Genomic DNA, 288,358 nt, shown 5'->3' with positions numbered 1-288,358 from the left:
TCCATTAGCATAACACAAAATGCAAATGGAAATGTTGGAAAATCTTATTGAGTTTATGTGCTTTTCTGAAAAATATAAAGTAGATGGATTTAAAAAATGTTTTAGCTCTACTTTTTAAATGTGAAAGGTGGTTCTTAAAGGAACATTTCTTTTATTGTTTTTGGATGTATTATTTTTTTTGGCAGGAGATCTTAGAACGAAATGTGGGGAGGTAAATTAGGGAAGAGACACCAAACACTAATATTGAGAGGCAGGTGTACAGGGGAAAATGTTGTGTGTGTGTTATTTCTAAGGTAGGGGGCAGCGTTTCTCATGCTCCTTAATTACAGCAGTGGTGGTGTCTGTTAAGGAGGAGGGATGGCATTAGCTGATTCCATTTTAAGATAAATAGCAGTTTTGCTAAAAGTATGTACCGTGTACTAGATTCTTAATGGATGAGTAGGAATAGGTGTTGGAGCTGTGAAAGGGACATTTTGAAGTTGAAAGTCCCTAGATCAGTAGCAAATGCAAATGCAGTTCCGAAACTGTCTGCGAAGTACGGATTTTATTGTGAAGTGCGGTCGGGTTCTCGGACATGTCATCCTGCTGCGCGCCAGCGTATGGTCATGTGGCACTGTTCGGAAGGTCTGCAATGAAGTCAGATGTTCGCAGATGTCTACGGATGCAAAACTAGTTGAAATAGTTGCAAAATAAAGTGTATAAATGATTCTAGAAGGTGGGTGGGAAATGGCAGAGTTTTAAGGTGACACTTTGCAAATTGGACACAGATATTGCTATATTGGGTAAGTATGATATTAGTAAGTTGTAGGAAAATAGCACACACTGGTAAAAATCCATGAAATTTACTGAACAAACTCTGTTAAAGGGATGTTATGGTTAAGTTGGATTAACAAAAACCTATGAAATTCAATGAAAAAACTTTGTTAAAGGGACGTTATGGTTACGAGTAAAACCGAAAAACCCCTGAAATTCGCCAGTTATGGTAAGCTAAGCAACCATAAGCCATGACCATCAAAGTAAAAATAACACAATCGCAGTGGTGTCTTATCAAAATAAAAAGAGCCTATACTAATAAACCTATTGCCAATCCTTACTTCTAAATACAAATGGTATACGCAAAATAAATAGTGTACAAGTAACAATTTGTCAGGACAGATGAGTGTTAAGCTCCCCTTCCCCACGTTTTCAGCATGGGACAAGGCGGCACACTTGATCTTGGAACACACTCTAGCTTCTCTGAGCACAAGGAGGCAGTTCAGAAATCAATCAACAATAAAGTCTCTTTTCCTTCACAAGGCTCTCACTCGCAGAATGTCATATTATACAAAACAATACTTAGTTCTCTTTCTTCAGGACTCTTCAAGACTTTGCTTTCACTCAATTTCAGGGTCTCATTCTGCCGGGGTCGGACCCTCTTCTTACTCAACTTCCTAATAGATCTCCCTCGATCAGGCTCAGACTCCTGCAAGGAACTCATGGTGGCAACAGTAAAGACAGACACAAGTGATCACAGTTCCAGGGTGTTTATTAAACTGTATGCAGGGGTGAGAAAAACACCTAATCTAAACCTAAAGCTAAGATGGGAGCAAGCTACGACCATGAAATAATAAAAGGCAGTCAGAGTAGCATCTTGTCAAATAAAAAGAGCCTATACTAAAAAAAAAAAAAAACAACTATTGCCAATCCTTACCACTAAGTTACAAAAAGAGTGTGGGATAATGTTCACCAGAAAAGAAAGAAGTGTTATCAAAATTATAATTCAAGATGGTATGGCTGGGTCTTCCTTCCCCACGTTTCAAGCACGGGACATGCAGAACTCCTGAGCACAGCACACTCCTGAGCCTCTCCAGCACGAGGCTCACAATTCCAGTTCAACAATACCAGATACTTCAGGGGCTAAGTCTCTTTCCTCAAAGGCTTTTTCCCTAGAGGGGCTGTGGGTTGAAAATAACAAAGTTCCTTTGTTGGTTTTGCACCTCAGTGATTTCTCTCCACCCCTAGGATCTCCCTCCGCCGGGCTCGGATACTCCTAGCAAAATGGGCCTCCCTCTGCCGGGTTCACAACGGCCTTTCAAATACATTTCACAATAGAATAGAGCTTTAATGTCTTTTTAAACAAACACCACTGTGGACAACCCTGAACTGGGTTCACTCTTGTCGATACAATGGTCCCGGGTGTATTACTCTTCTCCCCAACTCGCAGGCATCCCTCTTTCGCTTAATGTTTGCCCAATATACAGTTTACTCTGCTTTATCTCAATACAGGATTCACTCCCAGTAGTTCCCCTTGGCATCCCTCCATCGGATTCACAGAGCATTCTTTCACTCAATTCATAATTTGCTCATTTTCATCAGGAAGTGTGGGTTCCGGGACACCCGCTCCGCACGCCACTGGAACCACTATCAAGGATGGGCCTGGTTGGCCTGAGACACCTGCTCCGCACATCACTGGAACCACTTGCAGGAATGTGCCTGGTAGGCCAGAGACACCGGCTCCGCACATCACTGGAACCACTATCAGGGATGTGCCTGGTTGGCCTCAGACACCTGCTCCACACATCACTGGAGCCACTATCAGGGATGTGCCAGGTTGGCCTCACACACCCGCTCCACACATCAGTGGAGCCACTATCAGGGATGTGCCTGGTTGGCCTCAGACACCTGCTCCACACATCACTGGGACCACTATCAGGGAAGTGCCTGGTTGGCCTCAGACACCTTCTCCACACATCACTGGAACCACTATCAGGGATGTGCCTAGTTGGCCTGCAAGACCTCTGAGGGCCTTTACTCTGAGTTCAATACTGTTTAATCTCAGATCTCAACCAGAAGATGGTGGTGTGGGGACCACCCTGTAAATGCAGGTCCTCTCCGGAAAACATTGCAGCTGGAATCCTGACCCACCAGAAGTCTTGGAAGAAGTTCCTCCATGTTTGGAGCCCTGGTAAACCTATGTCGGCGTCTGGCTGACTTACCACTTTGCACAACCCACACAATCTCATTGATGGAACAAAATTCCTACTCGGGCCCCATCTATCAAGAGTGCCAAGTAGATTAAATCTGAATCGCATAAAAATACACCTGGACACAGGGCTAGGAAAGACTTTTACATATGATGGTAAACAATCTAAATGTTTATGAATTGCGCCAAACTACTACCACTGCTACTACTATTATGGTCCTGAGTCTCTCCTGCCCTACCCCATTATTCAGACCTTTCTCTGCCCATTCCTGAATGCCCTCCCTCTCATAGATATGCAGCAAGGGCAGACAGAGCAAACCAAGAACAACGATGTTCTACACACAAAGCACACCCTCCACCTTGTCCTGCATGCATCCATGTCTAACACTCTGGAGAGGAGCATGACCGGTGCTGGGAGGGTGCAGCTGAGCTGGGCTCACAATCCTCTATGCAATATACATGAGAAGTATATAAGCGGTTCTTATGAACTGCCAGCTTTACTGGGAGGATGGCCCTGGTTCCTCCAGGCCAGGCCTTCCTCAGAATCAAGGTCTGTGCCTGCAGTAGCCATTCATTGCTGGCCTCACCAGAACTTATCAGAGCAGGTGCCGAGCTGAGGTCTCAGTGAAACTAACCCAGCAAAGGCTCTGCCCAGCATAGACCATGTGCATGTTTGGGCACGTGTTAGCGAAACAGGGCCTGGAGAGGCCAGTCGCCTTATTATGTGGCTGGTCCCAGTGAATCTAACCCAGCAAAGGCTCTGCCCAGCATAGACCATGTGCATGTTTGGGAGCGTGTTAGCGACACAGGGCCTGGAGAGGCCAGTCGCCTTATTATGTGGCTGGTCCCAGTGAATCTAACCCAGCAAAGGCTCTGCCCAGCATAGACCATGTGCATGTTTGGGAGCGTGTTAGGGACACAGGGCCTGAAGTGGCCAGTCGCCTTATTATGTGGGTGGGTGCCAGTGAATCTAACCCAGCAAAGGCTCTGCCCAGCATAGACCATGTGCATGTTTGGGAGCGTGTTAGCGACACAGGGCCTGGAGAGGCCAGTCGCCTTATTATGTGGCTGGTCCCAGTGAATCTAACCCAGCAAAGGCTCTGCCCAGCACAGACCATGTGCATGTTTGGGAGCGTGTTAGCGACACAGGGCTTGGACAGACCAGTCGCCTTATTATGTGGCTGGCCCCAGTGAATCTAACCCAGCAAAGGCTCTGCCCAGCATAGACCATGTGCATGTTTGGGAGCGTGTTAGGGACACAGGGCCTGAAGTGGCCAGTCGCCTTATTATGTGGGTGGGTGCCAGTGAATCTAACCCAGCAAAGGCTCTGCCCAGCATAGACCATGTGCATGTTTTGGAGCGTGTTAGCGACACAGAGCCTGGAGAGGCCAGTCGCCTTATTATGTGGCTGGTCCCAGTGAATCTAACCCAGCAAATGCTCTGCCCAGCATAGACCATGTGCATGTTTGGGAGCGTGTTAGAAAATTACCGTGTTTGGTAGGGAAAACCTTTAAATATAAAGGGAAGGAGTTGTGTGGGTATTTAGGAGAGGGCAAGGTGCAATAGGGGAAAGTTTGCAGGGTGTCTCCCAAGTAAACATGTTTTTGAAAAACGATATGTAACTATTCCTCTGTGTGGGAAAGGATACATTTAGCAGACGGAACACAAACTGGTTTCTCGGTCTTGTTATCCCAGAAATGGCCACTAGATGACAATGCATGACCAACAAAATATTGACTTTAATTCGATCACTACATGAAACAAAGAAAATGGAAATATAACGTTGGTATAACTCTATAGGCTCGATTAGTTTGGTGAAAATCGCTGATATAAGGTACATCTTTACATTAGGAGCGAAATGTAGTGAATGAAATTTAACTGAAAACGTATCTGTCCATTGATATAAAGACAAATAACTCTTTTTTCTGCTCATGAGACACGAGGGATGGCACACTTCTATCACAGTGGGCACCATTACGAGTTTGGAGGCAGCCATGGAGCTATTAGCTCCATGGCTGCCTCCAAACCGGGCTCCATTACTGGGTTTCTGCAATGAGGAATAACCGGGTCATTCCGACATAGGAGGACCCGGTAATTCCTCCTTGCAGGAACCATTCCCCATTCCCATTTGAGCCCCCATAGTGCTCAATTGGAATGGGGATGGAGGTAACAACGGGCACATTACAAGTGTCCCGTTGTTACCTCCCTCTTCCCCTCGCGGGACCCGGAAAAGACGTCTGGTTTTACCAGACCTCTGATCCGGGTCCCGCAAAGGGAACCTTGTAATCGGCCCTGATGGAATGAAGGGGGCCGGTCCCGTACCGGCCCCCTTCATTCCGTCAGCGCCAGGGTCGTAATGAGACTCAGGGCCTCATTATGAGTTTGGAGGTAGCCATGGAGCTATTAGCTCCATGGCTGCCTCCAAACTGGCCTCCTTTACCGGGTTCCTGCAATGTGGACTTACCAGGTTACTCCGACATAGGAGGACCCGGTAAGTCATCCTTGCAGGAACCATTCCCCATTCCCATTTGAGCCCCAATAGGGCTCAATGGGAATGGGGATGGAGGTAACAACGGGCACATCATGAGTGACCCGTTGTTAACGCCTTCTTCCCCTCGCGGGACCCGGAAAGCCTGGTTTTGCCAGGCGTGCGATCCGGGTCCCGCGATGGGAACCCTGTAATCAGCCCTGACGGAATGAAGCGGGCCGGTTCCATCCCGCCCCCCTTCATTCGTCAGTGCAAACCTTATAATGAGGCCGCCAGTGTATCAAAGCCAAGGGGAATGGGGAGGGAGCAAATAACTTTATTAGTTCCCTGGTCCCTTAGCGGCTAAGGGTGCCTGCTAAAACCCGGCACCCATAGTGGGATCCGCTAAGGGACCTCGGAATAGGGCGGTAAGGGTTTACCGGCACCGGTCTCCTTACCGGTGCCCATTAACCCTTACCGCCCACCTCGTAATGAGGCCCAATGTCTTTTTGCATTTATCCAGGAAGGCATCAAAGTTACAGGGGGACAACTGAGTAGCCTTTTGCCCCATCGAAAGAGTTTGAAGAAACGGTTGTACTTGCTTATTCAAACTATTGAAGTTACCCACATATTTTGAAATCCTGTTACCAGCACAGTTAACTATAATACCACTCAAGATGCGATCACCCACCCTTTGGGTGTGGACCTTCATTACAACTGACAGTTTCATATGATCACTTCCATCAGTCTCCACTACACTCATCTCATCGCATATCTCAAATGGGGTCGATGAGTTTGCTATATAGTCCAAGTGGCCAAACGTTTGATCAGATCTCAAAGTTGATTTAGGCAGGGTATCTCCTAATATTGCCCCATTCACACATCTTAGATTCCAACAAGCAAACCATTCCATCCATGCTTTACCTTCTACAGAGTGGTGCTTGTCTGTATAACTCTTGTGATCCTCTTCATTGCCTATTGCAGTCATACAATCTGCATTTAGGTTTCCTGCTATTATAATATGACATCCATCCCGTGCACCAGAGAAGGACTCACATATTCCCCACTTTTTTCACGGAAGGGTTCTAACTCTACATGTAATGGATTGCAATAAATATTGACCAATAAAATAGGTTGTTGTTCGCATAATCCTTTTACATTCACCTTTACTGCTAAAATCACATAATTTTGGTAATTAACAAATTCCAAATACAGCAGCTCTGCAGTCCATATCATAATTGCGAGTCCTCCAGGGGGTCTTCCCCCTATGCCATTTCTCACCCATTTTCTGGAACACTCCAAAGCCATCAATAATGAACGGATCACACAGGACATTATACTTTTTAAAACTAGACCTTCTGGCTACTGAGCCCATAAATCTGTTGGAGCCTCAAGTATTCCAACTCAGTAGCTTGATCTTATCCACTTTTGTAGACGCTGCTAGAGTCCTAATGGAACCCCTCAATATCGTATCACTAGAACCCATCGACATCCTATGCGGATGTCTCATATTCGCTTGCTTTTCCTCGTGATTCCCAGACATGGGCTTATTATTATTACACAGAGTTCATTTAAACCCTAAATCCAGAAGCACATCTGCATGAGTACATACTAGGGAAGTGAGTGACAGTGAGGAAAACGCAACCAGTGCCCAATATACTGCACTATTCCATTTTGACAATTCTACACACACAAGATCTTTATTGCTGATTGTGGACAGCCAAGGAATGTTCTTCCACACCACAAGCAAGTAGGTTCTATTAAGAGATGGACTTTCTAGCTTGGGATGTGGTTCCTCTACGTTTACCAGATTATTCAGTATAGCGAAGGATCTAGGGTAAAAGTTGATACAAGACCTGTTATTGTTGTTTCTCTCTTCTACGAGGTGTTGGTTGTTGTGCAATATTCAGCATTTGATGATTTGCAGTATTAATCTTCTCCACACTGGAAATTATTTTGTGGCTCGGATAGCAGCCTCTTCTTTGTCTTGCCCCGATTCATAATCCATAGGCTTTTCCCCTAGTCATTTATTCAAAGGGCTGTTTAATTCCACTTGTTTCATTATTCAATTTCCAGCATCTTTAGTTATAACTATGTTATGGATGTAGCCAGTTCGCTCTTCTCTCTCAGCCTAATGTCCTTATTTCCTCTAGGCTCCTTACAAAGTTCTGCTCGCTTTGGCCTTCGTGTTGGAATCTTAATGGCTTCCCTTTTTGCAGATTGTGTTTCCTTCGTGGGCTTCTCATCATAGAGATCTCATTACAGAGAACTTCCATGGCATCCTCTTCATTTGCCGCTGCGATTGACTGCAAGTCTCTCTGTGGCAGTGATGTGCTCATCACAGAGTCATTTTGTTGGATGGCGTTCCCATCATTATTCATCAGACTTTTGCTAGCATTCATCTCACATGCACAGCTACGTTCTCTTTCATCCATGATCAAAAAAATTACTGGTGAACTTTTATCCCCCATCTGTTGTTGGAGATCACTACTTATTTTCGCACTATTATCTAGCATCAGATCCACAACTTTTGCAATTATGCCTTTAACTTCTTGTTGCACTGTAGCTAGATTAGAGCATAATGGTAAGAGGGCCTCGATTTTCACCAGCATTGCAGCAAGAGATGTGGTTAGAGAGTTGGCTATTGACGACTGGGCCTCACTATTTATTGCTGATGAGTGTTCAGCAAAGGAGGCTTCTTCCTTCCAGTCCTCCAATGTAGAATTAAGTACCTCCAAGCCCGGGCTTGCAGACAGATTGACACCTATGATATTATTAAAATTCTCAGCGTCATGTCCCAATGATTATCACCTAAAATCTAGGCACATATTGAATAATGAGCCGCCATTGTCAATTGTCAAAGGGTGTTGCGGCACAGTTATTCGGGGAGTGTTTTTGCTAGTAATTAACAATTCTTCCGGTGGTGGCAGACTCAATTCCTTGCTTGACAACACCACATTGGAGGGTGTAGCCCACAAAAAGCCCAAATTGAGGGCTGAATCACTTTTTTAGAATCCATCTTTTTAACTCCAGGCACAGGATTTTTTTTTTCCTTTTTAATTTTGATGTTACTCTTGGTCGACACTGATAGTTTTCTTGGACTTTTTACACATTTACCTGCTATACTATGCCACTACGTAGTATATATCTGCTTGATTTTGTAGATTTTATTATAATGTTAAAATTATCATAACAATTAAAAGGTTGAAGATGGCAACCAGTAATACAATTCCTAGTAATTTCGTCAGTCCTCAATCAAAAATTCAAGTTATTGCTGGATATTTGTCTCACCTCTGCCAAGCCGTTCTCACAAAACGAGTGGGGAGCTGGTTTTTGGAGTCTGCTTATCATGCAGGCGCCATTTGAGAGGGATTATGTTTACCAACTTTCCCCGGACATCTCCCAGCGGACCGCAGCAGACCATCTCCAGCTCCACTCTGTGCGGCATTCCGCACGGGTTTAATGATTTTAAAGTCAAGCAGCTGGTCTCCTGCAACATGGCTGCACCTTGCACAAAAGGTCACTGAAAATACTGCCCAGGAACAGCTCCAGAGTTTTTCGAGGTCTCACTGTCGCAGCTGAACAGCAGACTGCTACACTGCTGCCACTTAGCAGTCCACTTGCCAGGATGCGCAATGTATTTAGAGGGTGATGAGTGGTGCAGCGATGGTCTTCCCACTGAATTCAATAGAGGAAATTGGGATGAGTAGGAGGATACAAGATAATCTAGAAAGGGTGTCTTCCTCCAAATGAGGGTTCTTTGTGAGCTATGGATTGTCTGTTCCTAATGTGTGTGTGTTTTTTAAACTTTTCCTAATTTTCAATCTGTTGCCTGACTTTTTACAATGTTTGTGAGGTATGCATTTTATGTTCCTGGTGTGTATTTCTTTTAAAAATGTTTCCTAATTTTCAAACTTTTACCTGACGTTTGTCATTTAATTTTCAAACAGTATTTTTTCTACATTCAGTTTTTAAGATCAGTGGCAGCTCTTACATATTTTCAGGTCAGAGAGGGCAACTGTAATTTCAGGCATTGGCGCCTCTTCTGTCAGTAAGAGATCTGAGTATTTACCACAGGAGCAAAAGTCCTCATAGGAAATGCCTTCAGCAGGAGGACTCTAGAAAGTCACCTCCTCTTCCTTCAGTAAGAGACCTGAGTGGTTCCCACAATAGCAAAGGGCCTCATAGGAAATCCCCCAGCATGAGGACTCTAGGAAGTCACAACCTCTTCCTTCAGTAAGAGACCTGAGTGGTTCCCACAGGAGCAAAGGCCTCAGAAGAAATCCCTCCAGCAGGAGGATTCTAGGAAGACACCCCTCTTCCTTCAGTAAGAGATCTGAGTGATTCTCACAGGAGTAAAAGGCCTCAGAGGAAATCACTCCAACAGGAGGACTCTAGGAAGTCACCTCCTCTACCTTCAGCAAGAGGTCTGAGTGTTTCTCACAGGAGCAACAGGCCTCAGAGGAAATCCCTCCAGCAGGAGGACTCTAGGAAGTCACCTCCTCTTCCTTCAGCAAGAGGCCTGAGGGGTTCCCACAGAAGCAAAAGGTCTCAGAGGAAATGCCTCCAGCAGGAGGATTCTAGGAAGTCGCCTCCTCTTCCTTCAGCAAGAGATCTGAGTGGTTCGCACAGGAGCAAAAGGCCTCAGAGGAATTCCCTCCAGGAGGGGAATGCTAGAAAGTCAAGTCTTCTCTCCTTGAGTAAAAGACATGAGTGTTTCCCACAGGAGCAAAAGGTCTCAGAGGAAATCCCTCAAGCAGGAAGAGTCTAGGAAGTCACCCTGTCTTCCTTCAGTAAGAGACCTGAGTGGTTCCTGTTAGGAAAGATTTCATAATGGTAGGTAATTTTCCTTCCATGTGGCAACCCCCAAACTTTTGGCTGTTGTTTTACACCCTGAACTAGACTTTGCCAGAGAAGTGCAGCATTCCGCTGCACTCCTCTGGGCTTTCGCTCCATTCTTATGGGGAAACTGCCCTTAAGACAGTCAGTACTGGGAGACTTCGTTTCCCTTAGTCCTTTCCTCATGTTGCAGCTTGTGAGCAACATGAAACAAGAGTGCACCGTAACTTACATTACCGCGCTCTTGGGTCTCTAGTCATTCCAATGGCCCTAGAAACTCTCGTTGGACTTATCATGAAATGTGCAAGTGTGTCACGGACGGGACTGGTGGCAGGTATTGTTTCTTTGTGTTTTGAACCCCTTTTTGCCATGTTAACCGTGCTTCCCGCGTTTGGCCCAAATGGGTGGCCTGCCCTCCAAAATGCCCATGCCACGAGGTCGGTTGTCCTGTCCGGTGACCGTCTTGCCCCTTCACCTTCCCCCAAGTCGAGCCGACCCAGGGCAGTCCTTATTTGGTCATGCACTTTCCCGCGAAACACAACGCTTTCGCGGGCTTCTGCATGCCTTGTGTGTGCCTCCAGGATGTGGGCTGGGATGTCTGTTCCCAATACACATCCTGGGTGCCAGAGAGTCTAGAGTGTCCTGAATGCCTGAGACCACCATGGTCCGTGATAGGTCCACGTATGGTGTGAGTGTTTTGAGAGCAGATCTCCCATTGGGTACTCTCCGTTTTGGCGCGAAGGGAACTCTGGATAAGAGGAGGCTGAAAACCCCACTACCATGTTGATCACCTGAGTTCTCACGAACAAAGGATAAGGAGCCAAATATCCTGCAACTAAGAAGCTGAGTCGAGGAATCGCTGGTGACCTGCTGAAGGTTTGGCACCCTGCACTGCTGTTGGCCTGTGAGACCCCTCTGCCTCTGATCGAACGAGAAGGCCTGTACTGGTGCTTCGACCCTTTAGAATAGTGGGAACAACTATTTTCGGCATCTTCACCAAATCCTGTACGTAAGCCTTCGGAAGCGTCCCTGGGCCCTCCAGTGGACTGACCAGTCTACACAGGAACCTTGTTCTGTCACCGCCGTCTGACTGCTGCTAAATTCCGAGTCCTCGGCACTCTCACACGATTCGTACACTTGGCGTTCCCAGGTCTGAAGTAGACGTGTGCTTTGGGACCGGAATACACATGGTTGCCGAGTTGGCCTGCTATGGTAACGAACCTGTGCATGTTCGCTGCATTTGGGACACCCTCGACCCTGACTCCTGCTGTCGCTGAATCTACACGGCGTCGAGACATCCTGCTGATCGCATCTGAACCGGCCAGTACCGAAACGGAACCGGAGAAGCCTGGGTCTGCCTGCATCGGGGACCGGTGAGTAGTCAATACCCTAACCGGTCACCCTCCCGCAGGAGCCTGTGGCTCTCCACCGCTGTCGTAAACAGCAACCCTTTTCTGCACTTGCGCCCTGCTTCTGTCCACAAGTGGAGGCCACGTTTGAGTAGCGGGGAACTGTTCATCATGATTTTGTTCACCTCTCTGAACTGCCTGATCTCCCTGAAGAGACTCTCCATTGCCCGTTGGCACCCGCATGTGCAGGTACTTTTGAGCACAAGGCTCCACTCTTCGTAATGCTCGGACTTCCTTCTAGTTAGGTGGCCTCTGATGTCGAACTGGGTCTAACGATTACTTGCACTGCCTGTTTTCCTCCCCATCTAGGTGGTCTGCATATTTCGTGCTTCTAACTCTTTAGACCCCTTGGTCTTGTATTTATATTGTATTGCTTGTGATGTGTTGGTTTATTGGAGTTTTACCATGATTCTTTACTATGGTCGATGTTACCAAGGCCTTGTAATAAATGTGTCTATATTTTTAATACAACACCTGTCTGGAGTAACTTGTAAGCGTCCTTGCTTTGAGTGCTCATTGCAGGCTTTCAGTCACCCTCACCCCTCTTGAGACCTAGTCTTGACCGCCGCCATCGCTACCCTGATTGGTCTGGCTTGTCTAGAGGTTGCCCTGTTCCAAGAAACTAGGCTGGCCTTCTGAACCTCTGCCCCTCTAGGTCAGAGTTCAGAAATCCATCTTAACAGTTCCCACAGGAGCAAAGGGCCTTAGATGAAATCCCTTCAACAGCAGGACTCTAGGATGTAACCTCTTCTTCCTTCAGCAAGAAAGGTCAGTGGTTCTCACAGGAGCAAAGGGCCTCAGAGGAAATCCCTCCAGCAGGAGGACTCTAGGAAGTCACATCCACTTCCTTCAGTAAGAGACCTCAGTGGTTCCCACTGGTGCAAAAGGCCTCAGAGGAAATCCCTCCAGCAGGAGGACTCTAGGAAGTCACCTCATCTTCCTTCAGTAAGAGGCCTGAGTGGTACCCCCAAAAGCAAAATGCCTCAAAGGCAGTCCCTCCAGCAGGAGGATGCTAGGAAGCCACCCCCTCGTCCTTCAGTAAGAGACCTGAGTGGTTACCACAGGAGCAAAAGGCCTCAGAGGAAGTCTCTCCATCAGGGGAATGCTAGGAAGTCACCTCTTCTTCCTTGAGTAAAAGACGTGACTGTTTCCCACAGGAGCAAAAGGTCTCAGAGGAAATCCATCAATCAGGAAGAGTCTTTGAAGTCACCCCGTCTTCCTTCAGTAAGAGACCTGAGTGGTTCCCACAGGAGCAAAGGGCCTTAAAGGAAATCCATTCAACAGCAGGACTCTAGGATGTAACCTCCTCTTCCTTCAGCAAGCAAAGTGAGTGGTTCTTACGGGAGCAAAAGGCATCAGAGGAAATCCCTCCAGCAGGAGGACTCTAGGAAGTCACCTCCTCTTCCTTCAGTAAGAGACCTGAGTGGTACCCACAAGAGCAAAATGCTTCAAAGGCAGTCCCTCCAGCAGGAAGATGGTGGGAAGTCACCCCCTCTTCCTTCAGCAAGAGACTTGAGTGGTTCTGTCATGGCCACAGGCCCCAGAACACAGAAACCACACCATCTAGTGATGGGGGCAATGGGTCACTAGACTCACTTATGTTCCTTTGGGACCCATAAACACAGGGACCCTGGCTGGACTCAGTCCTGGTACCTATGGCGCCAGGCTCATATAGAGATGTGAGCAGGAACACTTTATTTCAGTGCAAGAGTGTTTTTACTTTATTTCAGTGCAGGAGTGTTTTTATTTTACAAGAACTGTCCAGGATCTGCCTTTGTTCCAGAGAACATCCTCATTTGCTGGCTCATTGGGTGTGGCTACCTAGGCCTGGTCTTCATGTGCTGACTCATCGGGTGTGGCAGTGTGTGGCAGGCAGGCTGAACCTGGTGGGCATGGTTTCAGAAGCTCAGCTATATAAACTGCTCCATCCTTAAGGCCGGAGCTTCGCGTTACTGGGCACTCGCGTGCAATGTGATGCTCACCGCGGTTGCCAGACATTTGGTGAAAAAAATTTGGTCGACTGGACAAATGGTCGAACCAATTTGGTCGAAAGCCAAATGGTCGAATTTTTTTATTTTTTTATTTTCACCCTTTTTTTTGGGGGGAGGGTCACCCCCAACCCCCTTTTTTTCTAAAAAACCCTTTTTTTCCCTAAACGAAAACCAAAAAAATACATATATAAATAAATAAAAAAATTCGACCATTTGGTTTTCGAACAAATTACGTCGACCATTTGTCTTTCGACCAATTTACAGTCGACCACTTGTCTGGACAGTGCTCACCGCCACTTGGACCAGTTTACTTACCTTTGAAACCAGGAGTTCTCCTGCATACTCACCTACAGGAAAACGGTGCTTCATCGCTTCATCTGCAGACTCATCTCTTGACATCCAGTGATCTTGATCCCGATGCCGCAGCACCGTGCACTGCATCCACGTACTCAGACCTGTGAAGAAGAAGAAATACAAGGTTAGAACATCTGTCCTAGGGCCGCGCCGAATTTGAACCCTCCTCATCCGCTAGTTAACAACTTACCAGCTACTGTACTGCTGCAGCTTCGTTCCTCATTCCCTCCGGCTGCCGCCGAGAGCTCCGCAGCTTCTGCCGAGCCGGCAACATCACCTGCAAGGGAAGAACGCAAAAGAGCAACCATCAAAAGCGGAATGGACAGCAATCTAAGACAACAAACTTTACAACAACCAAAACAGACGAGGAAAGACAAGGCAAACAGATACACTTACGTCTGTGCTCTTATCTATATTGATGACATTCGTATCTATTTGACCACCAAGGAGGACCACGACAACCATGTCCGAGGCAGTTTTGGAGAAACTGCAGCAACACCAGCTATATGCCAAATTGGAGAAATGCTTCTTTCATGTGACAGAGGTAGAGTTCCTCTGCTTTATTCTCACACCAGGGGGCGTATGCATGGACACACGCAATGTAGACGCTATCCTTAACTGGTACTCGGGATCGCCAACTTTTATCATCGGTTCATTCCTGGGTTCTCCCAGATCGTCCACCCAATCACCTCTTTACTATGGAAAAATAAACAATAATTGATCCACAGAGGCAGAGAAAGCCTTCCAGAAGCTAAAACAAGCATTTACCACAGCACATATTCTATGGCATCCTCGACCAGAACTACCATACGTGGTCGAAACTGATGCCTCCAACATAGCAATGGGAGCAGTCCTGTCACAACGAGACCCCAAAACAGGTCAGTTGCATCCTGTGGCATTCTGGTCGCCCCTGAATTGAATTATGCAATCACTGATAAAGAACTGTTAGCAATTAAGGCAGCGTTCAAAGCCTGGAGACATTGGGTTAATTCCGAATATGGCGGTGGGGGGTTAACGGCACCGGTATGGATGCCCGTGCCATTAACCCCCTACCACCACATTCCGAGCTTCCTTAGCGGGTCCCACCAGGAACGGCTGGTCTAACCTCCAAGGTTGGAATGACCCGGTAAGTCCCCATTCAGAGAACCCGGACCCGGGTTTGGAGGCATCCATGGTGCTGATAGCGCCATGCTACCGCCATACTCAGAATGACCCCCATTATCTTCTTGGAGCTAGACATACAGGCACTGTTGTCACAGATCATGGCAATCTACAATATCTGAAGACTGCTGAAGCGCAATCATCACCCCAACTCTGCTGGGCTCTCTTCTTTGTGGAATACAACTTTGTCATCACCTAAAGACCCTGAGTACACAATGGAAAGCGGAGGCCCTGTCTCGCCTGAGTGCAGTGGAGTAACTTTGCTGAAAAGGTTGGGGGGGACTGTATGTCTGAAGAAAAGGTGCCCCAGCCAAATGAATGGGGATAAAATGGTGAACCATGAAAGTTGGGGGGACAAACACCCCTGTCCCCTCTAAAATTACACCCATGCATGAGTGAGGGAGAAGAGGCATTCACTACACCAGACCCCGTGTCCATCATCCCGGAACGACGAATCCAAGGCATGATTGCCGCAACCACCACTCTAGACAACTTAAAATCTGACCTGCAACACTTGATGCGTCCACCAGCGCAACAGGAATAGCTAGGGAAGGGAGACCGGTATACAGTTGTGGACAACCTACCATATTACAATCCCAGATAAGAAATTACAGAATCAAATCATCGCAAAGTATCATGATTCATTAGTAGAAGGGCATCCGGGAGTAGCCAAAACCCTAGCTAACTAAAAGAAAAATTACTGTTGGCCAACTTGGCGAAAGGACATTGTCCAGTTCATCGCAACCTGTAGCACCTGTGCACAACACTAGTCCCAAAAACAAAGTCCTGCAGGTCTGCTATGTCCTTTTCGAAGTACCCCCAGCACCTTGGCATATGCTATCAATGGATTTTATTACAGACCTTCCCCCCTGTAACGGATACAATACCAAAATGGCCCACTATTTTCCCTGAAAGGTCTCCCAACTGATTATACTCTGGCTACTGTGTTTTTGAACAGATTGTCCGGCTACACGGGTTCTCATCCATATTGATATCAGACCGAGGAACTCAGTTTGTCTCTGCATTCTGGAAAAGGTGTTGTAAAATTGCCAAAGTCGACCTCCGGTTATCTATAAGCCATCACCCCCAAACCAATGGCCAGACCGAATGGACTAACCAGACCCTTGAGCAATACATAAGTTGTATGCTGCAAGAAACTGAGGATACCAGGAAGGACATACTTTGGTTAGCAGAATATGCATATAACATCTCCATTCACACCAGTATGGGACAAAGCCCATTCTACTTAGTGTACGGTCGACATCCACGGACACCCGTTTTTGACCCACTCGAATCATTAGAAATGCCCGCTGTAATGACCTTACACAAAACCATCACCCAGGTTCTTAAGGAAGCAGCAGAGCATCTTGCCAGAGCCAAAGAGAAACAAAAGCAGTTTGCGGATGGACACTGAAGGGAAGCTCCCAACTACCAAGTCGGAAACAAGGGCCCTCATTCCGAGGTTGGTGTTAGTCATGGTGCTATTAGCGCCATCACTAGCACCAATACCGGTACCACGACCGACGTGGCGGTATGGGGATTTACCGGTCCATTCCACCCTTTGCAGAACCGGTAAGTCCACATTTGAAATGTCATTCCCCATTCCCATTTGAGCCCCCACAGGGCTCAATAGGAAGGGGGAAGGCGGCAATAACGGTACCATAAATTACGGTACCGTTATTGACCCCGGTACCCCTTTGCAAGTCCCATCCTTAACACCTGCTAAAACCAGGCGTTAAGGGAAGGACACGCAAAGGGACCTCGGAATAGGGCGCAAAGGGATTACCGGCACCGGTGTCATTACCGGTGCCCGGTATCCCTTTGCGCCCGGGTCATAATGACCCCCAGGGTTTGGTTAGCATCCAAAAACACTCCCCTGAAAGGACCACGTGATTAGAAACTGTATGGTCAGAGTAGGCAACTGTAATTTCAGGCCTGAACACGTCTTCCATCATTTACAGACCAGAGGCTTCAGAGGAGATTCCCCCAGTAGCCATGAATCTAGGAGCTCAACCATTTTATGTAAAGGCATGGATACAGTACTGGGTAAGGCACAAAAGGATGGAGTGGAAGGGGAATAGGTAATAAAGGAAGTCACAGAACAGCCACAGCAACACCCACGTCTATGCAGCGCCGGGGCAGCATTTAAAATGTGCCCCCCCCCCACACCAAAACTACAATGACTATAAGTAACCCATGATGGTTGCAGGGTAAATTCTAAAATAAAGCTATGCCTGAATTTAGGCATGGTGCATGTACTGCTTATGATCATTGCTGCCACATCCCAATCCCAATTGATACCACCTGTGTGTCAGCTCCTGTGAGTCAGTTCTGCTGTGTAAGGTTGTTAGGGAGAATTCTCCAGAATGGCTAATTTCACTTACCTACTGAGTCCCTCAGCAGCTTTGCTGGTTTTCTAGGATTTATTTTTTTCACCTGGCAAGAGTGTGAGCCTTTTTTTCCACTCTTACATGTGTTTTGCTGTGTGTTGTAAATGTTTGTGTTCATGGATATGGAGTCTCACCAACTACATAGCCATCATCTGTTTACTGTGTGTCACACAGCACCTTTAGTGCAGTGACACAGGGTTGTCTTTTCCGACTTCCCATTGTAAACTCCATTTCTGGGGCTGACCACTGTCCCCCAGAACGTGTAAAGTTCCCATTGACTTTACTAGTCTTTTTAAATTTCCAGACCCAGTACAAACTATCTTCCATAGGGTACTGGAAGGGTTAATAGTTATACCTTTTTGTCTGTTTCTCATGGAACATTATTTAATTCCCCTTTCTTTAAGATTTGTCTGATTGCTGTGGTATCTACCCTTTTCTTTCTACCACGATCTATGAAAATAGCCTCGGTATAGTTAGAGGCGATGGTGGTAGCCTCAAACTCTATACCCGCTTGACCCCTTTAATTTTATTTTGGTTCCGGCTGGGTTTATACGCCAATTCTTTTAGTAAAGGTCTTTCTCATGTTTTACTCTGCGTGCCAAACCAGATTTGGTTCCTTTGTTTGCCGTCCTTTGGTCGGGCTTCTGCCCAGAAGCCCTCCTTAGGCGCCACAGTGTCTGGGTGGGCTGGATGTGAGGGAGGGGTTTTAGGCCCCCTACACAGGGTCTCCTTGGAGACCCAAGTCACACTATGATCTGATTGGCTAGGTGACTGTCCTGCCAGGACAGCCACCCTGCTGTGTGATTGGCAGCCAGGCTGTGTGATTGGGGGATTTGGTGTATAAAAAGCCGGTCTCTGGGACTGGAAGGCAGAGTCACTACTGGATCGAGAGAGCCAACGAGAAGCTGAAGGAAGCGACTGCTGCATCTACTGGACATCCCGGTGAAGCCCTGCTGCAGGTCCGAATCGCCTGAACTTCGTCAACAGAGGAGATCCGTAAGGAGTCTTCTTCCCTTGAGCCTGGTGGGACCAACCAGCTCACAAAGCCCCTAGACCTACCTCTTCAGCCTGGTCACATTTTCTGTGCCACAGGAAACAGGATAGCAAGCTTGAGAGAGTCCCTTAGTGCTTTTAAGGAGTGTACCTTTTATTTGTCGCTTTGCTCTGTTGCTGGTTTCTTCCCTGGGCAGCGCAGGACCCTCCTTCTTGTTCTTGACAGGAACTGCCAGGAACTACCGCCACAGATACAGCATTCTTCTTCATCTAAGGTACTGTTCAAATCAGATTGTTCATTCCGTCTGACTGCGGTGAAAGTCTTAAATCTTTCACCTCTCTGAAGGCTTGTCCTTCTCTACTCTTTTGAATAACTTTTCCTTTGACCAACTTCGTTTTGAACTCTTGGCAAAGACTTAACCGCGAACTACATTTAACCTCAGTGATCCTCTGCAAAGACTCTGAACCATTAACATTGGCCCAGGCCTATTGATTTGAATCCTCGTTGTAGCACACTACGCCACACTGAGAGGAGAGAGCAGGTGCCTTCTCTCCCTTCCGACATGCACCCCAGATGAGAGCTGACCCCACCGATGCCCAAATTCTGCTAACTCAGCAGGGTGAGAGCCTGCATCTTATTTCAGTGATTGCGCCTCTACAATAATGCTAGTGCGCACACATCCACTCAAAAATCTTTTTTTGTTCATTTTGGGGCCCAGATCCTGCCCAGCCACTCCCACGGCAATCGACCGCCATTGCCTTCAACGCGGTTAATGACCTCTCCCTCAATCACAGCTGATCACCGCTGAGATGCTCCGACGACAAACAACTACAGCTGCCACGGCCTTGGATTGGCTGCAGCACCCTACACCCGCCCCCCGGCTTCACCAACAGGTGTAAGCCGAAGGGCAGCCAAAGAGCCTGTCTGCTCCTGTCCGTGACGGATCGCGGCACTTGAACGGCTCTCCCGTAAGTACTATTCTCTTGCCGCCAGCCTAATGCATCACTCTGATCGGTATGCTGATGAACACTCTTGTTTACAGCACCGTGCACTGTTTCCCTAACCAACTTACACTATCACAATCCCTGTAAAGTGCTGCCGACCACTGTTACTGATCACAGCGCCTTAAGGTTAATTCTCGTCTATTCTATTACATTCCCATCGCTCCTAACCTACTATGAGACTACATAGCGCTCAGCCTACAGCACTGACTTTCCGCCAGCTTCGAATGCTGAACACTGCACAGCAGCCGGATCTGTAGCACACTCCGTTCACCCCTCCACTGGTGTACTGTTCACCTCACCAGAATTAGTCCAACTTGACAGCCTACTGTTATTGTGTATGCAGTGTGCTCCATCTGAATCAGGCCTACATGATAGCCTACTGTTATTGTTTATGCAGTGTGCCCCATCTGAATCCGGCCTACATGACTGCCTACTGTTATTGCTTATGCAGTGTGCCCCATCTGAATCAGGCTTATGTGACAGCCTACTGTTATTGTTTATGCAGTGTGCCCCATCTGAATCAAGCCTACGTGACAGCCTACTGTTATTGTTTATGCAGTGTGCCCCATCTGAATCAGTCTTACGTGACAGCCTACTGTTATTGTTTATGCAGTGTGCCCCATCTGAATCAGACCTACATGACACACTACTGTAACTGTTTATGAAGTGTGTCCCATCTGAATCAGGCCTACGTGACAGCCTACAGTTACTGTTTATGAAGTGTGCTCCATCTGAATCAGGCCTATGTGACAGCCTACTGTTATTGTTTATGCAGTGTGCCCCATCTGAATCAGGCCTATGTGATAGCCTACTGTTATTGTTTATGCAGTGTGCTCCATCTAAATCAGGCCTATGTGACAGCCTACTGTTATTGTTTATGCAGTGTGCCCCATCTGAATCAGTCTTACGTGACAGCCTACAGTTACCGTTTATGAAGTGTTCCCCATCGGAATCAGGCCTATGTGACAGCCTACTGTTATTGTTTATGCAGTGTGCCCCATCTGAATCAGGCCTATGTGAAAGCCTACTGTTATTGTTTATGCAGTGTGCTCCATCTAAATCAGTCTTACGTGGCAGCCTACTGTTATTGCTTCACTATTGGTCTGCCATGTCTGCAGTGTGCCACTTTGAAATTAATCCTAACTAGGCACATTCTACCTCCACATCCAAGGGCACCCATCACACCCAGCCGAGTTCATGGCAGTCTTTTATAGACTCACATTAATTGTAGCTACGTTACTTCCCCTACTCATTGCTGACTGACCCCGCACCATGTCCCCTGCCCCCGAAGGCCATAAACAAGAACACCTGCGCAGCCAGTTACTCAGTCCACTAGAATGGATTCAACGATATGCTGCACCCCCCACTCCTTGGAACCCTTGCCCATTGAAGGCCAGAAACCTGATACTTGGCTCTCGGTTCCTACCCCCTAGAATGTCCAACTCTAAACATCCCCATCACTCCTGTCCCCGCCAACCACAAGCCAAAAAAGAAAAAACATCCAGCATAGCTGATCACCTACTGATCGGAGGTGCCCTCATCAATGCTCGGTCACTGGTCGCCCTGCGCTTGACATTGCAAACCTCCCCTTATCCTTGGCCTTCACTGATGGCTACTCGATATTAAGGAACAACAGAAGCACAGGTAATGGAGGAGGAGTATCCTTCATCGCTAAAACATCCCTTGGCCTCAGAGCAACCCCCTTGTCCAACCTCCAACCTGCTGAACTTCTCTCAGTAAAATTCCAACTCTCTGCAGCATAAACCATCCTCCTAGACCTCATGTATAGACCTCCAGGGCCTATCTCCTCTTTTGAGGAAGAGCTCTCCGGCCTCTTGGCTAATAACATCAGATTAGGTTCACAAATCATCCTACTCTGGGATTTAAACCTAAGCCTTGGCAATCCTAATGATGCTAATGCATTATTTTTGGAACGCACAATCACTGGAATAGGATTCAAGCACAGGATCACAACCCCAACACACAACAAAGGCTGAACTCTGGACTGGCTAGCAGATCACAATTGCTCCATTTCCATCCTTCACAATGAACCCACTGCCTGGTCAGACCACCACGTCGTCACCTTCACAATCCAAGAGAAGGGGCAGCCAAACATTGCACCAGCTACTATCCCACAAACCCTCACCAGGAACAACTGCAATATCATCCTGCAAAACCTTTACCCCCTAATCCAGAACACTGTTGCCCCTGCAAACTTCCCCAACTTAGATGTGGATAATCTTGCCGACCTCTACAACAAAACACTTGAATCAGCAGTTGATTCCATCGCACCCATCAAACTCACTAAAGGCAGACCAGCAGCCCACCTGAACAAATGGTTCACCCCTGAGCTTGAAATCCTGAGGAACGCCAAACGGGCTGCAGAAGTCACTTGGAGAAAAGAGCCCAACTCGGCCTATGAAGCATTACTCACAGCAGCGGCCTCCACCTACAAAAACTCCATCATTAGGGCAAAAAAAAGAGACATATGACAACAGAATCGAGAATGCAAAATCAAAAACAAAAAGAGCTATTCACTATCCGCAGAGAACTCGAGTCCCCCTCCACACCTACAGACACCTGTGTGAAAGACACAGACTGGTGTGAGAGAATACAAAAAGCATTAGCAGACAAAATCACTATGCTACAGTCTAAAATCGAACTAAAAAAGATCAACCTAGCCAAAAATGCAAACTCCCCACTATCTCCTACAATTGAAACTCCAACCTGCCCTCCCTTCTCTTTTTCCTCTGCCTCAACGAAAGAAGTGGAAAACATCATCAAAGGCCTCAAGTCTTCCAGATGCCAAGGGGACTCCTACCTAGCCTCCATCATTCAGGAAGGCGCCAATGATCTGTCCCCTTTCATAACAGCCCTTATCAACGCTTCTTTCAAAACCAGCTCAGTGCCCAGCAGCCTCAAGGAGGCGTGGCCCATGCCCCTTCTAAAAAAAACCTAACCTAGACCCTAACAACCCCACCACCTATAGACCAATCACTGCATTACCCTACATCCTTAAGATCTTAGACAGGGTGGCCTACCTCCAAATACAGAAGCACCTGGAAGAGAACAACCTCTTGGGTCTCAGACTATCAGGCTTCAGACAAAGGCATGGAACGGAGACCGCACTTCTGGACTTAAAAAATCCAGATGGACGAGGCAAAGGACAAAGGCAAGCTTGACATTCTCCTCCTACTTGACCTTTTGGCTGCCTTCGACCTCGACCATCAGATCCTCACAGAACATCTGATGGCTTCAGCTGCTTTCTCCAGCCAGGCGACCGCCTGGGTCCAATCCTTCCTAGCCAACCGAACCACCCGAGTCTTCTCTGCGGGTGCCTCAGCCCTCTCCATCCCCATCCTTTGTGGCGTCCCTCAAGGCTTGTGCGTTTCGCGGACCTTATACAATAACTTCACTAAGCTATTGTTCGACCGCCTAGATAACCTGGGCATCACATGGACAAACTATGCTGACGATACCCAGGTTCTCATCACCTTATCAGGCTGCTATGAAGAGCATTCCTATGGATTAACAACTCTACCTGGAGATTGAAGCTTGGATGGCAGAAGATGGCTTATGCCTCAATGACAAGAAAACTGAGCTCCTTCTCGCCAGGTCCCAATCACAGCTAAACAAATTGGACCCCCGCTACACCTCCTTCAATCTAGACGGTAACCCAATTTCAGTTTCCAAAGAAATCAAAACCTTAGGGGTTTTTCTGTATTCCACACTCTCGCTCAAAAAACAAAGAAACGCCACAGCCTCCTCCACAGCCTACACAAACAAGCTTATCAATGCCTGCAAAGCATTCCTCTCACTGTCCAGCTGCATGACCTTAGCGAGAGCGCTAGTGCTCTCTAAAATCGACTATTGCAACACACTCTTCCTTGGCACTTCAGAACGCAACTTGAACAAATTGCAAGTGTTACAGAATAATGCCCTTAAAGCCGCCTTGAGTATCCCACGACATTCTCACATCTCCAGCTTTAGACAAATTGCTCACTGGCTCCCGGTATGAGACAGAATCTCCCTTAGAACTCTAGTCATCGTCCACAAATGCCTCTCTAACGATGCCCCTAAGTACCTGGCAGACAAGTTCAATAAACACAGCTCAGACAGACCAACCAGAACACCATACTCTCACTGCTTATCCATACCTAAATTCTCCCTAAAAAAAGCAGGCAGCTCCATCTTCCCTGTACTAGCTGCCAAACAGTGGAACGCTATCCCCGTCAACCTCAGAGCAGAACCCTCTTTCTGGACCTTTAGGGAAAAAAGAAAGGCCTGGTTGTCCAAGAAGATTTCTACCACGGTATGACACACAAACCTTCTGCCCCAACCTCATTTTTTGCTGATGTTCTTGACCACTTTGTAACCTGGTCAGTCGCACGTATTCTTTTTATCTTATATGTATGTTCTGTATGTATGTATGATATGTTTTAAGCTGCTCTAAGTCTCCGGTGCACAGTTACCTCAGGGTTTGGCGCGCGGTATAAATAAATAAACTAAACTAAACTAAACTAGTAAGCCTTTTCTAGATTGCCCTGCCTATCACTTGTTGGTGTGTTTGATTGTTGATAACCTTGTTCTTTTCCTCCCTTTTAAAATTGTTGGGGTGCCATTTTGCTCACACTTCATTTTTAGATTAACTTGTCTAGAATTGATTGGGTGCAGTGTAGTGTATTAAAATTGTGATTTTCTGCTGCATTATATTAGTGAACTGTTTTATAATTGATGGTGTAAATACATGTATATTCTTTTACGCAGAAACCTTGAGTCAGTGTTTCTTTGAATCATAGTAATTGCTGTCCTTTGTGTAACTTCTGGTACTGCTCACTTTACTCTTGGGATAAGGCTGGCTGCTCAGCCATCGCTACCACTTTACCGTGTACTACAGGCTTGTACCAAAGGTAAAATTGTATTGACACTTGTAGTCTTAATTGTGTGTGGTGTTCCCAAAGGGTACTGCCTAACAAAGGTGATGTGTATTTTGGTTAGCCGGGTGGATACTACCAAATGGCAGGCCAGGAACCTAGAGGTCCGGCTCTTATTTGATCTCTTTGTGAGGGCAGGAACACCCTCCTCCATAGACAGCAGCACAGCAGGCAGATGTTCTAGGCCCAGGCATGAAAGGAGTACATCCATTCAAAAGGAGTAGCCTCGCATGAGGGTGCTGCATCTCTAAGGACCTGTGCTCGAAGTGAGGATGAAATGATGCAGGATTACAGTAGGCAGGAGTGCTCTGGTCAATTAAAGGAGACGCCCACAGCTCTGCCCGGTTGGCCCTTGAAAGGCTGCATCATCGACATGCACAGTAATAGCCCCCAAGATCACCACTTCCATGACTGTTGCATGCCGACTCAAACTACTGGAGCATCACGCATCAATCCATCCCAGCGTCTATTATCTGACTCGGCCTGCCCCAACTTAAGGGAGATCCTGGGTTCGACATGCGAAATCGGGCTCAACATCATTATTACTCAAGAACCGATGCAGGTGCTGTTCACCACGAACTGCCCCCTCAGTCTACATAAGTGCCGGTAAAATCGGCGAGTAGACTAACCAGCGAAGAATCTCAAACAGGCAAGCAGGCTCGACAAAACTCATTGGAAATAAATGCTGGAAACCTTCTAAGTATAAAAGACTCTCCCATCCCGAGAACAAGCAAACTCTGCAACGTCAATACATCCTGCAAACTCATTGAAGAACTACCAGAAGATCCGGCCCCGGAATCTGCTGCTCCCCAAAAATTGGCAAAGAACGTGCAACAAAATACTCAACCAAAAAAAAATCGCAAAATACAAAAAGAATATATAAGAAAAAAGACACAGGAAAAAAAAAACTCCCGTGCTCTTTGCTTTCATCAGCACTAAAAGATTTCTTTAAAAAACAATGCAAAAGAAAGTTGGACGAGGTTAATGAACTCTCGGATGCGGAAATTCTGGAAGCAATCCAGGATCTCCCACCCGCCACCAAAGCAGGAAAACGTCTTTGTTCGTTAAAAAACTACTGGACCCTTCAACCATAGACAAAAACGAACCTGTATCAAACGCTGCTCTAAAAAGAGGAAGACCTTCTATGAAAACTTTAATCGAAACAACTTCACCAACCGAGAAAGAAAGTGTTACAGACTCCAACCCCACCACCTTGAATCCTGTGCTTTCCCTTACATCCAAAGCTAGTAGTCTGGGAACAACAGAGCCTGCAACTAACATCGGACCTCCTAAACTTCCACAAGTGGAAGATCAAATTGGCATACCGCTGCCTCAAATCGCTGAATTACGCCACATAGAGAAACCTGTTGACAAAAATGTAACAATATCTTCCCCAGTCCCGAATAATCAACAATCATTTGGGACTCAACCTTCGATGCAACTTCCCCAGGATCAACAAACGGGGAAAGCTATAAATCAAGACCGACCAACTCAAACAGATGATAGTCTGCCTCTCCCAGAACATTTGATGAATTTAACACCGCGCTCACGTTCACCACCAAGGAACAGAAGGCTAAGTGAAATAGCTCCTCCAGATCCAAGGGACTCTCCATCAAAAAAAAAATGACTTGGCTACCATCATGTCAGCAATTACAATATCTCTAGCACCGTTTGGAAAGCTTTACGAAAGCATCAATGACTCGATAAAGGACAGCATCACAGTAACGGCAATGATGCATACCAAGCTGATATTTGTTGAAGGGTTCTTCACTGCCTTGGAACAAACAAACAAGAAACACAGAGAAGCCTGGGATCTGAAGCTATCGGTACTGGAAGGAAAACTACAGCTGATACAAAGCGTAAGTCTGGAAAAAAGGTCTACAGGCGACAAAGAAACTCAGACCACACCTCAAACACAACCTATAAAAACGCCGCCGCTCTTTGCCACCCAAAAAGATAAATTACTCTCTCAAACGATACAGTCTGCTAAAACGACACCTACAAAAACCAGTTAGAAAAAACCATCAATTCCAACGCCAAAACAACCCTTACTAAAGCTAACAAGAAGCCCTCACCACGGATCGAGCACAAGGTGCAAAGAACCTATAGCAGACTCATTGTCCTCTGCAAAGGGAAACCTTAAAGAAACAAGATTACCCCCCGTGGGTGAAGCGACGGAACAAGAAAATGGTACTATCGTCACCAACCAGATAATTCAATCACCACGATCGGCAGACGAATTTATCTGTCAAAGCTCGCTGATCGATATATCACAATATGAGGACAGAAATCATCGAACATGATAGCAAAACAGGAGACAGCCTTGCAAACCAAACTGAATCTCAATTACGGACACCTAAAGAAGCTGCTAACAAATTTCTACCAACTAACCAGAGCAAGGATCTCTCTAACTCAAGCCTGTTAGACGACTTGAGTATTGAACAACTATACGAAAAACTAAAATCCTCCAGATCAACTGCTCAAAGTAAATCTTCACCTATTAAAAAAAAAAAGGGGCTAAACCTAAACACCTGCACAAATCTACGACAAGAACCTTTGACAAATGACCGATGCAGTGCGCTTATTCAAGATCGAACAAAAATCGGCAGAAGATCATTACATGATCCTGAATAGAAGAACAGTTCTCAAAATACTCAAACAGGTCGATATACTCAACACACTAAAATCTGACGACTTCACGCTCATAGAGCCATACCACAGAAATAACCAAGCTAAGGCATACCTCCATATCAAAAATCTGGTGCGTTGGGAGATCCCTCAAGAAGCCTACGCAAAAGTCGCCCATGAGGGCTTCATCCTGACGGAGATCCAGATACAGAAAAACACCAAGACTCGGATGGAAAACAACAAAATTCCGGTAGAGAAGAATTACAGATTTAAATCACAGACGGAAGACCTGTATAGATCGAGAAGACGGGGAAGATCACCGCACTGATGGGAAAAACCCATCTATCACGACTCCAGAACCTCAGGGAAAGTCTCAACAAGAAGTGCCCACTCGAAATATTATCGGGACGTTAATGATAAATATGAAGATAGAAGTGATTTGAGAAACTGTAACAACCTCAGAAGAACTCCTCCAACAAAGCGCCGTTTTGAACGTAGATCTCCGTCCCCACTACACCACGTACGACCAAAACAAAATATGGACAAGCCGACGACCAACGTTCATCTTAAACCAACAAAGGACACATGGTCCTGGTTGAGAGATGCCTTTACTCCGGGACTTAAGAGATAGCAGCAAACTAGGGGAGCCAACTCTCCATCACGGTGACCCGAACAAAAAAAAGAAGTCCAGCGAGATGGCACGATATCCATAGCGTCATGGAACACTAGAGGCCATGTAGATTTAACCAAAACTGGCAGCTACAATCTTGGAACACATGACATTCTATGTCTTCAGGAAACGTGGCTAGTGAAGAAACCTGCACTTGACGGTTACACCGTCGAGATCTCACCAGCAATTAAGGGTCCTTTCGGCAGACCGTCTTCTGGCCTACTGATTGCCATTCGAACAGTGACAAATTTACATACCATCAAAACAATTGTAGCCACCTACGCTTTCCTGGCAGTGCTTATAAGAACAAGCGATGAAAAAGACTCCGAAGTTTGGGCTATTATTAACACTTACTGGAACACTCAAAGAATCTCATACGACAAATTCTGTGATGAAGCAGCCAACATCATCGACGAAATAATGATCAAACACAAAACTTCAAATATTCTCATCTGTGGAGATTTGAATTGTAGCTGCCTGCAGCCGACAGATAATGCTCCAGCGACAGAAAGAGGAAAACAGTGGGTTTCACTAATGAACCCTAACAACCTTCATAATGCCGCTAAATCCAACAATAATCCTACTATCCCTACTTGGGAGCGAGACCAATCAACAGGAAATCTTGATTATATCTTTGTCGCGGAAACAATTTACTAGAGCATAGCCTCTTTTGAGGTAATCAGAACGGAATTCAGCCATCACAACTTGTTAAACCTCACATGCAGAACCAATAGACGTGACCGACAATTCTACAACGTTGCAGTCGAGGTGAACACTCAGCTTTCCTGCTTGCGTATGAGTGCTAAAGACATCAAGTCTCTAACAGAAGAATACAGTAACCTCATTACGGATACAGAAGTGAATGAAGAAATATTTAGGACCAGTTACATTCCACTGCTGCTCAAATTTAAAAAACCTTGAAAGGGCCCTGACATGAAGACAGATAACCTTAATCATTCGTATAACCGGAACCTAGTGATCAGACACCGCCATCTAAGAAAACTAAAAAAAGAGGAAACTATTACGAACTCCGCAAACATATGGGAATCCTACCGTCTGGAGCTCACTTCATACAAACAGTGGCTTAGAAACAATAGATCAGCGCTTTACCAAGCAGATGCAGAAAACATGATCAAAACTATAGCTAACAAAAAAACAGAGAATTCTGGAAACTGATCAACAACATGAAGTCTCATCCAAAATCAGCGATGATAAATGCAGTTTCTGAAGAATGCTGGTTCAATCACTTTTCCAAACTATTTGACCACCCTACCACAGACAACGAGAGGGTAAACCTACCAACTAAATCCTCCTGGATTGATCTATCTGATACAGACGACATAAAGTCCATTATCACGAAACTGAAGCTCTCACGCGTACCTGGACCTGACGGCCTAGCAAATACTGACGTGAAGGAACATCCAGAGGCCTGGTCAGCAACCTTGAGTCTGATTTTCAAACATTGCAAGGAACGAATAATAATCCCGAGCTCCTGGAATCAAGCCATTATTGTTCCAATTTTTTAAAAAGGCACGAGAGTAGACCCCTCCAACTATTGTCCCATTGCCCTACTGGACGTTATTGGCAAAGTTTTTGCTACGTTACTCCTGACCCATTTCCGGAACTGGTTTACTACTTCTCCAGCCAGGGATCCTCTCCAATCAGGTTTCCAAAAAAACGCTGGCACTACTGCCAACATAATGATCCTAAACATCTTAAAAGAAAAGGCATTACTTGGGGCTCCCCAAATTTTCCTCGCCTTCGTGGATCTATCCCAAGCTATTGATAAAGTGGACAGATCGAAACTGTGGACCAAGTTGAAAAACTGGAACTGTCCAAATCAGATTCTCGACCCAATCATTGCTCTCCATACGGACACACAGATATCAGTTAGACTAAACAACAATGGTCTACTCTCCAAACATATTCCGTCTAACCGAGGAGTCAAACAAGGCTGCCCTTTGGCTCCAGCTCTTTTTATCTCCTTTCTCTGCGATTTCAAAACCTCCCAAGAACTGATTAGATCGTTCCCTCCCAAAATTGGAGCCACAACAGTTAAAAGACTCCTATACGCAGACAACCTCATTATTCTGGACCACACCCAAGTGGGTCTGCAACGCCAGCTGGACAATCTGCAGAATTACACAAAGGAGAACAATCTGGAGATCAACCACTCTAAAACGAAAATACTAATTCTCCAAAAGCAAGGGAAAAAAATTTAAAAAGAAGTGCCGAAGTGGCATCTGGACCAATCAAAAATTGAAATCATCTCATCATTCAAATACTTGGGAGTCGAAATTGATAGCACAAACAAATCTCTAAGCATGCAGAAATTTCTATGGTCCAAAACAAAAAACCTAACAGCCCAGCTACGTGCAGTAGATAGAAAATACGGCAAATTCAGCATTCTTCCTGCAATTCAGTTCTACAAGTCTAAAATAATCCCAGCACTGACATACGGCATTGATGCCAATCTTTCAATTCCAACGACCATATGGCCTAAACTAGAAGGCTTCATCTGGAGGTCAACATTAGGCTTGCCTAAATCGACAGCTGTGGCACCTATAAGACGCAAATTTGGGCTTCTCTCAATGGAGGCAGTGGTCGTGCAGAGCTCAATCCAGTTATACGGGAAAATATGCAATCAAGACAGCTTGGAAATATATAAAATGATCTCTGAAGAAATATCTAAGGGTAATAACAAGTCCCTAAACAACTGGGCGGGGAAACAAAAGCTTACGTTGCAAGAAATAGCCTGCTCAGAAAAGGAACTAATCAAGAACCCCACACGAATAAAAACAAAAATGGAATGGCTTGACTGGATAAAAACAAACGATAACTCTGTCTCGAACAAGCTATTAACCCACCTTCCACCTGTTTATAACAAACTAACGTAACTGATGGAATATTGCACGAAATATCCAAACAAGTGCCTCATGAGAACTCTCCTGAAAGCTTGCCTAAACTTCCTACCCACCCAGGAAGTCTTGGCAATCCGGGGCGCTTCGAAAGAAAAATCTTTCAGACTCTGTAGAGACCCGCAAGCCACAGAAACCATTAGACATCTTCTGATGACATGCCCGTCAATCGATCATGAAAGAAAGGCCTTTCTCGGCCCTGTATATGAGTCTTCCTACGTAGTCGACAAAAACACCTGGTGGAATCGCCTGATCACGGGTGCCAAAACAAGATGGCTAGTAGCGGCTACCAAACTAATAACCATCGCTATGGAAAAAACTCTCCAAACCCAGCAAAATGATATCCCGCCAAGCACTTGTTTGTGAAAGTAACATGTACTTAGGAAATGACCCTTCTCTATTTCTCAAGATAGTAAAGAAAGATTCCTTCATTTGTAAAAATCTAAATTGATTAAACACAAATAAAAAAAAATAAAAAAAAATAAATGTGGGAACTGCACAATGTGCAAGTATGCATATGAAAAAAAGCACTATGTTCAAAGACTTATTCAATAACGAGTTCAAGATCCAACAAACAATTAATTGTAGAACTAAATATGTTGTTTACGGCATTGTCTGTGTGTGTAACTTAGTTTACATTGGAAGTACCATCAGGGAACTCAGGACTCGTATATGAGAACACCTAGCTAAAATTGGAAGCCAAGACCAGCGACTGCCCCCAGTCAGCCATTGGCAAGAGAAACATGAAATGTCTAATAAAGCAGATGATATCAGATTCATAGGCTTACAGAAAATTACAATGGGCAGAAGAGGAGGAAACCGAGAGAAAAGCTGCGTCAAGCTGAGGCTAGGTTAATATGCAAATTCAATTCAACTGTTCAAGGCCTCAACAAGGACAATGCAATGCTGTCATTTCTATAGACAATTTATACTTATGTATTTATACTTGGAACATATGTATGTGGTATAATGACCTTATGTATATACACTTCATATACTAGTAACTTAAAAGCTTTCAGCAAATATTCTAATATTAGTGTAACTAATTGCTCTCGTCTCAGCACTGAGCCCCTACCTAGAACTCATTCATTTCTAGTGATTAATAAAGAGAGTGACAATCAATGTAGTCTTGGAACATCGTATATAATGGATCACCGATGAGTATGTTATTGTTATGAAATATGCAATGTCATAACTAAATCACATCATTGATAACAAGGCTCTCACTAAATTGGAATTCAGCTTCCCTACGAATATTAACATTATACTCGCCATAAAATTACAGTAATTTTGCTCGTAGAAGCGACCCATTAAATGTTTAAAGACAGATTGGGCATACATAAACAATGAATGTGGCTTTAAGGCTATTTGCTTCCCACAACATGGCGCCCGACACGGCACCGAGAAGGGAATCAATAGAAGGACAGCCATTGCTGTCATCATGATGACGACGCAACAACAAGCTCTAGTATATGGACGCCATCGGCGCCTCAGAGCTTAGAACGAAGCGCGAGCAGCGCATGGAAAGAATGGAGCGGGTAAGAGACCATCTTGAAACTACCATTTCTTAAGCAGTAGGCTTTTGTTTTAAGACTCTAATTGGAATGTGCATCGGCAACGTATCATTTAATGCCTGATACACGCTCGGATGCGCATTTAAAATTTAGACGCGTAGCACGCCTTAATACTGTGTTAATCAACTTACCATGAAATCAAAACAATTAGCAGCGCGAGCAGCATTATACAAAAGACGTGGAGCTTCATATGAATTATTTATGCTTGTAACTAGTATGATGAACGGTAAAACTAACTCTGCAGTGATACTTTGTGGTACTCATATTACTAAGAATCCGAAGCCTCGAACTCGGGCTTACCTTCTCTAAAATAGACATGAAAAGGCAGATTCTAGTATTCCCAGTACCTAACCTTAATCAATAGCATACCTCGGAACCTATGAGGACGTATACTTATCAGACTGGATTTATTTATAAAAATACTCAGAACCGCTTATATACATACCTTTTATATTTTTTCCTTTAAGGGATTGAACCCTATTTCAGAACCTGATTTGACACCAATATTCGAGATTATACATTAACAAGGTAACAATAATCACAATACTTTTAGATTTGATCGAGAAACTCAAATTGAATTCTTATCAACATGTTAGTAATGAAAAACCCTTTCTTTTTCTTTATATTTCTTGATTTGTTCTTTGAACATGTCTTATCAAATTGACTTTTCATCCTATGAATCCTTCCCTTTACCAACCCTTGTTTTTCTGTGATTACTTTTTCCCTTACCATTGTGTTGTTTTGGATGGTTCTTATTAATTTATGTAACTTTTACAATTTCTTTATTTGGATGATAAATTGTTGTGCAAATTAATCTCACCTTCCCCTTCCCTCCCCCCTTGCTTTCCACCTCCCTCTTATCACTGTTCCACTGCTTAATATTTTGTGTTTTTTTTGTTATTGATATATTAAGGCCCTAATTTGAAAAAGGCTAGTGGAAATAGCCGAAACACGTGTCATATAAGGGCATGATCAATTAAAACCTTTTTTTTCTTTGCAAAACTGGATTTTGGCGCTGTCTTTCATCTCAGTCCTTTGAATCTTACTACATTGTTTGTCTGACTACTGGATCACATTCACACCCCTCAGCAGACTTTATCACAAAAGGCAAAGGAGGTATATTGCTTTGGGTATTGTTGTGTACATGTGTGAGGGCTGAGTAGGTCATTTTACCTCTACTCATCCTTGTACTGTTGCGGAGAAGAATGCAATTCGTCACAAACATTCAAAGAACCTCCACCATGTCTCAGGACTTTCTGTGCTGACCCAGATTCAGCTGTTCACTTCACTCGGCACTACATGCAATTGTACAGTGGTGTCTGCCCTGAGATAAACCTGAAAAAATAAATAATACATCTTCAGCTCTAAGAACCCATGGGCCCGTGGCCCGTAGTGCTGCGTCCCGTTCTGCATCCTTCGCCTTAAAACTAGTGACCGAGGCAATGATTTCTTCATCATGTATGCCATTCCCTAACAGACAGTCCACCGGAATTTGACCCTGAACAGCGATTCGATGCTGGGAGGTTTTCCTTCTCCAACCGATTGCTACAATTTACAGTGGACATTGGGTAAAGCCATGAAACCCTCTAACAACCTTGCAGGAAGAATCAGGTCCTCCTGCACCCACTGTCGTATGACAGCAGTGATACTTGCAGCAGTATCACATGCTGTGGCTTTGTTTTCATTTATTAATAAAAAATTAAAAACGATCACAGTATTAGCAGGAACATGGGCCTCATTTGGAGAACCAGTGCCTTTCACACTCATAGATACATGGGAGCATTCAGAGAGCCTATGGCCTAGTGGGACTTGATCATCTATGAGGACCAGACTGACTATCTCTTCCTCCTCCATGAGGGAAGTACTAACTACAGCTGGCCATGGTCTACACTTGCAGGCAGGATCTTCCTTCCTATGTGTCCAGTCTCGACAAACAAGGAAAAGTGGGTTCCCAGTTCTAGGGGTTCCCTTGCTTCTCCTTTTTGTGGGAGTAGATTAAACATATGGTCAAGTTTTGCCCTCAAATTGTTGGTGACCTTTCTTAGCAGGAGGATGCTGACCTTTGTCTTTACTCTCCTTTGGTTTGCTTTTATCACTTGCCTTGTCATCTGGTTAAGATGTAGTCTTCTGAGCCTTTTTCTGGACTCAAGTGCCTACATACCTGTTAGCGAACTTTGCAAATTCTCTAGGGTCTGTGATACTCTTGTCTACTAGATTTCAATGTAAGCTCATCTCACAATTATTATATTATCCTCACATGCAACTGAATTAAACATGCACTCAAAAGTGTAAACTTTGTTACTTGTGATCTGTCCACTCAGGTACTGATGTGCAATTGCCTCCCCTTCTTAGTGAGCGCTCTAAAGCTCCTGATTTTGGAGTACTGTTTTGAGGCTCTGGATAACTTCCTGGGGACAGCAGCCTTTATTTCGATATTAATGGGCTTATCCTCAAGAGTCAACTGAACATGAGATTGGTAAACTATCCTTTGGGAATTGGTGCCTAGGTTTTCTTTGTGAGCTATCACTGGAAACATGTCCATCCCCACTGGAAGTCCTGCTGGACTCCTTCTGAGCCTGTATTTGCATCTTGTGCAGCATCACATAATCACAATGATTTGCAGCTTCTGCTTTTCCTCTGCTAGAGCAGTAGCTTCCCACTGCTTCCTCTCTGCTTTCTGCTTTCACTAGAAGGAACTTCCTATCTGTTAGGTCATCCCCAGTCGTGCTCACCAGGGACATAATAGAAGCTTGGGAATGTGGGACCTAACAGATGAATGAAAGGATGTGATACTTGGGGTCAATGGGACGCCACACTACCTCCTTTCTGGAATGAATATGGGGAAATATTATCCCTGTCATTCTCTCCATCCACATTCATGCCCCTCAGAGAAAAGAGTACCTGAGCAGGTGTCTCTAGATCACCATTAGCCCCTAGGAACACTCCATCCCAATGGCTTCCTCAAAGATGTGGAGGCCTTTGAGCAGTTTGGATTTCTTGTCCTTGTCACGACCCTCACCCAAAACCCCCTCTGGCAAACCCATTGGCCAGGTGGAGTCAGGACTCGGGCCTCTAGAGCCTGGCATCCTCTTCAAAAGCCCTCATGGGCCAGTCCTGGCGCCTATGGCGCCAGGCTCATACACCATGAAAAACAATGTGCTTGGGAACTACTTTATTGTATTGTCAGCCAACATGGAGGCATTCACATAGCTTGGTTCCTAAGAACCAAGCTATGCGGCCTAGTGTTTTGGGTGTGGAAGCCTAGGGACTACTTTACCTGGACTATTTTGTTGGGACTATTTAAACCACACCCGCGCAAGACAACACGCTTCGTGTTACTTTGCAGCTTGCAACGTGACGCTCACCGTGTCCAGCTATTCCCTCGAACCTCGGAGAAGCAGAACCTGCAAGGAGACAAAACAAACATCATTAGCAGCAGCATCTTACCTGCAGTCTTCATCTTTAAACACTCGCAGCTACTGAGAGCAGCTTCCTCGAATCTGCACGCCTCCCGGACAGAACGACCTGAAAGAGGAAGATAGAGGCAACATTAAATAAAGCAGCAGCAACATTTACAAATTACGAACTGCTCAAAAGGCTTACCTGGCTGGTCGCCTCTCGGCTTGCACCACTCTGGACATTTCACTTGCGCTGAAGAACACTGCGACCTACAAGGAAGGAAAACACAGGTTAGCAAAGGCAAGACTTTGCAGCGCTGCGCATAGCGCTTACTTACCGCATCATAGCGCTCTTAATGCGCCATCATTTACCAGCGGGGCTCAACCAAGCCAGTTCACTGCGCTGAAGCTCCACATACCTAAAGGAGAAAAAAGAGACATTTTAAACAATGAAAGGCATGCAGGATAGCAATAAAACTAAAGAACAGCAGTAAGACCTACCTGAACAATATCAAACAAGCCAGCGTCAGTGAAGTAACTGGACCGCATTCGCCCATGAAAGACAACGTGCCCCTGCAAAGAAGGCAGGACGGAGAGCAGAGCATGCCTAATTCTACCACAAGCAGAACCTTCCCCGCAGACCACATCAGGGCAAAGCTGTGAAGCATACCAGCGAGTAACCTTGCTGGGTGGCGTCCCTGTGGATACCAGGTGAGCGTAACAGACCTTCCTGGTTAACTAAGGCAGGTTAACCCCTTCTTCCAATGGTGGCTGGGGTAAGGTACTTGAAAACAAAAAGCAATTTCCACCATTCTCAGGCATACTCACTTATTCATCATTTTAATCCCGTTAGGTCGGGTATCTACGCCTGATATCCTGATAATCATCCCTGGCATGACCACCTAAAATGCAAATACAGCATGAACAATCACTAATTTGAACAATCCATAAAACTACGACTTGTATTCATTTGCATGGTCAACAAAGGACATATTTATCAACATACAACATCACATGAACACATTTAAGAAAATACGATTTAATTCACCCCAGGGACACTACTTTGGGTAATTGAGACGTGTTACATTGAGACGGATAGAAAGCCCACAGGGTGTGAGTTGGCCTTAGCCTTGGTGAGTATTCCTTGATGCCAAGATTAGTGCAAGAAGTAAAGTAAAGGCAACATGAAGAATTAGAAGACAGAGAAACTACCTATTCTGTGGTGCAATAGAATAATGTTGGGGTGGTTGATAAGGGTCCCACGGGTAAAGAGAAGTTTGAATTGTACAATCAGGCAGCGGGGAGCTTTAAATGTGCATGCAAGGTAAGATAATGGCAATGGGAAAATCAGTGTGAGGGGATGCGGTAGTCCTGAACATACATGGTTTGGGATGAACATACAGATCTGTTTTGCTGCTGAATTCTCTGACAAGTTAGGAATTACACTGGCTAAAAACCTGGTTTGGGCAATTCAGCTCTGTGTGACTGAAAAACTAGTTTTACAAGGTTGGGGAAAGACAGCAGCAGTTGCAATGAATATCAGATGGCCAGTTTTGGGCAGGTCTTTTTTATGGTCTAGGTGCATTGTGAAGGGAAAATGCAATCTCTGTAAGTGTATAGTATTCTGTTATTGAATATTCTGGCCACTTGTTAGGGCCGGACAATTAAACCTGATACCGGCTGCTAGTTTTGAAAGGAGTACCATAGATCATGGATTTTCAATAGAGTTGTCAAAATGTGGTTTGGGACCTTGTGGGCTGGAATGGTAAGTCACATAGTTTAGAATGAAATGTGGACACCAACATGTGTGGGCGATAAAACCAGCAACAATAGATCAAAAGGAAATGCATTTGCTCTCCTCTTCTTTTACATCAATGGAATTTCCATAGAACAACTGTGTGCGTCACAAGTATAGGTAAAGGTTTCTAACCAGATGGAACCTGTGATAATTGAAATTGTTTAAACTGTGTAACCAGGAGATGGGACTATGGCCAAATATGGAAAGGCCCCAGAGAGGTGTGTAGTGTAAATATGAAACATGCAATTATAAGTTCATGAGGATGGTGCTTAGATGAATGTATCCAATAAGATGTGTGGGAACTAAAGGGAATATGATTACATTGTATTGTTTTAACTAATCATGTGTTGGGGTTGACTCTGTAAAAAAAAAACTTTGGTAGTTTTTTAACTGTTGCAGATTTTATAAAATATGTGTTTGTGTGTGTGGTTCAGGGAGACAGGTTAGTTTGACTCTTTGATGTCATCTAACCCCTCCCGGCCATTTGTAAAATCAACTTGCTTTACGGAAAAAGCATGCACGTACTCTTTATGGGTGTGCCTGCTTTTGGTCAAAGTTATCAAAGGCCCAATCATATATTTGGGGTCCCTGCGTGGGTGCCAGGTTCTCTGTGACATTAGGGGTTTCCGGTCAGCCCCAGTTTGGCTGTGGAGCTTCTATGCGGGGACCAGTCTTCATGCCTGACAAGGAGGAGAGCTATAGGTACCATATTGGTTAGATGCCTGTCTCCCCTCCCTCCCCAGGAGGTATCCTACCGTGGCCCGGCTGCACAGGACAGATTAAAGGAGCACTACGTTGGAGTGCTTTGGAGTTTACTTTCGTGAGAGTGCATCTTTGCCAGGTAAAGAAGGTAACAGGTGAAAAGAAATATGTTTTTTAAAATTCTTGATTAGGGCAAGATAGGTATCTGTAAGGTGAAGTAGGTTGGAAGAGTGGGTGGTTTTGGAGGAGTGAATGAACTGTTCTATGTCGTACGTTTTTGCCTACTATTTTAGAGGTGTGGTCTCCCGCACCTGCACGTCCATTGTAAACATAGTCTTGATACCCTTCAGGTTGCTTGTCTGGTTGGCAGGAGTACTTGCCTTAGCGTGAGGTGGCATCATATGGTTACAACATGTGTAGATACCTTTCTGGAGTGTATCCTTGCTAACCCCTTACTTTGTATCGATTGTGTGGACAGAGCCTGTGTCTAATTTTGTCTTGGTTAGTCAAAGTAGTGAAGGGTATCTTGCTGTAGACAGGAAAAGACAGCACTGTAGTCGAGAGTGATGTACTAGTAAAATAAGAGAGCGATACAGCAGTTGTGTAGTGGAAAACATTGCAATCCTTTTATACCTGAGTAAAGGAGAAATCTCAGAGAAGTAAAGAGAATTGTATTTTTGCCAGGCGTGTGTTTTTGATAATATGATGTCTTTAGTGTATGCCAAAGGAGTGCCTGATTATGGATATGGTTGTGGTGAATGTGTGTAAGAAAAGTGAGTGTGGAAAATTCTTTTTTTAAGAAAAAGGAATGGAAATTGGGATCTTTTGTGGGTAGTAATTGTTGTGCTGTGAGTTTGGTTCTTGGGGTTTATATCGTGATTTTTTAAAAAGTGTTAGAGGTACATTTGTCTTGACTATGGAGACTACATTGAATCATGTATGTCAGCTGCTCCCCAGATATAGGGTGAGAATTTTGAAATACATTGAGAATGGTTGAGGGAAACGAAAGGCAAAATGCCTAATTCCTGGCCTGATAAAGGGTCTTATGATAAGGGTATGTTGGAGAACTAGCGACTAAGCATAACAGTTCAAAATTGGAGAATAGATTGAATGTCTTGGAGTTATGGAGGTTGTATGAGAAGGGCGGGGAGACCCATACAACTATGACTGTTGAGGAGGGGATAAGGATGGAGGGTGTAGGAGTTTCTTTCCCACCACCACCATATGGGTGCTATCCTTTGTCATCCGCCGAAGAACATACTAACTCTGAGTTTGAACCTTCTCCACTAACGAATCCGGGAGTTACAAAATGTACAGGGGTGACACCCCTGTCAGCTCCAATCTTCGAAAGATGGGATCATGAGGGGAAAAGGTGAATAATACCTCCTTTAGTAAAAGTTATTGATGGGTCTCAAATAGAAGGTGGAATGACAAAAGTCTATTCGACATTTAGATCAACACCCAGAGCTGAAGGAACAGGAGCAAGCAAAAACTGTGAGAGCAAGGAGCTATAAAGAATTTAGAAGGCAGGAGGTGTCCCCGGCCACTAAAATAGAAGATAGATTGCAGATGGTGGTAGAGATACAGGAACAATGTAAATGGGAAGAAGCAGTACAGTTAGCGGAGAATGAAGTAATGCTGTCAAAACAGAGCATGAGTGAAGAACAGGAAGGAGGTAATAGGCAAGTGAAGGAGGTTGAGGAAGGGGGATGGATCCATGGTGAGATCCTATTAAGGTTAGATACATCAGTTATAAAGGGAGTACATGTGGATCTGGAGGAAGGACGTGCCGTCAAGGGTACAGAATCGGAACAAGGAGAAGGAGAAGTGGCATGTTACGGCAGTGCTGAGTATGCGTCCACCTCCTAGGTAGATTAGGGGATGTGGTACTTGGGACAGAGGAGGAAGAGGATGAATGGGAAACAAGCAGGGAGGACAAGAGGTAGTAGTTGTGTCTCCTACTCTAAAAGCAATCAGGGAAAGCACACAATGGGGCCATTGGATGCGCTCAGGGGGCTCAGATGGCTGTAGGGAGAGGCCAAAGACAGATGGGAAAGGCCCAGTAAGGTATTGGCAGCTCAATTCCCACTACTCCAGAAGGGTTAGGGGAAGGGGATAGTCATATCTGGAATAATCTAATGAAGACGCTTCCATTGCTAACTACTGGGGCAGATAGTGGATTTACGCTTTGGAAATTCAAACCGCTGGTATCATGTAAATTCAAACCGCTGGTATCATGTTAGCGTTTTCAGAGCCTTGATGGGTGAACAGGCAGATTAGCTCTGTAAAAAAGCGGGATATCCGGGGATTTAATAGAACACAACCACCTATGATGGAGCAGCCTTTAATAATTATAGGGCACAAGTTTGGGGGGCATTGAGAATGTACCCCGATGAGTCAGATATAAACTCTATCTTGGTGAAAACAGTCAACCTAGATGAGGATCCTACTGCCCATATTCAATAAATTCAAGAAATGTGGAGGGCAGAGACGGAAGCATTGACCTTTTTTGTGCGACAAAGAAGACCAGGTTGATCAAAACCCAGGAGCTGGATGGCACAGATCTATGCACCCCCACCGATCGTGTCAGCCCAGGCACCGGTACAGGCTTAGGATAAAAAACCCTCTACCCCACGGGACAGGCACCTACTACACTGGAGCAAGTGTGTTCGGAGGAAATCCTTTTTCACCTCCTGGTGCTCATATGTACCTGAAATAGGACAGCCCAGAGGGATGTCTGATGTGTCCTGTTCTATCAGTTACTACTGATCCAGAAGAGGAACCTCGGATAGGAGTAAAGGTAGGTGAGCAGACGTTTTCATTTATGATTGATACTAGAAAATCATGCATCAAAGAATGTGATTTTCCCCTGTTAGGCAAAATGATGGACACACAGGGATTTTCTTGGGCTGTCCTGTTGGTTCCTTACACCGAGGATATGTGTATCAAAATAGCTAAGCAAACTGTATCTGCTCCTTTGTTATACTGTAAGAATACCCTGGCAAATCTTTTGGGAAGGGAACTCCTGACCAAGCTTAATATGCTGATACATTTTTTGAAAGATGGCATAGCATGCTCGACTCCAAGATAGTACCCAGTGAGAGAAGCAGTGCTTTCCCCCATGTATTACAGTAACAGCACAACTAGGGGGTGCCAGTGCAGTCGGCGTTATTTCTGTATGGAGTGATGATAGTGTTGAGTTGGGTCCCGGGAATAAAAGATTGAACGTGGCATGTACCACTTGAATTTTTGTTTTGGCCTGCTGAGTCAAAGGAGATAGCACCAGGGACTATTGTTACCATTCTGTTAGAAGCAGTAGTTGTCAAGAAGGACATGGTTGTTCATTCAGGTATCAATGAGGAAGGAGCCAAATGGCGCAGTGTTGTGTAACAATCCAACCTCATCATTAAGAGACGTGCCCGAAGAGCATTTTTTTTTAGGATGCAGAAGAGAAACTAGAGATGGTCTTTGAGATTGGGGTGCCTTGCCATGTAATGATAGAGCAAAGGGAAGTACCACAGACTATCCTCGTCGTTAGGAAAAACATTGCCATACTCAAAGGAGGAATTTGACAAAGTGCTGGAACACTTGTGGACCAGCAATCCTCATGATGTGGGGTTGTTGAAAAGTGTAGGATCAGTACAGATTAAATTAACATCAGGAGCAATTTAGCCATGGGTTAGGCAATAACTCATGTCTAGGGAGGCAGACGAAGGGATTTCTGAGACCATTATGGCATTGTTAAAACACAGCATTATACAACCATCTTTATCCGCATGTAATACGGCCATCTACCCTGTGAAGAAAGCAAAGGGTTCCAGTTGGAGGCTGGCCCATGATGTGCGACCTCTGAACAACATTTTCGAAGCAGAATTTCCAGTGGTACCAAACATTGCCACCATTCTCTTTAAAATCTCTACTGGGACGACCCATTTTACAGTAATTGATTTAAGAAATGGCTTTTTCTCAGTCCCCTTACACCTTGATTCCCAGTACCTCACAGAATTTACATATTGTAGCAGAGATTTTAGCACACAAGGTTACCCCAGGGATACTGTGAATCCCCAAGTGTTTTTAACAGGGTCAATCAAATGGATTTGGGAAACCTACTAGTGCCCAGTATCATAATTCAGTACATCAATGACTTATTGGTCAGTAGCTCTTCAGCAGAGCAGGAGAAGGGGTACAAAGCGGACAAAGTTAAATTCCAGTATTGCCAGACAGAGGTAGTTGTCAGCTTCTACTGTTTTCTCTTTTCCTTTCCCTCGATAACCCGGCGCCTCCTCACCTGATGATACGGAATCCGGTTTGGTAGATAGTCTCGGCCTCCGGGCACTGTAATCTCCCGGAAAGAAGCCGCAATGAACCCTCCAACTCGGCTTCTCTGTGAACTCCCTTCTGGAGGGAAACAAATGGGGGGAAAAGCCGTACAATGCACAAAAAACCCCAGTTGAGCGAGATGAAGTGGCAAAGACTTTTGCTGCAGCAATACGAGCTTGACAAAGGAAGATGGGCTCCTTATGGCAGAAAACTGAAGGTAAGCTTCCACGGGAAGTAGACGTGAAAGCCAGTATGCTAAATAGCTAATGGGAACAGAACAACGGCTAGCGAAAGTAAACGAGCACTGGCTAAACAAGAACGGAACTCTGCGAGGCAGAAAGAATAGGAGCGGAGAAAGGGGAGGTTGTAAACACGGCAGAACCGTGAGCGAGAGAGAGAGAGATAGAAAGTAAACAAGGCAAAGCCGTGAGAGAGAAAGTAAGAAGAGAACAACAAAAGCGGTGAACCCACAGAAGGGGTTTGCCAGGAAAAACACAAGAGAATGTGCAGAACACCCAAAAGGGAAAAAACTAGCATAAGAGCAACAAAGCCGCAGAAAGAGTTCCGTAAGAGTTACAATGCAAGCGTGGCTATGGAAGGCGTGGCTTAAGTACGTGGGGCATACCTAGACCAAAACACTAGAACGTAGCCAGCATTCAAACGTGAGGAACAACTTGATCCCTCATCCGGGACCTGGACCATATGCGCCTGAGAGAGCCACCACAGTCCAGAATATGCCTGAGCCAGTTACAGTAAAATGATGTAGCAGTTTTTGGGTGTAGGTCCTGGATTTTTGACTACTCTAGTTACACACAGCCCCTGCATCAAGCACTTATGGAAGCACTGAAGGAGAAGGGTCCAATAAGATGGTCAGAGGAAATGAGAACATGTTTTCCAGAACTCAAGACTGCGATCAGTAATGCTCCAGTTTTGGCAACCCTGAATTACCAGAAACCATTTTTTCTATTTTCACATACAGATGGACAGGTAATAACAGCAGGCATGGCTCAAAAAAAAAAAAAAAACATCATTAGGTAACAGGCCCTTGACTTAGTGCAGCAGGATTTGGTATTCAGTTATGCAAGGTCAGTTTCCATGTGAACAAGCTCTCGCAGCAGCTTTTGCGATACAAAAGTCTTCAACCATTACTATGGGCTGCCCGGTGACATATGTGGAGCATGTAGTTTTTGCTATCTTGGAAAAGTCTAAGTATACTTTGACAACCCAAAGAGTATCAGGGTATGAAGTTATTTTTTCAAATGCTTCCATACATCCGGTAAGGTGCCACCTTGTCAATCCGGCAACACTCTTAGCCGAACCAGTGAAACATGATTACATTGTCCAAACATTGTAGAAACAATTGTGTACAGGAGCATTTTAAATGCCATATCATATCATATCATATCATATCACGACTGTGCAATTTATGAGGGAGAAGAAGGATAGAGGATGAATGTTATAGAGGATACCTTGGAAGTAGGCAAAGTACTCTTTATTGGTGGGTCATCAACAGTTGATCAGGGCACTGGTGAGAGACACACAGGGGTGGCTTTTATAACTCTTTTGGATGGGGAACACTGGTTGGAGTAGAGGAATGACTGCCTCCTCATTAATCTGAACAAGGAACTAGTGGCACTCATTGAGGCGCTAGAGATGAGTAAGGGGAACACAGTAACTATCTACTCTGACTCTGCGTATATCACCTCCACTGTATTTTCTGGGTTATCCAGATGGAAAAAAGATTATTTAAAAGATCTCACAGGACCCCAGTTAAGCATGTTGTGCTGCTATGCTGATTAATTGAATCACTAACATTGCCCTTAGAGGTAGGAATAGTGAAGTACGTGTCGCACATTAATAGAACTGATTTAATAGCATTTGTTAATGATGCGCTGACAAAGTGGCAAAGGAAGCATTATAGTTGCCCTTTTTAGAACCTTCAAAAGTGGAAATGGTGTCTCAACAAGTACAATTGCCATTCCTGTATACTGCAGTCCCTTTGCTTCAAATAGTAGAAATGCAGGGAAAGGCACCTCAAGACCATAAGGAGGTCTGGGCAAAGAGGGAATGTATGCTCTTGCCCACAGACTTGTTGTAGAGACAGGCGTTGACAGGAAAGGTAGTAATGCCTGTAGAACTACTTCCTGTGGCTCTAGAGCAACTCTACCTTACCCATCACATATGTCCCAACAACAAATAGCAAGAGGATTCAGAGATAAGTAGGTTTGTAGGTAATTGTATAGTTTGTAAAGCATTTGAACCCGGTAACACCCTCAGTGAAGTGCGAGGGGTAATTCCCTGGCCTTCTGGTCATTTCAGAGAACTTCATATTGATTTGGTTAATATGATACAGAAGTGTCATAATTTCAGGTATTTGATTGAAATTGGATGTCCATTTTCCTGATGGCTTGAGGTTGGTCTATTCATGCACCCAAATGCAAAATTTGCAGCTACATTTCTGGTCAGGGAGGTATTTCCACAGTGGGGAATTTTTGAAATCCTGAGTGAAATCAGAAAACGGGGCCCATTTTTTTAAAGCATCATTTGCAGAGATTACAAACCTTATGGGGATCAAACACAGGTTGTGCTCAGTGAATCACACACAAGCCAATGGTGTACTAGAAAGGCTTAATGGTTTGTTTAAAATACAGTTGTCTAAATTATGTTATGATTTGCGAAAATAGTTGGTTGTACTGTCTTCCGTTGGTCCTGTTTTACTTACGAAATAAGCCGGGGAAAGATTATAACCTTGGTCATGAGGTGGTGATGGGGTGTTATGGGGTGTAGATTGTATACGCCTCTCTCACCTCTCACATGCATGCACAGGTTCAGATGTAAATAAGTCAGCAGATATTCTTGGAGAAGAGTTTGGGGAATATTTTCAGGCATTTGCTAAGAGCGTTAAGATTGTGTCTTCTCAGGTTACAGCATCACACTAGCAAGCAACGGGAAAAAACAGCAAGGAACAAGAAGATCAACAGCAACCATCGCTACTCCCTATGGAGTTTATGTGCGTTCCTTTGAACGTGCTGGAAAAAACAGTGTTTCTATGGGCCTCATCGAGTAATCTTTGCTACACCGCCTGTAGTCAAAGTGGAGGGAAGTGTAACGCTCACCTGGTTCCCACGGAGGCGCGGCGTCGAAGGCGCAGAACTCTGAAGATGGACAGGAAGGGCCCCTCTATTCTGGCTTCCCTGGCTCGTTGGATACCCTCCTGTGCGTGAAAAGGGAGTATTACCAACTGTGGAACAATGCTCAAGCCTCCCACTCCCTTCCAACCCTCCACAATACCTCCTCCACGATTCCCCGTGAAGCCTCACCTTAGGGTTTGGAAGGATGAGCTCTCCATCCTGCTTCTGATGCAGGGGCACGTTGAAACCCAGTTACTTCACTGGATTGAGGATTGATGGGAGTTCAGGTAAGCTTGACTGTTCAGGTAAGGCGCTGTAAAAGTTCTGTTCAAAAGTTCAAGCTTAATAATAATGTTCGTTGTCTAATTGCAGCAAGCGCTAATGCTTATGTCTTTTTCCCCTTAGGGGCCGGGGTTCGGAGTGCCGGAGATATGGCGCCGACCCGAAGTGAAACAGTTCTGGATGAGCGCTCAGGTAATATCTTTGCATTCGCTCATTCAATGTCTTTGTCTTTTTCCCCATAGGGGCCGGGGTCCGGAGATGCCAGGAAGCGGCAGGACCCGAAATGCAGTGGGTATAATCCAACAGGTAAGACTTAAAAGGAAACTGAGCTTTCCTTATTCCTTTTCTCCCTCTCACCTTTGTTCTTGTCTTTTTTCCTCTAGGTGCCGGGGCGTAGCTGAATCCGGAAGATCGCTGCTGAAGATGGAAGCGCCTTGCAAAGGTGAGTAAAATGCAGCGCTGCAGCGATCGAAACGAAATGCCTTTAAAATGATGTCTTCCTTTTCAGGGCCGTTGGAGAAATGACTCCGGGATGCAGATTTAGCAGGTAAGGGCTTTTCTTCTCCTATTCTCTTCCTTTCTCCCCTTGCAGGTGTTCCAGGGTGCTGGCAGGCGTGGCTGAAGTCAGGATGCAGGAGCTGACACGGTGAGCGTCCAGCTGCTAGGTGCAGAACAACGCGAAGCATGTGTGGCTGTTCGGGTGGGGTTTAAATAGCCTTGGAAGAAGTTCCTGGTATGTATCCTTCCACCAATCAGGTATGTATCCTTCCCCGACCACACCCGGGTGGTGAAGTAGTCCTAGAGGTTAAGTAGTCCCATTCAGGCCTCAAGAGGGCCTGGATGAAGCAGCAAGGTCTGCATCAGGTAAGTGTGCACCCAAGCACTTAAACACATATCCTCTTCTATGAGCCTGGCGCCTAAGGCGCCAGGACTGGGGTCCGCTATGAGCCTGGCGCCTAAGGCGCCAGGACTGAGTCCAAAGGGCCCCGACTTGGGCCCGCTGAGACTTCCCTGGGGAAAATGATGTCTGCCTCTGGGGTTGCTGGGCCCGGCCTGGCTCCTTAGAGGTAGGCATCATGACAGTACCCCCCCTCAAGGCCCCTCCCAAGGTCTTTTCCTCCGGGGGTTTTGGTTTGTGCGGGAATCTTCGATGGAATCTTTGAATTAATCGTGGTGCGTGAACATAGTTACTGGGTTCCCATGATCTTTCCTGAGGTCCATATCCTTTCCAATCAACAAGATAGAAGAGTTTCGACTTAACTATCTTGGAATCTAAAATGTCTTTCACTTCGAATTCTAATTCTCCATCAATTTGGACAGGGCCTGGGGGCTCAGACAGTCTGGTTCCAGGTTGTACTGGTTTTAGAAGAGATGCGTGAAAAACGGGATGAATCCGCATGTTGGATGGTAAATCGAGTTTAAAGGCCACTGGGTTGATAATAGCTTTGATGGGGTAAGGCCCAATGAATCTGGGATTAAAAGTTCGCTGACCCTTGAGGGGTAGATGTTTAGTTGCTAGCCATACCTGATCTCCTACTTGGTAAGGAGGAGTTTCACTTCGGTGCAAATCAGCGTTTTCTTTATACTTTTTCTTGGCTTGCTGTAAGTGGGTTGTAGCTTCTTTGAAGGCTTGGGTTATTGTGGAATGCAGGTGATTCACTGCAGGCATCTCCAGGGTCAGAGGTGGATCTAGGTCAGAGGTCCGAGGATGGTGACCATACAGGGTATAAAAAGGAGTCTGTCCGGTTCCAGAATGCACTGAATTGTTGTATGCATATTCTGCAATCCAAAGGATGTCCTTCCAATTCAACTCGGATTGGTGTAACATGCACCGCAGATATTGCTCGAGAGTCTGATTGGTTCTCTCGGTTTGTCCGTCGGTCTGGGGGTGGTGGCTGGTGGATAACCGCACGTCTATTTGTGCTAGTTGGCAACATTTCTTCCAAAAGTGGGAGATAAATTGACTTCCACGGTCTGAGACTAATATGGAAGGGAAACCATGTAACCGCACTATATTTTCCATAAATTCCTTGGCCAAGGTGGAAGCTGACGGCAATCCTTTTAAAGGGATAAAATGGGCCATTTTGGAGAATAGATCCACTATTACGAGAATCGTGTTGTAACCACCACAAGGAGGCAGGTCAGTTATAAAGTCCATTGACAAGGTGTGCCAAGGTGCTGGTGGAATGTCCAAAGGTTGAAGTAGGCCGGCTGGCCTTTTCTTTTGACTCTTATTTTGGGCACAGATTCCGCAAGACAACACAAATGACTTTATGTCTTTTCTCCAAGAAGGCCACCAGAAGTGGCGTTTGATCTTTTCTTCTGTTTTCGCGATACCGGGGTGTCTTTCCATTAATGATTCATGATGACGGGTAATGACAAGTTCCTGCAATTCTTTACTTGGCAGAAATAACCGCTCTTGGAAGTAAGGTAAATCATCCTTAACGGTGTAGTGAGGACCCCTTTGACACCATTCCAGTAAGGCAGAAGAGTCAAAAAGCTTTTTTACTTGAGCTTGGATGTCCTCAATGGTTTGCAATGAAGTCAAGCCCAGAATTCTTTGTTCCGGTATGATTGGCACAGGTTCTAAACTTGAATTGGGTTCTTCCATGCCTATCCGGGATAAGGCATCTGCCTTACCATTCTTGCAGCCAGGGCGATAGGTAATTACAAAATCAAATTCCGCAAAGAATAAAGCCCATCGGAGTTGTCGCGACGATTGAGCTTTGGCCGTCTTTAAATACTGCAAATTTCTGTGGTCCGTAATTACGGTGATGGTTTGTCTTGCACCGAGAAGATAGTGACGCCACGCCTTGAAAGCTGATTTAATAGCCAGTAGTTCTTTGTCGGTAATCGCGTAATTGAGTTCAGGTGGAGAGAATTTTCTGGACCAAAAGGCTACAGGGTGTAGTTGGTTAGTTTCTGGGTCTCTTTGCGACAGGACAGCTCCCATGGCCGAACTGGATGCATCGGTTTCCACGATGTAAGGGAGATCTGGGCGCGGGTGCTTCAATACAGGTGCAGAGGTGAATTTGGTTTTCAGGTCCTGAAAGGCTTGTTCAGCCTCAAGAGTCCATTCAAAGCGTTTATTTTTCTTTAGGAGAGCTGTGATGGGTTGAACAGTTCGAGAAAATTCCGGGATGAACCTTCGATAGAAATTGGCAAAGCCAAGCATGCTTTGCACTCCCTTCACAGAGCTAGGAGATGGCCATTTGAGAATGGCGTCCACTTTCCGCGAGTCCATTCGGATTCCTTGAGGTGTCAGGATGAATCCGAGAAACTCCACTTCTGTGGTATGAAAAACGCATTTTTTGAGCTTGCCAAATAATTTGTGCTGGCGCAATTTCTCAAGAACTGCCCTAACATGGTTTCTGTGATCAGATTCTGAGGAGGAATACACCAGGATGTCGTCAATATAAACGATGACACAAACATCGATAAGTTCCCGAAGAACATCATTCATGAAGTACTGAAAGGCGGCAGGTGCGTTGCACATACCGAAGGGCATTACTTGATATTCGAAGAGCCCAAATTTGGTACGGAATGCAGTCTTCCACTCGTCGCCCTCTTTTATACATACCAGGTGGTAAGCTCCTCGGAGATCTAGCTTGGTGTACACACGAGCATCTTTTACTTGGTCGATAAGCTCAGGTATCAGGGGCAAAGGCTAACGATTCTTAATCGTTATCTGATTTAGGGCGCGGTAGTCAATACAGGCCCTAAGGTCTCCTTCCTTTTTAGGTACGAAGAACAAAGCGGAAGAGACTGGTGACTTTGATGGGCGAATGAAAACATTGGCCAGGTATTGATCCAAATACTGGCGCAAATGCAGGTTCTCAGGTTCAGTAAGAGCATAAATCCTACTACAAGGTAGTTGTGCATTGGGTACCAAGTCGATTTGGCAATCGTAAGATCGATGGGGAGGTAAGGTGTTAGCCTGCTCTTTCTGAAAAACGTCTTGGAATTCTTGGTATTCAGATGGTAGCTGTACAGGGGTGGAAGTTACAGAGGCTAGACCCATAGCTGGATTCCTTGGGTAACAGGTTGGTTCACAATCAGGAAAAGTTATCTTCTTTGCTCGCCAGTCTATTCTCGGATTATGTGTTTCTAACCAAGGGATTCCAAGAAGTACTTGAAATTGTGGGGCCTTGATCACATCAAACACGATTGCTTCCCGATGTCCGTCCTGACCCACCAGAGTGATTTCAACTGTGGAATGCGTTACAGGCCCTGAGGCTATTTCGGTTCCATCAACTGTAGTAATTACATCTTGGGTTACTTTCGGGCGGAGAGGAAGCTTAATCCTGGAAGCCAATTCACGGTCTATGTAATTTCCAATAGCTCCACTGTCTATGTATGCTTTTATAGCATGCAACTGCTGAGGCTGTTTTGGGTTCACAAGCACCATTGGCATGACAAAATGCAAGTTCAAAGAGTTTGTTTTCAAGCTCGGCAAGCGGACCCCTACGCTTGTCGGGCTAGGTCGTTTCCCGAACCAGGTGTCAATAACTCGTTATCAGTGGCTCCAACCACCTTCTTGGGTGGTTTAACTGGACAACTTTGAAGAAAGTGACCGGAAGTTCCGCAATACAGACAAAGTTGCATTTGTCGCCTTCTCTCTCGTTCCTTCTGCGTTAATGGTCCTTTAACACTGCCAATTTGCATAGGTTCGGAAACGTCAGTACTCTTGGAGTTAACATGGGTCTTGATAGGTACTCTGGTTTCATACTTGAGCCGATCTGCTTTTCTATTTTGAAGTCTGTGATCAAGTTGAACCACTAAGTCTATGTAGTCTGCGCAGGCCTGGGGTGGATCTACTATCTGAGCTATAACATCTTTAAGCTCTCCGCGCAGGCCTCGATGAAACAATGTGATCCTTTTATTTTCAGGCCATCCGGTTTCCACAACTAGTCTATTAAAGGTGGCGATATAGGACAAAAGATCCTGATTACCTTGTCGTAAGGATAGCAGTTCGTTGTCAAGGGCCTGTCCCTGCGAGTGTCGAGCGAACAATCTTTCCATGCTGGCCTGGAAGCCCTGGAAATCCCGGAGAATGGGATCATCCTGATTTACCAATGGAATAGACCAATCGGCAGCACAGCCACTGAGGTGAGATAGTACAAAGGCTACTTTGGTCTGGTCGTTGGGGAAGGCCCCGGGCCTGCATAAAAAGTGTAAACGGCATTGGTTCATAAAAACGGCATATTTCTTGGGATCCCCCGCAAAACGTTCCGGCGAGGCCAAAGGCATGTGTCCAGGTAGATTGATTTGTACCGGGTTATTCGAACCCATTGTTGTAGAAATATCTCCGGAAACAGGGAAAGGAGTGTGCTCTGCCTGGCCCTGCAATAACCTTTTGGCCAGATCATCAGTTCTTTCCTTGGATAGGATTAGTTCCCTTCTGAGAGCATTAGTCTCCTGGCGGGCTGAGTGCACTTCTGCCCGTAATTCCCCTAAAAGATGGGCCAGCTGATCTGTCTCGGAAGTCTCCATAGCGCCCAGGTGGGAAATTGTGGTAAGGCTTCGCGTTCTGTAACGCTCACCTGGTTCCCACGGAGGCACGGCGTCGAAGGCGCAGAACTCTGAAGATGGACAGGAAGGGCCCCTCTATTCTGGCTTCCCTGGCTCATTGGATACCCTCCTGTGCGTGAAAAGGGAGTATTACCAACTGTGGAACAATGCTCAAGCCTCCCACTCCCTTCCAACCCTCCACGATACCTCCTCCACGATTCCCCATGAAGCCTCACCTTAGGGTTTGGAAGGATGAGCTCTCCATCCTGCTTCTGATGCAGGGGCGCGTTGAAACCCAGTTACTTCACTGGATTGAGGATTGATGGGAGTTCAGGTAAGCTTGACTGTTCAGGTAAGGCGCTGTAAAAGTTCTGTTCAAAAGTTCAAGCTTAATAATAATGTTCGTTGTCTAATTGCAGCAAGCGCTAATGCTTATGTCTTTTTCCCCTTAGGGGCCGGGGTTCGGAGTGCCGGAGATATGGCGCCGACCCGAAGTGAAACAGTTCTGGATGAGCGCTCAGGTAATATCTTTGCATTCGCTCATTCAATGTCTTTGTCTTTTTCCCCATAGGGGCCGGGGTCCGGAGATGCCAGGAAGCGGCAGGACCCGAAATGCAGTGGGTATAATCCAACAGGTAAGACTTAAAAGGAAACTGAGCTTTCCTTATTCCTTTTCTCCCTCTCACCTTTGTTCTTGTCTTTTTTCCTCTAGGTGCCGGGGCGTAGCTGAATCCGGAAGATCGCTGCTGAAGATGGAAGCGCCTTGCAAAGGTGAGTAAAATGCAGCGCTGCAGCGATCGAAACGAAATGCCTTTAAAATGATGTCTTCCTTTTCAGGGCCGTTGGAGAAATGACTCCGGGATGCAGATTTAGCAGGTAAGGGCTTTTCTTCTCCTATTCTCTTCCTTTCTCCCCTTGCAGGTGTTCCAGGGTGCTGGCAGGCGTGGCTGAAGTCAGGATGCAGGAGCTGACACGGTGAGCGTCCAGCTGCTAGGTGCAGAACAACGCGAAGCATGTGTGGCTGTTCGGGTGGGGTTTAAATAGCCTTGGAAGAAGTTCCTGGTATGTATCCTTCAACCAATCAGGTATGTATCCTTCCCCGACCACACCCGGGTGGTGAAGTAGTCCTACAGGTCAAGTAGTCCCATTCAGGCCTCAAGAGGGCCTGGATGAAGCAGCAGGGTCTGCATCAGGTAAGTGTGCACCCAAGCACTTAAACACATATCCTCTTCTATGAGCCTGGCGCCTAAGGCGCCAGGACTGGGGTCCGCTATGAGCCTGGCGCCTAAAGCGCCAGGACTGAGTCCAAAGGGCCCCGACTTGGGCCCGCTGAGACTTCCCTGGGGAAAATGATGTCTGCCTCTGGGGTTGCTGGGCCCGGCCTGGCTCCTTAGAGGTAGGCATCATGACAAGAAGCAAAACTTGGATCCACGTCCATGACATACGAAGGGATACCATAGTCCCTCCACTGACACCTGGGGAATAGCAGTTATAAAAAGATAACTGTGCCCTAAGGAAACCCAGTTCATGCCAGTGGAAAGGGGAGGGGACGCATAGAGATTGAGACTTTTCATTTGTTATTCAGAGTGTAAAACAAAAGAATGCATTTAAAAATGGGAATGAGAATGTGTAGATCTATTTCTCTCTTAATTTCTGTGGTATATGTTCTCAATAGTAGGAATGTAAATGGGTTTGAGTAATCAAGAACTATGGATACGGCAGGACAATTGTTACAACAACAAGACCTTGAAATAGATTTTGTAAATAATGATGATGATATAAATTTAGAAACAGTAAATGATGTACCCTGTTTTGCATCAGATAATTCATGGTATCATGATATGAGGAGGTTGGGGAGAGAGAGAGTGTGACAGATTCATGTTATATTTGCTCTCTTATCCCCCTCGCTTCTGGTATCCCTAGATTATTTATTCCTGATGAGATAGAGGTATTGGGGGCACAATGTCTAGTGCACCTTGCCTTGTGCAGGTTCTGAGGGCAGTTTCAGGTAGAATCTGTAGCAGCTTTCACTCTTCCAGTTGAAGAAGAATGTTTACCATTAGATGAGGAAAAACAGAAGGATGTCCATTGCATGCAAAGTGTACAGGTCAATCTTGAAGGACTAATGGGAACAATAAATGAGAGCAATTGGTGAAGATGTGCAGAGCAGGAGGAGTGTTGGACTTCCTGAAGAAGGGGTGGCACAAATAAACCGAATATGTGGAAGTGTATGAAAAAAGTATGTGAACTTTTTAACATGGCTCAAAGAGTCAGAAAAACCTGTTAAGTACAGTTACTTAAGCATTTTTTTCTGTGTTTTAATGGCGATGGCACAATGTCTTTAGGCATGCATCGGAACTGCAGCATCACGCTTTGAATCGCTGATATGGCTGGATGTACGGTAGCACTTCTCGACTGGTCCTGTGGAAACTTTTCCTAAAAGCAGTTACCTCCAGCTTGGTGAGGTGTTTGCAGTCTCACCAACTTGCATGTGCCCCTCCTTGTGGTTCCCCAGAGCCACATGACATTTGCAATATCCAAATCTGAGTCTACGTTTGTGCCCATTTTCCCCTGTGCCCCTTGTGTCCCTTGTGTCATCAGACATGGACAATTCAGGAACTTTACATACTTTCATAGAAATGGACTCCTTGAAACGATCGAGAAGATCAAACTACATCTCATCAGCATCTATGAAGGCACTTATGAACATTTCCAAATATTTTTGACTATTTAGCCGGGCAGAGTTTTTTTTTTATTTACATCCTTTTTGGATCCTGGCATACAGACTGTGGGCAACTCTAAGTGGTTACAAATTGTTTGCTATGAATTATTATTATCTATGAATTCCTCTGAATCAGCATTTAGTGCCCACAGGGATATCTGATGTGTCCTGTTCTATCAGTTACTACTGATCCAGAAGAGGAACCTCGGATAGGAGTAAAGGTAGGTGAGCAGACGTTTTCATTTATGATTGATACTAGAAAATCATGCATCAAAGAATGTGATTTTCCCTTGTTAGGCAAAATGATGGACACACAGGGATTTTCTTGGGCTGTCCTGTTGGTTCCTTACACCGAGGATATGTGTATCAAAATAGCTAAGCAAACTGTATCTGCTCCTTTGTTATACTGTAAGAATACCCTGGCAAATCTTTTGGGAAGGGAACTCCTGACCAAGCTTAATATGATGATACATTTTTTGAAAGATGGCATAGCATGCTCGACTCCAAGATAGTACCCAGTGAGAGAAGCAGTGCTTTCCCCCATGTATTACAGTAACAGCACAACTAGGGGGTGCCAGTGCAGTCGGCATTATTTCTGTATGGAGTGATGATAGTGTTGAGTTGGGTCCCGGGAATAGAAGATTGAACATGGCATGTACCTCTTGAATTTTTGTTTTGGCACAGCCGTTTGTACAATAAACTTGCTTTACGGACAAAGCGTGTACATACTCTTTAAGGGTGGGCCTGTTTTGGGTTACAGTGATCAAAGGCCCTATCCTACAATACAGAGGAACTTGCTTCTTTTTTTCATGATGATTTCAAATGTGATAGGAGCGTCAAAGTAGTCTGAGGGGATTGCTGAATTCTTCATCGGAACCCCATATCTGGCATGTTTCGGTGATCAAGATTGTGAAGTAGAATCTATGTGGACCCTGCAAATACATGTATGTGCATTTTAGTGTCATGCCAGTGGGAGACGAAAGGTCATTTCAGAAGCCATTGTGACACCTGTATGCCCTTACCTTAAATCTACAGGTGGGGTGATGCAAGCATCTTTGCCCTACTAGGTCAGACAACGCCTATTGTCCAGTGGCAGGAAAACCCCCGTGTTGGTCAAGGTAAGGTGGGTCTCTAATATCTAGAGGAAAGATAAGGGAAAGGACTTCATTGAGAGATCGCTGTGTGCATCCCTATGTTTAGTTAAAATGTATAAATAAAGCATCCCAGTCTGTGATACTGTATATCATGCATATTGTGAAATGCAGTCATAGTGACTCCTCCAAACGTGCATCTCTCGGTGTGTCAACCACATCACAGTTGAAAGTCCTGGACCGGTGTACATACATCCTATCGGAGTGATGGAAAAAAGGGTCACCACCTAAAATTGAATAACGCCACATTCCCCAAGATTTGAAGGAGGCATTCTGTAGGTTTCTAGTATCCCGGTGCTGGTTTGGGGAACCAGAAAGAAGGAATTGTAATAACATCATGGAGTATAATTGAAGGCCACCTATTCCAGGTGCAACAAGTATGTGAGAGAAGCTGAGGCATGATTTCCCTACATCATATGGGGGAGCATGTCATATCCTTCCCGATGACCTTCCTGAAATGATAGAGCTTGACATAGCTTGCACATCTTGCTTGCTTTCAGGATTGGTGTGGAGCTCTTGTTCAATTCCATGGAAGCGAAAATTCCTTTCATTGTTTCTAAAGGGGCTTCTACACACTTGAGAATTACGTAATACTTTGAGTTTCACCCTAGGTCACTAAGGGTAAACCAGATGTGGACCATCTGCTCATTGTGCCTTAGAGAGGCTCAGTTATACCACATTGAGGAGGCCCAACAAGACCAAAACATGTGTCTGGGGTTGTTTCTGGGGTTGTTGGTGGTATGCTCATTCAGTTTAGAATTGCCTTGTATTTCAGTGCTGGACTGCCCATGTGGTTGTGACCAGACCGATGTTCGTATAGATATTTCTCTTCTCTGAAGGATATAGTGAGCTAAAATGTGATTGGACACCCTGCTGAAGTTATTTGAACCATGTGTGTTCTCAGCAGATGCACTCTCCCACAGTCTTGTACATGTTGTGGTGTCACCGTAAGTTACTAAGCATTACCCAGACATGGACCCTTTTCCCACTGTGGCTTAGAGAGTCTTAGCTTCTCCTCACCGAGGAGGACAAACAAATGTTGCTGATGGTACTATTATTCTGAAGATAATTGCCTAGCATTTCTGTGCTGAACTGCCCCAGTGGGTGGGACCAGATTGATATTTGTATAGAGATTTCTCTTCTATGAAGGGAACAGTGGGATAAAACGTGGGAGCAGACCCACCGGAGTGGAATACATTCCATAGAACAGGTTATTTGAACCATGTTCATTCTCACTAGAGAGGCTCCCAGACTCATGAGTTTATCATGTTAAGTTTTATTTTGAAAGACCAAGCTGTAGGCACAGTCTGTCTCGCATCCCAACCGCTGTCATCATTGTGACAAAGTACTATTGGTCTCTAGGAGTAAATGGGTGAGTAGTGACTAACCCACCTACTCAGCCCTCACACATCTACAAACCATCAGTGATCTGCATCATATATGTACAACAGGCCCAGCTAAGAGCTATATCTCTTTCACTTTTGTAGTTACATGCATCGAAGGAATGCAATACTCTCAGAAGGGGTGTGAATCAGAGCTAGTAGTAACCCAAACAGCAGTAGTATAGTACATTCAAAATAAAATAATGTTCAACCAAGGTTTTATAAAAATATATACTTTAACTAAACAAATCAATTATGCGTCTAACTATTATAAACACTGACAACAACCCATCCCTATGAAGGAAGAAAGAAGACACAAAACATAAATGTATAATCACTCTGGATACTTTATAGGGAAGGAAAACAGGCAAGAAATGCAAGATTGTGTACACAGGATTTGTCTTGATGGAAAACAATGCCAAAGGGACTTAACATGGCTATAGGGACCAAACATGTGGACCAGAAGGACAAGGACACTTGAAAGTACCTGATTCCAATTAAAGGCAGTTGAACACAAGTGAACCAGGCTTTAAGGTTCTGTAGATGTGGGTTGAACCAGGTTAGGGTGTGACAACTTAAATTGGGTCAAGCAGAGAACTGGCATAAGCCGGTTTGAAGCAGGTGCTTGGTGCAGCGTTGGAGAAATGCACATTGCTATACAGGGTCAGTTAGATGGTCGAGTCAGTTCCAGCTGTTGTTATTGCTGGTTCAGGTTGACGAATTACGCAATGCTCCAGCGGTTCCAGTTGAGGTCCAGCATTTCCAAACGGTGATCCTGTTGATCGATGCAATGTTGGAAGAGGTGGTGTAGTTCAAAGTCAGTCACATCAGAAAGCTGGTTGTTCAAGCTGAACAGGCAAAATGTTCTGCTTGGCACAATGCAGCAGTGAGCTGGTTTTATGAATGCAAAATAAGAGTGGTTTGAATTTTGAGAGAGTGCCAAATGCAGCACCAGAGGGGAGGGGGGTCCTTTTATTTGAGTGCAGTGAATCCAGCTCAGACGTGGATTGACCAGTTTAATGTGATTTAAACAGGGGGCCTAGCAGATCTGGTTCTCAGGCTGCTGTGAGACCCACTGCAGGTGGCTCTAGGGCATGGTGAGTTCTTCTTAGTCATGGGAGATCTGCAAGAAGAGTGGTAGCCTTGGTCCTCAGCAAGAGTCATCGCCAATATGTCCACGGTGTGGGTAGAGAGCAGAGCCCATCTCTGCTTTGGATAAATCCTTCTTCAATGGCTGAGGGTTTTGGAGTGATCAAGTCTCCCAAAAGATCTACAAACCTTAAGACAAACTCTTCCAAAAGTGATTCAAAGAAAGGTTGAGAGACCCACTCTTTTATAGGCAACATGGGAATAGAATAAATCAATCCTTCCTTGATGGGTCCATACCCTGAGCTAGTGCCAAGTGCCTCTTGCCTTCTGATATTATACCTAGAGTGCCTTGTTTTGCAGGAAGAAGGGGTTGTGGAGAAGAGAAAAGCCCATAGAAATGTAATATCGAGGAGCCATCTTCCAACACCTGCATTCCCTGGCTGTCCTAACTTCTCCCCTTTCTCAGCCTGCAGCTTTAAAGGCTCTCTTGTGTGCAGCCGCCAGTGTGCGGCAGGTCTTTGTAATGGATATGGCACTTTGTAGCCAGGCTCCCCGGTCATCTCCAATGTGAATATTCCAGGCTTGCAAGGAGGATGTTGCTTTCCCTCCCAGAGAGTCAATAGAGCCATGCATCATGTCATGTTGTCAAATTCACTGATATGCAGACAGGAAGTTTGCCCCAAATCGGCATAGCCCCTAAAGCTGTCCGAGCACAACGAGATGACATTGGTATGCTAAAAATCAGATGTGGTTTCAATAATTATGCAAACTCCCCACCACCAAACCAACATTGCTATGAATTATATATTCAGATTATTCTGTCACCAGAGGAGGTCTTTTATCATAATTTTAATATAATGAATTTGGAACAGAGATGTAGACTTAAATGCAACCTCTCTACAATTCTTGAGTTGTTGATTGTACAGGATTTGGCAATCCTTCACTTCCACGTATAAATATGCCACTCCTTATTGGGCATGCTACTTCAACAGTTTGAATACCACATTATATGCTGACGAGGGAAAGTTCTTTGCCCAGCAGATTAAATATTTAAAAAAAAACAAAGATCAAGTGTCACTCAAAACATGTAAAGACAAAGTGAACAATATCTTAATTACATAACAACCAATGCTATATCCAACAATTACAGGACAAGCACTAAAGACCCTACGATCCAAATCAAAATTACCCACCAAAGACAAGTAATGGAGAGGCTTCATACGGCTTGCATCTAGCCAACGAGAGGTCAATATGAAAGGATTGCACTAGCAGTATCCAGTAGCTCACGTTTCCCCATCACTAGGATAGTTTCGTCCTCAAACATCAACATTTTCCCTAATCCAATCGATGAAGAGTTGGTGAGTGGAACATTCCCAGGGTATTGAAATCCGACAATGACCCCGTTTCAACAGTCGGGAGTTCCAGAGATTAGCTGCTCAACTCGGGTTCACACACCAAAAGCTTAAACCACTGTGGCTGCAAGCGAATGGAATGGTGGAAAGCTTAATGGCTGAGATCATTAAACCAGCAGAAAGGGCCGAGCTAGAACATATGTCTGCAACACCACACCAGTATCGTACAACCCCCATGAAGCAAAGGGCCTGTCACCTGCAGTGCTCATGATGTCATGTCTGCTGGTAACACACCTGCCCAGACAACCCCTCTTAAAGCATGGGAGGGATGCAGAAACAGAAGAAGACATAATAAGATTAAGGACAAGGCAAAGCAATATTTTGACAAAAAGAGACATGATCAAAATAGAGAATTCACACAAATGGATAAAGTCCTAAGGAAACAATGACAAACTTTGAAGACAGATGCCAAATTCATAGCTGGGTCATTCCATGACAACCTCCTCTTCTCTGGGACCTGTTTCTTTTGTTTTCCAAGTTGTTTTTGTTAATTTAATATTTACATAAACAATAAAGAGAATACAATAAGTCCAATGTGCAGAGAAACACTTATTCAAATACAACCTAACAGCTCATTCTTCAAAGGAAATAGCAGAGAAAATAGAAAGTGGGGTGAGTAAAAGAATAAGAAAATACTGAATAACATGAAATACAAATAAGTAATGAAAATTACAAAATTAAAAGGTTAGAAGCAAAACAATCAACACCTTTATAATGTGTAAAACAGTAGGTATGGGTAGGACCCTATGGTGTGACAGAAAAGTGGATCACATGAACTACAGTCACCTCCTCTGCGCGTGTGGCACTATTACACATTTGGTTTCAATATTGACATATTTTGCTGCCTAGATAAACAGTATGCCATGTAATATCATGTCACACAGCTTTCTAATCTATCTAATCTGAGTTTATTGACTTCACCACTTTATTTCTGCATCTCATGATTAGCATCCAGCCATAAGTATCTAGGCCAATTCTCCCCTTTAATAAGCAACACTGCAGCTGTCGGCACATTGGAAGGTTGCACCTCGTACATGTGCTTGCGAGAACGTTACTAAGACATGAGGTAAAAGCGCATCGGATTATTTAATAATATACTTTCTAAAATGCATTCTATTGGAACCTGACATTCGTCTTTGTGCATGTGTGTTAATATTATGTGGTACAAAGCACATCACAATGCAATAAAACAAATATTGGAGTTTCTGTGGGGGACAGCGGAAGCAGCCTCTGGGTTTCATTGTTTCATTGTTCGTTGGTGCTGAGGTGTGGCTTGACGTCGACACGTTCATAGGTCTTTTCCTCAGAATGCTGAGCTTCGGAAACGCTGGGCTTCGACCCTTCGACCCTCGGGTCGCCTTGAGTCGCCCTGAGGAGCTGACCCGATGAGGCAGCGGTGTTGTGATATTTCATACACATGGAAATTGTATATAGTTGATGTAGACGCATGCATGCGCTCTGTAGCTGTGACAACGTCTTCGTGTATCGTTCCAGAATGTTGATGGAACTATACACGAAGAGGTTGCAGTGAAACCGGTTGGCCTGCTGGGGGCTCCTCCCAATAAACCTAGATATCACATACATATATCTGGATGTGTATTATTAATGAATGAAATAATAAAACACAACAATTGGCGACAAGGAGTTGTATGCGGAGGGAGCCCCCAGTATTGGCAAAGAGCAGCCTGAGGAGAAGACTGTCCAGGAGCTGTCGTGATAGAAACGAGAGGGAGAGGACCAGTTGGTGCGAACCGTCAGGATCTACCTGCGACGGTTAGATAAGCTGCGCACAGTGAGTGTACAAAGACCCTGAGCTTAGATATATAGACTTACTAATATGGCATTGTTTGAAAGCTCGCCGAGGCACTGGGCCAACCGCTTCCCACATTAGAGAAAGGCACCCTACTACGTGCCATGCGTGCCGCCATCTTAAGGAAGACTGGTTGTTGCTACGCGACGGCCGACAACAACGCGACTAAACAAAGTTACGGAGGGCCGCGTTTAGAGTTTTGTCATGAAGGTTGATGCCGCTAAAGTTTAAACGCACGCACGGTGCAAGAGACTACTGTTTGAAAGGATTGGCATATCAGAGGTGTTTGGAAGTGAACTGCACGTCGGAAGACAAATGAGTACAGATTTAAAGGCACAGTACACGACAGAGTGTTCCTGGATTATTGAAATAAATAAAACAAGGCGAAGTACAGGTGTACATTGCAATAAATAAAATAGAGTGAATTGCAGACACAAAGTGCTAGAATAATAACTGAATGCAACATGCAAAGTATAGCTGCTCCTGTAAAATTCATGGCACTACCAGGAAATCCAGCATGTCCTTGGGAGCAATGGCAGGACAGTCTTCAAGTATATTTGAGAGCGATAGGTGGATCCAAATATAATGATGATTTAAAAACGCTACGCTGCTAAATTGCATAGGAGCAGAGGCACTCAGGATTTTCAGAACTTTACCTGATATAGATCAGACAAATGAGAGTTGGGGAGAATCCTCAAGTACATCCAAGAAGTATGACTTAGCTTTGGCCAAGTTGAACAGTCATTTTGGAAATAAGACTAACATAGTGTTGGAGAGATATCGTTTTGTTACAAGGCGACAAAATAAAGGTGAGAGTGTGGTTGCCTACTTGGCTGCGCTAAGAGGGTTATTGGCAACATGTGCTTTCACAGGAGTAGCAGATGAATATTTGAGAGATCAAATGGGGTTACATGTTGCAGATCCACGAATTCAACAAAGCTTATGGCAGGCTAAGAATCCCACGCTACAAAAAACCATTGAGATAGCACGGTCTATTGAACTTGGTGAGAAGTGCATGAAAGAAGTCCAATACAAAGTAGAAGCTGGTGAGATTAAATTAGTCCAGGAAATGGCTGACGGTCAGCATAACAATCAGGAAGAAGAACTGATTGCCATAGTCAAGAGGTTGGTCAAATCCGACATGGGTGCTGGACCAAGACAGGAGAGAGAGAACACATACGGACAGAACAACCAATGCTTTAAATGTGGATGGTACAAACATGTGAATGTTGAGAGAGACTGTTCTGCTGTATTAGCAGAATGTTACAGATGTGGGCAAACGGGCCATTTTGGCAAGGTGTGTCGCAACAACAGAGGAAGAGGCAGGTTTAATTACAGGCAGATGAGAAATGCTGGCCGATATAGTAGAACTAGAGGTGCTGCCACGACAAGCATAAAAGCAGTGGAAGAAATGGGTGGTCCAAAAAGTCTGTTGGCAATAACGGATCGATTTGAAGATGAAGTACAAATACTTGCTTTCACACCTGATGAAGGTGGTGTGGGACCCTGGGTGCCGATGGAGATTGATGGTATAACATTACAAATCATGGTTGATACTGGCTCTCCGTACACTATGGTTGATGTAGATACATATGCGAACATTCGAAAAAAAAAACGGAAGAGTTACAAATGACTAAGATAAGAGCGACTGGTTATGGAAAGACGCCTATCAACATTATAGGCTTTGTATGGGTGCACCTGAACTTTGAGGGAAGGAAGACATATTGCAAACTATACGTGGCTGAGAATGGGTTTTCGATAGTTGGATGGTGGGAGCAAGCATCGTTAAAGATAAGAATACATCCTGGTGAGAATGTACCCATTCTATGTATCAATGAGAGCAGTTGTAGCACGGCGGATAATCTGGCAAAGAGTTTTCCTAAAGTATTTAATGACAAAATTGGTCTACTTAAAGGGTTTAAACACTGCATCATACTCAGAAGAGGAGCGAATCCTGTAGTACACAAGGTGAGAAATATACCCATCGGCACCAGAGAAGCATTGAAAAGTGAATTGGAGAGGTTGTGCATGCAGGACATTATTGAACCGATTGAGAGCTCAGAGTGGTTATCCCGATTGTAATTGTTAAAAAACCTAATGGATCAATCAGAATGTGTGTTGACTTAAGAGATTTGAATGGAAACATTTGGATAGATCGTCATCCCTTACTGAACATTGGCGAAATGTTGACTACCATGAAGCCAGTTAGATATTTCACGACTTTGGATCTATCATCAGCGTATCACCATGTTGTTTTGGAAGAGGAGTCTAGGCATTTAACATCCTTCATAACACCATTAGGAGCTTTCAGATACAAGAGAATGCCTTTTGGATTGGCTTTGGCAGCCGCAGTATTCCAAAGGTTAATGCATCATTTATTTGATGGTCTTCAGGGAGTACACTATTTCCAAGATGATATCTTGATATCAGCGATGTCCGAAGAGGAACACGATGCAAAGCTGTTAGGTGTGTTACAGGTCATACAGCAGAAAGGAATGACACTCAAAATTGAAAAGTGTAAAATCAAGAGAAATTAAGTGACTTACTTGGGTCATCGCATTAATGCCAGCGGAATACTGCCTAAAGAATCATTGATTGACAATATTTTGAAGATTCCCAGTCCAAAGAACAAAGATCAACTTCGGAGTTTTATGGGACTAACTGAATATTATTCAAAATTTCTAGACCACTATGCTGATAGAACTGAGAAAATGAGAAATGTAATGAGCAAGGGCAGTACATTTATTTGGTCTGAAGAGTGTAGGAACGAATTTGAGGTGATTAAATCTTTGATCAACAGAGCGCCAGCATTAAAAATGTTTGACTCTCGTGCCAAGACCAGAATATCGGTGGATGCTAGTAATATAGGGCTTGGTGGAGTTTTAGAACAAATACACGGAGGTGAAGTTGTCCCCATCGCATTCGCTTCAAGAACATTGAGGGGGGCTGAAAAAAAATTATTCCACTATAGAAAAAGAAGCCCTTGGTGTCAAGTGGATACTGGAACATTTCAAAGGGCTTATTTGGGGCATTCCAGTCGACATCAAAACAGACCATAAGCCTCTCATTCATGTCCTGAACTCGAAAAATCCTCACATGACGTCCCCACGTATAAGAAGTGGACACTGATTATCATGCAGTTCAATGTAAACATAAAGTATACACCTGGGAGAACCAATGTAGTAGCAGATTGTTTTTCCCGTCTGCCATGTGAAGATGACACAGCTGATGGTGAGGACAAAGAGGAACTAAAGGAGGAACAAAACATGGACTGTATAATAGCACACATACATCCAAGTTTCTCGAAAGAGGAATGGGTGAAAGCCAGAGAACAAGATCCTGAACAGAATCTGTTGAGAAAGGCCATTGAGAGTGGTTGGAGAGATACCAAGAAAGATATCAAAGCCTGGGAAAGAATTAAAGATGAGTTGACAAGTGATAATGCATGCATTTATCGAGGAGATCGTATAGTACCTCTGGCAAATATGAGGAAGAGAATTTTGGACATTGCGCATGAAGGGCATGTGGGCAGAAACTTAACGAAGAGGAGACTAAGAGAAGCTTATTGGTGGCCTGACATGTGGGGTGAAATGGAAGATCTTGTCAGAGATTGCACTGCATGCGCAGTAAGTGATAAAAGCAAATCAACGCATATCACACCGCTACAACCAATAGAGATTCCCAGTGCAGTATGGACAAAATTAGCAATTGATATAGCTGGTCCGTATGAAACATTGGGCCCACAAAAAGTTTACTTTATTGTACTGGTTGACTATACATCTAAGTGGGTGGAATGTGGTATTGTAGAGGAGTCTGTGTCAGCTGTCAAAGTCATGAAGTTCTTGGAAGAGATTTTTAACAGGGAAGGAGAACCTCAAGAACTAATATCTGATAATGGAGCACAATTCATATCTTTGGAAGTTCAAAAGTTTTTGAAGGATAGAGCCATTAAGCATAACACAACTGCACTATACCATCCCATGGGGAATGGGTTAGTTGAAAGGATGAATCGTTTCATAAAGGGCATTATCCGATTAGCCATTGTGAACAGTTTACCATGGAAAGAGACACTTAAAGAAGCACTCAACACATAAAAGGTTACACCACATTCAGTAACTGAGGAAGTGCCTTTCACGTTGATGAGAGGGAGAATATCTACGAACAGACATAGGCCGGCTTGGATGGTGAAGAAGAGAAACAAAATAATAGATCTGGAAGAAATTGTCAATAAAGTAAAAAGGAAACAAGAAGAATACAAAAAATATTATGACAGACAGAAACATGTTCAAGAAAGCAAAGTCAGCAAGGGTGATTGGGTGAGAGTGAAAGAACCCAAACGTGTAATGAAAGGAGAGTCTAGATTCTGTCCTCCGCAGAGAGTGATAGATTGTTCAAACAAATATGTAATCCTAGAGGATGGCAAGAAGTGGTCATGCAATGATGTAATTCTGGCAAAGGAGGAGGAGATAGTGAGAAATGAAAGAGAACAAAACATACAGGGAGAAACATTCAAAGAGAAGTCCAATGTTTCCAGTCTGATGAACAAAGAATGAAGACAAGGAAGGAAAACAAAAGAAGATCCACATGAAGGAAATAATGAGGACAAACAATCAGTTCCAAGACATAGGAAAAGAGTGTGGAATTACAAACAAGACTATGTATATTACTAAAAAGAAAAAAAAAAGGAATCTTAGAACTGCCAGAACTTGGAACCATAGTGCCATCATAATCCATAATGCAATCACAAGAACAGCTTTACAACATCAAAAAAGTGTATCCTTTTTCATGTGTATATATAGTTAGGATTTTGCATCATAAATTGTCACAGTTACGGTATGGTGTTATGTTATTAATATTTAATCAATTATATATTGTTATATAATTATTTGGAAGGGAGATGTTGTGATATTTCATACACGTGGAAATTGTATATAGTTGATGTGGACGCATGTATGCGCTCTGTAGCTGTGACAACATCTTCGTGTATCGTTCCAGAATGTTGATGGAACTATACACAAAGACGTTGCAGTGAAACCGGTTGGCCTCCTGGGGGCTCCTCCCAATAAACCTAGATATCACATACATATATCTGGATGTGTATTATTAATGAATGAAATAATAAAACACAACAAGTGGCGCTTGTGATTAACGTGATCGCCCATCAGCTTGTGGAGCCTGACCGGAGCTGTTCGGGGGGCTGTTCAGGGCTGTCCGCATAGCCACAGTGAAGTGGCACAGTAAACCGCTGGTGAGTTGACTGAGTAGTCAGACAGCTCTGCTTGTGTAGTTCACCTGCCCACCTGTTTACCTGCACACTCGCATACCCGCACACCCACTTACCCTTTTCACCTGGGCTTGGGTCTCAGTTTGTTGACGAGTGGACCAGGTTGAGCTAAGTGAGGTTAGCCAAACCCCCAAACTAACTAATTCATCACTGCAATCTGTGAGGGTGGCGGCGGCAACAATGTGATTTGAAGGAAGTAGGGCCATCTCAGTATGCGAGTATTTAGCAGGCATTTCGCTACACTTCAATTTGGGATTTTTGAACCACGATTTTGTTGAATAAGTAAGTGGAAAACATTTTTTGTTTTTTTAATAACAGCAAGCTGTGATTATTGAAAACCTGTCCTGATGATCTTGGTTTTCCTAAACATCCCTTCATTTTTATTTTTTATTTTTCTGTTCCAATAGGTGCCACTTTCCAAACACAGTGCCACTACAGATTCTACTTAGAAGGCACTTTGCTATACTTCAATTTGGGATTTTTTGAACCACGAATTTGTTGAATAAGAATTAAATGTGTAACCTTCAATTGAGAAATAAGAGAGCAATCTACTTTGATTTATGAAACTCACTAGCCATCAAACTCCTGAGGAACCGCCAGAGATTAGGCGGGGAAACAAGTGTCTGGACTAGGCTGGACACTAAATGAATTTAAGAACACTTTACTTTACTTTCATAAAGAAAAGAATGTTATAAATTGAATGACTGTATAATTCAAATTGAACACATCATTCAAAACAACAAGCATAATAAATCAAGGCTAAGACAACCATACCATTTGCTTCATTCAAGAGTGAACTGTGTATTCTGGTTTTGGATATATATTTTTTTGACTAGGAAAGTTTTCTGTTTCTCTGTTCAAGCACAAACTACAATAAGGTCTATTTTGTTTATTTTGTGAGTATTAAGGCATCCCTGTGTGAGTGGTAAGGTGGGGGCTGTGGGCATTTGGCCTTTCACCCACCTTACTGTGTGAAGTCGACGGTCTCTTTTTATTACATTTTTGTTTTCTGCTTTGCCTTACCACAACATAGTCTGTGGTTTGGAACAACTATTAGAAGCCACATATTGTAGCGATGGCTAGCATCATCAGAACTATAGCAGAACCATAGTGTCTCGGCCTGGCCTAGCTCTGTACTCCTGCAAACATTGTGGGAAGAAGAGGATCGCTTCAGCTGTTAAAAGCTGCTAAGAGATAAGCGATCGTTAAAAACTGGTATAATTTCATCTAAAACCGCAATCCCCTCCCAAACCCACGTGAGAACTGGTGTGAACTGCCTTATTATCATATCAGGAGGATTCAGTCAGAGGTGCAGTAATCCATCCATGTGGGTCACACATTGGGATTAAAAAAGAAAAAGAAAAAATGAAACTCTGCAGCACAGAGAACACCCGAGGGGGAGGGTTCTTATTTGGAACCTAGAACTGTGAGGGGCTCCTCAGCAATCACAGCCATTATGCTTCTCTCACCAATCAACACCAACCTAACAACCTGGGCACAGGTGCATGCCCAAGATTTCCCCCGTCAGCTAGGGGAGGGTGACCATGGGAAGGATTTGCAATCTGCCATAGCACAGTGCTGAAAACGGGGGTTAGAATAAACAGTAACAACCAAAAAGATCCAAAAGAAAATCAAGGATCACTTTGAAAAAAAAAAAAGCCTCAACGATGTAGAGGATAAAGTAGGAAGTAGGAAACAGTTGGTACCCCCCTCAGATATCACAAAGTCCTGCAGTAGGAATGGAGGACCACTTATTTACAACAAGGGTAAGAAGTACCATCGATACCCGAATTGTAGAGGATGAAATCCTGTCCAACTCAAAGGATAACATGTCAACCACAGAAGGGACAACAGTGAGTACAACTGAAAGAAAAACACAGACAACCCGTGCGGGATCCACGGACAACATACCCAAAGAAAGGACACTGTCAGCTTTGAATTTCGCACTGAACTCTTTAGTATCAGTATTCAAGCTCCTCAAAACAGAAATTCAATCCCAAGCACGGATTCTCCTAGAACGTACCAACGAAACGGCCAAATGTGATTCCACAATGGTCGGACTAGATCTGCCATCAATACCTTTATCACTCCACTATGAACAAAGTGAGATTAGAAGTAGTCAACCAATGCTTAGACACCTCCTCAATGCAAGGGTGTCTAAACATCAAGAAAAAAGAAGAAGAGGTCACGCAAAAGCTGCTTCAAGAAATACCTCAACTCAGGGAAAGGTGGGAGAGCGAGACAATGTCCCAAATACCATATTCAATGATACCCCACTCTCAAAATCTACTTTGGAAGAAGTCAAGAGATTGGCCAACATGGCAGAGAATGAGATTGAGACACATATGGAAGCACCTATACAACAAAATGAGGAAGAACAGGCGACAATGGAGCGAATAGACCCATCTTGGTCATCTGCCAATTGTCAGACCTATAGAGGTAGAAGAAAAATGAAAAAGAGATAAAAGGGGAAAAAAAAGATCGAGACCACTTCCACCACAAGTTAGGAAAGAAAAAAAAAAGAAAAACATAGAAACTGTTAATATGGGAGTAAACCTTTTTTAAGGAACATTACACCCCCCCTCCAGTGCTCCCTCAGATGCAGCAAACATAGACGCATCACATGAAGCCATCCCAGAAAGGTCACTAGTGTTATCTTCAGTAGGAAATAAATCCCAGAAACCAGGGAAACGTCCAAAAGAATAAGTAATACTCAACAAGAAACCTCACACAAACAAGTGGAGATCACAAGTGTGAGCGTGGGTCTTCAAACAGATCCCCAGACCACAGGAACAAAAATTCAAGATCCCATGACAGGAGACATTTCGGTAAGAAAAACTGAAGCAAAGATCGCCGGTCAGGAAACCAACTTGTCCACGTTAAGTCAGGTGGATTCCACGTTAGCAAACATCAAACTGGCACCAATATTTCTCCAAAAGAAACCACTGTTGTTAAAACAAAAAGGTAATACAATCTTCCCATCAAGGGGCTAACATAAAGCTTGCTCCCATATTTTTGAAAGCCAGCAGAAAAGAATCACCATTCTGGGAATGGAATTGTGCCAAGGAAATATTAATTCCAACTTGGGAATATCAACGGAAATAAAACACAACCCGGATCGAGAGGTAACAGTCAACCCTATGCAAGGTAATCAACCTTCAGTAGCGGAAAGCAGCATAGATGAGATATTGGATTTTGCTATACCAATTGCCTGTCTTAGACCTACATCAAATATCAAACAACATAATAACCTCAGTAGAACTGTAATTCTTGGAATCCTTAAAAAAAAAAAAAGTTAGAAATCTTTTTTTATTTTCGTCAAAAGATATAGAATTTGTGAGAATTCCCAGCTAACAAGACTCTCATTACATGGAAGTAGGCCTTAATTCATTCAAAGAAGGCCCATATGGTCATCCTAAACTCATCAAAAGAACTGGAGAAACTAGGTTTAAAGGTCTTCACCAAGCCAATTGGGAGCTATCCAAAACCGCTCTCTGACACAGGGGGCCGCAAAGGACAATCATTGGAGCGGAGAAGAGACCGTGAAATAAACCCACATTACAAAAAGGAGAGATCCCAGAGAGAAATTATACAGGAAAAAACCTTGTCTCTCCTGCCGGAAATCTTATAAGATTTCCAAATCTTCAAAGACTGCTCTGGTAATACCATTCTTCAAGGGGGGCGATCATTTAAATCCAGCAAATTATCGGCCGATCGCCCTCCTTGATATAGACAGCAAGGTAGTCATGAAACTCCTGCTAAATGTACTTTCAGTATGGGTGGAAAAAGCACAAATTCAATCTCGCCTTCAAACCTGCTTTAGACAAGGCCTTTCCACTGCCGTAAATGGATTCGTTTTAAACCTGGCTAGTGAGTATACAATAGAGGAAGACCAGGCACCTTTATACAGTGCCTGGATTGATCTCTCCAAAGCATTTGACCAGGTCAACAGGGCATTACTCTGGAGTAAACTGAAGGGATGTGGGATTCCAGAAACATTGCTATCAATGTGGGTGGAACTCCATAAGGGCACATCCTTAAGGGTGCGTCTTGATAACCATGGTAATTTATCTGAGCTAGTTAAGGTGCAGAGAGGAGTCAGGCAGGGGTGCCTGGGTGCCCCCCTTTTCTTCAATCTGTTTCTGCAGATATGGGTGGGTTTTCAGAATCATCTGCATTGGTCAGCCCAGAGTTAAACGGTTGAAAGATCCACTGGCTGGCCTAGGCGGATTATATTGTACTATTAGACAAAACGGCGATAGGTCTCCAGCACCTACTGAATAAGTTGGGTGAATATGCGAGGAAAAATAGGCTATCTATAAACCCCCTCAAAGCGAGGATAGTGGTATTGAGGCATCCCCAGAAAAATATTTGGTTCTCAAATTGGGCCTTGGAGGTCAAACCATCCCAAGAGTGGAAGTATTAACCTATTTGGGTTATAAAATCAACGCTTCCCCTTCTCTTCATAAAACTGAGTCAGATATAGTCGCAAAAATCTCACAATGTATTCCCCATAAATATTCTAAATTCTCCATCATGCTATGTTAGGGAGAATTCTCTGTAAGGCTAATTTCCCAAACCTAGTGAGTCCCCCAGCAGCTTTGCTGGATTTTTGGGGTTTATTTTTTTTCTCTCCTGCTAAGAGTGAGATTCTTTTGCTCCCACTCTTAGACATGATTTGAGGTGTTCCTTTAACTCTCCATGTGTTTTATGGGCTATGGGGACTTTTACGCCATAGGGTCTCATGTGTTTTTTTGATGTGGGTTACACAGCACCCTCCGTGCCGTAACCCAGGGGTGTCGTAGCGACCCCCCCAACATAGACTCCATACCCTGGGACTGACTACTGTCTCCCAGGGCATGTAAAGTCACCATTGGCTTTGCTAGTCCCAAATTATGAACAGAAACCAGTACAAATCATCATATTGTGGACGTACTGGTTGGGGCAATTCGATTGCCCCGGGGTCTGTTGTTCAAGGGGGCATGTCTCCGTCCCCCCTGATCGAGTTTTGGCTGGTGGCAGTGGATACTACTTTGTATATTCGACCGCAAATATATCTCTGTGGGATTTTCCCATTGTTTGAGGCTACCAACTTTAATTATTTAATTCTTATAGCCTCGAACATACCGCCGGTTTATTTATTTAATATTAATTCGCCGGTTGGTATTTTTTGCCAGAACTCGATTCTAAAATGGCGTTTGTGTTCTCTTCTGTGACTCCAACCCAAGTCGAGCCCTTTGTTCCACTTTTTTGGCGGGCTTCTCCACAGAAGCCTCCAAAAGTAGTGCCACTCTGTCTGGGTACCACGGGGGTGAGGGAGGGGGTTTAGGCACCCTGGACTGAGTTACCTTGGTAACTCAAGTCGGACTCTTGTGTGATTGGCCCAAGTGGTGAGCCAGCCGGCTCACCACTTAGCATGTTTGATTGACAGCTAGGCTGAGTGAATGGGGGTATGCTGCATAAAATCAGGGCTTTGGGGACTGGAAATTCAGAAGTCACCACAGGATCTAAGAATCCCAGGAGGGAGAAGCTTAGCTGGCCTGCAACGACGACACCACCGGTGGAGCCCTGCTGAACCGTCTCACCACTTTTCCCAATGACAGAGGACATCTCCAGCCCGGAGAGTCTTCTTCCTTCGACAGATGGGGATAACCAGTCTACCTTCTTTTCGCCTTCCTGGAGCATCTCGTGGCCGCCTTGCCTGTGTCAAACACCCCGGCAACCGGGATACCACTTTTTCACCACTATCGCAAACCGAAAGGGTAGTACCTTTGTACCGGAGAACTCAGCGGCTGGTTTATTCCCTGGCAGTGCAACGGCCTTCATCCTTCCTCCACAACGAGATCTTCTCCTCCTCTGGACGACGCTGCAACTTGAACCCGCTGCCAGGAACAACTGCCCACGCTGGAGGATCCTCTCCATTTAAGGTACCGTGTTCCGCCTGGCTTCCCTTGCAACCGTTTGAACGGGGTGTATTAAATCCTCGTCTCTCGAACCTGGGTTAGCCTGGGACACCTTAGCTAACTTTCCTGCACTGAACTAAAACTTTTTCGAACTACCTCCAGAAACTTTGAAGACTCTGTGTAACTGTCTGATCTTGGGCATCTTCCGCCTGGCTCCCTTGAAAGTGGGCCTGGCACCTAAACTTCCTTGCTCACCAGTAGACTGTGCCTTCCTAACTTGCTGTGGTTCTTTAGAAAGTGTTTAGTGTGTATGCTTCCATAATTCTGCTTTTCCCTCCCTTTTTATTTAACTTGTTGGAGTGCCATCGAACGTTGAGCGCTCACCTCTGTCTGGAAATAAGTGGTGTTAACTAAGACTTGTCCAACAAGTAATCAGGGATGTACATATGATAATAGTGATTGTGTTTTGAACTTATCTTACCAATTTAGTGCTAGTGTGTTTTATAAGTGTGTGTTAAATAAATAATTATATACTTTTACACCCAAGATCTAGTCAGTGTTTGCTTGTGCTACTGTATTTCTGTACCTATTTTGTATGCTCTGTATACTGCCTATGTCTTCTTGAGAGAAGTCTGACTGCTCAGCCACAGCTACCAAGTGAATCTGTGTGGTGCAGACTGCTACCAAGTGGGTTTACTGCCAAACACCTGTAGTCTTAAATCTTTTGCAGTGGTCCCTAAGGGAACTGCACAGGTTTCTGCCTAACACTGGTGTACAGCGGTGGGATTTGTATTGAGTATACATTTTAGTGTGCTTAAAGATACCTTAGTGCAACTAACCACAAAGCTTAGCACTAAAAGAAGTATTTTCTAAAAACCTGTCAACTATGGAAAGTTATAGTCAAGAGTCCCTTGCTCCAAAAACTGCTGATTGTTTAAGAGTTCTCTGTAAGCATAAGAATCTCCTGACTAAAGGCAAGAAAATGGAGCTAATAGAAAGGTTGTTAGCGAACCAACGTCTGGATGGTGGTTCAGAGGAACCTACCACTCCAGCAACTGTAGATAACAGCAATGATATTGATATGAATGTTAGTATTGATAACTTTGAGTCAGAAGCAGAAGAGGAGGTGGAAGATGTTAGAGTTGTCTCCCCTGGGCCTCTCCCTGCCCTGCCAGCTGTGCCTACTGGACCCTTACCATGTCCCACACTTAATCCTCAATATATGGAACTAGAAAAAATGAAGCTTGAATTAGAATTCAAAAGAATTAATGCTCAAACAGAACAACGGCACCAAGAACGAAGGCTCAGAGAAATGGAGCTCAACCATGAGCTAGAAATGAATAGCTAGATTTGGGAAGACCGCTTCCCAGTACCTTAAGAGGTTTAGGACCCTCAAAAAGCATGATGGTACCCATTGGGCTACCTGGGTGGGTGAAAGTTTGAAGAACTTAGAGGGATGGATTAAGGGTTACAAGGTGAACACTTATGAAGGAATGAAAAATCTTGTGATGTTGGAGTCAATTTATGATGCCTGCTCTCCTGAGCTCAGACAGCACTTGGCTGACTCAAAGGAATTAGATTCCAGGAAACTAGCTAAGGCTGCTGACTTGTGGGTTGTCAACAGGGCTACTCACAAGGACTCTGGGGTAACTCAGAAAAAGGATGAGGGAAAGCAGCCACAAAAAGGGAACCAAGAGATTTCTAATACCTCGCAAACCAAGGAGGGCCCCAAACAACAAAATAACCAGGGTAAGCCCCAGGGTAAACCATAACAGGCTTGTGTACCTTCTGGTCACAAACCAGAACGAGGTCAGGCCAAGCCACCCTTTCAGAGAGCATTTGGGACTTGCTATCTCTGTGGGGCCACTGACCACATCAAAGGAGATCCCAGATGTAAGGGTAAACCTGCAGGGATTAGCACAGTCTCCTTAGCCTTCACTCCTGAGGAGGAAGTCCAAATGGCTAGTGCTCACTTTGAAGTCTTTGCTGAAGAACCTTTGGGTTTCCAAGCAAGTGTAACAGTAGAGTCCATGGGTCTGGTTAGTGATCAGAATAGGAGTGCGTACAACTCCATACCAGAAAACTCTAAAGTTTATTCTATGGAAAGTGTTCTTGTCAATGGCCAGGATACTCCTGCCAGGCGAGACCCTGGGGCCAGCAGAACAGTAGTGGATGAAAGGTTTTTCAGTCCTGAGGATGTTGCTAAGGCACCCAAAGGTCCCACTAAGATGTCTGGAGGCCCTGTCCAAATGGTTCCAATTCTACCAGCCCTCATTCAGTGTAATGACATGACAGTGTTGATTCCTGTTAGTGTTGAGACTGAGGTGCCTGGGAGAGTGCTGTTGGGGAATGATCTAAGAACTCTAGGAGTTCCAGTATCCAGTACCCCCAGGCCTCCCAGTATGGAGACTCAGAATCAAACCAAATTGGCTAGAGAGGCCACTTTAAGGAACCACTCTAAGCCTGTGGGAACCTCTACTGAGACCCCCACTACAAGCCCGGGCATTGGTAAGTTGACCTCTGACCCAGGCAAATTTCAGGCTAAAATGTTAGGGAAATGGGAGCCCCAACCAAGCTCCATCATTGTTCCCCCAGTTATAGAGTCTGTGACTCCCCCGCTTCTAAGGAAGAGGTGGATAGACCTACTGGAACCCTAACTAGGCCCAAGAGAACCGATAATTCTCAGTGCTGGTGGAAAACCAGAAAAGAAAAGTCTAAGGCCAAAAACCTTCAGACTGTTGGACCTTCCACAGAAGACTCCAACCCAATTCGTAGGCTTAAGGAGGAAACTCCTAAAGTAGGTGTCGGGGTGGTTATCCCGGGGTCAGCTGAGCCGTCCGCGGACCTCCGGGCTGGGAGGCCCCAACTCCTCCCGTGTTCCCAAAAAATGAGTATGAGACACACACAAGAAGCAAGGCGGTTCTGCTGTTTATTAAAACAACGGCAGGGATGGGTCTAGGATTGTACGCGTCCGTCCAGACTCTCAAAATTCGTGGGGCTCACAGGCCCTTTTTGCCGCAGTATGACGCGCTACTTGCGTCACCTGGGAAAGTTAGCAAAAAACCTATTGCCACTCCGGATTGGTTCCTCGAGTGGTAGGGTTAGAATAGTATACATATAGAGAGCAATATTAGTGGTTGAGGATGAGTCAGGTGGTATACTTGGGGTTGTCCCTTCTATTAGATAGTTGAACATTGTTACACGAAGACCCCTGATGATTGGCTAATGTTAGTGGCATCAGTGATGAGTGCCCCCATGTTCTGATTGGTCCTCCTGCGAGCCCCCCCAGTCTGGGACCATCGTTGTTCCCAGCTCGGTGTACCTGTCACTAGCAACAATGTGTAACTATGTGTTCGTGCAGACAATGTGCGGGTTTGCTCCTAGGCCTGAGAGCAGGCCATTCCCACCGCTGTAGGTGTCCATCTAGTCATTTCACTGTTTCAACCTGTGTCCCAGACGTGGGACCCAGGCGACTTCTTCCTCGTGGGTCTGGCACCTTGTCAGGTCGACTTGGTCACGTGTGGAGAGACTGTAGCTGGGGTTGAATTCTGCACATTTAAAGTTGTATTTTGCTTCTGTGTGCTTGGCTTTGCTTACAGGTGTGACCTTGGCGCCGGCTGGTAGCATACTAGTTGCAACATCGCCCCCTTGGCTGGGCTCGTTCTGCGTGATCAGCACTTGTACTCTCGCTCATACAATGTTCATGGTGGTTCTTGCTTGCGGCCTACTTGGGCCTGGTTCATGGGTGGGGATGTGTAATGCACTGTACCCGTGTTGCGGTTTGACATGGCTTCATAGGCAGTATTACGTCTTCTTTATATTCTCATCACGATGCGAGCGGTGGGAGAAGCGTCAGCAAGCGTATACGCGAGTGCTTTGTGCGTCTTGCGTTTCTGCATTACTAAAAAACCTATGTGAAAAATAATAAAGATGCGCGTCAGTGGGTGTATCCATCACCTACGTCATAGCACTGAATATATTCTTTGTGTAGGTTGGTGCGTGAGTGACCAGTGTGCATGGTGGCACGTGTGTTCTTGGCAGTTGGCTAGGTCGTCATGGCATCTCCAACGATGTGGGTGCTTGTTGTTGAGGTCTTAGTCGAGTTCATCCATGCCGCAGGTGTCGGCTTGAGTAGGGCAGGCTGGTTGGCATATCCTTATGTTCTTGAACCAGGGTATTTGGTCGTCTGGTAGATAGACAAATGCATCTCGTGGTGGGTGTCTGGGCAGCGATCCTCTAGGCCATGGTCGCGAGAAGATTGGGGGGAGCTTTTTCTCCCATTCTCCCACTTCAGTCCCCCCTCTGGTCGACTTGTTGACCACAAACATATCTTTTTCTTTATCTCCTATTACTCTCCATATTTTGGTCACTCCTCCCAGGTGTCCATAGTGGTTGACATGGTCTTCAAATGACCAGTACATATATACACAGCTCCCTCCCGGTTTGCAGTATACCCATCTTCCGATATAGCTCCTTGGGTTTCTTGGGTTCTCAAGCTTTACGGATGGTGGGTCTAAGTGATTTGTGATGATCTGTTTGCGCAGTTTCTCTCTTTCCTTTATTATCACGTCGGTGTGCTGGTCATCATCAGTTGGCATCAAGGGGTGCATGCCAACCATTTTGATAATTTTGTCTGTGGTGCGTGCCCTCCTGGCCTTCCAAAACCTTATTACAATCAATACAGCTGCAGCCAGTATTATGCATCCAACTATTACTTTCAGCCCGTCCGACAGCCATGATGGCATCCAACTATTACCTTCAGCCCGTCCGACAGCCATGATGACCATAACAATGAAAACCAGCTATTATCCTTCTTTACACCTTTACTTTCTTCCATCATCTTGGAGTGCATCTGGGCCAGTTGTGATACTGCTTCAGTAAGTGTACCATTATCTGCATCGTTAGCAGGAATACATGTGCAGCATGATTGTCCTATTTTTGCACAAACTCCTCCTTCCATTGCTGTGAGAAGATCCAGTACATATCTGTTCTGTAGTGCTTACCGCTCGCAGCTCCTCTTTTATGGCATTGAATCCGTTTACTGTTGAATTAATCGTCATCATTAGTTCCCATCGGGTGATCTGGAGCCATTTAGCGTTTGCATAAGCTTGCAGTCCTGGGTGTATTATTGACGAGAAGAACATTGCAGCCCTGCTGAATAATCTATGTTCTGGTGGAATAGAAGTGAGTGCTGTTTCCGACCTTCCCCACAGGTAGTTTCCTGTCAGGGGTTCTCCTTGTCTCTTTATCTTTTTTAGGACGTTATTGTTGTTGTTGTTCTCTCCCTCCTGTGATTGTACGGATCTCTTCTTCCTCTTGTTTCCTTCATCCATTTTGGGGAAATTGGCCATATTCACATGTTTTTGGGGCACCACTAGTAATGGCACGTTGATGTGTACCATTGTGCATATACCATTCCACAACAGAGGCAAGGTGTGATAAGCCTTATCTCCGCAGGCCCAATAGTGATCCATTATCACTGCCATTCCAGCACCCCCCTCTGGTAATTCTAACACACTTCCACAGTTGGTGTTATATCCCACCTCCACATCTCCTCTGTGTTGGTAGCATAACTTGGGAGCGGTCAGCGGTGGTATGCTTATTGGGTCTTCATCCTTCTCCATCCATGTCAGCATGGGTACGTATTTGCCCCATGTCATCCAACATCTGTCGTTGTGTTCCTGTATGGTGGTAATATTTTCTCTTGTTATCATATTGCTACCGACCACTCCTATTTCCCATTCATTGTTCATGTATACCTTCCCTGTTATTGTTATCAGTGGCCTTTCCCAACATCCTTGTATACCAGGAACTTCAGTGGCGTATCAATCACATGGCAGGTATTGTAGTGTTATCTTCTTCGTTTCTCCCTTTTCAGGGCCACCCGTCAACGCCTCAGCGTGTAAACTGCTCTTATGGTAACTCATATATGACTTGAGGAAATTATTTTCGTATGGGTATGTGTCTCTTGTTTCCCACTGCATTCTCACCACCGTTCCTTGAAATCGTCCTCTCGTTTGAAATAGTGCCAGATATACTATACATCGCGCCGTCTTTTCCTGTATTTCTGTGGCGACGAATGTTCGTGAAGCGCTCATGGCGTATGGGATCAATGAGCACACATAACAGCTATCTTCTGTTGTCTGCTTACCAATTTGGGTCATGTACTGGTACCACATGTTGTTTGAGACGTGTGCTGAATCTGTTATGTAATTATCAATATCCTTGTTATCAGTATATGTGCTGCGTTTAACTCTACTTCCCTTATCCGTAGGGTTGCTAGTACCATCTGACGTCATACCTGTTGCAGCCGTGGGAGGGGGCATGTTAGTTTTGGGTGCAGCCATAATATTGATAGCATAACTTTTCTGCCATACAGAGGCAGCCATCAGACTAGTGATGACCAATACTCCTATCATTTTTATTACAAGAGCTAGTCTCACCGGCATTTGGTCTTACCTTGCTGCAGTCCGGCAGCTTATTCTTGCGACGTTAAAGGTGCCCGCCTGAAAATCCTCAATACTCTTGTTATTATTGTTAGTCGTTGTTATTAAGCTCTCCCTATCAAGTAATCGTTCAGTGCCCAGGCAAAGAGCTGTTCCCACGCTAATCTTAGTGATCTATCTCTTAGAGCCGGTAAGTGCTCGTGAAGACGGGGAAATGATTGTTCTATGGCCAAAACAAATGCAGTGTAATATACACGTACCCTCCTTCTTTTTAGGTACTTTGGTCTTCTTATATGATATACAAATTGGTGTGATAGGGCTTCAGGGGTGTTATCATCCGTGGGCAGCATCTACTCCTGGGCAGAGTACACTGTTAGTTACTTATTTTCTTAACAATACAATTATACACGGTACCTGCATGTGCGAGAGAAGAAAAAAAAACATACACATATGTGTGTGTGTGCAGTACCCAAGTTTGTTATACAACGTCCTTCAATCGGGGGTGACCTTAGAGGGGAGGGGCTGGGGTTCAATTGGGCAAAAGTTGTTTACTTTGTGATCTCGTGACCATGGGATGGGCTGTGGGCAAGCATCCAATGTCTATCTCAGTAGGTGGGGAATCTGGGGGGTGATCAGGTGTAGTGACACTACTGCCATCAGGTGTGATCGATGTCTCCTTCTCTGTAGCCGATGCTGTTGATGCCGTTGCTCTTCCAATGGCCCTGTCGTTAATGCTAGGGCGGGTCTGGACTTTGTAGATCTTTACGTCGTGTAGGTGATTCCAGGCACGCTTATCCTGCAATTTCACGGCTCTGGTAGCTACCTCTTCTATCAAATGAGGACCAGTAAAGCGTGGGCCGTTCCACTTTCTATTAAAGTTGCGGAGTAGCACATGGTCACCTTTGGCAATAGTGCATAGTCCTTCCTTTCCCAGTTCCTTGTTGGTGTCTTCTTGTTGAGAACTCTTCGACCCGCCCCGCGTGCGCTCAAGCTGTTGAGATACAAACGCTACAATAGTAATCAAAGAAGACACATATTGATACATTTCGTCACCAAGAACAGTTGCAGTGTTTTCATGGTCTGTGAATGCTCTTGATGTAGGCGTTAAAGGAAGGCGCATTTGACGTCCTGTCACCACCTCGTGGGGAGTGAGGTGGTGGTCAGACCCTGGCCTATTCCTTAGCTCAAATAGAGCCAGCGGAAGACAGTACAACCAGCTCTTCTTGGTTTTCTGCTGAATTTTTGCTATTTCTTCTTTCAATAGGCCATTCAGGAGTTCACATATACCGTTGGCCTGCGGGTGATATGCACATGCAAATTTATGTTTAATACCCTGCAAGGACGTGATGTGCTTAAACATTTCATTAGCAAAGTGTGGGCCGTTATCTGACCGCAGCACTTCGCACACACCCCACCTGGGGAAGACCTCTCTCACTAAAAATGTAGCTGCTCTGAACGCATCCGCGTGTGAGCAGGGCCCGGCCTCGATCCACCTGGAGAATGGGCATACCACTACAATCATATACCTATATACCTATGTCCTTGACATACATTGATCATATCAACGTAGTCAATATGAATGTGTAGGAAGGGTCCCTCTGGCCGGGGTATAGTACCTTTTATCACTTGCAGCGTGTGACCGGCCGTAAACTGTTGGCAAGTGGACTGGTTTATTTGGATACAAGGCACACTTTGTCTCCATGCCCCCTATCAACCAAATACCACCCCTTTCAAATACAGAGTAGTAAACAGATCTTGCGTAACCCCCTCCTACGAAAAAAAAAAAAAAAAAAAAAAAATGAACAAAGTGGGTACTATGATTGCACATTATGCTGGAGTCCAGCTTCTAAGTACCGGCACTGGTTTTAAAGCTGTGCTGCTCAGTGTTGTCTTGGTTTCAAGACAAGCATGAGGCCCCTGAGCTAATCTTCTGGTCTCCTATTTGTTAATCCCTTGGATAATTCCACAGCAGTCGCAGCATCCACTTTCATCAACACGCAGATCATACATAATGCTAATTTAATATTTCTTCCCCAACAAACGCTATCTGTTGAATATCATGATTTGTATAGCCTCCATTTCATAAAACTGAATGCAGCCAAATCAGACTGCATATTAACCAACCTTCCACCAGACATAAACCCAACTTCACTGACTGGATCAAAGATCTCACCACATAAAACCTTGACATAGCCAACTCTACACTAGTAAAATCATTCCATAACTCAGATCGCAGTGAATCTCAAGTCGGTTCTTCTGATGGGTCAATTCTGTTTTGATCCGGTTAGAGCCTGGAAAGGGTCACTATCCCTCCTCTCCACATCGTCTCTAAGCTAGAAGCATGCGTAACACACTCCACTCACTGCTTTCCATCTGCACTCTCACCCTCAAATGTAAACACTCAATCTGTGCTCGCTCCCATGCACTTCCAACCCACAGAACCTCATCTGCATCCCTGCATCACCACCCACAGCCCACCTTCAAATGAAAACTGCAACTCTGTGCTCATTAATGCTCATTCCAAAATGTTTTTATTTTTTATTAAATGAGTTAGTTTTTTATCAAACTTTTTCATGACTCTATTTCATCACATATAAAAACTATGATTTAGTCCTGGGTGACTAGTTCAAAAAATCAGTTCCACGCTTTTGATGATGATGTGGCATTCCAGAAGGATAAAACTCCAAAAATGGTTGACTTATGTTCTCCAAGCAAGATTGTTGACCATCTTTCCTCTTTGGTTAATGTTATACGTTGCCATATATGATCTCGATATGTACTTTGAGTTTCAGTCAATGCCTCACACTCCTCCAACTGATCTCTGTTTTTACAAAAACAACAAGAATTAGGGGTATCTCCCAATTGCTTGGTGTGTCACAGAATTTCTCGGGTAGGCAAAAGATTCAGTGTGAAACGTAGGAACAGGTTATGTAATTTCGAACATGGAAACATTTTAAGATAAGCCAGTAGTTGGTTTAATTTATATGCATCATGGAGGCATTTAATGGAAAGTTTATATTGTGCTTTCACCTCCTGTGTTTAGCTCCTTGAGTCTGTATTTTCTTTTTGACTGCACACAGGTTATTTTTCAACGTTTCTGTACTGGTATTTAGAGCCTTCATCCATTCATTGCAGTTATAGTTCCATTTGTTAAGTAGGCAATTGTGCCCAGCATTTGCTTTAGTTCTTAGGCTATCAATCGGTGGAGTGATGTCTTCAATTAGTGTTTTACAATATAAGTCCAATGATTTTCAAAGTACTATGGAATGTAGCGATTGCGTATCCACCTCAAATCATATTCTTGTGGTTGGTAGTGAATGCGGTAGGGATAACACTTTTCTCCAAAAGAGACCTTCAAGTATATACAAGGTCTGCCATGGGAGGTTTAAAGTTGCTTCACCTCCATATGTTAGTATCAGTGTTACTTTTTTCCGGTAGAACAATCCTAATGGGTGAAGCGAGAATTTGCCATACTTCTTGTAGAGGATCAACGCTTATCTAGCAAGGGAATCTACTTTTACTTTTGGAGCCATTAGCCATTCTTGCTCACATATGCTCGCATTCAACTATACTCCAAGGTATTTGTAAGTATACACCTGGGTCAGTATGGTTGAATGGAGAAAGTTTGTCAATTTTTTTGGTTTTTTCCTCCTCAATTTGCTCCGAAGATCATAGTCTGAGATTTAGTAATGTTAATGTCCAAGTTGTTAACTTTTACAAATTTAGCTAATCGATCAGGTCTACACTGTAATATTACCATGGAACAGGTGTATTGTTCAAGATTGGTGGATAAGACTCCCTCTTGACTGAGTGCATGCTCAGAAATGTATAAATGAAACAGCGTTGCAGCCAAAGGACAGCCCTGTTTAAGGCCTCTCCTGGTGTCAATTGATTCTGTGACTGCTCTTCTGGTTGATAGTTGCACTTGAACTGAAGTGTTCTGATAGAGAGCACGGATGGCATCTATGATATCTGTGGGACATTGCCATCTACAAATTTATTCCCACAACGTCTTTCTATGGACTAAATCAAAAGTTTGCTTTAGATCAAGGTATACCACATATCATTTGGTTTTAGTTTTTATGGATTCAAACTTCAGTATATTCAAAATTAATAGATTAAGATTGGCCCCAACACCTTTAATAAACCGTTTTTAATGTGGGTCTCTTCTGTTGGATAATGTCGTCCAAGTGGTAAGCCGTCAGAGGAGCATGGTAGCAAAGAGTTTTCCTATGGGATCCAACAGGGTAATAAGCCTGTAAGTTGCTGGTACTGATCTATCATCCTGTTTAGGGATCGGGATGAGAACCACTTTTTTCCGTGTGTCAGCGACTTGTTTGATCTTGATTATCACTTAGAAAATTGATCGACATAAGTCAGCCCGTACCTCTGGATTGAATTTGAGGCTTATGTTCGATAGTCCATTCGGGCCAGGAGCATGTGAATTATTTAGATGTTTTATTTGTGTTTATATCTCATCCTTCTCCCTTTGAAGATCCCATAAAGTCGCTACTGTCTGTATAATGCCATAGGTATCTTTCATGATCATTGAATCATCTGTTTTAGGCCAAAAATCGTATTTGAGCCAGGGGACAAAAAGAGATGTATAATGTGAGATCCACTGTGCTTCTGTTAATTAGTCTTATTTCTTGCTTCTAATGGTTATTTAGCAGAGACCATAGATTGGGTATTATGGTTTGCCAATGCAGAGAGCATATCTTCAGCATCCAATTGTATGCGATAAGCTCTCAACATCATTAGCCAATTCCTGTATTTCTGTTTAATCATTTTTTGATGTCTCAATCGTTCCTCTGTAGGTAAATACTTTGTTTTCCTCAAAGCATAGCATTTGCATTTTCTTTTTTCCACAAGTTCTTGTGGTATATATGGTTGTAGATAGGCACAGTTATTCTGGGGTTATGAGATGTAGCTCTAAAGGGGACAAGTAGCCAATCACAGTCTAGGCAATTGTCTCTCACTCGCGAGCTGATGAGGAACTTGGTATTAAAACTTGAGACATTTTCCAGTCTTAATCACTGTGGATTGTTGCCAGTATCCAGCGAATAGTGAAGGTAGAGGCAATAGGGCTCTTTGCGATTGTGGTGTTTTCCATGATAGTGATAGCATCCTTTGGTCACTCTTGGAGGTACAACTGATCTGCAAGGAGTCCAATTCCTCAATCAAAGGTGCTGATGCAAAGATGTAATCCAAATCGGCGTACGAGATACCTCTCTGCCAGGTTGGCTATGCAGGTATATCACCCTTCAACTGGCCATTCAGCAGAAATATATCCTGCATTTTCAGTTCTTGTAGCCATAGTTTAGCTGTAACAGGTAAATTATAATCTGCAATCGATTCTCCGCTCCATCAAATAAGTGCACATTCAGATCACCACAAATGATGCGGTTTGATATTGGATATCTAAGTTGTATTTCATCAATGGCATTGAGCAAAGTGTCCATGAAGCTGCTCTCTTTTATCCCGTGGGGCTCCAATATAGATTGCATATGACCAGCATCTGTATAGGAAGATCACATTTCTTTCTTCTGAACTGAGATAATAGTGAGGTAATAGTGATCTGAATGAAGGGGTTTGGGGTTAAGTGTTCCTTTAAGATTAATCACCAATTTAACGAGTGTCAATAACCCAGAAGAGTGGCGCCCCACAACAAAAGTATATGCTGGATTAAGGAGTACTTGGTATCCATCGCACAAAGGATGATGTCACAGCCACCTTTCTTGTCGGCATAAATTGTCAAAATCCTGCAAATCCAGGGTGTCTTCCGGCAATAAATTGGTAAATCCCTGCGTGTTCCAAACACAAAGTTTCAAAGGAGATGGATCAGTCTCAAATAATGGCTATTGGGAATGGTTTCAAGAAGTGTGCTGGAAGCTAGAGTGAGGTGATACAACCTGTTTTGTCACTCGTCATCGGAGGATGCAAAGGATGGAATTTGATCACTAATTGCAGATTATGAGAGTTTTCTTCTACAACAGTGCCAGTTTGAGACAAAGGTTGGTCATTACATCTTGACATTGGAGAACGTGAGGGATGAAGCGACCTTGTTTAACAGTCTGCTCCATCTTCCTTTCTGTGGTTTTTCGAGTCTTCCAAGGTCTAGGATACTATCTCAAAACCCAAAGGTAGGAATGTATCACTCTGAGCCAGTATTGTTAGTAAAGTTGAAGTGTCACTCGGTCTGTTCTGGCTTCATGGACAAATTCCACTATTTTGATATCATTTGGTTCAATTTAATGTAATGTTGGTATTGCATGTAGAAGCTTCAACACATTTCTCCGATTTAATATCAGACCATCCTTTACTTTCTCTAATCCCTCTATTCTTATAAGTAAAGAATGGTGATTGACCTCTTTAGTCAGCTTCTTTTATCCTATAGAGGGATTTTTTTTATCGATTGGATAGCGCTTATCTATCACTACTGATGTCACTCTTTTTTGCTCTATAGTCATGAATATATTAGGTCTCGATGCTGCAAGATAATCAGATACAGGACTCATGCATCAGAGGCTATCAATTCAATTTCAACAGTATCATAACCAACAAGATCTACCTTTTGAATCTGCTCTTGATTATCTATTGGTTCATTATCTGAGGTGTAAATTGATAGTTCCAATATTGCTTTTCTGGTTGCAAGCTCTTCCTCAGAGAGAACCTCAGAATTGTAGGTCATGTTATCTATTTGAGAGTTGTTTCTTCTATTTCAGTCCTTCGTGATATAGTAGGCTGTCGCATCTCTACAGTTGGAAGTTAGGATTAAGCAAAAATGCCCTTTATCCATTCATTCTAGATTTTCTATTTTTAGGTAAGTTTTTGGGTTTCTTAAACCCAGCATTTTGCGCAAAAGAAACCTGCCTCAATGTTGTTACTTGTTTCTGACAGATGGCAAACAAGTCCTTTGCTACATTCTCGTCATTGGAGATAATGAAGAAGCAACCATGGATTTAAGGGGCTCATCTACTTCCTTATTTCTTTTGGATATCTGCAACCTTAGATATTTCTTTTGCAGGAAGCTGGAATCTGGTAATAACATCCAACTTTGTTTTGCATCCGGTCATTATTATTTAGTCTCAAGAGGGGGGTAGACTCTGAGTTTTGATTATCAGTCGCTATTGACGATTGCTTTTTTTTTTCTTTTACAGTAGAAAAGCCACTGAGTGGGTTCCACCCAGGCAAAATCAAGGGAAATGTTTGAGCTTGAACTTCTCTTCGGACTAAATTATTGGACGTTTGAGGGTTTTTTCTTACTGTAGAATTCTCAGCCACCGTTGGAGTAAGATGGTGAGGGCGCCTTTCAGAACGTAAAGATTTGGTGGTTTCTAATAAAGCAGTCATGATGGTATTTTTTCTCCCTCAAGATCCAATCTAGTTTGTAGATTAGCTGCAAAGGATTCCAATAATCTTTGTTTATAGTGTATAAGGGCAAGGAGAGTTGTTTGGTCTTTCATAGCTTCACTGTACCTTTTGTAAAGTTTTAGAAAAGGTGCCATTGAAATGGACAACATTGCCTATAAGATGTTTTGCAGCTCTAACATCGATGTAGGTAAGCGTTGAGGAATGCTATTTTCATGGCGGGAAGCCATTGTTGGTGTAGAAGATTGTTTTAAGTTGTCTGATTCTGTTCCGACAACACTTAATGCACTTGTGATTTATTCCAGACAGACTCTGCCTTAGCAGACTGTGGTATGTTGTCCGCAATCAGACTTGGGATTCAGAGTTCTGAATATAATTTCCTTCCACAGCTTTTGCTACTTTTACTCTTGCCAAAGGGGGTGCTTCTGTAGGTGGTTTGTTGATCTGTAATTTTGCAAGGGCCAGAGGTGGGCTTTGTTTTCGTGGTTTCATATCACAATTAATAGATGCACTATGCACCTGAGTTCGCAGATTTTGGAGCCTTGATTGAGCTGAATACAAGAGATCTTTTTTCCGCATTCTGAATCAGGCTGTTGATCTCTGCAATATCTAGTGAGAGACGTTCTGAGCGCAGTGCCGGAAATTTCATTTTGCATTCTTGCAAAATAATAATTCCAAAGTACTACATGCAGTTGAGGATGCTGACTACACCACCACTACATGGTTCACCCGCACGTATACACACATCAAGGGTGTCCTCATCCCCACAGGCCATAGCATCCAACAAAAGCACAAAACAAAACAGGTGATGTCCAGAAGAAATTAATTCAGTCTGTTTTTGTCTTGCAGTCTGATTGATTTAGTCTGTTTGGTCTTTCTTTTATTTTTATTTATGTTTTCTTCTCAGTTAATCATATCATTTAATGTACCATCTCATTAATTCATTGTGAAGTGCATCAGCGTAAAGCACTATAGAAGCAAAATTATAAAACAAACAAACAGAATTTAGGACTGGGCTTTCAATATTATGTCACCTCCCTTCTATACGAGACCACAAGCAACCCCATACATTTTTTGACAAAAGCACCAATGAGGAATGCATGGTGGAGTGCTTGGTTTTGTCCACAAGACCTTGAGAACATGCACCCTTGATGAGTACACCCCACGTGAAACCATAACACTCTTCATTTCCACTACCCACTGTAAGGAACTCATGGTAGCAACAGTAAAAGACAGACACAAGTTGTGAAGATTCAAGGGTGTTTATTTTAAACAATATGCAGGTCGGAAAAATTCCTAATCTAACCTAAATCTGAGATGGGAGCAAGAATCAGCCATCAAATGAAAAATACGGTCCTTGTGGCGTCTGTTCAAAGTAAAAGGTCCTATAATAAAAAATAAAAAAACACTATTGCCAGTCGTACAACTAAAATAGACAGAGTGTGGGATGGGGTGTTCAGTAAAGAAAGAAGTGTTCTTAAATTATTAGTCAGGATGGGCTTTAGCCAGGGCTTGCCCTTCCCTACATTGTTAGCCTGACATTAGTTGGCAGTCCTGTGCACAGCACACACTCAAGCTTTCCCAGCACGAGCTGACAGTTCCTTGGCAAGTATCACATTCTTCCTTGGGTAAGTCTCTTTTCTATAAAAAGTCTCTTGCATCCAGGGACCTGATGGGTTCCAAAATAACAAAACAAAAGTTCCTTTCAAATGTTTGGTGGCTGATGCCTTCACCCCTGGATCCCCCTCTTCTGGGGTTAGACCCATCTTGGATGTAAGCCTCCCTCCGCCGGGTTCACTCTGGCTTGTATTCTAAGATAGTTCTGTAACCAATTTTCTTTGCTTTTTCACAATTTTTAATGCCCTTGTAACCAGTTCATGGTGAGCTTCCCTTTCTGGAGTTAACCCTTGTCAGCACTACTATTCATTGGGGCATCAGACTCCACCCCTTTTATACACAATTGTGGGGTGTGGTTCTTCACTCCTGGGTCCACCTCCACTGGGCGCATACCCCTCTCGAATCTCAGAATTCCTCCGTCGGGTTCACTATGGCTTTTCACATGATTTTAGGGCTATTGTTCTTCAGCCTTGGGCCTCCTCGTCTGGGCACAGACCCCTCTCGATGGCATCCCTCTGCCAGGTTCCCTCTTGACAATCTTCTCTCTCACCATGCAGGATTAATTTCCCTTAGCTTTAAATTGTATGCCGGTCAAAGACTTTCGACTGTACAGCGGATGTTGCTCAACCTCCGTCGGACCACTTTGACATTCTTCTTGCGGCTCTCACACGACCTTCTGGTTCTTGTTGTTTCAATGCAAAACGAAGGGGGGAATCAGCCAGAGTCCTTCCCACAATTACCCATGTGGCACTGGAACACGCTGCAGCTGGTCTTGAAGGTTTTGTTTGTGTCTTGTAGTTTCACCACTGGGTCTCCCTTTGTCAGGCTCAGAACCTTCTTGAAGTTCTTCAAGGTTCTCCCTCTGCCGGGCTCGGACCCTGCTTCCCAAAAGTCACAATTGTAACTAAAAAGTTTTGGGACTACTAGTCCCAGAATGCACTGGGCTGATTTTGCTCCCATTTCATTGCTCCCCGAAATGGCACGTTCTGTCCTTGGGAGCTACAGAAGCCAAACAGGGATGTCTGTAGGAGGTCAGGGTCTCTCCCTACTGCCCCTCAGAGACCTGGGTTCGCCTGCCTGGCCTAGGGGAGGAGTTGAACTGTCGGTACCAACAGGAAACCCCAGCTGCCCATGGTCTTGCCTTCTGGAGGGACAGTTTCTTCCTCCACGCTGCAATCTCCTCTCTGGTAGCAGGGCCAGTGTTTGGCCAGTTTTCTTCTTCTCCTCCAGGCTTCCCAGGGTCTATCCAGCTCATTAGGGCGCTTTCCTGCTCTATGGCACCTTGATCATCCCTAACTCACTCACTATGCTGTTTCTGGCTGCTGTTTTTATATTCCCAGCTGGAGTTAATTTGAGTCAGCTGTGAATAGTTGTCCCTCCCTGCCTGACTCTGCCTGACCCAGTTATCGGGACAATATGGAGACTTCCCATAGGAATTCATTGCCCATTGAGTCCTAGGGGTAATACCCATGACTCACATCTGCCACTTTCTTGTCCCAGTCCTTGTGGATTTCAATAGGGGAATGGGATTACGGGAGTTGTAGTGTTGTGGAGAGGTAACATTTTCACTGACTTTCAGATGTAAATTGGAGTTTCCTGTTGTTTTCTCTGTCTTTTCCGTAAGGGAAAGTGCTGAGGGGAGATGGATTTTGGGGACAACACCCCACATGGATACTGATATTTTTTTTGTATCGCACTCGTGCACAAGTCTTTCAGAGCACGAAGAGGAAATGGAGGGGAATAAGGGAGAACAAACATCGATCTTACTAGGATCAGTGACATTGATAATGTGCAAGTGCGTGGGAAAATCGGTTAGGGGTGCATTGTAAAAAATGGTATACCGCATCTCGGCCAAGGGCGCTCCTCTCTGTCTCCACAGACCCCCTTCCCAGGTGAACCTCCCCGTTCATAAACCCCCAGGGTTGCAATCAAGAGCAATGGCCCTACCCTGGCCATCTGAACAAATAATCCCCGGGAATAACCTCGGAGAAACACCTCAGGTTTCTCACACTACTCACACACACTCAAACAGCTACTTTCCATCTGATCTACCAACCACCCCAAGCCAACATGGCCTTTCTCAATGAAATCAATGACCTCATTACACTGCATCTTTCAACAACATTCATTCTCAGACACCACAACCTGCTTGCAACCCAAGCAACCAGGATTCACACAAATGTATCTTCGTTATCTTGTCCTCCGCAGACAGCCCCTTGGAGAATGTGACCGCCCAGATCAGCACACTCAACAATGCCCTTACTGATACCACCAAAACCCAGGCACTACTGAAACATTGACTCACAGGACCGGATTGACAGCAGGCATTTAATCTACAGGAAAGATGATATATGAAGAAAATCCCAGCAACACAAGGGGAACCCTCTGATCAAAACTTATGAGACTCATTGCTTCATGCACTACAAGTTACGACACACCATCCATCATGGATGAATCCAACAAGAGCAAGCAGAGTGCTCTTCTGACAGTGAAGCACAACATCAATCCGCTGCAAGAATCTGCAATGCCACAATCAACTGACAAATACAAAGCCATCAGCAGCTACTTCAAAGACAAGATTGGCACAATTAGGCAACATATTGGTATCTCCACACATGCCACAGACCTCCAACCCATACCTTCCCCCAATACATCAACTTGCAACAAATTCTGGGAAATCACCCCAGAAGACCTGACTCCAGAAGACCTGACCCATAGTCTTTCATCCTGCAAACACATCAAGTATAAATATGACACCACAACGCACCACAAAATATTACACCTTTGAAGTGACTTATGATGATCTGCCCATCCAGGACAAAGATATCCTTACTTACTCGTCCTACTGATGCTTTCAATACTGTTGACCATGAAGATCTTCTCAATATCCTCATCACACACATGGGATTTGAATGAACAGTGTTGCAGTAGTTCACCAAATACCAGTGTAACTGAGACTCACCCAGATGGGCCCAAACAGATTCCACCCCTGCACATTACCATTTGGAGTGCTGCAGCCTGTTATATTCATCCTAAACATGGAACCTCTGGGTGTAGCTCCTTGCCAATACCAACATCAAGATACATTAAATATGTAGATGAGACATAGTTTTAGCTAAGGATCAATTGTATTGACTGCCGCCATTAATTCAAGAACGTGCTGTGCCTCATCCAAGTCAGGATGCCATGAGTCTACCTCACGCTCAATCCTAAAAAGACCAAATTCAGTATCTTAGGGGATCCCACCAAGCATGTATAAGACCAGAAATGGCTGATAAGAAGCTGAACGGTATCACACATCAACTCCCACCAAGTGCAAAATCTCTCACCTTTAATTACTGACTGTGATCTTTTATTCAAAACACACTTTGCCCAGAAGATACATACAGCATTTTACCATGGTGTGCTTCTCTACAATATCAAGCATTTCCTTCTTGCCTTAATTCCAAAATCGTTTTACAAGCCTTGGTGAAATCCTATTCGGGCAGTGGCAAACTCCTACTAGCAGGAATCCCAGATGTCACTTTGGCTGCTCTGGAAGTCTGTCAGCATGCTTTAGCATGCCTTTCACAGGACTACAAAAATGCATCCGCATCACTCCTGACCTCAAGGAGTTACACTTGCTACCCCTTTAAGAGCACATCATGTATAGAATTGTCTTCATCACTAACAGAGTAATCACAACACAAACCAACATTCTACATTGTTGAGATACTCGCCATCTCCAGAAAGAAAGTGCACCAACAGAAGGCAAACAGTACTAGGCTGAAAACAAAGAACTGCAAGAGGGAATACAACCGGAAACAGGTTTTCCCTGCTTTACACCCTGTTTCTGGAAGAACTTATCAATGCAGATGAGAATGGCCCCTTCTAATATAAATGCTGGACGCTTCAAAGATCATCTCACAAATTGCTAATTACTGAATCATCTGTTAGGTCATCACCCTGGAGTCCCCAACCAGCTCGCTGAGAGGTTCAGCATCTCAAGAGGCCTACGATCCACCAGACGCAAGGACATGTGCAAACGTGAACTTTGCTGGTGCAGGAAACTCCAAAAGGCAGGGCTTCTCTGTTTACACACTCAGATTCTGGAACCTCTTTCACATTAAAACTTGTATCACCCACTCGCAGCTACATTTCAGAAAGGCACTCATGCCCATCCTCTTCAAGGAATGGCTCTCCCTTAACACTTAGGTCCAAACGCCTTCCACTCCCCACTTAACCGATACTGGGAAATTGATTCCCCCATGTTTTCTCCCCTGTTCCATGTAGATCTGTCTCAGCCAAATGACCTCCCCACCTCCATCTCCCATTGACCGCTCCTGCCTCTCCCATGTTCAAATCCCCAGTTCCTTGTATTTACCCCTTGCAATCTGCTTCCTTCACATGTACTTCTCCCCTATGGCGTGTAAAACAATCCATTGCGTCCCAAAGTCAGGTCTTCTCTCAATAAATACCCAAATAATAAAAAAGTTATTTCTCCTCTCCACACTATCATCTGCCTCAGCTACCCTTGCACTCAATTTATAACGTTGGGTGCAATCCCTTTTTACAGCAACCAGTTCCTTTCTGGCTGGCTTTGCTGTTTATAAATGCCATGCACACATACATGGATACATCAATCTGCACATATCCTTCACAAGCCACATAGCTGTAGTCACCAATGCACCCAACCTTCAGCCCAACTTCCTATGCAAGATAAGCCGCATCTTTGTCCCATGAAACGTACATAACACAGTTCAAGCACATATTCCTTCCAAACTGGACTACAGAAATGTCCTAAAAACTGGACTACTCAATAACCCCCATGCCCTCTCCAAGTTATACAGAACACAGAAACAAGAATAATTCTAAATCTGCCAAAATAATACATATTTCACACTAACTCACTCCCAGTTAGATCCAACGTTTAACAAAACTCCAAATAATCATGCAACAAGCCCCTGGCTGGCGGGCCATTATCGCATGCAGTAATGCCCCCAGGGCCCATAAGTACAACAAAGGATCAAGGGGCATTACCTTGTGTGGCAATGACCCGCAGGTGAGGGTCTTATTGCCATTAGTACCCCTGCCCGTTAGACCAGGGTGCTAATGGTGTTTCTTTCAGCTATGAGACGCATCTGCTTTCTCTTTCCGTGGCGGCCATAGTATACCATGGAAGGAGAGAAGGTACTACATTTAATCTTAAAAAGGCCTTAAAAAAAGCCTTAACAAAATGATAGAACACCAGTGCAAGGGACGCACAAGAACGTGTGCGGGCTTACTGTCTGGTAAGGCTCACAAACACACCAATTTGTGAGTTTGTTACACTAACAATAACCTGTGCTGGGTACTAATTGCTTTTAAAGGCCACTATAACATCTAAGCAGCTTTATGCCCCAAGATCCCTCAGAACCTTTATGACAAATTCATGTTCATCACCCACACAAACAAATGTGTGCCCTGCATATACCACTCGGCAACGTGATTTGCACACAAAAATAGGTCTTCGCCCATCATGCACCCGGAGACGGGAATGCCCTCTCACTCCACATCTGCACCACCTCTTTCCTTTGTACACACTCAAACGTACCTCTTCCCCCCATTTAATCAAGCTAAATATCCTCTTCCACCATAGTTTTGTCTAGTTTTGTCTATCCTGATCTTCTTATCCTGCAATGAAAGTGTGTAATTTCCTTTCTCCTCCATCCATCAAAGTGTGTAAAGAACTCCAAGATGCTCTTGTTAGGTCCAGCGCTGTATACACATTTAAATACATAAAAAGCAGGTGTTCCATTTGGTATTGCAGGTTCACTTTCAAGAACTTTCAAGAACAACGTTCCCATTTGAAACCCCCAAAATCTTCTCATTACAGTGTGGCCGAGCAGACTTGCATTGTATAAATCTCAGGATTGGTGAAAGTGTTTCTTCCTTGCAAACATTTGCTGAACCTCAATGTTCCTCTCACTTTGATGGTTAATTCACTCTTTTCAAACAGGTCCAATCTAATAAATTTTCCTAAGTCCAAAACCCCAATTAAGTGACGCAAGAGAACCTCTTTGTTTTTAGACAGATACATTTTACCTCTAGACACTACACAAATATAATCACAATATGATTTTCGGTCACTACAAGTTACTCTTCGAATTTCCATATTCTTTGGTGTTTATATCTGGTCTGATCAGAATGATGTAACATTTGGGTATGAAGATACAGCCAAGCAGCCCAGCACTGGAAGCCAAGATGGCAAAGATCTCCACAGCTACCATGTACCTGCCCTTAGTGCTGAGGTATGCTGGGATGAAAAATACCCAGACGCTGCAGAACGCCAGCATGCTGAATGTAATGAGCTTGGCCTCGTTGAATCTGTCAGGGAGGTTCCTGGCTAGGAAAGCCACCATGAAACTGGCAAAGGCCAGCAGTCCCATGTAACCAATCACAGCATAGAAGGCAGTGCTAGAGCCCTCGACACACTGCAGGATCATCTTCCCAGTTTCAGACTGCATGTCAGTGTGAGGGTGAGGTGGCGAGGTCAACAGCCAACAGAGACAAATGAGTACTTCTCCCAGAGTGCACAAGAGGACCGTGGAAGCAGACACCCGGGACCCCATCCATCTGCTCAATCTGCTCCCAGGCCTGGTGGCATTAAAGGCAATGACAACTGTGATTGTCTTTGATAATATACAAGACACAGCAATAGTGAAGATAATCCCAAATGCAGTTTGTTGGATAAGACAGGTCAATTTTGCAGGACGTCCAATGAATAAGAGGGAACAGAGAAATGTCAACATCAGGGAGATGAGCAATGTGTAGCTGAGATCCCTGTTGTTAGCCTTCACTATCGGCGTATCCCAGTATCGGAGAAAGATTCCAAGCACTCCGGCTGTTGTTGTAGACAAGATAACAGCTACAAAGGCCAAGCCCATGCCTAGGCTATCATGGTAGGAGAGGTAAACAATGACCTTGTTAATGCAGCCGTTCTTCCCTGTGTTGGACAACTGGTCCTCAGGACATTTCATGCAGTTTGCCATGTCTGCAAAAATAAAATAAAGATCTGATTACAGGAGGCAGAGTTTAACTGCAGCTGACATTGCTGGCTCTGTTTGCATTACAATACAGGTCCACAAGTGCTCCTGTCAGATAGCTCAGTGAGTTACACATTCACTGCAAAGACCTTTTGTATAAACTGAAGATTACAGTTAGTAGTTACTACTATTAAGGGAAGGCAGCATTAAAACACATTCTATTATTACCACTTGTATTGTGTCTGCCCAACCTGGGATTGAGGAGGCATTACCGGTGTGCATGAAGCAGCACATTTAAGAAGTAAAGAGGTGCCCCTCACAATAAAAGTGCATGTATACTTCAGTGTTACAGAATTATCATTTTCCATCATTTATCCATACATTTTCTTCTTCTTGTTTTTCGAGCCACCACACACAGCTTTACAGCTGCTTCCAAGAGCCAGGTTTTAGAGGAATGGAAGTGGAGGGAAGAATAGGTGAAATAAACAGGAACCAATAATTATCAAGTAATTGTAAGTGAAAATAAATTTGCGATCAATTTTCTGAGACTTCCTAGATGAACTCCCACCATTCCTGTCTTCCCAGAGGTCGATGGACTGGAGGATTGAGACACTATGTAAGTCCAAACCCTAACTATGTACAGATTGGCCATGGAAGATATTTTATTGCAGGATGGTGGTCCATCCTTACCTTGGATGAAATATCTAAAGGAAGCCTTCACTTTGTTAGACCATTGTGGCTGCTGGTCAGAACCTCAGCTCATCAGTAAGTACTCAACAAAAAGAAGCCCTTTTGCATGATGAAGTAGGTGCACTTCTTGCTGATATTTCAAGCAATGGGAGCGGAACGAGGTACTGGGAGCTAAAGTAGATCCTTGGTTATGAAAGTTACTTGGATATTGTATTCCCAAAATGTTCCAGGGAGTTATATCTTAAGCATCGCCTGGGTACGTTACCTTTGGCTGAATTACTGCTAAAGTGGAATTGTGTGATGTTTCCAACAAATGCTTTCATGTGAAAATGAAACCGAGAATGTACAGAATTTTCGTTGATTCTGCCATCTTTACCATGTTATTAGGAGAAAGTATCTTAAGCCGCTATTCAGGGGCAGAGCTGCCAGAACCACAAAGCAAGCGCTGGCACTGTATGTAAACGCGAAAGTGACCTTAAATTGCACTCATTTGTACATTATTTGGCGAGGGCATGGAGGGTGAGATTACGTTGCATTACTTAATGCAGTATTTCACATAAAAGTAGGGACGAGATTGTGTGTCATTTACTGAACCTGGTTTCTTTGAACTTAAGAGGCTGCCATTTTACTAGAATTACATTTTAATTGGGCGTAACATATTTAGTCATATTATGTACCTTTTAAGTCTGTGTTGTAGAAGATTTAGATGAATTCATCTGAATTTTTTATGGACACTTCTGATCTTTATCATTTTTATTAGTCGTGATTTTGTGAAGGGTATGTTTTGTAATTGTTTTGATAATTTATTATGACATGGAAAAGAGAAGGAAAACAAGTATCATTAATCAAGTAGTTTTAAGAAAGGTAAGCTAAGTAAAAAAGGTGAGGGTAAATAGTGATTGTATATTAATAGGGATATCTTTCTACAAATCTCCTAAGTGGAAGAACATGGTGTCCATAAAGTTAGATCAAAAATCTATCATTGGGTTGAGATTGGATAGCCTCAAATCACTCTTATGAGGGTATGGGTGGGTACCAAATTAAAATTAGACTTACACAACAAACACAATATGATACAACACGCAGAATATTCTCTGACCTCCAAATTCGCTTAAAGTAATGTACCTTGATTTAGCACTCATGTGCTTGCAAAGCATTTATAATAACAGTAATAGAAAACATACAAGAATAAGATGGTAAAGGCATAGGGCAATGGTTCCACTCACTCCAGTACACTTAGAATTGCCCTAAGTAGGATCCATGTCACTTAGGAAAGCAGGAGAAAACACTTTCAGTTACTTTTACACTATTATTTACTATAAAAATACAGAATTAACTGCCGCAATTTATTATATTATACATTCTATAAAGAAACAACACTTCAGTGCAACTTGTGGGACCGAGTAAATATGTCTCAGTTCAGGTAAGAACCTTTGTTAATATGTTTGAAGAAGTGTGAGAGCTTTCATGGGTCTCAAACAAGAACATCAGAAGAAACAACCAGCCACAGGTCCAGTGGGGGCTCTGAAAAGAGTTTGTAGTGATGAATTGGTACAGTCAGCAGTCATAGTTCAATATCAAAAAGACACAAAGATTGCACGCCTTGGGTGAGGGAGCAAGACGGTCAGATGGGAAGGGGCTAGGAGAGGGGAGGTGTGATGTTGGAAGCTGGGAGAAAGATGATGTGCCTTTTTTAAGAGTTCAGCATGAGGGAGCATAACCATCAATCTACAATCTACAATCTACATTGCAGTGAGTGGGAAAGGAGAACAAAACTTGATTGTCATCAGCAAGGTACTCAGTGATCCAGTTGAAGAGCACCTGCTCAAATGCACAAGTACAAGGAATGTGGAAGGGGAGAAACTGGGAAACAGGGTGCTGGGACGTTTGGCTCAGCAGAGGGTTTCTTTAATTGAATTGCGGATTATTTGAAGTGATTGTATGTGTGCTAATTGAAAAGGGGAGGTTGGGCAGAAGTAGTCAGACGTAGATGTGGTAGAGGAAGAATGGCAGTGGACAGAAGGACAGTGGACAGAAGGACAGAAGGATGGTTGCGGAGCGAGAAAGAGAAGGGCTGTGACATGCATTTTAGAGATATTAGAAGAAAAGTGTTCAGTAACGTCATTAGCAGAAAGGGCTGAAAGGATGGATACTGGCTTGGGTGGCTTGAGCAAAGAGCAGAGGGAAGAAGAAACCTTTCAGGGGTAACTGCAAAGGGACGGGATTAGGTTTGTGAAGGAGGAAGATTTGGCAGAGACCAGTGCAGCGGTCAGAGCAGCAAGTGATTTTTGGCAACCTAGGAGTATGGAAGGTGTTCCTAATTTGCACCTTCATCATAGGTCCCATTTCCTCTTGGATTTCAGAGTCTGAATTTCTGAGGTGATCTGAGACTGAGGATGGGGATGGGAAGGTGTTTATATGTGTGAGGGATAGTGTTGGTCAAATGAAGTCATGAGTGCATAGCTAATGTGAGAAAAAACATAGCGAATGGAAGAGGCATGACTCTGAATGGGAAAAGATACAGAAAATGGGTCATCACATCATTAAGGTAAGGTGACCTGCCTGAATTTCCTCTTAATCATTGAAGAGGGGAGATGAGTAGAAAGTGGAGGGACTGAGATGATAAATGAAATAATGGAGTGATCCGAGGGAGAGGGGTCAATTGAGAGGTTGGAGGAAGGGAGTGAATTAGCAAGAAAGACAAGGTCAAGAGAGATCCAACCAGAGTGGGTAGGCTGGGTAGACTGGTCATGCAGGAAAAAGAGGGAATGGCCAGGAAGGAGGGATTTAAGTTCAAGGCAGGTCTTCAGTGGGCATGGGAAGGTTAAAGTACCCCAGTATGACAATAGGGATTTCGGTAGGAAGTTATTCAAGGAGGAGGGTTCAGACCAGGAAAGAAGGAGTTGAGAGGATCAGTGGGAAGTTTCCTCTGTCTTTGATACAGTCAATCATACCATCCTGATTAACCGACTCTGCGAGAACCTGGGCATCGCAGATCAGGCTCTGGCGTGGCTGCCCTACTTCCTCACAGATCGACCCCCCCAGGTCCAACTTGGGTCCTTTATCTCCACCACCTTTCTCTCCACATGTGGTGTCCTCCAGGGCTCTATGCTCTCACTCTGGCTCTTCAATGTCTAATAGGCCCCTTTGGCTCACCTGATATTCAATTTCTCTTCTAACTTCCAGTGTTATGTGGCTGACACACACCTCTCTTTCAGGCTTCCCTCAGCCTTCTCTCCTTCCTGACTGTCAATCTGCGATTCAAGAATGATCGCCTCCAAAAATCTCTTCCTCAATGCCAGTAAGATTGAGATATGTCTCATTGGGGCTCCTTCACCCTCTTTCCCTCTCTCACTCTGGCTGCCATCCATGTGCCCTCTATCCTTGCCTTCCTCGGAGGCTAAAACCTTGGGGTCATCTTTGACTCCACCCTCTCCTGCTCTCCTCACATGACGGACCTTACCAACAAGGCCCACTTCCAGCTGCATTTCTCAGAGGTATTCTACATTTTTTCACCTTCGCCCAGAAGCTCACTGTCTCCAGAGCTCTGGTTCTCCAGGCTGGACTACTGCAACAGCCTCTTTCTCAATCTGCCAACTCTACTCTCCGCCCCTTTCAACTAATTCAGAACAGGACTGCAAGACTTATCCTTGGCCTCAAGCCCAGGGACCACATCTCACCAGCCCTGAAATCTCTGCACTGGCTACCAGTGTCTGCAAGGATCAAGTTCAAGACCCTTTGCATCATCCACAAAGCTTTCTGGGCCTGGGGCATGCACTGTATCCAACTCTCTCTCCATAAATACCTTTGTTCTTTAGCACTTCGCTTAGCTATCTCAAACTTTCTGGGGGTCATATGCTTCTCTAACCAGAGACTGGGGGGCAGGTCTCTTTCCTTTGCAGGTGCCTCCCTCTGGAACGGCCTTCCTACCCCTCTCAAACTTGAGACGGACCACCTGAAGTTCCAAAAGCTGCTCAAGACCTTACTTTTCTCCTCTGCCTTCTCTCTCCCTCTTACTTGCTAATCTTCCTGTCTGCCTGACCTGGTTTGTTGCTGGGTACCCTCAGAGTCTCACAGGCTACTAGGCCCCTCCATCACTAGTCTTCCTGCACTGTCTCTGGGCATACCACACACTTAGGGGCTGTAACTAACACCTATTGCCCCCTGCTTTTCATGCACTTACCCAGATCAACGCTGCCCTGGCTGCAATTACGCAGAGCCATGGTGTCCTGTTTGCACTTCCCCCTAGCCTCATCCCTGCACTTCCCCCTCTCCCTTTCCCCCCTTGCAATTTTGCTGTCGCACTTGCACGATCGGAATGACACAAGGGCTAGTAGTATCATTTGTCCTGTCTTCTTTTTGTCTCCCCTTCCTTGTTTTGTGGTGCCTAGAAACATTTGTGTATAGGCAAGTTAAAAATACCATATCATATTAATATAGAGCCATAACAGTGAGAGGAGTATGAGGGAGGAGTTTAATAGTGGCATATTCAAATGAGGAACAGTTGCTGTCATAGAGGGGACAGGGGGAGTGTTGAGGGCCATATTAATTAGGAACCCCACGCCACAGCACTTCCAAACAGGTCAGGGAGAGTGGGAGATGGTAGCAGAGTCAGTGTGGAAAGCTGCTAGTGTAGCAGAGACATGAGGGGAGATCCAGGTTTCTGTAATCACAAGAAGTGAAATTTGAGAGTGAGAAGTGGCCAGTGATTCCATCTTATTCAGAGAGTGGGTGCTCCTTCAAAGGGTCTTCACAGTTATAGAAAGCTTTAGTAAAAGTGTACACAGAGTATAACCTATAGGTTATTGACACACAGTGTGCGCATAGTATTGTGCCCTTCTGAACAATAACAGCTGCAAAGACATCACTCACCGGTGCTGTTTGAAAACTCTCCTTCGGCACACGGCACACAGTCAAAGCAGCAGGTGGGCATCTGCTTTATAGGAGCTTTTCTGTACCCTGGAAGACAGCTCTCACTGCAGACAGAGCGAGGAGCCTGGGTTGAAAAGGGAACATTAAAAACATTGGAAATAAGTGGGACACATTTTTAATAGAACAACGTAACCCATATGGATGTTCCGGAAAAAAGTTAGGCACTAGCAAATGATTAAACACTTGGTAATGCGTGAACATTCTCTTGTACTGGGCATGGGAAAGCCCAGCCTTTCTTATTGACTTGAAAGAAAGCTCAGTGCATTTGAATTAATGAAGATAGCCCACCCACCGACTCATGAATGAGACAATGACAATCAAGGTCTGCACTGAAAGTGGCAACATTTAGCCATTAAAGGGTACTAACGCTCCAGCTAGCTGCCATGTTATAGAGTATGGCCCTTATATTGTGTACGCTTATCTAAATCAGTTTTTCGTGATTTTTCGCTATATTAGAAAGAGATATCTCATGCTGCTATTCAAGTATAGATCATTTACATCTTTAAACAACGCATTAGCATTTTGCGTCAATTCAAAAGATGAACTGGCAGTGCATTCAGTTGTGAACTATCTGATAAACACATGGAGGGCAAGATTCTGTTCCATTACCCCCACACCACCAGGGGTGCGGATTGAGTGCCTATTCTGTGAATTTGTTTTCTTTGTATGCGAGAGTCAATGCTTTTATTTGCTTTAATTACTACTGATTCCTGTATTTGTATGCATATTCTGCAGTTAAGCGATGTTCAAAAAATGCCCAGAAAATGTCAAGACGAATTTCCTATGATGATGTTTTAGTCTTGCTTTTTAATAATTGATGATACATTTAATTCTGACTTTAGTAATGTTGGGATGAAAATGGGGCCATCCCACCCCCCTAGGCGCTTTCAAAGATGGTGAACACCATATAAGGCAATATAAAGTACAAGGGGAAGCGATCCACCCCATCAGGCAATATCTAGCATACCAGCAGTGCATAGCAGTATGCCCGTAGCACTAGAAAGGCCCACTGCTCGCGACTCCATTTTGTATTAGGCCAGAACAAGACCAGGCCGCAGGCCCCCTCTGCCTGCGCTCCCAAGTCACAGAGCTCCATTACTGAAGAATATGCTAGCCCCGCTCGAGCCTTGGTCCCCGGAAGTCCATTTCCCTCTCATCCCTTCAGTTTTGCAAATATTTAGTATCGCCTTCGGGAATGCGCCCAAAACAGACCGCGAGACAGTACCAGGCCCTACGCTGCGTCCATTTATCTCCACCAAACTACCATTGAGCCTCAAACCACCACCTCTCCAGGCCGGAGCTGTTCTCACACCACTGACTTGACCCCCACACCCTTTCATTCCTGATACTGTGCCAGACCCCCCTAACCTCCACAACCTGTCCACCAGCAATCGAAGCTCATGCCATCATATTTCTCTCCAGCAGCAACACACACCTTCCATGCTATGGGGCATTCAGAGGGGTAAATTCAATTTTAAACCCCTGAGGGGAGACCTTGGGTGCAGGGACTGCAGCATCAATGGAGCCTTGAATGTACGGGTCAGCATTCCCTTTCTCTGGCACACCTTTCCTGTGCTGCCTAGATGCTGCCTGCCATAATGAATGTATAGTCTGTTATAGTTGTTTAGTTTAGTTAGATACTGTGTAGTTCATCCAGGGCCTGATCAATGGCACCCAGGTTATCACAGAGGTGGTTGAGCATAATGGCATGGTTGACTGCGTGGAAGGCAGAGGAGAGATCGAGTAAGATGAGGACAGTGGGGAGATTAGAATCAGGGTTGTAGAGCAGGTCTTCACAGATGTTCAGGAGGGCCATTTCCTTTCTTCTGGCTGCTCTGAAGTCATAAAGGTGAGTCTGATACCCCTCTTTCCATTGCCCCAGTGTTCTGAAGTGAAAGCACAATTACACAATAGACAGATACCTATTACATTTGTTCCTTTCTAAAGTCATGAATCCACTGCATATACAGTACTTACAAAATTAATTTCAATGTTATTATTATCACATGTTGTATAACATTAAAAAGGCAGAGATTGCCACATACACAGTATTACACATTTTATAACAATTTGCCAATAACTAAAAAGCTATATAAATCTCAAAAAAAGGTGCACCAAGCACCAATTTGACAAAGGAGGGGAGGAGAATACTACAGGGTTTTATATTACTCTGACCACTTTGTTTGCATGAAAAAAAATAACACAATTAATTGGCATGGGTATTCTAGATGACTGTCTGCATGTTCCGGCGGTTAATTTATTCCAGACACTATCCCTAGTGTCTTTAAACTTTCTTTTCTTAGGCCATCTTCATGACAGAATTTCTTCAAAGTAAGTCGAAAACGACTTTGTACCCCAACAGTAGATTTGTACAAGCAATTTGTTGTCATCTGTAAGTTCTTTTTTTTCAAATTTGTAGCCCGCAATTTTACATACAGGACCATCAGATGAGAAAACACGGCACTGCTGCACAACCTCTTTAGCTGCTGTTGTCCACCAGGAGAAAGAATACTGGCTCAATGCTCATATGCAGTGCCCCCTTCACAGAGAGGACCACGTGTTTTCAATCGCGTGCAGTTTGACCTTTTGGCTGTCCCGGCAATTAAGCTGGCGAAGCAGAAAACATTACTCATTCATTCCGACGCTCGTCACAACTCTCAGCGGCAGTCTTGGTTCAAAACCGTCTTCTATGGGCATCCGCATTAACGCTGTGTTACTCCGCAAGCACGATAAAAAGGTTGGGAACTTTACCTGCTTTTGGTAATACTGCTCTGAAGTCAGACTGATGGTCATGAAGACAGCCAACAGAATCAGTGTGGAGGTTAAGCTGAGAGATGGCTAGCGTTTCCAGGAGTTTGCCCAGGAAAGGGGTGATGGAGATCGTGTGATAGTTAGTCAGGCAGGAGGGTTTGGCTGTGGGTTTTATGAGAAGATGGTGTACAAGAGAGTGCTTCAGAGGGTTGGGGAATGCTCCAGCAGTGAAGGAGTGATTGCAGAAGTCAGCCAGGGCAGGAGCAAGGGTGTCAATATTGCCCTTGATGGTTATGGACAAACAGGGAGGAACCTTTTTTTCCAAGATTTTCACAGATCAAACTTGTCTAGAAATCTTATTGTGGAAAACAGAGGAAAGAAAGAAAAAGAGGGAGTTTGGGCAGCTGAGGGGGGAGAGAGGGAGCAGAGTAAGAAGCGGGAAGAGGAGGAGAGTAGGAAAGGATGAGAGGGTGGACAGAATGTCCTGTTTTTTTAGATGAAATGAGAAGCCAGGGCCATCCAGAGGTCCTTGGAGGGCACAGGAGAGGTAGAGACGGAAGCAGGATTGGCCAGCTCCTTGCAGATATTAAAGAGTCTGGCCGAGTTGTTAGATGCTGTAGAAACGCGGGCTTGGATGCAGGCTCTTTTCTTAGTGTGGAACGACAGCCGATATTGCCTTTGGAGCTGGCGGCAGGCCAGTTTGTCAGTGGATGCACAAGATGCTTGCCATTTCCTCTCGACAACCCTACACTTGCATTTAAGTGTGACGATGTCAGAGTCATACCAAGAGCTGTAATTGGCTTTGGGCTTCAGGCGGATCCTCGTGACAAGGGCAAGAACATCAAGAGTGTCAGAGATAGCAGAGTGGAGCTTTGAAAGGGCAGTATCAGGATGAGAGTCAGCCAGAGGTGGAGGCAGAGGGGAGAAAGTGGCAGCGAAAGCCTCAACTGATACAATCTTCATGGGCTGGATGACCGAGAAGGTAGGTGACAGTGCTGGAGCTGGCTTGGCCTGCGGGGTAGAGAGGGAGAGGTGGGAGTAAAGGAGAAAGTGATCGCTCTTGGGGAGAGGAGTGGTGAGAGGGTTAGAGAGGGGGAGGTCAGAGGAGATGAGAACATCCAGAGTGTGCCCTGCAGAATGAGACGGGTCAGAGGGAAGAATAGAAAAAAAGGCTGAGATTGGGAAAGAGTCCAGAGGAGGGGCAGGAAGCATCTAGGTAGATGCTGAAACCTCCACGGAGGAGGAGTTTAGTGGTCGAGGGCAGGAGGGAGCAAGAGAGGTCGGTAGATAGTGGCCACAGTGAGAGAGTGGCCAGGAAAGAGAGAACACCCACAGACAAGGCATTCAAAGGAGGTATAGGCCTGCCTAGGAATGGTAGAGGCAGGAATCTAATCAGAGAAAATCAAGGCTACACCCCCACCAGTGTGGTTGCCTTTGGGAACAGAGAGGATCGTGTAGCTATCAGGGAGAAGAGTGTCAAAGCTTGTGACAGAGCTGGCTGTGAACCATGTCTCGGTGAGACCAAGTACATCAAGGTCATGTTCTTCCAGGAGATGGCAGATATCAAAGGAGTGTTTGACAGCTGAGCAAGAGTTAAGGGTGGCGAGGTGGAGAAGGTTGCCATCCTTGAAAGACTTCCTGGGAGGAGTACACATTAGATGTACTCCCTGCGGAGGTATAGGAGGAGCCCAAGAGAGGGCAGAGGAAGAAGGAGGAGAGGGCAGGGTGGCCAAGGAGGAGGAAGAGGGTGCCAGAGAAGAGGCATAGGGTTGGGGCAAGGAAGCCGAAGATTGGAGAGAAGAGATAGCGGGATATGAAAGGAATTTGATAAGGCATGGGAAACATCTGTCAAAGAGGAGGAGTTTGGTCTGAGGGACCAAGATGGTACCTTTCAGGTAAACATTAATGATGACTTTAGAGGAGTGGAAGGAGTAAAGGAGGGCCTCCCACTGGGTTTCACCGTTAATGGGAGAGGATCCGTAAGGCGAGAGCACAGAAAACATATGAAGAGTCCATAGGTCTGGGAAAGGAACAACAAAGAGTATGTCGGTGAGAGTCTGTCTGGAGGAAGCATTGGTGAGGGTATCAACGATGGGTAGGCCTGGCTTAGAGACCAGGATATCCTTTTTGAACTTCTTCCTACCAGACTTAGTGAGAAGGGAAGGGTAGTCGATAGAGAAGCAGTTGGAAAAGATAGGAGAGACAGAGACTACGGTAACTGAAGTGGAGGGGGGGGTGGGTGACAAATGAGGGAAGAAAGAAGAGGGAATGGATTTGAAAAGGGGGTTGAGGCAGAGGAGACAAGAGAGCTAGGGTGGGAAAGCATGCAGGTAAAGCACAGTGGTCACCTGGCACACCATAATTTGAAAAGTGTGGCAAGGCAGATGAAAGCAGTGGTCACAGGGCATATGGGCAGGCTAACACATGAACCAGCAAGGGCAGGCTAAATTTCATTTTCAAATACGGCAGGCTAACACATGGAAAAATCACAGGCAGGCTAAATTAGATTTTTCAGCAGGGCAGGTGAAACAATTAGTGACTGCTATGCTAGTTTAGTTGGAGTACAGAATGAGAAGGAGTGAGAGGTTGAACAGTCCAGGTTTGTAGGAAAGGATCGATGAGGGTACTTAAAGCAAATGAATTGCAGAGAAGTTTTAAATGGACCATTTCTTTCCGCGTGCCTCGATGACATGGACATTTCCTCAGCACTCATGTGAAGCATGGGAGGAGGTGTAGAAAAGGGCACCCAGGCCCGGCCAGGCAATGGACAGTGGAACAGACAGGGCCCTAGGTAGTGGGCCTTTGGCGATGGGGGCCAGTTAAAGCCTGCCGGTCCCCGATAGGCCATTTTCACAGTCTTAGTGTCCAACGGTATTTAAGGAGACTGGAAGCAGCCTTCAGAACAAGGCAATTGATGCAGCCATCTTGGAAATTGCCACAAGGATGGCAATGCAAAGCACAAAGGAATGCATCCTCACAGCACGCAAAGCCCCGGAGAGATGAAGGGCACCAGAAAAATTAATGCCGAGCAGCGCAGCGAAAATGTGCATCATTGAAAAGTGGTTTAACAAATTTAAAACACTTTTTTTTTTTCACTTATCAAGTAAACATTAATAAACATAATGTGGCACTATATGTTCAGGCTCCACAGATCCTCCTAACTCTCTACAGGATGGTTGGCGGCCCCAAAGAAATGACCCACAAACAGGTCTTCTCTTGTCATGCACCTGCTCTCTCGAACTCGAGCCCAGTGTTGGCTTGGAATGCCCCACAATTCTTCAGTTATGCAAATCTCTCAAAACATGGCTCTTTCAACACCTGAACAAGGACTAATTCCAATGGATGCCAATACTGATGCACAGAGCTCACAGTAATGCTCTGCTTTTAAAAGATGGCAGCCCAACAACGCTCCGCTGCTCTAGAGCTAGGTCTGAGCTTCAAACGATAAAAATAAGAAACATAAAAATACAGTAATTGAGTAGAGACTTGGAAGGCGTGAAAAACGGGAGGTGGGTGGAGCAACTGAGTGGCAGGGCCTGGACACATGACCAGCAGCCTACTCAATGCCATCTGTCTGCAGCTGGCATACATTCCTAGAGTAGAGGATTCAAAGGCAAGAAAACTGGAAGTGGGTGGGGCAACTGAGTGGCAGGGCGTGGTCACTTGACCAGCAGCCTATTCAAAGCTGTCTCCCACTACAAGCACCTATCCAATGCAGACCAGTCTTTAGTTTGCCAAAGCATTTGGCTTGTGGCCAAGAAGATGGCGTAACATAGCAATTGCACGGTTTATAGTCATAAAGTCGAATGTAATAATGTCGAAAGTCATAGGCCCTCATTACGACCCTGGCGGAAAGGGGAAAACGATGGCGGAAATGCAATACCGCCATCGAAAAGCGCTCGGTGCGACTATGACCCGTCACCGCAAAGTACGAAGCCATTAGCGACACCGTAGTGAACGCCAACGCTAACTGCACTAAGCACGCGCGCGCGCACCATGCCAAACCGCAAACACCACCATGGTGCAACGGTACGCCAATTCCGACCCTAGCGGACATGTACCTAACGCCATCAGGCATGGCGGAATGGACCATTCCGCCATGGCGAGAAATACGGCATCGTGAACCAACCGTAAATGGCCCACTGAGTGCCTGTACTCCACTCCCTGGCCACATTGCACAACTCCTGGCAGGCGCAATGTACTCACACCATGCAACCAGTGAAATCTACAATTCACCCATGCATGCCAACGTAGAAATGCATGCAGGTGTTCGAAGCGCCCCGTGAGTGGGCATCCATGTACGGCATTTCACCATAGCCGTACTGATGCAGCACAGGCATGTGAAGGTACAAGACATCAAAATGGAAATCAAGAACACATGACACAAAACAACAGTAGTCCCCCATCGCTTGCCACCAGCGCAAGGCAACATCCAAAACAGCATCCTGAGGGGGATTGCACCAGACCTGTACTCTTGCCAGTAAACAAACCAACCATCAGCAGAAGCATGTACCACACAAGTTGGCAGAGTGACTGAGCAGCCAGGCACATCCCAAGAGGGGCCGATGGGAGCTGCAGGGCACAGATGGCATGAATACAGAAGCTATTCCAATGGACATGACCCCAGTCCCCCTCCAACAAACGCACGCAAACACAGGCACCTGTGACCAGCCACATTCTGAACATCCCATCATACCATCAATCGACCTGGCTGACAGGCACCAGTCGGCCAAAAGCCAATCCCCCGCCCCTGAACAGCACATCATGTAAACAGTCACAATGGCAGCCCCTATCCGTGACCACACTGTGCTACGTAGGCAAAAGCGGCCAGTACTGTACCACACAACTCAACTCAGAAGGCGGAACACAATGCAGATCATCTCGCAATACATACCGCCACAAATCGAAAATCGCCACATCACCTGCAAAGAATAACGCAACACGCCAAATATCGGAATACAATTTAAATGCACATCCAAATGACAAAGGCCTCACAGCAATTTGTAAAATAACACCAAAACATCCATCATCACCGAGGGCTGCATCTGCAATAATTGACCAGCTTCCACTTGTGTGACGCCCTGTACCATCATGGCACACAGGGCCAACATCAACGTTCCAAAAGGCAACATGGAAGCGGCAAGAACCGCAGGTCCGTCCCATGAGGCAGGCACTAGTCCAGCTGAAAGGCCGAAATGTTGCACCTAGCCACCAGAACAGCGTAAGGGCATGTGGCCCATTGGCGATCGTCCCATAAGATCGTAATGCTGCTCCACTGATTCACCCGAAGCTGCAGGTGTCGAGAGTAAAAACCATCTGGAGGAGTGGCGTACAGATGGCATCTGCAATAGGGCAGGAGATACCTGTCACCAAAATGAAACACAAATTAACCGATTGCACTACATGACACATGATGCATCACTATCTTCATTCAACACACCAAATCCACACCCATATGCATGCTAGCCCACTCCAAAGGAATATACACACCCCTAAATCAGTATCGATACATAACGAAACCAATCGAGGTTAATACACCATTGGCAACGTCGGTTACTGTGCATGCGTCCGTCAAGATAGAACCCATGACATGGGATTAGTAACGTGCCTAGACACAAGTGTATGAAGGCGCGTCGAGACAGGGAGGATCCGACAAGGGCAGATAGACGTAAGTCCCACTATGGCAGCCTTGCATCACATAGCGCAGGGGAAGGGGATTGAATCAAAAAACACATGTACATGGCAGACCCTAAATGGAATCATCTGTCCATGCATCCATTCATCATTCCCTCATCCCGCAATGAAAACGCATGAACATTCACTCACATAATATGTGAAACTTCCATCGCGTCTGTGCGTAATGCAGTCTGCAAAAACCACTGTGCTCCTGGCCGGATCTGTAGTGTCGTGAAGCTAGATGGACTTGGGAACGTCCTGCCTTATCGTCCACTACGCTATTGCGCATCCCATTCAATTCATGTCATTCATTGCTTGCTCGTTATGGGCCCTGTCCCAAGGACATTCAACAATAGAACGTTACATTTCCAGGCAGACCTGTGGGCGTCTCCTCACCGCTACTTCGCAACCAAAAATCCTGGCCTTCGAATTCCTCACTTGCAACATTACGTCGAAAAGGCTTCTGTGAACGCTTGCATTCACAATTACATCAATGTAGTGCGGCTGTGTGTCATAATGCTAACTGGCTGCAATCACAAATGGGACGCCACGCCCGTCGGTGAAGTACGATACTGTGCTGCATGAGGGTCGGCCATCGATCGAGCCCTACATACCACTGACTCTTCACAGGTATGTAAGCGGCTGCAATCATAGCATGTGTAACAATGGGAGCATAGCATGAAAATCAGTCAAAGTACATCACACTGCCATCGGGATTTGATACATGATTCCAATCCCAAGATGCCATGCGGCCAAATGCAGCCTTACGTGCGGGACGTGCTCGGCCAGAAGGGATTGCATCTGCCACAGATTCATTCAATCAGCACAGGTGGAGGCCATACAGGCCGACAGCACATATATAGCAGACCCAAACCCCTCCCACAACCACTCCCACTCCAAAATGCTACCGGCAGGACTAGCGATGTTGGGCCTGGGGCACCAGATAGCACTGCAAGTGCTACAACTACAAGAAGACGACGAACAACAACAGGTACAACAACCGGGCGCACAGGGGAGACGGAGGAGAAGGAGGAGGAGGAGGGCAAGGCAGGGTCAGCAAGGCCCACAAGCACTGCCACTACCACCACGCAGGCGGCCCGCAATCCCACGCCTCCGAGCTGATCCGTTCAACCTCACTGCTGAGCAGATCCACACCCTCTACCGTTTGGACCGGGACACCATAATCGCCATTGTGGACATGACACATGCTGACCTCGTGAGCATGATAGATAGCCCAACCGCCATCCCACCCCTACTGAAGGTGGTGTCTGTACTCCACTTCCTGGCCACAGGCACCTACCAGCACACAGTGGGACAGTTGCATGGCATTTCACAGCCACTGTTCTCACGGACACTCTCCCAAGTGCACGATGCCCTCCTGAAGCACGCCGACGACCACATCACACTACCACGCACGTACCAGGAGATTACCAACGCAAAGGTGGGATTCCATGCACTTGGCGGCATCCCGGGTTGCATTGGTGCCATCGACTGCACCCATGTTGAATTGGTTGTCCCACATGCCATGGAGGTCCAGTACCGCAACCGGAAACAATTTCATTCAATCAATGTGCAAATGGTGTGTGACTCCAACAAGATCTTTACGCATTGTTGTGCCAGATTTCCAGGATCTACCCATGATTCTATGGTCCTGAGGAACACAAGAATACCACGCTACATGGAGCGACACGCAGGGCACAGATCCTGGCTACTCGGTGAGTCTCATTCCATGCATGACATCGTGGCCCATTTGATGCGTCAATGACCTTGCAGGAGGGGGGGGGGGCTACTTAGCACTATCATTCCACTGACACCCTTTATTCGTCCCATACAGGTGATGCCGGGTATCCACTGAAGAGATGGCTCCTTACACCAATCCGGAACCCACAGAACCAGCATGAGGAGGACTACAACCATGCCCACTCACGTAGCCGTGTGGTCATTGAACAGGCATTCGGCCTACTGAAGGCTCGTTTCCGCAGCCTCAGCAGGTCTGGCGGGGCACTCATGTACAGCCATGAGAGGGTTTCTAAGATGGTCATGGCATGTGTCATGCTGCACAACATGTGCATACGTAGGAATGTGCCCATGCCCCCTGACGCTGTACTGCATGCACCTGAAGATGATGATGATGAGGGTGGGGATGTGGAGGCACCCCAGGGAGTCCATGAGGCACAGGATGCACGTGCAATCCGACAGAGCATCATAGATGCATGCTTCTAGCAACCACGCATGGTGCCTATTACACGGAAAGGGGACCTGTGGCACTGTGTGTGTGTAGTACAGGCACATAGTGGACTGTACGCCTATGAAGGCCTCGTACGCAAATATCAATGTCCACACATGTCATTGGATGATAATGAAGTGCTGTATTGTTAATGTGATTTGATTCATACACCCTATGGACCCGCCACCCAGTGAAGCCCAACACACCCCCTCCACCCTACTTCCTCCCCCCCCAACACCAGTGTCCAGATATGCATGCTGCCCGTGGGTAGACGCTATTGCAAGCCCCCTCTACGGGTATCAGGGGCACCCCTGCCCGTGGAGCGCAGGTTCCTGCCAGATCTGCGTTGGGGGCTGCCCTGGACGGAACTTGCCACGGATGACGTCTCTGCCTGCTCGCGTCCATGCATGTCTCTGAGGGTTTGTGAGAGCTCCGAGAGCACACGGCGCACAGCAGCAAGTTCAGCACAAACGTCTTTGGACGTCGCATGCAGTTCCCCCCTCAGGCTCTCGGTGCTTCTCTCCATTTGTGCTCTCAGGCTCTCGGTGCTTCTCTCCATTTCTCCCCTGAGGCTCTCACTACTTTTCTCTATTTGTGCCCTGAGTGTCTCGGTGGATGTATCCATGGCTGCCCTGGAACCCCCGCATTCATTTGCATGGTCCTTGAGTAGCGTGGACGCTTCCTGCTGTTGCTCGATCAGCAGGTCGAGGGACTGTTGCCTCTGCTGGGCCATGGACATTTGCGGTGGTGTGACAGGGGGGCTGCTCAACACATGTTGCCTTGGCACAGGACTTGTGGGGGTTGGCCAGTCGTCGTCTTCAGGGTGCCCCTGCGTGGTTTCGTCATGGTGTAGGGGATGGAACATGCAGGGGGATTGGGAAAGGTCATGGATGGTACCTACGTCGCCAGCACTGTTTTCCGTGTCGGAGCATGCTGGCATGACAGCTGTGTCACCTATGGTGCTGCTACCACCAGAGGCAGTGCCATCAGATACGTTCTTTGGGGGGACCTGTGGTGCTGGGGTTGTGGACTTGCTGGCTGCTGGGGTGCCTGTTGCAGTCCCCTCCAGTGTGCTGGCACTTGATTCCTGCTGCTGCCGTGTCTTGATCCTTGCACCTGAGGTGGAGGCTCTTGGGACGTTGGTCCTGGCCCTCTTTGCAGGCGTGCTGGTAGGGGTGTCCTGCAGCTCGTCGTTGGTATCGGACCCTGTGGTGGAGTAAAGAGGGGCGAGCGTTAGTTATGGGTCTGTCGGATTTGGAATGGCAACGTATCAAATGCATTGGGGTGGTACATGAGGCTGATATGGGACTGGGCCTTGGAGGTGGTCTCATTTTCGTGTGGATTGAGGATGCATTCATTTGGCTGCCTGCAGTTAGGGGGTGCATGCTGCACATGTAGGGGTTGTTTATGGCATCTTGATTAATTTGTTTATTCATTCTGACTTTTAGAGGGCGCTGTCAGGGCAAAGTATGTATTGCACTATGGGGTCACATGGTACTGCACATGTTCGTGGTTTGTGGATTTCGCATTGTTTCTCTTGGCAAACCTACCTGATTCTCCGGATGTCGGCACTCCTTTCTCCATCCCTCCGACTCCCTCTATGCTCTCCATTCCTATGGTGGAGGCGCAGATCTCCTCCCAGGGGGTCAACTTGATGGGCGACTCTGATCCCCCCCCGGTAGCTGTGGCGATGTTCCTGTTCGCAGAAAGTATGCTGCGTACGCGGATCCGCAGGTCGTCCCACCGCTTGCGACATTGCTGTGGCGTGCGGGGTGTTGTCCCCACCGCACTTACGCGCTGTGCCACAAGGGCCCATATGGCCTTCTTGTTGGCAAGGGCCGTCCTGGTCATTTGACTGGAGAAGACGACGGCGGCATTTTCCTGCAGGGTCTCGGTCAGCACGGTCAGTTCCTCTCGGGAGAAGTGGACCTGCCGCTTGCGATCACACGCTTTCTTGGCTACCTTTCCCATATTTATTTTTTTAACTGGGGTTGCTAACGGGTTGGGATGTGTGTCAGGGTCGGATTTTTAATGGTTGTGTTGGGATTCGGATTTTATAGTTGTGCGGCGTGCTGTTTCCCGTTCCGGCCACATGCTTTTACTTCCGTTTCCGTATATTTACGGTGCCCGTAATTTGCGGTGCCCGCTCATTACGGTGCCCGCTCATTACGGTGACCGCTAAGATGGGTGGCGGTATTGCACCTGGTGCAGCGTACGGCGGCGGTAAGGGCCGTTTTGGGGTCATTTCCGCCATCGCAGCCTTTCGGATTCCGCCATGGCGTAATGCTCGTGCCCGATGGGTCGTAATTAGCCGCACTTTGCTCCTTCGTGCAATGGCGGAAACGCTATTTACGCTGTTGCGGTCCGGTCAGTCAATTTCCGCAAGGGTCGTAATGAGGGCCATAATGTCTAAAAAAAAAAAGTCTAAAAAAAAAATTCGATATATTTTTTTCCACATTATGTTTTAGACATTTTTGTAATTCGACATTCTTTTTTCGACATTATGACTGCACACCAATTGCACATACTGTTTGTATTTATGTTTAGATATTTTGCAAAGCAATCAATGCCAACTAGACTGTGGGCCTCATCACGAGTTTGGTGGTAATACAGTGGTTTCCCGTCGAGTAGTATCAGCACTAACGCCAAGTACTCACGGCGGATAGTCCGCCAGATCACAAGTTTACGTGCCTGCGCACAGGGACATGGCGTTAGCGTAAATAGCGCTCAATGTAAAAAAGGCCCAAGAACCCGTGAATCCAGCGCACCGTGTGCTTCCGTCATCCCACGCTAATAGCGTGCGCCATAAGCGTGCGCTATTAGCACATGGGAAACGCGTCAACGCCGGAACGGGAAACAACGCAGCGGCCATCTTGGAAATCACAATCCGTCGGATATCACTGCCCCTGCAAGCCATCCAACCCTGGGAAGAGTGAAATATGTCACAGGAGCGTACCAGGGGCAAGTCAGCCCTGAATAGGGTCAGGAACCCAAAATTCAGTGACCAGGAGCTGGCTGTACTTGTGGAGGAGGCAGAGATCCACCATGATGAATTACAGCAGCGCAAGACAAGCGCCAGCGTTGTGCACAGATCTGGCGGAACATCATCCAGAGGGTGTCTGCAGTGGGGTGCATGCCCCGGGATGGTGAGGACTGTGACATGCGTGTTAGAGTATGCGGCATACTCTCACAACACAGGAGTGCAAGCAGGGGCACTAGAGGAGGGCCAACACCACCACCACCCGAGCTCACACCCTGGGAGGAGAAGATGACTGTGCTAATTGACATGGGCACCATAGAGGGAGTTGGTGGAGCGGAGGCTGGCACTGGTATCCAGCCGGCTGCAGGTGAGTCCCACCCCAAATGCATGCAGACCCTGAGTGAATGTGCATGAAATGTGTGTGAGGCACTGCAGACATCCATAACAGAGCCTTTGAACCACTGAACCATAGTGTCCCCTAGACTCCCCTGCACGTGCACTGCATCAATACAAAGGCCCTGGGACAGACATCCATTCCCATGGCACAGCTACGTAGAGTGTGAGTGTGCATGAATAAACCCCCATAACCATGTGCATGGTGCATCCCCATCTCGCATGTGATGATGACACACAAACATTTCCGTGCAGTGTTCCTCTACACTGTCACATTCCACCATTCACTACATGGGGATTGGACACAATGCAAGTGCCATGCATAATAGCTACTGCCGACAATCCCACTTGATGCTATGAACTGCATTATACTAATGTAGGCTGCCCTGAACTCAATCCACACCCTATGTACCCCATAGGCACATGGCGATTGTCACGGGATGACGATGACGGTGAGGAGGCCACTTCATCACAGCACTCGAGGCAGCGTACCTCGACCAGCACCACCACCCCGCAAAGGGGCCACCCGGAAACAAACCGACGCTGGACCCATCCCACATCACCACACCGCAACCCAACCAGTCTGCTGCAGCACCCACATGGCCTCAGGGTGTCAGCGCCTACCTCACCCCAAGCCATCATGCAGACTTCCGATGCAGAGGGAGTCACCTGTGGGTCAGAGCCCAGTGAGGGACAGACACCTCCAGCTGTGCCTCAGGCAGGACTGTCGCATTTTTTATTTTATTTTTATTTGATTGGCTGATTAAATCAACCTTTCAAAAAGAAACAAGTTTCTTACAGCATATTTCTTACACAACACACCATGAAACAATTACAAAACATTTACACAAATGAAATCACTAATCTTCAATTATATAAAACCTTATTGATGTACAAACTAATTAAAATATTTTCAAACCAAAAATAAGTCAGTTTTAGACAAATTAACATAAATAATACATAACACAGAATTATTGTTAAAAGAAGTTCAAACCAGGAAATCCACATATAACAAATGCACAAATCTCTTATAACACAGAGTCATATGGCAAAATTGTTTTTATGAACTGTGTGAGTGCAATGTGGATAACAGTTCGATTGCTTATAACGATCACACGATAATTGCAATAGATTGCGAAAATAAATTTCTCGCAAACTGACAAGAGCAGAGCATTCAACAACTAAATGCATTAGGGTTTCCACTTGTTTGCTGTTTTTACAAAACCAACAAAATTGTTGGTCTTTAGGAATTAATCCACGTCTTGCCAGGATTTGATTTGTTGAATGCAAATTTAGACGTGATCTTAACATTTCTGCACGTACAAAGTTGGATGGGCACTTTATAAGATAATGGGCCATTTGTTTGAATTTTTTAGGTGGAAAAAGATTTAAGTCATAATCCACATATTTTGTACACAATTGATGTGTTATAGCCCAATCGTGCCAATATATATTTTTTTCGCTTTGTCTGGATTGGTTAGTAGCAACTCAATCGAGACGTCAGCGTCAACCAGCATCCTCAAAATGCCCTTAACCCACTCTTTAGGAAAAACATCATGAGATGAACACATATACACCGCCAGCGATCTCAGAATATTCGTGTTGTTAAATCCAAGCAGACATTTACGGTAAAAGTTGCACAAATTCCAAACAACCAATGCAAACAACGAGATCAGACCCAACTCGTATCTCAATAGGCAAATTGGTGTACACAACGGTAATCGAAAAACTGCTTTCCAGAATTTACCTTCCAGGAAATCCCAAAAGGCCCTTTGACGTGGTAGAAAAGTTTCGACTCTGTATGAAAGAATCAGAACAACTTTCTGGTTAAAGAAGGTAACTACATGGGTTGTTGTGAGTTTTCCATTTATGCAGAATTATTCTTGCTTGCGATGTTAAAGTCAGAGTTTTTGCCCTTAATGTGTCTAGGTATATTTGGTTTTTTACAGAACCTGAGAAAGGCAGACCCACATATTTGTAACTAGAGACAATTTTTAATGGTGATTTCTGCAAAACCCACTGAAAATTTATAATTTTTTTGTTTTTCTTCTTTTGGCAGATCACTATTTGCGTTTTGCTCACGTTAATTGTGAGATTGTTATTATCAACATATGTTTCCAATTTGTTTAGTAGATCTTGAAGACCTTTTGGGGTTTGCGAGATTAGAACTAAATCATCGGCATAGAGAAGCCATATGATCTTTTGAGACCCTAACTTAGGAGCATCAGAGATTGCTTCTTCAAAGGAGATTCCAATGTCTAATAGAAAAAGATTGAATAAAGTCGATGCTAAGATGCACCCTTGTTTCAGGCCTCTTGAAGTTTCAATATTCGCAGAGGGAACACCATCAATGGACAATCCAACTTGCATAGTTGTATTTGAGTGTAACATTTGGATTATGGTTAGCACTAAGGATGGACAGCCATAATTTTGCAATTTCTGAAAAAGTAGCAATCTGGCAACTGAGTCAAACGCTGATCGAAAGTCCACAAATGCCACATACAATGGTTGTTTTATGTCAGCATATTTTGACTTTAACATATTCAGCGTGATTAAGTTCACTGAGGTCCCTAAGCCCGCCACAAAACCGGTTTGAAACAGATCCCTTTTGAGACCAGCTGCAGTCCATCTTGTTAGTTCTTGTAGTATGATGCGACTGTATAATTTCCCGGGGGCATCCAATAAGGCTATCGGTCTATAGTTCTCAGGCAGACAGTGATCACCTTTTTTATGGATAGGGACAATTGAAGAATGTTTCCAAGAGACAGGAATCTCTTGGGTGTTATTAATATGCTAAAAAATTTGATACAGGATCGATGACCAGAGTTCTGGATGTTGTTTGAAAATTTTGTTGGACAGGCAATCTGGACCTGGAGCTCTGGCTTGACTTATTTTGTTAATGAAAAAGAGTATGTCGGCCTTCGAGATGTTAATGTGAAATGGGTTGTAAGAAGGTATACTGAGAGTTTTCACAGAATTTGGAGGAAGCGCATACATTTTGGAAAAGTAACTGATCCAACTAGCTTCCGACACACTCTGAATTTGAGACATTGTTTGTACCGGGGATAAGGCATCAGTTAAAACCTTCCAAATTAGCGCCGTATTTCTGTCACGAGTCAAAGATAACATTAGCTCACCATCTCGCTGAAACAATTTACTGCGGTGTTGTCGCCGCCAGTTTCTATATGAGGTTATAATTTTGGTAAGAGCTTCATGTCTCGTGCACAGTGGAAGTTTTAAAGCCTCCCTATTTTGAGATAGAAAAACATTTTTTTTTATTTTGGGCTTCCCTGTCAAACATATGAGTGTACTTGGGGGCCAGAGTTTTACACGCCCTAGTATCAGGAAAATATTGCATGAGATCATAACAAAGAATGGTAATGGATGAAAGACTATCTCTTGAGTGACAAAAAGCTGCTCGCAAGGAATTATCAAATTTTGTAAGACTAGTTTCATTCCACCGAATTCGATTTAACGAATTGGAAACAGACATATGACCATTTACCGTCATAGAGGGAGTCTTGATATAAGAAGCATCAACTACCCATTTGATGGAAAGAATGCAATGGTCACTATTTGCATTTGGATTAATATCAAAAGTTTTGATTTTGGAAAACAACCTGTCGTCTATATAGATATAGTCGATTGAGGCTTTCAAAGGCCCTTGTTGCCACGTGTAAGCTATTTTATCAGTATCAAATTTGCTTCCATTAAGCATACAAAACCCTCTATTTGACATCAATTGCTCCCACATCCTTTGTCTAGAATTTTCTTTCACCAACCTTTCTTGGACACAGTGCAGATTAAGATCACCGGCAATTATTGTATGCTGGATATTCGGAACTAATACAATGAAGTCCAACATGGTGGACAAATCAACTAAAAACCTCTGGATTTCAATGCCTTTGGGATTCCAGTATAAGTTTACGATCGTGTACAAGGTCTTTGCTATTGATATGATTGTAAGTTGAGAAAAAGAGTTTGGAGCATATGTAAATATTATGCTTGTATGAGAGGATAATTTAGCACCTGTCATAAGACCAGACATTGGCCGACCCTTGTCTCCTTTTATTGCTAGCACAAAATGTAAACCATGGTTGTCCCAAAGAGGGACAGACATAAGCCAGGTTTCTTGTAAAAGAATCACGTCATAATCAATGAAAGGGTCTTGCGTGTTGTTAATTAAATGATGAAAACCACGCGTATTCCAAGAGGCAAGAGTAATAAACCGTTCATTTTTGACTTGCACAGAAGTTAACTTCTGGATTCACAATTACAACAGCATTGGGAGGGTATAGCCGCAAGTGTATAAGCCTCAGTAGAACTTTGAGAATTTGTGAGTTCTTTTAAAGCCGATTCAATCCAGGTTTCTGCACTCTGTGGTCCCTTAGTTGGATTAGAAGGACCTAATAGGAGTATAAACCCTAAATCTAGTAATTGATCTTTCGCATCCCATATGAGATTCCTAACAACACGGGACGTAATCCAAATACAGGCAGTACTTACTAGATTATCATTAAAGAACTCTACCTGGGCAATATCAGCAGATCCAATGTCCTGTAACATGGAAATGTCAGAGAACACTTGTAAAATGCTATGGCGGTTTAATACGTATTGAGGATGTGGTGCAGGCCGACATCCCAACACTAAAGCAACATGAGATTTTTTTTTATCCGCTTTTGTTTTCAAGATGGACTTTGTAGTGGATTTCCTAGGGGGCAATAATGCTTTAGGGGGAACAACATTTCTTGTCATTGGACGTAAAGAATTTAGTAACGATGCAATTTCAGCCTCCTGAGTAGGCAGAGATGGATCAGAAGTTGAATCATTTTTGTCAAGATCACTTTTAAAGGTCACTGATCGTTTAGGCTCAGACGCCTGAGAGGTTATAGCTGAATGATTGCGTAACTCAGGGGTTGGAGCTTTGAGTGTCAGTAAAGCTGTAAAGACACTCATATAGGCATCAACTTGCTTTCTGATTTCTGATCTACGAGCCGCTAGCAACTCTTGCTCGTGATCAGAAGATGGAATCAGAGAGGAAGTAAAAACTTGACTCGATTTGGGACTCTTAGTAATTTCCTTAACAGTACTCCGTGACCTCACACATTTGTTACTAGTCGCTTGTAATGGAAGCTGAATCTTAGAACAAGCTTGTTGCTTTGGTCGTAGGGGCTGAATCTTAGAGCAAGCTTGCTGCTTTTCAAGAAGTTCATAGTTCTGAACAGCTTGAACTAGATGGTCTAGTGGCGCATAAGGTTCCGCTACAGTAGCGTTTTTGTTTGCACAGTCAAGCTTTAATTTACGTAGTTGATTCAGTTGCGTATATTTTTTAGTATTAGCACATGAGATTTGCTGAGAATGCTTTTTAGGTAGGGTAAGCATATTACAGAATGGTTTGGAGCTTATCGGAGCAATTATTTCAGTTTTTTTGATATTTTTCGATTTTTTGGATGGAGCAAGCGCCTTCGTTTTTGTTTTATCTTGTCAGCCGGACCAGGTCTAATTCCTGAAGATGAGGAATTTTTACAAAATATTGTAAATGGTTCTTGTAAAGGAGCATTATTCGTCGCACCACCCGGACTCTTGTTTGTATCCGGGGTTACTTCTCTGATGACTTGACCAATATAAGGAAGTGAACATAGAATACCTGAGTTGTCCACAGTAATTGGAGACATCTAGACTCAAGTTTTCCACCCAGTTCTGCGGGGCTATTGGAAGAACAGGATTTGGATCAGAAGTTAGGTCAACAGCAGGATTTGGAACAGCGGTTAAATCAACAACAGGAGCAAATATTATTGGTGAAGAGCACTGGTCAACGGTCATCTTAGGGTACAGTGGAATTTCCTTTGGAGCTGGTTGTTGATTAGCCCACAGTATTTCTTGTTTAGCCTGTCAGTTTAACAAAGATAACAATTGAGCACTTTGTACGTCTAGTTTGGTATTCAGCATATTAAACAAAGTGGTAATTGTTTGCATCGTTAGATCCATGGCACCCAATGTTAATTCCGCCACTTTAGACATATTTTGAAGAGGTTGAAGTTTTTCTGTTGGGGAGCATTTCCGTGGGGTAGGATGGAGAAAATAGGATGTTAAATTCGATCTTGTACAGCCCCCAACAGAAAATAACTTTGGTGAAAAGGACAAACCCCCTAAAGTTTGGTTTAACAAAAAGTCAGATTCAGGAGAAGACAGATCAATTAGTGCCACTTCGTCGGGCAAGTTAGCTGCCAAAGAGCTGTGTTTGGTCTCTGGGTTTGGGCCAAAGAATCCCCTCTTAGGACTGCGCTGTTGGATAATGAGACATGCACAGTCGTACCACACACCTCTTGCATTTTTGTAGGTATATTAGAATCGTCCTGATTATCGACTTTGGAGGACTGTGGGTTTAGTTTTTGATTAACACAGTCCGGATAAAAGAATCGTATATCTTTTGAGTTTGAGGCGTTTTTCTTACAAATTGATTCACGAGAATGTACTCGCTTTTTTTACTTAGATATGGGGGGGCTACAGTACCTGACCCTGATGCCCGAGGGGTCGAGACACAAGGGACTGCTTTGTTCTGCGAGCAGTTAGAGTTCGAAGGCACTGTAGGCACTGGGAGCATTCCATCTTTAACACCAAAACTTACCCCACGAGGGTTTGAAACACACAGGACTGCTTTCGCTTTTGCCTGCATGCAGCTTGCATCTACAATCAATGTTGTCAACGGCGGCATTCCAGTCCGCAGGTTGTAGATATTTTGTTTCATGACGCCTCACGCGGCAGCCGTATCAGCCACCGGAATCACAAAACTCAGGTCTTTAGATTCACAAAAAGTTAGCGAATGCAAAATCAAATAAATAAGTCAAACCATGACGTTTATCCCCAAGTTCGCTTTGCTCGCAACGCAGCGGCGAAGCGGCAAAGCGGGACTTGATGGGACTTCGCCGATGCAAGTCCTGTTTTATAGGCACGCCCACACAAGGAAGCAGAATGCCTACAATAAAGCAAATGCCAAGTTTAGTATATAATTATATATATGTGTAACATATATAAGGACTTTAAAGTTCATAATAAGTGGTGCTGAGGCTCCAATAGTCTTCACCTTGTGGATAATTGAGTTCAAATCCAAATCCACACACGCAGAGCAGTGGAGAGCAGCGGGCAAAGCGGGACTTGGCGGGACTTCGCCAGTGCCGGTGTTGCATTCCCCCAGATGCAGCGACACTGAAGGAATGGCCACACCACAGGGGAGCCCAGGACCAGTCACACAGGGAGCACAAACCCCACGTGTGCATGTGCGTCGTGTCCGCGCGCCAGAGCATGATGTAGACATACCATCATATGGCACCCCAGAAGACCGGCACTCAGACCACAGCAGCCCCATCCAAGCTGCCAACATATCCCCATGCAGCCCCGCCAGCAGTGCACAGCTGCCAGGCCGGTACCCATCACACCAGGGGTAACTTTAGTCACGGGAGCAGCTGTGATGGGACGACTGGACATAATTGAGGTCAAACAGGCAAAAGTGGAGTCCATGGCCAAAGTGCACAGCTGGCACATCAAGGCCAGCAGCGGTTCCATATGGCATGGCTGCAAGTACATGGCCTGAGACAACGCGCGCACATGGAGAGTGGTGGAAAAATGCACCTCAGCCCTGACAGGTTTTGGCCAAAGGGTACGGGAGTTGTGCGAGGCAGTGTCTGCACTAGATGAGCAGACAAGGGAATCAAACAACCTTCTCCGCTATCAAACAACCTTCTCTGCCAGCATCTGCAAGTCACCGGGTGAGTCCCATCAACCTCCACTACACCCATGGAGGGATCCCTTGAGCCTTCACCTAGGTGCCGTTCATTGCGCTGAGATCCCACACACCAGATGGGCCAGGACATGGAAAGTGCCCGAGACCATCATAGATGGACTTGGCATTGTTGTGGGTGCCCTGAGAACATGCACCTACCTGCACTGTTGTGGGGAGTTAACTGGGGGAGGGGGGATTGTGTGCTGGGTGTTCACTGGGGGGAGGGGGATTGTGTGCTGAGTGTTCACTGGGGGAGGAGGGATTGTGTGCTGGGTGTTCACTGGGGGATGGGGGATTGAAAATCTTTAAATAAATAAGCTCAAAATTCATACAAAGCATGGACAGTCATGATTGTGATAAGTGCTCTTTAATGCTCAAGTGACATGGGCAAAATTAAGCCATCACCTGTATCAAAAATAATTTTCAATCAAACCCTGTCTGGCCAACCTCCCCTCCCTCACCCCATTCCTGTGTACACGTGCAACACCTTCTGGCACATCATCATCTTCACTCCCATCCTCAGGTGACTGCACATGAACAATGGGCGGGCAGTGCCTCATTCCTGCGACAGCAAATGTTGTGCAGCATTGGCACATGTAAGTACAATTTTGTCAACTTTTTCAGGTGCATATATCAATGCCCCTCCCGTACGGTATAGGCACCAGAAGCGTGCCTTCAGCAGTCCAAATGCCCCCTCCACGCAGATGTGTGTATATCCAAGGGCAATGTTGTATGCCTGCTCAGCTGCAGTGTGTGGATGACGCACAGCGGTCATGATCCATGTGTACTGGGGATATCCAGAATCTGGAGAGAATGCAGGTAGGAGGACAAGGTAGGTTCATTGGGTGCACAAGGCTCAGTCATCAGTGACATTGTCAGCAGGATCAAGTTTGTGTCGAATAGGTCATGCTATCTCATTGCAATGTTGGCATGTACCCTTTGACTTACAGGACATGCATGGTGTGAGGTTGCCATGCAGCTGTGTATCTATGTATATGTGTGTTGTTATGTGCATCACACTCATGTATTACATGTGGGCTAGTTATCATTTGGTCACTTACATTGTGGTGTGTGCTGTGCTAGGGGCAGCATTGAATCAATGGAGTACTTACAACTTGCAACGCCTCTGTTTTTAAATGTAACAGTACTCTGTCCCTTGTCACTGGAGGAGGGGACTCTTCTATCTGCTTTTGCATGCAACATGTGTTTAGCCCATATGTCATTGGCATTCCCTCTGGCTGCTGTTGCGTTTGCTGATTGTCACTATTTTGTACAGTTCTCCAGGCATGTGATTGGCCAATCAGGGGTCAGTGTTTCAGGAATGTACACTGTCGTTATTCAGAGTAACTTTGTGTAGTGCTTTTGTGGATGTGCCTACTTTCGTGTAACATTGGCATGACTGTTGGGTGGCCAGGGTGGGATGTCTCTGCTGTGTCAGGGTGGGAAGCTATACTGCAACACACACAGGAGGCTTTGTGGTATTTGGGCTTCCATGTGTGACTGTGCTGCCACATGTCTTTGCCATCCAGACTGGGTATGTTCTGCTGTGTTGGACATGTCCAAGGGTTGTCGTGTGAGGTACATGCATGGGAATGTTGCAGTGCTGGTGCTGCCTATTGGCAGGCAGTGAGTTCACTGTGTATGTCCAGCCCCACAGATGTCATTTAACATGCATTACAGACTACATTTGTACTCACCCAGCATCCATGTGTTTTGGCACTTTCCATGTATGCTGGCAGGGTACTGTTGCACAGGACCATGTTGTCATGTTGTCATGGGTGGATCCTGGGTAGTAGGCACAGCAGTGGCTGAAGGTGAGGTCAGGGCTACATGTCATCTGCACATTCAGGGAATGGTAATTTTTCCGGTTTCTGTAGGCTGCCTCATGTGCCTGGGGTGGTACGAGTGCTACATGTGTGCCGTCCAGGGCTGCTATTACATTCAGAACTTCATTTGGTTCTCCTGTGCCTGTGTGACTGCCAATGCAATGTGCTCATTCACATGGAGCAGTAGTACATCCAGCACCTGTCCCAGAATGGCACTGAAGGTGGACTGGGCCATGCCATGCATCATGGCAAGGGTGTGTTGGTAGCTGCCAGTCCCGAGGAATTGGAGCACGGACACAAGCTTCACAAGCGGGGGCACTGCTGTGCTGATGGCTATACAGCTGCCAATGTCATCCTGGATTGTGTCCAGCAACTGGGTGATGGTTGCCCTATCCAGCCTATACTCGGTCACAAACTGGCCATCAGTCAGGGCCCCAGAGTCAGGTGTTGGCCTGACTCTGGGGATGGCTGGCCGCCTTGCTGGTGCTGCTCTTCTCCTCCTTCTCCTCATCCCCACTACACCCTGTGCTCCCAGGGCCCTGGCCTGGTTGGCTGGCCTCTGTAGCTACAGGCACAGCAAGTAGATGTCCACATCAAGGCTCCCGGCTCCAAATGGCAGCATGGTGTTTGGAAGTGTGTGTTGTGCATGGGTGGGTCCTTTGTAGGCCTCTGATTTGCATTGATTTCACCTGGGCCCTTATTGCTCTCTCCTCCCTGCTCCTGCAGGTGTACTGGTGTTGGGGAGAGTGTGTTGTGCATGTGTGGGTCCTTTGTAGGCCTCTGATTTGCATTGGTTTCACCTGGGCCCTTATTGCTGTCTCCTCCCTGCCCCTGCTGGTGTAATGGTGTTGGGGAGGGTGTGTTGTGCATGGGTGGGTCCTTTGTAGGCCTCTGTGCGCATTGGGTTCACCTTTGCCCTTATTGCTCTCTCCTCCCTGCTCCTGCAGGTGTACTGGTGTTGGGGAGGGTGTGTTGTGCATGTGTGGGTCCTTTGTAGGCCTCTGATTTGCATTGGTTTCACTTGGGCCCTTATTGCTTTCTCCTCCCTGCCCCTGCTAGTGTAATAGTGTTGGGGAGGGTGTGTTGTGCATGGGTGGGTCCTTTGTAGGCTGCTGATTTGCATTGGTTTCACCTGGGCCCTTATTGCTGTGTCCTGAGTTCTTTTACCTCAAGCATTTGGCTAGGGGTATTTTTGGCACTAATAGCACCTATGCCATACTCGTGATTGCTCTGTAACAGCGCAAATGGATAATGGTGCTTTTACAGCCGGCTGTACCTGCTCCGGCAGTAATGGCGCCGGTGGTATTTGTATTTGTGATCCGACAGACCCTTAAATCCAACGCTGATAGCGTTATCGCCAGATTTTAGGGTTACCGCCACACTCGTGATGAGGCCCTGTGTATTTTGAAGTTAAAGTAGTAGATCAGTATTTGTCAGGTTATAGAATCATGTTGGGTTGGGGAACAGCAGCTGAATAGCAATAAGTGTCACTAGTTCCCAATGTGGCAAGCTGGCAGGTGGGCGAGAGTATATGCCTGTAAACATATCGGGATGGGATAGGCATTGATGTCTTGTCTGATTTGAGTATCATAGTCATGTAGAATACTTACTCAAGGTCCTATGTTCAGTCACTGGAGTGTCATGGGAAGTGGAAGTCCTAAAATACATCAGGTTGAAGAGCGTTGAGGATCAGAGCTTAGAGTTTATTCCACGTGCCACATGCCATTCCACACATGGGGCGGGGGGGTCTTGATGCTGCATGTTTCTTCAGGCCATACCAGCTTCTTCACTGTCCAAGTTACCGCTCCTGTGGCATAAAGGGCCTTGCCCTATCTGCAAATTATACACTGTGTTTCCTGGCATGCCACTGAAGAAGACTCACATATACGTGAGGCAGAGAGCTGTGTTCCTCTATGGACTCAGGGACATTTAGCAGCATGTGGTGGGAGGACAAACTGCACAGAGCTACTGTTATTGCAATGTGCCCCAATATGTATCCCAACAATGCTCAACTATGCTACTGCTTATTTTGTAACTTTTTTTTATTTAATTGTTTTGGTTATACAGTAACCTTCACAAAAAAACCTTTACAAAAAACCTTTACAAAAAACAAGAATATTACATTCACAACACAAGATCATCAACTAATAGTACATTACAAATTAATCACAGCTAAAAGACCATACCTATTTAAAACAGAGTCAGTTCACAATATTTACAGAATAGAAAAGGACTCATTTGATCATTCTTAAAATTTCATATTACATGACTCAATATAACTTGATAACCTCCGAGCTAATGAGAAGCCAGACCAATTTTTCAGAATTCAAAACTTCTAAGAAATATGTAATATTTCATTACATTTGCATTAATAGGCACTCACCGAGCCACTATCTAAAGGAGCTTTCTAAACCCAATACATAGAGCGTAGACCTCAACCTTATAGATCAGATTTTATCTTTAGAAAACGCAGGACCGCTAGTTGCAACCTAACCCTGGTCCCGTGTAACATATCCAACCACAGTGCTTTAAGATTAACACTTTATGCATTGGGTACAAGTTTAGAAAATAATTCAATGCTTACTTGTCTGAGGCCCACACATTCGGTCAATAAGTGTTCCAAAGTTTCATCCTGAGCGGCATGATTACAAAATCTACATTTGGCAGAAGATGCATAATAGCCTGCCCTGACATTCATAATCAGGCCAGTCTTCAGAACATTAAAGCGGAATCTCAAAGTCCTGTCTCAGCACTTTGCTCTGGAATTTTATTAAGTATGGTTCAGTTGTGCCTATTTTTTTTTTATTAGAGATCAGGTGACAGTGCAAACTTTTATTCTGAATTTCACTGACAATAAAGTTCCAGTCCGAATGCTGCAGAAGTCTCTTGACCTTCATGGGATTCATGATGAGTGGTTCCCTGGAAACTCCTACTTTATCAAGAGACTCCAGGGCCTCCCTTTCCAAATCTCGAAGAACTAGTTATGTGGCTTCCCTTACAACCAGGCGCCAACCCATGATCCCATACAGGGTGTTGACCTTTCCCACTAACAGTTTCCTGTACAAGGAAACTCTTTGCCACTGAATAACACCTAAAATAGAAAACAGTCCTAGTTCATAGCAGATAGCTGCTACGGGTACACATTTCGGTAGATACCAGACAATAGTTCTTAGCAGGCAGGCCTCATATTTAAGCAGTTCCTTTCTAAACCAGCAAGTAGCACATTCCAGCCCATAACACAACTGTGCAACTGATTTACACCGATACATGTTAAGGCAAGGTAACAATGAAAATGTCCCATATTTGTTGTCAATTTTACGAATTTGGGAAGCTAATGGACTGATTTTCTTGTCCAAATAGTTACATAAATGTACCCTTTTGGCATACTCGAATATGGCATAGCCAACGAAAAGCGTGACATACTGAAAGTTTAACGTGATCAAGAAACCAAGCATAACTAATAACGCTTTTCCTATAACTTCAACCCAAGATGACAGTTTTTGTCTGATTAATAACCAATGAATTTTCCAGAGTGTATTTTTTAAAGGAGGACAGCACACGTTGAAGACCTATCAGCGTATGGTCAAACAAAAGTACGTCGTCTGCATATGCAGACCACACAATCTTAATGCCCTCCACTTTGGGAGCTGCAACAGCTGCTTCTTCCAAATATGGGCCAACATCAGAAAGATACAGGTTAAATATAGTTGGTGCAAAAATGCAGCCCTGACTGAGGCCGTTGCCCGTCATAATTTCCTCCAATAGTGATCCCTCAGTACAGAGTCTGACCCTGATTTTAGTTTCAGCGTGAAATTGGTGGAGAATCAATAGCAGTGGTGCAGGCATATCTAATGCATATAGTTAGCCCCAAAGAGTGGTTCTGTTTACCAAGTCAATAGCAGATGTCAAATCAATTGAGGCTAAATAAATGGGTTGGCTGCCCTTGATCCTAGTCTGATGCTGCATAATATTAATCAATAGGCCCCCAGCATCCGTGCCCACTGATTTCCTAAAACTAAATTGCATGGGGGAGAGAACTCCTTGGGCATCCATCCAGGCCTGTATGTGTTCGAGAATTAAGGACGTAAATATTTTGGAATAAGCGTCCAGCAAAGCGATAGGTCTGCAGCTATGTGGATCAGACCTATAACCCTTCTTGTAGATGGGTACCACATACGACAAATGCCAACTCATCGGGAATATCCTGGATATAACGATGTCCTTAAACAGAAGAAACAAAATCTTTGCCCAAAGAATCGGATTACCCTTGAACACAACATTAGCTAGCAGGTTGGGGCCAGGTGCTCGAGATGATATGAGTCTTTGGATATCAAACAGTGTAAAAGGAATGTTCCATTGACAGGAGGCAATGTCCTCCGGGACCAACCATTTAGTAGCAGGTGGGCTATAAAGTGAACCGAAATGCCCTTCCCAAACCATGGAGGAAATACACACTGCCTGATCTCAAACTTGGGTGTCACCTCGCCTATTGATAAGGGTCCAACATTTCTGGTATTTGCATTGGATAGTGCCCGGAGGATCGTTTCTACATCCTTCTGAAAGAATTTAGCTCTCAGAATACGGGCTTTGGTTTTCCATTTATTTTTTGCTTTTTGTATCTGATCCCCAAGTTGATGACTAAATGGCATATTTAAGAGAAGACTGATCTCCAGATTCCTTCTTTTTTGAGCAAATACATAGAAGGATCTGGCCTAGAATATGATTCTGGCCTAGACTCTTGGATCTCTTAATCCCACTAGGACCCAAAATAACACCCTTAACATAGCAATTGAAGTCAGTATGAGTATAAATTCTGGGTTTCTTGTCAAAATCATTCTTATCAAAATCCTGAAAAAAAACCTTATTAACTTTCAAGATATGGTCACTCTGCCAGTTAATTCTATTTCCGCCGTAATTTGACTCCATAGTATAGGGGAATGTCACCTTGGGGGGGGGGGGGGGGCGCTGGATACATCAGCAAGGAGACTTAGGGCAGATTGTAAAATCTGATATCACATTAAATAAATGCATATTTACAAAAATATAATCAATAGTAGAGTACTCAGAACCATTTGTTCATGTGTAGCGGGACGCACCAGTATGCATAAATTCATTTACACAGTACAATCAGAAAGTGAGACCACACCGCTCCCTGCAATTGCTTTCTGGAAGAGCCATTTCCCATGGCATACATGATAGGCCCCTCATGCACCCCCTTTAAACCTATTCCCACTTCAGCATTGAAATCCCCCATGATCACGATATTGAGTATTTTACAGAACATTTGGCATTACTGAATCATACCATCGATCAATTTAATAAATTCATTCAAATCCAAATCTGGACACCATTATACATTAATAATGAGAAATTGGCCCAGTGGATCAGGGAAGGGAAAGTGCAGAAACATGGCAATACATCCCTTATGAATCGAAAAAAAGCTTAATACACTTGGAAGCTAGCGTGTTTCTAATTGCAATGAGCAGGCCACCAGAAGGTCTACCTCTTGATTTCTTAACTGCCAACACTTGATGTACACAATAGCCATCCAGCACCAGTGGAGTAAGAGCCCAGGTTTCCTGAAGACAAAAAATACTGGCTTCACATAGGTACCTAGTGCTAACAGATTCCAACCTCAAAGCTTTATTTCCCCTTGAATCCCATGATATGATTGTCTGAAAAGAGACAGTCTATGGTTTCTCATTTAAAGATTGAAGTTTTGCCAGAGATTCACTCAGTGTTTGCGCCAGCCATTTCAGATCTGTTTCTGAGGTATGGGACTGTAGATTAGCCTCCTCAATCCTGTTTTGATAGACGGCCACTGTAGGATCTTTTGGTCTCCTCCCCTCTCTCTCGACACCTCAGCTGATCAGCCTGTTGTTAAAAGGTTCGAGATCAAAACCGAAGCAGTGGAGAGCATCAGTTTCCAATGGAGGTATCTTGCCAGTTCTACTGATAAAGGAGAAGAGGAAATAAAAACATTTGGCCCATTTATCTGCCTCAATCCTAACTAATGCCATCAGGGCCTGCTGCCCGAGATTTGTTGTGGTGCCTGATGATATTGACGATTTCATGAATAGATAGCTGGCAATGCCACCCCACTTGCAGCAGTGGGAGGGAGTCATCGTTAGGCACACTTAGGCCCAACATCTTTTCAATATAGCTCTGCCAGTCAAGCTCGGTAACAGCAATCGACAGAAGGCCACGAGGAGAAGAGCTCTGCAGGACAGACGAGAAATGAATACTATCCTTTTGCACGGCCAGTTGGGCAATTTCCTTCCATGTTTCTAAGCTACTTTTAGCATGACAGTCAAGGAGCCATTTACGGTATTTCTGTTTTTTGCTTTTGATATAGCCGCTCACTTCGCTAGGAGGTAGGAGACACATTTGATGGTAAATTACTTAATTAATCAATTTCATATTTAAGGTGGTCAGTTACAGATACTTTAATCCGAAGGACCATTTTAGAAAAAGCTCAGAGAATAGATGCACTCTTAGTGTTCAACGATAGGGCATTCTCTTCGTTGAAATTTGTGATGAGCATTCAATATGCAACAGTTGACTTTTTTAATTTAGCGTTGTTCCATCGGATTCTATTTCCGTGAGTGTTTAGTATAATATCACCATTTGAGGCAGTACTGGATTGGATATTGCAGCTGACAGTAGATGTCATGGGCGTAGGACATGGGGATGTGAGGGGACAAACCCCACCACAATTTTAAGTGGTGGGGATATAATAGCTTTCATCCCCCCCAGAATGTGTGTCTGTAGCGCCTTCAACTCAATGCCACGTGTCATCATCCCTGGGGTGTGGGGGCCGGTTTCTGGCACGCCTGAGTCTGTTTGAAAAAAAAAAGCAAAAAAAAATAATTTGAAAAAAAATATATATTATTTTGCAGATGAATTTAACTGGTCTGCTGTTAAATCTCAGTTACCAGTTTAATGGTATCCACTACAGAATAATTGCTCATTTTACTATAGCCGATATGATAGCTCAGTGGGTTGAGCACTCGCTGCTGAGATGTGTGTGATCTGTAGGTTCGAATCCCAGCAAGGCCATCTCAGCCTTTCATCCTTCTTAGGTCAATAAATGAGTACCAACACAGGTTGGGTGATATTGTATGCATATTTGTTCTATAAAAAAGAGCACAAGCGTAAGTGCTATACAATAACATATTATCATTTGGCCTTGGACCTCTGCTTGCATTCACAGTAATATGACAATATGGATGTGTACACACAGATATTAATGATACATATGGTGATCCATTCTTGTATGAAATGTATATCACAGCCATGTAAATCATAATCATATTTTTCGTAGTGTACTTAAGAACAATGCTATTTGATGCCATTTCCTGTTTTGCCAAGGGGTGTCTAGGGGTGAAAGGTCGTGTTTCATCGCTTTCCAGGACGATACTTTGGGGTGGGGTCAAATGACATAACTTCTGGTGATGTCATCAGAGGCCAAGGGTCGTGAGGCGAGGGGTGGCACACTTTTTTGAGGCAAGGGTTTGGGCCCCTTTTTTTTTTTTTTGGTGTCCGGGCCTATTTCTTATTCCAGCCCGACCCTGTCCTGCAGTGCCATTAAACACCTCACTGGGTCCAGGACTAGAACTCCCCACCCCTCACCCGCAATGACAGAGCACGCCGGGTGTTCTCTCTGCTGCCTATCACACACAGTGCCAGAGCACGCACACCTTTTCATCCGGTGTCTTTGTCACTGTAGTCCTGGGTCAAGGGCTGTGGCGAGGAAGGAGGGGGGGGCGCATTGCTGAATGCCCCTGTTCACAATTGCTCTATCTTCCTTGCTTGCATGCAGTGGCAGACCACACCATATTGTTACCACTGCATTCAGTGCCCCAACAAAACCCACCTTTCTTTCCACAATGCATGTAGTGCAAGTACACACACCATATAACGTTCTTCCCCCAATACATGCATTGTTAGATCGCCTGCACTCTCCAACATAATGCATGCAACGCCTAAAGAAAGCACCCCAGAACACACGCACCCTAGCTCCCTTTAACACTTGAATGCAGTGTCGAAACACAGCCCATCTATTTCACTGCATCCCCAACTACATGCACTGTGTGAAGACACACCCTTTCTCTCCCCCATTCAAGTGCATGTAAAGCCAGAACACAGACCCCTCCGACTCATTTCACCCTAATGCCATTGCCGCACCTGCCTTCTCCCTTCACCCCTTGGCCACAATGCATGCACTACCACACACAGTGCCTCACCCACTGCTCCCCACTGTATGCAGTGCCACAACGCCACCTGTGCACCCTCCACTGCCCTTCCAATGCTGTGGTGCCTCCCTTTGCCCTCCCCCAGCGCTCCATCGCCTCTGCATGGAGAGCTGCGCATGCCGCTGCCACGGATGCCCCCACTACCTCGGCCGGTCAATGCCAGGGTACACTTTTGTTGCTAGGCCGCTGTGTCAGCATTGCTGTCCCTTCTTGGCCACATCAGTCACCATGCCGACACTCTGTATCGCCTCCTGTGAGATATTTTTGGAAGCATTTTGATAACAAATTATTCACCTTGAAAGACAAGCCTATTCCCAAAAGAATTTTGTTCCCCCTCATGGCAATATTGTAGCACTTTTGTATATTCCTGGCACTATACAAAACTCAGATAGTCCAATATTTGGAGAACCAACATACACTGCCTCGTACAAACAGGGGGCGATACACAGCCTGGAGAGAGAAGGGGGGAGGGGATAATGGAACTGCAGCACAGCACTGGTAGGTAGAGGGGAGTCCTATAATATTAAAATGCATGCATTTCTTATGCTGTCGTTGAAAGGCGGAGCTGGGGGAGAAGAGGCATGTGTCAGATCAGGTGGGTCGGGTGCGTCCATGTATCTTTCTGCGGGCAGTAAAAGAAAAACAGATTTATAATATTCCAGAAGTATTATAGATGCTGGTACTTCCGAGACTGTGCTAGGGCTGAGGCAGTTAAATGTTGGGTGTGCCTACATAACCTTCTGTTCTTCTGACAGCCATCAAATGTCTGCCACGGAATTGTGTAATGTATGAAGACATGGGTTTTAAGCATAAACTATGTGCAAAACAGCCCTTGTACAAAGGCAATGCACCCAGGTGGCCAATATTAAACACATGTCCATATTAAAGACCAGTAGAGAAGAGGAGGAGTCAATCACATGTCACATGTGCCCAACGGAGCCCTTTAACTCGCTTAGAACAGTAAAAGGAGAGACATTGAAATGGGGAAGATTAACAGGTGCAGGCTTCTTACAAGGTAGTACTTAAGGCCATTCTCAAATGGTGTCGACTAGAATGGCTTCATTGCGCCTCTGACAAACTGGTCAAAATATAATAAATATTTCTCCAAAATGTGTTTACACAAAGCGCAAAATGTAAGCATCACACCTCTCACATCAACCTCGTTTGATGGGCACCACCGACACCCTCCTTGGGATCAGCTTCACCCTCACGAAAGGCCAAAGATTTTTCATAATCTAGAAAGGGGTGGGCGGACTAGTAATCGCTCATTACCGCCAGAATATGTGTGATCTAATTTTCTTTTAACGGGATCACCACTACCAACATCTGAATTCGGCCATCTTGAAGGGACAGGTGGTTTAGCTGGTCCTGGAACACCAGACAAGTATCTGCAGCATGTAAAATACGATGTCTGCTTGCAAAAGTTAAAAGTAGATTGTCTGCAACTTCTGCTGCAGTGCCTCACTCCTGCGCATAATGAACATGCCCAGGCCGGGGAACAAACTACACGTGCACTGCTGTGCAGCCTCAGCCTTCATTTTTCTAGAATGAAGGAAAAGCCAGAAAGCGATTAGTGACTCTGGGACAACGTGTGTTATTGAGGGAGATAGAGGGAGACAGACTCCGAGTGCGACTCGACCTCCACCTGAGACCTCAGCTACCATAAGGTAATTCAAGTGGCGTGGCCCCCCTATCTTAGGTGCAGGGCGGCATGGGGAGGATGTATTAAAGGCAATGTGCCACTGCTACAGTCAGATATACAATTTCTAAACACGTGCAGTGCGTTGCAAAAGTGAAGGGAATCCTGGCCTCTTATGTTTCATGATGAAACTTTAAGAGGTCAGGATTCCCTGATCAGTTTGCAATGCACTGCGCGTGTTTAGAAACTGTATATCTGAAGTTGGCACACTTTCATGAATTGAAAAACCTGAGGCCCTGCCGCCCTAACGTTTTTCAATTCATGAAAGGGTGTCCCTGTCAAAGAGGAACATCACATTGGAACAGCTCTTTGTTTGTTCCTTACTGTTAGGCAGCCAGGGCTCACATTTAAGCTCCAAACATTGGCCAACACGGGCTTGCAAGACCGCGCAAACAAAATACAGAGGCCATTCACTGATACAGCGGAAGATCAAGGGTGCACAATGGGAGCTGGTATTTGTTAAAATGGATTTCTGGAACAGGGTAACCTTCTGTATAAGCCTGACCAATCAAGGTAGCTTGGCGGCGGTCAAGACTAGGTCTCAGGAGGGATGAGGGTGACTGAAAGACCTCAATGAGCACACAGAGTAAAGGACACTTACAAATCACTCCCTGTCAGGTGTAGATATATTAAACATACATATACATGTATTTCAAGGCCTTTGAGTTTCAAACACACAATCAAGTAATACTATTTAGACCAACACAATACTATCAAAATACATATATACAAGACCAATGGGGTCTAAAGGGTTAAAGCGCAAAATGGGTCCACAACCTAAAGGGGAAGGAAACAGGCAGTGCAAATAGTCTTTAGCCCTTTCTACATCCAACACATTCCTAACTAAGAGGCAGTCCAATCCCTAAGAAGAGAGGAGCCTAATGCTCAAAAGTACAGGGATTGCAAACACACGCAGTAGTTTCAATGGGCAAAACGGGGTCCCTTCAGGGGTCTCTAGCAGCTTGGAAGGTGGGTGAGGTCATGAAGAATAGATTTCCACTATTCGAGGAGGGTCTCCACTTGAGGGCAGAGTCGATTCCAGGAGTTGGGAATAGTGGAAAGGAGAGGGCCCCCCAGGGGCCACTTGTGTGTAAAAATGAATGGAGGTGCTAGGGACCAAGGGTTAGGGTTGTGATTACTCACCGACCCCCGGCACACTCCAGACCAAACTTCGGCAGTCAATTCCACTTTGGTTGCAGGTTCAAGTGCGGCAATTTGGCGGCTCTGCAGCTTTCAACGACAAAGATACAGCGATGATTCCCAAACGGGACAGTGGCGATTTCTCTGCTCCTGGTGGACGGATCAGGCCAGTTTCATGGCAGCAGGCTTCAGGGCAAGAGGGGCACAAATGCAGCGCACATGCAAAGATTGTCACCACGGCTGGGCGGCACGGTAACGGCATATGCTCCAGTTCTGGCACACTCGCCTCACTTCAGACCTGGGAATGCCAAGTGTACGAAATTTGGTGTGAGGGTGCCGTGATCACAGAGCTAGCATTATACCAATTTTTGAGGTTCTCCTCAAAATGGCGGCAGAGACAGAGCAAAGGACCTGCGTAAGTTGGTCAGCCCACTTGTTAGCCTAGGGACACTTCCAAGAAGGCTTATTTACTTGCGACCAGATGCTGAGGGGTTCCACGGGACGACAACAGGCTCAGGGTGCCAAACCTTCCAGCGGGTCACCAGCGGTTCCTCGACTCAGCTTCTTAGCTTCAGGATACTTGGATCAAATGCTTCGTTCAGTGAGAACTCCAGAGATCAACATGGTATGGCTGTTTGGGGGCTTCTCTTATCCATAATCTCCTTCGCGCCAAAATTAAGAAGACCCAATGAGAGATCTGCTCACATTCAGGCATGCCATATGTGGACCAATCATGGACCACAGTGGTCCCAGGCATTCACAGCACTCTAGACTCTCTGGCACCCAGGATGTGTATTGGGGACAGACAACCCACCCCACTTCCTGGAGGCACACACACAAGGCAGGAAGAAGCCTGCAAAAGCTTGGCTTTTCATGGGAAAATGCATGCCCAAATAGGGACTGACCCGGGTCGGCTCGAACTGGGGAAGGCGAAGGGGCAAGATGGCCAAAGGACAGGACAAAGAACCTCGTGGCATTGCCATTTTGGAGCCAGACCACCTATTTTTGCCAAACGTGGTTATCGCTTTTTACCTGGCAGGAAAGGGTTAAAATTATATGAAAAGATAAGCTGTCACCAGCCCTGTCCGTGACACATCTATAAATCTCCTAAAACATCCTTCGAGAGTAACTAGGGCCTTTGGAAATGACCAAAACACCCAAGTACACTGTACTGAAAGGTACATTGTGCACTTGTTACATGTTGCAGAAAGATTGCAACAAGTCAGACTATGGTGTTAAACAGCAGCAAAAAATGGGGGGTACACAACTGGAGGGAAAATTTTACATACATGGAAATCTTTCCTAAAAGTATTGACATGTACGTGCAGTTTCTCTACAAATGCCAGAGGAAGGGCGTGATGATTATTTTTTGCTGCTTATACTAGTGCCCCGAAACTTTCAGGTTACTTTGAGATTGTTTCTAGTTTATTTCCTTAGAGTTGGATCACGCTGATTGCACCTGACATGTTTCTGTGCAAAAAAAAATACAAATTCTATGAATGTATCTCTAAGTGCTTCGCAAAATGAGACCCGGTCCCCCAGCTGGAGGTGACATTTATTGCTGTCACGCTTTGTCCCTCTTCGCACTCACTCAACATGCTTAGCATACATGGAGCAACAAGAAACTCTGTTAGAACATTTACGATTGAGGCATTTCGTTATAGTGTACACTGACAACTGAGTCACTTCTAGTTGATCCCAAGAAAACCTATAGAGAAAATAATGCAAAGTGGGGGGGGAGTCACACGATTCACCCAAGATCACACAATCTGGCAAAGACTGAATTTTCTCCAAGATGTCCCTGTTCACCAGGCCTGGCTTACAAAGTTCAGACACTGCCTGAGATATCAGCTTGACATTGTATATGAAATCCTCATGAAACCATATAAAGTAAAAGGAGGATGAGGCAATCTCAAGATGGGCCGCTATGTGGAATGTGTGCTCTTTTCCATAGTAGTGTCTAAGGTCGGCAAGGGAAACACTTGATGTATACTCATATCAGTAGGACTTAAGGCACATCCCTCCACCTCTTCCCACCAAATCACACCTGCTTGAGGTTTGGATGGTACCACACCTAAAGCTTGGTCTCTGACATGAGGGCTACCTGCATTTCGCTAGTTCAAACCCAGCAGCAGCCGGTCCACTTAACCTTTCATAAATACAGTACCGTTCAAATGAGGTTAATAATACCTGCTATTACATTGCCTAGAAGCTGAAAGCATCTAGCATGAAGCGCTATGACCAAAGTGTTATTATATTCCATAACACAAACTATTACCAGCCCAGACCTGAACTCTGTTCCTGCCCAAAGTAAACCATTTGTTGGTGCCAATCCTCCACATCTCTCAAAATAAATCAAGCGCTAATCTTCTGTAGGTCTTGGCTAAGCTTCACCCTGTTTAATTCTGCATGGCTGTTTCTGTCATGGTACTTGAGTGGTTGCAGTGCGATCAGATTTTCGGGGAAGAGTCTCAGCAGTACGTGGATTTACTGACTTCTGTGTCTGTCCCCCATCCAAATATCCATGCTCCTGACTATTTCTTAAGAGTTAATGCTTGCAGGTTTCAATGGGCCCTTTTAAGGTTATGAATCTGGCATGCATGTTCCATCTTATTCTGAGCAGCTATATGGAGTGGTTGGTCATGCAAGGCGGGCAAGAGAAAACCTGTAAAATGTAAGCCAGGATATCGAGGGTGCTATGAAGACTGAGGAGAAAGTTTACAGACGAGAGTTTTGTGTGCTGATAGCCAAGGGGGAATGGGATGAGATGGGCTGGAGTGCAGTAGAGTGTGGGATTGCAAAGTGAAAAAGGGTAGGAAGGGTGCAGAGGACAGAAAAAGAGAGGTGCAAGGGAGGGGAGAGATGGGAACAAGAAAAGAATGCAGATGAAAGATAGGGATGGTTTGCAGCACGGGGGTGACCAGTGTGTGCTGGGGAGAGAGGGGTCCAGGAAAGACCAGAACACAAGGAAAGTCGTTTAGGGCAGAAATGGCATCAGAGGTGCTTTTTGTTTTGCAAATGAGAGCGAAGTACAGACAAGTGAGAAAGTGTAGAGGGCAGTGTGTCAGAGGAGTGACTTGGTGTGGGGTGCAGGGAAGGGACTTGGGAGAAAAGGGTGTACAGCAGACAAGAATGTGGAGTAGAGAAGTTTACAGAGGGGAGATTTGTACAAGGAAGAATGGTGGCTTGCCTCATTTTCCCAGATAAAGGGTGCAGTCACAAATGCGTCTTCTTCTAACACTTGATCCAGGCTCACGAGGCCTGCACAAGGATGATTAGAAGTCGTTTCTGAAATAATTGCAGATATATACACTACACCATATCTGTCTGTGCATTGATTGGGCCTGATAATACACACATTGGCCCCCCTCTCCCAGGTGCAGGCCGGCACGGGGAGGATTTATTAGAGGGAACGTGGGAGCTCGGGCTTGGCACTCTACCACTGCCCCAGTGTCATCTGCACTCCTGTCTGGTTCCTCTCCACGAAGAGTTAGTCACAATAGGCTGTTCCTGCATCAACTCCCTTTTCACTCAATCCTACCTGCAGCAAGGTCTGAAGTCAGGACTAACCTTAAATGAGGTATATATTCACCTCTGACCTGTCCTGTAGTGGGAGCTGGTGCCAGGGTGCGTGGCATCTTGCCTTGCGACACAGCGTCATGTTATTTGGGCTATTTTAGCAACCTTCATGGGTTTTTGCCACGCAGGCCGCAGGCTCATTTTACGCCATAACCTATTCCTTTATAAAAACACTAGAATGATCTATAAAGGGCACGTAAAGTGCTTGTTCTGGTTTAGATAAAGCCACTGACTTAGGGATGTTTACTATAAAGCCCTGTGTAGTTAAAACTTAATTGGAGCTGGGAACATACTACTGGTGTAATAGAAATGGCTTATCCATCATGCCTTCAGCCACTCTAATAGCACTATGCATTTCCTTTACTGAAGTCCTGCTAAAAACCAGCAATGGCAAGTGTTTGCTTGTGTATACGTATTGGACATTTGCGAGGCTCTTCTAGTAAATGTCCAGGTACTTGCACCATTTTGCAGCTGCCACCATCAGTGGGTACCTAATACCACTATGGCGGGGCTTGGCAAGTATCGTTTCCATGCCTACATTAAAGCCCAAACGGTTGGCGTTTTTGGTAACTGAATAATGAGTTGTAGACAAGTTTTAATAGAGGCCACCATAAGCCATCTGGGTGACCCAGAAAAAAATAAATCAGAGCCTCAAGATTCACAACAGCACTTGTTCCGCTATCCATGTAAATCCAGTGAATACCCTGGTGCCGAGGTATGATTGCAGCCCATACACTGCTGCAAAGGGGCACACTCTTTTTCCATCATTGAGGGTTTAAGTGGAATAGGATAGGATGGGTTGGCCAAACTCCACAAAGCATCTGCACTTAAAGCGCAGGTAAAAGTATTGTAAAAGATCTCTCTAAATGTCCATCGCTTCGAAGATTTTATACCATGAACTGCTTTTCTTTTTCTTAATTTTCTTCTGTTTTCTTTACTTCTTTTCTCTTGTTTATACCTTGATGATATATGTATTTTAATATGTACTGCTATTTTAATAATTTGAAAAGTTGAGTTCTTTGACTAAAACACAATAAATACATTTTAAAAAAGCAAAGTCCCCAAGGTGTCCCTTGTCCCCCCACCGCAGAATGTGTGGGTCTCCTACGCCCCTGGTAGATGTCAGTATCATACATAAAGGAAAGTGATCACTTTCGGTCCATGGATTTATTGCCATGTCCTTGACCAATTTTAGGCCTAGGGCATTTACACAAATAAAATCAATGGTAGAGGTAGATTTGCCGCTAACTCGGGTATATGCCATAGGTGCATCAATCAGACAATACCCATTCAATCTAATCACCACATATTCATCAAGTAAAGCCACCCACTCCTTCGCGCGTTTACAAGCAGCATCTCACAGGGATGCTAGGTTCTGATAGATAGTTCTCACTGTTCGTTAGGCTAGTGAGCTCAATTGAAGCATTAAAAGCTGCAACCAGTATAAAAAACAGTGGGTTGTAGCATGTTAGTACAGATCTGACCGTAGCCACTATCACAATAGTTGCTCGATTTTTGGGGGATCATATATATTTATCAGCACATCTCAACTAGTGCAGTGGTGCAGCACCGCTGCCAACACAGTCGGTACAGAGATGTGTATTTCCTTCAGAGTCCATGGAGTAAACACTGAGATTAACAAACCTCCTTTAGGACTTCCTTTCAGGCCTTTATGGGCAACTTGGCAGATGGTTGCACGTCCATGAAATTCCACAGTCTCACATAACCATGTCTCTTGCAAGACAATTATCGAATAAATATTTAGGTGTGCTACTAAAACCATGGTCACTAAATATGTGTTCCAAGATACCACGATCTGAGTGTCATCGTGACTTCTGAGGAAAATGGGATTTAAAAATCACTGGTAACCATTGCCAGTATCCTGTGTCGTCATTCCCAGTGGTTGTCTTAGGAAGGGGGGCTGGTCATGTTCATTGTCTCCTCTGGCTATATTATGTGTTGGATTTGAATTTGCTGTCTGTGCAATTGCATATGAACTAGACTGTGTCGGACATCTCACACTGTTTAGATATAGGCAGCATGAGGGGTGTGCAGAACGCTGATCAGTTGCTGCACTAAGATGTGCTAGGTTATCTTGCACTGGCTTTAACTGCACTGCACTGTCAGCATAAAGCCTCAATTTCTTGTCAGGAAACTGATTATGTGAACATCAATAACCCGTTTTAAATATTTCATCCTGAAATGATATGATGTAATCTACCAAAGAGTCAGATTTAATACGAACGTTGGAGATGTTCGTAAAACTATGGTTGACTTGATCGACCAATAAGATGACATCTGAGCAAATGATTCACAGTGGAGCAATGCTATGGAACAAACTTAGAACGACTGCACGATTTAGGGGCTGGGGAGATCCATCTCAGAATATGGCTTTTAGTTGAAGCACATTAAGCATATTCTCAGCAGTTAAATTAGCATTCTTCTTAGGGTTAGTAACTACTGGTGCTACGTCATTACCACTTTCACTTCCCCACAAGAAAGGTAGACTAGATTGGACTGTATTTATGTCACACTGATTGCCTAAAGTTGGATTTTCTAAGAAAATATGCTTGGGGCTAGTAGATAGTTCATGATCGGCTTCAACACTCACACACTTCCCAGCAATAGTCAAGTTGGGGGACCTGTGGAGTTGGGGTGCGGGCAGTGGTTGCTAAAGTGTTGCGCTCTACGCTACTCGGCACAGGTGTTACTACGTTGGTTGTCTGTCTAATGATGGCCGTTTCGCAAACATCACTGCTTGAGATACTACTTTCCTTTTTCGTTTGTCCACTTTTTTATTGTTAGCCAAGTATTTAGCTACAGGTACTTTTACAGTTGGTTCCTTGGCAATCACTCCGTTTGCACAGGGTTTAGCATTAAAGATCAAGGGGACTGGTTGGATCTTAGTTGGTAAACAGAAGCTAGGAGTCTTGGACATGTCTCCTTCCACGATTAATGTTCTTATGGAGTAATAGTGATTGCACGTCTAATTTATTTTCTATTCTTTCGCTTTTTTCAATAAGTGTTACGAGCAGGCGTTCAAATGCCTGGGACATTTCATCAAATAACAAGCTGCTGTTGCTCGCAATACTTTCTGCACGAGGGAGAGGTGGTCAATGGGGGGAACTTATTTCCCCTAAACTACCAGGGGGAACAGTACTAGCCGGAGGCCCGGGGAGGGGCATATGGGAGCTGCTGTCGCCGGGCTATGACATTCCAAAGATGGGTTGTTGGGGACACTTTCGTCTACTGTGGCGCGACCTTCAACATTTTCATTGTCTAATCCCAGTTCTACTTTAAAGGTGAAGATCTTTTCATTGTCAGCGGTGTGCAAGGATGGAATGGAATTATCTAGCAAAGGTCCTAGAAATTCCAGATCTGTTTCTCCGATGTGCAGGTCAAGGTCTAAGGATGGTGAGGTGATATGATGCGAACATGCAACAGAAATACAAGGGGCATGAATCTGATTACTCGTCCGTGTGATTACCAATGCGTGTTTTTGCTCCATATTCAATTCTGAATTAGAGTTCAAAAGGGTATGGGACATGCCTGCATGCTTAGTAGTTGGCAATTGGTCGCTACATATGTCAGTAGGTAGTGTGGAACATGGGTGGATAAAATCTTGCATGACTGGAACCCTTTCCACAGGACAATGATCCAAATCACTATCAGTCGTAGACATGATGAGGGTGTGTACACGTTTTGTCCCTAAGCAGCTTAACGAAACAAGCTGAAATTAGAAAATCTGTGGATCAGTACTTAGCTTTTCAATTCAGCCATGGGATGCACAAAAGCAAATCTATAGGGAAGAAACCAGCAATCTAGATCATGATCTCAAACATGGGTGTATGAAAATCACTCATCCTTCACATCTAGAAAATAACTCAACTGGCGCCAGGCCAAAGCATATAATAAAATCATTTCTAAGAAGGAGGCCTTTATCCCTTCTAAAACCCAACCCCTCCAATGTCATTGATTGATCATGAAATGCTGTCCTCTCCCATATACTGCGTATGACCTTTGCAGGGAAAGTGTCCTTAGCATATTTGGAGACATCCCGATCCTCGAGGATATCATCTCCACTGATATTGACAAAGTTGAGTTTTTGAAATGAAGGTGACCTGTCTATTGTTAGATTGTGGATACCCTCAGGAGTGGTTCTGAATGCCATTTGGAAGGCCAAGATGGACCTTTTCACTTTGGGCTTCATCAACGCCCAGGTCTACCTAAAGGAAAAAGAATGAGTCCTTATACTTGAGAACAAGCGTCCTTATTACACACAGGCTCAAATGCGTCAAGCCACATAAAACCATACATAGGACAACAAGAGAACGCAAATCCAACGCGTGTCAGGACTAGATTTTCAGCATAACAATACAAGCAGAACGCTAAATGAAATATGTGTTTGGCTAGGATAACATACGTAGATAGAGTCATAGCGCTACTAAACATATTCAGGAATCTGGCTGGTGTGTGTGATGTCAGGTTCTTTAGGGAACTTGGGAAGCTGTTAGATATGATTGCTGAGTCTCCAGCCAATACCAACATTATTGCTGTGGGAGACGTAAATTTACATTGTTTTCCACAAAAGGGCATCCTTGAAAACTCAGCAAGCATAAATTTCATCATGGCCAATGGAGTCTTGTCGGCTGATTTGCTACCGCAAAGCACTTGGTGACAGGGCATCCAAGAAGGCATTATTGATTATAAGTTGATTTGACAAAGCAACTAAATTTGAAGTAATCCGACATTTACATAGTGACCATGAAATGCTCACCATTTTCTGTACTTGGGAGCAACAATTATCTAACATTCCCAACTTTCAGTTAATAGTGCGAGAACTCGATTTCGGTGGACTGACTCCAAATTACAACTGCTGAATGCACATAACTTGTGAAACCAAGTTTTTGCTGATGGCCAGATTGGGGGCAGTGATAATCCATACACGGTGGCACTACACGTTTTCAAGCTACATTCAACTATAGCCTCTAAAGCCAACTTTAAAAACAAACATACATTGCTTTGAGCCTGAACTTAAAATCAAAAATGCAGACTTCCAACGTAAAAAAAAAACATGCTTCACTCCTAACCCCGATTGAAAGAGTGGCGGCTTCAAGATCTATAAAATGCATATAATGATATTGGACAAGAGGTAGAAAAGTGTGCCTATTTCAACATGATGGAGAATTCATGCTGACAAGAATTGCCAGTAAAACTTCAGCACAAATATGGTCCCTTCAGAACCAAGCAAATCATGTATCCCAAATTTCGACACAGATTAATGGGGCAACAGAACAACAATGGCTGACCCATTTTAATGCCGTACATGCGCGTCCAATTTCTGTTTCTAGCCGACACCTTAACATGCTATTGGAGAAGTTACAACTGGAGATCACTGAGGAGGATATTGAGTACTATATACTAGGGTTGTGCCGAAATAGCATATTTAGTAGGCCGAAGCCGAATATGAAGCCGAATAGTTGCTTTAATTAATAAATCATGTTCCAAACTTGAAAAAACACACTTATTAAAAATAAATAAAGCACCATTTTAAATACATTCTATACTTGTATTTCTCTTCATTGTAATCAATGCAGCAACTTTATTTAAAGTACAAAAGCCAGAAAAAAAGCAGATTTCACCTTCATTGTCTGATTACTCTGAGTAGGTATAGGGTGTTTTCTCTCTGTGTGGTCTAGGGAGGTAGGAGGCCATGCAGGGATTTATGTTTAGTAGGGATGGGCAAGCAGAATTCTAGGTAGGGGATTTGTGTTGTTGGGGTGGGAGGTGGAATGCCATGTATGGTATTTATGCAAGATGTTTGGAGGCCCCAAGTATGAAGTTTGTGGAGGTGTTGGGGAGGCAGAAAGCCAGTAATGGGGGCGTGCACTGTATGCCTGCAGAGTGTCAGGAATGGTGTATTTGGTTCCAAGACATACATTCTATTTTTGATGGTTCAGCCCACGTTTGCCACTTGGAGCCAAACTGAACTCCAAGGCTCGCCTCTGACTTGGCCCATCTCAGGAATTCTCTGGCTCTCCCAACTCTCCATCCTACAAATTGCATCAACAGAGCACAGCTCTCTCTCTCATACAAAGTCCTCACACATATCTTCCTAATCTTACTACCATCTAAGGTAATAAAAAATCTGGCAGTCCCGATGGACAACACCCTAATCTTAGAAGCACAAATAAACGCAATAAGCAAGAAATGTTTCTTCCCACTTCACACAACAAGAAGAATCCTACCTTTCCTCTCCTTCACCCACAAAACACTCACAATCGTTGCCCTCATCATGTTGAGAATCGAATAAACAAACAGCCTCTACCTCGGGATGCCAAAATACCTCCTGAAGAAACAACTCACCCAAAATGCAGCAGCCAGACTCCTTCTCAAACTATCCAGAAGAGACCACATCACTCCAGCGCTAAAAATACTACATTGGCGCCCAGTCAAACATTGCATCACTTTCAAAACAATGTGCATAGCACACAGGGCAATCAGCAGACAGGGAGCTGAATTCCTACATAAGAAAATAAACAATTTACAAGCCAACGAGACTGCTCAGATCAAGCAATGAAATCCGCTTGGAGCTAAAACCATATGTCAAGAAAAAACTAGGAGGCTCCTCCTTCTCCCACCTGGCCGCAAAAACCTTTAACAACATCCCGAAAGAAATTAGAAACACGAAAGATCACCTACAATTTAGAAAACAAATAAATACCTGGCTCTTCAACACCGCAGAAACAAATTGAAACAACTAATCAACCAACAGGAAACACAGAGAACATGTTGACAGAAATTAGGATGACACAGACCATGCCCAGAAACGGCTAAGGGAATGTCCTACAATGACGAGAGAGACAACGCTAGGTTGATTAGGACACATGCGACAACCCCATTAGGGCAGAATTAACACTCCTGCCCAATCCCATCACACAACCACACCCACTCCATGAACGCCACCAAGTGCCAATCATGAATGTTAGCAGCTGCCACTCTGGCCGGAGCTATGGACGTTAGCGTGCGCAAAGCCCGGACACAGTTGTAAATGATGGCAGATGCCGTGCCTAGACGTTGCTACACGTGTTGGCATGTACCTCGCTTGGATGACAGGGTTGTGAGCGGTGGCCTGTGTGAGCAGCTGGGTAGGATGATGATTGACGACCATTGCCACATCTGGATAGAGTAGTGGTTGTTGAGCGAAGTCACGACTGGACTGCATCGGGAATGCCACTGAGGCCAGATTAGGATGGAATTGCAGACACCAGCTAGCCCCACACATAGACAGGCCCAATGATGGGCAGGGGCCGAATTTAGGCGCAGTTGTGAATATTGGCGAGTGTCATTTATGGAAGGGATACAAATATCGGCTGATCCCGGAGCTAAATTGACATGCAGTGATGTTCGCGCTCCACACCTAGAAAAAACATGGAAATTCAGCACATCGCTTATAGACAACGATGCCAATACCATATCCACTAACAATTTCACCCGTACGCCTACACCTCTCAAACTCATTCACTACACCGCAACAACAAAACAAACCTCACATAGACTCGCACAAAAGCACACAACATCTACCAACCGGAAAACACCCCAACCCAGCGAACAGTGTTAACCGTATTGTGGCTGCCAACAGCACATCACTGCCCTCTTGCACTTTTCCTGCTTACTCCCACAAACTCACCCCCTTCCCGTTTCAGAGCCGCCAGAGCACCAGGGGACCACTCCGGTGGTGATAGTGCACGGTACAAATATCCTTTACCATTAACATTAACATTAACATCTTACCCGCTGTCACACACTGGTCACCTTTGGAACTCGAGAGATTACCCAACATAAATTCCTCTGAGAGGCCTGTTAGGTGGGGGATTATTACTCTGCCTGACATACCCAAGCCCTGCTAGTCTCCACTACCTATTTTGAATTCTTAATGTTTCTCCATGGGCATGGCCATTAGGAACAAAGGCGTCTCACTTTTCACTTATCCTCGCCACTCCTTCTCGCCAATACACAAACATATGCACCTTATAATTCCTGATAAAATATCAGATAATGTTAAACCCAGGACTGAAGTCCTTAAAAAAAGAAAACTATGACGTACGCAATGGCAGGTGACATGACAAGAAATGAATGTATCCTAATGTGAAATATGCACATTGCATATAGAAAGTCGCCAAAAGAAATGATGTCCCTGTATTGTTGCTGGCTAAGCATAAAAGGTGAGCAGCTTTCATGTCTAAGAATATGTAAGAAAACATGCCATAAATAACATATTACAGTGTAAGATATTTTACAGCTGTGTGATAGCAATTTGTCTGGTCTTGTGGCTAAGTGTCTGGTTAAATTCTATTAATTTTTGCAAACTGAAGTCTATATTTGCCTTTCTGAGTTCTTGTTACATTGTATTAAAATGAGAACGAGAAAGTATTCGGCAAGAGCAGAATAGCAAGAAACTATTAGGCCGGAGCCGAATAGCTTTTTTTCAGCCGGAATTCGGCCGAATACGTACTCGAAGCCGAAGTTTGGTACACCCCTACTATATACAAAGATCTAGTAATTCAAGAACGCCGGGCCTGGATGGCCTGTACACTGCTATGTTCAAGGCCAATCAGAAGGCTTGGCCCAGTATTCTTAATAACATTTTTTCCAGAGTGTTAAAGAACACTTCTATCGCAGATCAGGGAGGCAATCTATTGTGTTCCCTATTTTTATAAAAGGCGTCTGTTCCCTTACGACCAACTATAGACCAATTGCATTGTTAGATTCACCTGGGAAAAATGTTGCCAAGTTCATCTAAGAGATTTTAACAAGTGGACGACATGAGTACAAAAGCGTGATCCCTGTCAGACAGGATTTGTAGCCGGGCTTGGAACTGCGATTAATTAAATGTCCATTACAGCTATAAAAACACACTCGTACTCCAACAAGCAGCCGTTCTATTTAGCATTTGTAGACTTCCGCGCAGCATTTGACTCCATTTCCAAGGAATTATTAATGGAGAAATTACACAAGGCACACTGTCCCTCAACCATAGGTGCTCTTATTGAGTCAGTGCATACAAACACTTGGATAGAGGTAGGATTGACACTAGATGGCATTCTTTCTTCGCCTATTCCCACATTTCGAGGCTTGAAGCAGTGGTGCTTCCTTGCTTCAGCCCTCTTTAACTATTTTAAGTCTATTTTGCGGGAATCATTTCAAAAAATTATAACGGACGCCCCAAAGATGAAATTAAAGCAGTTACCAGCATTATTACATGCAGACAATCTGGTTTTGTTATCTAAAACCCCCAAGGGATCCAGAGGCTACTTGATGCCCTGGCTGCCTATGTGGAGAAGAATCATCTTTCAATCAATTTGGACAAAACCAAGATCATACGTAGGGTGAAGAAGGGTCAAAAATCATACTTGCCAAATATGGTACATTTTCTGTGACTCCAGCTGTAGCTTATTATAATCAGAAGGTGGTTCTATATGGAGATGAGACAAAGAGGATTTTTCCTGAGCTCTGTCCGGCGAGAAATGGAAGGGAAATACTGGAATTGTGTTTTAAATCTTCCCCAATGCCTTCCAATGGCCTTCCTTAGATATGAGCTGTGTTTAATCACCATGCACAGAACATATCTACGCAGTCTCTGTGCCCTTGTTATGATATGTATTCTGGCGCCTAAGTCAGCCATGTTACTTAGTACATTATCAACTTATGTGTTCTACTCAGAGCATACTTTCATGACTAAGCAGAAGATGGCAGTTATCAAAACAATGGCAGATGCGGACATATCTTTAGATCTTTGTTGAAAAATCTGACCAGGGCCCACTTGAAATTGTTCCAAACTGCCTGGATTGTCACACGTGAGCAATGCCAGACCTATAGAGGCTTCAGGAACAATCCCTTTCTTGATAACACATTTCGCCTTAATGGAGATGTATCTGATGAAACACCCATCACCTGTGCATATATCTGCTTTTTGCTTTTACGAATGAGATTTAATTTCTGGCTCATTCAGGACGTCCTAGCAAGACGGAAAACTATCAGTAAAAAAGATAATATCTGTCGGTACTGCAAACATTCGAAACTGGTTGAGACTCTGCAGCATTTACTCTTGAAGTACCCCATGCTAAACCAGAAACTATTGTTTTACCTGTATAAGCACTTCCAGTCCCTTGGAATTGTTACGCCATATATTCTCTGGCAGATAATTTTTTCTACTGGTTACACCTCTGTAAGGATGGCTGTGGTTGGCTTTCTACAGGCCTTAAAGCTGAAGTAAGAGTTCAGAGAACTCACTCATTATGGACTCGTAGTAATACATACAGTTGGATCTAAACTATAAATGTAAGAGTTATTTATGTAAATTAGTATTCAGGGATTAAGATGAATAAATTGATTCTTGCTTTAATGCGACAATGAAGAGCCACAACAGCAGCAAGCTGTGTCTTAAGCTTGTGGCTAAATTCAAAAAATGTCCCCATGATGAAGAAGTGTTTTGCTCTCGATAATATAAGAAAGGCACAACTTAAGGTGGATCAAGGAACAATTGTCTGAGAGCCTATCTTGTTACAGTTATGGAAACACTAACATCTGTAGTAAAAATTGATGGCCTACTGCAATCATGGGAGTGGAGGCTATGTTTTCTGGATTTAATTTTTGTGGGAATGTATTCTGGATTTAATTTGTGAACAGCCCATAATGTATGCATATTAGATAAAAAAGGAAAACCTATAAAACATTTTCTTAAATTATATAGAATTCAGAAATACTTCAAAATTAATGTTAAAGGTTTTCAAGGCGGAAAAATCCGAAAATGAACATGTGTGCGCCTTTACAATCTTCTGCATACGATCACAATGACAGAAAGGCCTCTTATATCCAATCTTTTCAATTTTATTTGCAAGGTGACACATTTAATCTGTTGAAATGTTTTCCTTATGCATTTTACATGACATAATGTGCATCTGGCTTTAGAGAAAACAGTGTCTCTTGAAACCTGAGACATTTCCTTCCAAATGCATACAGTTCACAGGTCATGTCAAGGGAGGGTTTATTAAAAAGCTTTGTGGAATGGCTCTTTTATGGACATTGAAGCCCTTGTATGATGAGGTGCTTCACTGCAGTATGCATTTTGGAAGCTTTTTGGGCCATATGGAATCAAAAGAGCTAAAATACTGACAGGAGAGAGGCAGAAATGTTTGCAATTCTGTAAACAAGCTGTGCAATTATGTGAACTGCAGTGAACTATCATTTAGGTATGGACGTCTTTTCAATAAATGAATTGGCTGTAGAACTCTTCATTGGCCTCCATGCTGTTCTTATTAAAGTTACAGGCCTGAACCATATAGCATACGTAAACCAGCATACAGGTCATAACACGCAGTTGTGCAAGATGCAACAGTTCACACTCACCTTGTTCATGCTGCCCCCCTCAGAGTGCCATAGGATGGAGCTGTCTTTGATGAAGAGTTGACGGTCTGGTGGAGCCATGGGGTCATAGCTTCCAACTTTAATGTTTGTGATGGATCCATTAGGAAAGTAAACCAAGTTCATAATATCATACTGAGCCGGAACCTCCCCTTTGGCATCAAATGATAACTCCTCTCCAGCAGGTGTCTTGCTGTGTAAATTCCGGAGGTACCTGTTAAGCTGATAAAAAGCAAATGGGAGTTCAAACTACATAAGTATCATCCAAGCCTGCTGTATGTTATATGCGATCACAGTATTTAACAATCGGGTATCATACATATAGCAAAAGACATCCATGCTTGAGCAGGTTAAAAGCATATGAGCCGATTTGCACTCTATAAAGGCTACTACTGCCCCTGATTGTTACTAGGCAGCCAGGAGCTACATTTGACTACTTCCTCCTTTTATGCAATGTCAACGTATTATGGACACACAAAGGAATGTTTTAAATCATGTTAATACTGTCGAATTTGAAAAACAAATGGTTTCTTTGTGTAATTGCTTTATTTTAAGTGGCATTATTTTTTTGCCCTTTCGGCATGCACTTTTAAATTACGAATGTAATCCATATCGTAAATGTTAGAGGAAGATGTCTGTATTCTCTTATGAGTAAAACATACCATCCAATCGTTCCAAGATGGGTGCCTTGCAAAACATGTCGAATGAGTGGCTCCCAGCAGGTAGACACTCTCTATGTGTAATCAGAGAGTTGTTTGGGGGTAAATTGCAGTCCATCATCTGTGTTGTTTGTAAACCTATGTGATCAAGCGGTCTGTGTACCGCGAAACACGTTGTTCTTTTTTGGTTCCCTTTCCTGATGCATTTATATTAATAAAGAAAACGCGCTGCCAGGAAATACCGAGGTGTTTTCTCCACTTATTTGCCGCAATGACATTGTTCTCCTGTTGCAGCTGCTCTCTGGAGTGCATTCCACTCGCTGCCTTTCCTTTGAAAAGCATTAATTTCATATATATATATATATATATATATATATATATATATATATATATATATATATTCAGTGAAAAAACGTTGTTAAAGGGACGTTATGGTTAAGTTGCGCTACTAAAAACCTATGAAATTCAGTGAAAAAACTTTGTTAAAGGGACGTTGTGGTTCCAAGTAAAAGCGAAAAACCCTTGAAATTCGCCAGTTATGGTAAGCTAAGCAACCATAACTCGCGCCACCACCGTGCACTGCTAAGACTAACACCCATGACATCAAAGATGACATCACAAATGTCATTGATGACATCACTGATGACATCACATGTCTGTCTCCCTCTTTTTTCCTTTACTGACATATCTAGGCCACATGGTTTTTTTCAGTAACAGTCAGGAACTAAAAATTGTAAACGTACTATATTTGTAGACTTATCCAATAAGTAAGTATTACAAATAATAACTCTGCGGACATGTTCGGAAAACAGCTCCACTACCCAAAAACTCTGGGGGGGTATGTTTAATTGTTATATGATAACATATGAACATTTTACAAATTCACAAACCAGCAAAAATACACATTATATATAGTAATACATAAGAAGTGTAACCCATATATGTAACACTAACCAATCATTTAAATACAATGGGCCTCATTACAACTCAGGCGTTAAGGATTAACGCCACTGTTAACCCTTAACGCCTGATTCTGATTTTAACGCCTGCTTTTAGCAGGCGTTAACATCCATGGCGCTAACCTGCCATGATGCTAATTACGCCGCCGTAATTTACGGCGGCGTAATTAGCGCCTTCCCCACTCCCATTATGCCCTATGGGGCAAAAATGGGAATGGGGAAGGGAAAATGGGAAATGGGGATTTACCGTCCCACTCACCTTGGAATGGGGTGGTAAATCCACCATCCACCATGGTGTAAACGGAGTTTACACCATGGTGGTAAAGTTGGTGCACTTAGCACCAAGGTTGTAATGAGGCCCAATATGTTCTAAAATGGAATATACCAAAAGAAGAAAGATAGGCTTCCAACATGATTACCCCACAGAAACTCCACAACCAAGAACAACAGCAGATCTAAAGACCACTCAGAACATACCTTACCTGAAATAGTAAGTGTACTGCATTTTACTCATATATTTGTAAACTTTCTGTATTAGATAAAAATAAAAAAAATGATATTATGTTTTTTTTCTCACAGAAATGTCTAGTACTCTGGAGTAGCTAGAGGAGCATTTCCCACATGAGGAGATGTCAGAAGATAGTGAATCTAATTGTAGACACTTTACAATATAAACCATTTTCTTATTATTATTTTATATACATTTAACATATATATATATATATATATATATATATATATATATATATATATATATATATATATATATATATATATATATATATTGTACAGAGCATACCAAAAAGTACTACAGAAAAAGCTGTTATGGATAAGACTCTTCACAGCATAGAAGAAACAATGGATCTACTGTTGGCAAATTTTAATAATTTAAAAAACTTTGTGGAAGATTATTTTAAACAAAAAACCACGTACCATTGTCCCACATGTACCTGTCCCCACTCACCATATCCCGGTCAATTATCCCCAAACCCTTTACATGAACCAAAACGTTTTGATGGGACTTCCATCCCTTCTTCACCCCATACAAATCCTGTTGAAACCCCTAATTCTCCTGTTTTTGTTTCAGTTTCTGCCTCACCTTCTCTGTCATAAATTAATCATACATGTTAAATAAAGTTAGATTTTTATATTGTGTTCTAATTCAAGCAATTTAGGTGTCCGTGGACAGCGCGGGTGTCCGGAATGTCCGTAAAGAAATGAAAATTGAGGTGTCCTGAAGTATTGTTCACAGGCAAGTTGAAACTGTTCTAAGAACACAAGCTGTCTCCTGAAATGTTCGTCAATGGACGAAATTGGGGTGTCCTGACGACGCTATCGTATTGTTCCTTGGCAAAATGAAAGTGTTCTTAGAACATATTATGTGTCCTGAAATGTTCGTAAATAAACAAAATAGGGGTGTCCTTAGAACACTATACCTCTCCGTAATGTTTGTATGCAAGTTGAAACTGTCATAGGAACACACGCGGTGTCCTGAATTGTTCATAAATAAACAAAATAGGGGCATCCTGAGAACGGTATGCCTGTCGGTTTTTTCGTAGGCAGGTTGAAATTGTTCTAAGAACACACCATGTGTCCTATAATGTTTGTAAATAAAATGAAATAGGGGTGTCCTTAGAACACTATACCTCTCCGTAATGTTTGCCTGCAAGTTGAAACTGTTCTAAGAACACACGCGGTGTCCTGAAATGTTCGTAAATAAACAAAATAGGGTTTTCCTGAGGACGCTATGCCTGTCCGTATTGTTCGCAACCAAATTGAAACTGTTCTAAGAACACATGTGGTGTCCTGAAATGTGCGTAAATAAACAAAATGGGGTGTTCTGAGGACGCTATGTCTGTCTGTATTGTTCGCAAGCAAGTTGAAACTGTTCTAAGAACAAACACCTGTCCATAACTGTCCGTCTGACGTGTGACGCACTTTTAATTACTTCAGGACCCGAACAGTGTCCGCAAACAACTGTCGGTGCATCTGGTGTCCTGCCGACACCCGGTCCCTTCGCGGCACTGTCCATGTCCACGAACAATTTTTAAAAGTACATTTTCAAGTAATACACAATATTTTTCAATAAAAACTCACCATTGCACAAGTCCCACATACTAATCCTGAGTTTCTACATACTTTTTGAAACTTTTTGAACCTTGTTTTGTATTCAATCTGTCCGTGGACAGCGCGCATGTCTGCGAACCGCGTACCAGCACCCCTATAAAAGACCACGCCCTAGAGCTTATTCTCATTGTGTTTCTGGCTATCCTACAGAGCACAGCAAATTTTATTGCCAACTGCATATTTACATCGTGAACCTGATGGCATCCATGGCTGCACTGCTGCCACCTGGTGCTGCATCTGCCTCAGCACCACCCCCACCCGTTCCACCACCACCACCTCCCAAGGGCCTGAAGAGGGGAACAGGAGTGAGGATGCAGAGGAGGAAGAAGAGGATGACGAGGATGAGGTAGTTGAACTCCCTACTACCCGCACTCGACATGAGTCTTGGGTGTGGCGGTTATTTACCATTCATGGGAATGGTCCTAAGACTGGTGCGAACCAAGTCACCTGCAACAAGTGCAAAATGGTACTCAGTCGCAGGAGGCTTGGTTCGTACAGCTTTGGGACCACTACCATGAAGCGACACCTAAAGTAATTCCACACTGGGGCCATTGCGTACCTTGCGAGGAGCGTAGCAGGTTGACTTCCTCTACTTCATCCTCCCTTTCTGATCCTGTCACCACAAGGAACACTACTGTGGGACAGCGTATTCCTCAAGCTGCCTCACAGGCCATACACAATGCTTATGACCCTTACCTTTCGAGGGTCACAGTTGTGTGTATGTATGTAGAGCACAAGAAGATCTGCTCACTATCCAAATAAAACCCACTCTACATCTTCCTCTCTCAGCTTGCCCTTTCTTATCCCGCGGACATCGAAAATTTTGTGGTGCTGCCCTATCATAATCATTGCAATTTTCTCTGGGAGGAAGTGGTGGCTCTAAAAAGAGCCTTTTGTGGGTGTTTGTGTTTGAAAAATTAGAAATACTCAACACCTACTACAAAATGGATGCTGTAATTCTAAAAAAGGTTGCAATACATTTTGTACATTTCTCAGAAAAATCTGATTGCCAGCATAAGTAAGATGGACTCCATCTCTGCGAAAAATGTATGTGCTACGAAACATAATATTTTCATTGTGAAAAGAGGACATGCCAAAATCTCTTAGGAAGGCACAAACAGTCTTATTGACATTGCGCCTTGCTTTCTCCATTTGTGGACCAAATGAAGAAGAACAAAGCCACATTTGTTTCTGTGCAATCTGTGAAAAAAATACTTGAGGATTTGGAAACATGTCCATGTCCTTCCCAAGTCCTTCTTTCATTGCAAATTGCAAAGAAATTCCAGACACATGTCCTGAACTGTTCCCTCCACAATGAATTATAATTATATATGGATGTTGCTCTGTCTCCAAAGCAGCACAGAGAGGTAGCAAGTCCAATTCCACATACTCCATGCTAGCGTACTTCCACATGTGGGAATCCAAAATCTACAGCTACTCCACAGCTTTCGGCATGCACCTTCAACCAATGTATCCACGAGTCTCCCAAAATCCAAACAATCTGTTTTCTGAAATACACAGCCATAGCTATCTGTTCTTCTCTCAGCAAAAAGAGTATCTAAGAAACTCTCTCCTGGCACAACACACCCACTAAACTTTCCTGACCAATCCCTTTCTCTGCTCATTCTCATTTGCATGGCCCCCCAACCCAAAATCCCCGGATGTAAAACCTGATGTCCGCTGACTACCGCCATGTCCGCGGACATATTGTAACATGGACAGCCCTTCTACCATTTCCACTTCACTCTATGTGCCATTCCCTCATTGGATGTAGCTAAGAAGTCACCTGACCATCCACCAATCACCTAGAAGATCTCTACATCTAACTGCATCATCATAGATCAGCACTGCAAATGTACTGTTAATCTCTCTGAGTACAAGTGTCATTTCATCGGAAAGCACCTTCTACAAGAAATACTGTACAAGTCTGCAAGATTTCTACTTGCAGCTCCATGCATATCCATATGCATGAACACAAACTACAGGTATGCATATTTTCTGTAAAGTACATGTACAATTCTTCTAGTTTCATATAAACAGATTAACTGACTTTTAGTTTCTATAATCTGTAAATTGAATTTACTGTCTTTTTTTCCATCTTCTAAAATCAACTGTCACTTACAAATCTTTATACTATTTAATTTCTTTTTACACACACATATTCAAAACATGTTGAACTAACATATTTTAAATAAAATATATAGAGTGCATAAAGTCAAACAAAATTGCATGCACACACTAGATTCAAATCTCAAACAACAATACTTGTACAATAACATAAACATTTATTTATTTATTCACTTACTTATATTTATATAGCGCAAGCAGCCCATGACATTGAGGCACTGTTACTTTCAAGAGCGTAGTTACAGGAATAATGGTATTCAGTGGTACATTATGAAGTCCACAAGGCATAGTAAAGATATTTTGTTTGCTAGTTAGTCTTGCAATACAGTTTATTCATTAAGAACATATGATATGCATTCAACTGGTGCGACATAGCTTATGTGAATAAGATAGTTTTCATGGTTTTGGGGAAAGCGCTGAGGATGTCAATTAAAAAAATTAATGTCTAAATTAAAAACAGTGCTATATACAAACAAAATTACTAATTTGTTTCCTTTACAATTGCAGTGAAGACCATTCTCCTGAAAAGGAGCAGCCGGATTTGAAGTACAAAGAACAACTAAGAAGAAACTTGCTCATTTTAGAAAACAAGCAAGTGGAATACCACCATAATATTTGTATTATTACTCAAACACACTGTAAGGTTAAGTCATGCTATTTCTGTGCCTAAAAATAGAGATTGTGCACCATTCTGTCCAAAAATCCCCATTTCTTAAACTGCGATTACATCCAGAATGGCCCACAAATTCCTATTTTTTGACACACAAATGACCCAACTCAGCCGCTAGAATGGTGATATTATAGAACAAACAACTGTTTTAATTGTATAGCATTATATTTACTATTTATACGTCTCCACACCACTAGCTTACTTTTTTCTGTCATCTGAACCCCAGTTTAGTAAGCACATAATTTAAAGAATAACCATCCCTACTAGTTGTAGTTGCCCAATGAACAATCACACACCATTACTTACATCTTTATCATCTTACTCAAACACTCAAGCACACAGCACACACACATTGCAGAACACCCCAACCCATACCTTCTTTATTTTTTTCAACAGATCCTAACGAATGCCTACCAAAAATCAAGTCCGTAGAAAGCAACACAGAAGTAGAGCAAATGAAAATAAAAGTGTCCAACATAAGCATCCATCTCTAGAAGAATTTGTAAAATAGTTCAAACAAAACATCTAATACAGTCATTTAGTGAAACAAAAGAGCTTTCAAGTACAGAAAATTTGCCTCCTCTATCAAAATGTAAAACGAACCACAAAACAATTAACACAAAACCAGCTATCACTACAGATAAAACTGCTTCTATAAATCTTGATATAGTGCAAAGTAAGCATACCAAAAAAAGTTTTTTAGCCACAATGTTCTGCCACAGACTCCTGCAAAATCTTATAAAAACAGGAGAGAAACCAGGTTCAGCCCTTAAAACCTAAGTTATTTATTTTAGTGTTAAACAAAATGAAACCACTAACAAAACTAATGACTAAATTACAAAAAATACTTCTCAATAAACGAAATGACAACAGAAAATACTTCTTAAATATCTGCAGAGGTGAATGGAGTCACACTAAAATCACAGAACCATACTTTAATGAAGAAGCATACAAACAAAAACAAACAAATACAATTGCCATACATAGCAGTGGTCGAGGTTATGAAAAAGTTAATAATACCATAATGGAACAAGAAAATACTGCTTACAAAAATATGCCCTGAAAACTTATTATTACCTCTCCATTCACGTCAATGTGTAACATTCCCCAAAAAAATGTCAAGTCTTTACGCCAATTCCTCAATCAATATGTGAAAGGCAAAGACAAAATCAAAATTAAACTACTGCAAAATATGGATACCTGTCCAGTGCACAAGTACACAGGACTACAAGGACAATCATTGGCTTGCATTACAGGACCTACTTGCAAAACTACCTTCCATGATATCAAAAGGATATCAACACAACATTCAACTATAAGAAATCTAGTCTATAAACTGTACTATGCTAAAAGTCCTGCTTTAGCACTAGCCAATTTAAATAGCATTCTTCTACATGGTACAGCAAAAGACTTACTTGAAGAAATCGACTATATCCAGAAAAAATATTTTGGCAGTGAAAGCCACTTACAGAATGAAATAGCGTTAAAGCAAATTAACAACAATTCTATGCATGGCAACCTTTTACTACACACATACAAAAAAGAAATACTAACATTTAAAAGTACATCAGCTGAAGTACCAAACCATGTGTGTGTATGTTGCCACAAAACTTTTTATAAAAGTAACACAAAAACTGTAGACCTATCATACAAAATAGAAGACAATGAAGATTCTAACAGGGTAATTCATAGAATTTCGCAGAAAAGTGTCGCAATCGGCTGGCGCAGAGTGTCCGCGTGCGATTGACTGCGCCAGGCACGTGCGATAAAACCGATTTCCGCGCACAGCGTATTCATGGATTTCATGCTCCCAAACCAGCCGTGGCGCAGAGTATCGCAGCGACCCTGCAGCAGCGCCAGTAACGCCCCCAAGAACGCCCTCGCGCAAGGAAAAGCCAGCAAAATCGCTAAATCATCGCAAAGGGCTGCGCTAACCCTGGACCAGTTTACAGGGCAGCCAAACAAGGAACGCAAAGCGGGTAACGTGCATATCAGGGGTACACGTGAAGTCATACACGCGATTAGCCAGGGTAAGTGTATTACAGGGGTACACGTGAAGTCATACACGCGATTAGCCAGGGTACGTGTATTACAGGGGTACGCGGGAAGTTTAACACGCGATTGGCCAGGGTACGTGTATTACAGGGGTACGCGGGAAGTTTAACACGCGATTGGCCAGGGTACGTGTATTACAGGGGTACGCGGGAAGTTTAACACGCGATTAGCCAGGGTAAGTGTATTACAGGGGTACACGTGAAGTCATACACGCGATTAGCCAGGGTACGTGTATTACAGGGGTACGCGGGAAGTTTAACACGCGATTGGCCAGGGTACGTGTATTACAGGGGTACGCGGGAAGTTTAACACGCGATTAGCCAGTGTAAGTGTATTACAGGGGTACACGTGAAGTCATACACGCGATTAGCCAGGGTACGTGTATTACAGGGGTACGCGGGAAGTTTAACATGCGATTGGCCAGGGTACGTGTATTACAGGGGTAGGCGGGAAGTTTAACACGCGATTAGCCAGGGTAAGTGTATTACAGGGGTACGCGGGAAGTTTAACACGCGATTAGCCAGGGTACGTGTATTACAGGGGTACGCGGGAAGTTTAACACGCGATTGGCCAGGGTACGTGTATTACAGGGGTACGCGGGAAGTTTAACACGCGATTGGCCAGGGTACGTGTATTACAGGGGTACGCGTGAAGTTATACACGCGATTAGCCAGGGTACGTGTATTACAGGGGTACGCAGGAAGTTTAACACGCGATTGGCCAGGGTACGTGTATTACAGGGGTACGCGGGAAGTTCAACACGCGATTGGCCAGGGTACGTGTATTACAGGGGTACGCGGGAAGTTTCACATGCGATTTGGCCAGGTACGTGTATTACAGGGGTGCGTGGGAATTATCACACGCGATTTGGCTTGGTACGTGTATTACAGGGGTGTGCGGGAATTATCACACGCAATTAGGCTGGGTGGGTCCTCACAGGTGTTCCCTGTACACCCTCCACAGCCCCTGCAGGCAGCCCACAAAACAGGGGACTACCCTGCACACCTGCTCATGTCCCCCTGCACCCCCACCCCCCAGCAGTGCAGGGGCACCCTCCACCAGGCCCCCACTCATGTCTCCCACCACCCCCACCCCCCAGCAGTGCAGGGGCAGCCTCCACCAGGCCCCCACTCATGACCCTATCACCCCACCCCCCCGCCACCAGGGTCACCCTCCACCAGGCCCCCACTCATGTCTCCGACCACCCCCACCCCCCAGCCACCAGGGTCACCCTCCACCAGGCCCCCACTCATGTCTCCCACCACCCCCACCCCCCAGCAGTGCAGGGGCACCCTCCACCAGGCCCCCACTCATGTCTCCCACCACCCCCACCCCCCAGCAGTGCAGGGGCAGCCTCCACCAGGCCCCCACTCATGTCCCCTATCACCCCACCCCCCCGCCACCAGGGTCACCCTCCACCAGGCCCCCACTCATGTCTCCCACCACCCCCACCCCCCAGCAGTGCAGGGGCAGCCTCCACCAGGCCCTCACTCATGTCTCCCACCACCCCCACCCCCCAGCAGTGCAGGGGCAGCCTCCACCAGGCCCCCACTCATGTCCCCTATCACCCCCACCCCCCCGCCACCAGGGGCATCCTCCACCAGGCCCCCACTCATGTCTCCCACCACCCCCACCCCCCAGCAGTGCAGGGGCAGCCTCCATCAGGCCCCCACTCATGTCTCCCACCACCCCCACCCCCCAGCCACCAGGGGCACCCTCCACCAGGCCCCCACTCATGTCTCCCAACACCCCCACCCCCCAGCAGTGCAGGGGCACCCTCCACCAGGCCCCCACTCTTGTCTCCCACCACCCCCACCCCCCAGCAGTGCAGGGGCAGCCTCCACCAGGCCCCCACTCTTGTCTCCCACCACCCCCACCCCCCAGCAGTGCAGGGGCAGCCTCCACCAGGCCCCCACTCATGTCTCCCACCACCCCCACCCCCCAGCAGTGCAGGGGCAGCCTCCACCAGGCCCCCACTCATGTCCCCTATCACCCCCACCCCCCCGCCACCAGGGGCACCCTCCACCAGGCCCTCACTCATGTCTCCCACCACCCCCACCCCCCAGCAGTGCAGGGGCACCCTCCACCAGGCCCCCACTCATGTCTCCCACCACCCCCACCCCCCAGCACTGTGGGGCACCTGCCAGCAGGCCCCCACCCATGTCCAACTCATGTCTCCCACCACCCCCACCCCCCAGCACTGTGGGGCACCTGCCAGTAGGCCCCCACCCATGTCCAACTCATGTCTCCCACCACCCCCACCCCCCAGCCACCAGGGTCACCCTCCACCAGGGCCCCACTCATGTCTCCCACCACCCCCACCCCCCAGCAGTGCAGGGGCACCCTCCACCAGGCCCCCACTCATGTCCCCTATCACCCCACCCCCCCGCCACCAGGGTCACCCTCCACCAGGCCCCCACTCATGTCTCCCACCACCCCCACCCCCCAGCAGTGCAGGGGCACCCTCCACCAGGCCCCCACTCATGTCTCCCACCACCCCCACCCCCCAGCCACCAGGGTCACCCTCCACCAGGCCCCCACTCATGTCTCCCACCACCCCCACCCCCCAGCAGTGCAGGGGCACCCTCCACCAGGCCCCCACTCATGTCTCCCACCACCCCCACCCCCCAGCAGTGCAGGGGCAGCCTCCACCAGGCCCCCACTCATGTCCCCTATCACCCCACCCCCCCGCCACCAGGGTCACCCTCCACCAGGCCCCCACTCATGTCTCCCACCACCCCCACCCACCAGCAGTGCAGGGGCAGCCTCCACCAGGCCCCCACTCATGTCTCCCACCACCCCCACCCCCCAGCAGTGCAGGGGCAGCCTCCACCAGGCCCCCACTCATGTCCACTATCACCCCCACCCCCCCGCCACCAGGGGCACCCTCCACCAGGCCCCCACTCATGTCTCCCACCACCCCCACCCCCCAGCAGTTCAGGGGCAGCCTCCACCAGGCCCCCACTCATGTCTCCCACCACCCCCACCCCCCAGCCACCAGGGGCACCCTCCACCAGGCCCCCACTCATGTCTCCCAACACCCCCACCCCCCAGCAGTGCAGGGGCACCCTCCACCAGGCCCCCACTCTTGTCTCCCACCACCCCCACCCCCCAGCAGTGCAGGGGCAGCCTCCACCAGGCCCCCACTCATGTCTCCCACCACCCCCACCCCCCAGCAGTGCAGGGGCAGCCTCCACCAGGCCCCCACTCATGTCCCCTATCACCCCCACCCCCCAGCAGTGCAGGGGCACCCTCCACCAGGCCCCCACTCATGTCTCCCACCACCCCCACCCCCCAGCACTGTGGGGCACCTGCCAGCAGGCCCCCACCCATGTCCAACTCATGTCTCCCACCACCCCCACCCCCCAGCACTGTGGGGCACCTGCCAGTAGGCCCCCACCCATGTCCAACTCATGTCTCCCACCACCCCCACCCCCCAGCCACCAGGGTCACCCTCCACCAGGGCCCCACTCATGTCTCCCACCACCCCCACCCCCCAGCAGTGCAGGGGCAGCCTCCACCAGGCCCCCACTCATGTCTCCCACCACCCCCACCCCCCAGCAGTGCAGGGGCACCCTCCACCAGGCCCCCACTCATGTCTCCCACCACCCCCACCCCCCAGCAGTGCAGGGGCAGCCTCCACCAGGCCCCCACTCATGTCCCCTATCACCCCCACCCCCCTGCCACCATGTGCAGCCCCCACCAGGTCCTCACAATGTGCGTAATGGTCAGCCTCCACAGCCAAAAAGCCCTACCAAGTAACCCATTCACCCACATGGAAATGGAAATCACATGTTACACCCCCAATGTTCATGAAGCAAATTAACCCATGTCCGTCACACACATATTTTCCAATTGAATGGGAAAACACACAACATGACATGCATGAAACCAATGAGATGAAACCACACAGTGAACAATGTAAAAAAAAATGTATTAAGAAAAAAAACGAATGCTAAAGAAAGAAAACTAACTACAATGTAAATGTGAAAAAAGAAGCTGCATGTCCGCATAAAAACACAAAACTAGAAAATCTAATCCAAAAACAAAAAATTTTGTCCAAAGTGAAATGTCAAAACTCTCCGTGCAACAAAGAACTATGTACAAAAATAACAAGGGTCCATCATCACAACAGAACTAAGGAAACCTCCTAAAAAACCTACCTAAATATCAACTATATACAAAAAGTGGAGCAGTGTCCGTCGACTCCAAATCATAAGAAAAAACAAAGGAAACCTAAAACTAAAGAACTATATACAAAGGCGGCGGGCAAGTCCAGCGGCTCACTCTGTGGTGTTCCGGGCCAGGGCATCATCGAACTCCTGTTCGATGTCCCGGAGGCGGTCCAGTTCCATGGCCCCGAGGGTCCGCAGGGACGACGCCGTGTCCTCCTCCAACCCCCTGCGGATTGCCTCGAGGCACTCGGCCCGCCTCAGGGCCCTCCGCATGGAGTTCTCCGCCCTGACCATTGTGAGCCGCGCCTCTTCCGCCCGCCGCCGCTCCGCACCTATGGCGTGGCCCAACCGCTGCCACACGGAAGACACTCTCTGTCCTGGGTCCTCCTGCCCTCCGGCCGTTGCCTGCCCCTCCGATGTCGAAGGCCCCGAGCCTTCATGGCTCCCACCATCTTGCTGCTGCTGCTGCTCTGCCTCTGCCCGTGCACTGCCTCCTGCTGCCTGCACATCCTCCGCCGGCTGGGGTGCAGTTGTTGATGTGGCCACCCCTGCTGGACGTCCGACTCCCGACTGTGGCAGGGATGCCTCCTCCACCAGCCTGGCCGCACTGTCAGAGGCAGCTCCACAGGGCACCCAGGTGACTGATGGGTGGGAAGATGGCACAAAGGACGACTGGCGCGTAGGGGGTCCAGTTGAGGAGGGGGTCGGAACAAGCCCCATCAGACGGAGGAATCCGGTCTGGGTGACCTGTCCCAGCAGGCTGACGTGGTCAACGAGCCATTCGAGATGACGTGCAGTCTCTCCATGAAAAGACTGCAGGTCACCTCGCATGGCCCGTTGACACAACGCCACACCAGCCAGGACAGGCTCAACCCGGACCTGGATAGCCACGTCCGCAGGCAGAGGAAGGCCAGTTGACGTCAGCTCATCCCCTGCCTGAAAACGGGTCTGGACGTAGGCATCCCTGCTGGTGCAAGATGATGCAGGGACAGGATCGGGGACAGGATTGCACACAGGCACCTCCGCGGCCGCCTGTGCTGCCTCCTGTCCCTGGTCCTGGACTGCACCACTAGCACCAGTGGGATCCCCACCTCCAGACCCCGTCTCTGGTGCTTGCACGCCCTCCTCCTCCACCAGACCCCCCACCAACCTGGATGACTCTGTGCCATCTTCCCCTGTTGGGCCCTGTGGGGTCCCAGCTGCCCCTTCTGCTGCCGAGGAGTCCAACTGCAACCTCCGCCTCTTGGACCTCCCCCCGGCAGCTGCGGCCTGGGACGCGGCACCGGACTCCTCACTCCCCGACGAGATGACAACACGGGAGGGGAGCCGGGCCTTGCGTCTCCGGCTGGCGGTCGGATCCCCGCCGCTGTGCTCCACAGCACCTTCTCCGCCCTCTTCATCAGTTGACGCTGCAGACAGGGAGAAACAAAACACAGGCATCAGGGCACTGTACAATGGACACATACACGCATGACAGTTGCACATGAGTGGCATTGGCAAACCTCAGACATGTCATCACAATCCCCAACACACATGTCATTGCAACTGGCACACATGAGCCATACCACAGCCATATCGCAACTGCCACCACCATCCCTACACATACAACAGCATCAGCAGCCAAAGGGGAGCCATACATCACATGCAACACAGGAAGTGCACCACACATGTACACACACCACCACACTTGCATGCATGTCTACACCTCTGCCAAGTGTCGCACTGTTCAGACGGGCATCCATGTCACATCTGCCAATCAGGCTTCCACATACCGCTGTCACATGCATCCATGTAGCATCACTGTTGCACCTTTGACAAATACACACACATGCACATGTACACAGTGCTCATACATGCAGCCGAAAACAACATACATGCCTGAGATCACGGACATGTCTACTTACATACACATTCATCCAAACATGTGTGCACGCACAACTGCATTTGCCATGCAAGCCCACACACACAAGCACCATCCATGTCTCACACATTACAGCCCTCGCATGTGTCAGCCCCACGGCCCTGTACACCCCCACCCATACTCCACCCCATACAAACAGATGTGCAACCGGCACAATGGGGAATGATCACCACACGCCCTGCTCACAACCAGGATGCATGTACACTCACCGCTCGACTCCAGACGGCTCTGCTTCTCTAGGACCTGGACGTGGAGCGCTGGGGATATGCGTTCCAGGACCCCCATCTGTTCTTCCGACAAGTGGCCCCGGCGCCCCTTGGCATCCGCTGCCTTCAAGAGGCGCCGGGCCTTGTTCAGGGTCCTGGACCTGAAGTCCTCCCAGCGCTTCCTGACATGTTGTAAGTCCCGGACTGCCACCCCCTCCGCGTTGATGGCAGTCACGATGTCTGTCCAGATCCGAGTCCGTCCTTCCTTGTCGGCGCGGGAACTTCCAAAGAGGGCATCATACTGCCCCAGGACTTGCTCCACCAGGACACCAACTTCGGTGGCACTGAAGCTGGTGCCCCTCTGCCTCTCTGGCCGGGGGTTGTCAGTGGTCACAGATGGTGTTAGCCCCGACATGACAACCCCAGAGGCAGGAGTGGGTGGGCAACTGGGTCCTGGGGCTGGGCTGTGGAGCGATGGAATTCCAGTCGGGAGTCTTCTGTTCCAGCAGGGGTGGTCACAGCAACAGCACCCCTGGCTGATGTGCAGGCAGCAAATGGCAGTGCACGTGGGCAGCAGGCAGTCAGGCAGCAGCAGATAGCAGGTGGGAGCGTGCTCGGGGCTCTGGGGGGCAGTAATTCGGCCTTCTGGGCAGGAGCGTGGTCTCCCGTGTGCTCACGCGTGGCCAGCTTGGTACGGAGTGAATTGGCACGTGAAAATCCTGCACGTCAGCGTGAAAACCGAGGAAAGGCCCTAAGCGCGTAAGCGCGTCAGCACGCATACGCGATTCCATTGGACCAAAGGCCCTCAGCGCGTAAGCGCGTCTGTGACGTGACCCGCACGGGTGTTTCCCACACAGCACGTGATGACAGAGCACACGTGGAAAGACTGCACGTCAGAGTCTCATTGCGTGTGATTGGTGGAAATGGCCGTACACCGGGATACAGGTGCGCTGACGTACTTGCGTGTGTAAGTGTCCGCGCACACCTCATATACACGTACATAGGCCAATCGCGTGTACACGCACTTTTGTCCAATTACACGCGATGAGACTCTGACGTGCAGTCTTTCCACGTGTGCTCTGTCATCACGTGCAGTGTGGGAAACACCCGTGCGGGTCACGTCACAGACGCGCTTACGCGCTGAGGGCCTTTGGTCCAATGGAATCGCGTATGCGTGCTGACGCGCTTACGCGCTTAGGGCCTTTCCTCGGTTTTCACGCTGACGTGCAGGATTTTCACGTGCCAATTCACTCCGTACCAAGCTGGCCACGCGTGAGCACACGGGAGACCACGCTCCTGCCCAGAAGGCCGAATTACTGCCCCCCAGAGCCCCGAGCACGCTCCCACCTGCTATCTGCTGCTGCCTGACTGCCTGCTGCCCACGTGCACTGCCATTTGCTGCCTGCACATCAGCCAGGGGTGCTGTTGCTGTGACCACCCCTGCTGGAACAGAAGACTCCCGACTGGAATTCCATCGCTCCACAGCCCAGCCCCAGGACCCAGTTGCCCACCCACTCCTGCCTCTGGGGTTGTCATGTCGGGGCTAACACCATCTGTGACCACTGACAACCCCCGGCCAGAGAGGCAGAGGGGCACCAGCTTCAGTGCCACCGAAGTTGGTGTCCTGGTGGAGCAAGTCCTGGGGCAGTATGATGCCCTCTTTGGAAGTTCCCGCGCCGACAAGGAAGGACGGACTCGGATCTGGACAGACATCGTGACTGCCATCAACGCGGAGGGGGTGGCAGTCCGGGACTTACAACATGTCAGGAAGCGCTGGGAGGACTTCAGGTCCAGGACCCTGAACAAGGCCCGGCGCCTCTTGAAGGCTGCGGATGCCAAGGGGCGCCGGGGCCACTTGTCGGAAGAACAGATGGGGGTCCTGGAACGCATATCCCCAGCGCTCCACGTCCAGGTCCTAGAGAAGCAGAGCCGTCTGGAGTCGAGCGGTGAGTGTACATGCATCCTGGTTGTGAGCAGGGCGTGTGGTGATCATTCCCCATTGTGCCGGTTGCACATCTGTTTGTATGGGGTGGAGTATGGGTGGGGGTGTACAGGGCCGTGGGGCTGACACATGCGAGGGCTGTAATGTGTGAGACATGGATGGTGCTTGTGTGTGTGGGCTTGCATGGCAAATGCAGTTGTGCGTGCACACATGTTTGGATGAATGTGTATGTAAGTAGACATGTCCGTGATCTCAGGCATGTATGTTGTTTTCGGCTGCATGTATGAGCACTGTGTACATGTGCATGTGTGTGTATTTGTCAAAGGTGCAACAGTGATGCTACATGGATGCATGTGACAGCGGTATGTGGAAGCCTGATTGGCAGATGTGACATGGATGCCCGTCTGAACAGTGCGACACTTGGCAGAGGTGTAGACATGCATGCAAGTGTGGTGGTGTGTGTACATGTGTGGTGCACTTCCTGTGTTGCATGTGATGTATGGCTCCCCTTTGGCTGCTGATGCTGTTGTATGTGTAGGGATGGTGGTGGCAGTTGCGATATGGCTGTGGTATGGCTCATGTGTGCCAGTTGCAATGACATGTGTGTTGGGGATTGTGATGACATGTCTGAGGTTTGCCAATGCCACTCATGTGCAACTGTCATGCGTGTATGTGTCCATTGTACAGTGCCCTGATGCCTGTGTTTTGTTTCTCCCTGTCTGCAGCGTCAACTGATGAAGAGGGCGGAGAAGGTGCTGTGGAGCACAGCGGCGGGGATCCGACCGCCAGCCGGAGACGCAAGGCCCGGCTCCCCTCCCGTGTTGTCATCTCGTCGGGGAGTGAGGAGTCCGGTGCCGCGTCCCAGGCCGCAGCTGCCGGGGGGAGGTCCAAGAGGCGGAGGTTGCAGTTGGACTCCTCGGCAGCAGAAGGGGCAGCTGGGACCCCACAGGGCCCAACAGGGGAAGATGGCACAGAGTCATCCAGGTTGGTGGGGGGTTTGGTGGAGGAGGGGGCCGCGCAAGCACCAGAGACAGGGTCTGGAGGTGGGGATCCCACTGGTGCTAGTGGTGCAGTGCAGGACCAGGGACAGGAGGCAGCACAGGCAGCCGCGGAGGTGCCTGTGTGCAATCCTGTCCCCGATCCTGTCCCTGCATCATCTTGCACCAGCAGGGATGCCTACGTCCAGACCCGTTTTCAGGCAGGGGATGAGCTGACGTCAACTGGCCTTCCTCTGCCTGCGGACGTGGCCATCCAGGACCGGGTTGAGCCTGTCCTGGCTGGTGTGGCGTTGCGTCAACGGGCCATGCGAGGTGACCTGCAGTCTTTTCATGGAGAGACTGCACGTCATCTCGAATGGCTCGTTGACCACGTCAGCCTGCTGGGACAGGTCACCCAGGCCGGATTCCGCTGTCTGATGGGGCTTGCTCCGACCCCCTCCTCAACTGGACCCCCTACGCGCCAGTCGTCCTCTGTGCCATCTTCCCACCCATCAGTCACCTGGGTGCCCTGTGGAGCTGCCTCTGACAGTGCGGCCAGGCTGGTGGAGGAGGCATCCCTGCCACAGTCGGGAGTCGGACGTCCAGCAGGGGTGGCCACATCAACAGGTGCACCCCAGCCGGCGGAGGATGTGCAGGCAGCAGGAGGCAGTGCACGGGCAGAGGCAGAGCAGCAGCAGCAGCAAGATGGTGGGAGCCATGAAGGCTCGGGGCCTTCGACATCGGAGGGGCAGGCATCGGCCGGAGGGCAGGAGGACCCAGGACAGAGAGTGTCTTCCGTGTGGCAGCGGTTGGGCCACGCCATAGGTGCGGAGCGGCGGCGGGCGGAAGAGGCGCGGCTCACAATGGTCAGGGCGGAGAACTCCATGCGGAGGGCCCTGAGGCGGGCCGAGTGCCTCGAGGCAATCCGCAGGGGGTTGGAGGAGGACACGGCGTCGTCCCTGCGGACCCTCGGGGCCATGGAACTGGACCGCCTCCGGGACATCGAACAGGAGTTCGATGATGCCCTGGCCCGGAACACCACAGAGTGAGCCGCTGGACTTGCCCGCCGCCTTTGTATATAGTTCTTTAGTTTTAGGTTTCCTTTCGTTCTTATTATTATTTGGAGTCGACGGACACTGCTCCACTTTTTGTATATAGTTGATATTTAGGTAGGTTTTTTAGGAGGTTTCCTTAGTTCAGTTGTGATGATGGACCCTTGTTATTTTTGTACATAGTTCTTTGTTGCATGGAGAGTTTTTACATTTCACTTTGGACATAATTTTTTTGATTTGATTTTCTAGTTTTGTGTTTTTATGCGGACATGCAGCTTATTTTTTCACATTTAAATTGTAGTTAGTTTTCTTTCTTTGGCATTTGTATTTTTTTCAATACATTTTTTTTTCCATTGTTCACTGTGTGGTTTCATCTCCTTGGTTTCATGCATGTCATGTTGTGTGTTTTCCCATTCAATTTGAAAATATGTGTGTGACGGACATGGGTTCATTTGCTTCATGTACATTGGGGGTGTAACATGTGATTTCCATTTCCATGTGGGTGAATGGGTTACTTGGTAGGTCTTTTTGGCTGTGGAGGCTGACCATTACGCACATGATTGGGGATTGTGAGGACCTGGTGGGGGCTGCACATGGTGGCAGGGGGGTGGGGGTGCAGGGGGACATGAGTGGGGGCCTGGTGGAGGTTGAGCCTGCACTGCTGGGGGGTGGGGGTGGTGGGAGACATGAGTGGGGGCCTGGTGGAGGGTGACCCTGCACTGCTGGGGTGTGGGGGTGATGGGAGACATGAGTGGGGGCCTGGTGGAGGGTGACCCTGGTGGCTGGGGGGTGGGGGTGATAGGGGACATGAGTGGGGGCCTGGTGGAGGGTGACCCTGGTGGCTGGGGGGTGGGGGTGGTGGTAGACATGAGTGGGGGCCTGGTGGAGGGTGACCCTGCACTGCTGGGGTGTGGGGGTGGTGGGAGACATGAGTTGGACATGGGTGGGGGCCTGCTGGCAGGTGCCCCACAGTGCTGGGGGGTGGGGGTGGTGGGAGACATGAGTGGGGCCCTGGTGGAGGGTGACCCTGGTGGCTGGGGGGTGGGGGTGGTGGGAGACATGAGTTGGACATGGGTGGGGGCCTACTGGCAGGTGCCCCACAGTGCTGGGGGGTGGGGGTGGTGGGGGACATGAGTTGGACATGGGTGGGGGCCTGCTGGCAGGTGCCCCACAGTGCTGGGGGGTGGGGGTGGTGGGAGACATGAGTGGGGCCCTGGTGGAGGGTGACCCTGGTGGCTGGGGGGTGGGGGTGGTGGGAGACATGAGTTGGACATGGGTGGGGGCCTACTGGCAGGTGCCCCACAGTGCTGGGGGGTGGGGGTGGTGGGGGACATGAGTTGGACATGGGTGGGGGCCTGCTGGCAGGTGCCCCACAGTGCTGGGGGGTGGGGGTGGTGGGAGACATGAGTGGGGCCCTGGTGGAGGGTGCCCCTGCACTGCTGGGGGGTGGGGGTGGTGGGAGACATGAGTGGGGCCCTGGTGGAGGGTGACCCTGGTGGCTGGGGGGTGGGGGTGGTGGGAGACATGAGTTGGACATGGGTGGGGGCCTGCTGGCAGGTGCCCCACAGTGCTGGGGGGTGGGGGTGGTGGGAGACATGAGTGGGGCCCTGGTGGAGGGTGCCCCTGCACTGCTGGGGGGTGGGGGTGGTGGGAGACATGAGTGGGGCCCTGGTGGAGGGTGACCCTGGTGGCTGGGGGGTGGGGGTGGTGGGAGACATGAGTTGGACATGGGTGGGGGCCTACTGGCAGGTGCCCCACAGTGCTGGGGGGTGGGGGTGGTGGGAGACATGAGTGGGGCCCTGGTGGAGGGTGACCCTGGTGGCTGGGGGGTGGGGGTGGTGGGAGACATGAGTTGGACATGGGTGGGGGCCTGCTGGCAGGTGCCCCACAGTGCTGGGGGGTGGGGGTGGTGGGAGACATGAGTTGGACATGGGTGGGGGCCTACTGGCAGGTGCCCCACAGTGCTGGGGGGTGGGGGTGGTGGGGGACATGAGTTGGACATGGGTGGGGGACTGCTGGCATGTGCCCCACAGTGCTGGGGGGTGGGGGTGCAAGGGGACATGTGTTGGTGTTCATTAGTTCAAGGAGACATGTGCCTTTGCTGGGGGGCATGCCCATGTTGGGTGGGCTGCCTGCGGGACATGACCAGGGATGCAGGGTAGTCCCCTGTGGTGTGGGCTGCCTGCAGGGGCCGTGGAGGGTGTACAGGGTACACCTGGGAGGACCCACACTGTCAAATCACATGTGGGACTCCCCGGCACCCCTGAAATACACGTACCGTGCAGAAATCGCGTGTAAAACTTCCCGCGCACCCCTGAAATACACGCGCCCAGGCTATTCGCGTGTAAAACTTCCCGCGCACCCCTGAAATACACGCGCCCAGGCTATTCGCGTGTAAAACTTCCTGCGCACCCCTGAAATACACGCGCCCAGGCTATTCGCGTGTAAAACTTCCCGCGCACCCCTGAAATACACGCGCCCAGGCTATTCGCGTGTGGAACTTCCCGCGCACCCCTGAAATACACGGGCCCAGGCTATTCGCGTGTGGAACTCCCCGCGCACCCCTGAAATACACGGGCCCAGGCTATTCGCGTGTGGAACTTCCCGCGCACCCCTCAAATTCACGCGCCCAGGCTATTCGCGTGTGGAACTTCCCGCGAACCCCTGAAATACACGCACCCAGGCTATTCGCGTGTGGAACTTCCCGCGCACCCCTGAAATACACGCGCCCAGCCTATTCGCGTGTGGAACTTCCCGAGCACCCCTGAAATACACGCGCCCAGGCTATTCGCGTGTGGAACTTCCTGCGAACCCCTGAAATACACGCGCCCAGGCTATTCGCGTGTGGAACTTCCCGCGAACCCCTGTAATACACGTAGCCCGCTCCCCCAGGCCCGATCGCGTGAGGAACTTCCCGCGCACCCCTCAAATACACGCGCCCAGGCTATTCGCGTGTGAAACTTCACGCGAACCCCTGAAATACACGTAGCCCGCTCCCCCAGGCCCGATCGCGTGAGGAACTTCACGCGAACCCCTGTAATACACGTAGCCCGCTCCCCCAGGCCCGATCACGTGTGGAACTTCCCGCGCACCCCTGAAATTCACGCGCCCAGGCTATTCGCGTGTGGAACTTCCCGCGAACCCCTGAAATACACGCGCCCAGGCTATTCGCGTGTGGAACTTCCCGCGAACCCCTGTAATACACGTAGCCCGCTCCCCCAGGCCCGATCGCGTGAGGAACTTCCCGCGCACCCCTCAAATTCACGCGCCCAGGCTATTCGCGTGTGAAACTTCACGCGAACCCCTGAAATACACGTAGCCCGCTCCCCCAGGCCCGATCGCGTGAGGAACTTCCCGCGAACCCCTGTAATACACGTAGCCCGCTCCCCCAGGCCCGATCACGTGTGGAACTTCCCGCGCACCCCTCAAATTCACGCGCCCAGGCTATTCGCGTGTGAAACTTCACGCGAACCCCTGAAATACACGTAGCACGCTCCCCCAGGCCCGATCGCGTGAGGAACTTCACGCGAACCCCTGTAATACACGTAGCCCGCTCCCCCAGGCCCGATCGCGTGTGGAACTTCACGCGAACCCCTGTAATACACGTAGCCCGCTCCCCCAGGCCCGATCGCGTGTGGAACTTCACGCGAACCCCTGAAATACACGTAGCCCGCTCCCCCAGGCCCGATCGCGTGAGGAACTTCACGCGAACCCCTGTAATACACGTAGCCCGCTCCCCCAGGCCCGATCGCGTGAGGAACTTCACGCGAACCCCTGTAATACACGTAGCCCGCTCCCCCAGGCCCGATCGTGTGAATTACTTCACGCGAACCCCTGTGATGCACGTACCCTGCAAATCGCGTGTGACACTTCCCGCGCACCCCGGTATACATGCACACGTATTTTTTGTCAGCGGGTGTCCGTGTTTGTGGGTACCCCTTAGCACGTCATTTTTCCTGGAGGGCCACAGTATGGGACATTCATCATGGCAGTATATAGGTGCTATTTGTTGGCGCACCTTTTGGCGCACATTTCTTACAGCCGCAGAGACGCTACCGCCTCCTTTCTTGTGGCGGTCGTGTTTGTGCCTGTGCGCTGGTTTGAGCGTGCGCTTTTTTCCCCTATTCTATTCCATGAATACGTGTTGTAGGCGAGCGTGTGGGCGTTCCGCGCACTTGTGCCCTGTACTTCCCCCGTGACGCCCACGTTTTGGCAAGTTGTTCCCCATTCCGAGTGTTACGCCCGTGTTCCGCCTACTTTTATTGCGTGCGCCGCGCTATGTGCGAATTTCGCTGTGGCCTGTGCGATTTTAGCTGTGACCTGGCGCACGCTGTTAGATGGCCTGTGCGCCAACGTGCGCCAACGTGCGCCGCGCACTTTTTTTTCGCACATCCGCTGGTTTTCTCGCGCACGGCCTTCCATGAATCGACGTGCGCTGCTTTTCGTGCGATTTTCGCACGTTCACTGCGATTTTCGCTATTCCACTGCGAATCGCACGTTTTTGCCCACTTGCGCCGCGCTAATTATTCCATGAATCGGCCTGTAAATGTTTTGATTTAGCTCTCTACCTTATAGCAGAAAACAAATACGAAATAACTGATTCCTTAATACTTTGCAGTTACTGCACTACAAAACCTGGCAACAACCAAGCTCCTTCACATGCTATCACAAATAATGTGGAATTATATCCACTACCAAAACCCCTACAACAACTTAATTTATATGAGAGCATCATAATTCAAATAGTGCACCCATTTCAAGCAATAATACGCCTTCAACCAAAAACAGTAAAATTACCTCACTCTGAATTAGTGAAAGGTATTCGTGGAGAAGTAGTGTATTTACCATTAGATCTAAAAGAAAATGTGCACACTCTAGGAGTGCAACGTCCAATGGAGCAATCTTTAATTATCTTAGTAAATGGAGTACCTACAAAAGACAAACAAATATGACAACAGCTGGTAGATTTACAGAAAGTTAGACAAGCCTTGCAATATCTAAAAGAGAATAATGAACACTACAAAGAAATTAATATTGAAGAAAACTTGAAGGATAAACCTGAAATAATTCAAGAGACACAAGAACCTGGTAAATTTGAGCTCCTAGATCCTGCTACAATATCAAATACTTTAGACCATTATACAATTCATCCATTGCACTCTAATGACACCATAGAAGATGCACTAGAAACGTACCAAATGCGTCAAACAAAAGGATCACCAATCAGCATATGGGAAAAAAGTATAGAAGCACATGCGTTTCCTCTACTCTTTCCTACTGGCAAAGGAGGAAGGTACGATGATAGACCTATTCAAATAACAGCATCAGAATACCGCTCATAACTGATGTATTCTGAAGATCCCAGATTTAAACAAAATGTGGAATACATATTCCACCTACTCTTTGAAAGTGAACTAGCAACTTTATGTTATGGAGTTGCACACACATTAAAATCAGGATCTCACTTTCAGAATATGTCAGCTACACAATTATAACAAAAAGTGCAACAAAAAAATGAGGTTTCACAATCAAATATTACAAATCTATTAGCAAATATGCGTGGTACTAAAGGGTACTGGTTTCGACATCATGGAGATGTACGTTGTATGATCAGAAGCCTTGGCCCACCCACTTGGTTTGTTACATTAAGTTGTGCAGAATATGCATGGGAAGATTTATATGTTCAAACAAAAACAAAACAAACATAGATATACTAACACTTGGAGAACTTTGTTCTCTGGATCATGTTAATGTTTCAAGATATGTTCATCATCGCTTCATTGCTATGCTACACTTTATTTGTAATAAAACTGTTCCTCCCCTTGGAGAAGTGCAACACTTCTTTTGGAGTAAAGAATACCAAGCCAGAGGAGCACCACATATCCACATGCTTTTATGGATTAAAGATGCTCCTAAATTTGGTCAAGACAGTGATGCCACTGTTTTACAGTTTATTGAAAAATATGTCACTTGTGAAATTCCATCAGAAGCCACAAATAGTGATCTTCATGCACACATTTTACAATTTCAAAGACACAAATGTGGCAAATATTGTCATCGCAAATACAAAAAGGGAAATACTACACCAAATGCTGCTTTGGTTTCCTTAGACCGGTTACAAATACAGGTCAAGTGAACAACCTCATGTCTTCAGTTAGATATAGTGTTAAAGGTAAGTCACCTAAAAATACATATGACATAAAAAGAACTGAAGAAGAAAAATATATCAATGCAATCATTGCCCACTTATGGAATGCAAACATAGATGTGCAGTACATTGCAGACAATTCTACTGCAGTTGCACGATATGTCACAGCATACTTAACCAAAGCAGAAAAAACAGAGCTCCAAGACCTCTGGAATGACCTGCCATCAGACAAAACAGTGTCTCAGAAATTATACAGCTTGGGCATAAAAATGCTCTCACATAGAGAATGTGGATCCTATGAAGCAGAAGATTGTTTAACTGGTACTGCATTGTATGGTAAATCTGAAACGATAGTATGGCTAAGTCTTGGTCCTGCTAAATCTAGAAAAAGAGTTCTAAACACATACGGAGATATAGAAACAATAGCCAAACATGATCCCAACAGCCAAGACATTTTAAAAAATAATTTATTGAACACATACTACCCAAACAGAAGTAATACTTTGGAAACCATGTGTCTATACCACGTAGTCCAAAACTTCACATACAAAAATAATATAAAACCTGATGACAAAAAAGGTAAATACAGAGTGACAGACTGTGAAGGCAGCTTAGTAAAACTCACCAAACCAAATTTTATTAATCATATCAAATTGTCTTTAAAGACTCCTCAACATAAAGAAGTATATTACATGTCCCTGCTACAACTCTTTAAACCATTGAGAAAAGAAGAATAAATACTAGATAACTATGACTCATATGAAGATGCTTTCAAAGCAAATGAAAGCACTATAACTGATGTAAACTTTACACAGTACAAAACAATGTTGCACAATGAACAGCAACACGAAGAAGAACTCCAGTCCCAACTAGATATGGACACTCCTGACAGTAGTCAACCTTCTGTAACAGAAAGCCAAGAACCACCGGGAGAACCACTAATAACAAATGAGGCAGAATTAGCTATGACAGAGGTAGAAAACACCATGGGGGTAATTCATAGAATTAAGCACACAAGTGGTGCACACAGCTGGCGCACAGTGTGCACGTGCGATAGTCTGCACCAGCCGCATGCGCCAAAATCCATTTCGCGCACAGCGTATTCATGGATTTTAACCACCAAAAGCAGCCCCGGCGCATAGTGGCACAGCGACCCTGCAGCAGCGCCAGTAACGCCCCCAAGAACGCCCCTTGTGCAAGGAAAAGCCATCAAAATCCCCAATCCAGCGCAAAGGGCTGTGCTAACCCTGGACCAGTATACAGGGCCGCCACACAGCATACGGCAAGCGGGGAATGTGTATTCCTGGGGTTCGTGGGAAGTTTCACCCACGATTTCAGCAGGGTACCTGTATTCCTGGGGCGCGGGGAAGTCTAACATGCGATTTCAGCAGGGTACATGTATTTCTGGGGTGCGCGGGAAGTTCCACAGGCGATTTCAGCAGGGTACGTGTATTTCTGGGGTGCACAGGAAGTTCCACACGCGATGGGCCCTGTGCGAGTGGGGTATGTGTATTTCGGGGGTGCAGGGGATTCCTACACGTGAATTGGCAGTGTGGGTCCTCCCAGGTGTTCCCTCTACACCCGCCACGGCCCCTGCATGCAGACCAAACCACAGGAGACTACCCTGCACCCCTGGGCATGTCCCGCAGGCAGCCCATCCATCATGGGCATGCCCCCCCAGCCAAGCCACATGTCACCTTGCACTAGTGATCACCAACGCATTACCCCCTTGCGCCCCCACCCCCTAGCTGTGCAGGGCACCTGCCAGCAGGCTCCCACTCATGTACCCTTGCACACCCACTCCCCAGCAGTGCGGGGAACCTGCCAACAGGCCCCGACACATGTCCCCTGCACCCCCACCCCCCAGCAGTGCGGGGCACCTGCCAGCAGGCCCTGACACATGTACCCCAGCCAACTCGTCATCACAATCTCGATCCCTGGCCCTTATGGTCAGCCTCCAAATGCCAAAGACACACCCAAGTATTGCATCCACCCACATAGAAATGCCAATTACATGACACAACCCCAATGGAAAGTATGTAAATGAAGACATGTCCCTCACACACACACAATGGGTGCAAGTGAATCTCAAAACCCATATCATGACATGCATGAAACCAATGAGTTAATACCACACATCGAAGTTTGAAGAAAAGAATGCATTAAAAGCAACATGAATGGAATTAAAATCAAACAAACGACAATGGAAATTAAAAAAGAAAAGCTGTATGTCTGTAAAATAATGAAAAACAACAAATTATAATCCAAAGGAAAGGTGTCCAAAGTCACAATTCCAAAAATGAAATCCAAGGGAAAAACAAAAGTGAAAACCATTGCTCCATGGGGAAATCCAAACAAAAAAGTCGTATCCAACAGTTAACGATATACAGATGAACAATCCAGGGTCCATGATCCCAACTGAAGAAATGAAACCTATCAAAAACTCCTACCTAATAAAAAAACTATATACAAAAATGTGGTCCATTGTCCAAAAGGTCCAAAATAAAGAAAAAACCAAGGAAACCTAATGCTAACCAAATAACTATTTACAAGGGCAGCGGGCAAGTCCAACGGCTCACATGTTGATGTTCCGGGCCAGGGCATCATCGAACTCCTGCTCGATGTCCCGGAGGCGGTCCTCTTCCATGGCCCCGAGGGTTCGCAGGGACGATGACATCTGGAACTCCAGGTCCCTGAGAATGGCCTCGAGGCACTCGGCCCACCTCAGGGCCCTACGCATGGAGTTCTCTGCCCTGACCATTGTGAGCCGTGCCTCTTCTGCCCGCTGCCGCTCTGCATCTATCGCATGGCCCAACCGCTGCCACACGGAAGACACTTCCCGTCCAGGGTCCTCCTGCCCTCCGGCCGATGCCTGCCCCTCCAATGTTGATGGCCCCGAGCCATCATTGCTCCCACCTAGAGCCTGCTCCTGCTGCTGCTGTCCATGTTCCCTGTCCGATGGTGCCTGCACATCCTTCATCTGCTGGTCTCCAGTTGTGGTGTCCATCCCTGCTGGACCCTCAACTCCCGACTGTGGCAGGGATGGGATCTCCACCAAGCTGGCTGTGTTGGTCAGGCCAGGTCCACAGGGGGCCTTGGTGGAATCTGGGCCGGAAGACGATGTGGAGAACGACCGGCGCATAGCCCCCACAGAGGAGGAGAGGTCCGCCACAGTGCGTGTCACATGTAGGAACCCTCCGACCAGGGCCCCTCCCAGCAGTGCCACGTCACGACGCTGCTCTTTGTGATTGCGTGCGTTCTCCGCCCAGGAAGAATGCACGTTATCACGAATGACACGCATGCGCAACACGACACCCACCAGAACGGATCCCATATGGTCGCGGGACCCCTCGTCTGCAGGTAGTGGAGAGGCAGGTGATATGGCACTCTCCCCTACCTGCGGACAGGCCTGGGACGGGGTCTCCCTGCTGGTGCATGATGGTGCAGTCACAGGGTCAAGGACAGCGACATGCACAGGCCCCTCTGCGGTGAACTGTGCTGCCTCCTGACCCTGGCCCTGGACTGCACCACTGGCCCTGGACTGCACCACTTGCACCAGTGGTACTACCCCCACCAGGCCCCATGTGCGGCTCAGTAGCGGGCTCCTCCTCCTCTGTGGAGACCACCAACCTGGCTGTCTCCACACCGTCTTCCGCCATTGGAAGCCCCTGTGGGGGCTCACCCGGCCCTTCCGCCACAGCCGTTGAGGCAGATGCAGCACCAGCCCCCTCGCTCCGGGATGATGGTAATTCCTGGGAGGGTGGCTGGGCCTTGCGTCGCCGCCCAGTGGAGGCATCCCCGCCACTGGGTTACACAGCGCCGTCTCCGCCCTCTTCTTCACTTGACGCTGCGTAGAGGGAGACATAGAACACAAGCATCAGGGCACAGTACAAAATACCCTAGAAAGGAAGCAATAACACATGAGTGGCACTGTCAAATGTCACTTCCATCCTGTCATTCCACAACACATGGGTGAATGCACACAACACACATGCAGAAACAGTCCGGGCGCCTGCAATCAACATCAACATCCATGTAAAGGGCCCCTGTAAACCAAGATGTTGCCTTCAAAGTCACATGCATCCATGGCGTTTCAAAGTCACACACACACTTCTCAGGCACACACACACACATGTGCACCATACATGTACATGACATCAGCACCCATTCCACACCCCCCTCCATATCCAGGAACAGAGACAGCCATGCATTCATGTGTGCATTCCACAAAGAGCTCCCCATGTTGCTTTAAAACACATGCACCAACCATGTGGCTCACACATAACTGGTCTCACATGCATGACCATGATGTCCCTGCACACACACATCCATACATGGCCTATGTCACACATACAGGCAAGCATCAGACTACCAGCACACTGCAACATGCCCTGTCTCACACAGCAATGCTTGGCCACTCACTGCTCAACTCCAGACGGGTCTGCCTCCAAAGGATCTGGGCGTGGAGCACTGGGCCTACGTGTTCCAGGACCCTCATCTTGATGGCACTCAGGCGTGCCCGGCCCCCCTCTGCGAGGCGCCTGGCCTTGTGGAGGGTCCTGGACCTGAAGTCCTCCCAGCGCTTCTTGACGTGCTTGATGTTGCGGGTTGCCACCCCCTCTGCGTTGATGGCAACCACTACGTCGTCCCAGATCCTCTCCCGTCCTTCCTTGTTGGCGCGTGATGTTCCGAAGAGGGCATCATAATGCCCCAGGACATGCTCCACCAGGACACCAACTTCGGTGGCAGTGAAGCTGGTGGCCCTCTGCTTCTCTGGCTGGGGATTGCCAGTGGTGCCAGATGGTGTAGGGCCTGACATGGCAACCCCAGAGGCAGGAGTGGGTGGGCAACTGGGTCCTGGGGCTGGGCTGTGGAGCGATGGAATCCCAGTCGGGAGTCTTCGGTTCCAGCAGGGGCGTACACAACAACTGGACCCCTGCAGATGGCTGACGTGCAGGCACCAAATAGCAGGGCACGTGGGCAGCAGGCAGACAGGCAGCAGCAGATGGCAGGTGGGAGCGTGCTCGGGGTTCTGGGGGCGCAGGAAAATGGCCTTCTGGGCAGGAGCGTGGTCTTCCGTGTGTGTACGCATGGCCTGCTTGATACAGAGTGATTTGGCACATGAAAATCTTGCACGTCAGCGTGTAATTCGAGGAAAGGCCCTTAGCGCGTAAGCCCGTCACCACACGTATGCGATATCATTGGACCAAAGGCCCTTAGCACGTAAGTACATCAGCACACGTACGCGATATCATTGGACCAAAGGCCCTTAGCGCGTTAGCGCGTCTGTGACGTATTGTGCACGGGCGTTGCCCTTTCGCGTGTAAAACCTGCCGCGCACCCCTGAAATTGACGTACTCCCTCAACCAGGGCCCTTTCGTGTGTGAAACTTCACGCGAACCCCGTAATACACATACCTTGCTGAAATCGCGGGTGAAACTTCACACAAACCCCAGGAATACACGTGCCCTGCTGAAAACGCAGCTGAAACTTCACTCGAACCCCACAATACACGTACCCTGCTGAAAACGTGGGTGAAACTGCACGCGAACCCCAGGAATACACGTACTCCGCTCACCAGGGCACTTTCACATGTAAAACTTCATGCTGTACCCCATAACTACACGTACCCCACTCGCTAACACAGGGTCAACATTCCTGGGGTTCGCGTGAAGTTTCATCCGCGATAGGCCCTGTGCGAGTGGGGTACGTGTATTTAAGGGGTTTGCGGGAAGTTTCACACGGGATTTAGCTGTCAGAGCGGGGTACGTGAATTTCGGGGTTGTGCAGGGAGTCCTACACGTGAATTGGCAGTGTGGGTCCTCCCAGGTGTTCCCTCTACACCCTCCACGGCCCCTGCAGGCAGACCACACCACAGGGGACTACCCTGCACCCCTGGTCATGTCCCGCAGGCAGTCCATCCACCATGGCCATGCACCACAGACAAGCCACCTGTCCGCTCGCACCACTGATCACCAACTCATGTCCCCCTGGACCCCCACCCCCCAGCAGTGCAGGGTACCTGCCAGCAGGCCCCCACTCATGTCCCCATGCACCCACACAACCCAAGCAGTGCAGGGTACCTGCCAGCAGGCCCCCACTCATGTCCCCTTGCACCCCCACCCCCAAGCAGTGCAGGGCACCTGCCAGCAGGCCCCGACACATGTCCCCCAGCCAACAAGTCATCACAATCTAAATCCCTGGCCCTTACGGGCAGCCTCCACATGCCAAACACCCACCCAAGTATTGCATCCACCCACATAGAAATGCCAATTACATGATACAACCCCAATGGCAAGTATCTAAATGAACACATGTCCGTCACACACACAATGGGTGCAAGTGAATGTCAAAACCCATATCATGACATGCATGAAACCAATGAGATAATACCACACATCGAAGTTTGAAGAAAAAAATGTATTAAAAGCAATTTCAGCAGGGTACGTGTATTTCTGGGGTGTGCGGGAAGTTCCACACGCAATTTCAGAGGGTATGTGTATTTTTGGGGTGCGGGCAAGTTTAACACGCGATTTCAGCAGGGTACGTGTATTTCTAGGGTGCGGGGAAGTTCCACACGCGATAGGCCCTGTGCGAGTGGGGTACGTGTATTTCGGGGGTGCAGGGGATTCCTACACGTGAATTGGCAGTGTGGGTCCTCCCAGGTGTTCCCTCTACACCCTCTAGGGCCCCTGCAGGCAGACCAAACCACAGGGGACAACCCTGCACCCCTGGGCATGTCCCGCAGGCAGCCCATCCACCATGGGCATGGCCCCCCAGCTAAGCCACATATCACCTTGCACTAGTGATCACCAACGCATTACCCCCTTGCACCCCCATCCCCCAGCTGTGCAGGGCACCTGCCAGCAGGCCCCCACTCATTTACCCTTGCACACCCACCCCCCAGCAGTGTGGGGCACCTGCCAGCAGGCCCCCACTCATGTCCCCTTGCACCCCCACCCCCCAGCATTGCGGGGCACCTGCCAACAGGCCCCGACACATGTCCCCTGCACCGCCACCCCCCATCACAATCTCGATCCCTGGCCCTTATGGCCAGCCTCCAAATGCCAAAGACACACCCAAGTATTGCATCCACCCACATAGAAATGCCAATTACATGACACAACCCCAATGGCAAGTATGTAATGAAGACATGTCCCTCACACACACACAATGGGTGCAAGTGAATCTCAAAACCCATATCATGACATGCATGAAACCAATGAGATAATACCACACATCGAAGTTTGAAGAAAAAAATGCATTAAAAGCAACATGAATGGAATTAAAATCAAACAAACGACAATGGAAATTAAAAAAGAAAAGCTACATGTCTGTAAAATAATGAAAAACAACAAATCATAATCCAAAGGAAAGGTGTCCAAAGTCACAGTTCCAAAAATGAAATCCAAGGGAAAAACAAAAGTGAAAACCATTGCTCCATGGGGAAATCCAAACAAAAAAGTAGAATCCAACAGTTACCTATATACAGATGAACAATCCAGGGTCCATGATCCCAACTGAAGAAATGAAACCTATCAAAAAATCCGGCCTAATAAAAAAACTATTTACAAAAATGTGGTCCATTGTCCAAAAGGTCCAAAATAACAAAAAAACCAAAGGAAACCTAACACTATCCAACTATTTCCAAGGGCAGCGGGCAAGTCCAACGGCTCACATGTTGATGTCCCGGGCCAGGGCATCATTGAACTCTTGCTGCTCAATGTCCCATAGGTGGTCCTCTTTCATGGCCCTGACGGTTTGCAGTGACGATGACATCTGGAATTCCAGGTCCCTGTGAATGGCCTCGAGGCACTCGGCCCGCCTCAGGGCCCTATGTATGGAGTTCTCCGACCTGACCATCGTGAGCTGTGTCTCTTCCGCCCGCTGCCGCTCCGCATCTATCGCATGGCCCAACCGCTGCCACACGGAAGACACTTCCCGTCCAGGGTCCCCCTGCCCTCCGGCCGATGCCTGCCCCTCCGATGATGAAGGCCCCGAGCCATCATGGCTCCCACCTTGTTGCTGCTGCTGCTGCTGTGCTGCTGCCTGTGCCCTGGCTCCTGCTGCCTGCACATCCTCCTCCAGCTGGGGTGCAGTTGTTGAGGTGGCCACCCCTACTGGACGTCCGACTCCCAACTGTGGCAGGGATCTGTTGTCCACCAGCCTGGCCGCAGGGTCATAGGCAGCTCCACAGGGCACCCAGGTGATACATGGGTGGGAAGATGGCATGGAGGACTACTGGGGCATAGGGGGTTCAGTTGAGGAGGGGGTCGGAACAAGGTCCAGGAAACGGAGGAATCCGGCCCTGGTGAGCTGTCCCAGTGGGTCACCGCGGTCAATGAGCCATGCGAGAAGATGTGCAGTCTCCTCATGAAAAGACTGCAGGTCACCTTGCATGGCACGTTGACGCAACGCCACCCCGCCACAGTCCAAGAGGAGGAAGGTTGCACCTGCAGCACAGGCTGGGACCCCACACACAGCCACGACTCCTGCACATCGAGGAAGAAGCCTTTCTGCAAGCAGGAACTGGACTTCCTCATGGACTACCTGCGGGGCCACAGCCGTGACATGGTAGTGGGTGCCAATAGTCAGACTACGGCTGCCCACCGTGACACTCACTGGAAGCAAGTTGCGGAACATGTCAGTTCATTCGGCCATGAGGTGCGCACGGCGCAAGAGTGCAAAAAGCATTGGAATGACCTCAAACGCAGCGCTAAGGCTAAGCATGCCTCAAATTACAACTTGACTCTGGTGACTGGCGGTGGGCCTGCACCAGAGGAGGAAGAGCTCAGTCTGCATGAGTCACTTGTTGCAGAGTTCATACCACCTGAATCGGTCGAAGGAGTGGGAGAGATGCTGGGCCTTGATGCCCAGTCCAGTGAGTGTTGATGCGTGTTTGTTGAGGACATGTGCGTTTAACTTGTGGGATGTGTTGTGCATGATTGACACTACATGTGACGTGTACATGGTTCTGATGTGCAAGTAATGCAATGCTTCTGTGATGCATGTCTGCTCTGCTGGATGGTGGACATGTGGCGCAGACGGGGACTGTCCGCAACACCACAATTGCACCCTACTCACATGCTGGTTACCAGTATACCCCTCCGATCCATGTTCCAGCTCACTGGCCCTTCTGCATGTGGCGTGGGTTGACCTTCCTCTCAGCCCAGGCACAATGTCATAGCATGACTGACGTGCATGTGTCCTCTGCCTGCATGCGGGTACTCCATGTAGGCATGCTCCATTGCCCCTCCTCCGCCACTCTGAACCCCAGTTCCACCTTTGCACTGGTCTGCTTCAATCTTGCCATTGGGTACTTTCCTGTTCATGCGTCCTGTGTACATGCTAACTTCCAGCGGACAATCTGCCAGACATATGCTGTGTGGTACAGCCTTAGTACTTGATGCAGGTTATCTCACTTGTACTGTGCATAGGTCAGACGCCTCGCAGGGACATGAGTGCCCATTCATGCTCCATGTGCATTGCATGCATACCCCTATGTGTCATTGACTGGATGATCACTGTAATACAAGTCCTGGGTGACATACATTGCATGGCATCTCATCAGCCTTCCCATGTCAACTGTGGCTCAGTACTGCATTACACACATGTTTAGGGTCTGACAATCTGTGTGGGTCACAGGCCTCAGCCTGTTTAATGGCCAATGACTCTGTCTGACTGTTGTAGTGTCTTCTTCACACGTGGGAGGCCTCCAGAGTTTTCATCATGTGTCCTGCTTACTGTCCCATCATCATTTGCAGTGTTGTCACTTGAATCATATTAAGCTGTTGATGCCAGTCAACACTGCCTGTCAATACACAGGTCTATGGTCAGCCTTTTGATACCATGCTAGGCATCCCTGCTTTTGCACTTGGGTGGAGGGATGCTTTGCTTGTAGATATGCTACCCATTGAATGCACATTGCACGTGATGCCTGAATTTGACCTTGCACTGCCTTCACATTTCCTGACACACAGCATGAAGTCCTTGTACATGTAGGTAGTGAGTGACATACACATTTGCTGCACTGCATAGACCCACTTCTATGCAAATTGCCACCTTTCAACAGGTCTGATCACAGATGCAATTCAAAGTTGACCCAGCATGCATTCCAGGTTCTATTTTGTGTGTCACATGTCTGCCTGATGCGTTTGTTGTTGGTGTGTGTGTGTGTTGTGTGCTTCTGACATGTGTAGTGACCTTTTTTCTCTATATTTTTCAGATGATGACGCAATGGAGCTGGAGGATGGTGTTGTCATGCCAGACACAGGGTTGTTACCACTACATCAACCCGGCACAAGTGGGGGTCGTGGGGTGGTAGGCCACGAAAACCCCTGAGTGCTACAGTCCATCTTGTCTCTGGCTGCCTATGAGTCCAGCCCTGATGACGACTCTAACGTCCATGTCGAGTTGGATGAGCATCAAGTCCATGTGTCAGGGGTGAGTGATTCTGATGTGGACACTCCTCTGTCCGCGACACCTGCACTGAGGGGTCAGACAGTCTTGGTACCTCCACCCGTGGTGGATCGGGATGCAGGGTCACCCTCCACACCGGTCACTGATGTGCCTGGGACATCACGTCGATGGGGGCATGTAGTTGTGCAGCCGCGGGCGGTGCCAACACAGCGAGACACCCGGTCCTTGGGTCCTGCAGGGGTAAAGCCCAGTAACGCGGTCGCCACGCGCAACCGCAGTATACTGAGTGGGAGCAAGACATGACTGCCAATTCAGAACGGCAGGGGGCAGCAATGGAGAACATCGCTGAGAGCATGGAGAGTGTTGCCCGATCTGTGCTCCCCCTGCTAGGCAGGTGCTTCTCCAGCAGCAGGCGGCACGGTCCATGGCCCGCTCGCTCAGGCTGGGCATGGCGGCCTCAGACAGGGCATGCCAGGCTGAAATGTCGTCTCTGCGTCAAGCTATTGCTGCTCACGCAGAGGTGCACATGGATGCCCTGAGGGAGGATTATGCTTCCCTCAAATCCACTCTGGGTGTCCTTCTGATGTCCCAGAGGCAGCGGGCAGAGGAGAGGTTTGCACAGCTTGAGCGTACCATCTTGGCTGAGCTACAGGCTTGCCGGGAGGTGCAGCGGTTGTCCAGCCAGGCCTTGCAGGAGGAACTCCGTGTTACACGTGCTACCTTGCAAGAGGAAGCACGTGTATCACGTGAGGTTCTGTATGCAGACCTACGTCACATCACCACACAGAACCAGGCCCACCCATCTGGCAGACGAGGGCCAAGCTGCGGCTAGGCGTGGCCAGGCTATTGTGCCATGTCCTCCTTTCCAGGATGAGCCAGACTCGGATGACCATCTATCTCCCACATAGGTCGGGCTGTGCAGGCGTTGAGCCCATGGAGGTTTTCTTTTTGGGCTCAGCATCATCGCATGTGGGTGTTGAGCAGCACCCTGTACCTCCCCCCTCCTGGGGGCCTCCCCCCGGGTCGTATGTCGCCATTTTTAATTTTTCTTTTAGTTTAGTTAGTTAAGTTTCTGTTTGATAGTTAGTTTAATTAGGTAATGTAGGTTTTTCATAGTTAGTGTAATTAGTTAATATAGTTTAAAATTGCTTGTCTGTTGTGTTTTCATGTGACGGTGCGGTGCTTTGTGGCCTTTGAAAGCATCCACTGTCTGTTCCAGCTGTACCCGTGGCTTGTCTTGTGTATGTGTTTGCTGCTTGGGGTCCTTGACTCACATATGCCACTCCTGCTTCCCTTATCCATGGGCTCGCAAGGATGGTTTGGTGTAACAGCCTATTACACAAGGGCTTTGGACTGTCATATCTGTGGCATGTCTGGTGCTGTGTAACTTGTGTTAACACCCATAGTGGGGATGATTGCAGTGTTATTGACTACTGTTCTGCTTTTGCTAGATGGGGTGTTTCATGATTAATGTGTACATTCATTGCTATGCATTGTGTAGCATGTTTCTTATCTTTACTGTACACGTGTTTGTTCATGCCGTAGATAGTGTGTTCCGCACTTTGGATGTGAAAGACGAACTGATGGTGTGATTTCTGATGTACGTCTCTGACATGGTCCAGTAATGAGATGCCTGAAGAGACACAAACAGATGACTCTAAAGCATTAATCACGTGTTGCATGCCCTTTCTGCAGGGGGATGAGCCTCCAGACTACCTTTTCAAGCAGACATGGCCCATTGGACGTCTGGATTCTGGACACGTTAGTTGGTGCCCACATGCACATGTGTACGCAAGCAGAGGCACAGGGATTGCAGACGTACATTCTAGAACTGCTGACGTGTTTCAAGGAAATCCAGGCAAGGTGAGCAGCACAGGGGGGGCCACAACACAGCAAAGCTTCCACCAGGCCAGTTGAACATGCAGGCTTAGTAGCAGCACTGACGGTGAGCTTGGACATATTGGTGTTGAAGCGCACAATACAGCTCAGATGTGTTGGTGGACTGATGGCTAGTTGATTGTTAGGTTGTCTGGGGCACCTGCAGGGGCAGGGGCACATACCCACTGGTCCACCATGGGCCATTGAGGCACTTGCATCACCCATGTAGCCTTCCGAGACATGGAAAGGAGCAGCTCACAGGAACATACAGAAAGGGACAGACTCGGGTGCAGTGCATTTCATTTCCATGTACATTTTGAAACATGCTATGCCTATTTTTTTACGGTCATGGTGGGACACAACTTTTTCTGAAGTCATACCTTGCTATATGCGTCTGTCTGCTTACCCAGGGAACATTGCATGTTGCGTGAATCGTGACACATTGGTGTTCCATTTGCCACGCACCCACCGGCGCCTGACTTACTGCATTGACTGTGTATGAACCATCACAGGGGGAATGTTACATATGGGTACGAAGCATCCACACCAGATTGTCTGTTTGTAGAGTAGTTTGTTGGTATGGGGCATATTTGGTGGTGTGTTTGTGTGTTATGGGCATGCACAGATTATTAAATGTGACCCTCTTTGCAGCATTAAAGTGCTCCTGTAACCGGACCTGAGAGTGCGCAGGCAGGAGGCCAGCACTCAAAACCAGAGTTGAGTGTCTTGTTGTTTTTCTTTCAAACTACTCTACATAGGCTTGCTGGGGGGTGCACTGATGCATAGATGAATGTGTAATTCAATTTGGTATGTTTTATTTTCCATAATCACCCCGAGTTCTATCCAATTCTAAACCCTGTACCCTCTACCCGGTGTTCCTGCTTCCCGTACCTATCCAAACAACGTTCCCTAACCCTCTTTCCCCACTGGGGTTGCAGATGCCTGTGTAAGCCCCAAGCTTGCAGGCGCCCAAACTCTAGAGGGGGTGGTTGGTTCGTGCCACTCCTGCGCCTGGACTCTGGAAGGCCCTGACAATGATGTACAAGTTTGTTATGATTGTGTATGTGTTAATGCAAGTACTCCATTTTAGTGCATTCCCTACTTTCATGTGTCATTCCTACTCCCCTCTCCTGCCCCTCATTCCAGTTATCCAGTATGCCAACGGCTGACCCGACTGCATATCCCTGACCCTCCTTCCCCACCAGGGTCTCATAGGCCTGTGTGAGTTTGACCTTGCAGGTACCCAGACCACGGTGGGGGTGGTTGGTTCGTGCCACTCCTGCGCCTGTAGATGGGAGCTGTGACAGTACACATCCGTTTGTGGTGCATCATTCTATGTTATGTACCACACATGGTTCACATCCTGTTTGACATTGCTTTACTGTGCTACCTTGGTTGTTACATCATTGTGGCAGTACTTGGACTTTGTGAGGTACTGCTACTTCAAGTCATCTAATGGAGGCTGTTCTGGTTTGTTTTTCTGCCTTGGATTTTGTGTCTTTGCAAATGAAGGTGGACTTTGAGGGTGCAGGCAACAAGGTGGGAGATGGTGACGAAGGGGAAGGGTGATCCTGTGGCCAGGTGAAATTGAGGGTTGAAGGCTCCATGACCCAGGTGCAGTTGTTCAGTGGGTCATGGTCATTAGTGAGGGAGGGGGGTGTTTTGTTGTTGATAGTTGCCTTGCCCTGCAGTGTGATGGGAACCCTGACATTGTAATTTTGGTATCCTATATACATGATGTGTTCTGCTGATCAATGCATGTTCATGTGTTGTTTTTACCTGTAAGGTGTGAGGGGATAGTTGTGGTTTGACATGCTGGGGTGTACACATGGTGAGTGTTCACATGTGATGTGTAGAGGACACTGATGGTCACTTGATTGCACATGCATATGTTGAGTGCATGTCCTTGCTGACCCGCACACTCGCACTATGATGCACTACATGTGCAACCACCCTTCGATATCCACATGTTTGCCTTCTGCTGCCCACTGTGTCCCTGCAGCACATGTTCTGTGACCAATTATGGATCCTGTACATGCCTATTTTGCTTTTTGATGTGGTTTGTTGCTTAGATATGATGCTCAGGACACAGCACACAGAAGCTGCAGTGTTGATTTTGCAATGCACAATGTGTATGTAGACAGGCATTCATTGGTATGCTGCGGCTACTACTTTTGTGATGCATTTGGGAATGACTTATTTTGGGTGGGAGGTTGTTGGTCAGTCATTTCATCTGATTCCATGTCAGGCATCATTGTCTGATGCCAATTTACATTTTTCACATGGCAATGTGTACCTTATTGGTACTGTGTTGGTGTATGGCTATTGCTTGCCATGTCATGTTGTGGTTTGGGAGGGTTTCAGTGACATAACAGTGATGGTCATGGCCTGTTTTGCAGGTGTGTGTGATTCACACCTTGCATGTCAGGGTCAGCCACTTCTCGAAGCAACGAGCTGGGGTTAGATCTCTCTCCGCGGCAGGGACCTTCCTCTGGAACAGCCTTCCTGCCTCCCTGAAACTTGAGGAGAACCATCTCCGGTTCAGGAAGCACCTCAACACCTTCCTCTTTGCTTCTGCTTTCTCTCTCCCTCTCCCTTGCTAATTTCTTCACTGAAACTGCACTGAATCTCCAACTGGGCCACTCTCACCGACCTCGGTCCCTGGCCCAGCCACTCTCCACTTGCACTGCCTCCCTGGCAACCCCTGCACTGCGGGACTGTCTCTGTATCCCTACAGCCCCCCCTTCCCAGCACTTGTCTGCACTTACCTTTGCACTTGCCACCAACTGGCCTATTTATTTATTTTTTATTCTACTTACCCTGTACTGCACTCCCCCTCTCCCCTTCCCCTTGCACTTTTCCCTTCCACCTACCCCTGCACTTGCGCGATCTAAATGACACCTGGCCTAGTAGGATCGTTGTCTGTCTTCCCTTGTTCCCCCCTCCCTGCCTCGTCGCGCCTTGCAACACTTGTGTATAGGTGCGTTACAAATGCCATATCATATCATATATCATATGTGTGCCTTTTGGTCACACAGGATAGCTTGTGTTTAAGTAGCTAGGGATGCACACAATGTGGCACTTCCATGGCAACAATCTCAGGGTGGTAAGGTTGTGACAGTTGACTGTCTCTTTGTCATCATCGATTGTCACCTGGTATGTGCCAGGCCTGTGTGCACTCCGCAGGGGTGGGAGTTTAGGTGAAAAATGTGGCCACAAGCTGAGTCCAGGCTTCCTTGCCACATGCCCTATCCCCTCCCATGGGCAGTGCCTGTGGTTGGAGATATGGGGGCACCACCATGCCCGCTGGTACGCTCTGCCGTGTTGCAACATTGTGCAGGACACATGCTGCCACAATGATCCTGCACACTACTGGGGGTGCATAGAGTAGCTGCCCGCCAGAGCGGTCAAGGGAGCGGAAGCGTGACTTGAGCACTCCGAATGTGCGCTCCACTATGGCTCTGGTTGCAATATGGGCCGCGTTGTATCTTACCTGGGGTGGTGTGGTGGGGTTCCGGATTTGCGTCATCATGTGGTTGCTCAGAGGGTAGGCACTGTCCCCTGGGGAGGTGATAATAGTTGAGATTATTAGGGTTTGGGTATTTGACTGTGTGTGACTTGCATGCATGTGCACAGGCATTTGTGCCATGTGTCACCATGCTGCCCAGCTTTCAGGGCCCGGCTCAGGGTGGACATTCTGTATATGAAATTGTCATGGGTGGAGCCAGGGTAGTTTGCATAGACAGAGGTGATAATTCCCTTTGCATCGCATACCACCTGTACGTTGATGGAATGCCAGTGCTTGCGGTTTCGGTAGATGTGCTCAGTGGCCCTAGATGGACATAAGGCCACATGGGTGCAATCTATGCAACCAAGCACTTTGGGGAAGTGTGCCACCCTGTAAAAATCCAGGACAACGGCCTGCCTTTCTGTGGGTGTTCTGGGCATGTATATGTGCCTGCGGACTGAGGGGCGCGCTGTCATGATTGCCAAGACCTGGTCTAGGCAGCATGACTGCATGGCCTGTGAGACCCCCCCCACTATGGCAGTGGTCCGCTTAAATGACCCAGTGGCCAAAACATGCAGGAAATTGAGCACCTTCTCCAAGGGGCTCAATGCTTGGGAGCAAAGGGTGGGGGATGTAAGGTCATCTTCCCACTCCCTGACCAGGTCTAGGATGATATGGGGTGGAAACCTATACCTGCCATAGACCTGGTCATCAGGCATCCCAAAAAGTCTTGTCCAGGGTGAGAAAATGCGTGCCCTGGCTATTCTCCTCCTCCTGCGGTTTCCCATGATCAGTGCTGCGACAAATGGGGCATTCATCGTAGCTGTATATATGTGTTTGTTGTTTGCGCGCACTTTTATACTGTGTACGGGGACGCTTCCACCTGCCTTCTTGTGGCGGACGCATTGACGCCTGTGCGCGTCTTTTGCCGTGCGCGGGTTTCCCGTGTTCGAATCCATGAATACGGGTTGTTCTCGTGCGTGTGGGCGCTCCGTGTAGTTCCCGGCAGTACTTCCCCAGTTACGCCTTCTTTTTCACGCGTTGTTCCCCATTGCGCGTGTTACGCCCACTGTTCCGCCCACTTTTGTTGTGTGCGCCGTGCTATGTGTGCTTTTGCTGTGCGCGTAGCGCACGCCGTTTGATGACGTGTGTGCCCGTGTGCGACATGCATGGATTTGGCGCACGACCAGCGGGAAACTAGCGCAGCGCCTTCCTTGTATCGCACGCGTTCGCTTGATTTCTCACGCTTGCGCAACCATGCGCCTGCTTGCACTGGGATTTTCGGCGCACGTTTGTTCCATGAATCGACCCGCATGTGTCATGAAAATAAAGAAGACCTAACTATACTACAATCAGAAGTAAACAATGAGCAGCGTAGCATTTTTCAACAAGAAATAACAGAAATTGCACAAGGTGTACAACATGAAAACAAAGAATGCACCTGCCAAAATTAAAACCTATACTACTGTACGTCAGTGGTAAAGCTGATTCCTAATCAAAATCATCAGTAAGGTCCTTCAACAATTGACAAACAACAAACTGTCAGCTGTTGTCACTGCCCCCACAGGTTTAGCTGCCTACAACATAGGCGGTGTCACTTTACACCGATTACTACTCCTGCCAGTAGAACACCAAAACAAATTAGACTATTACAAACTTTCTACAGAAGCTGCAATGCATTAAAACAAATGAAAATGCTACTAATTGATGAAGTGAGCATGGTGTCCAACCTAATGTTGGCTTTGATTCGCCTCAATTTACAAGAAGTAATCAAAACAAACTACGAAGAGCTCTTTGCAGGAAAACACATTATTGTTTTTGGAGATCTTCTCCAATTGACACCAGTAAAAGGTGAGCCTATTTTTAAAACCTTAGGACACAAACTCTGGCGTAGAACTGTTGGCAGCATTGCCAGCGAACAATATGGACAGCGTCCTCAGGACACCCCCATTTTGTTTATTTACAAAATTTCAGGCCACCGCGAGTGTTCTTAGAACACTTTCAACTTTCCAGCGAACAATACGGACAGCGTCCCCAGTACACCCCCATTTTGTTTATTTACGAACATTTCAGGACACCGCGAGTGTTCTTAGAACACTTTCATCTTGCCAGTGAACAATACGGACAGCGTCCTCAGGACATCCCCATTTTGTTTATCTACAAACATTTCAGGACACCGCGAGTGTTCTTAGAACACTTTCAACTTGCCAGCGAACAATACGGACAGCGTCCTCAGGACACCCCCATTTTGTTTATTGACAAACATCCCAGAACACATGATATATTCTTAGAACAGTTTCAACTTATCTGCAAACAAAACGGACAGGCATACCGTTCTCAGGACACCCCCATTTTATTTATTTACCAACATTTCAGGACACCGCATGTTTTCTTCGAACACTTTCAATTTACCAGTGAACAATAGGGACAGCGTCCTCAGGACACCACTGTTTAGGCTGAATTTCCTCACCTAGTGAGTCCCCCAGCAGCTTTGCTGGATTTCTGGATTTTGTTTTTTTTCATCCTGCCAAGAGTGAGACTCTTTATCTCCCACTCTTGGACATGATTTGTGGTATTTCTTTGTTAATGTGTTCTATGGGCTATGGGGTCTTTTACTCCGTAGGGTCTCATGTGTTTTGCTATGTGTGTTACACAGCACCCTCCGTGCCGTAACACTGGGGTGTCCTAGGTGACCCCCACCATAGACTCCATACCCTGGGACTGACTACTGTCTCCCAGGGCATGTAAAGTCGCCATTGGCTTTGCTAGACCTAAATTTACTAACAGAACCAGTACACACCATCCTATTGTGGACGTACTGGTAGGGGTAATTCGATTATCCCTGGGTCTGTTATTCGATGGGGCACTGTCTCGTCCCCCCTCGTCGAGTTTTGGCTGGTGGCAGTGGATACTACTTTTTATATTCGACCGCAAATATATTCCTATGGGATTTTCCCATTGTTCGAGGCTAATACTTTTTTCACATTAGTCTCTAACATACCGTCGGTTTATTTAATTAAAATGAATTCACCGGTTGGTATTTTCTGCCAGAACTCTGTGTTCACCTCTGTAACTCCAAACCAAATGTTGAGCCCTTTGTTTCACTTTTGGCGGGCCTCTGCACAGAAGCCCTCCAGAGTGGTGCCATTCTGTCTGAGTACCACAAGGGGTGTGGGAGGGGGTTTAGGCACCCTGGACTGAGTTGCCTTGCCAACTCAAGTCGCACTCTGGTGTGATTGGCCCAAGTGGTGAGCCGCCCCGCTCACCATTTAGCATGTTTGATTGATAGCTAGGCTGAATGAATGGGGGTTTTCTGCATAGAAACAGGGCTTTTGGGACTGGAACTTCAGAAGTCGCCACAGGACCTAAGAATCCGACGAGGGTAAAGCTGAGCCGACCTGCAACGACGGCACCTCCGGGGGAGCCCTGCTGAACCGACTCACCACTTCCCAACGACAGAGGAGAGTCTTCTTCCCTTTGACTAGTGGGAACAACCAGTCCCTTGCTTTTGCTTCACTTCCAGGACGTCTAGTGGTTGAATTGGCCGTGCTGAGCACCCCGGCAACCGGATAGCCACTAACCACTGTACCGCGACCAAAAGGTGGTGCCTTGTGACTGAGCACTCCGCGGCTGGTCTCTTCCCTGGTGGTGCAACGATCTTCAACTTTCCTCTACGACGAGATCATCTCTTCTTCTGGCAAAGCCCCGACTTGCATCCACCACCAGGAACAACTGCACCCGTCGGAGTTGACTCTTCACTTTCAAAGTACTGTGTCCGCCTGGCTTCCCTTGCGACGGTTAGCGTGACGTGTCTTAAATCCTTACCTTTCCACTGGGTCGCCTCCAGACCTTCTTAACTTTTGTTCTAAAACTGGTCCAACATTTCTGTGACATTTTGCTACAAAGACTTGAAGTGCATTTCCACTGTGATACTTTTGGGACATACCGCCTTGCCTCTCTCTGAGTGGGCCTGGCCTCTGAACTTTGTGATGTACAGTAGACCTTGCCTTGCTTGCCTTGTTGGTTTCATACCCTGCCTTTTTCTCTCCCTCTCTAACAAATACTAGAGTGCCATCTAGGTGAAGCACTCACCTCTGTCTGCAAATAAGTGGTGTCTTTGAACCTAGACTTGTCGAAATATTGTTATGGGATTGATATATACTTATAGTAACTGTGATTGAAGTTGTTTGCCATATTAGTGCCAGTGTGTTTTTCATAGATGTGTTTTTAAATAAATAATTATATATCTTTACACCCAAGCTCTGATCCGTGTCTGCTTGTTCTACTGTGTAAATTGCCCTATCTTGTATACTCTATATACTGCCTAACTCGTCTTGAGAGAAGTCTGACTGCTCAGCCACAGCTACCAGGTAAATCTGGGTGGTGCAGGCTGCTACCAATTGGGTTTACTGCGAACTCCTGTAGTCTTAAACTTTTTGCAGTGGTCCCAGAGGGAACTGCACAGGTTTCTGCCTAACAACCACTATCTTGTTTATTTAAGGACATTTCAGGATACCGTGAGTGTTCTTAGAACAGTTTCAGCTTGCTTGCGAACAACACAGACACATATTGCGTCCTCAGAACACCCCCATTTAGTTTATTTAGAACATTTCAGAACAGCCATGCTGTCCGCAGATAAATCGAACACAACAGGAGGGTCTACCCCATAAATAAATACAACATTTAACCCATCTCATACTCTCCCACCCTCCCCAAACACTCTTACACACCAACACACCCTACTAAATACAATTTTTCAACCAAGTTTCATTGCGCTGTCCGCGGACATCCGCGAATCCAAGATGGAGGGCGCTACCGAAAATCTGATGCGTTCCACACTCTGCGCCGTCCGATCAGCGAACACATTGCATGTACGCGGACAAGACGCAGGCCGGTTGGCCAATCAGGACACTGTCCGCGGAGCGAACAGGGAAGTGTGTCCGCGGACAGAACACAGATATCACTAATTTTTTGTGACCTACTGGACGGATTTTCACAAATGGGGACCACGCCGCTACTCCTGGTCCAAATTTGGTGAAAATCCTTCCAGCGCTTTGGGCTGTAGGCGTGAGCAATTCTTTCCCCATTCAGTCTATGGGAAAAAAAAATGTTTTGGGACCCCCTTATAACTTTGCACCCTTTGGACGAATCCTCACCAAACTTTGCAAAAAAATTCAGAGTGAGCCATATACTCTTTTTGCAAGGTTTGGTGAGGATTCGTCCAGGGAGAGCAAAGTTATAAGCCGCCCAAAAAGTGCTCTTCCTATGGAAACAGCAACTTAACCATAACTACATGGCCACCACCGTGGCCATGTAAAACATGATTTTTAAAAAATAACACTGAGTAAAATATGTTCTTTAAATTAGCGCATTTTTGTTTATTCAGTCAAATAATCCATTAGGCCTTTGATTCTCTGAAACCTTTGGCAATGAGATTTGGTTTAGCCCTTTAAGCAGCATATTGTTATTAAAGGACCAAGAAGGTGTCAATCTTGTGCTCTAGAAGAGATCAGTAAAGCAGAGTGATCTTTCTGTTTTTGGCAGATCTCAGTTGGTCCTAAGAGAAATGTGCATTTTAGAGAACTTTTTATACTACAACATGTCGATGTATACCAAGATTTATAGTTTCAGGCAACCTCCAAACTAGACAAACTTTGTTATGATTCTAAGTTTGAGAAACACATTTCAGAATGTTTTGCATAACATTTGGATCACAGCTGGAGATGGACTGTCCATGTATGTAAACATGTCAAGGAAGCTACGCCGTTCTACACCAGTGCACATTGCAGGGATTGGTGCACGGTTATTTGTAAGGTGGGGTTATTTAATTTTTAATTCCATGGAAGTGATTCAGAAAGAATCTGGCATTTAACAGACATGCAGGGTCCCCAACAATGGGGAGCTAGATTGCTGATGGAGTCTGTGTCCAAGGCAAACTGATGCACTGGCCACCCCTCTTACATGCACTAATCACTGTGGATGTCATAGCCCTAAATGGGCTGATATAGTGTCTTACAAACAGCACTAAATAAAGAATATACAATACTAAATGACTCTACAATGCTTGCCCCCATGTAATGCAATGCTCCGGTAGAGAACAGTGAGCAATCTGGCCCCCTAAGAGATTGATGCCCACTACATTGTTTTAAGGTTTTCCCAATCATAATCCTGTTGCCAAAAAACTCAGGATAATATTAAATGGTTCCACTGAAAATGGCTCTATACGGAAAATAGGGAACCCCATTATGAAAAGGGGCTGGGGCCAATCAAACTTAACACAACAAAATGCTACTATCATAATAAAATAACTATACAATGTATACAATTATAAGCACAAGTTAATGTGTAGCTTATTGAACATCTTAAAGCAAATGTATTTCCGATTGTCTCTACTTGAATTCATGTTGCTGCCACATACAAAACAAGCATTGGCAATGCCGATAGTTTTGGCATTTACTGTTGTCCTTTGCATTTTGCATTTATAGGCCGCAGAGTGTAATGAAGAGAGTGCAAAGTTTTAACAGAGGCACGAGTGTGCTAGAGAATGAGAAGGAAGGAGAATAGAGCAATAGCCCAATATGAAATAACTGTAGCTGGGAAATGGAAAGCCAAGCGCCTGACTTGCTTCTTGCAAAGCTGCCGACTGGAGAAAATATTGTTAGGGAACTGTACATAGCACATATTCACATTCAATTATCATCCCAACTGTAGCTGGTACTCATTTATCGTCCACAGAAAATTGAAAGGCTCAGTTGTCCTGGCCAGGATCTGAACCTGTGACTTGCAGAATCACACACATTGATTGATTGATTGATTGATTGATATTTTATTTCTATTGCGCTTTACACAAGTGTTTCAGAGCGCGACAAGGCAAGGGAGGGGAACAGGGGAGAACAAAACAGCAATCTTACTAGGCCCATTGACATTGAGAACGCGCAAGTGCATGGGAGAGGGGGAGGGGAAAAGTGCATGGAAGGGGGAGAGGGGGAAAGTGCGAAGCAGAAGAGAAACAGATAAATAACAATAAATAAATAATAAAGGCAACAAACAGTGGTAATGCAGCCAGCAATTTGCAAGTGCTAGGTTTAAAGCAGCAGACAGGGTAGGTCTGATAAGGGCAGGAAGAAAAAGGGGGGGCTGTATGGGTACAGATACAGACTCCAGTGCAAGGGGTGGCCCGGAGGCAGTGCGGGAGGGTGGCAGGATGAGCAGCTACCTGGGCCCAAAAGACAGAGGGTGGCCAGGTGCACGGTGCCAGAGGGAAGAGATGGGGAGAGAGGGAGTGAAGGCAGAAGAAAAGAGGAAGGTCTTGAGGTGCTTCCGGAACCGGAGATGGTTCTCCTCAAGTTTTAGAGTGGCAGGGAGGCTGTTCCAGAGGGAGGCCCCTGCCGAAGACAGAGATCTACTCCCAGCTCGTTTCTTAGAAAAACAACTGACCCTGAGTGAGTTGGAGGTAGAGGAGTGAAGAGCTTGAGAGGGGAGGTATTTGCGAAGGGATAGCTGAAGGTATTTTGGACCCAGGCCCCAGAAAGCCTTGTGGACAATGCAGAGGGTTTTGAATTTAATCCTTACATCCACTGGGAGCCAGTGGAGAGATTTCAGAGCTGGAGAGATACGATCCCAGGGCTTGAGGCCAAGGACAAGTCTCACAGTCCTGTTCTGGATTAGTTGCATAGGGCAAAGAGTAGAGGCAGGTAGATTTAGTAAGAGGCTGTTACAATAGTCCAAGATAGAGAGAACCAGAGCTTGAGATACCATGAGCTTCTGGGGGAAAGAGAGGAAAGGCAGAGTACCTCTGAGGAGGTTCAGTCGGAAATTTGACTTTTTATAGACCTCAGATATGTGGGCGGAGAAGGAAAGGGTGGCGTCAAAGATGACCCAGAGGTTCTTAGCCTCGCAGGTGGGGGTAGGAGGAAGGCCAAGGGAGGCCGGCCGGAGAGTGTGGGGAAAGGATGGTGATGGTGTGCCGATAAGGAGGATCTCCGTCTTGCTGGCATTCAGACAAAGATCATTGGCGGCACACCAATCTTGAATGGCAGTTAGGCAATCAGAGATGAGAGAGGGAGAGGAGGTGGCAGAGGGCAGCTTGAAAATGAGTTGAGTGTTGTCAGCGTATAACTGGACATTTGAGCAGAAAATGGCAATGTAGTGGGCAAGAGTTGCCAGGTATTGGTTGAAAAGCCAGGGCGAGAGGTTAGACCCCTGGGGAACACCACAGGTAGAGAGGAAGATAGATGAAAGGAAGGACCCAAGTTGGACCTGGGAGGGTCGATCTGAGAGGAAAGGGGTCAGCCAGGCCAGAGCCTGATCAGTGATACCCAGATTTTCACGGAGACGGTTGAGCAGGATGGTATGGTTGACCGTGTCGAAGGCAGAAGAGAGATCGAGGAGGATGAGGATAGATGGAATGTTAGAGTCAAGGTTGGTGAGCAGATCTTCACGGATGTTTAGGAGAGCAGTTTACGTGCTTCTGGCAGCTCTGAAGCCAGACTGGTGGTCATGGAGACAGCCAACAGAATTGGAATGAAGGTTAAGCTGAGAGATGGACAACTTTTCCAGGAGTTTGCCAAGAAAGGGAGTAATGGAAATTGGGCGATAGTTAGCTGGACAAGAAGGATCAGCTGTGGGTTTCTTGAGAAGAGGATGCACAAAGGAGTGCGTCAGAGGGGAGGGGAAGGATCCAGAGGCAAAGGAGTGGTTGTAAAAATCAGCAAGGGCCGGAGTGAGGGTGTCAATGTGGTCCTTGATGGTTTTAGAGGAACAGGGATGAACTTGTTTTGAAGAGGCTTTTATAGATCGGACTTGTCTAGCAACCTCGTCAGGGGTGAAAAGAGGAAAGGACGAGAAGGATGGTGGAGGGTGGCTAAAGGAGGGTCAGCAAGCACAGATGGAGAGGGAAGAGGAGGAGTGTGGGTGGAGAGGGTGGACAGGATGTCCTGGGTTTTTGAAATGAAGTGAGAGGCAAGGGCATTGCAAAGAGCCTGGGAGTCAACAGGAGGGGTAGAGACTGCAGCAGGGTTGGCCAGCTCCTTGCTTCGGCCGAGTTGTTAGATGCCGCAGAGACACAAGCTTGAATGTGGACTCTCTTCTTGGTGAGGACAGAGAGTCGGTATTGCCTTTGTAGCAGGCAACAGGCCAGTTTGTCAGAGGATGAACAGGAAGTCCTCCATTTCCTCTCAGCTGCCCTACACTTATGTTTAAGTGTAGCTAGGTCAGAGTCATACCAGGAATTGCACTTGGCTTTGGACTTCAAACGGATCCTCATAACAGGGGCAAGAGCATCAAGCGTATCAGAAATTGAAGAGTAGAGCAGAGACAGGGCTGTAGCAGGATGAGAGACAGCCAAAGGTGGGGTAGAAAGTGGCGGCAAAAGCCTCAACTGACACACACTTCATGGGCCGGATGTCTGAGAAGGTAGGTGGCAGTGTTGGGGTAGGCTTGGCTTGGGGGGAAGAGAGGGAGAGATGAGATGAGAGGAGGGAGTGATCGCTCCAGGAGAGAGGAGTGGTCAGAGGGATGGAGAGGGGGAGGTCAGAGGAGATCAAGACATCGAGTGTGTGCCCTGCAGAGTGAGTCGGGCCAGAGTGGACGATAGACAGGGAGAGGGAGTCGCAGAGGTCACGGAAGAGTACAGAGGAGGCGCAAGGAGAGTCTAAATTTATATTTAGGTCACCGAGGAGGAGGAGTTGAGTGGTAGAGGCCAGGAGAGGTCTGCCCACTCAGATAGAAATTAGGTGATTTGACCAGAAGGCCGGTAGATGGTAGTCACAGTAAGAGAATGGGTAGGCGAGAGACAAAGCCTACAGACAAGGCATTCAAAAGAGAAGTAGGTCTGAGTGGGAATGATAGAGGCAGGAATCCACTCAGGAAAGATCAGGGCTACCCCCCACCAGACCGGGAGGATCTAGCTGCTGAGAGGATCTTGTAGCCATCAGGGAGGAGAGTGTCAAAGCTCTTGACTGAGCTGGCCGTGAACCACGTCTCAGTAAGACCAAGGACATGAAGGTCTAGTTCTTCAAGGAGGTGGCAGATGTCAGAGGAGTGTCTGACGGCAGAGCGAGAATTGAGAGTGGCAATATGAAGAAGGTTGCCAGCCTTAAAGACCTTCCGGGGAGGGGTACAGATCAGAGGTACGCCCTGCGGAGGAGAAAGAGCCCTCGGAGGGGCAGAGGAGGAGGGGGAGGAGGAGAGCGGGGGCAAGGTAGCCAAGGGGGGAGAGGAGGGGTCATCTGGAGATGAAAGGAAATTGATGAGGCGAGGGAAGCGCCTATCAAAGAGGAGGAGATTGGCCTGAGCGCCTAGGACCATGACAGTGCCATTTAGGTAGACATTAATGATGACTTTAGATGAGTCGAAGGAAGACATGAGAACTTCCCAGCGAGTGCCAGCATTAATGGGAGAGGAGGAGATAGGGCAGAGCACAGAGACCATATGAGGAGTCCATAGATATGGCGAAGGAACGACAAAGAGGATGTCGGTAAGGGTCTGTCTGGCGGAAGCATTGGAGTAGGTGTCGGCGATAGGAAGACCAGGATTAGAGGCCAAGATATCCTTTTTGAACTTCTTCCTACCAGACTTATTGAGAACGGAAGGATAGTCAATGGAGAAGCAGTTGGAGAAGATGGAAGAAACAAAGTGCCATTGGGGTGGAATTAAGGAGAGGATGGAGATGCTGGGGGGGCTAAGGCAGGTAGGTGTGAGACAAAAGCGAGTGGTGAGGTCACTGGGCTGGCAAGTTACAGAGAAGAAACAGTATACAAGCAAAATACAGAGAATTTTGCAATGGAAAGCAAGATTTGACTATTTAGCACAAAGCAAAAACAGCAAGATTTGACTTTTTAGCACAAAGCAAAAACAGCAAGATTTGACTTTTTCAATCTTGGAATCGGATGTTAGCAAAGGGTTTTAGGAAGCACTGCGCAGCAGCATGACAACATGGGAGCAGCAAGCAGAAAGAACAGTGATAGTCAAAGGCAGTAGAAGTGAGTCCATAAGGAGGGAACTAACCCATAGTTCTGGAGGTGGCAAAGTCAAGGCAGTCCGGATTTCTTAGAGAAGTGAATTGGCAGCATCATTGTGCTTAAGGTGCAGGGAGGACCCCAATTAGTGTTGAGGAAGCGGACAGGGAGCATACAGGGGCCTTGGAAGTGGGCCTTTGCTGAGAGGGCCGGCTGAAGCCTTCTGGTCCCTGATTGAATGGAAGAAAACACTCAGCAACCAATGAGAGTGCAGCACAGGGAGAGGTGATTCAGCACAGCCTGCCTACACAACAAAGAAAACCACGGCAGCCATCTTGGAAGGGCCAAAAACAGTCAAATAAGCAGCAATAGTAGGAAAAAACTAGTGCTTTCAAAATAGCAACGCAGCTCCAGGTATTAAAAAGCTCAAAAAATGGATGCACGATGAAAATGCCAAATAAAACAGTCCTTTACAACAAAATTATGCACATTTCCTCTATTTTTCTTTTTCTTCTTTTTTTTCAAAATTTCGATTTTTCAGGTTCAATAATTCCCCATTGGTGCAGTAATGCACAGAAAGTGCACCTACCTAATGGAATGTTCAGAAGCCAGGCGCAAACTCCACATGTCCAGGAGAACAACAGATGGCCAGGAGGGTGGAAACAGGACCTAACTCCCAGTGAGAAGCAGATGAAAGAAACCAGTTCCAGCCAGTGGGCCTTGCTGAGAGGGCCGGCTGAATCCTGACAGTCCCTGATTAGATGGAAGAAAATACTCAGCAACCAATGGGAGTGCGGCACAGGGAGAGGTGATTCAGCACAGCCTGCCTACAACAAAGAAAACCATGGCGGCCATCTTGGAAGGGCCAAAAACAGTCAAATAAGCAGCAATAGAAGGAAAGAACTAGTGCTTTCAAAATAGCAACACAGCTCCAGGTATTAAAAAGCTCAAAAAATGGCTGCACGATGAAAATGCCAAATAAAACAGTCCTTTCCAACAATATTATGCATATTTCCTCTTTTTTTCTTTTTCTTCTTTTTTTTAAAATTTCGATTTTTCAGGTTCAATAATTCCCCAGGTGGTGCAGTAATGCACAGAAAGTGCACCTACCTAATGGAAGGGTCAGTAGCAGGCACAAACTCCACGTGTGCAGGAGAACAACAGATGGCCAGGAGGGTGGAAACAGGACCTCACTCCCAGTGAGAAGCAGATGAAAGAGCAGATGAATTGCCACAACAGGTGCTGAAACCACTGAGCTACCTTACCTCTGTAACACAACCCTGCAGTCTTCAAACCCCAACACATAACCTGCAGGCACCAACCCTGTTAAGGCCTTTCACACACATCACCACAGCAAGTGCTTAACCCATTGAGCTATCTTATCACTTTCTTGTGCCTCACAGCTGTGAAAATGTGCTGCTGGCTTACAGCAGTCCACAACACTGCGTCTGCATGGGGTGGGTGCCTGTCATGCTGGTGTCATACTGTGCCCCGGAAGTTAAACCAGCACCATCGGGACATGCTGGAGAACACAGTTTATGTGACACAAGAGCCATGTTGCAGTGCACCGACACCTCGTGTGGCACACGTTAGCAGAGAGACGTGGCACACTACACATCAGCATGCAGGATTCATGTGAACAAGAAGCACATCACAACTGGACACAAGAAGCGTGCGTAGAACCCCTAATTCCCTGGCCATGAGTAGGCAAAGTCCAAGGCTCACTCACCATAACAGAAAGTGCTCCCACCTTCTCCCCACCGGTGTCTGGGTTGATCTGAGGCAAACCTGCCACCAGGCATAGAGCCTCACATAGCTTAGTTAGAAAAAATGGATCCATTGTATCACCCTATCCCGGCTCTCGTAGTACTGTTCGCACAGGCATTTGCCAGACTATATGGGTGGGTACTGTAAAGAAGTATTTCTCATGTTGGGATCTTTTGGGGTAGGAGGCCTTGCTTTCTGTGTCACGGGATGGTACTGCTCCCTTCTCATGAACTTCCAGGGCACATTCTTCCCTTTGTGCGAACGCCTGTAATTCTTTGGAACAACAGAAGGATTCATGGGCTCTGTGCTACCTGGCCAGGGTGGGGGTGTTGTTCACGCTCATGCGAGAGACCTAATATTCAAGCACCTAATATTATTTGCTGCGCTTGGGCCTACATTGTAGGATGTCTGCCGTTTGTCCAAGATGGCGTTTGCATTTATCTTTCTTCTATAACTCCTAATACATGCATTACAAAGATCGTTCATCCCCTTTGTGTGAACACTCCTCCCCACGCTCCCCAAATGTGTCCTCTAACAGCCTATTCAGTATCACGTAGGGGATGGGAAGACCCTGTCTCCTCCCCAACATCCGCCCCTTTTGTAACTTCTACAGTAATACATACCCAAATAGGTTTCCCCATGGCCTGTGAGTTTTTCTATATTCTTCAGTATTACTTCTTGATTTCTCTTCATCTAGTATTTTAGCTTCTACGTACGGCAGTGAATCTTTAATTGTGACCCATGCTCTACGTACATTTCCCAAGCTTTCCCCACCATGGGTGTATTTCTCTTGTGTACACGCCATGTAAAGGCAACCCCAATCCCCATCTAGGTCACGTGGTCTGCTTGGGTTGTCTGTCTGGGTACCACTCTCTGTGATACCCCAAGGTGCCCTGGGTGTTATCCCAACCAAGACCATCATCACAAGACTTGTCTCCTCCCTCCTCCCACTCCCCTTACTTGTTTTTTCCCTCCCCCACTCCAGCACTTTCTGAAATGTCATCAGTCCTAGTACGATAGTTGCTTGGTTTGTTTCTCCCCTTCCTTTCTGCACCCCTCTCCCTCACCTTTTGTTTTTCTCAGGCTCTACCAGAAATGTTGTCAGGCCTTGTACGCTAGTCACCTGTCTATCTCCATTTCCTTCCCACTCTCCCCATTCCTTCCTTATCAATGTTGTAGCTCTTGCACTATCTGAAATGTCCTCAGGCTCAGGAGTACGATAGTTAATTTCACATCCTGAATGTTCATTGCCTGTAAGAATGTCATTGTATTTACCTTTGTTCCCTCCCTTTCCTTGAAGTGCTTTGAAACACATTGGGCCTCATTACGACCCTCTTGGTACAGTGAAAGTGGTGCTGGTAAGGCACCAGCACCGTTCACACCATACCGCCTAATTACGGGTTTTGCTCGCGGGTGCCTGACAGCCTGCCAGTTCTGACCTGGCGGGCTGAGCGGCACCCACGAGCAAAACCTGCGGATGCACCAGCACTGTTATTAACGGAGCCGGTGCATTCATGCTTGTGGTACCGGTGCATCCATGTTTTACAGGCACGGCTAACGTCAAACTCGTAATGAGGCCCATTGTGTATAAGCGCTATATAAATAAACTATCATACAACCCAGTAACCAATATAAACTCAAACTCTGCATACTTATCTCACTCAAAAAACTCACACAACCATCTCTCGCACAACAAGCCGCAAGCACTTCACAACACTGCAACAACACATAAGCTGGAGCAACAGCACACGCAGACTGACACCGATCCAATACCTGCACCAAAGCTCAGCTCCCGGTGTATACTGAGTTGAAGCTGCCAACAGAACACCACTCCTCTCACCATCCTACTCCCTCTTCACCTTACTAACCCATCCCACCTTATCGTTTACAGATCCGCCAGAGCGCCTGGGGACCAATTCCGTTGGTGACGGTGCGCGGTAAAAATACCTTTAACATTTAACATTTAACATATCATTGCGCTGTTTGGCACTGCTTTGGCACAACATCAAATTCCATCTGGCACATACAGAAAATGACCAAAATAAAAATGATGACAGGCACTAACATCTTCACTATCGCCCTCAGCCAGAATGGAGTACAAGAAAATGCCACGTTGCACCAGTCGTCATCCTATATGACAGCTTCTATCTTCATGCATACCTCCAAGTTGTGCACAGCCTTGATGATGTGTGACAGTGAGCCATTCTCAGCATCTTCCGGAGGTACAAATGTGCTGCAAGAATCGCATATCTTTTTGCACACCCATCCTTCCAATTGCAGTAATTATGTCCATGAGGTACCTATTCTGCATTGTCATTAGTCTTAGGGTCCGGAGTTCCACTTTTATGATCTTGAACTCTTGTTTAGTGTCGTTTGCCAGCTGTATTAGTTTGCAGCTGACAATTTGCAGCCATTTGCCATTGGCCTCTGCTTGTACCCAGGGCAGTTTCAATGAGGCTAAAATTGTTTCTGCTTTGCTAAAGAGCCGGTATTCATCTAGTATTTTGCTCTGCCTGGTTGCTGAATCTTGGGACAGGTAATTCGACCTATTCTCTCTTTTTAGATCTTCACGCTTTTTGTGGGAGGATGCGGAACTGGAGTGCTGGCAAGTTTTTTCTTGTTTCTTCTTCAGGTGTTGGCAGGGGGGTAGCGGAAAAGGTTTGTTGCCCTACCCCCCAGAGGTGTGCTTCTGGGATTACCAGTAGTGCTGAGTGCAGTTAGGCCAGCAAACAATAGTCCCTTCATGATGGTGGGAGGTGCAAATTTGATTGTCGGCCACACATTCAGTAGTAATCAATCACTGCAGCCGTGCCTTTCTGGATATCAGAAAAGAGTAGAGTTGGGTTGCAGTGTTCATTAGACCCTACAGGTATTGTTCCAGCACTGTTAAAGCAAAGGTCATATTTTTCTTCTCTGTGCACCTTTACTGGTTTTCTATTGCTTCAATCCATGTTAGTTTAGTGACATGTTCAGTTCAGAATTGTGTGCATACCACTTCCACCCTTGCCAGGACTCCTTATTCGTATCCCACAAGGTCCTCTGCCATGCAGCTCACTGTTGCTTCTTGCCATTTATTATTCAAGTCTTTATGTCCTTCTATTACCAAATAAGGTCTCTTTAGGCATTGTTTTCTTTTTGGATTGTTGTTTTTCAGACTATCAAGCACATACCACTTTGAGTCTTACATTGTGTGCCTGGAACATGCCTCTGAGCCTACACTGCGCAATGTGTACTAGGCATTGTGCATCTATAATTGGTACTTCCTATGGTACTAGGAACGTCAGTGCTCCTAACACATTGTCAAGCTCAGTAGGTCTCACCTGTGTCTCACCGTTGCTGTCATTGGTGGTTCCATCGGAATCAGACAGGGCAGTTGTGAGTTCCTCTGGAGATCCCTACTTCTTGAAGAGATAGGGTGTATTCCGGGTGCTCGCCACTTTTGTTGGACCATGAAACAGTACCAACATGAAGGGCGTACTCCCTGTGCAACCCTGAAAAGGGAAAAAGCCAATAGGCACAAAAAAATCCAGTTTGGTGTTTTGAAGTGGAATAAGGTTCAGTCCAGAATCCAGTTAAGAGTATGAGAAAGTAGCCCCTGGAAAAGGGATGAATCAGTTCAGTAATCCAAACAATATGTCTGAAGAAGTTGGCACTGGATGTGGGATGATCTTATTCTGGAATCCAGTGTATGATTCCGAAGCCTTAGGCACCGGTTGATGGGCTGCAGACAGGAGCCAATGCAGCATGTAGTGGAACACAAACTGAAAAGGAGTTTCAGATTGGAAGAAAAGCACCTTAGGAAGTGTTCCCAAAAAGATATTTTAAGAGAGAGGAAAGAACCATGGCAGTATGCACTATTGCAATAAAGGGAACAGAAAACAAGAAATCAAGCAAGCCAGGAGCGCAAGAAGGAAAGCTGCGCACCAGTAGAGCAAGGAGGAATCGTCCAAAATCAGCTCCAGCCGGTACGTGAACCAGCACTGAAAATGAAAGTAAGCCAAAGAGACAACGATCCAAGGTAATAAGCAGAAGCACCCCGATCCCGCACAGAAGGGAAAAACAGCAACGGAATCGGGGGCAGTCCAAGGGAGGACAAAAAGAGAAAACCCCCGAAAGGAGAGAGAATGAAAAGGGATAGCACAGAAGAAATAGAGGAACAGAAAAGGAGAGAGAGCCGGTAGAAAGGGGGGGAGCGAGACGAGGCTCACGACTGGCGGGAAACAATGACTGAAGAAAAATATAAAAACACAGTAAGGCAGCAGGATCGTGAAAGTATCACAAGGAGGCACAAAAAGCAGGGATGTTTCACGAAAGGCAAAACAGAGCGAGCAGGAATGGAGTGAGGATTCACCTAAAGTTGCAACACACTGAGGGGCGGGGCCAGAGGGCCTAAATAGAATATCATGTGGACCAGCACCCAGAAAGCTGATGGCACGTTAATGATGGATCTTCCACCTTGTCCAGTGCTTCCATGATCTGGTCCTCATGACACGCATGCAGTATTAATGAACACAAGTGGCAGCTACCATTAACTCTTTCTTCCCACCACACTCATATCAGTATACAAACTGTTAGACAGTGTAGGGTGATGTACATACTGTATAGCATCTAAACCAAGTCCATCATAGGTATCATATTTTTGCCTTCAAGCTTGTCTCTTAGTACATGTGGCTACTCCTTTATCTCCATTTATTGCTGCAGTTGAATTATTTACATCAGTGTGGTTGATACATTTGGAAGCAGTGGTGGCCTAGCAATGTATTCTAATATTCCAGCTGGAGGACGTGGGGTGTTATCATGTGTCAGTGTCATGATGTCGCTTCGAGGTGGGGTAAAATTACATCACTTCCTGTTATATCATCAGAGGTCAAGGGTTGTGTGATGTCACTTCTGCTACCGTAGGCATTTTGGTGAAATGACGTCCCTGAGGGGCCGGTTGATAAAAAGACTGTTGCAGTAGTCGCCTAGTCAGGACCACGGCTCTAGAGATGTTGAGCTTGTGGGAGAAGGTGAGGAAAGGTAGAATGCCTTTTAGGAGGTAAAGCTGAAAGTGGGCCTTCTTGACAGGGTCAAACAATGAAGGAGTGAAGGTGAGAGAGGAGTCAAAGATGACCCCAATGTTTTTGGCCTCACTAAATGATGACGGTAGAGGGACCAAGGAAAGTGGTCAGAGTGTAGGAGGGGAAAAGTGCACAGGTGTCCCAATTAGAATGATCTCCATTTTACTGTCATTGACACAGAGCTTGTTAGCCTCATACAATCCCTGGATGGCGGTTACACCATCAGGGATGAATAACAGAGAGGAGAAAGTAGTAGAGGGAAGTTTCAAGGTAATCTGTGTGTCATCAGCACAACATTTGAATTGAGGAGAGAAGAAGGAGATCAGGTGAGCCAGAGTGACGAGATACATATTGAAGAGCCAGTGATAGGATACAACCCTAGAGGATGCTGTAGGTAGACACTGAGGTGGTGGAGGAGAAACGGCCCAGTTGCCGCTGGATAGGGTGGTTAGTGAGGTAAACAAGTCAGCTGGTCAAGTGCCCAGTCCATGATGTCGAAGGTATTATGTAGCCATTTAATGAGGAAACAATGGTTGACTGTGTCAAAGGTGGCGCCAAAATCGGGCAACGCTATCTTAAAGTGGCTACAATCATGAATACCATATACACTTCAATTATATCATTCCACAATATTACACATGGTGTGGCCACTGGCTACAACCCCTACAATAGAATATAACTATATAATAAGTATGTACAATGCACCTTCACAATAAAAAAAAACTTGCCCTAAACCTCCTACCATCCAAATGTTGTCTGCGGAAACCAAAATTGTTTGCAGATTCAGCAATATCTGCTCACCCTTTTTTCACCTATAAAAGCAGATCCATATTCTCTAATTTCCACTCCCCACCATTTCCACTCCATCTTTCGGCCACCAAATAATCGCAAATGTTTTTTCCAACCGGTTTGTTCACAGCATTGTCTGGACTACTGGGTCACCTGAATGCCTTTTCCCCTATCAAAACGGCTCTATATCATCTTTATACCACACCCCATCTTTATGAGGCCCGCTTTTGGTCATGAAATAACCACAAATGTGTTTTCCAAACTGTTCAAAGTGTTGTCCCGGGACTACTGCTGTGTCAGCGGACTCAACAGCACCAGCACACCCTTTTATCATCCATCAAAACAGCTCCATATCATCTTTATTTCACTCCGCAAACTTTTCAGGAGTTCTTTCGGCCACCAAATAACCCCAAATGTGTTTTCCAGTCGTTTTCCCCACTGCACTATCTGCGGACACAGGAAATCTTGAAGATTTAATTTATAAGGATGTTTTTGGTTTCCAGTACTTGTTCCAAGCACATTAGGAATTCTTGTGTATATTGCTGTGTTTATTTGGTACATTTTATCATTTCCTGCACAGTAGTCCAATTATTGCTTTATAACGATGAAGGACGAGCATTTGCAAACACAACTGGTCCGAGCCGTTTAAGTTAATGTCATCAACAATTGGTGGCTATTGGAAGAGAAGATTGATTGTTACATTTGCATACTCCAGTTGTGTTGCTGAATTTAAATGGACCAGAACGTTGTGTCTCTGCATCCTTTGATGGGCCTGCAGTTCTATTTTCAGATGAGATAGGTGTCTCTTTGTCTTCTGATAATCGTGTAGTTGAGTTTGCACCATGTATTATTTGATGAAGAAGCAGTTGGTCATTGTGTCTTTAGCGGTATTGTTGGGAGATCTGTCATAGGTTTTGTTTGCATTTTTTTTTTTTTTACTTTATTGGGTTTACAGTGCACATAGCCTCTTGTTTTCTAGGATGCAAGGAATGTCAGCATTGACTTTATTTGTAACAAAGTTAACTAGGAATAGACCACTGAATGTACGCAGACATGAACGTGCTATATAACTAATACATTCTTTAAAGACTGTGCTGCCAATGTCAATCATTGCATGATCCAGGGTTAGAGCTTGCCATTTGTGAATAGTGACTGCATATGCAATAGAAGGAGAGAATTGTTCTCTGCATAATAGCATGTCTTTGAAAAGAAGGAAATGTGCTATTGTGCAGCTATTTCTAACTTCTGCAAGTTTGTCAAAGTGGTTGATGACAAACTGAATGTTGTTGTCATGTGGATATGCGTGGAAGCCAACAAAAGTACCAATTGCTCCATTCAGTAAACCTTGTTCTACATCATGGTTACGTTTTAGAATTACTCTGCAGTTTAGACACAGAGTTAATACTTTTTCTAATCCAGCTGTGTTGGAGATACATTTTTATATTTAGTCATGTGTTTGCTTGTTGATACATAGTCAGTGTCATGCCATGCACTTCTAGTTTGTCTGTGAAGCTGATATGCATTATGGGTTGCATTTCTTTTTTAACATTGGCTCGTTGAATTGACTACAGCTTGCAAGCGTTGGCATTAAGGACATGGATTTAATATTTTGTTGAGTTAATTGTTGCATGACATCAGGATCAGATGTGTTTTGCCCATATAGTTCATGGATTAGTCAACTGTTTTTATCTTTAGTAAGCAGACCAGTTCTAATGCTTTTTAAACCCTTAGCATAGGTGAGGGCTGCAGACAGACGGATGTTTTGATTTCTCTGTAGCGAAAATGTTGCCAGAGATTTACAATTCCAATTCTGCCGAGTGTGTTACAGCATTGTTTGTATCCTAATGTTTTGAAAATAGATTGAACTTTTACTGGTTTGAACTGTAGGCGGTCTCCAAAACCAATAATGTGTTTTCCTCCAAACAGTTCTTCATAGTCGATTTTTTGGACTTCTTGCATTCTGAGGTAAATTAAAGCCAACATGAGGTTGGCAACCATGCTTGCTTCATCAGGAGCACTTTCTATTGTTTCAGAATTCTGCATATTTCAGTAGCAGCTTCTACTGATAATATATAGTATTCTCATTTGTTATGGTGTTCTATCTGGGAGTAGCAGTAGTTGGTGTAACGTTATGCCTCCTATGTTGTAGGCAGCTAAACTTGTGGGGGCTGTTACAACAGCCATAAGGTTGTTGTTTATAGAGTTTTCTAGAAATGTGCTGATTATTCTAATTAAGAATGTTTTACCAGAACCAGCTTCACCACTTACATACAGGAACAGAGGGTTATAATTTTTACAGCTGCAAGTTTTAGTTTCATGTTTAAAACCATGCTCAATTTGTTCAGTGACTTCCAGATAAAGGGTGAGTTGTTCATCATTTAACTCTGACTTTAGCACTGACAAGTCTTCCCCAGAGTCTTTAGATTGATAAATGGTATTTTCGACCTCAGTCATGGCTATTTCTGCTTCATTTAGAATGAGTGGTTCCCCAAGTGGTTCTTGGCTTTCCATAAGGCCTTCAGGAGTCAATTATCTAGTTGGGCTTCAATTTCTTCCTCTTGTTGGTGTTCATTGTTCAACATTTCTTTATATTTTTTTACATTGATATTTGTTATACTGCTTTCAGTTGCTTTGGATTCAGCTTCAAATGAGTCTTAGCTACCTATTAATTCTTCTTCTTTTCTCCAAGGTTTAAAATGTTGCAGTAGGGCCATGCAATGCAGTTCTCTATGTTTCAGAGATTAAAATGATAACTTTATATGATTGAGTAGGCTGTGTTTGGTAAGTTTAACTATGCTTCCTTCACAAGATGAGACTGAATATTTGCCAGTGATATGAGATGATATGATATGATATTTTACTTGTATCGTGTTCGTACACATGTTTTTCCGAGTGCAACTAGACAAGGGAGGGGAACAGGGGGAACACAGCACAACATAAACACAATCTTGTTAGGCTCAGTGACATTGAGAACGCGCAAGTGCATGAGAAAAGGGAAAAGTGAATGGGAGGGGGAGAGTGGAAAGTGCAGAACAGAGGAGTGCAGATACATAATAATAAATAAAAATGAATAGAAAATGGAGGCATTAAAAAGTGGTAGTGCTGCCAGCAAGTGGCAAGTGCTGTGTTTAAGGCAGCAGACTGGGTAAGTCTGATAAGTGCAGAAAAAGAAGAAAAATGGGGGGGCTGTATGGGTACAGATATAGTCCCCAGTGCAAGGGGTGGCCAGGTGGCAGTGCAGGAAGTTGGATGAGCAGGTACCTAGGCCCAGGGGACAGAGGGTGGCCAGATACACTTTGCAAAGAGAGAGCAGATCAGCAGGGGAGAAGGGGAGTGAAGGCAGAAGCAAAGAGGAAGGTCTTGAGGTGCTTCCAGAACCAGAGATGGTTCTCCTCAGGTTTTAGAGTGGCTGGGAGGCTGTTCCAGAGGGAGACCCCAGCCAAAGATAGAGATCTACCCCCACCTCATTTCTTTGAAAAATGATTGACCTGGAGGGAGTTAGAGGTAGAGGAGCGAAGAGCTCGAGAGGGGAGGTATTTGAGGAGGGATATCTGACGGTATTTTTGTCCCAGGCCCCAGAAAGCCTTGTGGACAATGCAGAGGGTTTTGAATGTTATCCTTGCATCCACTGGGAGCCAATGGAGAGATTTCAGAGCTGGAGAGATGGTCTCATTTGGTGTGATATTGTCTTTTTTGGGAGGGGTAAATTTGGGCTATGTCATACAGGCACATATTTTCCAAAGCAGTTCTTCTGTTTGGGTACTATGTCTCAATTACATTGTTGTTCAAATGTCGTGGCTGTTGGGATCATGATGTTCTTGGATGCTTTGTGTCTTTTAATTTTGTATGTGTTTTTAGGGAATATGACTTTTACACTATGTCTAACAGAAGACATCAAGCTATTTACTTGTCCTCTTTTGCAAACTGGTCTAGCGAAGCCAAAAATACATTTGCTATAGTATTTACCTTTGTTTTTGCATCTGCATCGGCAGTATTTGCCAAACGTATGCTTTTGCAAGGGTAACACTTGTGTATGTAGGTCACTTTGTCTGGTTTCTGAAGGGATGTTGCAGGTAATGTATTTTTGCCATGAACTCTAAAACAGTAGCATCACTGTCATGGCCAAATCTGGGAGCATCTTTTATCCACTAAAGCATGTGGATGTGTGTTGCTCCTCTGGATTGATATTCATTTCCCCAAAACAAGTGTTTCACTTCTCTGAGCGGAGGGGTAGATTTATTGCAGATGAACTGCAGCATGGCAATGCAGCTACAGTGAAAAAGAGGCAAGAGTTCTCCTGGGGACAGATCGCAGAAACATTGCCATGGTGCAGCAGCTAAATTGCATGGTATTAGCACTAGGGCAAACTATTAGAAAACTATTGCACCTTGACAAGTGCAGTTTGGCATGGTATAGGCACCTTGGCAAACATTGCCCTAGAGCAAAAAAGATACATTGTCGCTGCATTATTGCCACAGGGCAGAGTTACCCCTAGTGCTAATACGGAATGGTACCATGCCAAACTGCACTTGTCGTGGTGAAATAGTTGTCTGATATGTCCCAGTGTTTTTAAAAATATGGCAAACATTGCCCTAGTGCTAATACTCTGCAATTTTGCACCAGTGCAAAGCATCTGTAATCTGGCACCTAGTGTTTTCACATATATTTAATCTTCAATTCGGTTTGCAAAGCGCAGGAAGTCTTGCAAGTCATCCAATGCATATTCTGCACAACTTAAAGTAACAAATCATGTGGGTAGTTCTGTGTTCCTTAGCATACAACATACATCAGTGTGACATCTGAACCAGTTTTCTTTTGTACAACACATGTTTGCCAAGAGGTTTGTAATACTTCACTACAAAACTTAATCTTTATCTTTTATCTTTTGAAGCAGTTGGGTAGCGGACATGTTTAAATTATTAGAGCCTGTTTTTAATGTGTGTGCAACTCCATAACATAGTGATGATAGTTCACTTTCGAAAAGGAGGTGGAAAATGTATTCTACATTTTGTCTGAAGCTGGAGTCTTTAGACTACATTTTGAAAGTGTGATATTCTGATGCACTAATTTGTGTGGAGCTTTCATCATAACTTCCTCCTTGTTTAACGTTTTTTAAGTCGACTAGTTGTTGCAAAATAGTTTTGTCTTTTCTTGGTACACCATTAACTAGTACAATCACTGATTGATCTATTGGATGCTGTATTCCAGAGTTTCTACATTTTCTTTAAGATCTAATGGCAAATGTACTACTTTGCCATGGATGCCTTTTAGTAAGTCAGATGGAAGCAATTTTGAAGTTCTTGGTTGATGGCGTTTTATAGCTTGAAATGGGTGTATTGTTTGGATTATGATTCTCTCATACATGTTAAGTTGGTGAAGAGCCTGGAAGTGGTAACAAGTTAGTAGTGATAGCATGTGATGGCATTTGGTTTTTGTCAAGCTATGTGTTGCAGTATGTGCAGACTACTGATGGGTCAGTCATTTTGTATTTAGCCTCTGCTATTCTATAGAAAGCTAATTTGAATCATTGGGATTCCTCATTGTTCTTTATTATGTAGGCCACATCTACTAAAAAAAGTTCTGCAACAATAAACACATACTTGGTCTGGTATTTCAGCAGATGTGTTTTGAAAATTAACTATTTCTATTTGTATGTGTTTGTTACAAGGTTGGTGTTCGTGAGGTTGTAGTTAATGCTCTCTGAAGTTAATGAATTCAACTTCAGTTTTAAAAGTATTTACTTTGGATGTTATCTATTTCTTGAAGGAGTTCTTTGACTGTTCCATGTAGAAGAATGTTATTTAAATGTTGCACTTCTAGAGGAGAACCTTTGCATAGAAATGTCTATGCACAAGATTCCCAATAGCGGAATGGTGTGTTGCTAACATTTTGATGTGGTGGAAGGTGCTTTTGTAAGCTGTTCCTGAAATGCAGGTTAATGAATGTCCTCGAAGTCCAGGTATTTATATTGACATTTATATTGATATTGTACATGTTTAGAAGTAAGTTTTGTAATTTATTGATTAATTTAGTTAGTGGTTTCATTCTGTTAAAGATCAATATAAAGAACTTTCTCTTTTGAAGAAATCAGCTGTCAATTATAGCTTCAAGGATTAGTCTTCTGCAGTAGTTTTTAAGGTTAGATCATGACTTTTTAGCTGTATTTATAAGATTGTGAAGGAATCTACGGTGGAACAAGTTTTGTAAACATTTTTTTTAATGCTTTACTGTGGCTATGTTAACATTGGTAGGAATAGTGTTCGGTTCATTACTAGGTCTGCTTTTGTTTGTGAATCTTTTTATACTTTTAGTTTTTGAAGAGGGCCATACTTTCTTTAGTGGTTGCTGGTTTAGTTTTGTTGAGTGAGGTTACTAGCTGTTTTGTTTTAATGTTTTCTATAAATTGATCTAGAGTTGGATGACTATATGACTTGCTTGTATTCTCATCTGCTCTATTTCTCTTTGTTTTCCAGAGAGTTGCTTTTTAGTAGGCATTCTGTCCTATCGGTTAGAAAGAAAGAAAGTTTGGGTTTCAAGTTGTGCAATGTATGTGCATACATTGTGGATGGGTGTGTGTTGGTGTGATTGTAGAGATGAAGAGTGTGCTGTGTAATTGTGGAGAGGGATGATAGGCATTGTTGAGAAGGCTGTAAGAACAAGAGTGGGTGCAGATGTGATGGGCTTGGGCTAGTGAGTAACTGAGTGGTGGTGTTACTGAATAAGAAAGGACATTATAATGTTTTCAGGTGTGGTTTTAAATAGTGATAGAAATAATGTGAATGTTAAAATGTATTTAGCATGAGTGAAATAATAGTTGTTGATTTGGAAAGAAGAATAATCTAGGCTAATACATAGTGAAAGTACATTGTTAAAATTAGAAAACTATGCATGCTAAATTGATGTACTTACTTTGCAGGATATGAAGATATTCTTTTTTCAGTAGCTGTCTTTGGCAATCTTCCTTTTTCCTGTAAGTGTAAAAGAAAGTTAGTAGCCATATGTGGCAATGGCAAAGTATGTTTAGCAAGCAAGTTTGTTATTTTAGAAGGCAGGAGGAGTTGTTGGGAAAACGAGTTAATACATTTGTGTTATGGGTCATGTACGGAAGTACGTTAACTATGTTTTTAAAACAATTGGAGTATGAGTAGTGCTGTTTGGCACATTAGAAGGAACATTGTAAACATGGGTATGCGAAAAATGTGCATATCTTTCTAGTTTATTTTTGTGCTGCTGATTTTAATTGAAAAAGCTCTGTGTTTGTGGTCTAATGTATTTGTAATATGTTGCAGTGTTTTTAAAGAATATGAAACTGTGTCCTAGAGTTATGCTATGTCAGTTTGTTGTTGCAGCCGTGTTTGGTGTATTATAATAGAGGTTCAGAAAGAAGAATACTTTATATGTAAAGAAAAGTGTTGTATAGAGATACTTTGGTGGTATACACAGATGTGTGAGCTGGTGGAGAATGCTGACCATTTAAACATGTTTTCTTTTTAGGAGCATTTTCATGAAAGTTAAAAAATGCAGATGTGCATTTAAAGCAGCACTGTGAGTAAAAGAAAAAGCAGATGTAAAAGATGTGTAGCACATTTTTAAGTGGCAGTTGGTGTCTGGCGGTTTAACATGTTGCCAGTAAATGCATACTTGCCAACATGATCAATTGCAATATGTAGGTGCTTATGTAGTCTAGTTTTTTCTTTGCATTTTGTGAGTTCTAGTTGTACTTTTTACTTTAGAAAACTTGGGCTACAAGTCCCAGACGCATAGGAGAAACTAGGACTGGATAAGCACTTACAGATTGGAATGGGTTATGTTAGCAAGTATGCATGTGCTTCCAAAATAATTAACTTCCACAAATTAAGTGGCACTTAGAAATATTGCACAAAGATATTGCATCTGCTTTTTCTTTGTTTTACAAAGAAGTTACACACAGTGCTGCTGCAAATGTATATATGCATTTCTTAACTTTCGTGAAAATGCCCCATAAAATGAAATATTTGTAAACACATAGCATTTTCAATTTTTCATTTAATATAAATGTGACACTTTTGAATCTTGCAGTGTAGGCCTGGTTATTTCTTTTTGCATTCCAGGACTTGTAGTCCGAGTTATGTAATGGGAGAAGTGGTATTAAAAGTCACAGAATGCACAGAAAGAAACCAAGACTTGATAAACAGGTATAGTTTGGAATGGGCCATGTTGGCAAATCTGCATGTACTGCCAAGGTTTTAATCTGGCACACGCCAAGTGCCACTAAATCTTTCTTTTGTAAAAAAGTTGCACACTGTGCTGCTATAAATGCACATATGCATTTTTTACATTTAATGAAAAGGCTGCTAAAAAGAAACATTTCTAAACGCACAGCATTGTAAGTAACTGCGAGCAGGTGCTGACTGCTGCAATAAATCACATTTGCGAGAGTGGTTAAAAAGAGAATATGTTTATTGAGAAGCTTATTACAGGGAGCGCAGGAACCATGTATGTATACATTTGTAAAAGAGTTGAAGAAAATACTTAAAAAAAATATAAGCATACCTTCACTATGGGCCTCATTACACGGAAGGCGGTGATCCAGGGTGCTATTAGCACCCTGGACCATGCCGGTAAATTACCGGCACCGCCTTGGCGGAAAGGGGATTTACCGCCCCATTCCAAGGTCGGTGGGGCGGTAAATCCCCCTTCCGCCATTGCCTTTCCCCATTCCCATTTCTGCCCCATAGGGCTCTATGGGAATGGGGAAGGCGCTAATTACGGCACGCTAAATTTTGCGGTGCCGTAATTAGCTCCGAGGTCCCTTAGCGGGTTGGTTTTTAACGCCTGCAAAAAGCAGGCGTTAGAGCACCAACCCGCTAAGGGACCTCGTAGTAAGGCGGTAAGGGTTAACGGTCACTGTTGCCATTAACGGTGACCGTTAACCCTTACCGCCGTCCGTGTAATGAGGCCCTATGTCTTGTTAGATGCAGGTGTTGTTGAATCTGCAAATAGAAATACTGGAGAGTTTTACAGTAGTTGTTGATGCAGGTAGCTGTGACTAACAGGGGACTTGTACTCTGAGAGTTCAAGAATACATATGAAGTGTGGAACTGAGACAACAGGGTTACTTGTAGAGTTTTTGCATGTGATTGGTGAATGGACGTATGACTGTTTAAAAGCATCCAATGAGGGAGTGTTAAAAACATTAAAACAGAAAGGGTAAAAGGGCTGCCCTTTAGCCCTCTGGGTCTTTTACGGATGCCCGGTATGGAAAGGGGAATGCAGAGACTACGAACAGTTGTGGATGTTCACGGACATCAGCGTGCAGCCAATTAGGTATCCTGGGAGTGGGACGCTGTTGCACGGCGAGCCAAGATGGCGGACCGTGCTTGAGCTTTGCACCGAGTTGGGGAGGCAATATTGTTATACAGCAGATTGCGTGCATAATACATTATACAAATCGAGTCATCTGCTAGCGGGAGTGTGCTCACCAGGTATCGTTTTCCGGGACTTTGGAAGAGTAAACTTACATACCGAAGCCCGTGATCCTGGCCCACGTAGAAAACTGCGGGACGACAAGAGAGCTCATCAGGGGAGCCCCTCCCGGGTGCTCCTCGCAGTGCTGGAGCGAGGGAAAACCGACGCGTGACCAAACACCTCTATAACAGCAAGGAAGTATATGCGGCCTCCCCAGGGCATACAGAGACACTGCTTATCCCTGTGGATGACTTTAAATGATGTGAATAGCCCATTGAACGTGTATGCGGCACGACAACAGGTACACATGTTCCCCTGAATCACCACACGGTCCTGCCATGATAGGCTAGGGGCCCACATGAATGGGCCACAACATGATCATTACTCTGCCAATCACTAGCTGCAATACACCCTGCACTCCTGCACTTCCAAAAGTGAATATACGCTTTCTGGCCTGCCAACCCACAACGGCAGTAAAACCTCTTGACAATCACTTGCAATGTGTGCATCTGCCACAGTGGGGGCGAATGGGCTGGACCCCTCCAATGGATGCACTAGCTATAAGGGGTTGATCCATCTACTGCCACGACATGTCTGGGAAGACCTGGACCCCTCGGAAACCACTAAGAGCAAAGGAAATCATGACAAAAGCATCAGGGATTAAGAAGGGAGGCATCATCGATCGCTTCACAAAACCCACTTCTAAACCTTTGGAGATACAGAAAGAACGCCTAGCGACCATATGCCCATTGAGGACCCTCAAGCTTCGGCACCCATTGATCGACAAAGTGTAATGGACTCCATGCAGAGGGGCTGTGCCACTATAAACGATAAGCTAGATGGTGTAACAGCAAATGTATCCTTGATTTGAACTCAACCAGAAAACTGAGCCGGAACTTATTATCAGCAACACTGAGGACACAGTAACATCGCTGCAGGAGAAGGTAACCACACAAACTAAAGATATGAGGCATGTGAAGGCCAAATGTGAAGACCTAGAATCAAGATCAGTTAGAAACAATGCACGTATTGTTGGGGTCCCAGAGGATGCACACAAAGGCAATATGAAGAGAGCAGTGGAAGAATTGCTCCAAGACCTGTTGGGAGATCCTTGGTGGTGACCTCTTTTCACAATTGAGTGAGCCCACAAAGCATTGTCAGCGAAACCCAAGCCAGGCGATTATCCAAAACCGATAATTGCTTGCCTGATGAACTATCGTCATAGGGATTTGGTACTGCGTGCTGCCCGAGAAAAACAGGAGCTCAAAATGGGCTCGAATACAATGCGCATTTTCCCAAATTATACGATAGCTGTACAACAGGAGAGGCACACTTTCTTAGACGCCAAGAAATTGCTCAGAGAATGCAACACTGCACATGCCATGCTTTTCCCTGCACTAGCGGAAGAAGCTGTGGTGTTTACAGAAGGACACATCCCGATACCTTCAGGACGAGGACCCACAGAGACTGTACTAAATGGAAATTCCTGCCAACTCAGATCTGGCGATGACTGGCCCATGGAATCGTAATAGTCGATATCACGCAACAGTTAAGTGTAGCCCTAACTGGCAATTGGTTAGTTCCCCACTTGCTGCAGTAACTGCCGTCCACGATGCGAGTGCTATCATTGTGTAGGGTGGTTCTGTTTAAGGTATGGGGGAGGGAATTAACACAGTCTGACTTTAGGGGGCTATGAGGGTGGAGGGGGTCAGGATGGGTGAGTGTGTAGGGAGAAAAAGTTATTAAATACACATGGTAAAGGGCATGGGAAAATACACTAGCAATTATGTGCATGGCAATAGATATGGGATAATGCATAGTGAGAAGGGAGGCTCAACTATTAAAGTGCTGAGCTGGAATGTTAGAGGGCTAGGTTCTCGAATAAAAACACAGAAGTTATTCACGTACGCAAAACAGACTGGGTGCAAAGATGCTGTATCTACAAGAAACTTATGTGCTTAGCCACTGGCCAGTCGAGTAGCTCCGGGATGGGGGTAACATAGATATTACCCTTCATACTCCTCTGGGGCATGCAGAGTGATGAGATTGATACATCTCTCTCTTCCATTCAGGCACTACGAAACAGCAAGGGATGTACAAGGTTGTTTTTTCTTTTTGTGCATGGTAATTTATGTGGTTACGAGGTTCTGTTGATTAATGTGTATGGCCCAAATACAGAGGACCCTGAATTTTACAATGAAATGTTCAACACAATACTAGACTTACAATTAGACCGAACCTCTGTAACGGCCAGATCCCCCACCAATGCAACTCGCTCCATACTAACACACATTGAACACCTAGGGCACGAGGATGTATGGCGAGCATTGTACACTTTCTGCAGGTACACATTTTATTCATCAGTGCATGATATGCATTCATGAATAGAAATGTGGCTCACCTCTCGCATCCTGCTGAACTTGGTTCTGAGTTGCCAGATACTTCCCCAAACACTATCAGACCATTCATCGACCTTACTAACTATACAAATGTCACGACACACTGGGAGGGAAACACAGTGGCATTTTAAACCAGCAGCTCTAGAGGACTAGGTATTCTGGCTAAATATGAGGGAACACATTACACAATACCTTGAAAACAATGAAGGCTCTGTAACATTACAGACAACATTGTGGCAGGCATTTAAGGCCTACATCAGATGCATAGCTATCTCATCTGAATATGGGGTATTGCGGGACATCAGGAGGGATCTGGCATGACTACAGCACGGGTATGCCACTGACCCTTTCCCCGAGAAGAGACTGGACATTAAGACTGCTCTCGACAAATACAGCGAAATAGCAGACAGGGAATTTAAGTACTTTGATAAACCTGCTTCTGGCCAGAGGTATGGAAGGTGGACAGACTAGGCAAACAGACAGCTAACCCATACCAGGATACAATACCCTCAGGCACCCGCCACTTTGCGCCCAAACTTGCCCAACCCGTCCAAACCAAGTGACAAATACACACAAGAACCCATTTGCCACCACCACTAATGGTGCACCTACACCTTATGAGGGCACGTGTGTGTTGAGCGAAAATGTTTTCTCTTTCGCTGGAACGAAAACCCACCCAGATTAGGACAGCCCAACGAGAGCACTTGCATGTCCAGTCCTATCAACTACCTTCTGTCTAGACGAGGAACAGCTGGTGGGGGCAGAGATAGGAAACAAACAGTTAATCTTTATGGTGCACTTGGGAGCGAAGAAATCATGTCTGTGTGAAGGTGATTTCCCGCTATCTGGCAAAAATCTCAAGGCGCTGGGATTCTCTGGGGCTGTGGTCACGATTTCTTGTACAGAAGATTTGGACGTTAAGATAGGGGGAAAAACAGTGCCAGCACCCCTCATCTACCACTAAACCTCCTGAGTAAACCTATCGGAATGAGACTTGCTCATCAAGCTGAACATGACCATATCATTCACCGACCGGGGTATAGTGTGCTCAACACCCGGTATGTGCTCCATTTGAGTCATGCTGCTGAAATAAACAATAGCCAATGAAAGCACCATATGTAGAATACCTACCAATGCAGGCCTGTTTATCTATGGCATACAGGTGTTAGCGAGAGTAGTGCCAGACTTTACGTGAAGGGATTGGAGAATACCTTCAATTTCATTTTCTGCCCAGTGGCTGCCCCTGAGATATTGCCTGCCACTGTGCTCTCTCTCGATCTGCAAGGAGAACAAGTGTCAGCGAAACGTATTGTAGTGATTGGCCTGGACACACATGAGTGCGAGTGGCGAACAGTGCTATGTCTTGATCCAAACACATTATTGTGTGAAATAACAGACGAAGAGCTGTTCACTGACAATGAAACTCATGGGGAGATGATACTGGAAATATGCATGCCATGTGATATAATGGTACAAAACAGGCAAGTGGTAAACCCCCTCATGGCCGTTGTCAGTGCACCACCTTCTTTTTGTGACACAGACTTACAGCAAGCGCCGCCATATTTATGGACCACGACTCGACATGATGTCGGGCTGCTACGAGAAGTAACCCCAATAAAGATTAAACTTAAACCAGGAGCAGTATTGCTGATAATGAAGCAATACCCCTTGTCCAGGGAGGTGGTGGAAGGCATACAAACAACGATATGTACATTATTGCAACAAGGCATTATCGTCCCCTCTAACTCCCCATGTAATACAGCGATATATCCAATCAAGAAAACGAAAGGAGGGGCATGGCCTATGGTCCAAGACCTCCGCCCCCTTAATGATATTGTCCAAAAGGAGTTCCCTCTCGTGACAAATCCGGCGTCCATTTTGTGCAGCATACCAAAACAAGCCACGCACTTCACTGTGGTGGATCTGAAAAATGCCTTTTTCTCAGTTCCACTCGACCCAGACTCCCAATATCTTACAGCCTTCACCCTGGGAGGGAAGAGATATGAACATCGCCGGCTGCCCCATGGATATTGTGCAAGTCCAAGTATCTTCAACAGAATATTGCACAAAGACCTCTGCAATATTGATGTTCAAAGTACGATTATCCAGTAAGTTGATGACCTCCTGGTATGTAGTGAAGGGGAAGACATATGCCGAGGAGATTCTGTGGCCTTGCTCCAGTTATTGGGCCAGAAGGGGTACAAAGTAGACAATGATAAATTGCAGTATTGTAAGACTGAAGTACTATAGTTGGGTCCATTTATTTCAAAAGATGGTAAAAGAATAATACCTCAGCTGTGTGGTCTATAGCCAGACCACACACGGTAAAAGATATACAGAAATTCCTTGGCATCTGAAACTATTGTAGGGCATGGATATTAGATTATGCCGCCTATAGAAGTCCCCTGCTGCATGGTTTGAAGGATGCCCAAAAAGACAAAATGCCAATAATTTGGACAACTGAAATACACACAGCATTCGACACATTAAAGGAACTGATATGTACATCCCCTGTCATAGCCACACCAGATAATAAGAGCAAATTCTTCCTATTCTGATATGATATCTTATATGATAAGGCATTTATAAATCACCTATACACAAGTGTTTAAAGGCACGATGAAGCAAGGGAGGGGGAACAGAAGGAGGACAGACAACAATCCTACTAGGCCAGGTTTCATTCAGATCGCGCAAGTGCGTGTGATGGGGGAAGGGACAGTGCAGTACATGGGAATAGATAAATAACAATAAGTAAAAGTAACAGCCAGCAAGTGGTAAGTGCAAGGAAGTGCAGACAGCAGTTGTCAAGTGCTGGTAGGGTGACTGTAGGGATACATAAACAAGTGTGGGGGTTGCCAGGCAGGCATTGCAGGTGTGAGAGACTGGTGGGAAGGGACCTGGGCCCGAGATCAGAGGGTGTCCAGGTAATACAGAGCAGATCCGGTTACAGCAAGGAGGTCAGCAGGAGAGAGGAAGAGAAAAAGCAGAAGCAAAGAGAAAGGTTTTGAGGTGTTTCCAGAACCGGAGGTGGTTCTCCTCAAGTTTAAGGGAGGCAGGGAGTCTGTTCCAGAGGGAGGCCCCAGCCAAAGAAAGAGATCTACCACCAACTCGTTGCTTGTAGAAGAGACTGACCCTGAGGGAGTTGGAGGCGGATGAGTGAAGAACTTGCAAAGGAAGATATTAAGGAAGAGAGAGTTGAAGGTATTGAGTCCCCGTGCCCCAGAACAATGCACAGAGTTTTGCACTTAATCCTCACACCCACCGGGAGCCAGTGCAGAGATTTCAGACCTGGAGAGATACGATCCCTGGACTTGAGACCAAGGACAAGTCTCACAGTCCTGTTCTGGATGAGCTGCAAAGGGCGGAGAGTATAGGCAGGCAGATTTAGAAAGAGGCTGTTGCAGTAATCCAGCCTAGAGAGAAACAGAGCTCTGAAAACAGTGACCATCTGGGGGAAGGAGAGGAAAGGAAGATTACTCTGAGGAGGTGCAGCTGGTAGTGTGACTTCTTAGAGACATCAGAGATGTGAGGAGAGATGGAGAGTGTTGAATCGAAGATGACCCTGAGGGGTTAGCCTTGCAGGTGAGAGCAGGAAGGGGGCCAAGAGAGGCCAGCCAGAGAGCTACAGAAAAGGGGGGAGCGGGTGTGCTGATGAGTAGAATCTCAGTTTTACTGGCATTAAGACAGAGGTCATTGGTGGCACACCACTCCATGATAGCAGACAGACAGTCAGAAATGAGAGAAGGAGAAGAGGTGGATGAAGGAAGCATGAAAATAAGCTTGGTGCAGAGAGCGGCACTGCGGTGGGAATGGAGTGTCAGGTATTGGTTGAACAGCCAGGGAGAGTGGTTAGACCCTGGGGAACACCACAGGTAGAGAAAAAGATAGCAGAGAGGAAGGACCCAAGTTGTACCAGAAGAGAGATCAAGCAGGATGAGGACACAGGGGGTGTTAGAGTCAAGGTTGGAGATAAGGTCTGCACAGATGTTTAGGAGAGCAGTTTTCGTGCTTCTGGCAGCTCTGAAGTTACATTGATGGTTTTGAAGACAACCAACAGATTCAATGTGGAGAATAAGCGAGGAGATGGCAGATTTCTCCAGGTGCTTGCCCAGGAAGGGAGTGATGGAGATTTGGCGATAGTTAGCCAGCCAGGAAGGGTCAGCAGAGGGTTTTTTAAGAAGAGGGTGCACAAGGTAGTGCTTCAGGGGGGATGAGAATACTCCAGTGGTGAAGGAGTGGTTGCAGAAGTCAGCCAGAGCAGGAGCAACAGAGTCAATGTGATTCTTGATGGTTTGAGAGGAACAGGGGTGAACCTGTTTTGACGAGACTTTCATAGATCGGACTTGTATAGAAACCTCATCTGCAGAGAACAGGGGAAAGCCAGAGAAGGAGGGAGGAGATGTGGTTGCAGAAGGACTAGAGGAAAAGAAGGGAGTAGGGGGAGGATATCAAGAGTATCAGATATAGCAGAGTGGAGCGTGGAGAGGGCTGTGTCAGGGTGAGAGGCAGCCAAAGGAGGAGCAGGGGAGAGAAGGTGGCGGCGAAAGCCTCAACTGATACGCGCTTCATGGGTCAGATGACCGAGAAGGTTGGTGGCAGTAATGGATGTTTTTTGGCCTGAGGGGTAGGGAGGGTGAGATGGGAGGAACGGAGAAAGTGATTACTCCAGGAGAGAGTATTGGAGAGAGGAACAGAAAGGGGGAGGTCTGAGGAGATCAGAACATCCACAGTATGCCCTGCAGAGTGAGTCGGGCCAGAGGGGAGAATAGTGAGTGAGAGAGTCACAGAGGTCATGGAAGAGTCAAGAGGGGGGAGAGGAGGCATCCAGGTGGCTGTTGAAGTCTCCCAGAAGGAGGAGTTGAGTGGTTGAGGACAAGAGTGAAGAGGAGAGGTCCGCCCACTTATAGAGGAAGGAGGAGAGCTGACCAGGCGGTCGAAAGATAATAGCCACAGTAAGGGAATGGCTAGGGGAGAGAGAGAGCCTGCATATGAGACATTCAAAAGAGGAGTAGGCCTGCGTTGGAATGACAGAGGCAGGAATCCACTCAGGGAACATCAGGGCTACATCCCCACCGGAGAGGTTGGACCTGGGCGCGGAGAGGATCTTGTAGCCATCAGGGAGAAGCGTGTCAAAGTGTGTGACAGAGCTGGCCGTGAACCATGTCTCTGTGAGTCCGAGGACAACGAGGTCAAGTTCTTCCAGAAGGCGGCAGATGTAGGACGAGTGTTTGACAGCAGAGTGAGAGTTAAGTGTGGCAATGTGGAGAAGGTTGCCATCCTTGAAGGACTTCAGGGACGGGTACAGATCAGAGGTATGCCCTGCCGAGGTGTAGAGGAGCCTGAGAGGGGGCAGAGAGGAAAGGGGAATGCAATGTAGCCAAGGAGGAGGTAGCAGGGGGAGGCCAGGAAGACGCGGAGGGGGGAGAGGGGACAGCAGGGGAAGAAAGGAAATTGATGAGGCGCTGGAAACGTCTATCAAAGAGGTGAAGGATGGCCCATTCGAGTAAACATTAATGATGACCTTAGATGAATGGAAGGAGGCCAGGAGGGCATCCGACCGGGTGCCACCATTAATGGTAGAAGAAGAGAAAGGAGAGAACACATTCTCACATTCCAACTGAACAATAATGACTGCAGTGTTGACACACGTACTTGGGCCATAAGCCACTAGCTCATTATAGCGACACCCTCGATTCAGTAATGCAAGGCAAGGCCACTTCTCTTGCGGACAAGCTCTTGCAGCGGCCACCTTTGCAATAGAGAAGAGCTCAACCATAGTAATGGATGTTCTGTCACCGTGTTCGTTGAACATTCACTGTTTGCCATACTTGAATGGTCCAAATATACACTTACAACACAAAGAGCATTGGCATATGAAATCATTATTTCAAGCCCAAATGTCCACGTAATAAGATGCAAAACAGTAAATCCAGTCATGTTTCATACAGAGCCATGCACAGTTGAAGACATGCAAAATCATGATTGCACTACATACGAGGGGGAGGGAAATGACATCACCAAAGCTAATGGAAATGCCTTAGATTCACCAAGTGTATTTTGTGGACGGTTCGGCATCCATCTGCCCAGAGACGGGGAAAAGCATGTGGGCGCAGCAGCGGTGAGATTAGAGGAGGGGAATATGAAATACTCATTCAGAAATGTTTACCCATGCATTATTTGACGCAAGCAGCAGAGTTAGCAGCACTCATTGAGGCCTTACATGCAGCAAAAGAATGTACAGTGACAATATAATCTGATTCACCATACGTCACCACCACAGTGCACGCTGGATTATCTCGCTGGAGGAGGTGGGGGTTCAGAAGGGCTGATGGGTTGCCAGTACAGCATGCAGAATTACTGAATGAACTAATAAAAGCCCTAGCAGATCAATCAGTGGTAGCACTTGTAAATTGCCTATCCCATACAAAAAATAGTGACAAAAGAACATTACGTTGGGCCTTTCTGAGAACTGTACATTGATTATGCAGACATGGGGGAGAGGTGCAATGGAGCACGGTACTTGATTGTGGTGGTCTGTCCTTTTCGCATTGGGTAGAGTCAGTGCCCTGTGCTTACCCGACATGAAATGTGCAGCCAAATTCCTAGTGAAAGAAGTATTTCCACGTTGGGGAATTTGTGATGTCATGTGGTCAGACAATGGCACTCATTTTGTAATGTACCTTTTCAAAGATGTGACAAACATATTAGGAATAGAACAGAAAATGTGTTCAATTTACAACCGGCAAGCAAACAGGGAGGTCAAGAAAATAAACAGTCTTCTTAAAACCAGATTGTCCAAATTATGCCACAGCCTCAAAAAGAATTGGGTGTACTCTCTGCCATTAGCCCTGGTCCAATTGTGCATGCAACCTAGCAAAGACCACAACTTTTCCCCCCTATTGACCGGTAGACAAATGCAAACACCACTGTCGCCAGTAAGAAGGTCATCTGATGCACATAGAACAGCCGATGTATTGGCGGATGAGTTCAAAGAATATCTCACTCAGCTCGCACGCGCATTGCAGTGCATCACAAAACAAATTGCGCCCCCATTCACAAGGCAAAATGAGATAGACACCACAACACCCACGTCAGATAGCCCAGCCCAACCTCTGCTGCTTAGAGAGCTTGTTTATCTGCTAAGCTTTGTTTGTTTTTTAATTTTTTTTTATTTGTGCACAACATCCGCAGGCATCTTGGCACTGAACTTAAGAATATGGTTACAGTAAGTGCAGTACAGTGATTACTTATATTAGTCCAGGTAAGTGCAGGACAAGAGCTTCTTGTGCAGGAGCAGCATTAACATACATATGAGGTCATAGTAGGTACTATCTCTCCATATTGTATGGAGGCAATGAAAACAGGTAAAAGAGTCAAATAGGCGGTTTACCAGCATGGCGCCTGCCCCATGTTGCAGGGAGGCGGCACAAGCAGGTACAAGAGTCATGCTTCGTTAAGAAGTGGCACTCGCCACAGTTCCATGGCCCTTATGGAGTGATTTATTGCACCCCCCTACTATTTTTGTTTTTTCTCCTTTCATTTGTGTTTGTTTAAATTTACTTTGGTAATGAGGGGGGGACTTCTGCTGAAGTCCTCCTTACACTGCATCCCTTTTTAAAAAAAAATTAAGATGTATGGAATTTGATGCGGATAAGAAGGCTCGTCCGAGGGGTGCCTCTGAGGCATGAATGTTTACACCTCTTTACACGCACTATTCCAAAGGCAGAATAATTGACACACCACAGAGGGAATGATACCAAGAGATGGATTGCAAGTGAAACAAGGTTTATATAAGTAAATTGTGCATGCAGAGAACTTTTCTGCCTGAGAGCGCTCTGCCAAATAATACATGGGCAGCACAGTTTAAGGAGAAAAATCATCACGGATGACGCAAACTATAGGTGAAAAATTCCGGGATACAATGGGTGTGTAGAGTGATACATTATAGGTCTATATTCTCCAACCATTCTGGGTTGGCTTCTTCTCAGTCGTTGCCCCGGTGGCACGTGGGTCAGCTGGACTCATCCTTGCAGTGAAGGGCAGTTCACGAGTGACATAATCCTAGCTAACTAAGCAAACAAAACAGGAATTGATCATACGAGAATAATGGCACACATAAAACAGTCGCATGAATAGGGGTGTTCAGGCCACAGAAACTAGACATATGGATATTGTAACCCTTCACCCTCCAGCGTGCTTTTTATGCTGCACGTCTTACACCTGGGTGCCCACTTCAAGACTTAATCCTTACATTTGTCTTATTGGTATTTGTATAGAGAGGTTGATTAGAGTAGATATCCTGCCATGTGGAATATTGGATAGATGGGGGTTGTTCTTCAGCTGACTGTGGTGCATGTGGTTCATTTTGCTGCACCACTTCCCCCCTTACATGCTCTTCAGGAATCACCAGTAGGCCAGAATGCAGCATCGGCCAGAGTACAGTAGCCTCTCCAAGAAGGCGGGACATGCATGTACGCCTGATTGCCACACACCCAATAAAAGTCCATTAAAGCCGCTGTTCCCTTTCTCATGTCAGGGATGGCGAGTGTCTTATTACAATGTCTGTTGGACCCCATTGAAGTATTTCCATCCCCATAGAAACACAGTTCGTAGGTATCCTCTTGTCGCACTTTGATGGGTTTATCGAATGCGGTGACCCATGTCAGCTTGGATACATGTTTGGGCCAGGTTTGTGCACACTTTTTTGGTCCTTCCGCGTCAGTTTCTCATCCGTCCATCCTCGTAATGCTTCCGCCTGGCACATGTAGGTTGATTGCAGCTTCTTGTTATCAGCAAAACTTGTACCTTCTATTGCCCGGACTGGTTCTTTCAAACAGTTTGGACCTTTTCAGGTTTTTTCATCGGGTGACTGGAGTTATAATTTTACTGTGTGTGCCTGGAACAAACTCTTAATGCAATGATGTGCCAGATGAAAGAGACATTGGGCTTCCACTATTGGTACCTCTTGGGGCTCTAACATATTCACTTTGCCAGAGGTGTGGGGGTTCAATTAACAAACATAACAACTTCCATTAGGGGCTCTTTTACCATTCATACCTTTGTCAGAATAGCAACTATAAGTTTGACCAGGGTGTCCGAGATCATTGAGAGTGTCTACCCCAACCCATGGTAGGCATCATACCGGTGTCCGTTAGCTTCTCTTTTGCACCTTCGATAATGTAAAAGGGATTGCCTCTCCTTAGTGAAAATCTTGCATATTTAATTAATACTACAAAGTGACCCTTGAACATTTGCAGGCATTTCACTATACTTAGGGAATATACTAACAGTTGCATCGTCATCATTTCTGATTACATGTTGCTGATATACTTCAGGGGCCCTGTAGTAAGAGAGCCTAGTTCTCACCACTGGAGTTTGGGGTATATGTTCAAGTTCTCTAGAGAATGAGACAGTATTGATAGCAGGTTGTTGGAAATCTAGTGAAGTGGTAAACAAAGAGTTGGTTGTAGATCCTGTGCTTCCCCTTTGCTATTGGCTAGAGTTGTTATTGTTTGTGGGCATTGCGGGAGAGCAGGTTACTATATTGACATTTTTATAGAGTGTTATCAAATGATGGGTTATTTTATTTCCATTTCTCCATGTCACCCCACCCCCCTTCTTTTATATGGGCCCCCCAGATAAAATATCCCACCCAATATGCAAATAATATTACCAACCTCAGAGTGAACAACAACGACATACATTTTAGTGTGCAATAAAAACTGTATGAAGGCATTCTGTTATTTCTAACACTACCACTTGCTAACTGATTATTTACAGTCGCTGGTTGCTTCATTATCAATGCACCTCTAAGTGATAGAAAAAATAAAAAAACAGGGTGGGGATTAATACATACGCAGATGGGAAAGGGTGTGAGTGAAAGAAAAAACGTGTGAGCTGAGGAAGATCAGTAGTGCAGATATGAGAGGCAAATGACAGAGGTGGCAATAATACACTACAATGACACCTACTATCCATTTATGACGATACCCGAAGATGAAATGGAGAGAGAGAAATAGAGAAATAGAGAGGTAGAGAGAGAGAGAGAGAGAGAGAGAGAGAGAGAGAGAGAGAGAGAGAAAGGACAGTGTCAAAGGAAGACAGTATAAAACGTGAGATAAACAAAAGTTATTTTACACATTTTTAATTCTTCATTACATTCAATTTACTCTTCTATGTACATACTCATGTCATCACGAGTTTGGTGATAACCCTTAAATGCGGCAGTAGTGCTATCACTGCCTCATTTCAGGGTCTAACAAAACACGGGTTTGACAGGATTTACCCCATAGCTTTCAGCTGGAGGTAAATCCGCCTATTTTTGGCGCAATTACCGTGCTTTAATATCGCCGACGATAGTCGCACCGAAAATTCCCCATTGGGCCCAATGGGGAATGGGGCATTCCCGTTCTGCCAAACCTGTGATCCGTCACTAATAGCGCCAGGGGGGTTGCCAGTAACGCTATTAGCCCGGCGAAATCACCACCCAACTCATGATGAGGCCCACTGTCTGTTACCTTTTTGTTATTTCATTTATTAGGGTGTTGCAACATTTGTTGATCTTCAATCACCTGTTCCGTCCCTACACTGTCCTGGGCCTCTCTTATGTTAGTTAAATGCACCCAATACCTTAATCCCTTAACTTTTACTGCTGTAGGGGTGCAATACATCACTTCATAAACCGTGGTGAGTGCCACTTCCTAACGAAGCTAGAATCTTGTACCTGCTTGTGCCGCCTCCCTGCAACATGGGGCAGACGCCATGCTGTTAAACCACCTAATTGACTCTTCTACCTGTTTGTGCCACCTCCCTCTAACATGCTAAGGCAGCATTCAATTTTTGGGGTTGTGCAGTCTCATTTTCTAGGACCACAACTATTTTTGTTTATTCTGCTTTAATTTGTGTTTGTTTAAATTTACTTTGGTGATGAGAGGGGAACTTCTGCTGAAGTCCTCCTGCCACTGCATCCCTTTTTAAAAAAAATTAAGATGTATGGAATTTGATGCGGATAAGAAGGCTCGTCCGAGGGGTGCCTCTGAGGCATGAAGGTTTATTCCTCTTTACACGCACTATTCCAAAGGCAGAATAATTGACACACCCCAGAGGGAATGATACCAAGAGATGGATTGCAAGTGAAACAAGGTTTATATAAGTAAATTGTGCATGCAGAGAACTTTGCTGCCCTGAGAGCGCTCTGCCAAACAATACATGGGCAGCACAGTTTAAGGAGTAAAATCATCACGGATGAATCAAACTATATGGGCAAAATTCCGGGATACAATTGGTGGGTAGAGTGATACATTATAGGTCTATATTCTCCAACCATGTGTTATGGAAAGTATGGAGGCCCAGATATATATATATATATATATATATATATATATAAGTATAAATGTAGTTTATTCATTAAGCCCCTGGAGCCTAACGCTGCTGGTCAATCATCGCATTCAAAGACTGGTTCAGGAATGGCTACATTCCAGAACCATATTAAGTATACATATGCACAATGCATGAACCCATCCTAACATCCCCCTTCCTTATATTGAGAAAAGAAAACTGATTAATTAATTGAACAGGATAAGTAACGGAAATGAAACAAAGACAGGAGGATGAACAGGAAAAAGAATAGCTGGGATGAACAAAAAGGATACATGCAAGTTCCAGTGTATTTAACATCACTAGTAATAAATGTAGTCATTGCTGAAATTCTGAATCATCTTGCAGTTACTCTTGGATAACACACCTCTTGGAACCTCACTCCCACTTCCTACCACATTGTCTCTTTTGTCATGAACTCCGTCTTGCATTCCATAGTACATGTGGTCAGTTGCCCCTTGGATGTTACACTTTCTGGTGCTTGGTCTATTGAAAACTGTTTCCACCATCACAATATCATCACAGGACCACATCTTCCCATCCTCCAATATAACTGATCTGCTGGAACTACTGTGTACTCTGTGTGGTGATCTGAATCTGGATTCACCCTTCAATGTTTTCTTAGGTTCCTTGATGCAAATCCAATCCCCTTCCTTGATATTATTTTCTTTCACTCCATTCCTGCAATCATAATATTATTTGTACTTTGCCTGTTTCTCTTACTCTTCTTATAATGTGTTCTATGTCTAACTCTGCTTTGCCTGTATCCGTGAACATCCATGCAGGTCTCACTACGCATCCAGATTCATGGCTATAGCCTCTCTGAGATTCACCTGTTCCTTGTCGATATCAGTCATCTCCTTCCATTCTTGTTTCGTGATGCCAGGGTTTATGGTAGCGATAATATCATCACGTACAGGCTCTTTCTCTAGTTCATCTTTCACTTCTCCACAATCCCATAGCAACCTGGAGAAACAGTCAGCCACTAAATTTAGTTCTTAAGTACATCTGATGTATCGATGGGGGTTTTACCATACCCTGTTGCTCTCACTCGAGTGCATTGTATCTTCTGCAAGTCGCCATACATTACCTCGAGAAAAGGTTTGACACCGACCATGGTATATGGAGACCCTGTGTCTACCATAATGGGTAAGGATATCTCATTAATTTGCATGTTTACCCATGGTCCTCTATTTTCTTCTATCGAAGTGTCTGTGAGTATCTGTACACGCTGTGTGTTCTTGCTGCTGATGGTTAACATGTTGACAGGTCCAGGGTGTTAGGCAGAATCCTATGCAGTTCCCTTAGGGAGCACTACAGACGATTAGGACTACCGATATATGCACTAAATCCCCTTTGGTATCAGTCTGTACCACACAGATTTAGTTGGTAGCTGTGGCTGAGCAGTCAGACTTATCTCAAGAGGGAGATGAGCAATATTCAGGGTTTACACAATAGGACTACAGTACTTTGGGACAAGGAAACACTGACCAAAGCTTTGTATCAAAAAGAATATATTTATTTATATTACACACTCTTAATTCTACAAGCAAATCACTATTACTAAAGCAAGTTAAAACAGTCAAGAAAAGTATACACAACTCCCCATTTAAATTGTAGACAAGTTCGAGCAAGAGTGAAAACTGAGCAAAATGGCACAGTGTAAACCAAGCAGAAATGGCACTCTAACAATTTCTTCAGAGGGAGGGAAAGGTCATAACATAAAAAATGTATTCTGGAGAAACAATTTGACATTCTCTGTGCGACTGACACCTGGCTAAAGGACCCTGTAGGGCCAATTAGGTTCAATACTTGGGCTCCTGGTAGGGATCCTATTCTGCACAGGAGGGTTACTTATGAAACAAAATTACAATTGAATAGGTCCAGAAAGGTTTTTGCTCAAATACTCATACTCCTTATCACCCTCTGCATTAAAGGAAGAAAAAAATCACCTTCTACATATATGAAAAAATATATAGATTTTTTATATAAGGTAGTTTGAATTAACATGAAATGGACGTTTTTTAGAAATATAACATCACACGGTCATTGACCGAAAATACAGACAAAATTGTATATTTACATCACACATGGCCACAGCATTTCTGTGGCAGCTAATTTGTGTGTGTAAGACAAACTCAATCACAGTCTTTGTTTGTCAGAACAATTCACAAAGTAAAATGCATAACAAAACCATTTAACATAGTGACAACAAGACAAAGTTGTGAATGACAATAGTTCTTTTTTTGCGGTGGGCAGTGGGAATACACTGTGGTTGGGGGTAGTATGTCTACACCGAGGTGTTTCAGCCATTTAGGTGGGCCTGTTATGCCTCACCTTGTACACGGCCTTCATCAGGACGGGATGCTGTACGGTGTGAAGAATGTGCTGCAGGGGAAGGGAGAATCTTATCAGGGGAGTATGTGAGCACATATAATTACAAGCTGACTTAATCATGTACTGAGGTCTCTATGTGAATTAGTCATAGAACACAGCTTAACCATGGGTAATTATTTCCACAAGCACTAATTATTGAGTATGGGGATCTCGGTGAGGTCCTATCACAAAAAAGCAGAGGAAAAGGCACTAAGTACTAAGTTGTAGCATCCTTACAAATCAGTTTTAACTAAATGACAACAAACACACACACGCACGGTGTGTGGTGGCAAAATCTTACCTCTTGGTAGAGGATTGAGTCTCTGTAATCTCAGTTTGCTGGGTGATATTAACTTGTGGGCCCCACAAGGAAGAAAACCTAAAAAATGGAAGGGCCAATAAGTGTTTCTGCAGAACGTATGGATCGTGTGCACCCCCACAGAAGAACGAGCGGTTAGCGCGAACGTTGCTGTGCGACTGATTCACACATGGCGGGACAATCGAGCGGGCTGCTTGATCGCGAAGTGCTGAGTCACTGTGTGGCTCGGACGGGCCTGGCAGCAGAGCATGAGTAACGCTGTTGCTAGGCGCCCTTGTTATTTATATCAGGTATATATAGGTAAGCTGTGTTCCATGACTAATTCACATAGAGAACTTAGTACATGATTAAGTCAGCTTGTAATTATATGTGCTCACATACTCCCCTATAGGGCCTACATGTAAAATAGCTGTAACAGAGGGATATACAATCTACAATGTCAATATAGAGGTAGATCAGGGTGGTGGGGTGGCAATTATAGCCAAAGAAAAGTTGAAACTGTTTAAGGTTGACTTTACGTGTAATGGTTGTGAATCCATCCAGTTGAAGTTGGTATTCACCCTTAACAATTCTTTTAACCTTATAGTACTATATAGGCCACCGTCATTGGTCTCAGATTTCCCTAATGAACTGTGTTCACAACTAGTTAGTTTGAGATCCACCAATGTGTCCACACTGGTGGTTGGGAATTTCAACTACTGGCGTGGGAACAAAAAAGACAAGGAAGCAATTATGCTAGAAACATCACTAAAAAATCTAGATTTCCATGTTATAAATGATGAGCCCCCTACCCCACAAGGGAACCAACTGGACTGGTTGCTCTCTCACAATCTTCTTACTCAGGACTGCCATACGGAACCATGTATTTGGAGTGACCACCACTTGGTCTCCCTGAATATAGAATTACACTCACCTCCCATACAACACAACCCCCACGTCCAGGTGGTTAGCAGAAATGTAAAAAATTTAAATATTGATCAACTTCAGCCATGCTTAGATAAAATACTACTCTCCTCTCAGGAGCAAGATGGCTGCAAGGCACTGCAAGAGAAATATACCACACACATTCAAGAGCTAGTCGAGAAAGTGGAGCCACTTAAAACCAAGCTAACCAGGAAAGACAATGAAAACCAGAAATGGTTTACTGCGGAGCGTGATTCAACCAAAATTGAAAAAATGGCCCTTGAAAGAAAGTGGAGACAAGGGGAGTCCACTGAAAACAAGGCGAAATGGAAGTTAGTGAATAAGAAGTATAAAGATATGATAAGAACAGCTAAGGCTAACTTTTTCAATGCGGAAATTGAAACAGCTGCTAATAAGACCAGTAAACTCTTTGATATCCTAAAGAGTATAGAGAAAACCAAAAATCTTACCCCGCCATTTTCTCCTTCTAAGGCAGACTGCGACATTGTGCAAAACGCTTTCATAGCTAAAATAGACGAAGCCAGACAAAATATAATTACAGCCAGACTTACATTGAACCAGATAACTGTGCTCGAGGAGGACAACATCAGACCTGGACAGGAGACTTTCAATTTTGACACTATTACTGAAGCTGAGCTAATAGAAGTTCTAGGTCATATGAAACCAACGTCCTGTGCAGAAATGTGCTGCCTCGCAACATCATTCTTCAACATAAGGAACCTTTTGCTCCCATTTTACTAAAACTAGTTAATGCTTCCTTTAAGGAGGGCATAGTTCCTAAAGAGTTAAAGAAGGTCACCATCACCCCGCTGGTTAAGAAAATAGGACTAGACCCCAAGGACATGGGTAATCTCTGTCCTATTACCAACTCCAACTTCATTCTCAAAATTTTAGACAGAATAGCGACACAGCAGTTGCAGAATTATGTGGAAAAACATGTCACCCTACACCAACAACATTCAGGATTCAGAGCCTCACATAGCACGGAGACGGCTATGTTGGACCTTCAGAATCACATGTAGAGTTTGGTAGATAAGGGTAAAATAGGGATGCTAATGCTGTTGGACCTAAGTGCGGCATTTGAATTGGTTGATCATCAACTCTTGGTCAAAGCGCTGAGAGACAACGTGGGCTGCTCCGAAAGGGCTTTAAAGTGGCTGGTTTCTTTTCTTTCAGACCGCCAAGCCAGAGCACATTGGGGTAAAAGCTTCTCTGACCCTAGCTCCATCATTTTCGGAGTACCCCAGGGTGCCAGTCTATCACCCATGCTCTTCAACATCTACATGCTCACTCTGTGTAACATCCTGGTTGAAACAGGAGGGTTTTTCACAAATTAAGCAGATGACGCGCAGCTTATACTAGAGCTAGAGAGCAGTCACAGTGCAGATAGCGCCAAGATTGGAAAAGAATACAGCGCAATAAATGAATGGATGCAGTCAAACTGGATGTGTCTCAATGACACTAAAACCAAACTTATGTTGTTTGGGTCCAGCCGCCTGCTAGCTAAACTTGGGGGAGAGTATGAGCCTTTCAGATTATGTAGACCGCAATCCAAGTATCTACTCAGGTTAAAACCCTTGGCATGATGGTGAACTCTGCCATTAACTCTGAAGCACAGATTAATTACCTGCTAAAAAACACAGCATATTACCTACGGCTCATGAAGGCTATTAGACCTTTTCTGAATTAATGCAATATGTCCATAATCGCTAGAGCCATTGTGTTATCGAGCTTGATTACGGCAATGCCCTTCTGATCGGGGCCTCTGTCAAAGATCTAGCTAGATGCAAAGCCATACAGAATTACGCTTTGAGGCTTATAAAACATCTTGGGAGAAGAGACCACATCACCCTGGCCAGAAGATCTCTACACTGGCTCAGGGTTGAGGAGAGAATAAAATTCAAATTTCTGACTCTTGTGCATAAATGCCTTTATGGTAAAGCCCCCAGTTACCTCAAGAATAGCTTGACACTATATAACCCATAAAGACAGCTTTGTTCCGAAGGCAAGAGCCTATTGATTGTACCCAAGTACAAGCTCAAGTCTGGTATGGGCAGATCCTTCGTGGTGCTGGCAGCCCAGTTGTGGAACACATTACCATTGACATTAAGAATGGAAGGCAGTCACGCTAAGTTTAGAAAACTCCTGAAGACCCATCTTTTTAGATAATTAAGATGCTCTCAGCCATACTCTCATCTACCTTCTTAGCATTAGACTTAGGAGGTCTATCCGTCACTTAGTTTGTGTTTGTCTTGTCCAAGCGCCCTGATGCCCGCGGGCTGCCGGCGCTCTATAAGAGGAAATACCTACATAAATACATACAAGTTATACCGGGTTAGACTCCTAAACACACCAGAAACACTTCCCAATTGGATTGTGAACAAGTTAGGCAAGGTAGCACTTTAGCACAAGCAATACTTAGGTGAAAACCAAGCAAAATGGCACTTCAACGATATATAAAGGGGAAGGAAAGGAGGTTATAAGAGTTTAGGTGCACCAACACATTTCTTGATGAAAAGTAATCTAGAGAAGGCAGTTGTAACAGAATTAGCCAGAGTTAATGGGCCTGTGCCAGAGTCGGTGACACAAGGAAAAGTGCCCAGGTTCAAACTGTTCTAGTAGCTGCAGTCATGTCTTTATTTAAAGGTTGAAAAGGAGGGTGCAGAAGGTAAAAAATACAATGTTAGACAATAGGGACGGCCAGCCCAGAAGGTAAGTAAATGATTTAAAACACCTTTAACAGTTCCCATCAAAATGGGAGGCCTGGCGGAATAATGCACCTTAAAAGGGGAAGGGCTCCTGCGGTGGCGGTAGTTCCTGGCAGTTCCTGCAGTTCGGGAGATCCAGCAGAGGAAGAGAGGCTCTCGTTGTGGAGGAATGTTCGAGTTACTGCACTGCCCAGGGATGAAGCCAGCCACGGTGATGCCAAAACGGAATAACAGGTACAATCCTTTAAATCGTGGTCATGGTGGACGGGTGCCTGACTATCCAGTCTCCTAGTGCTTTGCACTGGGGATTTGACCAAGGCAGGTCCTAGAAGGCGATTGGCGAACTGGTTGGCCCCACCAGCTCAAGAGAAGAAGGCTCTTGCAGGTGAAGATCTTCTCTTGTCGTTGAATAAAAGTGGTGAGGATCTGCAGCACGGCTTCACCGGTGGTTCTGTCATTGCAGATGTCTTCGGCTTCTCTCCTTTTCAGATTTCTCAGGTCCATTGGCAACGACTTATCTTCCAGTCCTCAGGTCCCCGTTTTCATGATGAAAAAACCCCATTCATACAGCCTAGCTGTCACTCACACAGCAGGGTGGTTATCCTGGTGGCATAACCCCCGGACTATCATGGCAGAGTGCGACTTGGGTTGCTTAGACGACCCTGTCCAGGGTGCCTTCTCCCTCTCCCACACACCCTGTCTACCCCAGACTCACTGGCGCCTGAAGGAGGGCTTCTGTCCAGAAGCCCGCCAAAAGGACGAACAAAGGGCCCGACCTAGGGTTGGATTACAGAGTGCGACACGAGAAAGAAATATTATCAAATATCTGGCAACAAAAGTTAATATTATGACCCAGCGGTATGTTAGAGGCTGTCATAAAAAGTGGTACAATGAGAAAATCCCATAGAGACATATTTGCGGTCGAATATTTCTGGTAGTAACCACTGCCACCAGCCAGAATCTTTGGAGAGAGGGGCTGGACAGTGCCCTCTCGAAAATTGACACCAGGGAAAAACTATTAACCCATCCCAGTACCTCCATTGTAAGATGGTTTGTACTGATTTTGTTCATAACTATTGACTAGCAAAGTCAATGGTAACTTTGCATGCCCTGGGAGACAGTAGTCAGTCCCAGGGTATGGAGTCTGTGTTGTGGGTCACTATGACACCACTGTGTTACTGCACTGAGGGTACTGTGTAACACACATGTAAAAAGATGACACCTATGGAGTGAGAAAACTCCATAGCCCATAAGCACAAAATAGCTTCAAACACACATCAAAACTATATCTAAGAGTGGGAAAAAGAGTCACACTCTTAGCATGAGTGAAAAATAAACCCTAGAAATCCAGCAAAGCTGCTGGGGGCTCTATAGGTAAGGGAAATTAGCCTTTTAAGAGAATTCTCCCTAACACAGGGTTTTCCTCAACTGCTCTCACCATAGTTCTTGGTGGTCTGTTGAATGAGTAACTATTGAATCTGCCCGCTCTTCTTACTCAAATATTCCTGCACACCTCGGCAAATGACCTATGCGACCACATTTGTAGTGTTCCACAGCTGTGGCAGGGCATTCCTTCTCAGTATTGTTGTGTTTGTACCAGCCACATTTTTGACAATGGTTCTGGCTCTGGTTTCTGTACCCAGTATCTCTACTACTCTTGGAGTTAGCTCTGGAATTGCTAGTGGTCACCCTCCTCACCATTGCCACCTGTCATGATGCCTACCCCCGGGCATCGGATCAAGCCCATCAGCCCCGGGAGCAGGCATCCAGACATTTACAAAAACCCCAGCAGCCCCAGCTAGGGGCTGTCTGGGTTCAGTCCTGGCGCCGTAGGCACCAGGCTCATAATAAAAATCAGTCGTGGCGCCATAGGCGCCAGGCACATAGACATTACTTACCTCATGCAGACCATGCTGCAAATAAATCCAAGCCAACGTGAGGCCTGGATGGAACTATCTTACTACAGGGACTATTTTTTACTCGGGTGTGGTCCTGGGGAACTTCTTTCCTGGGACTACTTTGGAGGCTATTTAAACCACGCCCGAACAGCAGCACATGCTTCATGTTATTCTGCATCCAGCAGCGTGACTCTCACCGTGCCTGCAGCCAGCATCCAGTCTTCTGTCACGCCCGCCTCGAATCCGGAGCTCCTAGAATAAAGAGGAAGAAAAGGACATGGTTAGAAAACTAACTTATTGCAAATTCCTCACCTGATTCCGGATCCATTTCATCTCCCGACCTGGAAAGTACAACAGTCCTGCACGCGTCGCTTCGCCAGTTCCAGCACAGCGCCATACTCACCAGTTCTCACAGCATCTTTCGATCCGGCACTGTCTCCATCATTTCTTCGCCGTACTCCGGCACCTAGGGGCACAAGAATAACAAGGTGAGCCAAGGGAATCAACAAATAACTCTTACCACCATAGACTTACCTGATTTACCACCGGCAGTATTATTCTCCATATCTTCATATGCTGCATCTGTAAAGAGGGAGAAAAACAACACGTTAACGCATGCAATAGTTACCAGACAGCGTTGGGTAACACAGACTCTTACCTGAACGCCAGCAGCAGCTATGAGACCTTCTTCTCACAAACTCAGTTGCAACTTAAGGAAGCAAGGGGACAAGAGTGAACATCGGGCACATTGAACACTTTGAACTTGATAGTCCGACAGTCATCTCTGCACTACGCATCACGTTGACGGAGACCGCAGCTGTCCGTGTCCGATCGACATCCCTGTGGGGTCCAGGTGAGCGTAACACCACCAAAGATTCTTCAGTGTCTACCCTTACTTCCTCTTTGACGATTTTGATTTCTTTATCGTCAACCCTGTCAAACCTCTCTCTCATGCAGCGATCACCAAGTTCCATACTCCTGGCTATCTCTACCGCCTGTTCTAGCGAAAGATCTTTGGTTTGCCACAGTCTTTGTTGTATGCGAGAGTCAGCCACATTTATCACTAGTTGATCCCTTAGGTATTTTTCACCAACGCCAGAGAATTTGCACAAAGACGTGAGTCCCCTTAGAGCTGCGATGTAAGCATCTGTTGATTCTCCTTTTAACTGATGTCTCCAAAAAGAATTTGTACCTTTCCAGCACAACATTGGTTTTGTTGCCAAAATGTCTTGCTAATTTTTTAGTGCACTCTCAAACTTGCAATTGTTGTCAACAGAGCCACTCTCTGCAGCGTCCAGATCAGAAAGTGCTCTGAAAATTCTTAAGGCCTCTGCTCCAATATATTTTAGTAAGGTGGCTTCTTTGAGATTGTCATTGTATTTGTTGCCACTGACAGTTCTCAAGTATACCTGGAATCCGTCAACCCATTGCTCCCATGGGCATGTAGGATTTCCAGGAAGTGGCAGAAACTGTATTGGCACTGTAACATGCTACATGGTGAGAGGTGGTAAAGCTTATGCCATGAAATGGATAGCTTTGCGCTGCTTGGCTCTTTTGTTGTTTCTCTTTTCTTTATTTTGTGATATATAATGTCCCTGCTTTGATTGGTTCTTTTTAATAGTTTTTTTTTTTTTTTTTTTGCTTAATGGCTGGTGTAGATGCAACATTTTATTTTGTCTTAGGTTTCTTTATAATATGTCACTTAGTGTCAGCAATTTTCTTTGTATGATTCAAAGTTCACACACTTTTTTTTAAAAGGAACAGTGCACAGTTTGTGCGTATTTCTGTCTGGTTTGTCGACCTTTTCATTCCTCTCTGTTCTGTGATGTGGTTGCCACAGTTACATACACAGAAATAACGTTGTTCATAAGATGGCCTCCACGTTTTGGCACGCCTTTAGTTCCTTTTCTCTAACACGGCATTGCCGAGTGTGTATTCTTATATTCATAAAATGCCAATCACTCGTGTGGCTCGGGATTCGTTGCTGTGGCTTATTCAGTAAATATTTGAAGTGGCTCACCCTGTGTGCACTTGTTGAAGGTCCTACTTCTGTCCCGACAGCGGTTTCCTTCTCTCAGTGCTGCAGTTTGTGAATCTGCATCCACGCTCGGCAGTTTGCACTGTTCTTCCGGCCCTGCAGTGGTGCTGACCAAGACTGCGGGGGCTATAAAAGGTACCTCGTCGCCAATGGTATGGAAAGTATGGAGGCACAGACATATGTATACGTATAAATGTAGTTTATTCATTAAGCCCCCGGAGCCTAACGCCGCGGGCAATCATCGCGTACAAAGACTGGTTCTGGAATGGCTACATTCCAGAACTATATTACGTATACATATGCACAATGCATGAACTCACCCTAAAACCATGCTGGGTTGGCTCTCGCTCAGGTGATGCTGCGGTGGCATGTGTGTCAGCTGGGTTCATCCTTGTGGTGAAGGTCAGTTCACGAGTGACATAATCCTAGCAAAGTAAGCTAACAAAACATGAATTGATCATACGAGAATAATGACACACATAAAACTGTCACATGAATAGGGGTGTTCAGGCCACAGAAACTAGACTTATGGATATTCTAATCCTTCACCCTCCAACGTGCTTTTTATGCTGCACGTCTTACACCTGGGTGCCCACTTCAAGACGTAATCCTTCCATTTGTTTTATTGGTATTTGTATAGACAGGTTGATTGGAGTAGATATCCTGCCATGTGGAATATTGGATAAATGGGGGTTGTTCTTCAGCTGGCCGTGGTGCATGAAGTTCATTTTGCTGCACCACTTCCCCCCTTACATGCTCTTCAGGAATCACCAGTAGGGCAGAATGCAGCGTCGGCCAGAGAACAATAGCCTCTCCAAGAAGGCGGTAGATGCATGTACGCCTGATTGACACACACCCAATAAAAGTCCATTAAAGCTGCTGTTCCCTTTCTCATGTCAGGGATGGCGAGTGTCTTATTACAATGTCTGTTGGACCCCATTGAAGTCTTTCCTTCCCCATAGAAACACAGTTCGTAGGTATCCTCTTGTCACCCTTTGATGGGTTTATCGAATGCGGTGACCCATGCCAGCTTGGATATATATTTGGTCCAGGTTTGTGCCCACATTTTTGGTCTATCCGCGTCAGTTGCTCTTCCGTCCATCCTCGTAATGCTTCCACCTGGCACATGTAAGTTGATTGCAGCTTTATGTTATCAGCAAAACTTGTACCTTCTATTGCCAGGACTGGTTCTTTCAAACAGTTTGGATCTTTTCAGGTTTTTTCATCGGGTGACTGGAGTTGCAATTTTACTGTGTGTGCCTGGAATGGACTCTTAATGCAATGATGTGACAGATGAAAGAGACATTGGGCTTCCACTATTGGTAACTTTTGGGGCTCTGCAATATTCACTGAGCCAGAGGCGTGGGGGTTCAATGAACAAACATAACAACTTTCATTAGTGGCTCTTTTACCATTGACACCTTTGTCAGAATACCAACTATTAAATTGACCAGGGTGTCAGAGATCATTGAGAGTGTCTAACCCCAACCCATGGTAGGCATCATACTGGTGTCTGTTAGCTTCTCTTTTACGCCTTCGATAATGTAAAAGGGATTGGGCCTCATTACGACCCTGGTGGAACGCGTTAACGGGTGCCGCAAAAGGAGGCGGACCCGTTAAACCCGTTCCGCCACATTACGAACCAGACGTTGTTACCGGGTCCCGCGAGGGGGAGAGGGAGCAAACAACGGGCCACTCGTAATCTGCCCGTTGTTTGCTCCCTCTCCCATTCCCATTCCGCCTATGGGGGCTCAAATGGGAATGGGAAGGTCCGGGCCTGGGTTCCTAGAGGGATCAATTACTGGGCCCTCCGAACTCGGAACGGCCCGGTAATTCCTCATTCTGGGAACACGGACCCGGACGTGATTTTGGTAGCAGCGATGCCGCCAATAGCGGCATGGCTACCGCCGAGGTCGTAATGAGGACCATTGTCTCTCCTTAGTGAAAATCTTGCATATTTAATTAAAACTACACAGTGACCTTTGAACATTTGCAGGCATTTCACTATACTTGGGGAATATACTAACAGTTGCATCGTCATAATTTCTGATTACATGTTGCTGATATACTTCAGGGGCCCCGTAGTAAGAGAGCCTAGTTCTCACCACTGGAGTTTGGGGTATATGTTCGAGTTCACTAGAGAATGAGGTAGTATTGATAGCAGGTTGTTGGAAATCTAGTGAAGTGGTAAACGAAGAGTTGGTTGGAGGTCCCATGCTTCCCCTTTGCTATTGGCTAGAGTTGTTATTGTTTGTGGGCATTGCGGGAGAGCGGGTTACTATAGTGACATTTTTATATAGTGTTGTCAAATTATGGGTTATTTTATTTCCATTTCTCCAGGTCACCCCTAAACACCTTCTTTTATATGGGCACCCCAGATAAAATATCCCACCCAATATGCAAATAATATTACCAACATCAGTGTGAACTACATTTTAGTGTGCAATAAAAACTGTTTGAAGGCATTCTGTTATTACTACCACTTGCTAACTCATTATTTACAGTCGCTGGTTGCTTCATTATCAATGCACCTCTAAGTGATAGAAAAAATAAAAAGCACGGTGGGGGTTAAAACATTCGCAGATGGGAAACGGTGTGAGTGAAAGAAAAAAACGTGTGAGCTGAGGAAGATCAGTAGTGCAGATATGAGAGGCAAATGACAGAGGTGGCAATAATACACTACAATGACACCTGCTATCCATTTTTGACGATACCCGAAGATGAAATGGAGAGAGAGAAATAGAGAGAGAGAGAGAGAGAGAGAGAGAGAGAGAGAGAGAGAGAGAGATAGAGAGAAAGAGAGAGAGAGATAAAGAGAGAGATGATAGGAAAGTGTCGAAGGAAGACAGTATAAAACGTGAGATAAACAAAAGTTATTTTACACATTTTTAATTCTTCATTACATTCAATTTACTCTTTTATGTACATACTCATGTCATCACGAGTTTGGTTAAATGCGGCGGTAGTGCTATTACTGCTGCATTTAAGGGTCTGCCAAAACACGGGTTTGGCAGGATTTACCCCCAGCTTTCAGCTGGCGGTAAATCCATTGATTTTTGGTGCAATTACCGTGCAGTAATACCGCTGATAGTAGTCGCACCGAAAATGTCCTATTGGGCCCAAAGGAGAATGGGAAATTGGGTTGCCAGTAATGCTATAAGCCCCGGCGGAATCCCGGCGGTAATACCCAAATCGTGATGAGCCCCACTGTCTGTTACCTTTTCGTTATTGAATTTTTTAGGGTGTTGCAACATTGGTTGATCTTCAATCACCTGTTCAGTCTCTACACTGTCCTGGGCCTCTCTTATGTTAGTTAAATTCACCCAATGCCTTAATTCCTTAACTTTTACTGCTGTGGGGGTGCAATATATCACTTCATAAGGGCCATGGAACCGTGGTGAGTGCCACTTCCTAACAAAGCTTAACTCTTGTACCTGCTTGTGCCGCCTCCTTGCAACATGGGGCAGGCGCCATGCTGTTAAACTGCCTAATTGACTCTTGCATCTGTTTGTGCCGCCTCCCTGCAACATGGGGCAGGCGCCATTTCATAAACCTCCTATTTGACTCTTGGACCTGTTGGTGCCGCTTCCCTGCAACATGGGTCAGGCACTTGATCTTAATTATATACACCTGGTACCTATTAGCTCTCTCCACATGGTTAAAAGGTGGAACACTGTGAAACACTCGGAGCAAGGCGATGCGCAAGAAGGAGCAGTTCTTCCAGCATGACGCAGAGCGACAGGCCGAGGGATGGAACCGAGGTACGGAGAAACCTTGGACAGACAGGCCAGAGATCGTTACCTCTGAAGATAACGTGGAGAGAGCTGATAGGTACCCGGTGTATGTAAGTAAGATCAAGTGCTCACTGTAGTGATCCTCGTGCACTTGTCCACCCCCAGGGTATGGATCCAAAGCCTATGGCTGTACAATGGCCAACTGAGTAAGGGATCCATGGGGTTTAGGCAGTGAAACACCCTCTGGTTTTTAATGTGAGCATGACAGAATCGCATAATCATAACGTTGGAAGCGGCTTCTAGGTTTGCGACCCACTATAGTGTGGCTTGACATGTCTTGGCGGCTCTGACATGCCTGAGATGGCCTTTCCTCTAGCCCCTCCCTCGCTGGCTGGCTGGAGTGTAGTTGCCCGGACCGGAGACCAGAGACATTTGGCGGCTGTTTTGGCGGCTGACCAGGATCACAACTTTGGCGGGCTGCCGTATCTGTGTCCGGCATCAGCCCCCTGAGGTTCTGGAAGAAGAGGCTTGGCTAGGCGTGGCGTCCAGGGGAGCAGAGCTGTGTTGGTCCACAGCTATTGTCGTAAACCAGAGGGAGATTGGAGTGTTCATTGGACTATTGGTCCTACTTCCTGGGTCCTGGTGCCCTAAGCGAGTGCAAGCTGCACCCTGAGGAAAGCAGGGTAAACCCCCTCCTCCCAGAAAGAAAGGTAAACCTGCAGCCAGTAGCAAGCTTGTGTCGGGATTGAAAATGGAGGCAGCCAACAAAAAAAAACCCAGTTCTGTTGTCTTTTTTTCCCCTCGTCCCATTACTCATTCTTCAACACTTCCCATCACCTTGCCCTCACCCCATCCCATTTGGAGGCCAGACGTATGCTGTGTTGTGCTGTGTTGGTAGCGGAAAGCTGATAGTTGGCAGGTGTTAGAACCATCAACAGAGATGCAGCATAGTACCAAAACTAAGAGTGCGGAAGACCATCACAAAAAAGGGTGAGGCTCCAATCTCGCGAACTGGGAAACAGGCCAGCCAAGCAACAATTGACTGGGTGGTAAGAAGCAAAAAGATTGTGAGTCTCTTTAAGGACATAAGAGCAAGAACATTGATTCATGTTTTGAGAGACAGACAATTTGCACAATGCCGACTGGCCTTCTTATATCTTCTCTGGGCAGAAAACCTGTTTGTGAGCTGGTCGTTGTTATCTTTCTTGAGACAAGCTATAGCTAGGAGGGCATTTGTGTTATTTCTCAGCGGTAGTTGATGGGTCCCCCAACACCGCCCTAGCTCACAACAACAAATAAGGAAGATTCACGTGTTTGTGCACAAAGTAAGGTAACAGGTCGGAGATGCTAAAGATTTTAGTAAACCTATGTAGTTGTCTCTCCTTATACATTCTTGCATTGACAACAGATGCATTTTTAACCTTGTTGTATTGGCATGTACATACAGAGTTTGCAATTAAGTATCTGCTGAATTTTACATTCTTTTAGTGATTTGAATTAATCTTAATGTTTGTATGCATACGTATATATGTTTTTCATTCTTTTCATTATTCTTTTATTATTTCATGTGAGTGCCAGCCAAGTAGTACTCCTCTTTATTTGGCGTGTTGAGAGTAGATTATATTTTAAAGCGCTGATACATTTTGTAAGATTTGTGAGTATTTGGCATAATTGGTCTTAGTCTATTTCATTGAAGACCAATTACTACACACGTTCCCTTACTTTGAAAAGCAAAGTTAATTGGTTTGGTGTTTCAGTCTGTATCTGTACTGGCTTCACGTCAGATATCTGGTGAGGAGGCTCTCGACTTACTGATGCAGTCTAACTCGGAGCAAGGCACAGAAGCAGAATCTGAAACAGAATCTTCTTCTGAGGGTGAGCATGAAGTAGATTCGGGAAGTGAGTTTTCTGTTGAGGCTAGTTCAACCTCCTCATCTGATGAGGAAGGGAACGGAGGGGTACATGCACCTCATGTGGCACTTCCCACACAAAGTTCACATGCAAGGTTGAGGGGACATGCAAGGGATATACCAGTTCATCACATGGCTGATGAGTCTGACTGGGTGCCTCCAGCAATGGCTCAGCCTGTTGTGCCACCTTTCACTGGAGTACCAGGATGCACAGAAAATACAGATGTTTTTGAGCCTATTGACTTGTTCAACCTTTTTGTGGCTGATGGGTTCATTTCAGATATGGTTGAGTAAACCAATCTGTATGCTGAACAGTTCTTGAGGGAAAGGGGTGCCAATCTGAAACCCCATTCCCGAGCACACCTTTGGGTTCCAACTACGAGTGTTCAGATGAGAACATTTTGGGGTCTCACTGTGCTCTTGGCACAAAGAAGGATGCCGTCTATTTCACTGTACTGGTCTACTGAAGCTGTAATTGCAAGCCCTTTTTTTCCAGCAACAATGAGTAAAGATCACTTCCTAGCACTAGAACGTATGCTGCATTTCAATGACAACTCTTCAGCATTGCCAAGAACTGACCCAAATTGTGATAGGCTATTCAAAATTCTGCCATTACTGAAGCACTTTGCACAGCAATTGTCTGAGGTGTATGTTCCTAGCCAGAACATGTTCATTGATAAACCGTTGGTATTGTTAAAAAACCAGCTACTGTTCAAGCAATATATTTCAAGCAAGAGATCACAATATGGAATCAAGGTTTATATCTTGTGTGAAAGTACCACTGGGTATGCCTACAGCATGAAAGTCTACACTGGAAAAGACTCGAGCATACACCCTCCCGGCTGCCCAGCCCATTTAGGGACCAGTGAGAAGATTGTGTGGGATCTTGCCACATCATTGTTCCACAAGGGTCACCAATTGTATGTGGACAAATTCTACACCGGAATACCACTGTTCAAGGAATTGTACAATGTGGGCACACTGGCATGTGGTAGAATCCGCAGCAACTGCAAAGGCTTCCCCAGACAACTTGTTTGTAAGAAGCTGGACAAGGGAGCATGTATGGCATTGCAGCATGATTAACTGTTGGCAGTAAAATTCTGCCACCGAAGGGATGTGCACATGCTGAGTACTATTCATGATGAAAGTACTTCCCTTGTCACTGTGCACGGGAAGGCTCAGCAAGTGCTAAAACCCAATTGTATTCTGGACTACAAAAGGTACATTGGAGGAGTAGACAAAATAGTCCAATTACTTGAGTTATACCATGTAGAAAGTAAGACTTGCACGTGGTACAAGAAGTTGGCAGTTTACCTTATGCATCTAGCTACATACAATGTATTACAAGTTCATACACCACAGAGTGCACCTCAGGTGCTGTTAGGCTGCAGGAGATTATGGACCGAGGACCCTCTGTTCAAGCTCCTTTCTCGTGAACGTCACGATTTCTGTTACATGTAGCATTTGTGTTGTAATTTCTTATCCCGTGACTTGGCGACCCCACTGGCCACCTAAAGACTTTAAAAATTGTTGGGCGCGTGGACCACACAGTGCTGTTAGGCTGTTGGGCTGTGGCGGTTCCCGTTAGGTTGCTCCATTCATATAAAAAATTTCAGTTCAGCTTGTGTCCATTGCAAATAATAATGGTAAGCCTTAAGTGATTCTAATATAAAGCATTTCTCTATAAATAAGTGATTTGTTGATTAACGTAGCGCAATTACAAAAGTGTGGTACTTGGTGATGGTAAGCTTGGAATAAGCAACACTAACTACCCATCCAGTATTTCTTTTTTTTTTATGAAACCTAGAGAGTGAGTTTCATTCTGTATTTGGTATTAGCAGGTTGCGTATTGGGCTCTGAAAGCAGTGGTTGATAAGTAAATATTAGATTAGCATAGTAAGTAGAGAATGCCTCTGGCACACAAGCAATATCAACTCCTAAGTAACGCCACAACAGCAGCAAGGTGATCTTGTATTGTAAGTGAAAGAAAGAAATTGATCTCTAAGAAGAAAATAAATAACAAATCACATAGTAAGGGGGTGACACTAGGGGCTTTTGAGGCTGTGAGGGAAAAACACAGTGATACCAACAAGGCACTAGACAAAATTACATCTTACTTAAAACCTCTGAGTAAGATGGCTGCTCAATCTATGCTGCTGGAGGTACATCATCCTGGAAGTGACTGTGAGATTGTGGAAACCTCTGATCTCAACCCAATAGATAAACATCACAATGTGTGTCTCAATTAAAAATATTTACCAATTTTAGGGACAGCGAATGCCCTTATAGCACATAGTAATGCTCCTCAAGATAGTGACACCCTTTGACTAACCTGGAAAGAACCCCTGACTTAAATAGAAATTGCAACAAAGGCTTTTGCTTTTTTGCCTATTGAAGATGACTCTTTCTCTTCATATGAGTCCTCGTTGAATGAAGAGCTAGGTGAGCCGGAGCATAAGAACATTCTGAACGCATTATTTGCATTATGTAGCTCGATCCAGAAAGAACAACAAATTATTAAAGTGGTTGTAATTAGATTAGTGGATGTTATCTTTCTCACTACAGATAAGATTATGGATATTCCTCCAACAGAATATAATGGTCTTAGGCAATCGGAAATGCTTGCAACTGTAAAGGATTTAACTGTTGCCAGCCGGAACCCAAAGGACTCCATTCTCACTGTACATGAATATGTATCGAGATCTGCTGACAATGAGAGCGGCTCTCCTGTTGTCAGGCTGGGCGACAAACAATATTTGGTTAAAAATACCATAAAACAATCTAAAAGGAGAAAACCGAAACCCCCAAATACCAAGAAAAAAATCCAAAGGAGAGGGGCATCGGGTTCCGCTCAAATATCACATGATAAAGTATCATGTGTGTAAACAACTGAATATTTCCGGTTAGCAAAGAACACAATGACGGGATTGAAATGGAGGTTATTGAAACAAATTATTGGGAGTGTGAGAAAAATCCTTCCTTGAATATTGTGAATATAAAGGAGATATTTTGTCCCACTGAAAATTAAACACAAAGGATTAAGATCCTGGACACCTTTGCCGCCACTAACAGCTTTCTTAAATACAAAGAATGTCTTAGAACCTATTCATCAGATACCCAATGTAAATATTTATCTAATAATTTCGATAGCAAATTTAGATGGTTCATCATGATGGTTAGACTGGTCTTGCTTCCTACTCTCTCTTGTGTTGGTGCCTGGTAATGTAGGCTATGAAACTGTGAAATTGAGACGTCTAGACATCTATTAAGATGTTGTCAGAAGTTACATGAAATATATGTCAAGGTTTTCCAGAATTTTAGATATACACTTAAGAATACTTTTTCTGATCAATCTTAGGGATTGCTATTTTCAGAGGAATGAACAATTTGAATTTTACCTTATACCTTGTTTGGCTGAAAGTACAGGAGGTGCTAAAATCAATGATGTAGATTGTATTAGGGTGAATTTTAATGTGCTATGAATCTATTTGATTTATGATATGGATTGAATGTTGATATAAATGTTAAGCACATATGTTCTTACTATATACTGTACTGATATGTGTAATATGTTTATATTTGTTGTTTTTTTATCTCTTGTTATGATGAGGTGTTAAAAAGTGTATTTAACCATAACAATACTAATAGAAAAACTACAAGCTCATAGGTGAAGTGAACCTCCAACTGGATCAGTCCATGTTACACTGCAGAATCATCACTCCTTTTTTCTCCGGGAATTTTTTCATTGTATTTTGGCAAAAGCAAGTTCAACCTTTACAATATTAGATACTAAGTCCAAGATAAGCCATTTTAAATAGATAGACCACAAAACAATAGGAATTAAAACTGTGATTTCTTATATAAAAAAATAGATACACAAATACAGTTACAAAAATACACCTATCACAAAATGTGTTCATATAACATCAAGAATATGGAGTGGCGAAGAGTGACAGTCTTGCTGCTCACCTCGCTGATCTCATTTCCTGCATTGCCTGGAGGCGTGTCTCTATTGCTTTCAATGTTCCTTCATAACGCCGTCTCCTCCACAGAGCGGAGGCAGAGTGGCGTTGAGTGGCAGTCTTTCTGCTCACCTCGCTGATCTCGCTTCCTGCGTTGCCTGGAGGCGTGTCTCTTTTGCTTTCAACGTTCCTTCATAACGCCATCTCCTCCGCGGAGTGGACGCGGCGTGGCGAAGAGTGGCAGTCTTGCAGTCCTGACTGTCATGGCTGCAAGGACTGCCGACTCTAAGAAGCCCTTGGAACAAGAAGTTCAGGACCCAGAAGAAGGGCGCATGCTACGTAGTGCCCGTGTTCGTGCAAAATCATCAATAACATCATCCACCCATAAACTAGGAACGCGTCCTCCTGAGGTCTTTCCAAAAAACAAAAAGACATTTGCAGCTTGCTAATGGAAGATAAAATTAATAATCTGGCGTCACCTTCGTCCGATGCCGGCGGCCAGGAGGAGCAGCTGGCCGGGGATCGCAGAGGCTCTGGAGATGACTCGCGGATCCTTGGACGGTCGCCGCAGCCCTCGGTGGTGCTGTCGGTATTTCCATCGGCCCCCGTCACCTCCTCCTCCTTGTTCCTGCTCCCTGGTTCCTCCAGAGGGAGAGGCGGGTGTGGTGAGCAGGAGGGGAGGGGCTCGGGTGTGCCGGAGATGGGAGCCAGTTGCCAGCTCAGTGAGGGAGCCTCAGTGAGTGATGGACTCCAATGTGGAGGGGGCGGTGTCAAGGTCCGAGCAAGTTCATCCTTGCCGGCTCCTCAAGACCATGTGGGGTTGCCTCCCGCACGGAATCCCTCCTCAGTCCCGGAAACAACAGAAAGACTGTTATCTTCCACAACACCTAAAAAAACACTCCAAACAGAATTCAAAGAAGTAAATACAGTGCAAATCACTGCTATGATTCACACACACCCAAAGAAACAAACGTGTGAAAAGTCATTAACAAAGTCCAAAGTGCTACAAAATGTATCACAACTTCAGGAGGCTGACCCCTTCTTCTAACATTTGTAAAAGGTGCAGGAAAAAGACATACCACATACTTCAGTGCTGGAAACTACGAGTAACAAAAAGAAACGACGATGGAGCCAGACGGCATCATCAAAGAGGGGAAAGAAACCCAGACACAAGACAAAAGTAAACACAAAGCCCAATACACAGAACAAGAAACCGTTGATTCAACATTCTTGGAATAATGGAAATCCAGGGGCAAGAACAATAAAGAAATTATGGGCACTAGATTCAGGTAAAACCCCAATAACCAACCTGGTAACAGATTTCTTTAATACCTTTGCTCCGCAGACAAGGGGTGCTCAAAAAGATCTCACAGATGCTGAGATAGTAGAAGCCATAAACTCCTGTCAACCACCCCAGAAATCCGGGAAAACCGACTTCCCTACTAGCACCCCCCTGAAACCTATGACTCCTAGCAAGTCACAAGCACTAGTAACACCTGAGCCCTTGTCATTAGAGTTGGGCGCTCCAACGCAGGACTCCACTCTATTGCTACAAGAACTTATCCTGGGTGGGGATGTGGCCAATCAAGAAACCTCCCCAAAAATCCCAGCAACCCAAATTTAAAAGGCCTCAGGCGTGATACCCCCGGCCTCCAATTGCCCGGTAGGTAACCTTCAACAAAACAAAGAAAACCTTCAGCCCCAGAAGAAGAACCCGAAGAAGAACCCACCTGTCCATTCACCAATTCCCCCAGAGGTCTTACCAAAGCCGACCTCTCTAAGTCCCCTTCCACCACTCGAAAAGGCAGATGAGGCCAAAACCCCCGCAGCCACTTTTTCACCAAACAACACTGAGTCAAACCACAATCATGGTAACAGAAAACGGATGGGTGGACAACTCCAAGGGGTGGATTTGAGAGAAACCCAAAGAGGCAGACCAAGTAGGGATAGGTGGGATTCAACAGACTCCTTTATTAACACCTCTGCAAGAAAGTCAATAACAAATGAGCAAAACCCAAACAAAAACCTATCAGGTGCTCCAAATGACTCTCTGGCAAAAAAGAAACTAGACTTCATATCAATCATGTCCACAGTGTCGATAGCCTTGGCGCCTTTCACAAAGTTATATGAATCCATCAGTGAAAACCTGAAAGATCACACCACCATGCAGGCAATGATGTACACAAAACTGATCTTTCTAGAAGGCTACATTACTGCTCTAGATGAACGCCTAAAAACAAACACCCTATCTTCAAAAGGAAAATCGAAAGCAGAAATCTCATACGATCAAGAGAGGTCCACTATTTCCAAACAGACACAAAGCTTACCAATCCCACCATTGACAACTATACCAGAGACCAGCGAGCCCCACTGCTCAAATAAAAACAGCGCTGTGATTTATGAACAAAGTGAAGTCATTCATATCAGTGAAGAAACACCACCAAGATCAAATAGAATTCAAAGTCAACCTAATGAAAAAGAACCACCATAGAGACCAAAGGGAAATCAAAACCGATACAACGAAAAAGATCAGGCTTACCCGATATTTTGTGTACAAACCGGAACATCGACGGCAAAAATGGCCAAGCCAGAATTAGAGCCCACATTGCAGAAGCCAAAGATGAATCTAACCAAAAAGGGTCGTCCTTCTACACTCCAGGGTTCCTCCCTTGTCTTCCAGATTACAAACGACACAGAAAAAAATCACTCTCCAAAAAGCAGTTGAAGATTTCCTGGCGGATGACCAGTAAATGAACATTAGTGAACACCTCTGGAGGAGGAACCAAGTAGCAGCAAGTCCATCAGAAAAGAAAAAGTTGTCGAAAAGACACCGCCGAGTCTCTTGTCTGACCAACCAAAGAGTCCACCTTTCCGCACCATGGAAGAACAAAGAACCATGATTTACAAGCCCTCAAAAACAAATCAAACCAATGCTGGTTACAGGAAAGTATAATTCTCCGCAAGGATAGAGTCTCTGTCGCCAAATCGGGGGACTCCAAAATCAGAACCCCGGCACAAATTCAGAGAAAGGGGCAGAAATGTTTCCAGGGAGGATCCGCAGCGAATATCAAGTAAAAAGAGTCCAAAAGAACATCTGATCCGGGAAAAAGATCCCCTACGGAGGGCCCACTATAAATCAAAAACAGAATCCCATCATGACCGACGCAACTCCAACAAAAAGACTGTCTGGTCTCTAAAAATAGAACAACGGCCAGAAAACTGTGAAAAAGTAATTCTCAACAGACGAGGAGTTTTAACCCTCTTTGGCTTTATTCCAGCACTTCGTCAGATTAAATCAGAGGATCTGAACTAGTGGACTCTTATAATTCAAATCGTAGAGCAAAAACTTACCTGTACATTCCTTCAAAGAAAATACAGTCCCGAATAATCGAGGAAATAGAGGAACTATCTGAACTCGGTTACACGGTGACTGAGATTTCGCTGTCACCTGTTGAACGCAGAGAAACACAGGAAAATCCCTCAGTAAAGACAGTAAGTACAGGCCCCACAAGAAAAAAGAGCGAGGACCAATCTTATAAAAAGAAACTGCCGCAGGAGCAGGAAAATTCACAAATAAGAAGTGGGAGGACCTTAATAAGTGGGAAATACAGGGATATGAGCCCAAATAAAATCCCACAGAAACCAGTGAATAAAGAATCTTCGAAAAAATGAACGCCCATGGTGCAGCAAACAAACAATTCAGACCGAACGAGAGCGCCAGAAACTTCACCACAAAAAGGGAACTCGCAGGGAATCTGGTCCTGGCTGCCAAAAGCACTGTCAAAAAACTTGAACAAATAGCAATGCGAAGGTCGGCAGAGTCACGTCAACGACATTTTGCAAGCCGACCCGCTTCATACTGTACTAAAACTTTGCTCCTGGAATACTCGCGGGTATACACACATGATGACCTGGAATGATGCTGATTTAGCATCATGTGACGTGATCTGCCTACAAGAAACATGGCTCACTGATAAACCCATCTTGGACGGTTATGACCTAGTTTTGGCTCCTGCAAAAAAAGGCCAACTTGGCCGTCCATCTTCGGGCCTACTTGTGGCCTGCACGAATAGTGTAGGTATGAAAATGAAAGAAACTCTGCTGACAAATCTATCCATACTGGCAGTCCTCATTGAACTTGAAGGACCTGAAAAGAACCAAAGCACAGAAATAGCAATTCTAAATTCTTACTGGAATCCAGCTACCATAGACTCAAAACACTTCATCCGAATGATGTAAGAACTAATGGATGAAATTCAGTCAATACGTCTGGTCTCTCCTTTACCAGCAAGATTCAGAAAAAGTCCTGAAAGCAATTTGTGGAAACAAAGCAAGAGAATTTTCCTCAATCATAAAATCTGCAAACCTGTCGAAAAAAAACTCCCTCATCAACTCAGTGGGGGAGCAGAAATGGATTGATCACTTCACAACTCTTTTTGAATCTCCATCAAAGGAGAAGGACGACTGTCCCGAAAATGACCCCTCTCGACAATCAAGAAGAAAGGACTTGAAAAGAACCAAAGCACAGAAATAGCAATCCAGCTACCATAGACTCAAAACACTTCATCCAATTGATGTAAGAAATAATGGATGAAATTCAGTCAATACGTCTGGTCTCATCTCTCATAATCTGTGGAGACCTCAACATAACATGCACAAAATCATGTGCGAGAGAAGAAAACAATTCCAAAACTACAGCTGCAAGACAGAGAGGAAAGCTTTTGTGCAAGCTGATGTCTTCACAACACATGTTAAATCTTGATACAGTCTTCAAGGAGAAATACCGTCCCTCGACATGGGAACAGGGAATGTCGAGAGCAACAATCGATTACATCTCCTTGGCCCGTCCCTTTCTAGAAACAATAACAACTTTCAAGGTCCGCAAAACAACACCCAGCGACCACAATCAATTAATAACAACTTGGTTGACCAAATTTCAGAGAGCAAAGGACGAACCCTACAGCGTGGAAGTAAACAACCAGGGAAACCGCCTAAAACTCTCAATCTCGGCTGTAAGGTTGCTCACAGAGAGATACTCTGAAGAGGGTCTGTCAGAAGAAAATCCCGAACCAGACTATGTGCCTCTACCCGTGGCTTTTTCAACAAAAAAGAAGACCCCTCAAACCTTCCACACCACACATAAACACAGTTATGATGCCCAGCTGGTCTTAAAAAGACAGGAATTCTGAAGAATTAAGCGACAACTGAAGCAAACTTCTCCCAGTGAACAGGAGAAAAAACTGTCAGAAGCTACAAGAAACTACAGAAACTGGACAAAAAACCACCGCTCTCTCCTTTACCAGCAAGATTCAGAAAAAGTCCTGAAAGCAATTTGTGGAAACAAAGCAAGAGAATTCTGGTCAATCATAAAATCTGCAACCCCATCGAAAAAAAAATTCCCTCATCAACTCAGTGGGGGAGCAGAAATTGATTGATCACTTCACAACTCTTTTTGAATCTCCATCAAAGGAGAAGGACGACTGTCCCGAAAATGACCCCTCGTGTTGGCTATACTTCGACGATCAAGAAGACATTTTCGAGACTCTAAAAAAACTAACATACTCTAGAGCAGTCGGCCCGGATGGGATCTCCAACATGGACCTAAAAAAAAAAACCCTTCAGAGTGGTCAACCCTCCTAAAAAAGATCTTTGTTAGAAGTGAAAAATTGAAATCTATTCCATCCTCGTGGACTAAAGCGACTATCGTCCCAATCTATAAAAAGGGGGACATATGTGACCATTGGAATTTTCGACCAATTGCCCTCTTGGATTGCATCGGAAAGGTCTTTGGGGCCTTATTGCTGAAAAGATTGCAAACCTGGGCCACACTTGCCCCATGCCATGACAGATTCCAAACAGGTTTAAAAAAAAACGTCGGCACATCGGCTAACATCTTTGTCATCAGTACATTAAAGAGCAAGGTGCTTGAAGGAAAACCCAGATGTTTTATGGCCTTCATTGACCTTTCCCAGGCCTTTGACCTGATAGACAGGTCTCGACTTTGGTCAAAACTTGAAGGATGGAAATGTCCTAAGGAAATCCTCCTGCCACTAAAAGCACTGCACACAAATACTTCGCTAAGAGTGCGACTAACCCCTCAAGGACAAGTGTCTGCCGAAATCCCCATGGGTAGGGGGGGTTAAACACGGGTGTCCTCTTGCCCCTGAGTTATTCTTAGCGTACATGGGTGACATTGGAGAAACAGAGGACCTAACGAAATCCTTCCCACCGAAATTGGCCAAGGTACAAATTAGCCGGCTCATGTACGCTGATGATCTGGTCCTATTTGACCAGACCCAGATTGGACTGCAGAGACAACTAACTAACCTTTTACGCTATAGAGTGGAAAATAACCTACAAATTAACAAAGAAAAAACAAAAATACTAATACTGGAATTAGCACCTAAAAAAACCCGTCAAATACAAGTGGTACCTGGAAAACACAGAGATTGAAAGAACAAAAGATTTCAAATACTTGGGTGTGACTCTAGACAGTTCTCGCACCGAAATTGCAATGCAAGAAAGTCTGAAATTAAAAACTAAAAAGTTAGCAGCACAAGGCAAAGCTATCGATCTAAAATTCCGATCATTTTCGACAATCCCTGTAATTGAATTCTACAAGAAAAAGTAGTGCCTTCAATTACATACGGAGCAGAAGCTATACCTCAGATCCCCAAAAAATATTGGACAAAGCTAGAAGGTCTCTTTTGGAAAAAGGCTTTGTGCCTACCAAACTCAACTTGAATGCCGGCAATCCGATGAGAACACAGTCTTCTCTCTATAGCAGGCACGGTAAATATCAGCTTTACCGAAAGTGCATTTCCAAAGACGACCAGAACATCTACACAATGATAGGAAAATAAATTAAAATGGATTCAGGGAAAATGCTGACAAAATGGAGAGAGGAAAACTTAGCCTTGCTGGCCTCAGTCGCATGTTCAGAAGATGTGCGCAAAACTTAAAAATCTCGATTGGTCACACACCTAAGCGGAAGTAACAGCCAACAAACTTTTAGCCCATCTTCCACCCACTCTGTGCAAAGTAAATGAACTTCAGAGGTACATTAAAACATTTCCCAATAGACCATCCAGGAATTACTTGCTCAGGACAAGACTAAACCTAATTGAAACCAATGAGATTTGCTACATCCAAGGTACCTCGGACACATGCGTATGCCGTTTTTGTGGGGCAGAAAAGGAAACCATACGCCACTTACTAATGGCCTGCCCAGGGAACCAAACGATAAGATCAGCTTACTTTGACTCTTTCCGGGCAAACAGACACTTCGACACAAACCAATGGTGGCTCAGACTAATTGGAGGTGACAGAACAACATGGCAAATTGCCCTGGTGAAGATCATCCAAGAAACAGTGAAAATGTTAGGCAGAGGCATTTTTAAGATTTGACAAATACAGGAACAAGAGTTTTGTAAAGTTCCATTTGGAACACACACAAATAAAAAAATATAAAAAATATACATAAACGCATGAGTTGAAAAAAAATGAATTTCAGTTTAATATTCAACCACTTTATCTCCTAAATTTAAGCTGTTATTAAACCAAATAACTGCAAGAACCACAGAGGTAGGTTGACCATCAATGTATTTTAGCCACACATTTTCACTCTCAATACAGCAATTTCTTCAAAATGCACCTAAATTGCCAAGTGCACCTCACTATAAAATTTGGACAATACATTAATAAATGCTTTGGGGCCTTAGATACCATATGACCTTTACAAAACCTACAATAAGAGGACTCCGAATCAATATCTGCACCCTGAATGATCTTCTCTCTTCATACACTTTTGCCAATCACTGGGACAAGAATGCAGGGTCCTTGAGTGATATTCTCTCTTAATATGGCTTTGCCAATTACTGGGATAAAGATGCAGGGTCCTCGAGTGATCTTCACTCTGTATACTGCTTTTTCAATTACTGAGATCCCCGAGTGACCTTAACACTTTATATAGTTCGCCAATTACTTCACTCTTCTTTTAACAATTACCTGGACAAGTATGCAGGTTCCTCAAGTGTTCTTCACTCTTTATGCCTTTGGCCCCGGGTATCCCGCTCTCTGCTGAACCTGTATTGAAGGGATTCCATGCCACTGGGTCAGTGTTCTCTTTTTCTTCTCTGTGGTCGGTCGGGATGATTCTCCGGTATCTCCTGTGTCCCTCTTTCCACATGCTGGCTAATTCAGCGATGGAAGGGTTTCATCCTCTGCTCCGTTCTTTCCTTTGTGTCAAGGCTATATTCGCCATGCCTCCCGTTGGCCTCTTCGTGTCAGTACTTGGCAGACGAGCACTCTTCATTGCTCCCATGTTCTTACTTGTCGCAGTACCAGGTTGATGTTGTTCATCTTGTATTACATTACAATAACAAATGCAAGAGGAATTTAGTGGTCAGTCAGTTAATACTGTTGCGCTGGTTTTGGGGGGTTAGTAATATCAGAGTTCTTTATGGGAAAAGGAGTACCTATCCTCAAGAGGGGAGTCTCTCCCTGTGTGGTCTCGCTTACGCCATCCCTAGGACGAATGTTGGATAGTGGGTTCACCACCCTAGCCTCGCAGGAAGGGGCTCCCCCATTTGGGAGAAGTGACTGAATCCCTCGATAGGTCACGCCATGCAGAAAGTGTAATCTTTTAGTAGGAACACTTCTCGCTGAGCTGTTTTACTTGATTTGACCCGATGGCCTGTCGGCTGCATACAGTTCTTTGTTGCAGGCACACTACCTCCTGGAGTATTTTCCTAGGATTGGAACTTGCAGGAATTTTCTGCAGCACGTACATCACAGTCATTATCGTACTTTGACTGGAAACTGGTAGGAATGGAACCAGTAACCTACATATTTCTCTTACAGTTATTCAGAAAATGAATTAGACCATGAAGAACATAAATGTTTCTTGTTCTGATTGGCTAAACTATTGCCACAGCCCAATGGATTTCAACAGCCAAACACGTGTTAGAGAGAACTCTCTTTTCAGAGACAATACACCAGAGGAAAGCTTTCTGCCCTGCACTTGAAGGGCAGATACTTGGACTCTCACACCTACTCTGGCTTGTTTTAATCGAAGAAGTGACTGCAGACTTTGTTTACTTCCTCTGTATGAATGATTTCAGGCACACAATCAAAGAAGCACTTACAGCTTTAAGTGAAAACCAAAGCTGAAGATCTGTTTTTCAGCTGGAATTCTGGCAAATACTTACTCGAAGCTGAATTTCGGAACACTCCTAACATCTATTATTAAAGATGTGTTTACTGAACGTTATAACATTATCAAAAATGGCCACCAACTCTTCACGATTCCACAATTGCTTCCTATATGGAAAACTGGTAAATGTATGTATTATTTAATTGAATATTTTTAATTCTATATCCCATGGAATCCCATCCTTCATCTTTGCCATAGATGTTACAATTATTTAAATTATGCTTTTACACATGCATATTGGAATAATGTGGCTCTGTTTCATATCCTATAAGGTGTAAGAGATGTTGGAAATAAATGTCTGCAGTTTATGATTCTTCAGGAGTGGTATAAGACACACCACAAAACTATACCGGGGGCACAGCCATTGGCTGAGTAAATGGCCACCTGAACAGGAAGATGTGCCCTCAGATGAAGCAGGCATACTCACCTTGAATGTGGGGACTGGCAGGGGTGACTTCCGAAGAAGCAAGAGTGTCACTGGATACTGTTGAAGTATGACTGTGGCCTCCTAAAGGGGTCAGGAGCACCCTGAGCAGCATATAGAATTCTGGGACGGAGCCACAGGATCTGCTGGAGAATGGAGTGCAGCAGTAAGCTTCTGTGGCAGGACCTGGTAGTGAGTGTACCTTTGCAGCCATTTCAGAGGATCATGAGGATCAGTGAGGTCATAGAGTGGCAACAGAGGTGATGGGAATCCCTAATTATGGAGTCAGAGATTGTTTGGGCCTGGTGAGAGATTGGTTGTGGACCCCAGAGGATGAAATGGGTGTACAGGGATCCCTGTAGTCTTCTTGGAAGGTAGCCCAATCCAATGGGTGTGCGCTAATAGAGGAGTGTAAAAGGCACAGACGGAATGTGAGTCGTTATCATCCGATCCCACAAATGCATGCCCTGTGTAAGTCTTTGCCTTGGTTCTGCACAAAGACCTGCGAGGAAGATCACATGTGTTCCATGGAGAAGACCTCAGAACAGGGTAAGGAGCAGGGTAGACATGGATTACAGATGGCCGGAGACTCATCTGAAAGCAGTACACCAAAACAACTAGAAAAAAGGGTTGCAAGTGGAGTGTTTGTTGCTGGATGATCAAAGTAAGACGACCATGTGGGGATCAGCCCTGAACGCATTAAATGAGAGAGCAGATGAGGAGGGGAATGAGAGTCTCTAAAAAGCATAGCACGCATATGTGGAGATCACAGCCAGATGAACCCCGGAAGGAAGGTATTGTTCCCCCTTACAAAAAAATAACTATCTATTGTTATGCCTAATTGAAAGAGGGCACAGGAAACAGATTACAGAAAAATATGCTCATCCACACATTCTATCAATACTACCTATGAGGATATAAGGAGGCATCTAGTAGACCAGAGTGGATGAAACAGAAAGGGTCATAAAGGAGGTGCACAGTGACCTAGCCAGGTTAAATGTGAAGCTGGCTGAATGCCATGAAAATGTCATGGCTGCTTCATTCCACTCTCGAAGACTTTCAAAACGCTGTAGGTCGGCTACCCTACAATTAATCAATCTAGTTGAGGGAATGTAGGGGAAAAATATCAGGAAGTGGGTGCTTAAGTTCTCAGCTCATCTAGATCAGATCCATCCTGGACCAGGGCACAGAGCTGGACACCGCAGAGACGCCTGAGAGGTCAATTAGCCAAAGTTCAACTCCTTCAATGTTAAAGAATGTAAACTTAAGAAGCCAGATATTGCTAAGAATGGTTGAGGCTCAAGGGAGGATTTCTGGACCACACTGGGTGCCTATCTTGAGGGCACACAGGAGTTCAAGTTCTTGCTTTGGTCAAAATGGTGCTTTTGGGGAGGTCACCATCAAGAGGTGGATACAAACTGGAATAGTTTTGCTAATGGAAGGGCAGAGACCTTTGGAAGAGGGCACACCATGGGGATGACCTCTTGTGTTTAAAGTGATGGGGTTGATCATTGTTCTGGTATGCTATGCTATTTGAAATCTGTATAGCGCCTTCTGCTCGAAAGTGTTGTGGTGGATGAATGCCCATTGGAAGGCCCTAGTCTGATCAGACATGTAATGGAAAGAAACAAAATGATCATGTGGGGTAAGGCACGTTCTAATATGGACTATAATTGTAAAGGGAGATTTTAGTGATAGCCCTGTTGGGCTTGGGCTGCCTCTGAATTTTGAGAAGGTGATGGGATTGGTTGGGTGGCAATGTGCTGGATTATCTTGCTAGCTCCCTAGTCCCTGACTTAACTCAAGTCTATTGAAAATACCCTAGGGGTCCTCTCAGTGATGGGAATAGAGGACCGGGGATGGTATACACATGTTTGCTCTACGTGAATTATTTCTCATCTCAAGTTCTCAGCTATTCAGATGTTCAGCAGGTTCTCTAGGTTCTAACTACCTATTTGGTAATACCAATTGAGGGTTCTGTTATTAAATGTTAGGGGGTTGTACAACCCCCCATAAGGATAACCCCATCAAGGCATCTAGAAAAGCAAATAGTGGATATAGAGTGCATTCTTAGAAAGATGGACACTAGGAGACCAACCATCAAACGCTTTCCTCAGCAGTGCTTTTCCTCAGGCATTAGAGGGACAGCACACGTGTGAATTCCTTGTGTTTCTGACTCCCATGGACTAAACAGACCATCATACTGTGACTTTTGATTATCGAGCGCAAGACTCATTCTCATCAGCTTTAAACCTCGGTTCCTCCGCTCCCTCCACTACCTCCATGGTACTCACACCATCTCTGTCACATGCCAGGTTCTGACTCCTGGGAGTAAACAGGCCTTTTTATTATTGAGCGCAAGATGCACTCTCATCAACTTTAAACCTCTGTCCTTCCTCTCTCTCCACTACCTCCACTACCTCTATGGGGATCACACCACCTCTCTCGCGTTCTGCAGGAAACCTCACCATTATTTTTGAGATCACAACAAATCACACTTCCTACTCTGCATCCTCATGTGCATACTTCTTCTAAACACACCACAGTTAGTCTGGGCCACGATATCAATGATCACATAGTGTTTGGGTTAGTGCAACAACCTTGACTTGGACAGTAATTCATTGGCAAGATATAAATGTTTGCTCTGAAGCTGTTTACCTTTACCTATTTACCTTCCATGGCCTGTGCTCCTGACTTGGTCTCTCAGCAGCACTCTCAGATCCAGGTCTAGGGTCAGAAAGATACATGTCATGTAAGGAGTGTGCCATTGCATAGACAGCCATGTAAACCCTGTGTGTGAATCGAAAGTTGAATACATCATAGATGGACGAGTCAAGACTTTGTAAGGTCTCATTTCCAGAGCAATAGGGAAGGTGTGATATATATTCAGCGGTATCTTGGTGTTCTCTATCCATCCATTTACACTTGAAAGCAGACCGCCATAGATTGTCGAAGACATCATTGTCTCGAAACATGGATAGATTCATATCATAGAGAAACTCCTTAAATCCAATTATTGTTCCAGTCTTGATTGAAAATGACAAGGTACCATTAAATATTTGCAGTTTTTTTTCAAAAAAATACTCTTTAAATGACGACACAGTCACTGATGCAATCCAAATTTTACGAGGCACAACATTCCAATGATGATATAGGAAATACTGCATCATTGATGTCCCTGTGCCAGACAAAATGATCACCTGCGCTGTGGCCTTCCGAATGGCATTGACAATAATTTCTGTTCTATCCGTACCAGCGTTACTCATCTCACTGTTAAACCTATAGGTAAACTCGACACAGCCTTCAGTCTGGGTGATCACATTCCTTAGTTCTTGCACTGCTCTCTCCCCGCTGTCATCTTCAGAGGCCAGGATCCCAACCCAGGTCCAGCCAAAATGTTTTAACACCTGGGCTATTCCAGCGTAATGTGAGCGCTCATTGGGGACAGTCCGGTAAAAGGATGGAAACTCATTGTTCTCAGTAAGGAGAGGATCTAGCGCCCCATAACTGATCTGCTGGAAATAGGAAATAGTTAAAGAAACAAGGGCCTGAGATCTGTGGGCACATTAAAATAGAACAGCCGTCCTCTGCAGATTGACTATTATAAAATGATATCCAGAGTTTCAGCAAACCTGAGTCATGGCAAAGAGGAAACACAACATCTAAGCTTGTAGAGCAGGGCATGCAAATATTATTTAATACATTAGACTTAACATTAAACATCCATGAAAGTTGTGTGTCACACATAGGCTGCTGCCTCTTTCCAGCAGTGGTGCAACACCATTGAGTTGACCGGACTTCAGATGCCCCACATCCCCAAAATGTGGGACTGTGTTGACCCAACCTGGCTGACCTAGAGAGCCGGACAGAACAGGACACAGACCATAAATGGCACAGACAGTAAAGCATTTCATTGTTAGAACCTACATTCACATGCATACATTTTTAGGCAATTGAAATTGTGATGTGGAGTTAGTGCTTGCATGCCATGGAAGTGGAAGGGTAGAGAGGGGACAGGAGACCGCTCATTCTCACAGCAGCCCTAAAGTGGGTGCTTTCTGACTTAAAGAAGAGAGTTAAGTGCTTGTAACATTGGCTTCTATTCTCTTTCCCAAGTTCGAGCATGTGGGTGGGACAGTGACATCACTGTTTCATCATCCCCCAGTCCCTAGCATCTGAGCATTGACCCTCCTCCTTGGAGGAGGGTCAATGCTCAGAGGCAGTTAGAAACTGACACCTGGTCCTCCATCAGGTCTCCACCTCCTGTACTATCTCTTGCACAGAATGTGGTGGTGTCTGCAAAGTCTGACTCCACCCTAGTCTGTTTGAGGGTCAGGACAGAGGGCTTGGTGTTAAGAAAAGGATGCCTGTGGGTGTTTCTTTCTTAATGCCGCCAGGCATCCTTTTCAGCTGCATTTGTCGGCTTTAAAGTGCCAACATGGGGCGGCCTGCACTCCGCATGTCCAGCTGGGATGGCTCCATAGGAACGCTCCCTGCTGCACATTGACTGCAGCCCCACTATGTCCATCAGTGACAGGAGTCTCCTGTTACTCATGGACATGGTGGGAAGTGTCATTGTTGGTCGGGCCCTGCCCCTCCCGCCGCCATGGATGAGCCACACTTGTTCAATTTTTGAAGAAAGCGCAGCGTCTAATAACTAAATGTATATGCTCTGAGCTTTGGTGCGCTAAACTGTTAAGAAATTGCGTGTTTTACAATTGCGTTTCTAAAATGTGATGCTGCTGAATGGAAGTTGGTAAATTCTACATTATTGTGTAGACTTGGCACTGATTCTGTATCTGGCCCTGTGATGAATTCTCTGTTTTATGTCACTCTGTCAATGTTATGCTTTGTATACCAAATTATTTTTTTTACTTCTACTGCTACACTATATTTCACCATCTTAATGGTGCACAACTAGAACCCTTCTCTGTGAAGGATCTTGAAATAGTTGTAGGTCTACAGAAACCATGCAAGGCTCTGGGGGCTGGTGGGGTCTCAAACAATCTCTTTCGATCCTGTGTTGCGCAATGGGTTCCTTTTCTTACACATGTTTTAATGCCATTTTGGCCTCACATTTTATCCCTGCAAGCTGGAAGATTGGGGCCATTGTACCCATTTATAAAAAAGGTTCCACATCTCTACCATCATCCTTTCGCTCCATCACAGTGCTGGATGGGACATCAAAGATGTTCTCTGTGGTTCTTTGTTGAAAGGTCTCTGAGAATAATCTCCTGCCACACAGGTAAATATTAATAAATGCTATGTTGTGTGTTTCCCGACCCAATGACTTCATGACCCCCTGAGTCTACTGGATGGACAAAGGTTAAAAGTAACACTGAGTTTTCAATACTTAGGAATAACCTTTAATAGTCGCCTGACCCAGAAGGATGATTTAGCCTTGCGTAGGCATAAAATGAAACCGTCAAAAGGCAGTGGGCCTCATTACGAGTTTGGAGGTAGCCATGCCGTTTTTAGTGGCATGGCTACCATCAAACTCAGGTCTGGGTCCTGCAAAATGGGAATTACCGGGCCATTTGCGGGCCCAGTAATTCCCATTCGCGGACCCGGACCCGGTATGTCCCCATTCCCATTTGAGCCCCAATAGGGCTCAATGGGAAGGGGGAGGATGCTAACAACGGACCCGTTAATGATGGGTCCTTTGGTAGCATCCTGTTCTGCTTGCGGGTGCCGCTCTGCACGTCTGGTCTGATCATACACGCAGGGACGTAATTTCCCCAAAATGCCAGGGGTAGAGGAAGTGACATCACATGACCCTTGACCTCAGAAGACATCAGAGGAAGTAATGTCATTTCACCCCACCCCGAAGTGAAATCATGGGAAGTGATGGAAAATGACCTTTCACCCATTGATAAAACAGGAAGTGGCATCACTTAGCATTGTTCCTATGTACACTACGAAAAATATTGTTACAATATCACTGTAATGTGATATACATTTCATACATGAACGTATCGTCATATGTATCGTTAATATCAGTGTGTACAGCCCCATATTACCAAATTACTGTGAATGCAAACAGATGCCCAAGGCCAAATGGTAATGGTGTGCTATTATATAGCACTTATGCGTAAGCAACTTATGTAGAACAAATATACATACATTATCACTCAGCCTGTGTTGGTGCTCATTTATAAACCTCTGAAGGCTGAAAGGCTGAGTTGGCTTTGCGGTGATTCGACCCTGCAACCTGCATATCACACACACATTGCAGCAGCAAGCGCTCAACCCCCTGAGCTATCTTACCGGCTTTAGCTAGCTTAACGTCTATAGTAAAATGAGCGAGTCAGAAAGCAAATTACACTCTGTAGTGGATACCATTAAACTCGTAACTGGGATTTAACAGCAGGCCCGTTCAAGTTGCCCTAATGTCAAGCTTCAGATGATCTACATTTCAGGCTTCAGAAGTTGGAAAAATACATACCATTGGGAGGGTTCATAACTGTGTATTAGATAATTTAGTGTAGCACAAGAAAAGAAGTGGACTCACACGGCATATCGTACTCTGGGCACTCGTTACCGCCAACATGCAAACACACATCCTGAACAGCATGACATGGAGATAGGAAAGAATGATACATTACGACAAAGCATTAAATAATGATAAGGAAATCAAGGGTGTTACACGGTACTCACTCATGCTCTCAGTAATCCCACAGGACACCAGCTCTTACGTCTTATCATCTTTATGACCATCACCAAACTACTCCTCGTCCCTTGTCCCGACCACTTCCCTTTTCCTCCCCAGCTCTGCCCTTCCCTTCCCCTCCCTCTTAAAGGGGCTGTGTTCATTAGATCTATAACACCCCCCTTTGCTTATCATGGGAGTTTGTGGCCTACTGTACGATGAGGTGTGGGGGCCTGCATATAATCCATTGATCCCAGACCGGGGGTTCGTGGGCCTCCAAATCTTGTGCCCTCAGCGGGGGGTCCTCAGTCGGTTCCATCCTGGGTTCTTCCTCATCTTCTTCTTCCATCGTGTGTGTCTCTTTGTCAGACTCTTCTTGGAACAGCTTGCAGACAAATGAGGTGTTTTCAAGCCCTAGTGGAGCCAAGGGCTGTGAAGTGACTTTCTGCTGCCGTCTCCTGCCGTGACCGCGTTACCGCCTTTGCCTGCTGTGCAAGCCCTGGAGTTCAGAGCGGTCCCCTTAAGGTTGCGGCCACGCCCCCCATAGGAAGAAGGAGCATAAAACTCTCATACCGTCGCCCTTGTGGCGTTAAGCCCTAGTGGAGTCTAGGGCTAGTGAAGTAACTGTTTGCTACTGTTTTGCTGGCGGTTGTGGCAGGAGACGTTCTGCAATCCATTCAAAAACAGGATTAATACAGCAGTATTGAATGTCCTGAAGGAAAAACGTATGGGTAAGCTAATACTTCTACACATTTTGTTTTTGTGACCAGTAGACTGCGGAGGTTAACCTCTTTGATCCTGGTCCCTTATCTCTGTAATTCTGCTTAAAAATGGCTAAATCCAGAACCACAAAATCAAATCTCGCTACAATTTAAGGAGGGGCAATAACAATAAGGAAGACTCTATACCCATTGCAAAAGATAACAAGTCTACCCTTGAGGGTGGAAAACCCAATGAAGGTACTATCCCTGCACTTTTCCAAAAAAAATGTCCTTCTGAAAAATAATAAACTCACTATAGAATCCACTGTAGAAATTCGAGAAATCAATTCTAATGGGAGTCAAGCAATGGATGTTTCTAATTACGAGGATATTGACAATAACTCATTACTGAACCTTTGCCTGTCCATCCAAAAATGTATGTCCTCACTTCCAGGAGATTGTGGCCGGATAATCGAAGCACAGGTGCTGTGTGCTGCTGACACCTTGGCAGCATCATTTGTGGAGTCTCAAGACCCAGTAACAACAGAAGGTACTGTACTTCCTGTACTTCCTGTACTTCCTGTATCTGGTGAACCAGTAGCATCCCTCCCTGATATTTCTCCATCTACCTCGGAAAGGGACCGGCTTTCTGCCTCACCCAATTTGTACATTGATTTGGAAGTATCAGTTGCGGTAGATGAAATCAGGGCAAATGACTTATCCCATTCCCATGCAGCATCAATTGCTGAACTTCAGGCTTCTATGGGAACTATGCAATTTGCATTAAAAATCTTACTCAAATTATGTGGCAGAATTCATGTGGATACGGTCCTCCACCTGGGTTTGTTTACCTGATCCCAGAATCTTGCAAGACACTCTGCAACCGGAACATTTAGTCCCCAGCAAGAATCCTATAACTAAGGCTCTCGCTACAAATGAAAAAATGTAACCTGCTTCAAAAGATGATGTTGCGGTCCCTATATCTAGGAAGCAACGGAGACTGACTAGATGCTTGGCAATCCAAAAAGTCCCAGTGATCATAGCTTCCCCTCTTCCAGCAACAGCTCCTGTGCCAATTAAATCCAGGAAAGCATGGGAAAGAGAGCCTAGATCAAAGAAGTGCTTGAGTACTCAACCAGGTAACCTTACCATCTGGATACTGCCTGATAAATCTAATGAGATATTGTATATCTGCAGCAATGATCAAGATTCTGGAACGTCAATCTATTCAGATAAAGAAACTAACGCATATTCTACTCCCCGAAGGGAAAATAAACATCCTCAGAAATCCTCTTCAGCTATGAAACACAATGACAAACCTAATCCTACCCATCAGAAAATATGCCTCATTAAAAATTGGAACCAAAAATATGCAGATAAATGGTTGACTCGCAGGTGATGGCTAAACTTCACTTAATATCACAATTGTGGGTTATACGGTCTGAAGATTTTTCTTTTGTGCAACCATTGAAAATATCTAACCCCAACGTTACTGCGCTACATTGTGAGGCCCTGCACACTATTCAGTTGATCCGTGCTCACAAATCTAGCCTAATTCAAGTGGGTCTGGGGGTGGGTGTCAACAAAGAAGAGGAAGTTCCCCTTATCACAGGGACAGATAAGGAAGAATAGTCAGATCACAACTTCCAACCTCCCTACCTGCAAGAAGGTACAGTTGAGCGACATTTAGAACACTCTGAAATGGTTGACTGACTCACTCCCCATGGTCCTTCAGAAACAGTGAACTTGTTCTCTCTTGTCTTGGGATACTCAAGGCTTTAACCATCTTCTTACTTCCCAGGGTTCTCTCTCGCTCATTGACACTCAAACCTTTTTTCTACTTCAGGAAACTTGGCTTATGTCACCACTACTGATGGACGGATACTCTTTATTCCATTGTCTGGCCAAGAAAGGACCAGGGGCTGCCCTTTTGGTGGACCTTTGATAGGAGTGAAGAACTCTATCCCTAGTAGAAGGATAATTTCCAACTATGAGGATTACATCTGTGCAATTGAAGCTACTATTGGGATAGGAGTTTCATGGGGAAAAAGTAGTCTATAATCCCCCTGGTGCTAAACATCAATAATTAATACAAGAGGCACTGCATGATCTAATTGGCAAATGGAGAATGACCTCTGATTCCAACTTCATTATTCTTGCTGGTGACTAGAATTGCAATATTGCTGGGGCCGGAGGGACAGCTCATAACAAGTATCTACATCAATATAGCAGAATAGAGAATGTTACAGAGGATGCTGAGGGGGAATGCTGGCGATTATTCTTTAAGTGCTGGGACCTTGAAATAATGAACGGTGGAACTCAGAGCGATAGACCAGGAATGAGTATATGGCATAAGAGTTTACACCAGAGTACGATTGATTATATGTATACTAGCGGTGAAGTAGCGTCCTGGGTTCTTGATATGACAATTACCCTGAGCCCATGGAGCGATCACAATCCACTTACCCTGACCATGGATGTTATTTCTTCCATCCCAGAGGTTATCTCGAGTGGAGAGATAAAAGTAAACAATCCAGCTAATCGTATTATCTGGTCTGATAACAATATTCTTAAGGCTAGTAGGGTATCTGGCCTGAGGAATATAGGCTTTGAAGTTAAGTTAGGTGCCATGACGCCTGAAGAAATTGAAAAATCGATCCTCAGCTTTTCGGGTGAGCACGCTATGGGCAAACGCCCCCTGATGCTGAAGGAAACTGCCTCTAGTTTCTCTTTTGATAAAGAAATGTGTGATGCAAAATGTAAGCTTAGGGGTGATATACGAAATCTTAGAGCAACTAACCACTCCATGAATTCAATTGTTCCTAACATCAGAAAACTAAAAAATAAATACCACTCTTTCCTGAAATTGCACACAAAAAATCTTAAATTGAGCAATTGGCGTAAAACAATGAGCGTACTCTGTTCTAGAAATTCCCAGAACATTTGGGCAGTATTAGGGGGTGTAAAGGGCAAAGGGAGAATTCCAATGCTGAATCCGATAGGTGCCCAGGAATGGGTTTCCTTTCTTGAAAATCGAAATGGTAGTGTTATTGAACTACAAGAGTCATTTGATTGTATCTCTCTTATACCCTCTCCCTTTATAGTCTCCATCAATGAGCTAGTTAGTAAGATCAAGAATTTAAAAGCGTCTTGTGCGCCGTGCCCCAATGGCTTTCCAATGCAGTCATAAAAAGTAATTTGTTATTCTGGGCGAATCTAATGAAGGTATTGCTTGAAAAAGTAATAGCAGATGGTTGAATACCGACAACATGGCAAAGGGCCATTCTGATACCAGTTTTTAAAAAGGGTAACAGACTGGACCCTTCCAACTACCGTCTTCTCTCAATGCTAGATAGTACTGGGAAAATGTTTGCCTCCTTGTTGTTATAAACTCTGCAAGCATGGGTAGAAAAAAACTTTAATTTGAGATCACTTTCAGAGTGGTTTTAGACCTGGCTATTCAACGTCACATAATTTACTATTCATGGATTTGCTTAGGAGTAAGGCTCTGCAGCCCAATAATCCACCTCTTTATGCCCTTTACGTTGACTTTAGATCAGCTTTTGATACTGTTAACAGAGCTCTCCTCTGGCGTAAGCTTAAAGCTGGTCTTGCCCTCCTGCACTTATTTATTATCTAGAGCTACTTCACACCAACACCGCGGTCCAGCTTCGTTTGGACAATGCTGGTAATCTAACACGGTCAGTTTTACAGCTAAGGGGTGTTAAGCAGGCATGAGTTACGGCTCCACTGCTCTATAAACTCTTTGTTTCAGATGTACCCAAATACCTTTGGGACACTTGGAACTGCCCCCCGAAAGTTGGTTAGACCCAGTGCTTGATCCTGGCATACGCTGATGATGTTGTGATCTTTGATCACACTTTCAGCGGACAGCTGCAAGACGGTGGCAGTATGCAGAGGCAAACAAATTGACCATCAACCATAGTAAAACTGAAGTACTACTATGCATGTAGGCACTCTCGAAATTAATTATACCCATTCCTATAAATACATAGGAGTAGCGTTTTATAACAGGGGGGAACTATAAGCTCTGTATCCAGACAAGAAAAGTCAAAGCAGCCCAACTTACAGCTTTGATATGCAGGTTCACGCAGGACCAGAGTGGCTACTCAATATGGGGCGCACAACAACTTTATGTACAGTGTTTCATACCTATGGTCACTTATGGCCTAGAATCTCTGATGGATATGAATCTAGATTGGGTACAGCTTCTGGAGGGGAAATTCCTCAATGTATACCGGTGGCAATACTGCGACTTGAATTAGGAATCCTCTCCCTCAAATCTGTGGTATTACGTAAGAGAGCTGAGTTATATATCAAGATCAAGAACAACTCAACTAACCATCTACTGAGGTGTGTTAATGATGCTATGGGTTCCACTAAGCAGTCTAAATTGGAGAAAGACATGGCAATGCTGAGTGAGTCTAGTGGGTGGACCCCATTGTTGGGGAGAAGCTAGACCCCCACCAGGGCAGTGGGGGGCCAGCAGCCATACCCTCACCATCTATGGGAGACCCCAACACCTCCCATATGGCCCCCAGAAATGCAACAGAGTCCCAAGCAGGCAACAGCATGTTCCAAACTGCGTTTATTTCTGGGCAGCAAAAAAAAGAAAAAAAACCATGCAGAGCATCGTGCACATCGAGAGTTCAGGCGCCTTCTCCCCCGGGGCTGGCTTGCAAGCCAGCTTTATAATCACACTGCAGGCTGACCTCACAGAATTGGATCAGTTCCCAGAAACCTATCTCCTCCTGCTATTGGCTGCTAAGTGATAGGTAACCTATGTAGCCCTTATAGAGAGCCTGACAATTGGTTGTTAGCCTTTTTGCGTCGGTGGGTTGGTTTAGCTGTGCCAGCCCCCATTACCTAATTCTAACTTGTTACATTATGACCTTGTTCCCATAACTTTTTAGCTGAAGTAAGCAGTTTGCACTTGAGCTCTGAGCGCGGATTGGCTGGGCTGAGCCATTCTTGTTACAATTATGTTACAAATCTTATGCGAGTCCTTGAGAAAATGTCTTTCTGTCCAAGAAAGAAAAAAAAACACACTGGGTTGCCGTGGTTTATTCGCATTTGTGGAGAATTAAAAATGTTTGTCTGCAGAAAGCAATCTTATCTTGAATGTGCGACCTTGGCAGCTCGGGGGCTTTGCGAGGAACATTGCTGAAGGCTTCTGCAGCCAGTGTTCAGTGAGAGAAATGAACTTGGCTGTAATTTTCCTGAAACATGGCTTTACACTGTGCAATTAGACCATGTTAATTCATATAGGCATTTGCAAGCCTTTAAACAGGGATTTTTGTGTTTGTAGGTTCTGATATTGCAAAATTGATTCTAATGTAGCATGGAAGTTGCACTGTTGGTGAAGTGGGTGTGTTTCAGCATATTTGTCACCCATGGGTGCGCTGGGGCCTGGTTCAAAGGATAGGTGCGCTCCTTGTGTTTCCTGCTGTTCTTCTGTATATGCGCCTGGGGTGAGGGGCATGGGTTTGATCTTGATTTTCCCTCTTCAGTCCCCCCTCTGGTCGACTTTGTCAACCACACCACCAAGCAACATTCACCTCCTTCCGGTCTGCATATCTTTGTCAATTCCTTGAAGTGTCCATAATTATTTGCATTGTTGTTGATGAACAGTACATATAGGAGTGTTCTCCTTCTGTGTTCCACCACACTCACTTCCCTTCGTACTTCTTCTGATCACAGGGAGTGGCCACCTTTATTACTGCTGGAACCATGTCGCACACCGCTATCTTCTCCCTTAGTCCGGCTCTTCCTTTCATCATGTCTCTTATTTGCATTCCGATGTCTTCTTCTGTTGTTCTCTTACATCTTGCAATGTATCTCTATCTTGCACAATGATGCTGTGCTCGGTACTAGTCCTTCCGTTATCACCTTCAATCAACCAGGCAGTCATGATGTCATCCATTACCATGCAAGCACTGCCTAGTTCTTTGCTTTCTCTTTTCAGATGCATTTTTTGCTGATCATTCTTTAGTATGCTGGTACTTCACCCAATTATTCTTCTGTCTCGCTCGAGAAGTAATTCCCCCCTCTTTTTACTCCTCTGTCTGTTTCTCTTCTTCCGTTGTTTTCCATCTTGGTGAATGTGTCATTCTTCACATCTTCCTTGGTCATCACCAACAAGGGCATGCTGATGTGCACCAATGAACACTCTCCTCCCCAATTCAGTGGTAGTTTCTCTTGATCTTTGGATGCATGTGCTCAATAGTAGTCCATAAGCAGTGATGTTCCTGCTCTCATCTCGCAATTTCTCTCTACCTTCTTGCATCCAGCATGATTGTCCACTTCTTGTCATTGTTGTGCTGGTAACATAACGCTGGTACCTTAACACTATACGTCCTTCTTCATTCTCCACCCAAGTGACTATCTTCGCTCTTTTGTCTCACTCCGTTAGGCACTTATCATATTTTTGTCTCCTTTATTTTTTTGATTTTTTTTCTTCTCTCTTTTTGTTTTTCTTTCTTCTTTTATTATTTATTTATTTATTTTTTCTTTTGTTTTTTTTTTTCTCTTGCAGCTTGCTCACTGGTGCATTTGCTCCTTGCTTCTTCTCTCTCTGGTCACTTTCCACATACAGTTGTTCTCCAATTAGCTGCTTTATGTAATCATCTTCCATAGGGGATTACCCCCCCTCTTTTTTCAATCTCAATGTTGCTGTCTTCCCTTGCAATCTTCTTCGCACCTTGGCATACATGGGCGTCGTGCTCTGCTGTAGTGATTTCTGTTGTAATCAATTCTCTTCCGGCATATGTTAAAGAACAGTCAGGACAGCTCTCTCCAGTGGTGTCCCTACCAATTTTGTACATGTGTGCATGTTGTTGGTCACTTCTGCTATTTGTGTTATGTGTATGTTTTACTCCCTTTGTGTCTGCCCTTAACTCTCCTTACTTTAGCAGCAGCTTTTCCTCACCCACTGACGCCGTAACTCTTCCTGCTTAGGTTAGGGAATGTTAGCAGGGCATACAGTGGTAATGCTCACTATTACATATCATTTTCAAATTACCACCCCCATTATTTCGTTCATCATTAATAGTCCCATTGTGAAGGTAAAAGTCCTTATTTGCTTGCCCATAACCACTTATGCTGCTGGGTCCTTGCAGCTGATGAGATGATAAAGTTGCCCGCCTGAAAATCACAAGAAAGGCGTTAATACGTTAGTACTTGTTAGTAACCTCAAGCTCCGCGAACTAAACAATCACTAAGGGCAAAAATCAAACCTCCCCCTGGACATTTCGTGTTTTCAAAACTTCTCAATATGTGTAGGGAAAATCTTGGGCTGTTTATTCAATGGAAGCAAGGAAATATAGTTCAGGGAAACATGCTCTAAGGGGTCTGAGGTTCTTGATAGGGTGGGCAATTGAGTGGGGAATGCTTCACGATGTTTTAATCAGTAGGCCTCACAGTTTCTAATTGAAGATAACATTAAGGAAATTTCCTACACATTTCTAACAGCATACATACGCAACAACCTGCATGTGCGGGGAAAAGAGAAGGAACAAAACAGTGCTACAGCTGTAGGTGCACAAAATGTAATATGAAACTCAATTAAACTTTGGACATGGGTGTGTCGGTCCCTATTCTAGTTGCTAGTGTGCGTTGGACCATAGGATGGCCATGTTTCCCTAACTCGGGAGTGTTCGTGCTATTTTGCAGTTCATGAAAATCTCTTGCGTTGGCCCTGTTGATCGTTGCTCCCTCGTTGCCAGGGTGGCCACCGCTTTGTAGGGCTTTCCGCCTCACACATCTAACAAAGTCTGTCAGGAGGGGAAAATGTCCCACTGTAGTCCATAGCCATTGGGTGTTGGTTGTCCGTTGTCTTCAGGCCTGCCCTGGGTCCTTTATATCTGGCGAGAAATGAAATGGAAGCGCTTGAGACCTGAGAATTTACATATTCTTCAATTAGTTGACCTAACCTCTCTGCACTACTCTCACACTATTCAGTGTCCTAGTGGGAGGAGCCAATGGTACACCTATGCACCACCCTGTCACCACCTGGTGGCGTTCAGTGGCGGTCTGACTGTAAATTGTTACACAATTCGAAATGTACCCAGAAAATGGGTAGGCACTTAATTTATGTGAAGATACTCATTACACACTTGGATCATATATACGCAATTTAGGTGCTAGTGTACAAATGGGCCTTTGGATCTTTATATTTACTGTGCTTTTATTGTAAGCTATTTATAGTGCGTGCCTTTGTCCCGTGGGGCATCAGGCACTGACAAGCTAAACAGGGAAACATCAGGGTGGTAAATTTGTCATATAGGGTGGCTGTGTTCCTACATTAAGTGGACCATGTTACTTAGTTAAGATAATCGCAGGGTTTTTAAATCTTTTTTTTTTTCTATGGCTCCTCTCTCAACTTCTCAGGGCGTGTCTCACAGTGAACTGCAGGCACTTTAAGCTGGTACTAATGAAATTCACTACCAATTTTTCGCTACCTGTCCCTCCCCCCTCTTCGTATTTTATTTATTTATTTATTTATTTATTTATTTATTTACTTCCTCTTTTCTTTCAAACCCAACCGTCACAATTTACTCCCATTCTCTCTATCCCACCCCATGTCCACTTTTTAAACCCTACCTACTCTGTTAATTACTCATTTAGTCTAGTATTTTATTACTCCACTACTGTAATTACTGTTACAATTAAACAATATATTTATCCCCCCATTATCTGCTCTCAAATTTTAATACAACCATCATTCTCCAGGTCGTGCAGCAATGACCTCTTTCCCTATGTGTGTTGGCTAATGCATTTGTGCCAGTGCTATTTTCAAAAGCGCTAGTGGCATTACCACTTGCACTGTTATTTTGTCGCCAAATTCATTCTGTTGGGAACATGGATCATCCACCCTTTACCCCTATTTCTCTCCTCCTGTGGTGAACTGTCAATGAAATGTAGGCCTCCCGCCTCAAATGCACCTTCTTCCACCTTGTGTGTCTCATTTAATCATGAGCCCAGACTCCTCGCTGAAAGATGTGTGCTCAAAATGTAGCTAAATGTACTCTCTTGTGATGCGCTATTATTATGCACCCCCCTCTGTACCGTGCACCCCCATTATGCTTAAACAATCTTCCTTACTTTCAACATGTGTATGCCTGGTGTTTAACAAGTTATGGATTTCTCTGTTAATAAGGTGGTCATATCCACATTGCTCATGATGTCACAAATGTCTCTTCCCTAATGCATGGCCTGGTCGCCCCACTGTCACCCAGAAAAGAAAATGTTTTGATACCTATCACTACCCCTATGCAATTTTTCTCTGCATTATTGAGTGTGCGTGAGTGTGTGTGTCGGCGTGCGTTTCGCCCGCTCCGTCGGGGAGGGGGAGCATGAGTGTGTGTGGCAGAGTAAGTCAAATCAAGTTTGTCTTGGGCTGTCCTATTAGCGGTATAATGTCAATCTATGTCCTTTGAAAGGTTTGTTCCCCATCAGGAAGACCCCTCCCAGTCATGTAACCAGTACCATTGCTATTGTGTCAGTGTTCTGTATGGGTGCTGGCTGCTGTGCAGTGCCCCTGTGTTGTGATTCTTGTCAGTCCTGGGGTAGTGGTGCTGTCATTTGTTGTGTCTGTACATGTAGTGGTGACAGTACCTGCGTTGGTGCTTGTGGTGTCTGCTGAAATGATCCCGTCCTGCCCCATGTATCCTCCCCACATGGGCAGTGCATATTGTGGTGGTTGTTGACACTGCTGTTGTGATTCTTGTGCGTGTGTGTTGAGGCTGTTTTTAACTGCCCCTCCCATTGCATACTTTAATAATTTATTTTGTGCCTACTTGTCCTCATCTGCCTTTCTCTGCCCCTGCCGTTTTCTTGCCACAATCTACAATGCACACAGTCAATGTCTAGCGCGCTATCCTTCCTTCCTCCCTTCCATAACCCCATGCATGCTGCACCACCCCTTACTAATCCTATATCATGTTTGGCTGTGCTGTCTCGTTCAGTCCTTCTGTCCTCCTCCAATCCCTTTCTTCCCTTTCCAGTTCCCCCTCTCTGTTGCTATTGTTACTCCTTGCACCTCCCCCGCTATCTTCCCTTTAAATTTAATTCCTATGTACCTGTGCCTTCAAATCTGCTTCCATGCACTGCAGCCCTCCCTTGCTCACTCCTGTGCTGCTAGTGGGTTGTGCTGCACCTTCCTGTTTGTTCGCTTTAGTGTATTGTTATTGTGTGTGTGTCTGGTGTTTAAATGTCCTTCTGCTGTTTTCAGTTCTCTCATGGAATACATTCCTTGCTTACCATCTGTGTCATCAAATATTGCACTCACAGAGGTTCAGAAGGGTGAGTCCCCTCTTCCCTCTGCTCGTGCTGGTTCAGCATCAGCTGACCCCTCACATATTCCCTTTCCTTCGTGCACACAGTTCAACTGTAGCCATGTGCTTTTAAAGCTATTCACGTGTAAGTGCTGTGTATGTGTGTCCTTAGCGATTGCTGCACGCTTCTGGAGAAGCCGCCTATGAGCAGCCATGGTCTTTTTTAATTTACCTTCAGTACTTTTGAATCTTTGCACACTATGTTTTACTGACTTATTTCGGCATGGAAGCTGTGTGCTACACAACAGGTGAAGGGGAGTCATTTCTGTATTGTGTGATACATTTTACCTCTATTCAATTTGAAAATTTCGATAGTCCGCTGTTCAGGGAGCAAAAGTTAGAAGATAATTGAACATTTTTCAACTTCTGTGAGCCTTCTTGGCTCCGCACCTTAGCCAGTGCACTCCACGTGCAGCCCATCTTCACCAAACCATTGCCTTCTCCGGCACACCCCCACAATCTTGCGCATGTGTCTTCCACACACCGCCTCTGGGTCACCTATTCTCCAAATCCAAAACCACACCACTATCTCCTCACCATCAAAACTCTGTGTCCTATGCATCAATCTGAAGGGGACGTCACCAAACTAAAAACACAGTGCAAATGAACAGACAGTGCATATACAGAACAATAACCCATTTCTCCCAACCCCACAAAAATCCCAAAATAAAACCCCACAATCCCCACAGCTGTCTTCCTGTCTCAACTGGAACAAGGTAAACTACAATAAAAACTCTTATAATTGGACTGCATACGCTGCGTCGCCTCACGTGTGATATGCTCCTCACCAGGACACCTTAACCAGCCAACTATCTTCCGCACTCAGGAACAATCTAGCTACCTCCTGCGGGGAAACATCATCCACTCACTGAACTAAAACCCTCAATTAGCAGGGAACCCCATCTACTCATTGATCTACAACGTCAATTCATAGGAAATCCACACCCCTGTACATGAAATCGCCATCCGGACCAACCAGCGCGGCACTCCTTTCTATATGTGGGGAGTCACTACCCCACCCAATATCCTCATAAACACAAGAAGGGACCACTGCCACCGCTCCAGTCCCAACTACAATTCACGTGCCGATCACCACCAATGCGCCAAATTTTGCGACAATGTACAATCTCCCACCACCCAATTTACAATGCCTCCCCCTGTTTCTACCCAAACAAAATAACTTAACATTTCTGCAACATACTGATCAACAATGCATCATAATACTTTAAACATTTCCCCCCCTCAAAGCCCATGTTGCTGGTTGACTTACATTTCCTATGCTGCACTGGCACTTGCTCTGCTGCTGGACACCCCCTCAAGGCGCTTCACCGGACCCCTTCTCCTGCAGGGCTCTCACCTGCTCTCAAGCGGGGCATTTCCAAGTGGCCCCCGATGCCTTTAGCCGGTTATGCATTTTCCGGTAGTCTTCAGGTGCAGGCGAGGGTCCCACAGCTTCCCTGAGTCGGCGGCAGGGAGTGCAGTTCAATGCAGGGCTTGTGCAGGCAGTGCTCATTCACCCATGTTACAATGAGCAATGAGCCTCACAGAGGGCACCAACTTGTTGGGGAGAAGCTAGACCCCCACCAGGCAGTGGGGGGCCAGCAGCCATACCCTCACCATCTATGGGAGACCCCAACACCTCCCATATGGACCCCAGAAATGCAACAGAGTCACAAGCATGCAGCAGCATGTTCCAAACTGCGTTTATTTCTGGGCAGCAAAAAAAAGAAAAAAAAACACGCAGAGCATCGTGCACATCGAGAGTTCAGGCGCCGTCTCCCCCGGGGCTGGCTTGCAAGCCAGCTTTATAATCACACTGCAGGCTGACCTCACAGAATTGGATCAGTTCCCAGAAACCTATCTCCTCCTGCTATTGGCTGCTAAGTGATAGGTAACCTATGTAGCCCTTATAGAGAGCCTGACAATTGGTTGTTAGCCTTTTTGCGTCAGTGGGTTGGTTTAGCTGTGCCAGCCCCCATTACCTAATTCTAACTTGTTACATTATGACCTTGTTCCCATAACTTTTTAGCTGAAGTAAGCAGTTTGCACTTGAGCTCTGAGCGCTGATTGGCTGGGCTGAGCCATTCTTGTTACAATTATGTTTCAAATCTTATGCGAGTCCTTGAGAAAATGTCTTTCTTTCCAAGAAAGAAAAAAAAACACACTGGGTTGCCGTGGTTTATTCGCATTTGTGGAGAATTAAAAATGTTTGTCTGCAGAAAGCAATCTTATCTTGAATGTGCGACCTTGGCAGCTCGGGGGCTTTGCGAGGAACATTGCTGAAGGCTTCTGCAGCCAGTGTTCAGTGAGAGAAATGAACTTGGCTGTAATTTTCCTGAAACATGGCTTTACACTGTGCAATTAGACCATGTTAATTCATATAGGCATTTGCAAGCCTTTAAACAGGGATTTTTGTGTTTGTAGGTTCTGATATTGCAACATTGATTCTAATGTAGCATGGAAGTTGCACTGTTGGTGAAGTGGGTGTGTTTCAGCATATTTGTCACCCATGGGTGCGCTGGGGCCTGGTTCAAAGGATAAGTGCGTGCCTTGTTCTTCCTGCTGTTCTTCTGTATATGCGCCTGGGGTGAGGGGCATGGGTTTGATCTTGATTTTCCCTCTTCAGTCCCCCCTCTGGTCGACTTTGTCAACCACAACACCAAGCAACATTCACCTCCTTCCGGTCTGCATATGTTTGTCAATTCCTTGAAGTGTCCATAATTTTTTGCATTGTTGTTGATGAACAGTACATATAGGAGTGTTCTCCTTCTGTGTTCCACCACACTCACTTCCCTTCGTACTTCCTCTGATCACAGGGAGTGGCCACCTTTATTACTGCTGGAACCATGTCGCACACCGCTATCTTCTCCCTTTGTCCGGCTCTTCCTTTCACCATGTCTCTTATTTGCATTCCGATGTCTTCTTCTGTTGTTCTCTTACATCTTGCAATGTATCTCTATCTTGCACAATGATGCTGTGCTCGGTACTAGTCCTTCCGTTATCACCTTCAATCAACCAGGCAGTCATGATGTCATCCATTACCATGCAAGCACTACCTAGTTCTTTGCTTTCTCTTTTCAGATGCATTTTTTGCTGATCATTCTTTAGTATGCTGGTACTTCACCCAATTATTCTTCTGTCTCGCTCGAGAAGTAATTCCCCCCTCTTTTTACTCCTCTGTCTGTTTCTCTTCTTCCGTTGTTTTCCATCTTGGTGAATGTGTCATTCTTCACATCTTCCTTGGTCATCACCAACAAGGGCATGCTGATGTGCACAAATGAACACTCTCCTCCCCAATTCAGTGGTAGTTTCTCTTGATCTTTGAATGCATGTGCTCAATAGTAGTCCATAAGCAGTGATGTTCCTGCTCTCATCTCGCAACTTCTCTCAACCTTCTTGCATCCAGCATGATTGTCCACTTCTTGTCATTGTTGTGCTGGTAACATAACGCTGGTACCTTAAGACTATATGTCCTTCTTCATTCTCCACCCAAGTGACTATCTTCGCTCTTTTGTCTCACTCCGTTAGGCACTTATCATATTTTTGTCTCCTTTATATTTTTGATTTTTTTTCTTCTCTCTTTTTGTTTTCCTTTCTTCTTTTATTATTTATTTATTTATTTTTTCTTTTGTTGATTTTTTTTTCTCTTGCAGCTTGCTCACTGGTGCATTTGCTCGTTGTTTCTTCTCCATCTGGTCACTTTCCACATACAGTTGTTCTCCAATTAGCTGCTTTATGTAATCATCTTCCATAGGGGATTACCCCCCCCTTTTTTTTTTCTTTTTTTTTATCAATCTCAATGTTGCTGTCTTCCCTTGCAATCTTCTTCGCACCTTGGCATACATGGGCGTCGTGCTCTGTTGTAGTGATTTCTGTTGTAATCAATTCTCTTCCGGCATATGTTAAAGAACAGTCAGGACAGCTCTCTCCAGTGGTGTCCCTACCAATTTTGTACATGTGTGCATGTTGTTGGTCACTTCTGCTATTTGTGTTATGTGTATGTTTTACTCCCTTTGTGTCTGCCCTTAACTCTCCTTACTTTAGCAGCAGCTTTTCCTCACCCACTGACGCCGTAACTCTTCCTGCTTAGGTTAGGGAATGTTAGCAGGGCATACAGTGGTAATGCTCACTATTACATATCATTTTCAAATTACTACCCCCATTATTTCGTTCATCATTAATAGTCCCATCGTGAAGGTAAAAGTCCTTATTTGCTTGCCCATAACCACTTACGCTGCTGGGTCCTTGTAGCTGATGAGATGATAAAGTTGCCCGCCTGAAAATCACAAGAAAGGCGTTAATACGTTAGTATTTGTTAGTAACCTCAAGCTCCGCGAACTAAACAATCACTAAGGGCAAAAATCAAACCTCCCCCTGGACATTTCGTGTTTTCAAAACTTCTCAATATGTGTAGGGAAAATCTTGGGCTGTTTATTCAATGGAAGCAAGGAAATATAGTTCAGGGAAACATGCTCTAAGGGGTCTGAAGTTCTTGATAGGGTGGGCAATTGAGTGGGGAATGCTTCACGATGTTTTAATCAGTAGGCCTCACAGTTTCTAATGGAAGATAACATTAAGGAAATTTCCTACACATTTCTAACAGCATACATACGCAACAACCTGCATGTGCGGGGAAAAGAGAAGGAACAAAACAGTGTTACAGCTGTAGGTGCAGAAAATGTAATATGAAACTCAATTAAACTTTGGACATGGGTGTGTCGGTCCCTATTCTAGTTGCTAGTGTGCGTTGGACCATAGGATGGCCATGTTTCCCTAACTCGGGAGTGTTCGTGCTATTTTGCAGTTCATGAAAATCTCTTGCGTTGGCCCTGTTGATCGTTGCTCCCTCGTTGCCAGGGTGGCCACCGCTTTGTAGGGCTTGACGCCTCACACATCTAACAAAGTCTGTCAGGAGGGGAAAATGTCCCACTGTAGTCCATAGCCATTGGGTGTTGGTTGTCCGTTGTCTTCAGGCCTGCCCTGGGTCCTTTATATCTGGCGAGAAATTAAATGGAAGCGCTTGAGACCTGAGAATTTACATATTCTTCAATTTCTTGACCTAACCTCTCTGCACTACTCTCACACTATTCAGTGTCCTAGTGAGAGGAGCCAATGGTACACCTATGCACCACCCTGTCACCACCTGGTGGCGTTCAATGGCGGTCTGACTGTAAATTGTTACACAATTCGAAATGTACCCAGAAAATGGGTAGGCACTTAATTTATGTGAAGATACTCATTACACACTTGGATCATATATACGCAATTTAGGTGCTAGTGTACAAATGGGCCTTTGGATCTTTATATTTACTGTGCTTTTATCGTAAGCTATTTATAGTGTGTGCCTTTGTCCCGTGGGGCATCAGGCACTGACAAGCTAAACAGGGAAACATCAGGGTGGTAAATTTGTCATATAGGGTGGCTGTGTTTCTAAATTAAGTGGACCATGTTACTTAGTTAGAATAATCGCAGGGATTTTAAATCTTTTTTTTTTTTTTCTATGGCTCCTCTCTCAACTTCTCAGGGCGTGTCTCACAGTGAACTGCAGGCACTTTAAGCTGGTACTAATGAAATTCACTACCAATTATTCGCTATCTGTCCCTCCCCCCTCTTCGTATTTTATTTATTTATTTATTTATTTACTTCCTCTTTTCTTTCAAACCCAACCGTCACAATTTACTCCCATTCTCTCTATCCCACCCCACGTCCACTTTTTAAACCCTACCTACTCTGTTAATTACTCATTTAGTCTAGTATTTTATTACTCCACTACTGTAATTACTGTTACATTTAAACAATATATTTATCCCCCCATTATCTGCTCTCAAATTTTAATACAACCATCATTCTCCAGGTCGTGCAGCAATGACCTCTTTCCCTATGTGTGTTGGCTAATGCATTTGTGCCAGTGCTATTTTCAAAAGCGCTAGTGGCATTACCACTTGCACTGTTATTTTGTCGCCAAATTCATTCTGTTGGGAACATGGATCATCCACCCTTTACCCCTATTTCTCTCCTCCTGTGGTGAACTGTCAATGAAATGTAGGCCTCCCCCCTCAAGTGCACCTTCTTCCACCTTGTGTGTCTCATTTAATCATGAGCCCAGTCTCCTCGCTGAAAGATGTGTGCTCAAAATGTAGCTAAATGTACTCTCTTGTGATGCGCTATTATTATGCACCCCCCTCTGTACCGTGCACCCCCATTATGCTTAAACAATCTTCCTTACTTTCAACATGTGTATGCCTGGTGTTTAACAAGTTATGGATTTCTCTGTTAATAAGGTGGTCATATCCACATTGCTCATGATGTCACAAATGTCTCTTCCCTAATGCATGGCCTGGTCGCCCCACTGTCACCCAGAAAAGAAAATGTTTTGATACCTATCACTACCCCTATGCAATTTTCCTCTGCATTATTGAGTGTGCGTGAGTGTGTGTGTCGGCGTGCGTTTCGCCCGCTCTGTCGGGGAGGTGGAGCATGAGTGTGTGTGGCAGAGTAAGTCAAATCAAGTTTGTCTTGGGCTGTCCTATTAGCGGTATAATGTCAATCTATGTCCTTTGAAAGGTTTGTTCCCCATCAGGAAGACCCCTCCCAGTCATGTAACCGGTACCATTGCTATTGTGTCAGTGTTCTGTATGGGTGCTGGCTGCTGTGCAGTGCCCCTGTGTTGTGATTCTTGTCAGACCTGGGGTAGTGGTGCTGTCATTTGTTGTGTCTGTACATGTAGTGGTGACAGTACCTGCGTTGGTGCTTGTGGTGTCTGCTGAAATGATCCCGTCCTGCCCCATGTATCCTCCCCACATGGGCAGTGCATATTGTGGTGGTTGTTGACACTGCTGTTGTGATTCTTGTGCGTGTGTGTTGAGGCTGTTTTTAACTGCCCCTCCCATTGCATACTTTAATAATTTATTTTGTGCCTACTTGTCCTCATCTGCCTTTCTCTGCCCCTGCCGTTTTCTTGCCACAATCTACAATGCACACAGTCAATGTCTAGCGCGCTATCCTTCCTTCCTCCCTTCCATAACCCCATGCATGCTGCACCACCCCTTACTAATCCTATATCATGTTTGGCTGTGCTGTCTCGTTCAGTCCTTCTGTCCTCCTCCAATCCCTTTCTTCCCTTTCCAGTTCCCCCTCTCTGTTGCTATTGTTACTCCTTGCACCTCCCCCGCTATCTTCCCTTTAAATTTAATTCCTATGTACCTGTGCCTTCAAATCTGCTTCCATGCACTGCAGCCCTCCCTTGCTCACTCCTGTGCTGCTAGTGGGTTGTGCTGCACCTTCCTGTTTGTTCGCTTTAGTGTATTGTTATTGTGTGTGTGTCTGGTGTTTAAATGTCCTTCTGCTGTTTTCAGTTCTCTCATGGAATACATTCCTTGCTTACCATCTGTGTCATCAAATATTGCACTCACAGAGGTTCAGAAGGGTGAGTCCCCTCTTCCCTCTGCTCGTGCTGGTTCAGCATCAGCTGACCCCTCACAGATTCCCTTTCCTTCGTGCACACAGTTCAACTGTAGCCATGTGCTTTTAAAGCTATTCCCGTGTAAGTGCTGTGTATGTGTGTCCTTAGCGATTGCTGCACGCTTCTGGAGAAGCCGCCTATGAGCAGCCATGGTCTTTTTTAATTTACCTTCAGTACTTTTGAATCTTTGCACACTATGTTTTACTGACTTATTTCGGCATGGAAGCTGTGTGCTACACAACAGGTGAAGGGGAGTCATTTCTGTATTGTGTGATACATTTTACCTCTATTCAATTTGAAAATTTCGATAGTCCGCTGTTCAGGGAGCAAAAGTTAGAAGATAATTGAACATTTTTCAACTTCTGTGAGCCTTCTTGGCTCCGCACCTTAGCCAGTGCACTCCACGTGCAGCCCATCTTCACCAAACCATTGCCTTCTCCGGCACACCCCCACAATCTTGCGCATGTGTCTTCCACACACCGCCTCTGGGTCACCTATTCTCCAAATCCAAAACCACACCACTATCTCCTCACCATCAAAACTCTGTGTCCTATGCATCAATCTGAAGGTGACGTCACCAAACTAAAAACACAGTGCAAATGAACAGACAGTGCATACACAGAACAATAACCCATTTCTCCCAACCCCACAAAAATCCCAAAATAAAACCCCACAATCCCCACAGCTGTCTTCCTGTCTCAACTGGAACAAGGTAAACTACAATAAAAACTCTTATAATTGGACTGCACACGCTGCGTCGCCTCACGTGTGATATGCTCCTCACCAGGACACCTTAACCAGCCAACTATCTTCCGCACTCAGGAACAATCTAGCTACCTCCTGCGGGGAAACATCATCCACTCACTGAACTAAAACCCTCAATTAGCAGGGAACCCCATCTACTCATTGATCTACAACGTCAATTCATAGGAAATCCACACCCCTGTACATGAAATCGCCATCCGGACCAACCAGCGCGGCACTCCTTTCTATATGTGGGGAGTCACTACCCCACCCAATATCCTCATAAACACAAGAAGGGACCACTGCCACCGCTCCAGTCCCAACTACAATTCACGTGCCGA

The 288,358-nt window shown here is 45.6% G+C and overlaps 1 protein-coding gene across 2 annotated transcripts; it reads right to left on the bottom strand.

Moving 5' to 3' along the window:
• Window positions 1–92,716: 92,716 nt before the first annotated feature.
• Window positions 92,717–268,844, bottom strand: LOC138510879 (vomeronasal type-2 receptor 26-like). Of its 2 annotated transcripts, XM_069626534.1 has the most exons (5): window positions 268,764–268,837; window positions 216,287–216,345; window positions 149,966–150,202; window positions 100,191–100,314; window positions 92,717–94,636 (listed from the first exon to the last, which is right to left on the bottom strand). In XM_069626534.1, the coding sequence occupies exons 3-5, from the start codon at window positions 150,104–150,106 to the stop codon at window positions 93,732–93,734; spliced, it is 1,170 nt and encodes a 389-aa protein (XP_069482635.1). In that variant the 5' UTR covers window positions 150,107–150,202; window positions 216,287–216,345; window positions 268,764–268,837; the 3' UTR covers window positions 92,717–93,731. The 2 variants fall into 2 exon arrangements, with proteins under 2 accessions (XP_069482635.1, XP_069482634.1); XM_069626533.1 differs by lacking the exon at window positions 216,287–216,345 and having other exon boundaries at window positions 268,764–268,844.
• Window positions 268,845–288,358: the final 19,514 nt, after the last annotated feature.

Source organism: Ambystoma mexicanum, chromosome 6p (genome assembly GCF_040938575.1).
Source record: "Ambystoma mexicanum isolate Mex_15411 chromosome 6p, UKY_AmexF1_1, whole genome shotgun sequence".
NCBI classification, from domain to species: Eukaryota; Metazoa; Chordata; class Amphibia; order Caudata; family Ambystomatidae; genus Ambystoma; species Ambystoma mexicanum.
The sequence above is the reverse complement of the archived record's forward strand: the minus strand, read 5'-3'. Positions and strand labels throughout refer to the sequence as shown.

Excerpts from the sequence above, each read along its gene's own strand:
- LOC138510879 (XM_069626533.1), bottom strand. The coding sequence starts at position 150,106 with ATGAACTTGGTTTACTTTCCTAATGGATCCATCACAAACATTAAAGTT. Across the intron at positions 100,315-149,965 it reads AGGGGGGCAGCATGAACAAG|GCTCCTCGCTCTGTCTGCAG; the intron begins GTGAGTGTGAAC and ends TTTTCAACCCAG. Across the intron at positions 94,637-100,190 it reads AGAGTTTTCAAACAGCACCG|ACATGGCAAACTGCATGAAA; the intron begins GTGAGTGATGTC and ends TTATTTTTGCAG.